Here is a 267,761-nt window from a genome sequence, read left to right on the forward strand (position 1 = left end):
AGGAGAAACTGCTTAATGAATACAGAGTTTTACTTTGGAGTGATGGAAATGCTTTGGAACTAGATAGAGGTAGTAGTTTCACAACATTGTGAATGTACAATATGCCACTGATTTGTCAACTGTAAAATGGATTTCATATTGTGTGAATTTCACTTCAATAAATTATTTTTAACTTTTACTTTTTTTAGTTAAACCAAACAACATACCCAAAAAAAGCAAATGAACAGAAGAACAGAACTTGCTCCATGATTGAAGTATAGATTTCTCTCTGTTCCTTACATGTTTTATGTTAGGCCTCATGAATCCACTCTTGCACATGCATAGTCTAGCCATCAAAAGGATTTAGACAGAACTTCTATTTGGAATTTGAGCCTCACTCTTTCTATGATTATTTTGCTTCCAGAATTTCCCCCTTTAAATTTCAAGCTGATCTTCTAGCCCTGAAAGGTACCTTGAGCCAATAAGGCTGTTTTTCTACTGCTGCTTCTCTCAGCCATAGCCATAGGGGTCAAGAAATGTCTTCAGACCGGAAAACTACAAACTCAAAATTCTTACCCCGTGCAGTTGCAGTTTTCTTTCTTCTGTCTGCTTTTGTAGTCTTTCCAGTGCGTTTAACAAGCTTTTAAAAACGTTTCATAACTGTTATCTATGAAAGGGTTCCTGTGACCACTTCATTCCTCCATAATTACCGGAAGACTCTATATTTTAAAACTATATCAACATTATTATAAGAGCTTCCTCATCATTAAATCCACAATATGAGAAAAGTTTCCAAATAAAAAGAGAAGCTCCAACTCCACCATGTACTTTTTATAGGTCAAATATTCTTAATATATTCATATTAAGTCTCAGCTATTTTATTCCTCAGGATAGATAAAAGCATCATCAAGCTTATATGCAGTGTCAAATAACTGATTTTCTTGGTATTAGCTTTATTGAAATATAATTCACATACCACACAATTCACACATTGGAAGTGCACAGTTCAATGGTCCTTAGTGTATTCAGTTTTTCAACCATTACCATAATCAATTTTAGAACATTTTTATCACCGCAAGAAGAAACCATATACCTTTAGCTATGACCCTGTAACTCCCTCATTTCCCCAGACCTAGGCAGCTACTAAACTACTTTCTATCTCTATAGATTTGTCTATTCTTGACATTTCATATAAATTGAATCATATATGTGGTATTTTGAGACTCTGCTTAGTGTTTTCAAGGTTAGCATAATGTTTCCATAGTTTTTTCAGTTAGCATAATGTTGTCAAGATTCAAGCATGTTGTAGTGTATATCACTACTTCATTCCCTTTTCTGGTCGAATCATTATTACATTTTATTTATTCAATTGATGAACATCTAGGTTTCTATTTTTTGAATATTAAAAATAATGCTGCTATGAACACTTGTGTACAGGTTTTTTGTGGATGCATGTTTTCATCTCTCTTGAGTATATACCTAGAAGTGGGATTCATGGGTCAAATGATAACCCTATATTTAACTATTTGAGAAACAGCCAGATTGTTCTCCAAAGCAGCTGTACCATTTTATATTCCTATCAGCAGTATATAAGAATTCTCATTTCTCAGCATCCTAGACATTTTTTTTATTATTTGTCTTTTTTATTCTAGCCATCCTGACAGGTGTGAAGTAGTATCTCATTGTGATTTTGATTTGCATTTCCCTGATAGCTAATAACGTTGATGTGCTTATTGGACATTTCTATATCTTCTTTAGAGAAATGGCTATTCAGATCCTGTGCCCATTAAAAAATTGGGTTATGTATCTTTTTATTATTGACTTTTAAGTGTTCTTTATATAGTCTAGATACAAATCCCTTATCAGATATATGATTTGCAAATATTTTCTTCCATTCTATGGGCTGTCATTTCACTTTTCTGATAGCATCCTATAATGCATTAAAGTTTTTACATTTTCCTTTTTTTTTTTTTTTCAGACGGGGTCTCACTCTATCACCCAGGCTGGAGGGCAGTGGCGAGATGTGGGCTCACTGCAACCTCCACCTCCTGGGCTTAAGGGATCCTCCCACCTCAGCCTCTTGAGTAGCTGGGGCTACAGGCATGCACCACCACACCCAGCTAATTTTTTTTGTATTTTTTGTAGAGACAGGGTTTCCCTATGTTGCCCAGGCTGGTCTCAAACTCCTGGGCTCACTTGATCCACATGCTTCAGCCTCCCAAAGTGCTGAGATTACAGGCATGTGTCACCAAACCCAGCTAGTTTTTAACTTTTGATCAAGTCCAATTTATCTATTTTTTTTCCTTTTTTGCTAATGCATGTGGTGTATATCTAAGAAACCATTGACAAATCCAAGGTCACAAAGACATACTTCTATGTTTTCTTGTAAGAGGTTTATAGTTCTGTTACATTTGGGTCTTTTTTTTCCTTTTTGTGGAGAACAGGGTTTCGCTATATTGCCCAGGCAGGTCTCAAACTCCTGGGCTCAAGCTATCCTCCCGCCTCTGCCTCCCTAAGAGCTGGGATTACAGGCGTGAGCCACCGCACCTGGCCACATTTGGGTCTTTGATCCATTTCAAGTTCATTTTTGTATACAGTGTATACAAAAATTGGATAGACATCCAACTTCATTCCTTTGCACGTGGATATCCAGTTGTCCCAGTGCCATTTGTTGAAGAGATCATTCCTTCCTCATTGAATTGTTTTAGCATCCTTGCTGAAATCAATTGACTATAAATGTGAGGGTTTATTTCTGGATTCTCAATTCTATTCCATTTATCTGTATGTCTATCCATATGCCAGTACCACACTATCTTGATTATTGTTGCATTGTAGACAGTTTTGAAATCAAAAAGCATAAGCTCTCCAACGTTGTTCTTTTTCAACATTGTTTCAGCAATTCTGTGTCCCTTGAATTTCCACATGAATCTTAGGATCAACTTATCAATTTCTACAAAGCAGCCAGCTGGGCTTCTGACAAGAATTGAGTTAAACCTACAGGTCAATTGAGGAAGTATTGCTATATTAATACTAGTAAGTCTTCTAATCCATTAATATAGGATATCTATTTATTTAGATCCTGCATAATTTCTTTCAATAATGTTTGGTAGTCTTAAGAATTTAAGTTTTGCCGCCCCGTCCAGGAGGGAGGTGGGGGGCAGCCCCCGCCCGGCCAGCCGCCCCGTCCGGGAGGTCGGGGGGCGCCTCTGCCCGGCGGCCACCCCGTCTGGGAGGTGTACCCAACAGCTCATTGAGAACGGGCCATGATGACAATGGCGGTTTTGTCGAATAGAAAAGGGGGAAATGTGGGGAAAAGAAAGAGAGATCAGATTGTTACTGTGTCTGTGTAGAAAGAAGTAGACATAAGAGACTCCATTTTGTTCTGTACTAAGAAAAATTCTTCTGCCTTGGGATGCTGTTAATCTATAACCTTACCCCCAACCCCGTGCTCTCTGAAACATGTGCTGTGTCCACTAAGGGTTAAATGGATTAAGGGCGGTGCAAGATGGGCTTTGTTAAACAGATGCTTGAAGGCGGCATACTCCTTAAGAGTCATCACCACTCCCTAATCTCAAGTACCCAGGAACACAAACACTGCGGAAGGCCGCAGGGTCCTCTGCCTAGGAAAACCAGAGACCCTTGTTCACATGTTTATCTGCTGACCTTCCCTCCACTATTGTCCCATGACCCTGCCAAATCCCCCTCTCCGAGAAACACCCAAGAATGATCAATAAATACTAAAAAAAAAAAAAAAAAAAAAAAAAAGAATATAAGTTTTGTACTTCTTTTGTTAAATGTATTCCTAAGTACTTTAATCTTTTTGATGCTATTGTTAAAGATTGTTTTCATAATTTCAGGTTTGATTTGCTCATTGCTACTGTACAGAAATATAATTGATTTTTGTATATTAATCCTTTACCCTCTAACCTTGCTGAAGTTGTTTATTAGTTTCAGCAGATTTTTTGTGAACTCCTTAGGATTTTCTATATTAAAAAAATCATGCCATCTGCAAATACAGTTTTGCATCTTTCTTTACATTTGGATGCCTTTTATTTCATTGTCTTGTCTACTTCCATGGCTAGAACTTCAGTACAGTGTTGGCTAGAATTAGTAAGACTGGACAGTCTTATCTTGTTCCTACCCTTAGGGAGAAACTTCGCTGGCTTATTACCTTTATTGTTTGCTCATATCATATGTAAACTGTGGGTTGACTGCAGGCCAACCCAACAAGAGGCCAAGCCAGGCCACACAATCAGCTTAAATCTCTACTTGGATGTGGCACATGTCATAACTACTCACGATCTATTAGCCAAAGTATGTCAGTCAAGGCCAAAATTAATGAAGCGGGGACCTGTCTTGTCCTCTTCTCACAAAACTCACAGCAGGTCACCAGGCAATGAACAGAGATATATAATACTTTTATGGGAAAGGTAAGAAATAAATAACTGAACTAATACCATCATGGACCCTATGAAATCTATGGCTAATTTCCACTACCACTAATAGAAAATTAACTAAGCAATAAATTCAACTAATGGGCCAGGTGTGGTGGCTCATGCCTGTAATCTCTGCACTTTGGGAGGCCGAGGCAGGTGGATAGCTTGAGGCCAGAGGTTCAAGACCAGGCTGGACAACATGGTAAAACCCCATTTCTACTAAAAATACAAAAATTAGCTGGATGTGATGGCACATGCGTGTAATCCCAGGCATGGGATCACATGCCTGGAGAAACTGGAGAATACAGGAGGTGAGGGATTACCGTGTCTAAGGAATCATTCACCCACAGTAAAAAAATAATAATAATAATTAAAATTTAAAATAAAAAAGAGTTTGAGACCAGCCTGAGCAATATAGCAAAACCTTGTCTCCACAAAAAAAGACACGCCTGTAATCCCAGCACTTTGGGAGGCCGAGGCAGGTGGATCACCTGAGGTCAGCAGTTCGAGACCAGCCTGGCCAACATGGGGAAACCCCATCGCTTCTAAAAGTACAAAAAATTAGCCAGGCGTGGTGGCACGTGCCTGTAGTCCCAGGTACTCAGGAGGCTGAAGCAGGAGAATTGCTTGAACTTGGGAGGTGGAGGTTGCAGTGAGCCAAGACTGCACCACTGCACTCCACCCTGGGCGACAGAGCAAGATTCTGTCTTAAAAAAAAAAAAGAAAAAGAAAAAGAGAAGAAAATAAGGAAAAATGATGATTGCATGACTTGTTATCATGGCTGTACTTTTTATTTTCCTTTTTTGATAGAATATACGTATAAATGTATGGAGTACAAGTGTAATTTTGTTACATGCATTGACTGCATAGTGGTGATGTCAGGGTGGCAAAACATTTTCTAATAGGCCTATCAGTCACCTCTCTCAAGATTTGTAACTTTGACCAACTATCCATAATTAATTATGGTCCAGATGATTTTAGTCTTATAACGCTAGAGGTTAACTCACAGAAAACTACTAAGATGTGGTTTAGTTTTGGGGGGAAGGTTGGTTGGTTTAGTGGATAACCCAAAAACTTTCAGTTTATTGCACAATAAGACATTAGCCAAAGTTGAATGTAACTTAGTAATGTTACTTTGGCTTTTTTTCCCCCAACTGACTACATGAATCCCTGCTTCTCAAATGCTCTTTGAATCAGCATTCTTCTGTATCTGTTCTTTCATTAACTGGTTAAATAAAACTTTAACATGTGCTAACAGATGACTTTGCCTGAGATTTGGGCTCTTACAGACATCATAAAACCTTGAACTCCTCTCCCTCCAACCTCCCACCCATCCTCTGTGCTTCCTTAGCACCCTGTACTTTTCCTATTAAAGCAGTATTCAAACTGCATAGGAATTGCCTATTAATTTATCTCCCTCCCTTACCAGACTGTGACCATCTTGACAGAGGTCTTTCCTTACTTGATTGTAGATCCCCAGGACCAAGTGCAGTGTCTCACATCGTACATGATCAATCAGTGTTTGAGAACAAATGATTGTTCTGTTATTGTTGCAAGGTGATGACCAATAATTAGATGAATAAATGAATCCAGAAAACCTGGTGTCTTGAATGCAGAGGGAATTATCACAATAGACATAATAGTTAAGGGAAAAAATTTAGCTGGTCTTCACTTTTAGGAAAGCCAATATATGAAATTCAAATTTAGGATACAAGAGTGCACATTCATTTTCTTAATGCTTGTTTCGTGGAATAATTCACTGGGGTTATATCCCCTTCTGTGTTTAAGTACCTCTTATTAACTACCTGACTGGGTTAGCTTTAGAATCTGCTGACAAATGAAGATCAGAAGCGAAAGTGTGAGTCAACAGGAAAACTATTTGATTTGTGCTTGTGCACCCAAGACAGCTTTCCAGGAACGTGTTTATTGTGTAAAGTGAACCAAAAGTAATCACGTAATGAAGTAGTTTTGCTTACAGGATAATAGCTCTTTGACCTCTAAATGCCTTGGATAAAAAAAAAGACAAGGAGGGGAGAATAAATGCTGTTTCTATGCTTCACTGTAGCACCTAGAAGAATGCTTGCTATCTTACCTCACTTTCACCCTGTCCAGGCCCTCTCTCCCCATTTAAAACAAAGTGTTCTCCCATCCTTTCTCAAAAGAGGACATACTGTTAATATTTAACTAGGCTACATGAATCAGAATTTTAATGAAACATCACTTGCTACTTTCATTTTAGCATCGGTCTCACTTAAGCCATTGAACGTGTTCTCCAAATATGGTGGATAAATGGAAGTAGCATTCACTGAACTAGGGTTTAAAAGTGTCTTAAGAAAGCTTTCTGACTAAATATAAATAAGCAAATTACTTATTTCGTACCTCAGTGACTTCAATGCCTCACAGAGGCAGAGAGTGCATGTTGGACATCTATTTGTTACTTTGACAAAGATTTAAGACTATATTTAGCCAGTAGGCAAAGTCAGAATTCCCCTGGACATATCCTGCAGGGAGCAATGGGATGTAGCCCTTGAAATATTCCTAATGACCATCTTTTAATATACTGATTCTAAAATGATTAGAGAAGGATTACATGAAAGGTCTCTCTGGCTGATGTCTTCTATTACACAAAATGTTCTTTCTTCAAAGGTTAGCATATTCTTGTTTCTAGGACACCAGACATCAATATTTCCTGTCTGCCAACAGAACTGAAGGGTTAGAGACCCTGGGAAAATTTGTCATGTAAATTGACTCAATTAGTCTTATTTTAGTTATAACGAGAAAATGTATTTGAAAAATTAAAACTCCAATCTTTTGTTTTAATGGAGACAGTGTCTCTGTTGTCCAGGCTGGAGCACAGTGGCACAATCATAGCTCACTGCAGCCTTGACCTCCTGGGCTCAAGCAATCCTCCCACCTCTACCTCCTGAGTAGCTGAGACTACAGGCATGTGTCCACCATGTCTAATTTTTTTTATTTTTTTTAGAAATGGGGTCTTGCTATGTTGCCCAGGCTGGTTTTGAATTCCTAGGCTCAAAGGATCCTTCCACCTCAGCCTCCCCAAGTGCTGGGATTAAGGCGTGAGTCACTGCATGCAGCCTAACTCCAATGTTTTTAAAAGTTGCTCTAAGCTGATATCCTTCCCAGAATAATGACCTCTACCACCAAAATAGAAGAGAGTATTTCCTTCAGCCAACACATTTTCTGTCAAAAATAATTATACCAACCTTGAAAAGAAAAAAAAAAATCTCTATTTGTCCAGAGTTATAGAAAAGGAGTGACACTCATTTTTGATATAGAGACCAACCTGCAAATCCATTTACTCAGGCTCCCTAGTGGGGAAAGCCTGTCTGATTAGCTTAATAACGATCTGTAATGAGCTGTATTCCAAAATTTATCTGTAAGTGAACTGTTTTAGAACATATTTTCCCATAAAAACAAAGGGTGGTTAGAGTTTTTAGACCAGCTCCCAGAAGCCTATGACCTCAACCATGGGACCACTAGTACTAGTCTGTATTCTGGATCCTAAGAGCAATAGGCTGCAGTGCAGGAGAGAAGAGGAAAAAGGTCTCCTTTCCCTTCCTTTCACAGAGCAATTTAGAAAAAAATTTCCCAAAAGGCCAAGCTGAGGTGTGGCACCCTCTGTTCTGCTAATATTCCTCTCCCAGTGTCTTTTAACCTCTCTCAAGCCCCTCAAAGCTACCACAACCCTGAATGTGTGTTGGGGAAGAGGAGTACGGTAGGCTGAGCAACATTAGGGACTCAGCTATGATGGACTGTGTATAAGACATGGACACCAACTCTAGATAAACTGAGATACAGAACAAGGGCTCTGTTTATGGAACTTGGATGCACAGGTAGAGTTAGCCATAAGAGGCAGGAGAAAAATCCTACAACCAAAATCTGCACCCAAAGTTGAAGCTGTACCGGCAGCAAAGCTAATCCTGAGCTGCTGAAACACTTGTGTAGCACTGTTCGTACTCCTCCAGCCCAGGGACAGGATTGAACCCACAGTGTAAGTTTGGTGCTCAATTTAGAGAAGGTTAATGGTCCAGGTGAGATGAACTAAAGATCCATGAGGGCAATGAGTCAAGCAGGTAATAATGATGTTTATCTGATCAAAAAGATTTCTATTCATTTGGAGGAAATGACAAATTGGTCATTCTTTCAATAAATATTTATTGAATACTTACAATATGCCATGTACTACGTTAGAGGCTGGCATTACACAGTCCCTGCTCTCATGGAGCTTATATTCTCGATGAATGTGGAAGAGTTCAGAGGGACCAAATAAATCCTCAATGAAGAGGAAAAAGAGGGAAAAGCACGACTGCTCCAAAGCCACTACTGCTTAGACTTCCAAACAAGCCACCTCATGTTTTGGAGATAATTGTAAAGTATGACCTAGTCAACTATTCAAGAGTTGAATAGTTAAAATATTATTTGGGACACATTTCACCTACACTGAAACTGAGGTAAACCAAGCAAATACAAAACTCAGAAGTTTAACTTCACAAATCAGCCCAAGGTAAAACCAACTGGGCTAGGTCCTTTTTGGCAACTTTCCCACCTCTCCTTTCACCTTCAAGGAACCATCTGGGCTACCCATTGTGGCTCCCTTCCCAGGATAAGGCTTTGTCCTTTTCACTGACTTTTGCCTATGTACATTTACCTGCCCAACCTCCCAGGGCTTTCCTAGGTATAGGAAATAGGAGCATGATGGGGTATCATCAGAAATCATCCATATTTCAGTGCTAGTGTGAGAACTGATTGCCCCCTCACAAAATACCTTACCTCAACGAATATGGAAATCTCCAGAAGTCTCTGTAAAGTGCTTAACTATGAGAATTTCTCATACCACAGCTAGCTAGTAGATGTTTTAGAGCTAAGGCCTTTAGAGGCCCACTCAAACCACACTTGTACAACCACCTGCACCTTACATGTGTGTACATAACCAGGTCTAGAACCCAAAACCTTTGAAGAGTTGATATCACAATGAGTTCTCCATCCCCTAATTTTTAAAAACTAATATTTCTCAAGCTCTACATAAAAATGTGTGCCAGGCCCCATCTAAGCACTTTGCATAAATGTCATTTAATCCTCAGGACAACCTTATGAAATGGTTATTAGCCTCATTTTATAAATGAGAAAACTGACGCACAATCCTTTTAAAAGAAGGCAGGAAAAGAAAAAAAAAGAGAGAAGATGCAACAAACAGAAAATACCAGGATATCAAATGTAAACAGAACCATATTGATAATTACATTAAATGTATGGCGTAAACTTTCAAACTAAAGGCAGAGATTGTCAAATTGGATTAAAAACCAAGAAACTCATTTTCAATATAAAGAAAAAGAATAGAAAATATCCTATGCAAACACAAGAAAAAGAAAGCTAGAGAGGTTATATTAATATCAAAATAGAATTTAGGATAAGGAATATTACCAGGGATAAAGAGGAATATTTCATTTTGATAAAGGGGTCAACTCACTAAGAGTATATAATCTTAAATGTGCATGTACTTAATAACAAAGTTTCAAAATACATGAAGCTAAGAAATGACAAAACCAAAAGAAGAAATAAGACAAATTCACAATTGTATTTGCAGATTTCAACATGCTTTTCTTAGTAACTGACAGACCAAGCAGAAAATAAATTAGCAAGAATACAGAAGACTTGGAACACCACCAACCAACTTGACCTAATTGGCATTTATAGAATACTACATCCAATAACAACAAAATGAACATTCTTTTCAAGTGCATGTGGAATATTCACCATGGAAGACCAGCTACTAGATCATAAAACAAGTCCCAGTAAATTTAAGGGGATTTAAATAATTCATAGTATGTTCTTTGACCACACAAGACTAAATTAGATAACAACAGAAAGATATCTGGAAAATCTGCAAATACTTGGAAATCAAGCAACACACAAGGATAAAAGAAAAAATAAAGAGAAATTGGAAAACATTTTGAGCTGAATGAAAATGATAATGCCACACATCAAATTTGTGGGATCGAGTGGAATAGTGATTAGAGGGAAATTCATAGCATTAAATTATTAAGCATTTATACATACCCCCCCTTCACCATCAGTTTATTTTGCAAGGAAAAACAAAGAATGAAGGACAAAATCCAGTCCTGAACACAAGTCCAATAATATAAAAGTGAACTGCTACAGATTAAAGAAGGTGTAAGTGGTATCAAAAAACATTCTGAACTTCAAACTGCTTATTTCAGTAGCAGATGCTTGCTGACAATATACAGCTAGTCTAACAAGAGGTGAGATTCAGAAAGGTCAGTGAAGGAAGGCTGGAAAAGTCAGGGGGTCCATGAACAAGAGTAGCACGGGCTAGCAAAGTTGATAAACTCTGATACCAGGACAGAGGCTATTGCCATTGATTTGAAAATATTCCTTTCTAGGCATGGGTTGTCTCTGGGACATAATATACTTATCACCTCCAGAAATAAGAAGTCTCTGAGTTTTGTCCAAAATTAAGAACTGAGATGCGGGGATTGTGTGCTGGTTTAACTCCGTAATTCCCAAATATTATCCCTACTTTGGAATCACCTGAGGAACTGTTTGTAGAAAATACTCCAGGTCCCTACTCTAAGAAAATCTGATTCAATATACTTGATGTGGGGACCTCCAAAAGTTTCTCAATTCATTCTAATGATTCTCAGTTTGGAAAGTACTGGTATGAATACTACCACTAATAACAACAACTGCTACTAGTTATTGAGTACCTGCCAGGTACTAGGTCCTGTTTTAGGTGCTTGACATGTATTGTTAGATTTAATTCATTAGCAGAAGGGCATTGTGAAGATCAAGTGAGACAGTGTAAGAAGTTTCAGTGGAGTTCATCCCCACTCAGAGGAATACAAATGGACAAGGAAAGTCATCTTGACATAGAGACGACAACTTTTTAATTACCTGTAAAGACATGAAAAATGTAATTAACACTGATTAAAGCAATAAAAAGACTGATGATGTCAGGGGTTAAGACCAAAAAAAGGGGAAAATATTGAGGCAGTTAAGGAAAAGTACCCAAAGAGGTAGAGAGCATTTGTCTCTCAAATCTGATCTATTCCTGGGCTGGTATAACAAATTGGCTTCAAAGATTCTGCATAATACCAGAATTGTTCAGAATTCCAAGTTCAACATTCACTCTCCGCCAGTGCCAACTTAGAGTTAAACGAGACCCCAAAAGACCTATACCTTCTAGGTCTAAGGAGAAAGCAATTGGCTTCCTTAGAGTCCAAATCCTTTATAAAATTTTCCTAGACGAACCTGTTGTGGACAAAAACTTCTCAAATCACACTCAGTCTGAGGTAATTCTTACCGAGTATTCACCAACCTCTTAAAATGTACCTGGTCCCCAGCTGCATGTGGTATGGATACCTTACTCATTTTACATATTGTTTCTTGCTTAGCATGTTTGTCTGTCTTACTGATGTCTTGGATCAATTATTCCAGAAAGCAGAAAAGATGCTGTTTAATAGTGCCTAGCAATGGCGTATCCAATTACAATTCAGAAGTGTTCTTTGATAATGATGATATATGTAATAGGAAATAAGTACTATTACATACCACATGAAATTAGGATCAAGAAAGCCTTGAACAAAGTACAGTATCATTCTGGCTAAAATATAAGAAAATTTTTTGAGGACAGAGGTAATAATAGCTGTCTATTGGTCTGATACTCGAGCCCAAGGACATCTAGCTGTCATCTAACAAAAATCAGAGGTCCAACTAAGCTAGAGGTTAAGTGCCAGGTCATTTTCTAGCTCCTATCCATGAAATGAAGGCTATTTCTGATCTGCAATTATGTATTTCTCAAGCTTATGTGCCCTGTGCCCAATCAGAATCATCTCTGTTCCCTCTCCTTCCTCTATTAACCACATCCATTTAGCAACACATCAAAGGAATTAAGCTTTTTAAGCCTGATCCATTTAGAAATGGCCATTCATTACAGCTTAAAACAGTACCTAAGAATCAGGAACAAAAACAGAATTTTTTACATTAAGGTTTATTTTCTCAGGTTGCCACACTTCCTTTAATCACTACTTCCAATATCCCTCCTTTTGTTGTTCTTATGTCTACTTCTGTCTATAAATAGAAGAAAATCTGTGTTCAGTTAGCATGAATTACCATCTTTTATGCAGCTCCTCTTTTTATTCTCAACTCTGGACCCAATAAAATCTCCTTGGCCCTGAAAGATAGTGTCTCTAGAAATGTTACTTCAATTTTTAAAACTTAATCATTTACAAGATAAGCGGATCACTTGAGGTCAGGAGTTCGAGACCAGCCTGGCCAACATGGTGAAACCCTGTCTCTACCGAAAATACAAAAATTAGCCGTGTGTGGTGGCACGTGCCTGTAATTCAGGCTATTCGGGAAGCTGAGGCAAGAGAATCTCTTGAGCCTGTGAGGTGGAGGCTGCCGTGAGCCAAGATCGCACCACTGCACCCCAGCATGGGCAACAGTGAGACCCTGTTTCAAAAAAAACAGAAACAAACAAAAACTTAAGCATTTAAACCACATTTCTGATAAGTATTGAGATAGAATATTGAAGTTACAGTATAATAAGCTTCATTCTATCTAAGAGGCAGCCTTAGAGATCACCATCCATAAAAATGAAACAAAGGGCAGGCAAAGCTTTTACACTAAAGAGGTCTTGTTCATATTACTTGTATTATGGGAACCAAACAACAGTCGCATGAGTTTCCTAATCTTTACAAACATACTTACAAAAAACAAGGCTATAATAAATCCCAGTTTACAAACCCTGTCCCAAATATTTAAAAATATTTTCCTGGACTGAAACAAATCATCAGAGACCTGCATGCCTGGACCGCATGTTCCGGTGTCATTGTAGAAATAACCTTACTAGAATGAACTAAGGTGTTGGCCATCGGGTAATACTCAAGACCATTTAAAAGACACATTCCTTTGTTTTATCCACTGAAAAGACATGACTGCTTTGTGAATGCAAAGAAGTTTCTTTCAGGCCTCGGTGCCAGGAAACATTCTTCTCTGCTGCAACTAGCTTTATATTTGATGGACACTAGTTCCTATAACTAACCACATTACCTTCTCTTTGTGGCCTGCCAGTTTCTCCATGGCCCACTTGTACATGACATTTTGGGGCAATAGCTTCATTTAGGTTACTAATTTCACCCAGAAACAAATTTTCTCATTTAAAGATACTGTACTATGTTTTTTTTTTTTTCATAAATCCTTTTTGGATCATAGTAGGGTAGAAATAAATCAATTACATAATTGTCCTAAAAAAAAAAAAAGGCTACTAGGATGTCTGCCCATACTTGGCTAAAGTACCTCCTTAAAAGAGGAAATGGCCCGCATGGACCAGTTACTTTCCAACAAATTGCAAATCACTTGTAGATTATTTGCCAAGGCAAGAAAGGCTGCTGCTCTAACTTTAGCCCCTACCATTTAATCCAAGGTAGATAGACAACTGCCTTCCACCTTCTCACCATCCCCAAAAAGATTCAGAGTTAGTTATAAAGGTCTCAAACACCTTTGGAACAAGACCCATTAAAACAAACTTACCACCTTAGGCTTATTTTCTTGAGAATCTGGCAAAAGCTATAGACTCAGAAAAGTGTACATAACACAAACTTGTACCCAATTTCTGGGATTCTGGAAGGCCCATAAATACCCCCCAAGCTCATTCATGAGCCTTTAGTCAAGAACTCCTTTCTAGAAAATGGCAAGCCTAGATGCCACCCACTAGAACAACAGAGAGAGAGAGAGAGAGATCCTGCATATTATGTTTATGTAAAAGGTTCAAAGATGGGTTGGGAATCACAGACAGATTATTCGGTAATAAAATATTCATACTGTAATAACTGCCTCAAAATGCCCTGCTTCGCTCATCTTCACTCCATAGTCACTGTGTAATCAGCAGTAAATTCGGCCTCACCCCAGTCTCCTTATCCAGGTTTATTCTTCCTCAGAGGACCTCCCTCCAAATAACATTATTTGTTTGTTGTCTGCCTCCACTGACTAGAATGGAAGTTCCATGAGGGCAGGGGTTTGTTTTGCTCATGGCTGTACCTCTGATACATAAGAGGCACTCAAATATTTCAATAGGTTTTTGGGGAACTAGTGGTGTTTGGTTACATGAATAAGTTCTTTAGTGGTGATTTCTGAGATTTTGGTGCACCCATCACCCAGGCAGTGTGCACTGTACCCAATGTGTGGTCTTTTATCCCTCACCCCTCTCCCACCCTCAAATATTTTTTAATGAATACCCTATAGGACTCTCTACTCTTTATAGAAGGGGTTGACAAACTACAGCCTGCAGGCCAAATCTAGGCTTCCACCTGTTTTTGTAAATAAACTTTTACTGAACTCAGCCATGCTTATTCACTTACATATTATTTATAACTGCATCAACACTACAATGGCAGAGCTTAGTAGTTGCAATGGGAACTACATGGCCTGCAAGGCCACAAATATTTACTATCTGGCCCTTTACAAAAAGTTTGCTGGCCCCCCATAGCATTCATTTGGTTCTTCTTTTCCAAACTAGATTGGAAGCACTCTCGAGACAGGTCTTATACTTCTTTGGACCTAGAACAGAGTAGATGCCCTAAAATAGCTAGCACTTTACAAACACAGATTTCCTACTTCCAACATACATTATTTTTACACAGTTAATCCAAAGATAGTATTTTCCATCATCAATGCATTTCTAGTAAGGCCAGAACTAATTACCTGTGTTTGATGATTTGGGGCAACACAGAGAAGGCATATTGATGCTATCTAATTAGTAAACTTTCTAGTTCAAAACCACAATCATGTAACCTTTAAAATATGAATGCATATTTAACAACTGGAAAGTTCTTCCTGATATCTTTCAGGCAAATAATTTTGAGGTAAGCCATAGTTATTTTCTCAAAGTCAAAAATCACTCTAACAAAACATCTATTTTTATGTCAGGCACATTATAAGCACTCAACAGTCACTGAATATATCACCCTCCCATAAATATTCTGCTCATCGATTTTTGCAAATTACAATTACCTGAAAAGAGACATCAAGATTTATACCCTTTTGCCAATTCATTTAAAATATGCTCAGTAATTCTCAATTCTTTAAAAAGTTATATCCTTTTTGTCATTCTCTGAAAATTTTAATTTGCATAGGTATCGTTTCCAAGGAACTGAAGACTAAATGGAAAAATCCAGGCATGCTACCAAGTCCACTGTTTACTCCAACTACAGAGGTAATCAAACAGGATATTTTCCTATTATTGGATGATATGTCACTGGAAAATAATGTAGCCCATGGAATAAGAACTGAGAAGGGCTAGGAACCTTAATGAATTATCTTTGCTAAGTTATTCTGAATAAGCAACAATATACACAATAATATACAACCATTTGAGAAAACTATTGTTTATTTAGAAAAAAGGTTACACTGGTAGAATTCGGCAGATAAAAAAATTCTCTTTTAAAAATGTCACTGTGAAACTTTTCCAGATGAAAGTTCAGCAATACAAAGCTCCTACAGCTGTAGAATTAAAACAATTATGTTTTGATCCCCCCGCCGCCAAGATTTGTCTAACATAATTACAAGAAAAAATGGCAAGGGACAAGTGATCGCTGGTACCTTTTTCTTTTTTAAACACGTTTAATGTTGTACATGTACTATATAAAATGATTCCTAAGCATTTCATAAGACAATGCTCCCACTGCTTTTAGTGACTAATATTAAGAACAAGCCAAATAATAAATTAAAACAGTTTTAAAATGAGGTAAAATCAAAAGGGTTCAACAATTGTTTATTTTCAGTTTCAAACAATAAAAAGGAAGCATTTCAGAATGGAAATAAAAACTGAACCCAGGCAATATTTAGTTAATCTAAAGTAAAACTCTGTACACAGGTAACCTTATGCAGCACATTGTGCTAAAAGTATGGAACAGTTAACACTTTCAGCCATTACTGAAAATAAACATGTAGAAACTAAGCAACAAGTTAAAATACAGTAATGCACAACTTAACAATTTTAAGTTTTCCACATGGAGCAATAAAGCAGGTAACTGAATAATTTAAGGAGATGCAAATGGCCCTCTTCATTCTTAATTCTCGGCAATTTACTCAGGAAAATAAATTTCTGGTCGCAGCCGAACAGTTCCAGTCCGATCTCACCTGAAAGAAACAAAGTGATTATATTGATAGAGAAGAAGGAAGGAAGGAAGGAAAGGAGGGAGTAGGGGAGGGAGGCTTAGTCAAAGGAGGTAGGAGAAAAGGAAGGGAGAAGGAGAGAAGGAGAATGAAAGGAGGAGGGAGGGAAGAAGGGAGGGAGGGAGGGAGGGGAGAAGAAAGGAAGAAGAAGAGAAGGAAGGAGAGGAAAAGGTAAGGAGGGAGGAAGATTTAAGAAAGAACAAGAAGTTAATGAGTTCCATCGGTAACAAAGACTTGAGTCCCCAGAAAAGGATGAAATATTTGTGTGTTTCTTTTTGTCCATTCTTAGAATCCATTAAAGATAAACACACTAATGATGACTTAAAAAAAAAATTGAACATTGTGTGCGTGTGGGAGAGAGGGGTGGGGGTAGGGAGAAAAAAATGGAGCAACAAGTAAAACATTCCACAACGGCAAGCAATAGCTTATTAAATAGAAAATGTAGCAAAGAAAAGTAACCTATTTTACATGATCAACAAAAAAAGGAAAATGACATCACATTTTTCACAAGGACACAATTTTAATAGTAACTTATATTAAGATGCAGTGTCTGCTAAATTATAAAAATTGCTTTAAAAATATATTGACTTAATTATACTCATTTCCTTTCCTTTATGTATTGACATTTTTCAAATACTTCATATTGAAATAATTTCAAAACATGATTATTACAACATGTGGCAAATATCTTCACATCTGCCTTCATTCAAATTTTAAGCTAATGCTTAATGCATTAAACTTTATTGATGAAAATACTACATTCACATATTTCTTAAAACCAGGGCTAGAAGGGTCCTTAGAAAATAATCACTTACATGAAATGCTGACAAATAATTTACATACCATTTCGACACAGCATTCTGTTCACACCATGTATAATCTTGATATTATCAATAACTGTGGATACATTTAATGTTGAACTTACAATTTAATACTTAAAAGCCATTGTTCCTGTCCATTAATTGCTGAATGGATAAATAAAATGTGGTACACACTCATACAATGAAACATCATTTAGCCATAAAAAGGAATGCAGTACTGATACATGCCACAACATGGATGAGCCTTGAGAACATGATGCTAAGTGAAAGCCAAACACAAAAGGCCACAAATTATTGCATAATTCCATTTAAATGAAATGTCCAAAACAGGCAAAATCACAGAGACAGAAAGTACATTACTGGTTTCCAGGGGCCGAGGAAGGGAAGAACTGGGAGTGACTGCTAATAGGCATGGAGTTTCTTTTTGGGGTGACAGAAATGCTCTGGAATTAGACAGCGGTGATGCTTGCACAACATAGTGGATATACTAAAAACCATTGAATTGTACACTTTAAAAATGGCAAGTTTGAGGCCAGGCGTCATGGCTCACGCTTATAATCCCAACACTTTGGGAGGCCGAGGCAGGTGGATCACCAGGTCAGGAGATCGAGACCATCCTGGCTAACACGGTGAAACCCCTATCTCTACTAAAAATACAAAAATTAGCCAGGCGTGGTGGTGCACGCCTGTAGTCCCAGCTACTCAGGAGGCTGAGGAAGGAGAATTGCTTGAACCCAGGAGGCGGAGGTCACAGTGAGCCGAGATCGCGCCACTGCACTCCAGCCTGGGAGACAACAGCGAGACTTGGTCTCCAAAAGAAAAAAAAAAAAGTGAAAGGTAAATTTGATGTTATATGAATTTTATCTCAATTGTTTAAATTGCAAAAAAAAAAAAAGTCAATGTTCCAATTAAGAGCATCATGGTATCACAGTATGGCCATTAGGAGAATAAGAAATGGGTTCTCAATCATAAAGGTGCCACGTTACAAGAGGCAAGGGAAATTTTGGTGACACATTTAAGGTCACATTAAAGGATAAAATTGCTGTTGCTGTTAAAACACGTCAAGAACGTCTTCCCCAGGAACTGAAATTAAAATTTTTACTAGAAGCCAAAATCCTCAAGCAATATAATCATCCCAGTAATGTCAAAAGTATAGGAGTTCACACACAAAGACGGCCTATCTACGTCATTAAGGAACTGGTTCCTGGAGGCGATTTCCTCTCCTTTCAGAGAAAGAAGAATGAACTAAAACTCAGTGAAATTTTCATTAGATGCTGATTCTGGATGGTGTATCTCGAGTAAAAAATGTATACACAGGGACCTTGCTGTAAGAAACTGCCTGGAGGTGAAAATAATGTTCTGAAAATCAGTGACTTTGGAATGTCTCGTCAAGAGGATGGTGGTGTGTACTCATCTTCTGACTTAAAGCAGATTCCCATTAAATGGACAGCACCAGAAGCTCTTAATTATGGGAGATATCATTCTGAGAGTGACGCACGGAGCTTTGGCATCCTCCTCTGGGAGACTTTCGGCTTAGGGGGTCTGTCCATAGCCTGGAATGACAAATCAGCAACCACAAGAGCAAGTGGAAAGAAGATACTGGATGTCAGTCTCTTGGCAGTGTCCACAGAGTATTTTAATAAAATAATGCTGAGGTGTTAGGATTACAAACTTGAAAACTGCCCCCAAGTTTACTGAACTTCAGAAAGAGCTAGCTGTCATCAAGAAGAAAGTTGCATAGTGATGAAGCAGTGCCAAACTCAGCCTTCAGGACTCTATTTTCAGCAAAGCAGTATTTTTCTTCTTATTAACATTTATACCACATTACCTGCAACATTCTCCTAAGTGTTTTATTAACTATTTTTTAATATGTACTGCTTTAACCATTGTAAATAAGAAAGTGTAAGTTCTGAATGTAAGGGATCACACAGATCTATCTTTTTCACATCTAGGACTGTTGCTGCTTCTCAAAAATTTTCTACTCCAGGCTCAGTTCATAGTCTGCTGTTCTCCATCACAGACACCTATTGGTGCTATAAGCTGTATTGGTAATATCACATACCACATTTGTAGGACACATCTCAACAGAAGATGGCCTTCCTACTCTGCTGAGACAAGATTATATGTGTGAACGCCATTTTATATTGGTAATTATCTGGACCTCCTGAGTTGTTTGTTTTTTTTTTTTCTTTTTGGCCAGAGATAGGTCCTGTTTTGTTAGTAAGACTGCCATTTCCCTATGTTTCACAATGCCGTCCTATGCACAAACATCCTCAAAGAGTTGAGGCAGCTGATTTTAACTGATGTTACAGAGAGCTGTGATAGCAAGAATCAAGTTTGAAAAGTAAGGTGGTCTGGAGAAAGGAACAGCTAGGGTGGTGATCAAAGTAGAGAAGAAAAGGCAAACATAAAACCAGCCTTCTTAACAGAGGTATGCCTTTATAAAACACATACACGCTTTTTAATTTTATGATCAAATTCACCAAAAAGGTCCTAAGAAATGTTTTAGTAGTTTATATAGATTCTTCATAAAAGAGCCCTCTGGATGGCAACCAAACAATTTTTAAGAGAAACTATAAAATCAAGCCCACCAAAATAATATATTATTTTTGGTTAAGTGTCTTCACTTCACAGGAAGCATCCCAGAACTGCATTCCATGCATTTTTACTAGTGTCTGAAACTGTCAGGATTTTATTCTCATTCTCTCGTTCTTTTCACATAAACCCCAGGTAGAAAGGCATATAAAGATGAACTTGACATTTAAAAAGTCAAACAAATATTTATAAGGAAGAAAGAAGTTATGAGAAAGACATGGGGACAGCCATCCTAAATCCACTTTACTCCTTCATTTACCCTTATACTGCAACCTAGGAATTCTTTATAGCAAACAGAGTTCCTGAGATGTTCCACGTGGATAAAATGTAACAGAGTTAAGACGTGGATTCTGTTGAGCTGAAACTTAACTGCACCCAGGGATGCTTTTCAGGATAATTATGTGTGTAGGGGAAAGACACACTCAGGGCAAATGTTGTATGGAAGCCTTTTATAAGTGCTCATGCCCATGTCAAAATTTTAAAAAACAGCATATAAATGAATATTTGCTCTACCGTAAGTGGAAGAGCAAGGAAATAGAAAATTTCTCCTGCCCTCTTCAACTTTTCATGCCTATGAATATCAGTGCACAAAACCTATACTCAGTATTTTTTTTAAGTATAAAAGTTGATAATGAAGACAGAAATGATTTGTGTCTGTCATTTCAAGCTCCTTACAAGAGTCTAGTATACATTTAATGGTTACTACATACAGACCAAAATGAGAGCATATTAAATCTGCCCTCAAAAAATATGCTGCAGCAAATAAGCAAGCTCTTTTAATCAGTATAGGTTCCCTTCCTATAAAATGGTGTGTTTGGTGGCAAAAAAAGTCAATGTTGCACTTATACAGAGATATTAAATGTTTCTCTGGCATCAATGTGAACATTGATGAGTTCCCTATCCCATACCCTTTACCAATACCTATCGTCAACATCTAGGAATAAGCCTCAGAATGGCAATGCATTCCTAAAACAAGAAATCTTCAGGAGCTTAGGAGGTCAGTTTCCAAGTATGAACTGAAGGGAAAACAAACAAACAAAAAAAGGCTTAGAGCTGGAATTACAAAATCAATTGTCTACAAAGGCCAAGAACGTGATGAAAACAAAAGAAACGAGCTGAGTGGGGACTGACGGAGGTGAACTGTTTTTAAAAAGGCCCTTGCTCTATTCTAAAGGGGGGCAGCACCTAGACAAGTCTAGCTGAAATCAGGACATAATGATGCTATGCAGAAATCAGAACACAATGTTACCAGATGTTCCAATCCTTCAAGAAAAACTGAAATTTGGATTTTGTCAATTCTGATTTTTAAAAACAAACAGATTTTTAAAATTTTGAAATATTGTGTGAGGTTAAGAAGGTGCATTTTGCTGGCGGTGGTGGCTCACATGTGTAATCGTACCACTTTGAGAGGCAGAGGCAGGAGGATTACTTGAGCCCATGAGTTCAATACCAGCCTGGGCAATATAGTGAGACCTCGTCTCTACAAAAAAAAAAAAAAAGAAAGAAAGAAAGAAAGACAGGCCGGGCGTGGTGGCTCACACCTGTAATCCCAGCATTTTGGGAGGCCAAGGAGGGCGGTTCACTTGAGGTCAGGAGTTTGAGACCAGCCTGGCCAACGTGGTGAAACCCCGTCTATACTGAAAATACAAAAAAATTAGCCAGGCATGGTGGCACATGCCTGTAATCCCAGCTACTCGGGAGACTGAGGCATGAGAATCGCTTGAACCCAGGGGGTAGAGGTTGCAGTGAGCCAAGATCGCACCACTGCACTCCAGCATGGGTGACAGAGAGAGACTCTGTCTCAAAAATGAAATGAAATGAAATGAAATGAAAAATAAAATAAAGTACATTTAACATCCCACATTCTGCCCAAGGGCTGATAATTTGCAACGTAGGATTTAGAGGATAAAAATTAGGTTACACATGTGAGACTGGAAGGAATGGACCTGCAAATATATTTGGCCTTCTTGGAATGGAGGATTAGAATAGGAATGTAGTAGATTAAAAATACAGATTATGAATAAGTAGTGCTAACTGCTAATGTTCTTTAAAATCAAAGTCCTACATCCAAAATAATAAAAAGCAAGGAGACTGAGTATCTCAAGGCCTGGGAGCAAATGTCAGCTTAGCACAGCATTTGGTTCACAAAAGGACTTTCAAAAGTTTGCTGAACTCAACATCCCTGAGTTGAGGATCACATATATCAAGTTAAAATTGAGAAGCCAAAGGGTGGTGGTTCTCAGAGGACAATTTTATAAGCAGGAATTAAAAAAAAAAAAGTTAAAGTAGGAAGGAAGGTTAAAGGCAAAGGAACTAGTAATCTTCAAGAGACTAAATCAAGGAGAGGCAAGATGAATTTGTACAAAGACTTTAAGGGCAACAGAAGATGCAGAGAAGGAACAGAGTTTTGCAACCAAAAACAGAAGACGAGAAAAGATGACAGAAGACTGGAAGGAATTTAATTATGGTCATATTTATATACTGTTATCTTCTTAATTCTTAAGAGACAGAGTCTTGCTCTGTCACCCATGCTGGAGTGCAGTGGCATAATCATGACTTACTGCAGCCTCGAACTCCTGTGCTCAGGAAATCCTCCTGCCTCAGACTCTCAAGGAGCTGGTACTACAGGTGCATACTACCATGCCTAGCTAAGTTTTATTTATTTATTTATTTATTTATTTATTTATTTATTTATTAGAAATGGGGTCTCACTATGTTGCCCAGGCTGATCTCAAATTCCTGGCCTCAAGCAATCCTCTTGCCTCAGCCTCCTACAGTGTTAGGATTACAGGCATGAGCCACCATGCCTGGCCTTGTATCTTAATTCTAATGTGATTATTTTAATGTTTGTGAAAATCAGGATGATACTTACAAATCACTGTCATTTCTCTACCAACCCTCCTTAAAAAAACTGTTCTAAAAACAATAATGAAATCTTACAAGTAACGACATCTTTCAATCATGGAAATATGACATATGTAAGAGCTGTCCTTTCTATAGAATAGAAAATAAAAGGTGAGTGGGGGAGGGCAGCAGATTTCAAAGTAGCCTGTAAATAGACGGTTCCAATCAGATATGATAACATTCTTAAAGAAAAGGAAGAAAAACAGACCTGACCAACCCTGGAATGTATCCAAATAGAAAGTAGCAGTCAACAGCCAGAAAAAGAAACTATCAGCCAGGCATGGCAGCTCATGCCTACAATCCCAGCACATTGGGAGACCAAGTCAAGCAGATGGCTTGAGTCCAGGAGTTTCAGACCAGCCTGGGCAACATGGCGAAACCCCGTTTCCATTTAAAATTTTTTTTTGTTTTAAAATAAACTATCGGCCAGGTACAGTGGCTCACGTCTGTAATGCCAGCACTTTGGGAGGCCGAGGCAGGTGGATCACCTGAGGTCAGGAGTTCAAGACCAGCCTGGCCAACATTGTGAAACCCCGTCTCTACTAAAAATACAAAAATTAGCCAGGCGTGGTGGCACGTGCTTGTAGTCCCAACTACTAGGGAGGGTGAGGCAGGAGAATCGCTTGAACCCGAGAGGTAGAGATTGCAGTGAACCAAGATTGCACCATTGCACTCCAGCCTGGGCGACAGAGTGAGACTCCATCTCAAAACAAACAAACAAAAAAAAAAAGAAACTATCAGCCAGATGGCCCAGCACAGTGGCTCAGACCTGTAATCCCAGCACTTTGGGAGGCCAAGGCAGGTGGATCACCTGAGGTCAGGAGTTCAAGACCAGCCTGGCCAACATGGTGAAACCTTGTCTCTACTAAAAATACAAAAATTAGCCAGGTATGGTGGTGCGTGCCTGTAATCCCAGCTACTCAGGAGGATGAGGCAGGAGAATCTCTTGAAGAATCACCAGGAGAATCACCTGGAAGGCAGAGGTTGCAGTGATCCAAGATCGCACCATTACACTCCAGCCTGGGCAAAACAGCGAGACTTCTTTGTCTCAAAAGAAAAGAAACTATCAACCAGAGTCTCACAAAATTAAGAGTCTACCCAAGAAGAAAGTATCGTACAAAGTTGTCAATGAGGAATTCAACAGGATGGACATCCAGCTAGACATACTTTTAAAAGAACATCTGAATCTAGAAGTTTTGCTATAAGACCACGAGCCAAATATCTAACCCTGACCAGTTTTGTCATCCCTTTGTTCCTAAGAGATTACACAGAGGGGTAAAATACAAATTCATGGTCAGTGCAAGAAAAACTCAAATCTGTAGCATAACCTTCACATACAAAAGAATAATATTTGGGTACTGAGTAAACAGAGATATATAAAATCACTGTGAAAGTTGTCAGTGACAATGGCTGGCTCATTCCTCATGAAGATATGAAAGGTGGGCTTTTTGTTTTTCTTTTAATAGGGAGACCACATGTGACAGCAAAATGCCAGATTAAAAGAAAGGTTAAAATGAGGATTAAGAGTTTATGGCTCACCAGAGAAGATAGTTGTAAGGTTGGGATGGGGGTAGGAGCAGCTAGAATTGAAGAATTAGCAGTAATATTTCCTTTTAAATCTATTAAATTCGAAATGTTCTTTTATAACTCTCATTTACCCTACTTTACCCTAATCTACTTACATAGCAAGCACCAAAAAAGCAGGAAAAGCACACCATTCATCATGTGTTGACTATAAGGCAACCTCTCGAATCCCTGCTTTGCAGCCAAAATAAAGATGACAAAATCCATACCTTTAAGCCCATACCCTTATACAGAACTGGCTCTCAGACATTTCTCACTTGTAATTTAAACACTGGTAAACAGCCTTGGTTATCTATCTGGTCTCATAAAAGATTAGAAGCATCCAATAATATTAGGGGGGAGGTATAGACAAGCAAGGATACTTAATTAATTAATATATTAACGAAGTATAGAAAAGCAAGTATACTTAATATATTAAGAAATGATGGCTAACATGGAAGCAAGAAAACGGGCTATAAAAAAGCAGAGTCGGCCAGGCACAGTGGCTCACACATGTAATCCCAGCACTTCGGGAGGCTGAGGCAGGTGGATCACGAGGTCAAGAGTTCAAGACCAGCCTAGCCAACATGGTGAAACCCCATCTCTACTAAAAATACAAAAATTAGCCGGGCGCGGTGGCAGGCGCCTCTAATCCCAGCTACTCAGGAGGCTGAGGCAGGAGAATCGCTTGGACCTGGGCGGCAGAGGTTGCAGTGAGCTGAGATCGCGCCACTGCACTCCAGCCTGGGCGACAGAGTGAGACTCTGTCTCAAAAAAAAATAAAAATAAAAAAATAAAGGCAGAATCAACAGCCTCAAAACACAGCTGTCTGGAACCATTACATTTAGGGGGCAAATTGTCCTACGTACTTCAATAATACTAAGGCATCACCAAACAGTAACTATTCAGATTATCTTAAGTGCTCAAAAAAGGCGATGTTAGGGTCTGAACACTGTATCCACTATGATGGAAACACAATTTATTTAAGATGGGTAAAATACTTTTTAAATCTCACATAAAGCATTAAGTGCATTACCTAAAAAAAGAAAAAAAAAGAAAAAAAAAGTTACACATTGTAAATTCCAGAACTAAAAACACAGACCATATTTTCTGTTGCAAAACATGGGCAGTGGTAAAAAAAAAAAAAATGGCACGAAAACTTAAAAATCTTTGGATAAGACATCAGCATGAGAAAGCAAAAGGAACAGAGAACACTAAAGGATAGAAAGACTGAGGATAGTCAACTGGCTCTGTTGACTAATATCTTTATGACCCTCTTCAACTTAACCTCTCAGAGTCTGTTTCTTCACTTATAAAATGCAGATACCACTACCACCATTTACAAGGCAATAAGGACTTTAAAAACATAATTAATTATCCAGAGAAGATGGGAATAAGTGGTGAAGAGAAAGCCAGATGTTCTTAAATATATCTTGGTGCTTAAAAAAAAAATGTGTGGCTAATCAGCAAGCTTAAAATGAAAACAGCTTAAAAATAACTCTGAATCTTGTTTTGCATCTATACCCGAAGACTTGGTCGTTATATTTAGGTGAAAAAAACAAGTAGTTGTAGCTTGTAAAATGCATCTAGTTTTTCAACATTATCAGAACTCATTTTATGTTTCTATCATTAAGTGAAAAGGTGGTGAGAGAACACTCACCTTGATGGAAAGTCTTCATTATCTGTGCTTGTCCGAGGACTTATGAGTAGATGACAAATTAAGGGAAAACAACTTTTGGGAATGGCGGAAAGAACAGCATCTCCCCTTTTAGTACAGCACCTCAGGTTGCAGGCCTAAATGGGCTCTGACCAGCCTGGTAGCCTCAAACTCTACCAGCTCTGCTTGTCTGACTCATCATTTTGCCCTTCTATTCCCAATGTCCCCAGCCCTAGGGACTCTCTGTTCCCTTTCTTCCTCTCTGTGATAATATAACCTGAAAGACTATAAATCCCTTAGTGGCATAAAACATCTCAGTCACCACAGAAGTATTTTTAAATATCAAGAACATCAAGTATCCCACTTCCAGATTTCACACATTTTGAGAGTTAACTGGAAAGACCATTTCAAAACTAATCAGCCCTTAAGCATATAAACCACATACTAAAAGAGTACAATTGTAAACATGACCAGTATCAAAGCTTTCTACTACACTAACTGAAAACATCAAAATGAAAAGGATATTGTTTCTTCTCTTCCTTTCCTCCTGAACTGTCCCGTTTCTCTTTCTTTTCTATCTTTTCTTTATCATGCCTGGACTCCTATAAGAAATAGTAGAATTAGCTGGGGAAGGGAAAGCCAAATATAAAAGCCAGCTCAAAACCCCTTTTCATCACCCGCGAGCTATATTTGTCTTCAAAAACTTACTTAACATGACACCAAAAGCATAAGCAACAAAAGGAAAAAAATAGATACATTGAACTTCATCAAAAGTAAAAACATTCATGCATCAAAGAACACTATCAAGAAAGTGAAAAGACAACCTATAGAACTGGAGAAAAAATTTGCAAATCACCTATCTCATAAGGATCTAGTATCCAAAGTACATAAAGAACTCTTACAACTGAGCAACAAAAACACAAACCCTCAAAATAAAAAATGGTCAAGGTATCTGAACAGATTTCTTGAAAGATAAACAAATGGCCAATAAGCACATGAAAAGATGTTCAGCATCATTAGTTATTAAGAAAATGCAAATCAAAACCACAATGAGACACCACTTCACACTTACTGGAATGGCTATAATAAAAAACAAAAACAGAAAATAACCAGTGTTGACAAAGATGTAGAGAAATCTGCACTCTGATACTTTGTTGGTAGAAATGTAAACTGTACAGCCACTGTCTAAAAGATTTTGGTGGTTCCTCAAAAAGTTAAACATAGAATTACCATATAACCCAGAAATTCCATTCTTGGGCATATATCCAAGATAATTAAAAATAGGTGTTTGAACAAATACTTATAGCCCCACACAAATGTTCACAGCAGCACTATTCACAATAGCCAAAACGTGGAAACAATTCAAAAGTCCATCAACTGAAAAATGGATAAACAAATGTGGTATATTCATATAATGAAATATTACTTAGCTATAAAAAGAAATGAAGTAAATGACACATGCTACAACATGGAAGAACTTCAAAAACATTATGCTAAGTGAAAGACATCAGACACAAAAGGGCACATTATTGTACTATTTCATTTATATAAAATATTCAGAATGAGTGAATCCATAAAGAAAACAGATTTATGGTTCCCAGGGGCTGAGAAGGGGAAATGGGAGTGACTGTTTAAATGGGTATAGAGTTTTCTCTTGGAGGTGATAAAAATGTTTTGGAACTAGATAGAGATGATTACACAATACTGTGAATATACTAAATGTCACTTAAATGTACACCTGTAAAATGATTAATTTTATGTTATTTGAATTTTACCTCAATTAAAAAACACCTAAAAGAACAGCCTATCTTTTAAAGCATAGAATTAAAATGTTCATTATATAATTTTCTAGAGCTGTTTTTATGAACTATGAATAAATGGCATATATTTTCAATATATATAACAATGTTTTGGAAACAATTTATACTTTAGTAATGGCTTGCTTATTACTTTATGGCAGATGCGTGAGATTCACTTTAAATATCAACCATTAATATGTAAGAGAATGTATCTTATACTCAATTTTTAAATCAAATACAAGTATCAAACAAATGAGTTTATTAGGAGAAAACGTTACAAAAATGTTTCAAATCACAATCAAGACTTTATGATGCTATGATGGTCAGAGAGAATACATGTGACCATATTTTAATCTCAGGAATAAAGAGAAACTAAAAGCAAAGAGTTGGTGGAGAAAAAAGAAAATGCAAAGAACAGCTGAAACTCAATCAACAGAAGTAGGTGGGAATGGAATGGAGAGGGGAAAGGAATCTCAGAGGTATACTAACTCTACCCTCCTGGTAATCTGGGACTGAACTGACTCAAATTCCCCAAACGGAATGCCCTCCCTCAATACCTCTTCTTCCCACTCCTAAATAATGAACAAAAGACTATAGGACTAGGAAAAAAATTCAATATTTGCTAAATTTTCAGGATTGATTTTTTTAAGATAAAGCATATTATTCCTTTATTTTCCTAATTTACCTTTTTGCCACCGGAGGAGATTTTATCCATCTTCTCAGATTTAAATGAATCACTGCCTTTTTCTTTGCCTGAAGATTTTGACTTATTTTTTTCCTTGTCTTTCTCATTTGGATAAGGAGATTCACAAGGACTTTCACTTTTATGTTTTGAAACCCCCACTAAAATTACAAAAGAAAATCATGAAAGCCTTTTCCAATTCACTTCGATGATATCTTCAAAGATATGAATAAGTCTACCTACTTGTTCCATTCTCCTCTTTACGTCTCTTGGTTAAGTCCGGTGGCACTTCACGGTCGTTGTTTGAGTGATCCTAGAACCAAGAATTGTGAACTACATTGACCAAGGGCTTCTGTTTTTGTTTTAAAGTATTACTTTTATATGAGAAGGGCACAGCTAACTAGCAATGGAGAGTATTTGCAGTAGTTTCACATACTTGGTAAAATGGCATGAAAGACAAGCAGAGCTGACAGAGATTACTAGGCTGAAGATCCTTATTAACGTAGAAAATGCAAACACTTCAGGGTAAAAATATCAATAAAATCATGAAATAACAGACTACTATGGAACAAACTAGTATTTTTTAAAAGGCAACATACACACTGGTGTACATGATAATGAGCTTTCCAAACTAGTTTAAAAAAAATTTTACAAACCCTTTTCCGCTCTTTCCTGTCCTTTTCATCTTTTTTCTCTCTTTCTCTGGATCTTTCCCTTGACTTGTCCAAATCTTTCTTGTCCATTTCTCTCTCCTTACTCTTGGACAGTGGTGGAGGAGTATGATTAATGTAGAGCTGTTAAATTAAGGCAATATTACTAAAGATTATTAGTTTTCCAGTATTGGCATCACTTGTTTGTTTACTAAATGAAACACAATTGGGAATTATACCCAAAGTAAAAACTGGTCAGCTATCTGGATTACAAGAGGTAAAATAAAAGGGCATGGCACAAATTATACAAAGGCTTCAATTCTTGGCCTTATAAAAATCACCATTTAAACTCCATCAGTTCATTTGTGCCTCAACTGAGACTCATTAGTAAATTCACAAGCTAGAGTATTCCTTATAGCTCTATTGTAAAGACCTATAACCACCATTACAAGAGTCCATATATGAACAATAGTGACTGGAGTTTCTCTACTGTTTAAAAAAAAAAAGAAAAAGAAAAAAACACCTCTACACAATCATGGAAATTTTAAATAGTCTTACCATCCACCGATAGGCAGTCAATAATGGCAATGGGCAAAAGTATAAAAATAAAACCTAGCTATGATTTTGCTAATAATTCTTTTCTGCCTCAGTGTGAACCATGCAAAGATTATCTCAAATTATTTTTACAAATGTAAAGGCTGCATGTTCTCTACTTCTGAAAGCACTCCAATTTCTATCAAAATAATCACAATTAACTGTGAAATTTGTCTTCCTGGTTCTAAATACCTCAGAAAGCCATCTAGTCAGCTGAGGATGACTAAACAATTCAAAAGACTAAAAAATAATGAACCAATATTCTCCTCTGCCTATTCTTTCTCTGCCAAAAGGGCTATACGCAATAAAACAGCCAATCATCAAGGATATTCTAACTAAATAATTGAGAGATAACCCTTCTTAGGTGAGTTGTAAATATGGAAATATGCTGTAACATAAAATATTTAGGAAGTAGTCAGGAAATAATCAGATACCTAACCTTACGGCATTTATATCTGTGCTACAAGCCTATGTTTAATTTAAGACATTAAAAGTATTATGCAGCAGAATACTGAATATAACTCATTACATAACTACACAATGCTAGATACACCTTAGGAACAAATAGAATAGTGAGTCAAAAGTCAAATATTTTTACATGAAGAAATCCTTTGGTATTCAAAGGAATACATGAAAAATGAAAACCATCAGTTTGAGAATTAAACACTTATTTTTTAACACCACCAAACATTTTCAATTCAGTTGGCTCAGAAATACTGCCATAGCAATGCAGAAGTAGATTCTTTAAAATTTCAATGTTTAAAAGTTGATAAACTGAAATAGACAAAATGCTTATTAATAAAGAGCAAGAGAACGATAGTCATAAAAATACTTGTCTAAAAGATACTCTTGCTGGCTAGAATGCCTTAAATGACATCAAGATTTTTCTAATCGTGAGGTTTATTCATATCTTAACATTATTTATGAAAATGATTAAGACAAAGGAAATATTGCTGCAATACTCAAAGAAGACTTCTCTAAGTAGTAATTTTTCCCAATAAAAGCAAAAAAAAAAATACACACACACACACACACACACACAACCCTTATTAATAATGAAGTTTTGAACTGTGCTTACTTTCTGTACTGTGAGGAATTGAGAAATTTTTCTAGAACTTACTTCTGGCATTAATGTTCAAATACTTCATTCTTGACATAAAAAGTCACATAGCTCAACTGACAATCAGAAATTCTTAGTTCAGAATGTACCCAATTCAATTCCTTCTTTAGAATAGTTCTGATCAAATACTCTTTTGCATAAAAACAGAGTTTCTCATTGCCTAATGAATTAAATGCATACCCCTTAGTTTAGGCATTCCAAACTCTCCACCATCTTTTCACAATTATATCCTGCTATAGTAACCCAATGCATTCTATGCTGTGGCTATCACTGCTCCCTAACATCTGTCCTTTCCAGCAGTTCTCATTACTAGAATGGTTGTTCATTTTTATCTTAACTTCTTAAAATCCTACTTAGCCTTCAAAGATGGCCAAAGTCAACAGCACTCAACCATCCCTCAACTCTGCAACTCACTTTACATTATTTTATATTTACCTTTTTTTTAGGACAAGTGCTCCCTATTAACTTCATGTCATACATTTTTGTCCATAACAGTTTCCAGTATGGTAGAAGAGCTAAGGTGCCTTTCTACTTTTACATACTTCCTAGTTCCTTGTACACACAGTGAATACTCAATACAAGTTTGACAAATAAAATTAAGGATTCATTAAATGGATTTGTATGTAGCATCGCTGGGTTTTGTTCTTGATTGGCTTTTATTCTTGACATTCGGATCATTAAGGTCCAAAAAAGAATTTGACTGATTTTCAAAATCTGTTTCAGAAAACTCTGCTCCACTGACTTTATTAAAGCTTCACTATATTATATAAAGATGGCCTCACTTTTAGGCTTGGGTTTGGCTGTAAATCCTCATTTTAAGATGGTGAACAAATTGAAAGCTAAATTCTGTCTTGAGGTGGTTACTGATGCCCTCCTAAATTAGAGAGAGGCTGATTAATGGAACCTGTTTTTTGTTTTTTTTTTTTTAACACTATCTTCATCAAAAGTAGCTGCTAGAATTGCTACATCAAAACACAATTGATCAAAACTAGAAATACACTATTTGGAAATTAGGGGTAAAGGGTGAACTGACAGAAAAGATTTGGATACTAAGCTAGATTTTTCTTCTTTTAGTTAATCTCATTTGAAAAGCTAAAATCCATGTATTGCTTTTACCACAAATTAGAAAGTAAAAATAGCAAATAAATAATAAAGAGAATCCCACAGAAAACGCATAACTAAAAAGTCAAACTAAAGCAGGGAGAGAATTTTATAGGTACAAGTGACAAGATAATATGAAAATAGATGCGTATCTTCCAAACCCTCTAGAAAGTAAAAGCTACCTCAGAAACAGGCTAAAGATAATCAACTTTGGAGATCACTCAAAGTCCAGTGAAATTTTTTTTCTAAGACATTCATATGCTATTAAACTTTCTAGACACATAAAAATGCAACATCAGCTACTATGCAAACCAGTACTTTGCATGCTTTACCAAAGTGCAAAGGCTTAAGAGATCACTTCAAGTATTTATTGAATACCTAACCTTACTGCCAGGCACCATGCTAAGCACTAAAGATCTGAAAAGTAGTAGGAGTCACACAGTTTTTAGAAGCATATGTATATGCCATTTTCAAATTTTTCTGGTTGCATGTGGAATAAATTAATTAAATTTTAAAGGCCTGCAAAACACCATTTTTAAAAAGGAGGGATGTGGGAGACTGACTTGAATCACTGTAATTTTTAAAAACCAAGGCAAGCACACTAAAGGAGCTAGAAAAACCCTCTCAACTATTGTTGAAATGGGTGGTGCTAGGAATCAAGAAACCTTAATTTTAGTTCATGTTTTGATACTAACAAATTCTATGTAACTGGGAAAGCTAAAGAACTTTTAGTCTCTCATTTGTCAAAAAGACACTATCCACCTGCCCTGTCTACCTCACAGCACTGTTATGAGCATGAAATGAGATAGTACATATATTCAAAAGGCCTTTTCACAAATGTGAGGAACCATCATCGATTAGAAAATCCAGTTAATTTTAACAGCAGGTTACAAACTGCTTCAAAGTATGTTTCAGTAAACAAATATTCAGAAGTTAACACTGTTAGCCCATTAATTTAAAATAGCCCATAGAAGCCACTGATGGTTAAGACTGACATAAACAATTTGAAACTGGTTATAAAAACCTACTATATTGCAGTATATATTTAAGTTAGCCAATAAAAAGTTTACATTAAATGAAAGTTCTATAGATATCAAAATTGAAATGGAATATAAATTAAGTTTTCCAAAACTAACCTAAATAGGAACATCATTTTAAATAATAATCCCATGTAATAATAAATAGCGGTATATAATTCCAACCTGATATCAACATTTTTGTAACTCCTACTAGGTATGGAGAACTCTGTTAGTATTGTGACGTTATGGCTAACAGCAAAAAAACAAAAATACGTTGGACGTTTAGAATTTTCAAAAATAATGTCATTAGGTTGATGTTGTGTCTAATGTGTTATTTCGGCTTGTTCTTCAATAGCGTATTACAGAATAACCCCGATATCTACTTCAAATAAAACATCCATTCAAATCAGAAAAAAAATAAAACTAAATGGAACTTCTCCCAGCATAGCTGAGACTTTTGATTAATATAGTATATTCTAAAAAACAATGCTACAATTTTAGGACACAGGTACACTGGCTAATATAAACTTAAAAATTAGTGCCTTATTTGCCCAATATCCACAGACATTTCATTATAAATCTATACATCTAAAAGCAGTTAGTAATGTCAACTGGCTCTGTTTCAAAATTTCATTTGGTCCACCAGTAAAGAAATCATGCTTAGCTGATTTCTATTTTAATCATGGCAAGCAATATTTATGCTGAAAAATAGGCTTCATTCTGCTGAGCAGATTCATTTGCTTGTAGCTTGTAAGAGGAGGCAAAGTAGAAAATCAAAGAAGGGTACACGTTTTATAACAAAGACAAAACAACATGAACAATGGACAATTCAAGTATAATACTGAAATAAACTCTGTAATAAGATACACAAACTGCACACTACTTTTAGTAGCAGAATACTCAAGAAAGTAGAATAATAGGTAAGAATTAATACTGACATGTAAACACAACCACCGAGTATTCCTGTCCAGGGGAATGATTCTTTCACATTAACAGTATCTCCTGATATTGTGCTGTAACTACCAAAAAGGTACCTCAGCAGAGGATATATAAAGAATTTTTATAGATTGAGATGAGTTCCATTTTTAAAACAGATATGTGAATGCATCAAATTTATTTTTTGGTATTTTGGGTTGTCTAAACAGTCAGACAGCCTGGCAGATTTGTTTTGAAAAATTAAATAAACCCAAAACAATCAAATAACCTCTTCCCCGAATGTTAAACTTATTTCCAGATTTTGAAAAAGCATAAAAGGAGAAGGTATAACACAGCAAGCAAGGAGAGATGATAGAAATGTTGCCACATTACACACATTTTATAACAATCTCATTAAAAGGGACCACTGTCATCTGTTGTTTCAGTTTTAACATTTAATATTTTTGAAGGTTATTCAATGTAAGCAGAGTACTTTATCCCACTGATCTCAGCTTACTGAATGTACTAGGGTGAGGACATCTACTAAATAAAATAAGTAAAGAACATTTGGTTTACTTAGGCATGATGATTTTAAAAGACTCAAACCTTTGCTGAAGATTCCTTGAGTTCGATGAGACTGTCCTGTAGAAAATGAATGGAGATGACAGGTGAGCTGGCATAGTTCTCAGAACCCAGAGGAACTTTGGGAAGTATGGCTGTAACCTGGAAATAAACCAGCTACTTCTTGTGAGGATAAATTTCATGATGTCATTATCAATATGAATATCAACAATAAAAAAAAACATGTAATGGAATTGGAATGTTAAAAACTAAATTAAATGTACTCAATGTAAGAAATAAAAATCTTTCTCTGCTCAGAATTTAAAAATAAATGTCAATGCCACATTGTTCATATCTCTCTACTTAAGCTATAGTTAAGAGGTTTAAGAAAGCAAAACATTTTTTTCTCCACAAAAAATTTAAAATACTGGAGGTCACTGTGGAAGAACAACATTGCCTTATATTTTTCATAGTTCTTCTTTAATTGGGAGGATTCACATTTTACTTTATTTTTAACTCTAATATGAATATACACATCCTAGCTGAAAAATTCAGTGGCATTGTATTAACAAGAAAACAAAATATATAAGAGTAATCACTTTTTTTTTCTGCAAAGTGCCTATCATGGTGAATCTCACACCTCCCACACACAAAGAAAGCATTAAAAAAAAAGAAAGAAAAAGAAATCAACTACGATATTCCACCACAGTGCTCTTGATGAACAATTAATAACTTACAGTTTTTTAAAAGTTCAACGTACTGCAAATTCAAAGATTCCATGAAATTAGATGACTTTAGAATTAAAATTAAATATGGAGCAAGGAATGGCTACCCTGAGTCTTCAAGAAGGCTACACCCACGATTTTGTGCTGCAGTTGAATGCCTGGGGTTTCTCTTTGCTGGGTGGTAGGATTGGATGCCACATCTGCTTTTATCGTAACGCAAGGTTCAACTTGTTGGGAACCCAATGGGTATAAACAAACCTCCAAGGGAAGATACAACAGAAGCTGCATGCTCACTGAATATACACAACTACAGGAGAACTGATCACCAAGGAGACTTTAAAATGGAACTCCTTTCAAGACTCCTTCTTAGAAGGCACACATCGGTATGATGCTCATCAAGAAGCTTGAATTCAGAGGTAACTTGTTTATCTTGTGTCATCCAGGAAGTCTTCAGTGCTATATATTCTTCAATATGCTGAAAAATAGGCTTCATTCTGCTGAAAAGATTCGTTTGCTTGTAGCTACCATTGCACTCCAAAAAAGACTGCTTAAAGCAGTTGAGGCACTTCTGGGTAAAATTTCTCTTGCACTTTGAAACACTACAAAATTAGTGCTAAGTCCTTGAAGTTTTAACATTTTTATAATAAAAATACTCAATAGGAAAAAAAATCAGTCCACCAATATAGAAAAATTCATTTTCTAATGCAATATAAAACCTCCAGTGGCTCCAGTGAATGCTTGGCATAAGACTTGAAGGAAGTCAGGACACTGGTATTCCAAACAGGTGAGCCTAACATGGACGCTGCCTTCCTCAGGCTATACTAACCTTTACTGTGGAGGAATGTGATGGAGAAGGGTGAGTATCAATTTTGCGGCGTTTTTGTTCTGTTAAGACAAAAAGAAATAGTCAGAATAAGGTACATTTCTAGTTTTCCAAACACTTAAAAAAAAACACCAACTTGTATGACAAGTTCCCCTAGCAAAACCCCTATATAACTTACCAAAACAAGGAGACAATAACCAACTATACATTAAAATAACAAAACGTAAGAACGTATAAAGAAAGGTAAACTTGCCCCTTTCAGGCTCTGGAATATCTGATCTGGGAACAGGTGATTTCAAGGACCCAGAAACTGGTGTTTTTTCTCCTCCTTTAACATTTTCCTTTGATTTCATTTCCTTTGCTATATCTCTTTCTCTGGATGGCTCCTTCTCTCTTTCCCTTTCTTGAGTTGATTTTGATTCTGCGTTGGGGACAGTGGTCTTAAATTTCTCATCTTTAGCTTTTTCTTCCTTCTTGAATTTTTCTTTCTCTTTGTCAGACTTCGGCGTTCTTTCCTTGGTCTCTCTTGCTTTTTCATCTTTATTTGGCCGCTCTTCCTTTGGTTTTTCTTTACCATCTTTACCAAGTACCCTGGCCTCTGGAGTAGTAGCTGGAGTCTTTTCTTTTTTCTCTTTTTCTTTCTCTTTCCCTTTTTCTTTGTCATTTTCTTTAACAGCTTTGTTGCTTAAGAATAAAAACATGGGATTTTAACACAAATAATCATAAAATATATCCTTTGATATATGATAAAATATATCATAAAGGGTTTCTTACTAACTTCAAAAATACTAGAACTAAGGGGGAGTCCTTTGAAAACTAAAGGACAACTTTAAGACAAGGAAAAAGGAAGAAGTAATGGTCGGGTGCAGTGGCTCACGCCTGTAATCCCAGCACTCTGGGAGGCTGAGGAGGGTGGATCACTTGAGGTCAGGAGTTCGAGACCAGCCTGGTCAACATGGTGAAACCCCGTCTCTACTAAAAATACAAAAAACTTAGCTGCGCATGGTGGCGGGCACCTGTAATCCCAGCTACTCTGGAGGCTGAGGCAAGAGAATCACTTGAACCTGGGAGGCAGAGGTTGCAGTGAGCCAAAATCACACCACTGCACTCCAGCCTGGGTGACAGAGCAAGACTCCTTCTCGAAAAAAGGAAGTATTTCTTTATCCAGTAAATCATAAACAAATTCATTAATTGCAGATTTAAAAGATGTATTAGCCGGGCACGGTGGCTCACACCTATAATCCAGCACTTTGGGAGGCCAAAGCAGGCAAATCACGTGAGGCCAGGAGTTTGAGACCAGCCTGGTCAACATGGCAAAACCCTGTCTCTACTAAAAACACACAAAAAATTAGCCGGGAGTGGTGGCACACGCTTGTAATCCCAGCTACTAGGGAGGCTGAAGCACAAGAATCGCTTCAACCCACAGCAATCCCTCTATCCTAAAATATTTGTTTAACTTCACACCTACATTCCCCTGAATATCCCAGAAGGAGAAACAAAGTCGTTATACAAGCATAACTATACAAAACATAATTAGGATGTAAAGCGTATCAGCAAAATAGGGTACATACAAAATTTCAAAGCCCAACATAAATGACTTTTCACATTACTCAACAACCACTCCCCTTCTACTCATGAGGACTCATAGAAGAATTTAGAATTATGAGGGCCAGGTGCAGTGGCTCATGCCTCTAATTCCAGCAGTGTGGAAAGCCAAGGCAGGTGGATCGCTTGAGGCCAGAAGTTCGAGACCAGCCTGGGCAACATTGCAAGACCAACCCCGTCTCAAAAAAATACATAAAAATCATTTTTAAAAAGAATTTAGAATTATGACACATGGCACAGTGTTCCTACCTGTTAGAGCCACTATTTCCATTGCTTGAATTCCCTTTAGGTGTGGTACTAGAAGCTTTATTAACAGCTTTCACACCACACTGAGATCTCTCCCTTGATTTATCTGAAATAAAAGTAAGGTTTTATTTAACAAGCCCCTAAATGTAAATAAGCTACAATTTCAGAGCAAAATGATTAGAGAATAATTAGAAAGAAACAGCAAGCTGATTACTTCTTAACGCTTATATACTCCTATCTAGGGAATAAAAAGTAATACTAAGCCAGCATTGTACTCGTTCTGTGATACAAAACATTTCACTTTGTTGAAATAAAATATATTACTTATAAGTTTCTACAAATAAGCATACCAGTCTCCTCAGTACTGCTTTCATCCGATTTAGATGCACTTCCTATTGATGATGAAGAAGGCCCACCACCAGGCCCATTTTGCACACTGGCAACTGCATTCCTCGGAGGGGGGTCTTTGTGATGAAACTCATTTTCAGGTATCATGTATGACTTTCTACTTTTCAACTGCCCAGAGTAGCTGAAAGTCGCACAAAGTGTTTAAATATACAAACACAAATCAAAAAACATAAACATGAGGTTTTTAAGAATAAAATTAGCAAGTTATTCATTCTACTATGTGGTTCTAGAGAATTAAAAAATACCAATTTTTAATAAGTTCTTGAAGGTTTTTATAGAACGCCCAGCTTTCTTAAAAATTACAATTTCACTATAAACTAATCCTTAAACTAAGATGGCTTTTTTTTTTTACTCTTGAAGATCTGTTAACTATGATGATAAAATTATATTTCCTCCCAATCAAGAAATATTATACATGACTTTAAAAAAACTATCATCCAGTATAGACCGGAAGTTGATAATCAGAAGTGGTAACTCTCACCAGCCTGTGGAAACATGATCGCATAATCTCCCATAATCTCCTGAAGGCAGAAGATAAACTTCAACACTGTAAAACATTTTAAAGTCTTCAGAATCCTTCTGTCATCTAGTCTTGTAAATCACATTAAAATATAATTTTGTTACCCCATAGCCAATGCATATAGATCTGGCCTCTTCTCTTTTTCTTCTTGGCAGATTTTGTGTACTCTTCTTTCCAAAGCTTGACCCAGATTCAAAACTTTTGGGTACCAAGGAAGTATTTTTGTTAGCACAATCAAGATATTCCTGATGTGAGTATATTCGCCTGTTTCAAGGCAATGTACCGATGCCTACAACAAACATTTTCAGATCCATTATTATAAAAGCACAAGTATACAGAGAAAAATTTGCCTTTGAAAAATCCAATTTTTTTTTTACCTTGGTTAGTTTGTAATGCCATTTATGTACAACATGTCGAAAATTTTCATAGTCTAATTGATCAGCCTTATTTCCACCATCAAATCCAGTTGCCCGTAATATGGTAAGGAATCCTGGATAGTTTCCACATTCCTAAGGAAACAATGTTTGTCACTTTTAAAGAAAAATTATGATCCACAAAATAGCAGAAATTGAAACTTAAGTAGACTAGATCAATGTTTCCGTGTAAAAACATCATGCGTATTTGGATAGGTAGTCACAAAAAGTTCAACTTATACAAAGATACTAATTTGGAATGTCAGTTTGAGATAGAATAAAAAAGTACATAGCACATTTTAATAACAAATTAATTGTGCTTATAAACACAGTTTTACAACTGAATCTTAAACTCAGCTTCTCTTTTAAAACTCAACTATCTAGATATTAATGGATGTGGTCATTATATACATGGGTAAAATATAAGGGTTTTTATTAGTCATACCTTTTCATATGTGGCTCTATCACTATGCCACCTGGTCACAGTCTCTAACATGCAGCAAAGAAACCTTCCGTATCGACTGGCTTCATTTTCAGTACAGCTTGCAACTGTGTAAATTATGTCAGAGAAAACCTACAGGAGAAAAATGTTTAAAAAATATAAACAAATCAAGGTCAAAATCAGTTAAAAATATTAGAAGATTCTCTTACAGCAAGTCATAATAAACAGGTAAGCCTAGTCAAAATGTATATTCCCTTTATATAATGACACTGCAGAGAACTTTGGAGATTTTGGCTTTTGTGGGGAAATAATGCATTCATAAAACAACCACCCAAAACAAGAACTTTTATAAAGAAAGCTGATTTACAGTGACAAGGAAAAAAAAATTTATCATTATTATTACATAATAAGTTGTTTTTTTTTTATTACATAATAGTTTCTTAACCACTTAGCCATACATATTACTGGGTTTACGGGGAGAGTAAGCAGAGGAAATGCTGATAGAAATTAAAAATATGCAGCTGACATACTGGAACATACATTATGTTTTTTGTTTTGTTTTGTTTTGTTTTGAGACTGAGTCTTACTCTGTCACCCAGGCTGGAGGGCCGTGGTGTGATCTAGGCTCACTGCAAGCTCCGCGTCTCAGGTTCACACCATTCTCCTGCCTCAGCCTCCTGAGTAGCTGGGACTACAGGCACCCACCACCACACCCGGCTAATTTTTTTGTATTTTTTTTTTTAGTAGAGACGGGGTTTCACCATGTTAGCCAGGATGGTCTCGATCTCCTGACCTTGTGATCCACCCGCCTCGGCCTCCCGAAGTACTGGGATTACAGGCATGAGCCACCGCACCCGGCCACATTATGTTTTTAAACCACAAAATGTAGTAATAAGAAAAAAGCTAAATGCAAAATGTGCATATGACCATACTGAAAAGCTTCCCTGCTTTTATATGTGTGTGAAGGTGTAAACTTTTTTGTCTTTTTTTTTTTTTTTGAGAAGTGAAGGTTAAGAATGGAGAAGAGAGTTCTACCTATTATGATACAACACGTAAACTCAAATACTTAGTTAATAGTTTAACCTTGAGTGCCTATTACATATCAGGTACTTTTTATGTGTAGTGATTCATTTAATCCTCACAACAATCTTATGAAGCAGGTACTTATGCTTTACAGATAAGAAAACAGGCACAGAGAGGTTAAATAACTTGCCAAAGATCATACAGCTAGAAAGTAGTAGAGCTAGGATTCAAGTTCAGACACTTGGTTCTTGAGTTCATGCTTTTTAACTAAACACACAATAATACCTCTATAAATTATAATGTTAGCTATCTTTGTGTGAGAACTTTTTAAAGGTTGCAATAAAAACTTACTCGATCATAGCAAAGAAGTGTGGAAAAATTTGGAGTTTTCTGTTGATGTACCAATTCAACAAAACGAGCACAGTAAACAGCATCAATTGCTGAAAAAATACATCGAGGAAATATACACAGCTGTAGAAATTTTGTGATGGTCTCATTTTTGGTAGATTCTAAAAATAAAGGAAGAATATATTAAGTGGTAAACTTCTTCCCCAAGTGCCTCAAAGCCACTAAACATGACAACATATTACCTTTAGTGAAGAGAATACTATAAACCACAAACTATTTATAGTTTGTAACCAAATGTCATGCCTGGTCATGATTATCATTTTTACTATGTGGACCTTTTTTTCTATGATTTCTCCAGAAATATGTTTTATACAGAAAAGCTGAATGACAAGCTGCCAATATGTAGTTAAAAGTTAATTAACTTCACCAGCAAACTATATCAGTTCCTCCAGTGAACATGAAGTTGATTCTGCATTAACAAATAACCAAAGAATGGGATAGGGAACACTGAGTTGAAATACAAACATAATACACTTTAACACCTCTAAAGTTATAATGTTTTGTTTTCTGTAATTTACCAGCATCAGGAACCTAACAATTCCAACAACTTACTTGCTAAAAGCCAGTTGTCCTTTTCCAGTTTCAATCTCTGTAGAACTCTCTGTACATGTTCCATCTGTTTCTTTTCTTCTTCAAGAAGCTTGTCCTGAAGGGCAGTACAGCGCTCCTTCTCTTTTTTCTTTTTATTTGGGGGCTACAAAGAATTCAATTAGACACTTTTCTAACTATATGCACATTACCTTTCTTCTTTTAATTGAAAAGTTTAAAGAGATAAAGGCTGATAGTTTATAACTACTTTAACATGAATATAGGTCCACTTGAACGTGCTACTTTTATCTCCATTCAACACACTCATAACACTGTCATGGCATCTTCATACACCATCAGAACAGGCTACATTTGCAACACTGACACTATTAGTCTCAGGCATGGTGTCATCTTTGACTCTTCCCTCTCCTTTATATCAAGACTGGTTTACAAGCCTTGTACACTGCCACTACCTCCATCAGTCTATGCTCTCACAATAGACTGCCCAAAAAGCCACCTAGCTGGTCTTTAGCCTAATGCTAGTCAAAAAGCATCTTTCATACTGCTGTCATGAGTAATCTTTTTTAAGTACCATTTTTTACATTACTATCCTGCTCAGGAATCTAAAATAGCTCTCAATTTTACCAAGTCTACTTTTCTCCCTGACTTCCAATGCCTACATAATCTGGCCCCATCATAACTATTCATATGAATCACTAAGTACATTCACTACATGAAAGTGAATCAGTAAAAGTGGTCTCCCTAAACCTCAATCTACTTCCTGTCTTTGCTGGAACCCTATGGTGACCTCCCTATCTGCTTCCATATTTCCAAACCTAATCTACCTTCAAGGCCTGTCCATTTCAAGACTCGGCTTCTCAATAGTCTTCTCCTAAAGAACTCTCCTCTTGAGAACTACTGCTCTTGCTATTAGAGTCACATGAATCACTTTAAGTTACTAGCATAGTCGTCAGTAGAAAAGGACACTCAAATAATTTTTGATTAATCATAACCTCCACCTAGTCACCAAACTCCTGGCCCCCCACTCAGAAGTAACTATTAAACCCCATTTAAGAAAATATTATATAGCAACAAGATCACTGTTTTAAGGAACCAGAGCTAAAACAATTTCAAAATATAGGTAACATTGAATACCATAAAGTTATTGCACTTGAACTACTAGAACAAAAACCTACCATTTCCTGATTGTCATCAATTGCTTTCATCTGGACTTTAAGTTTATTGACTTCTCGTTCATAGCTGGTGTGTGGAACTGCAAGGTCATACATTGTCAATGACCAGAATGTAGCATAGAATTGAGGGCTGATGTCATCCCAGACTTTGGAAACATGTAAGGAGACCACTGCTTCATGGACAGGCGCCATCACCATCTCACATGATGTAATGTACTTATGAACTTTATGTTGCTGTTTACTTCCCTTTTCTGATTTTTTAAGTTCATCATACTTTGACTGTAGATAAAAAGTAAAAATACATACATACATACACACACAACATAATTTATAGCTTTGACTTTCATGGCATAAAAATCTATATTCCCTTCTAAAGAATCAAAAGATGACCAATCTCAAAACTGTTGTAGAAATTCTAGTTTCTTATGAACAACGTTTATTTTAAGATAAATCATCTCTGGAAGCTATTCCAGTCTTTAGTACTGTGTGCCAACTAGGAGATTCTCAGAGGGTTCTTATCTAATCTGACCTGTTGAGTAAAGTGAACAGGGTATATGCATGTTCTCCTCTTTCATTCCCCCACCCTACTCCCTCTTGCTGCTGTATCAGGGATTGAACATGTAGGGTTTCCAGTCCTGCTTTTGAGATATTCAAGGGAACAAATAGAAGGTCTTAACATGAGAAAAGAGGAAGAATGGAACTAGTAATAGCCAACTAGGACAGAATGTAGTATCACTACATGCAGACCCTACCAACTGTTAAAATTTGTCAATTAAAAAGCTGGATCAAGAGACCAAGGCGGGCAGATCACTTGAGATCAGGAGTTTGAGACCAGCCTGGCCAGCATGTCAAAACCCCATCTCTACAAAAAATTAGCCAGGCGTGGTGGCGCAGGCCTGTAATCCCAGCTACTTGGGAGGCTGAGGTGAGAGGATCACTTGAACCCCAGAGGCAGAAGTTGCAGTGAGCTGAGATCATGCCCCTTCACTCCAGACTGGATGACAGAAGGAGACTGTCTCAAAAAATAAAAATTAAAAAAAAAAAAAAAGCTGGATCAACACTAAGAAAAGTTATGAGAAATTTGTTTTAAGACTGCTAAGTAGGGTGACCAATTGTCAGGGTTTGCTGGGGATTCAGGGATTTCTGAGGATTTAAGACTTCAGTGCTAAAACTGGGAACATCCCAGGCAAACCAGGACCAACTGGTTACTCTACTGCTAAGCCAAATAAATTTTTCTGTGAAAAGCTGTGGTATATTGAAGTTTAAAGCATGTGAGAACTGATGCTGCAGCTTCTTTCGTTTGACTGGTTTATCCTAATTTGGGGGAAAAAACAGAGGAATGCCATATTCTTAATTGTATGAGGAAAAAAAATTGTTAGTACAATGGGAGGGGCTGCAGAGATGTGTATGCCAAATATATTATACATATATATACACACACAAAAATATATATATTTTTTCTATATATTCTATATATATGAAGATAACATATATATGAACATATATATTATACATGAACACACACACACACACACACACACACACACACACACACACATATATATGAAGATAACACAGAGTTGCTGCTATTGTTTCACATCCTTCAGTCTCTTTAGGATGAAAGAGCTCTCATCCAGAAAATTTTGTTTAAGTTAGGTATCACCCTTCATACGAACCTAAAGGAAGTCCTAAAACTAGTTACTTCCTTACGTTAGAAAATCACTTAAATCATTCTATTTGTGCTAAACACGTAACCCAAAACGAGATGATCAAAGGTTCTGCTTCCAGTTCTACACTGTGATAGGCAAAAGAGTCTCAGCTCCTTACAGCTCAGTTACCTGCCTTCCTTCCTGAGTGCTCAATTTTACAATTGTTCTAGAATTTTACAATTGTTCTAGAAGTGGGAAGATTTATGCTCTGTTATCCCCATTTTAGAGAGCATGCTGACAACCACTGAGACCACGTAAGTGACAAAGCTACAAAGAACATTAGTTACGAAAAAGGAGTCCCAATTGCATCAGAAACCTGAGGGAATAGCAGTTGGGAAAACAGAGAGTGTTTTTTAATTTAGAGGACAGGTCTTATTGAAGGTAACTAATATGAATCTAGATGAGCAGAATGACTTCTGCTAAGGTTCTAACAAAACGGGATAAAATAGGGCTGACATTATCTGCATAAAAGACAGCCTAATTACCTGTTCTGGGCAAGATCTAGAATATGAACTAGGTTAAAAGCCTATCTTTCAGACCTGTGTCTCAAGGTGGACCACAACCTCAACAATTAAAACTAAAAATTAGTTTATAGGTATGAGAGGGTTACATGATAGCTCCAATCTCCCCAGTCCTCTGGGTCTGAATCTGTGATTTCTATTGCTAGGAACCCCATAGTCACTATCTAGTTAGAAAAATAGGCTTGGTCAGAAAAGAAGGCTATACTTCGTATTTACCCAAGATGAATATGTCCTTGTCTAAAGTCAGTTTAACTCCCACTTCAAGTTCACACCTTCAGTCAAATGAAGAGACATAACAGTTCTACATTTCAAATTGCCTGGGGAACTAGACTTATGGAATAGAACTGATATCCACAATTATTGCTGTACTTCTCACTATTGTTCAAAAATCTCGTCTCAAGAATCTGAGCAGGCCAGGCACAGTGGCTCATGCCTATAATGCCAGCACTTTGGGAGGCCAAGGCAGGCGGATCACCTGAGGTCAGGAGTTTGAGACCAGCCTGGCCAACATGGTGAAATCTCATCTCTTCTAAAAATACAAAAATTAGCTGGGTGTGGTGGCGGGCACCTGTAATCCCAGCTACTTGGGAGCCTGGGATAGGAGTATCGCTTGAACCCGGGAGGTGGAAGTTGCAGTGAGCTGAGATTGCGCCACTGCACTCCAGCCTGGAAGACAGAGCGAGACTCCATCTCAAAAAAAAAAAAAAAAAAAAAAAAAAAATCTGGGCAGCGTTTGGCTGAATTATCCTCAAGAGAGCCTGCTGATAGTTTATAGAGGGGACATAGCAATCACCTAATATACATTTTCACTCTCTCAACGAAGGCTCTTCAACAGAGGCTTTCACTCAAGAAGCAAAAGCAAGGATCCCCAGGACAGCTTGGATGCCCATCCAGCACAACCACAAGATTGCTGGGAAACACCTTTTCCAGAGAGTGGCATGCTGCCTACAGATAAAAGACTTATATCTGACTTGGCTATACAGCCACTTTCATTTAGTTTTCTGTTTTCTTCCAAGCCTGAGAGGGAAATGCCATTTCTTTGTTTAGGTTTTTGTATCTCTTAAAAGACAAAGGTAATATTTTACACAAGTAAGAGAGAAAAAGTAGCTTGAATGACCTGCTCCATTTTCTGAGCTGGAAAAGTTCAGCCAACCACAGACAACCAGGTGTTCCTGTTTGCTAGGATTCCATATTGCTGATTAGTGTGTTCACTTAGCACAGGGCAGGTCAGAATTCCTAAGATGAAGAAATTCTCCCACCTCTGTCTGTCAAGAAATCAGGTACCCTCTTGCACAGCTGAGACTGATCTACCATGGGGTGTGACAACAGTAAGACGTTACACAAAGACGGCAAACAATTCTCTGGATTGAGAGGATCTAAAGGGGAAGAAGCAGCCTAACACCACTCCCTTATTGTCTTTTTCCCTTCAGAGTGTATACATAACACAGGAATTTCTGCATAGTGCTAACAAAGTGATAATTAAATCAAGTAGCAGTTAGTTAGGAAAGAAGTGGGAGACTGTAGCAGTTGATATGTAAACACTAACAGCAGATGTTTGATTAAATGATCAATTAGACTCCAAATTTCTCATCACCTTTTTTGTATACCTCTACCACACAGCTTCGTACCCCTATTGGAAACAAAGAAGGGATCCTAGTTTAGGGCCAAGACCTTCCCCCAAAATCTGTAGTGATATGTACTTACAGATAAAACCGTTAAGAAATAATTTGGATCGTTCTTGAGCGGCAGCAAAGACACTTGTACTTACCGAAATATGATGGGCATACATTGGCCTAGACAGGAAAAATGCTGCATCATGGGGTGTATGAAATTCATTACAGAGTACATCAATTGAAGGCACTCGCTTTATATAATCTTCTGTGCTCAGATTAGATGCTAAAAACCCACCAAACTGCACCAGGGTATCATGACACTAAATTTAAAAAATAAGACAAAATCAACATATTTTCCAAAGTGATTAAGAAGTCATTTTAGGAATATTTTAACAATTAAGAATCCAAATTTTATAACTTAAAAGGACTTTAGAGACTATCTACAAGTATAACCACATGACCATATTACAAAAAAAGATGCCAAGGCCCTGACAGGTTGACTAATCCAAGGTTTTACTAGCCAACTAGGTCTCTTAAATGTCAAGCTGTTGTTCATCACTTTTAGTAGAATATATTTACCTAAATCAAATAAAATAATAACCATAGGCAAACAGAAGTCAATTCCTTTGCCCTTAAAAGAAGAAAACTTTATTTACAGAATATATTTATAAATATTAAGTACCAAAACCTAAGATTAGCCCACAAAATGTGTTTAACTATCATCAACTATAACACAAAGAAAAAGAGAGACAGCAACCCAGCCTGGGCAACACGGCAGAGGCCCGACTCTACAAAAAAAATCTAAAAATTAGCCAGGTGTGGTGGTGCATGCCTATAATCCCCAGCTACTCGGGAGGCTGAGGTAGACTGATCACTTGAGCCAGGGAGGTCAAGGCTACAGTGAGCTGAGATCATGCACTGCACTCTAGCCTGGGTAACAGAGTGAGGCTTTGTCTCAAAAAAAAAAAAAAAAAAAAAAAAAGGGAAAAGAGAGTGAGCATGCACAAGTGGGCAAGCAAGCATCTATTCTGTTATGACTGAGATTTCCAGAGATCGGGAAAGATATAAATGCAAACAACTTGAAGTTGCAGGAATTTAATGATGTAATATTTAATTAATTGACAGCCTTACATATAACATCTCTTGGAGCTATCTCTTATATATCACAATTTACATAGAAATAGGCCCTATTTCCAGAATGTCTTTCACATTAGGATGTCTCATATTCAAATGATGTGCAAAAATGACATTTTTCAAATTATAACACATTATCCTCCTTTAACAGGATTAAAAACATGTACATAAACATAAAAGCCACTTTAACTTGCCTGGTCATAGAGCTTTCCCACAAGTTTCAAATGTTTCTCTCCACCTTCCTGAAAGATTACCCCATTTCTCTGCTGAGCCATAAGCAGACAGAGAGGAAGGGCAAGATCATGGTCCAATAGAGCATCCTTTAATCTCTGAGAGGATTTTTTAGTGTTTCTGATCTGACCAAAATAACCACCCTGCACAAGGGAAGACACAAATTTACCAGTGTACAGTACATAACCCATGCTAATTTGAAAAAGACACAGAAAAAAGTTGAGTTAAAATGCTTAATATAAAAAACTCCTACATTCCACATTCCTTCCCTTACACAAATTTATTTCAGTGACTATTACTGACTACAGTCACTGGCTTAAAGACAAATGTCAACTGAATTTAAATTTCTGCATATTTTCCATTTTCCACCTTGCAGTCCCCTCATAAAGGATTATTCATTATTCAGTATGGCACAGATTCAACAGAGCAACTAAGACTTAAGGGAGTGAGGATATCAAGGATCATAGAAGATATAGTAATTATTTGGTGATTATTTTATTTATTTATTTATTATTTATTTTTTGAGACAGCATCTCACTGTCTTGCCCAGAATGGAGTACGATGGCGAGATCTTGGCTCACTGCAACCTCCGCCTCCTGGGTTCAAGCAATTCTCCTGCCTCAGCCTCCCAAGTAGCTGGGATTACAGGCACCCACCACTACACCTGGCTAATTTTTTGTATTTTTAGTAGAGGCAGGGTTTTGCCATGTTGGCCAGGTTGGTCTCGAACTCCTGACCTCAGGTGATCCACCCACCTCAGCCTCCCAAAATGTTGGGATTATAAGCGTGAGCCACCACGCCCGGCCTTATTTGGTAATTATTTTCCTTACGGATGCATTACTTACTGCCTTTTATACTTTGTTTCAGCTTTTTTAAAAAGTTAAAGTAATTACTGTATCTCAATTTCAAAAGGGGGGCAGGGGTGGTTGTGAAAGGAAGGTATGTATGGCTTTGACATTTGGTTTTATAAACTTACATATTGTTTGGATTCTTTACTATGACCGTGCATACATTATGAATTTTAAAAGTTGATGAACAAAAATAGCAATTCTTACCTCAGCTTTTAGCTGCTCTCCACCAGTCATAGCCTCTAGTTGCTCCATTGTCATTTCCTCTGTAATTTCTATTCCTGCCATTTTTTGTACCACTTCTTTCAATATAAGCAGGTCAAAACTATTCAAAAAGAAAAAAGAAACAGTCTATAGTTAGAACTTCAAATATAAAAGTAACAATGTATTGTAATTAATATACTGAGAAACCCTTAATTATTTGTATATAAATATGGGGGAAGGGGCTGAAGCAGTTTTTAACTGCATTCCTAGAACTATATTGACAAATACTTGGTGCGTAAGTTTATTTTAACTTTTACTTGGAAATAATTGCAAATTTACAGATAGGATGGAAAAATAACAATAGTACAAAGCTCACCCATATATCCTTTACCTCAACTTCACCTGGTAACATTTTTACTCCTGCTTGATTATTTGCATTTTCTCTCCCTCTCTGGAGCCCCTCTCTACATACATAGTCACACACTCAATTTTTTAATCATTTGAGGGAAAATTATTTACATCATGGCCTTCTACCCCTAAAATTTCTAAGACTGAATTTCCTAAGAGAGCTATTCTCTTAAATAACCACAGCACAGTTATCAATTTTAGTACATGTAACGCTGATACAATACTTTAATCTACCATTCATATTTCATTTTATCAGTTGACCCAATAAAGTCCTTCATAGCATTTTTTCTCCTCCAATACAGGATGGCCAAAATGTTTTTGATGGTATAGAGCCATTTCTAAATAATCCATTTACTAAACAGGGACAAAGATGTAGCATGGTCACATACACTTGGAAGCGAGGCAGGGAAGGAAGGAAAAAAAGAAGTTCTAAGTTGTGGTATCTGAGCCAAAGATGACAATTTAGTGGCCAGCCCAGAGCACATTTCAGTAATGTGCCAACAGTTATGCTTTTTAATCTGCAAAGTTTAGGACTACCAATGGAAATAATACCTTATGTCCTCTAAGATCTTCTTTAATTAATCTAAACAAAGTAAAAACATTCTTTCCTAAAACATACAGATGTTTTTCCAAACATAAAGTCAGACATACCCAAGACACAAGCTAATAGACGAAAGAACCATTTTCTAAGATTCTTATTAAATGTTTGTTCTCTCAACTTGCCTTGCTTTCCTTAGTTTCGTTTGTTTTTTTTAAAGAAAGCCCTCATGAAAACTAGTATATAAGTACCAATGAAACAGTTTATTTTTTCTTTAAACTATGTTTTAATTAGATGGTCACAAAAACTGTATTCACAGTACAGAAAGCTGAGTTATAGATTAAAAAATGATATATATTCTCCTGGCCTATAGACAAAGAAGAATAAAAATATATAGAAATGGCAGAGAGATGAGCATAAGGGATGTGCCCATAAAATCATAAGTTTAAAGTTTTTTTAAGTTTTCCCTAAGCCAAAATAAGAATCTGTCAATAATTACTTAGGTAATACTTGTTTGGAACACCAAGTAGCTTTTAATTTTTTGTTTGTTTGCTTTCTACCAGAAAGCTTCTGAAAACAATTCAGGTTCTTTGATTCTAGTCAGTTTACTTCTCATGAGGTTTAATACACATACATACTAATTCAAACTCTAAGCACTGATATTGACCCAAAATAAAATAAACTTCAGTATTTATAAAGAAAAAAGGACATTGTCCAAAAGGTATGAAAGCCTTATGTATCTCTAAAACTCAAATTCAAAAATTATGCTTTAAAGGTATTATATACACCCTCAAGATAAACAAGTTCCTACCAGATGTTCAATGTGACACAGGTCAATTACTGCATACTGACCTAGTGCAGTATGTTTTGTTATACGAAGATATACAATGTATCATATTAGCCATTTACTCAAAAGCCTAATAGGCAGTCAAAATAACTGAAAGTATCTTTTTAGTGCATTAACATATATAGTCATATAGTACATTTATTCATGAAAAAAGGTGTCTATTTATGTATTAAGTTATCATTTAACTAAAGAATTTTATGTAAATAAGTGAGCAACTATTCTACTTGAGCCTACAACCAACAAATAAGTAGTCTTTCGGGATAACAGAGTCTCAATAACCCCAAACCACCAAAAGTACTCTATTGAATTTCATTATGTATAATTTGCTATGAATACCTTTTGCCCGCCTTTAGCTGATTGGCAACATACTGAAGAAGACCAGCAAGATCAATTGGATATTTACGAAAAACTGCACCACAGAAACTAGCCAGACCTATATAAAATAAAAAAAGAGTAAAAACAACTCATAAAACAAAATGCACAAGTATCATTTCAACTAAACCTCTAAAACAAAATGAGGTAGCAATAATTGTATTGCTGATGCTGTTGAATGGAGCTTCATAATAATAACAATAACCAATATTTATTGAGCATACATATGTCAAGCACTGTACCAAGCACTTTATAATGATTATCTCATTTAATCCTTGCAACTATTATCCTAGGTTGGTATAACCTATTGATGAGGCAAATTCAGAACAGATATGTCATGTAACTTGCTCATGGTCACGTAGTACAAAGTAGAGCAGTAAGTCAAATCTTTGCAGCCTGATTCCAGAGTTTGTGAAACTAAGTTATAACAAAATCTTGCAGATCACTCAGTAAACTTGAATAAATGACAAAATGCCAGCCCCTGAATGTGAGTCAAGAAAAAAAAAAATCTCTTTTTATCTTGGAACATGCTACTAGTTGTGGAGGTGCAAGAAAATAAAGTATTACCAGACCTAGAAGCAGACAAGAGACCAACTTTAACCAATGGTCCTTATCATACCATGAATAGGGAGGAGACCCCAGCCAATACAAGAGTAGGAGATTCAAGTAAAGTCAAGTGCTCTGCAGCCTATTCCACAACTATTTGCTAAGCACCTAAATGATATTGGACAAAACACAAGTCCTGCCCTCAAGGAGCTGAGTCTAGTGGAAGATACAGAAAAGTAAACAAATAACTATGATGAGCAAAAGGCTCCATGGGAATATAAAAGAGGAGCGCCCAATTCAGACTTGTGGGTGGGAGCATTAACAGAAAAAGCTTTCCAGAGGAAGTGACCTCTAAGCTGAAATCTAATGAATAAACAGAACATGGAGTGGGCCATGAAGGGTATTCCAAGTCAAGTGAATAATGGGCAAAAGTTCATGGAAAGTACAAGAAGTTCAGTATTAATGGAATCTAGAATATCGGGAAGCAGGGAAAAGATGAGGCTAGAACAGTGCAAAAGGACCTGATTTCAAAAGAACTTACTTGTATGACTTATTAAACATTTCGGACTTTAAAGGACAATGGGGAGCCACTGCAAGATTCCGCTATCAGATACAATAAGTTGAAAGAAAAGGAACTGGCTGCTAGAAACCAAAGGTACAAGAATTAAAAAGAAATATGGTTAGTTTTTTTGGTTAAACTAAGTCAAGTTTTTGTTCTTTTAAGATGACTGGAACCTCAGGATGGAATGGGAAGAAATGAGACTAGATCCCTTACGATCAACTCCTATAAAATAATGTTAGTTAAAAAGGAGATTTTTGGCTAGGCATGGTGGTTCATGCCTGTAATCCCAGCACTTTGGGAGCCGAGGTGGGCGGATCACTTGAGGTCAGGAGTTCAAGACCAGCCTGGCCAACATGGTGAAACCCTGCCTCTAACGAAAATACAAAAATTAGCTGGGCGTGGTGGCGCGTGCCTGTAATCCCAGCTACTCGGGAGGCTGAGGCAGGAGAATTGCTAGAACCTGGGAGGCGGAGGCTGCAGTGAGTCGAGATCACACCACTGCACTCCAGCCTGGATGACAGAGTGAGACTCCATCTCGAAAAAAAAATAAAATAAAAAGAAGGAGATTTCACCTCCCCAGTAATGCTTACCCAAATTCTATCACAGTCAATAATGGTCTCTTAAGTTAGGAAAATAAATAAGTACCATATCAACCTCCTTACATAGCCAAGGGCTCTGCAGAACAAACTCAGTAGCTAGATATTCTCAGCAACTCTTAACAAATAGGCTTCTAAAAGTCTCTAAGCATCGGTAATAAAATGCATAACATGGCAGTTACCACAGATAGTAATTTCATCTTTGGAAAAATAAAAATACTTACTCTGAAGCCAGCTTGAGATGGTTGTGTCATCATGTTTCATTCTTTCCTTTTCTGGATTAGCTAAAGCTTCAATGATACAATCTTTCATACATTAAGAAAAAACTAAGTCATTACATCTCTAATAAAGACCCTTAAAACATGAATATGCCACATCATAGGGGCAAAATTGTTGGTCATTACAAATTATTTTTCTAGTTTTCCAAGACCAGGGATGTTGCTAAAACTAATTATTGAAAAATACACTTACTGTAGTACCAACATTTCTTCTTTAGCCTACTTTCCATCTTTCAGCAATCAAGACAGATTCCATCAATATCAAGATGTTTGGTAAGCCAACTGGGTGCAGTGGCTCATGCCTGTAATCCCAGCACTTTGGGAGGCCAAGGTGGGTGGATCACTTGAGGTCAGGAATTCAAGATCACCCTGGCCAACCTAGTGAAATCCCACCTCTACTAAAAACAAGGAAATTAGCCAGGTGTGGTAGCACACGCCTATAATCCCAGCTACTTGGGAAGCTGAGGCAAGAGACTCGCTTGAACCCAGGAGGCGGAGGTTGCAATGAGCCGAGACAGTGCCACTGCATTCCAGCCTGGGAGACAGAGCAAAAGTCTGTCTCACACACACAAAAAAAAAAAGTTGGTAAGCCTAACATGTCTCCCTTTATACAACACAAAGACACACACGTACACACACACACACACACACACACTCTCTCTCTCTCTCACATACACACACACACACACACACACACACAATTGACTGACCAAACTTCAGATCAGCCACCTGAATCAACCTCAGATGGTTACTAAAGGAAAATAGAATGAAAATAAAACGTTTACCATATGATCTATTAAATATGAAATCTACATATTACTTCACTTGAAAGGATACAGGCCAAGACATCATAATTCAGTGAAGTGAGGTATTTCAATGAATCTACTACAGGTGTTATTAAGTTATCATACTTCTGTATTTGTGACAAGATCTGGAAAACAGCAACAAACAATAGAAGGCATTAACTGATCAAAGGATTTCTACTGTGCCAACTAAGTAATGGCTACACTTTCTATTTTTCAAAAGAAATAATGCTTATAATTAAAGTGGTTTCCTATATAAATATTTAACAAAGTGGTTTCTATATAAATATTTCATATTTATATAGAAATTACTATTTTATCACTGCCTTAGAGAATATTTTCTTAGGCTACATTTTTCAGTTAGAAAATAATTCCAATTCTATAAAAAATGACAGTGGTAATCTGACTGGAACTGCAATGAATCTGTAGATTCCTTTGGGCGGTATGGACATTTTAACTACATTGATTCTTCCTATCCAAGAGCATGGAATGTCTTTCCATTTGCTTGTATCATCTATGATTTCTTTCAACAGTGTTTTATAGTTCTAGTAGAAATCTTTCACCTCCTTGGTTAGATGTATCTCTTGGTACTTTTTTTGTGGCTATTGTAAATGGGATTGTGCTCTTGATTTGGTTTTCAGCTTGAACATTATTGGTACATAGAAATGCTACTGATTTTTGTATGTTGATTTTGTATCCTGAAACTTTACTATGGGTACACACGGACATAAAGATAGAAAGACACTGGGGACTCTAAAAGTTAAGTGGGGTGGGGCAAGGTTTGAAAAACTACCTATTGGGTACTATGCTCACTATTTGGGTGAGGAGTTCAATAGAAACCCAAACCTCAGCATTATGCAATACATCCATGTAATAAACCTGCACATGTACCCCTTGCATCTTAAAAAAATTAATTTAAAAAGGAAATAATTCCAGGCCTAAAGCTGAATTTTGGAATGAAAGAGTCTAGTCTCTCTCATATGTTTTAGATATCTCTAAATATGGGCCAGGTGTGGTGGCTCACGCCTATAATCCTAGCACTTTGGGAGGTCGAGGTGGATGGATTACCTGAGGTCAGGAGTTCAAGACCAGCCTGGCCAACATGGTGAAACCACATCTCTACTAAAAATACAAAAAATTAGCCAAGTGCAGTGGCATGCGCCTGTAATCCCAGCTACTTGGGAGGCTGAGGCAGGAGAATCGCTTGAACCCGGGAGGCAGAGGTTGCGGTGAGCCAAGATCGGGTCACTGCACTCCAGCCTGGGCAATAGAGCAAGACTTCATCTCAAAAAAATAAATAAATAAATAAATATTGCAGTGATAGTATTACATATAAATCACAATGAAATGTTATTTGAATGTTTCTAAAAGTCTAAAATCAAGTAATACCAGAAATCAAGATGTGGTATACAAAATAACATTATATATACAAAATAACTATTATATTGCCTGTAATAGTAGCACTGTTACATATTACTATTAAAATAGATCAATGTGTTAAATATATTGTGTAGTAATTTTGTTTTTAGCATAACCTTACAATGTTTCATTTTCTAACATCATTCTATTTCCACTTGCACTGATTTAAAGGCAACAGAAAGAAAAATCCCTTAAAATAATATTAACCTCAAAACATACATAATCAAACAAAATGGTTGGATTGCTGTGGCTCAACTTCCCAATTTGTCTTCCAGAAGGCTTCACATTTTCCTTGGTTAGGCGCCTACGGAGGAAGAAAAAGGTGGCACGGATCATCTTAAGTAACATTCCTTGTAATGTTGATAGCTTTGTTACATCATCGTGGGGGAAAAAGCAATTATTCCCCAAATATCCAAAATGGATTCATGTAAACAACTACATTCATCACATCCTTTATGGTAGGATTTGGGCTATTTTGGTTAGGGATTCTCTCAGAGGATATTAACATTTTATATTAAATGCTTAACATTTATAAAATACACATTTCCACTTTATAGTAATAGTCTAATAATCAGTAAAACTCTTAATGTACTCTACAAGTACATAAAACTCTTCTTACAAAGAATCAAAATTATTTCAGATTTAGGAGGACTCATCAGTTTAGGGATTAAGATATCAAATTTGGTGTCATGCAATGAAATGTCTCGTGCCATCTGTCTCAGTGACTCTAACAGAGTTACTGTGTTATCTGTAAACTTATGTAACTTTACTCCCTCAATATGTAAAGTTATCTGCTTTTCATATTCAAGGTAAACAATATTTTGAAACTAAATTCTACTCCTTTCCTTCCTCTTTATTTCTTCCTTTGCTCATTATCCTTTTGCCAGCATTCTGCAAATTTTATCTATGAATTCTTACAGTTCAAAACAATTATTACACAGAATCTTAAATGCCTCTCCTGAGATGATTACATAATAAATCTAGAGACTTCAAAAGGCTACAAGTGACAGGAAGGAAGCTTTCTAGGATGAAAATATAATGAAGTAAATTATGAATTCAGTTTATAATTCAGGAGATGTGACCATTCTCCAAGTGACGAACTTGCTTTAATTAATTTCTCATGACAAAACTGGCCCCATCAATCAAAACTGTTTCATCAACTGCTTCCCTTTCCAATTCTCCATATCCCAGTTTTGGTTTCATAGAAAAGAGAGACCATTAGTTTTAAAAGTTAGCTATACAGTATTTTGTTCAAATTTCCAACTTACCACTACCTGTCCCTATTTCTAACCCCAATATTTCAGGTGCCTCCCTCTACTTGCCAAGGCCAACCCCTCCTTTCTCTGTTTTTCATTCCATTCCCTTCTGCCTCCATCACCCTGGAGGGACAAACAAACAAAAATTAAAGAAATATTTTCTTGTCTTTGTCTTCCCCTCAAACTACCAGTGTCTAGCATATGGAACATAATAAACATTTGTAGAAAGAATTACTAAATGCCCTATAGCAAGCTCATGTTTTAAATAGTATTCAAAACTCATGAAATTCTACAAGTAATAAGTTAATACATTATATGCTCAATGTAAAAACTTCAAACAGTAACAAAATCATATTGTTTAAGCCTGGTAAAATAGTTATAGCTTACAAATATAACAAAAATCCAAGTATATTAAAAATTCTGCACATACTATTCTGTAGTAAATTGTATTTTTATTCATTCATTCATATTAATGCCTACGATGACAGTCAAAGTACTAAGCATTAGAAATACAAGGAAGATTGTGTCTCAGCCTTTTAGCTAAGGTCAGTGTAGAAATATAAGGATGAAGCCGCGTGCAGTGGCTCACGCCTGTAATCCCACCACTTTGGGAGGCCAAGGCGGGTGAATCACAAGGTCAGGAGTTCGAGACCAGCCTGGCCAACATGGTGAAACCCCGTCTCTACTAAAAATACAAAGAATTAGCTGGACTTGGTGGCAGGCGCCTGTAATCCCAACTACTTGGGAGGCTGAGGCAGGATAATCGCTTGAACACAGGAGGCGGAGGTTGCAGTGAGCCAAGATCGTGCCACTGCAGCACTCCAGCCCGGGCAACGGTGCAAAACTCCATCTCCCAAAAAAAAAAAAAAAAATAAGAAATACAAGGATGAATAACAGAGTAACAGTTCCTGCTCTCAAGCCTGGTCCAGTGAAGGAGACAGATTTAAATTCATTTATTAAATTTCAATATTCTAAAAAAGAGCAATCAACAGAACAGTACTTATATGCTATTGATAATATAAAAGGTGGCTGGGGTGTGGTAGCTCACGTCTGTAACTCCAGCGCTGGGAGGTCAAGGTGGGAGGATCACTTGAGGCCAGGAGTTCAAGACCAGCCTGGGCAACATAGTGAGGTCCCATTTTTACAAAGAAAAACAATATTAATATAATAATAATATAAGAGGGGGATAATATATATTGTATTGGCTTGCATATACATAAGAATATATGGAAGGATAAATAAGAGACTAAACAGTGGTTACTTTTCCTTGAGGGGAAGAACTGAGTAGATGGAGGATGGAGTGAGACTTTTTGCTGTATTTATACCTTTTATATTTACTGAAACTTAAATCATGTAAACACATAAACTATTCAAAAAACAATCATAGCAAGGTACCTAGAGGTATGATAACATTATATGCTAAAGAATAGTGATGGAAATAAAGATTGATTGTGTCTGGCAGTTTATGCTAGGGAAGCCTTCACTAGAAGTAACACTGGAGCTCACTCTCCAAGAATGAGGTCACCAGATGGAAAGGGGGAAAGGAAGGTAAGGGAAAACCTGTACAAACAGAGGGAACAAAAAGTATATACAGGGGAAGAGAAGCTAAGGAGAGAGTGGTACATTTAGGGGACATAAGTAGGCTCAGTACATCTGGAAGTAGAATTGGCAGGAAAGGAGGTTGGATGCAGGGAGGGACAAACCAGGGAGGACCTCTTATTTATATCACCATGCCATAAAGCTTAACATATACCTTCAGGTAAAGTCAGTCACCAAAGGATTTTTAGGTAAGAGAATATACAACTATAATACACCAGATAAAATAACTAAGGTAGTAGTGGTAGTGACAGTGGATGAATTCAAGGTATTTAAAAATGCTTAATGTATTATTAAACAATCCATGCAGAGCACTTAGTTTAATGCCTGGCACATACAGTAATAGCTCCCTAAATATTAGCTGCTGTTGTTAAGCTAGAAACTGTACCTGGAGAACTCTTAAGTCCAGAAACTCTTTCAGATCTAATATCAACTCCTGCCAAACAAAACTCCCCCAAGTGAAATCATTTAGTCTCATCTATCCTCCCATAGCACTTTATTCATACTGTATAACAGCACCTATTATACTAGGTTGTTTCAATATAATCCATAGGCTCACAGGAAAAAAAAAAAAAAACAACAACTAGATTGTGATCATGCACACACCTGTTTTCCCAATAGGCTGTGACCAGAAACAATATCACTGGGCAAGGACAACATTTAACAGACATTACACACTGTTAAATCTAAATAAACTGAGAACGAACTACTTTTAATTAGAATAACCATACCACTGCCATGAATTTAAAAAAGGAATGACAACTGACAATAGCCTCGTTGAAAACACTTGCAATACAGCAATACAATTAAGCATCTAAACTAATACTAATCTGAAGTACATGATTTTCATAATTAAACTTCAAATAATCTACTGGGAAGTAGAACATCACTCTTATGTTTTTAATGATATGAAAATAAAAGTGTACAAATTTTTTTAAAAAAGAAATTTCTCAAAAGTTGACTCCCTATGGAGATAGTTCTGGATAATTTCATTAGTTCTTCCTAACAGATTAAAAAAATTCATTATGGTAACTTTCAGCAGTGGAAATTGCTAGAACTTTTACTACCTTGCACAAATCACTAAAGGTAAGCAAAGGCCACAGCAGGCTGTCCTTAAAAAGAAAAAACAAAACCTTCATCCCATAATATGATGCACATATTAAAGAGGATTTCCATTAGATTTTTATCCATATGTAAACACAACAACTATGAAAACATTAACTTGGTAGTCAAAATGAGCTAAAACCACAGTTAACAGTCATTCCATCTGTAGTATATAAATCAGCTATACCATTCACAACACATAGGCTTTCCCAAAACTGAGGCTCAGACAAGCTACCTGAAAGAAAGTATATTAGATTCAGATATAATTTAGATTAATATGAAAAATAAATTAAAACTTACTTCATGATATATTTGGCTCTGTCTATTGTTTGAGCTTTAACTTTTACTAAAAGTGGGTGACTGTTATAAGTTTCATTCTTCCACTGGCCATACAGACGATATCTTAAAAAACGATGAGATGAAGAATTAGGAAAAGTTAAACACTTAGAGGTTAATATACTAGAATTACTAATAGTTAAAAACATGAAAATAATATGTATTTACCTATGCTGATATGGAAATGTTTTAAACATTCCCCATAGTTCCTCAGACATACAAGCATTGCAGTCCATCAAAGAAAGAGATGGAAGTAGTACCTGGTCAGTAATGCTAAGCAAACAGCTAAGGATAACTTCCTAAAAGAAAGAAGGAAAAGTTATTTCAGTAAGAGGTCTATATTAATATAACCAACAATAAATTTATAACAGCCTTGGGAAAATTACCATTTCTTAATAACATAACACACAATATCCCATTCCTCACCCACCCTTTTCACAAAGCTTATTTATGTTTCTCCATCGAAGACATAAAATGGGGTGAGGAAAGGAAAGGGGTAGCAAAGGAATGAGGAACTTTTATCTCTCTTCCTTTTTCAACATCAGGGGAAAAAATGTTAATCTTAAAAGATAACTTTGCATATGCCGCCAAAAACTATAATCAGCATCTACATTATAAAACAATTACTCATACAGATGATTAAAGCTTGTTCACAGTAAAATTTGTAATATACTGTAGCAAGACAAACATTAGACACATTATTGGATTTTTCTAGTCTCTTACCGTTTTTTCTTTATCTTCTTGTTTGCTTCCATCAGACTGAAACTACAATTTAAAAAAAGAAATTAATAAAATACAAAAAGGTTAAGATTATGATGTCACAATTAATTTCTAATTTGAAAAAACTTTAACTTGCACATGGTTGTAAATTGTTCTTACTTTTTACAAATATGTAGATTTTAAATATAGCCTGTTAACCTTTTTAAATTTTATCTGTTTCTAACCTCTAAGTCATACTTGACATCCATGAATTTTAAGTGTCAATTTTTATAAACCAATTCTTTTCTCAACCTATCAAACCAAAGCATCCTAAAATTGATCTAAGAATTTATTATAAAAGTGTAGCAAGGGCTGGGCGCGGTGCCTCACGCCTGTAATCCCAGCACTTTGGGAGGCCAACGTGGGCAGATCACCTGAGGTCAGGAGTTCGAGACCAGCCTGGCCAACATGGCGAAACCCCGTCTCTACTAAAAATACAAAAATTAGCCAGGCATGGTGGCGCACACCTGTAGTCCCAGCTACTCAGGAGGCTTAGGCAGGAGAACCACTTGAACCCGGGAGGTGTAGGTTGCAGTGAGCCGAGATCGTGCCATTGCACGCCAGCCTGGACAACAAGAGCAAAAAAAAAAAAAAATTGTGGCCAGTACAAAAACTTCATTATAATACATTTGCATTTTTCCATCCAGAGATTATAGTTTTTCTTCTATGGAATTAGTATAATCAAACACTAAAGCAACAAAAATGCAAAAACAAAGCCAAAATTAAACGCAAAGAAATTTAAATCTATCTTTTAATTCACCACTCCCAAAGTCCTCACTGAAAGATAAGCCCAAAATACCAGTAACATTACTAACAAAGACAAAACCATTGCTTAAATTGTACAGACTGAATGAAAAATCCTGGGTCCGTATTATATAAACAATTTGCAGATTTACAGATGAGCCCCTAAAGTGATGTTTGACAAGGATGTCTATTAATTCAAAATGAAACAGTGAATGATACTTGTGTGAATATAAACAGACAGAGGGCTGGCGGAGTCTGTAGAGGCCAAAAAGACAACTGAAGTACTGACAACCAGTGACAATCTAGATTTCTGGCAAGGATTTAGCTCAATATCAAGTGAGAAAGAGGGAAAAGCTAATATGCAGATAACAAGCTTCTTATTTTCTTGGTAGATAAGGGTGTTTTGTGTATGCATACGCTTTCACACTTCAGTAATATAATGGATATTACCACAGGAAAAGTCTAACTGTTATGCTACATTTTCACATAACACTAATTCAGGGCCTGCCATGTTACCTTTATGGGAAAATACATACACTCAATTTGTTTTTAATTGGCAGGTTAAAAAGGTATGGTTCCTTTCACAGAAATAATTTATTAAGTCAACATATATCCTGGTAAGCAAAGAAGGAACTGGGTTATAAAGGAGTGGCCTGGCAGAAAAAAGCCAGATGGTTTGGTTTGGTTTCGGGGTGGTAAGGTAGCACACACATAATTCTGGTGGCACATAGGGTGTACATTGGGAAGCAAAAATACAGGTATCCTGTAACTGGAAAAACTAGGTTTATGGTATATTATGTCGGGGAAAAAGACAGTTAAGCTCCTCCTTTCCTGGTATACTATAATTTAAACAAACCTAATAAAGCGACACACAGTTTTTTTCCCATAGAAATAAAACATTTTCTTATTTACTAAGTTGTCCTAACTCCCTTTCTAGGTGACTCATATGAGTTTCAAGCATCTATTCTCTAGGTTTCATATCAATTTCAAACATCAATTCTCTAGATTTCATTAAGCAGGAAAATTTGAAAAGGGGAAAGAAATATAGGAAGCAAAATAAAACCATCTAGAAGAGCAGTAAAAGACCTTCCTATCAAAGTCGAATTATAGCAAGAATGTACAAAATTAAATCAAGAAGTACATGCAAATAAAAGCAATTTTCTTTTGTTTGGTAGGAAAATATATTCTACTCCCTTGATACTTTTTCTTTTAGTTTAATTTGCTTTTTAATTCAAAGCAACTGTAAGACTCTCACATAATACTATAAGTTTTACTGAATGCCAGCTAGAAATGGGAGGGAGACAGAAACAGGGAGGGAGAACAAGAGACATGCATTCATTCATTCATTCATTCATTCAATGACTAGATTCCAGGCATTGGGAATTCAAATATGAACAGGACAGAGTACAGGCACCTCTTGAAGATCAAAAACTGTACTTGGGCCAGGCACGGTGGCTGACGCCTGTAATCCAAGCACTTTGGGAAGCTGAGGCAGACAGATCATGAGGTCGGGAGTTCGAGACCAGCCTGACCAACATGGTGAAACCCCATCTCTCCTAAAAATGCAAAAAATTAGCTGGGCATGGTGGCACTCGCCTGTAGTCCCAGCTACTCGGGAGGCTGAGGCAGGAGAATCGCTTGAACCTGGGAGGTGGAGGTTGAGGTTGCAGTGAGCCTAGATCACGCCACTGCACTCCAGCCTAAGCAACACAACAAGACTCTGTCTCAAAAAAAAAAAAAAAAAAAAAAGATTTTGAAAATGGAAAATAAAACTTGCAGATCTAAGAAGATCAAATGGGAAGTTAAAAAAAGCTATATGGATTGTTGAGACCTGGCAAATTGTTTAAATGTAATCAGCCTAACTTCTATGAACTCTCAGAAATCACGGGTTCGGTGGCTGGCAAGAAAGCCAAATAGGAACAGCTCCGGTCTGCAGCTCCCAACAAGATCAACGAAGAAGGTGAATGATTTCTGCATTTCCAACTGAGGTACCCGGCTCATCTCAGTGGGACTGGTTAAACAGTGGGTGCAGCCCACAGAGGGCGAGCCAAAGCAGGGTGGGGCATTGCCTCACCCGGGAAGTGCAAGGGGTCGGGGAACTCTCTCCCCTAGCCAAGGGAAGCCGTGAAGGACTGTGCAGTGAGGAACAGTGCATTCTGGCCCAGATACTAAGCTTTTCCCACAGTCTTCACAACCCACAGACCAGGAGACTTCCTCTGTGCCTACACTACCAGGGTCCTGGGTTTCAAGCACAAAACTGGGTGGCCGTTTGGGCAGACACTGAGCTAGCTGCTGCTGCTGGAGTTTTCTTTCAAACCCCAGTAGCGCCTGGAACACCAGGCGAGACAGAACCATCCACTCCCCTGGAAAGGGGGCTGAAGCCACAGAGCCAAGTGGTCTAGCTCAGCAGATCCCACCCCCACGGAGCCCGGCAAGCTAAGATGCACCGGCTTGACATTCTCGCTGCCAGCACAGCAGTCTGAAGTCGACCTGGGACGCTGGAGCTCAGCGGGAGGAGGGGCGTGTGCAATTACTGAGGCTTGAGTAGGCGGGTTTTCCCCTCACAGTGTAAACAAAGCTGCTGGGAAGTTCAAAGTGAGCAGAGCCCACTGCAGCGTCACAAAGCTGGTGTAGCCTGACTGCCTCTCTAAATTCCTCCTCTCTGGGCAGGGCATCTCTGAAAGAAAGGCAGCAGCCCCAGTCAGGGGCTTATAAATAAAACTCCCAACACCCTAGGACAGAGCACCTTGGGGAAGAGGCGGCTGTGGGCACAGCTTCAGCAGACTTAAACGTTCCTGCCTGCCAGCTCTGAAGAGGGCAGCGGATCTCTCAGCACAGTGCTCAAGCTCTGCTAAGGGACAGACTGCTTCCTCAAGTGGGTCCCTGATCCCTGTGCCTCCTGACTGAGAGACACTTCCCAGCAGGGGTCGACAGACACATCATACAGGAGAGCTCTGGCTGGCATCTGGCGGGTGCCCCTCTAGGAGGAAGCTTCCCGAAGAAGGAAAAGACAACAATCTTTGCAGTTCTGCAGCCTCTGCTGGAGCTACCCAGGCAAACAGGGTCTGGAGTGGACCTCCAGCAAACTCCAGCAGACCTGCAGCAGAGGGGCCTGACTATTAGAAGGAAAACAAACAGAAAGGAATAGAGTCAACACCAACAAATAGGATGTCCACACAAAAACCCCATCTGAACGACAAAGACCAAAGGTAGATAAATCCATGAAGATGAGAAAAAAACAGCACAAAAAGGCTGAAAATTCCAAAAACCAGAATGCCTCCCCTCCTCCAAAGGATCACAACTCCTCAACAACAAGGGAACAAAACTGGACAAAGAATGAGTTTGAGGAATTGACAGAAGTAGGCTTCAGAAGGTGGGTAATAAGAAATTCCTCCAAGCTAAAGGAGCATGTTCTAACCAAATGCAAGGAAGCTAAGAACCTTGAAAAAAGGTTAGAGAATTGCTAACTAGAATAACCAGTTAAGAGAAGAACATAAATGACCTGATGGAGCTGAAAAATACAGCATGAGAACTTCCTGAAGCATACACAAGTATCAATAGCCGAATCGACCAAGCAGAAGAAAGGATATCAGAGACTGAAGATCAATTTAATGAAACAAAATGTGAAGACAAGATTAGAGAAAAAAGAATGTAAAGGAACAAACAAAGCTTCCAAGAAATATGGGACTATGTGAAAAGACCAAACCTACGTTTGATTGGTGTACCTGAAAGTGACGAAGAGAATGGAACCAAGTTGGAAAACACTCTTCAGGGTATTATCCAGGAAAACTTCTCCAATCTAGCAAGACAGGCCAACATTCAAAATTCAGGAAATACAGAGACCACCACAAAGATACTCCTCGAGAAGAGCAACCCCAAGACACATAATCGTCAGATTCACCAAGGTTGAAACGAAGAAAAAAATGTTAAGGGCAGCCAGAGAGAAAGGTCGGGTTACCCACAAAGGGAAGCCCATCAGACTAACAGCGGATCTCTCAGCAGAAACCTTACAAGCCAGAAGAGATTGGGGGCTAAAAATAAACATTCTTAAAGAAAAGAATTTTCAACCCCGAATTTCATATCCAGCCAAACTAAGCTTTATAAGAGAAGGAGAAATAAAATCCTTTACAGTCAAGCAAATGCTGAGAGATTATGTCACTACCAGGCCTGCCTTACATGAGCTCCTGAAGGAAGCACTAAATATGGAAAGGAAAGACTGAAACCAGCTACTGCAAAAACCTACCAAATTGTAAAGACCATCGACACTATGAAGAAACTGCATCGACTAACAAGCAAGATAACCAGCTAGCATCATAATGACAGGATCAAATTCACATATAACAATATTAACCTTAAATATAAATGGGCCAAATGCCCCTAAATTAAAAGACATAGACTAGGAAATTGGATAGGGTCAAGACCTATCAGTGTGCTGTATTCAGGAGACCCATCTCACGTGCAAAGACACACATAGGCTCAAAATAAAGGGATGGAGGAAGATTTACCAAGCAAATAGAAAGCAAAAAAAGCAGAGGTTGCAATCCTAGTCTCTGATAAAACAGACGTTAAAACAACAAAGATCAAAAAAAGACAAAGAGAGGCATTACCTAATGGTAAAGGGATCAACGTAACAAGAAGAGCTAACTATACTAAATATATATGCGCCCAATACAGGAGCATCCAGATTCATAAAGCAAGTTCTTAGAGACCTACAAAGAGATTTTGGCTGCCACACAATAATAGTGGGAGACTTTAACACCCCACTGTCAATATTAGACAGATCAACGACACAGAAAATTAACAAGGATATTCAGGACGTGAACTCAGCTCTGGACCAAGTGGACCTAATAGACATCTACAGAACTCTCCACCTCAAATCAACAGAATATACATTCTTCTCAGCATCACATCACACTTATTCTAAAATTGAGCACATAATTGGACGTAAAAGACTCCTCAGGACATGCAAAATAATGGAAATCATAACAAACAGTCTCTCGGACCACAGTGCAATCAAATTAGAACTCGGGATTAAGAAAAAAACACACAACTACATGGAAACTGAACAACTTGCTCCTGAATGACTACTGGGTAAACAATGCAATTAAGACAGAAATAAACAAGTTATTTGAAACCAATGAGAACAAAGACAAAATGTACCACAATCTATGGGATGCAGCTAAGGCAGTGTTTAGAGAGAAATTTATAGCACTAAATGCCCACAGGAGAAAGCGGAAAAGATCTAAAATCGACATCCTAACATCACAATTAAAAGAAGTAGAGAAGCAAGAGCAAACAAACTCAAAATCTAGCAGAAGACAAGAAATAACTAAGATCAGAGCAGAACTGAAGGAGATAGAGACACAAAAAACCCTTCAAAGTATCACGGAATCCAGAAGCTGGTTTTCTGAAAAGATTAACAAAATAGACTGCTAGCCAGATTAATAAAGAAGAAAGAGAGAAGACTCAAATAGACACAATAAAAAATTATAAAGGGGATATCACCATTGATCCCACAGAAATACAAACTACCATCAGAGAATACTATAAACACCTCTACGCAAATAAACTAGAAAATCTAGAAGAAATGGATAAATTCCTGGACACATACGCCCCCCCCCCAAGACTAAACCAGGAAGAAGTGGAATCCCTGAATAGACCAATAACAAGTTCTGAAATTGAGGCAGTAACTAATAACCTAACAACCAAAAAAGGCCCAGGACAAGACGGATTCAAAGCCAAATTCTACCAGAAGTACAAAGAGGAGCTCGTACCATTCTTTCTGAAACTATTCCAAACAATAGAAAAAGAGGGACACCACCCTAGCTCATTTTACGAGGCCAGCATCATCCTGATACTAAAACCTGGCAGACACACAGGCCAACATCCCTGATGAACATAGATGCAAAAATCCTCAATAAAATACTGGCAAAACCGAATCCAGCAGCACATCAAAAAGTTTATCCACCACAATCAAGTTGGCTTCATCCCGGGGATGCAAGGCTGGTTCAACATAGGCAAATCAATAAACGTAATCCATCACATTAACAGAACCAATGACAAAAACTACCTGATTATCTCAATAGATGCAGAAAAGGCCTTCGAGAAAATTCAACACCCCTTCATGCTAAAAACTCTCAATAAACTAGGTATCGATGGAACATATCTCAAAATAATAAGAACTATTTATGACAAACCCACAGCCAATATCATACTGAGTGAGCAAAAGCTGGAAGCATTCCCTTTGAAAACCAGCACAACACAGGGATGCCCTCTCTCACCATTCCTATTCAACATAGTATTGGAAGTTCTGGTCAGGGCAATCAGCCAAGAGAAAGAAATAAAGGGTACTGAAATAGGAAGAGAGGAAGTCAAATTGTCTCTGTTTGCAGATGACATGATTGTATATTTAGAAAACCCCATTGTCTCAGCCCACAATCTCCTTAAGCTGATAAGCAACCTCAGCAAAGTCTCAGGATACAAAATCAATGTGCAAAAATCACAAGCATTCCTATACACCAATAATAGAGAGCCAAATCATGAGTGAACTCCCGTTCACAACTGCTACAGAGAGAATAAAATACCTAGGAATACAGCTTATAAGGGATGTGAAGGACCTCCTCAAGGAGAACTACAAACTACTGCTCAAGGAAATAAGAGAGGACACAAACAAATGGAAAAACATTCCATGCTCATGGGTAGGAAGAATCAATATCGTGAAAATGGCCACACCATCCAAAGTAATTTATAGATTCAATGCTATCCCCATCAAGCTACCAGTGACTTTTTTCAGAGTTAGAAAAAACTACTTTAAATTTCATAAGGAACCAAAAAAGAGCTCGTGTACCCAAGACAATCCTAAGCAAAAAGAACAAAGCTGGAGGCATCATGCTACCTCACTTCAAACTATACTACAAGGCTACAGTAACCAAAATAGCATGGTACTGGTACCAAAACAGATACATAGACCAATGGAACAGAACAGAAGCCTCAGAAATAACACCACACATCTACAACTATCTGATCTTTGACAAACCTGACAAAAACAAGCAATGGGGAAAGGATCCCCTATTTAATAAATGGTGTTGGAAAACTGGCTAGCCATATGCAGAAAACTGAAACTGGACCCCTTCCTTACACCATATACAACAATTAACTCAAGATGGATTAAAAGACTTAAACGTTAAGACCTCAAACCCGAAAAACCCTAGAAGAAAATTTAGGCAATACCATTTAGGACAAAGGCATGGGCAAAGACTTCATGACTAAAACACCAAAAGCAATGGCAACAAAAGCCAGAATTGACAAACGGGATCTAATTAAACTATTCTGCACAGCAAAAGAAACTATCATCAGAATGAACAAGCAACCTACAGAATGGGAGAAAATTTTTGTAATCTATCCATCTGACAAAAGGGCTAATATCCAGAATCTAGAAGGAACTTAAACAAATTTACAAGAAAAAAAAAACCCATCAAAAAGTGGGCGAATGATATGAACAGACACTTCTCAAAAGAAGACATTTATGCAGCCAACAAACATGAAAAAAATGCTCATCATTACTGGTCATTAGAGAAATGCAAATCAAAACCACAATGAGATACCATCTCACACCAGTTAGAATGGTGATCATTAAAAAGTCAGGAAACAACAGATGCTGACAAGGATGTGGAGAAATGGTAATGCTTTTACACTGTTGTAAATTAGTTCAACCATTGTGGAAGACAGTGTGGCAATTCCTCAAGGATCTAGAACTAAAAATACCATTTGACCCAGCAATCCCATTACTGGGTATATACCCAGAGGATTATAAATCATTCTACTATAAAGACACATGCACACGTATGTTTACTGCAGCACTGTTCACAATAGCAAAGACTTAGAACCCACCCAAATGCCCATAAATGATAGACTGGATAAAGAAAATGTGGCACATATACACCATGGAATACTATGCGGCCACAAAAATGGATGAGTTCATGTCCTTTGCAGGGACATGGATGAAGCTGGAAACCATCATTCTCAGCAAACTAACACAGGAACAGAAAACCAAACACCGCATGTTCTCATTCGTAAGTGGGAGTTGAACAATTAGAACACAAGGACACAGGGAGGGGAACATCACACACAGGGGTCTGTAGCAGGGTAGGGGGTTAGGGGAGGGATAGCATTAGGAGAAATACCTAATGTAGATGATGGGTTGATGGGTGCAGCAAACCACCATGGCACGTGTATATCTATGTAACAAACATGCACGTTCTGCACATGTATCCCAGAACTTAAAGTATAATAATAATAATAAATATATATATATATACACACACACTTGCCTGTGAGCAACTGAATTTTTAAGTTTGAATAGGCAGAGTGCAGTGGCTCACGCCTGTAATCCCAACACTTTGGGAGGCTGAGACCACGGATCACGAGGTCAGGAGCTCAAGACCAGCCTGACCAACATGGTGAAACCCCTTCTCTACTAAAAAAAAATGCAAAGATTAGCTGGGCATGGTGGGCGCGCACCTGTAATCCCAGCTACTCAGGAGGCTGAGGCAGGAGAATCGCGTGAACCTAGGAGGCAGAGGTTATGGTGAGGTGAGATTGCGCCACTGCATTCCAGCCTGGGTGACAGAGCTAGACTCCGTCTCAAAAAAAAAAAAAAAAAAAAAAAAAAGTTTGAATAAAACTAGCCACAATTATGCCTATATAGGCTATTAGCTGAATGGCCCAAAACAAGTTCCAAAATTGCCCTATAAAGACACAGTAGCTGATCGGGCTGCATAACAGTACAGGACACACAAAAAATATATAGGTTTATAGGTTTATTAGGAGGAGGGTTTTTGGGGAGTCATGGAATAAATGGAAAAGTTGTAGATATAACTAGATAATTTTTTATTACTAATGATCTATTTTTCGTATCCCTGCCCCTTGAACATTTCAAACACTACTCAGGATTATGTCTCAGAAGAGAGAGGAAAAAAACACAAGATTTTTGAAAAGACTGGAACCTGAAACTGTGTGAATTAAAACACTATTTTCAACTTCCTCCTTCTTCTCATTCTTACTACAATTTATTTAGTACTCACTATGTGCCACGTACAGACTAAAACCTTCGCATTTATTTCTTAAAACTACTCTATGAAGAATCTTGGGCTTTAAGCTACATAACCAAGACAGATTTTCAATTTTGAAAACAAATAAGTGGAATGAAGCAGAATCAGACTCCCCCTCCTGTAATAGCTGACAAAAAAACAAAAAGTAGTAAACATCAGCCTCAAAGTTCTAAAGCATTTGGTTTATAAACTACAGTTTTGGAACTACTGGTCTAAGGCACATTCTCCTTGCAATCCAAATTTTTATTATGAAAAATTTCAAATTACATAAAAACTGAAAGGATAGTATACTAAACAGCTATATATACCTACCTGCTAAATTCAACAATTAACATTTTGCCCTTTTTTCGGCAGACCAAAAAAATTTGCAGGCATGACACGTTTCTCAAAATAATTCAGGGTGTCTCCTAAGAACAAGGACATGCCGCCATATTAACACAAGATCACTATCTCACCTATTTCCTAATGTCATCTAATACCCAGTCTGGGGTATATTCTGCCTGCCTAATTTCAGGTTTTACTAAGCTTTATTTGTAAATCAATTTAGAGCACTTTGGCTTTTACCAAGCGCCAACGTATGAAATAGCCACATATACAGTCTTTCTAGACAAATTAATTACCATGGCAGAGTAAAACATAAACACAGAATCTCTCTCCCCCATTCCTAACACAATAAATAAAATATATTTTATTTATATTTATAAGAATCGCTTGAACCTGGAAGGCGGAGGTTGCAATGAGCTGAGATTGCACCACTGCACTCTAGCCTGGCGACAAAGCAAGACTCTGTCTGGGGAAAAAAAAAAGGGAACTTAATGGCCGGGCGTGGTGGCTCATGCCTGTAATCCCAGCACTTTGGGAGGCCAAGGTGGGCAGATCACCTGAGGTCAGGAGTTCCAGACCAGCCTGGCAAACATGGAGAAACCTCGTCTGTACTAAAAGTACAAAAATTAGCTGGGTGTGGTAGTGGACACCTGTAATCCCAGCTACTGAGGAGGCTGAGGCAGGAGAATAGCTTGAACCCGTGAACCCGGGAGGCAGAGGCTGCAGTGAGCAGAGATCATGCCACTGCACTCCAGCCTGGGCAACAAGAGCGAGACTCCGTCTAAAAAAAAAAAAAAAAAAAAAAAGAGAGAGAGAGAGAGAGAGGAACTTATGCTATTTACTTCTAGGAGGGAAAAAGACAAACAAGATTCCGTGACTGGCTGGGTACGGTGTTTGACACCTGTAATCTCAGCACTGTGGGAGGCCAAGGCAGGTGTATCACTCGAGGCAAGGAGTTTTAGACCAGCCTAGCCAACATGGCGAAACCCCGTCTCTACTAAAAATATAAAAAATTAGCCAGGCATGGTGGCACGTGCCTGTAATCACAGCTACTCAGGAGCCTGAGGCATGAGAATTGCTTGAACCCAGAAGGCGGAGGTTGCAGTGAGCCAGGGTCACTCCACTGCACTCCAGCCTGGGTGACAGAGCAAAACTCTGTCTCAAAAAAACAAAGGCGGGGAGCCGGGCATGGTGGCTCACGCCTGTAATTCCAGCACTTTGGGAGGCGGAGGTGGGTAGATCATCTAAGGTCAGGAGTTCAAAACTAGCCTGGCCAACAAGGTGAAACCTCATCTCTACTAAAAATAGAAAAATTAGCTGGGTGTGGTGGCGCATGCTTATAGTCCCAGCTACTAGAGAGGCTAAGGCAGGAGAACTCCTTGAACCCAGGGGGCGGAGGTTGCAGTGAGCCAAGATCATGCCATTGCACTCCAGCCTGGATGACAAAAGCAAAATTCCACCTCAAAAAAAAGGGCAGGGGCAATATAAGCAGAGATATGGAAATTTTAAGAAAAAATAAAAAAAGAAATCCTACAGATAAAAAACACTGTAACAGAATGAAGAATGCCTTTGATGGCTTATTGGGAGATAACGCGGCTGAGGAAAAAATTCTGAGCTTGAGGATATCTCCATAGAAGCCTGCAAAACTGAAAAGCAAAGAGAAAAAAGTCTGATAAAAGGCAGAACAGAATATCCAAGAACTGTAGGACTAAAAAACTGTAACATATGCATAATGGAAATAGCAGAAGGAAGGAAGGAAGAGAAGAAATATTTGAAGCAATGATGACAGAATTTCCCCAAACTAGTATCAGGCACCAAACCACAGATGCGGGAAACTCAGAAAACACCAAGCAAGACAGATGCAAAAAGTAAATAAATAAATAAATAAATAAACAAATAAATAAAACAAACAAAAAAACTACACTTGGGCATATCATGTTATAACTACAGAAAATCAAAGAAAAAGAAAAAATCCTAAAAGATGCTGGGTGTGGGGGAGAACACCTTGCTTATGGAGAAGCAAGGATAAGAATTTAAAACATTTCTCCTTAGAAACTATGCAAGCAGAGTGGAGTGAAAGATTTAAAGTGTTAAGATAAAAAAAAAAACTAGAATTCTGGACCCTGTGAAATTATACTTTAAATGTAAAGGAGAAATAAAGACTTTCTCAGACAAAAACTGAGGGAATTTGTTGCCAGTAGACCTGCCTTGCAAGAAATACTAAGTAAGTTCTTTAGAGAGAAAGAATATAGGTCAGAAACTTGGATATATATAAACAAACAAAAAAAGAAACACTGAAGTAAGATTAAGTGAAGGTAAAATGTTTATTTTTCTTATGCTTAACTAATATAACAAAAATAAGTTTGTTCAAAATAATAATAGCAACAATGTATTTGATTACATACGCATATGCGTGTGTGTGTGTGTGTGTGTGTGTGTGTGTGTGTGTGTGTGTGTGTATAAGCAAATGAATGACTTCAGTGATGCAAGGGTCAGGAGGAAAGAATTAGGATTATGCTGTTATTGTAAGGTACTCACACTACCCATGAAGCAAAATAGTGTGTTTGAAAGTGGACTTGGATCAATTGTAAATGTACATTGCAAACTGTGGGGTAATCACTAAAAAACTTAACCAAAAATGGGCCAGAAAGGGCAGGAAAAGAGTGGAAGACAAAAACAAGAACAAAAAACAGGGGCAAAAACTAAAAAAGAATAAGAAAAATGGTAGATATTAATATTAATCCAAATATATCAATTACTTTGAACACTGATCATCTAAATGCACCAATTAAAATACAAAGACTGTCAGAGTAGATCAAAAACCTAGGTCCACACAAAAACTTGTACAAAGGTGCTTACAGCAGCTTTATTCTTGATTGCCAAAACTTGGAAGCAACCAACATGTCCTTCAGTAGGTGAATGGATAAACTGTGATACATGCAGACAATGAAATATTATTCAGTGCTAAAAAGAAATGAGCTATCAAGCCATGAAAAGACACAGAGGAAACCTAAATGTGTATAATTTTACTAAGTGAAAGAAAACAATCTGAAAAGGCTACATACTATCTGATTCCAACTATATGCCTTTCTGGAAAAGGCAAAACCACGCAGACAATGAAAAGCTCAGTGGTTGCCAGGGGTTGTGAGGAGAGAGGGATAAATGAGCAGAGCACAGAGGATTTTTTAGGGCAGTGATAATATTCTATACATTTGATGAGATCCCTAGTATGTACAACACAAAGCAAATCCTGATGTAAACTATGGACTTTGGGTGATGTGTCAATGTGGATTCATCCCTGTAACAAATGTACCACTCTGGTGGGAGATGTTGATTACAAGGGAGGCTGTGCACATATGGGAACAGGGGCTATATAGCAAATCTTTGTGCCTTCCTCTGGATTTTGCTGTGAACCTAAAACTGCTCTAAAAAATAAAGTCTAAAAAATATATAGGTGCTATCAAAAACATTTGAGTATGTCAGGTGAGCATGTTAGTGCTCTATAATTAAAGAAAATGTTATTATAGCAAAATGTGTCCTTTTACATGAAACAATTCTAGAACCACTACACTCCTCCACTGCTTAAGCCTAGAACAAGAATCCTCAAAGTTTGGTCTTTGGGCCAGGAGCATCAACATCACAGGAGAACTTATTAGAAATGCAAATTCTAAGGTCTCATCTCAAGACCTACTGAATCAAAAACTCCAAGGATGGGGCCCAACAATTTATTTTAACAAGTCCTTGGCCGGGCACAGTGGCTCACGCCTGTAATCCCAGCACTTTGGGAGGCCGAGGCGGGCGGATCACAAGGTCAAGAGATCAAGACCATTCTGGCCAACATGGTGAAACCCCGTCTCTGCTAAAAGTACAAAAAGTAGCTGGGCACGGTGGCGCGTGCCTGTAGTCCCAGCTACTTGGGAGGCTGAGGCAGGAGAATTGCTTGAACCCAGGAGGCGGAGGTTGCAGTGAGCCGAGGTTGCGCCACTGCACTCCAGCCTGGCAACAGAGCGAGACTACGTCTCAAAAAAAAACAAAAACAAAAACAAGTCCTCTGGGTGATTACAAGGCATGCTGAAGTTTGAGAATCACTGTACTAGGAGTTAGTCCTATATACTACATACCTCAAATTTAAGAAACATATATACACATAATCAGAGAAATAAATTACAAATAACTATAGGGCTGGAAGATAATTCTGTTAAGTGATATCTGGTACAAGTATATAAGCCTCTTTTTAAAAATATACATAATTTGTATATAAAAGCAACCCTAAGCTTATAAATGAGATTTGTTAAAGAAGTGTAATTGTAAATACATTATTTGGAACTAAGGTCATATTCACCCTTTAGAAGCAATCTTAAAAATCCTGCTTGAATTCCAAGCTAGACAACAAAAGCCATTTAAACACAGAACAAATGATTTGTCACAGCAAAATCTTTTATGGGTAAAAATAGATCAAAATTCTAACTCAGATAACTGTAAGGATTCACTTTTCCATCACAAACCTAGTAATGAGAAAACGCAGATTTCTTCTTACACTGGTCTCTATGGTCAAAACTAACATTTTTCTCTTCCCTTCTGCCCTTCATCTCTGCAAGAATAGACTGGAGTTAACGCAGGAACCTGGCACAACTAGGGCAGAACGGGTGTACAGGATGAATGCAATGGAGAAGGCAAGAGGGGAAGTGTGACAGCTCTACCAAGTGTGTATCTTGGTAATAATATTGTATATGGTTATGTACAGGACTTCCATGAGTTGAAGGTTTGGTCTCCTGCTCACAAGTTTGATATTTATAACCAAAGAATTTCAGAACAAGAGATCTGAACATTAAGATTTTCAAGTTAAAAGAGCAGCATTAGGTAGGTGAAAGTATGAGGAGAAACAGTCTGTTTATATAGTCTCAAAGTGTTATATCTTCCCACAAGACATATATTAATAACAAAGGGAAAAATAGTAACTGTATAGTGGAGAAACCTGGCAGAGATCATCTTAACCAAATGATAAAGTTAACATCACCAGCAATGGAACAAAGTGACTTCACATGCACCTGATATGATGCACTGGAAAAAAATACAGCCCTTTTGTTTCTTGAGCAGGCACTAGCTAACATGAATCATCCTTTTCAGACAATAAAAATCAAGAGTGAAACATTATTATACTTCCTTTCTAAATTTCTTTAAATTTTTTACTGGTACAAATATTTGTACATATTTGTGGGGTACCTGTGATAATTTGTTACAAGCAATCCCATTACTGGGTATTTATCCAAAGGAAAAGTAATCAATATATCAAAAGAATACCTGCACTCTCATGTTTATTACAACACTACTCACAACAGCAAAGCTATGGAATCAACCTGTTAAGTGCCCATCAACTGATGAATGAATAAAGAAAATGTGGTGTATATATATATACACAATGGAATACTATTCAGCCATAAAAAAGAATGAAATCATATCATTTGCAGCAATGTGGATGGAACTGAAGGTCTTTATGTTAAGTGAAATAAGCCAGGCACAGAAAGACAAATATCATATGTTCTCACTCGTGTGAAAGCTAAAAAAGTGGCCTCATGGCCGGGCACAGTGGCTCACGCCTGTAATTCCAGCATTTTGGGAGGCGGAGAAGGGCAGATCACCTGAGGTCAGGAGTTCGAGACCAGCGTAGCAAACATGGTGAAACCCTGTCTTTACTAAAAATACAAACATCAGTTGGGCGTGGTGGCGGGCACCTGTAATCCCAGCTACTCGGGAGGCTGAAGCAGGAGAATTGCTTGAACCCAGGAGGCGGAGGTTGCAGTGAGCCGAGGTCGCGCCATTGCACTCCAGCCTGGGCGACAAGAGCGAAACTCCATCTCAAAAAAAAACAAAACAAAACAAACAAAAAAACCCAAAAAAACAAAAAAGTGGTCTCATGGAGGGAGAGGATAGAATGACAGATAACAGAGGCTGGGGGTGAGGGGGAATAAACAGAGGTTGATTAATAGGTACAAATATGCAGTTAGATCGATGGAATGAATTCCAATGTTCAATAGCAGAGTAGGGTGACCACAGTTAACAACAATGTATTATATATTTCAAAATAGTCAGAACAGAGGACTTAGAATGTTCCCAACATTTAGAAATGATATACTTCCATTTCATATGAATATTATATAATAAACAATATATATAGTAATAATTAACTACTTAACAGATTTCTTTAGAGTACCTTTACATAATGTAAATTTGTGAGCATTAAAAACAACCTACCTAGGCAACATAGGGAGACTCTGTCTCTACAAATATTTAAAAAATTAGCCAGGCATGGCGCATGCACCTGTGGTCCCAGCTACTTGGGCTGCTGAGGCGGGAAGATCCCTTCAGCCTGAGAGATCAAGGCTGCAGTGAGCCATGGTGGTGCCACTTACACTCCAGCCTTCATGACAGAGTGCAATCCTACCTCAAAAACAAACAAAAAAAATCTACCAGCTAAGTATAAAAAGCCAAGTCAAATATTTCAGATGTCAAGAAATTAATACACAATAGCCGTTAGTATTTCTATACAGTTGCTGTTGTCTAAAATTCAAATTAGATATAATCACCAAACACTGAAGACACCCTGCATTTGTCCTTTTTAACAATGTCTAGATGGTTTTTTTAGTTGTCATGATTCACAACTTTAAAGAAACTATGTATAATTCTTTTCAGCTTTAAAACCTTGGGCTGGGCAAAGATTTCTTAGAGCATGAAAAGCAAACCATAAAAGAAAAATACTGGCCAGGCGCGGTGGCTCATGCCTGTAATCCCAGCACTTTGGGAGACCGAGGTGGGCAGATCACGAGGTCAGGAGATCGAGACCATCCTGGCTAACACGGTGAAACCCCATCTCTACTAAAAATACAAAAAAAATTAGCCGGGCGTGGTGGTGGGCGCCTGTAGTCCCAGCTACTCGGGAGGCTGAGGCAGGAGAATGGTGTGAACCAGGGAGGCGGAGCTTGCAGTGAGCCGAGATCGCGCCACTGGACTCCAGCCTGGGCAACAGAGCGAGACTCCGTCTCAAAAAAAAAAAAAAAAAAAAAATACTACTAAATCAGAATTAAACGTTAAAATTTTTTGCTGTCAAAAGATAGTTAACAAAATGAAAAGGCAAATCAGACTAAGAAAAAAATTTCACAGTATCACATATCTGATAAGGCCTTGCATCCAGAATAAAGAACTCTTACAACTCAATAATAAAAAGACAAATAACGCAACTTAAAAATGTGCAAGAGACATGAACAGACATTTCACTAAAGATAACTATAAATGGCAAATAAGCACATGAAAAGATGATCAACATCCCTAGTCACTGGAACAAAATTAAAAGCTCAGTGAGATACCACTACATACCCACTAGAATGACTAAAACTTAAAAGAGTGACAACAACAAGTGTTGGTGGGAATGTGGAACAATTAGAAGTCTCATACAATAGCTGTTAGGAATGCAAAATGGTACAGATGCTTTGGAACAGTTTGGCAATTTCTTATGAAATTAAACATATACTTACTCATATGACCCATCAATCCCACCCCTGGGGACACAAAAACACATGCCTCCCAAAAGGCTTGTGCAGGAATATTGAAAGCAGCTTTATAATAGCCTCCAGGTAGAAACAACCCAAACGCCCATCAACTGGTGGCTACACTCTGGTACGTCTATGTAATAAAATATCACTCAGCAATAAAGGAACTACTGACACATGCAACTTGGATAAATCTCAAAAGCTTAAGTGGAAGAAACTAGACTGAAAAGAGTATATACCATATGATTCCATTTATTAAATAAGATGTAGAAAAAGCAAAACTATAGTGATGGAAAGCCTATCAGAGGTTGCCAGGAACAGCAATGGAAGGAGGGAACTTCTATATCATGATTGTGGTGGTGAACATACAACTGTATGCATTTGTCAAAACTCATAAAATTGTAGAAGTTTACTGTATTTAAATTATACCTCAAAGCTGATTTTTTTAAAAAAAAAAAGCATAAATGGTTATGGTTAGGATAGTAACTAGAATGCAGCATGAGAAAGACTCTAGGTTGCAGGTACTATTCTGTTTTTTTTTTTTTATACTTCAAGTTCTAGGGTACATGTGCACAATGTGCAGGTTGGTTACATATGTATACATGTGCCATGTTGGTGTGCTGCACCCATTAACTAGTCATTTACATTAGGTATATTTCCTGATGCTATCCCTCCCCTCTCCCCACACCCCACAACAGGCCCCGGTGTGTGAAGTTCCCCTTCCTGTGTCCAAGTGTTCTCCTTGTTCAATTCCCACCTATGAGTGAGAACATGCGGTGTTTGGTTTTTTGTCCTTGTGAGTTTGCTGAGAGTGATGGTTTCCAGCTTCATCCATGTCCCTGCAAAGGACATGAACTCATCCTTTTTTATGACTGCATAGTATTCCATGGTATATATGTGCCACATTTTCTTAATCCAGTCTATCATTGATGGACATTTGGGTTGGTTCCAAGTCTTTGCTATTGTAAATAGTGCCGCAGTAAACAAACATGTGCATGTGTCTTTATAGCAGCATGATTTATAATTCTTTGGGTATATACCCAGTAATGGGATTGCTGGATCAAATGGTATTTCTTGTTCTAGATCCTTGAGGAATCGCCACACTGTCTTCCACAAAGATGGATTAAAGACTTAAATGTTAGTCCTAAAACCATAAAAACCCTAGAAGAAAACCTAGGCAATACCATTCAGGACATAGGCATGGGCAAGGACTTCATGTCTAAAACACAAAAAGCAATGGCAACAAAAGCCAAAATTGACAAATGGGATCTAACTAACTAAAGAGCTTCTGCACAGCAAAAGAAACTACCATCAGAGTGAACTGGCAACCTACAGAATGGTAGAAAATTTTTGCAATCTACTCATCTGACAAAGGGCTAATATCCAGAATCTACAAAGAACTCAAACAAATTTAGAAGAAAAAACAAACAACCCCATCAACAAGTGGGCGAAGGATATGAACAGACACTTCTCAAAAGAAGACATTTATGCAGCCAACAGACACATGAAAAAATGCTCAACACTGGCCATCAGAGAAACGCAAATCAAAACCACAATGAGATACCATCTCACACCAGTTAGAATGGCGATCATTAAAAAGTCAGAAAACAACAGGTGCTGGAGAGGAGGTGGAGAAATAGGAACACTTTCACACTGTTGGTGGGACTGTAAACTATTTGAGTTGGGTAGTGGACATATGGGTGCTTAGTTTAGGGAAAGTCACTGAGCTGTATTTTTCCGTATGTATGTTTTATTTCAATAAAAATCTTAGTAAAAGAATAAATAAATAAAAGAATGGGTCCTTAACAGTCTGAGGCTGAAAAGACTTCTTACACATAGCAGCAATGATTGAAAACTACACTCAAGAAAATGACTAGAAGGAAAAGAATGCTAAGTAACCACTAATCATAAGGGAATTAAAAAAGCAGCCACTTGTCTGAAGTATATTTTCCCATGTGAGGGACTTGACTAATAATCTCGCTAGATTTGGGTTTATATTAATATATACAGTTATGCACCATTTAACAATGTTTCGGTTGATGGACCACATATATGACCAGGGTCATATAACATTATATTAGAGCTAAAAAATTCCTATTGCCTAGTGATATCATGGCTGTCCTAACATCTTAGTGCAAGGTATTACCTTTTAAATGTTTAGATATGTTCAGATACACAAATATTTAACAGTGTATTACAACTCCCCACAGTATTCAGTACGGGAACATTCTGTACAGGTTTGTAGCCTAGGAGTAACGGGCCATACCATATAGTCTAGGTATGTAGTAGGTCATACCATCTAGGCTTGTATAAGTACACTCTCTGATGTTTGCACAATGACGAATCACCTAATGATGCATTTCTCACCTGTCATTAAGCAACACTTGACTGCATATGGTTAGGACACACTGGAATTTTCCACAAACCTCACTCAACATAACCCTTTATTAAATGAGGTTCATATTTTTATTTCTAAAGATACTCATAACACAAGTATACTCAGAATATTTTCATTTCAAAATTTAGGTTTGTAAGAAAAATCTTACTTACCTCCTTCATAAATGACTTGCCTATGCGCACCACTTTTGCAAATAAAATGGGATCGTGAGAAAGGTGAGGACCAAGGTAACAGAACATATTGAACACGTCTCTCCTCAAATCTTCAAAGCTCTCAGCTTGTTTTGGTGCTCTCTTGTTTTGCAAAGCATTAACAGGTGAGCCTTTAGCACCTTTAGGAACTCCAACTCTATTTTAAAAAGTAAAATAAATAAATAAACAAATAAATAAGTATATAATAAATATAACTATATACACACACACTACAATATCTACCATTTTAACAAAGTTATCTTAATCAGTGAAATTTTTTCTTGCTCATATTTGCTTTCTACATTTCAATTGTGCCTAACTTTATTACACCAGATAATTCTCAACTGGTAGAAACACATAAAAACAACAGTCATTAGAAAAAAAAAATCAGAGCTCAGAGGAGAATGTTCCAAATTAACTGCTTAATCAGAGAAGTGTGGATTTCAAGGAACATTTAACACACACCATCTGAATCTGTTTTTAAACTTGGCCGGTATCGGGAACTTGGATATGGGAATGGGCAACAAGGGATGGACCTAAGATGCACTGGAAGATGAAACAGAAAAATATGGATATAACAACACTGATTCAAGTCAACTGACATTTCTCAATCTGGATTCCACAACCTAGGGTATGTAGAATGTGGTCGTAGGGAAAGTGAGCCATGTAATAAAAGAAGGTCACTTTAGGACACCATACCCAGAGTTCTCACCTGCTCAGCAGGTGCCCCACTGTGGAGTCACAGGGGTCACTCTCTAAGAAGCCTGCATGGTCCACGGCCCATGAAGTGACACTGACGGCAGCAACCAGCAGCTACACAAAAGTCACAAGGCTGAGGCTTTTGAGGCAGGCTCTGATCTATGGGGCTGTAGCCACAGCTGCTATCAATACTGCTCCTAAGTATCCTGCAAGTAGGCAGAAAGCTAAAGGACTAGATGACATAGTAACTGGGGATGATAAGAGAGGCTAAACTACTAATTTCCAGAACAGCAGCCTATATGCCAGGAAAGGTAAGGGAATCAGAGAGGCAATGTCCTCACTCAGAGCCACTCAGCCAGGATGGAGAAAAATTACACTAAGAAAAAACCTCAGGAATTCTTTGCCCCTCCCACCCACTGAAAGGAGGGAAAGTCAAAACCAGAAGAATGGAGTTTCAACTCTCAATGGAACAAACCCAACCTAGAAGTCTAACTTGTAGTTTTCAGACTACACTGCAGCACACATTCTAGAACCCCTGGTCTAGACGTTAGAAGACAAGTCACTGATTAATATATATCAGACTGATACACTCTGTGAATAGTTCTTATCTTTTGATAAAAGGTACTAAAATATATGCTTGGTTTGAGGAGATAAGATAAATATACATTTTGTTGTAGTCCTAAGCTATTTCTACCTCAATGATTAATAAAGTATAAAGTTACATACCTTCGGTAGAGAGGCTCAATAGTTATATGAATGAGCTTGCAAATAGCAAGGGCTATTAGCTTGTGTGAAGCTGCATAGTATGGAGGCATCTGATCCATAATGTTCTGTGCATGTTGCCAATCACCAATCTTTAATAAGGCTTCCAACAAGCCAAGTTTTTGGTTATCAGGTGGCTAAAAATGAATAGTCAAAACTAAGATACTCAGGATACAGACATCAAGAAATCTTAATACTTTGTCACTTAAAAAACTGACCTAAGCAACACATCAAAAATATTTGCTATTCATGGGAAATTAAACAATATATTCCTGCAAGTACAATCAAAATTTTTAGCTATTGAAAAAACATCAGGGCCAGGCGCAGCGGCTCACACCTATAGTCCAGGAACATGGGAGGCTGAGGTAGGCAGATCACTTGAGCTCAGAAGTTTGAGACAAGCCTGGGCAACATGGCGAAATCCCATCTCTACAAAAAATACAAAAATTAGCCAAGTGTGGTGGCGCATGCCTGTAGTCCCAGCTACTCAGGAGGCTAAGGCTGGAGAATTACTTGAGCCCAGGAGGTAGAAGGCTGCAATGAGCTGTAATCATGCCACTGCACTCCAGCCCGGGTGAAAGAGTGAGACCCTGTCTCAAAAATAATAATAAATTTATTAAAAAAAAAAACAGACACAGGCATTACAGTTTATAGACTTGGAATTAAGTTCTACTTCATGTTATGTCGTGCCACAGGAAACCAGAATTCATCATCTCTGAGAATCTCTTTAGGATTTGAGGGCCACTAATACACAGAGGACAATTAAAGTCAATACAACTTGTGATTTTACTTAGAAAACATTTTGAAATTTATACAAGAAAAAAAATATGACAGCTTCTCTTAAAAAGGAGCCATTCAGATTAAAAATAAAACCACTGTAGCAAATGATCCAGAAAATGAGGTTTCAGCAAAATGAAAACTAAGAAATTATTCTTCCATAAATGACTATTTAGAAGTTAAATTTCATAATTCAAAATCCAGAAGATAGTGTTAATTTTACTAGAATGAATTACATACTTTCTCTACTTTCTCCTCTTCTTTTTCCTTTTCTTTCTCTCGCTCATCCATTTTTTCAGAAGACAACACAACCATCGTAAGCTTTCTAACAATTTGCTTAGCTTCCGCAATTTCTCGTTTGTGTTCATCCATAATGCAATTATCAGCCGGAAGAAGCTAAAAATGGTACATTAAAATTTCATAAAATAGCTAATACCAACTACTTGTTCATATAAAAAGGAAACACTATTCTCAATTGATAAAACTATAAATAAGAAGTCTAACTTATTCGTGACCATTTGCCTTCTAAGTAAATTTCAGTTATTTTCTTATAATTTGACAGAATGAAGTACCTGAATTCTGTACCCCTTTTAAAATCAAGTCGCAGCTCAAAGTTTCACATCTTCTGTCTGACAGAGTCCCTAAAGTAATGTAATACCACAACAGTGATGTTTTCCGTTGAATTTATTAGTTTACCCAAGAAAATATATAGCAGTTCCATTAAAAACATTACAAATTTCCCCATTAAAGGCTAAACTCCAAATTAAATAAAGCATTGCAATATGGATCCAATTTGGGAAAGGTGAACTACTGAATAACACAAAGGGATAAATTTAAATCATCTAAATGAAAAATTTCAAGTAGAAAAATTATTAGTAACTTGACATCTCACTTTTTCTAGGAGCTTATTTAAGTCACAAGCTAGTTACTAATTTATTGCAAAAGAAAAAGTACTATGTGCATAGTCAACCCTCCATTATGAAAAAGGCTCAAGTATCTCAAACAGTCACCTTGTATGAGTGGAAGATGATTAATGAAGACATTTATAAAATAACCCTAACACAAAGAAAACTTTAGGCAACAAATTACTCAGTAGTTTCTGCTAGTCACTATGATAAGCTATAAAAGGAGTGTTCCTGACCCCTAGAAATGCATAATCTATTCCATTAACTAGGTTTAATGTAAACAGTAAATGAAAATAATAATGAACTATTAAACATTATAGATTTCATTCCATTTATCAAAAAAAAAAAAAGGAGGGAGGGAGAGAGAAAAGTCACTATGGACTGGTGCAAGGAAGTAAGCAAGACTTTTTCTCATTCTGTATGTTCTCCCCTGGCAATCAAACACATTTGTATTGCTGTACTTATACACCTGGCACAGGTCCTCTTGTTTTATTTTTTACTTTTTTTTTTTTTTTGAGACAGTTTTGCTCTCGTTGCCCAGGCTGGAGTGAAATGGCACGATCTCGGCCCACCGCAATCTCTGCCTCCCGGCTTCAAGCAATTCTGCCTCAGCCTCTCGAGTAGCTGGGATTACAGGCATGTGCCACCACCCCAGGGTGATTTTGTACTTTTAGTAGAGATGGGATTTCAGCATGTTGGTCAGGCTGGTCTCGAACTCCTGACCTCAGATGATCTGCCCGCCTTGGCCTCCCAAAGTGTTGGGATTAGAAGTGTGAGCCACTGCGCCCGGCCATAGGTCCTTATCTTTTACCCAGACAATTACAACTCCCTCTAATGGCCAAACTGTTTCTTCTTATAGTTCTCTCAACTTTTATTTCTGTGTATTTTGAGAATATGTCATTAGATACATGTAAAGTTAGAACTGTTTTATCTTCCTAGTGAGCACAATCTTGTTATTATGAAGTAGCCCGCTTTATCTCCTTCTGCCAAAAAGTCTATTTTGTCCAACAGTAAGTTTGCTGATCTATTTTCTCATCCTTTTACTATCAACATTTCATTATCCTTAAGTTTAAGCTGTTTCTCATATAAATAATAAACTCATTTTTAATTCCACTTGACAATCTTTGTCATATTAACAGGACCACTCAGTCTGCTTACATTTACTGCTAAATGCAATCATAATGAGTAATAAATCTATCATCAATTTGTACTTTCCACATATGCCGGTCTATACTTCCCTCTAAAGTCATACCTGTGTTTTTAAATTTTCCCTTTTCTGTCCACTTTTCCATATTCTCAGTTTCTACATCACATCTCTCCTTTAAATACTAATATGGCTCTCCACTCCCAAGAGAAAAATCCAGATTCCTTACTATGTCACTTAAGCCGTTAACAGTTTAGCTTTCTCTATTCCATCCTCATTCCCCCTATATACCACCCTAGGCTCCAACCACTCTGAGCTTCCTGACAGTCCCATAAGGGGATAAAAAAGCCCTTTCAAATCTCCTGCCTTGGCTGGGCATGGTGGCTCACGCTTGTAATCCCAGCACTTTGGGAGGCTGAGGCAGGCAAATCACCTGAGGTCAGGAGTTCAAGACCAGCCTGGCCAACATGGTGAAACCCCATCTCCACTAAAAATACAAAAATTACTTGGGCATGGTGGCATGCGCCTGTAATCCCAGCTACTTGGGAGGCTGAGGCAGGAGAATCACTTGAACCCAGGAGGCAGAGGCTGCAGTGAGCCGAGATAGTGCCACGGCACTCCAGCCTGGGCAACAGTGAGACTCTGTCTCAAAACAACAACAACAACAACTCCTGCCTTTATACTCAGTTAATTCTACCTACAAAGTTTTCTACCATTTCAGCCTAGATGGTCCTACTTGTCTATCAAGATCCCAGTTCAACATCACTAGTTTGGGAAAGTCTTCCAAAATCCCCCAAGACAGATATGGTCACTATCTATTCTGAGCTTTGTGAATATCTCCAATAGAGTACCTATTAAATAATGCAAAATTTTTTTCTCCCTTCCTAGAGTATGACTGCTTCCAAGGTAAAGACCAAGTTTTACTCAACTCTGTAGCCACAGTATACAAAAATAGGCAATGATGTTAATAAAGTGATCTCAAAGGCAGTGAAGATGATATCACCTTTGGACATACTTGTTTTAAATTAATAGATATCCTAATACAAAACCTAATAGAAGAGGAATTTATATACTATTAGCCTAGATTCTGAAACTGATGACTAAATTTTTGTTAAACTAGAGGTCATCTGCCACAATCATGAACTCTTCTACATCCTGGGTCCAGCAATAAAAGCATAATAGTCATTTAGTGCACACGAATAACACAAGAAAAATATTTTTTAAATATACTAAATATAAAAATACACTAATGAAGTTCCCCATTCATCCTGAATGCCTAAAATTAACATTTTAGAGAGAAAGAAGCAGTATATAGGTAACTTTATATTTCCCATCATTTGTAGATAATAAAAAGGCTTAAAAAACCACATTGGTTAGAACTTGGCCTCTCTCCCCATGAGCTATGCCTTGATGACAGTTAAGAACTTGAACTTCATATCCAAACTTAAACTCCATAAAGGTGACCAAAACTTAAACTCCATAAAGGTGACCAAAAAGGTATTTAATTTTCATAGACTGCCAAATAACTAAATTTATTCACTTTATAAAGTAAACACAAATCAACAATGTATTGGGGCTTCAAAGAGTGAGACTTGAGAACCTCGAACCAACCCAATCCTGGGGGTGCTATGTGGCTACCTACTCCTCTTCCCTACCCTTGGGACAGACAATCAAGTATTCTTAGCAGCCCACTTGACTTACATGTACATAAAGATCATCTAAATCAATAAGATTAAATTGTAGAAGTACTGCTGCAACTCTGTATAAAGATGATGGTGTCTCGCCATTTGGTTCCTAGAAATATAAAAAAAAAAGTTTCCATTTAGTGCAGAAAGGACAATTAAAGCAATATCCTTCACCTACCAATAACTAAGAACAATTAGATCAAATACTCTAGGCCAAGAAAATGCTTCACTGCTCTTCCTTATCTTACCAAATATCTGAATTCAGTACAAGGATTATTATGCCAACATCCCTTTTCACATTGGAACATCTTCTGAAGAACACAAGGAAAGCAATTTCAAAAACGGACACAATTTACAATGCAGGTTAACATTTAAATAAAATCTCACAGCTGAATAGCATAAGTGAGATTTTATAATGCACAAGATTTAGTCTGCAGTTCTGTTTATATGTGTGTTTTCTTTTCTGTTTTTTTGTGTGTTTTTTGGTTTTGGAGGGTTTTTTTTGAGACAGGGTCTCACTCTGTCACCCAGTCTGGAGTGCAGTGGCATGGTCATGGCTCACTGCAGTCCTGACCTCTCAGGCTCAAGCGATCCTCCCACCTCAGCCTCCTGAGTAGCTGGAACTACAGGTATATGCCACCACACCCAGCTTTTTTTTTTTTTTAGTAGAGATGGGGTCTCACTATGTTGCCCAGGCTGATCTCCAACTCCTGGGCTCTAGCGATCCTCCCACCTCAGCCTCCCAAAGTGATGAGATTACAGGCATGAGCCACCATGCCTGGCTGATACACATGTGTGTTTTCTTAACTTGCTTTTTCAAGTTAGTTCTTAGTGGAGACGCAGATAGACAAACTGTCAAGTGCAGAAGAACCATCAGCATTTGCTTTATATTTTTCTTCCTTTAATTTTATTTCTTGGGTTTTATGCTAAGTATATCTGGCTGTCAGCTGATGTTCTCCACAAAACAGGTGTACATAAATATTACAGATGAATAAATCGATGTTTTAAAGTACAGAATGGCAAAGTCAATTCCAGGCCAGCCATGAGGACCCTACATAGAAACATAAGAATCTTTGAATGCTATCAATTTTCAAAGCTAATTTTAACACTGCTGAGGTCAGATGAATGGAACAGTGAAGTGAGAATAACTGGCAATAACTAACTGGCCAAATGTAAATAAAAAGCAAACAGTAACAATACACTATGTTCTTTTTATAGTCAATACTGAAAATGAGACCTTTGTATGTGAGGTTCCTCCCACAATTATGATATTATGCAAATAAAATACAAAGCTAACCAAACTAATGTGCATCATTTATAGAAGGCATTGTTTCACTCTATTTTTTAAAAACAGATGAGATGTCTTCAATGTAACAATAGTTTCCTAATTCTAATTTGCTTACAGGCCAGGCACAGTGGCTCACGCCTGTAATCCCAACACTTTGCAAGGCCAAGGTGGTCAGATCACCTGAGGTCAGGAGTTCGAGACCAGCCCGGACAACACAATGAAACCCCGTCTCTCCTAAAAATACAAAAATTAGCCAGGCGTGGTGGCAGGCACCTGTAATACCAGCTACCTGGGAGGCTGAAGCAGGAGAATCACTTCAGCCCGGGAGGCGGAGGTTGCAGTGAGCCAAGATCACGCCACTGCACTCCAGCCTGGGCGACAAAGAGAGACTCCATCTCAAAATAATTTTAAAAACATGTAAAAATAAATGCTTATAAATGGTTACTTAGTAGCAAAACATTTTCCCATAAAAATGAATTGTGGCCAGGGTTTCAAAACAAACTCACAAAAGCTTATTTAACTTATTGACAACCTGTCCTCCACTACCTGACTTGAATGCACCAGGGCCACATTCATTACTCCCTTCATTCTTGTTTAAATACATCACCACAATATGCCCCACACTCTCATCCACATACTGTTATGCACAATCCCTGTTCTGTCCCATCATACCTTTCCACATCCTTGAAATACTTCCACGGAATCATATGGAATTCATGATCCATTCTCAGCAAAATTCCCTATATCCAAATTTCTCATTTAAAGGTTCTTTTCACCGTGGTGCTCACACAGAGCCTGGTTCACCCTGAGAACAGCCCTGCCATTGTAACGCAGTTAACTGGTAGCTGTTTTCCTCAGACGCCTCACACTACCAGGCCTGGAGGTGATGTGGCAGTTTTCTTTTTGCTTGTTATTGTTGCTTCCAGACTATTCTCCCTCTATCCACCCAGCTTTGAATTTCATATCACTCACTACTCCCTCACTATTGTTGCAATCTAGTTTCATTCTGTTGTGGTCAGAGATGATATTTTGCATGATTTCAACTGAGACTTGTTTTGTGGCCTAATATATGGTCTATTCTAAAGAATGTTCCATGTGCTTTGAGAAGAATGTAGATTCTGTTGTTGTGTGTAATGTTCTATATATATAACGTTGTTCAAGTGTTCTATTTTCTTACTCATCTTTTGTCAAGTAATGGTTAGTTGTTCTAACCATTAATGAAAGTAGGGTATGGAAATGTCCAATAATTACACAACTATGTTTCCTTCAAGTCTGCCAATGTTTGCTTCAAATACTCTGGGGCTCTGTTGTTTGGTACAGGTATGTTTATAACTGTTATATCTTCTCAATGGGTTATCCATTTTATATTATATAATGTTTTTCATTGTCTCTTGTAACAACTTATTGTCTTAAAGTCTACTTTGATATTAGCATAGCCACCCCAGGTCTCTCCAGCATAATGCTTGCACAGAATATGTTTCCATACTTTCAGTTTCAAGCTATTTGTATCTCTAAATCCAAAGTGAGTTCCTTATACACAGTATGTAACTGGATCATGATTTTTTATACATTCTGCCAAACTCTTGCCTTTTAATTGGTGGGTTTAATCCATTTACATTCAAAATAATTATAGATAAGGATGAACTTCTATCATTTTGCTACCTGTTTTCTGTCATATTTTTGTTCCTCATTTCCTCTATCACTGCCTTTTTTGTTTGATTTTGTGTGTGTGCACCATTTTGATCCCCTTCTTTTTTCTGTTTAGTTTTTAATTATTTTCTTAGTGGTTCCTTTGGGTATAATAATTAACATTTTAAACTTAAAACAACCTAGTTTGAATTAATACCAACTTCACTTCAATAGTGTACAAAACCTCTGCACCTATACATCCCTGCCCCTCCCCACCTATTGTTAGTCACAAATTACATTTTTATAGTGTGCCATTTGACAGATTTATAACCTGGGTGATGGGATGAATTGTACCCCAAACCTCAGCATCACACAATATACCCAGGTAACAAACCTGCACATGTACCCCGAGTCTAAAATAAAAGTTGAAATTATCTTTTTAAAGATTCATAATTATTATGTATTTGTCTTTTAAGTCATATAGGAAAAAAAGAGGACTTACAAACCACAAATGTAATAGTACTGGCTTTTATATTTTACCTAGAGTTACTTTAACCAGTGTTCTTTCTTTGGCTTGGCTTCTTCTACCTGCTCAATTCTACTGTTGAACCTCTACAGTGAATTTCTTATTTCAGTTATTGTACTTTTCAACTCCAGAATTTGTTTGGTTCCTTTTCATAATTTTTATCTCTTTATGGATGTTCTCTATTTATTTGGTGAGACAGCACACTCCTGGTTTCCTTTAGCTCATAAAGCATTTTAGGACTATTGATTTCAATTCCTTATCTAGGCTGGGCACAGTGACTCACACCTGTAATCCCAGCACTCTGGGAGGCCGAGGCAGGCAGATCAACTGAGGTCAGGAGTTTGAAACCAGCCTGGCCAACATGGTGAAACCCTGTCTTTACTATAAAGACAAAAATTAGTCAGGCATGGTGGTGCGCACCTGTAGTCCCAGCTGTACTTAGGAGGTTGAGGCAGGAGAATCACTTGAAACCTGGAGACAGAGGTTGCAGTGAGCCGAGATTGTGCCACTGCACTTCAGCCTGGGTGACAGAGGGAGACTCTGCCTCAAAAAAAAACAAAAAAAAAAACTGGACATATTTAATATTATGTAGCAACTATGGAGATTAGATTCTTCTCCACCCCCAAATACCCAGAGGTTGGTTGATGCTGCTTATTGTGGATTTATTGTTGTGTGTGTGTGTTTAGTGACTTTTATAAACTTTTTTTGTAAAGTTTGTATTCTTCATCACGTGTGGCCACTTGAATCTATGTTCTGTTAGCTTAGTGACCAATTAGTATATTGACAGTTTTTTTAAAGGCCTGGATAAATGGGAAAAGAGAGTGCATTAGAACACTCCTCAAAGTTTGGCCAGACCATTCACAGCTCTGCCTCAGTCTTCACTTCCTGCCTACTCAGACCCAGAAGAGAAAGCTTAGGGTCTCTGTTGGCCTTTTCTGGGCATGTGCCCAGCTCTGAGCATAAGCATGACCTTCTTATGGTATATATGACAACTTTGTAAAAAGCTCTTTTTCCCCATGTATCTCTTTTTCTAATGTCTTCCTTCTCAGGCTTTTCGGTCTCACTACTGCTTGTCTCAGCTGTTGTCCCTTGCTCCAGGCCATTACAGACAATAATTGTGCCTTTAAGTGCTTTTGGCAAAAGCCATACCAGCCCTGAGAATACTCCCAGTCAAAAGATACAAAAGTAGGCCCCTATGTGGGTCCTTCAGGGAGCAGGTAGCCAGATTAAAACCCAAAAACACAATTCTTTGCTCCCTCTAGCATTAGCAACCTGCACCAGGAGTGTGGGCTTCTATCACCATGGCCACCACTGATCTGGGTGTGGGGGCTAGTAGACAGGCAATTTAAAATGCCACAGCACTCTCAATTAACTTTGTAGAGCTCTAGAATATAGTAAAAAAAACTTACACCAACCAGGGAAAGGACTGGGGAAGAATAAGACAGCAGCAAAGTTGACTGATAGTTTTTTCCACTTCGTTATGTTGTTTTTGTGGCGAGACAGAGCTCTGGAGTTCCCTACTATGCCACTTTCAGTGATGTCCTATTGATGCCATTTATGGATCCTTGAGTCTACTGCCCTTCATTTTGCAACAATATTAGCCTCTGTCACTCTCTCTGACTACAATTCTTAACTTTTGGAGATTTTCATATACATGTAGGTGAGCCTTCTACCATGTAGCCTCTTGGTTCTCCTGAACCCTTTCTCTTCCAAAGATCTTCTATACCCTATCTTAACCACTTACTCCATATCCTAAATCTTATTATTACCACTAATGACAATCCTTCCATAATGCCAATTTCATGTATCTGTCCTCAAATGGGCCCTTAATGCTGCTGGACAATCATGTTCCATTTGTCTTAGCCATTCACTCAACTATATCATGTATCACTTAACAACGGAGATACATTCAATGCCTCTTTAGAGCATACTTACACAAGCCTATATGGTACATAACCTACTACACATGTAGGCTATATGGAATACTCTATGGCTCCTAGGCTACAAACCTGTACAGCAAGTTACTATATTGAATACTATAGGCAACTGTAACACAATGATAAGTGTTTGTGTATCTAAACCTATCTAAACACAGAAAAGGAACAAAAAAATTACGGTATAAAATATTTAAAATGGTACACCTGTGTAGGACACCCACCAAGAATGGAGTGTGCAGGATCAGAAGTTGCTCTGGGTAAGTTAGTAAGTGAATATGAAGGTCTAAGACATTGCTGTACACTACTATATATTTTATAAACACTATATACTTAGGTTACATTAAATTATTTTAATATTTCTTTCTTCAATAAATTAAAATAAATTAAGCTTAGTTACTGTAACTTTCTTACCTTATAAGTTTTTTAATATTTTTTTAACTTTTTGACTTTTTTGTAATAATGCTTAGCTTAAAACACACATTGTACAGCTGTACAAAAATATGTTTTCTTTATATCCTTATTCTATAAGCTTTTTTGTACTTTTAAGATTTGCTGGACAGGCACAGTGGCTCACGCCTGTAATCCCAGCACTTTGGGAGGCCGAGGCAGGCGGATCACCTGAGGTCAGGAGTTCAAGACCAGCCTGGCCAATATGGTGAAACTCCATCTCTACTAAAAATACAAAAAATTAGCCAGGCTTAGTGGCAGGCGCCTGTAATCCCAGCTACTTGGGAGGCTGAGGCAGGAGAATGGCTTGAACCCAGGAGGCAGAGGCTGCAGTGAGGCCAAGATTGTGCCACTGCACTCCAGCATGGGCAAGGAGAACAAAACTCCGTCGCAAAAAAAAAAAAAAAAAAGATTTTTTAAGCTTTTTAAACATGTTTGTTAAAAACTAAGACACAAACACACACATGAGCCTAGGCCTACACAGGATCAGAATCATCAGTATCACTGTCTTCCATCTCCACATCTTGTCCCACTAGAAGATGTTTAGGGGCAATAACACTCATGAAGCGGTCATCTATGATGACAATGTCTTCTTCTGGAATACCTCCTGAAGGACCTGAGGCTCTTCTTGAGGAGGTGTCACTCTTTTCAGAAATATGTCCATGCCACGATGGTTTGCCTGGTTTGTTTGTTTCATCACAGATTCGCTTGTAAGCAGACAATGCGCCATGTACATTCCTCTCTATTAATAAAAACCTTGGTCAGCATTGGGGTCCATGTTTTCAAACTTTTTTTTTTTTTTTTGAGATGGAGTCTTGCTCTGTCACCCAGGCTGCAGTGCAGTGGCACGATCTCGGCTCACTGCAATCTCCACCTCTCGCGTTCAAGTGATTCTCCTGCCTCAGCCACCCTAGTAGCCAGGATTACAGGTCTGCACCACCAAGCCCAGCTAATTTTTCCGTTTTTGGGTAGAGACAGGGTTTCTCCATGTTGGCCAGGCTGGTCTCGAACTCCTGACCTCAAGTGATCCACCCACCTCGGCTTCCCAAAGTGCTGGTATTACAGGCGTGAGCTACCGTGCCTGGCCCACGTTTTCAAACTTTTTAAGGAGCTTGCTGAAAAGCTTCTGCTAAACCCTTTACTGTGAATTTTCTTGGGGGTTCTTCTCCTGTAGTTTCCTTTTCTTGGGCCTCTTCTTCAGCTACGTGTTCCTGTTTCATTATAATCTTATGCAACCACCGTCATATATGTGGTCCATTGTTGACCGAAACATCATTGTGCAGCACATAACTGTACTTCCCTACCTTCTCTCCTAACCTCCAATACCTCCCTCTCTCATCCTCTCAGCTGATGTCCTTGCTTTCTACTTCAGTAAGAAAATTAGATCAATTAGACTTCTACAAACTCCCAATCACACCTACCCAACTATATCTACATATATTGCCTTTATACCTGTTATGATAAACTCTCTATCCTCCTATATCAAGTTAATCCACCCATTTAAGCACCAAACTCCATTTTCTCTATCCTCAAGAACACCGCTCCAAATAATTCTCACCTCTCTCCCCTGTAACACCAGCTCTCCACTTTCCACTCAGTCATACCCATCAGAATACAAATGCGTTCTCTCTCCCATCTTAAAAAAATCTCGAACCCACTTCCCTTGCCATCTACCATCCCATTTGGTCTGCACCCCTTTGTAGCAACTGCTTGATAAAGTTGTCAATTGTCACTGTCTCCAATTCTACTCTTTCCATTATCTCTTAATATCACCCAATTCCACCAAAACTGCTAGTTTTGACCTCCCTCCAATGGTTAATTTTCAGTCCTTAAATGACCTATCAGAGGCATTTGATGGTTAATCATTCCTTCCTCTATTTAGCTTCCAAAATGCCACATTCTCTCTTTTCCTCCTACTTTACATGTTGTTCCTCATCTACCTTATTTGCTGGTTCCTCGTCTTCTCCTAGACCCTTAACACTGGAGTGCCCCAAGCCTTAGTCCTTGGTTCTCTTCTCTTGCCTCTCTGTATACAACCCTTAGTGATTTCATCCAATGTCATGTATTTATATAGCATCTACATGCTTTTGATGCCCACACTTCTATTTCTGGCCTGGTCTATTCTCTTGAACACCAGGTCCGTATATCCAATTATTTACTCAGATCCATGTGGGGAAAAGAAAGAGAGATCAGATTGTTACTGCGTCTGTGTAGAAAGAAGTAGACATAGGAGGCTCCATTTTGTTCTGTACTAAGAAAAATTCTTCTGCCTTGAGATGCTGTTAATCTGTAACCCTACCCCCAACCCTGTGCTCCCTGAAACATGTGCTGTGTCAACTCAGGGTTAAATGGATTAAGGGCTGTGCAAGGTGTGCTTTGTTAAACAAATGCTTGAAGGCAGCATGCTTGTTAAGAGTCATCACCACTCCCTAATCTCAAGTACCCAGGGACACAAACCACTGCACACAAAACACTGCGGAAGGCTGCAGGGACCCCTGCCTAGGAAAGCCAGGTATTGTCCAAGGTTTCTCTCCACGTGATAGCCTGAGATATGGCCTCGTGGGAAGGGAAAGACCTGACCGTCCCCCAGTCCGACACCCGTAAAGGGTCTGTGCTGAAGAGCATTAGTAAAAGAGGAAGGAACGCCTCGTTGCAGTTGAGACAAGAGGAAGGCATCTGTCTCCTGCTCCTCCCTGGGCAATGGAATGTCTCGGTGTAAAACCCGATCATATATTCCATCTACTGAGATAGGGGAAAACCGCCTTAGGGCTGGAGGTGGGACATGCGGGTGGCAATACTGCTCTTTAAGGCATTGAGATGTTTATGTGTATACATATCCAAAGCACAATACTTAATTCTTTACCTTGTTTATGATGCAGAGACCTTTGTTCACGTGTTTACCTGCTGACCTTCTCTCCACTATTATCCTATGATCCCGCCACATCCCCCTCTCCGAGAAACACCCAATAATGATCAATAAATACTAAGGGAACTCAGAGGCCGGCATGGATCCTCCGTATGCTGAACGCCGGTCCCCTGGGCCCCCTTTTTTTCTTTCTCTATACTTTGTCTCTGTGTCTCTTCCTTTTCCAAGTCTCTCGTTCCACCTAACGAAAAACACCCACAGGTGCGGAGGGGCAACCCACCCCTTCAGATCCATATGTCGATTATCTACACTTGGATGTCTAAGAGACATCTCAAACTTAACATGCGCAAAGTGAATTCCTAATTCTCCCTCCCAACACTCCAAACCCAATCTACCTGAAATTTTCCCTAAGTTGGTGACAACACTATCTTTTTAACTGCTCAGTCCAAAAAACTTCAGAATAGTCCTTAACTCTACTTTCTCACATCCTGTATCCAATCCATCAGCAAACACTATTGGTTTACCTTCAAATACATTCAGAATCTCATCAATATCCACTGCTGCCACACACAATCAGACTGATCCATTGAAAATCTAAGTAACCACACACACACATGCATTCTCTCTCTCTCTCTCTCTCTCACCACAGACACACATGTACACACCCAACTCACGTCACCATTGGAGGCTGCTATTAAAGAAACTCCTTACTCTGATAGCTCGTAATTAGTGGGAAAATATTAATCATTTGTCCTGCCTTTCCAGTAGGAACCGTATTTCAAGGAAAGCAAACAGCCTGAGTTAGTAAGGGACAACTCTTCTTTATTAGAAGAATGACAGCTAATAAATATATAGGGCATGATAAAATTAGTAAATCATCAATTTGGAACCCCTAAAGGGAAAGGTGGCTCAAGCAAAGGTCATCCATGGATTCTAAACCATTTAATGTAAAGTTGATGAGAAACTGGATATTCCCAGGCTGCCAAAGTATCAACCTGCAGATAATTTGTTATTGAAGGGAAAGGTGGTGGGGGGGTGGGGGGATGCCATTGTATAACTGAGGAATCAGACTATCACAAACTTACTGAACCATTTAAAGACAGTCGAACATTAGATGTTACATAATCTATGAAGTATTTTTGCCATTAAATATTTTGCCTTTAGACCTAACTCCAAGTATAGAACAAATACAGGAAATAAAGAACAAATAAGATGAAAAAGCAATTAGATAAATCCAAAAGATGAGGTCTTCTAGGAATGGTCTCATCAATAAGTCAACGCCATTAAAAAATGGAGAAGGTGGGGAACTATTCTAAATTAAAAGAGACGAAGAATCTTGACAATCAAATACAACATGTGGTCTTTGATTAGATCATCATGTGAACATACCAGGTGTAAAATGCATTTTGGGGACAATTTGGAAAATATGAATACAGTCTAGGTTTATTATATGACAGTAATCTAATTATGTTATGAAATTGATCCTGGAGGATCACCTGAGGTCGGGAATTCGGGACCAGCCTGACCAACATGGAGAAACCCCACCTCTACTAAAAATACAAAATTAGACAGGCGTGGTGGCAGCCACCTGTAATCCCAGCTACTCAGGAGGCTGAGGCAGGAGAATCGCTTAAACCCAGGAGGCAGAGGTTGCGATGAGCCGAGATTGCGCCATGCGCTCCAGCCTGGGCAACAGGAGTGAAACTCCATTCAAAAAAAGAAAAAAAAGGAAAATGCCCTTCCTTTTAAAAACCGTAAACTATAGTATTTAGGAAGAAGCTTTCATGATATTTGTAACATAAATTAATATTTTTAATATGGCAACATGTTAATAAACTTAATTGTAAGTAATGGGGTTATAAGTATTCATTATACTATTCACTCTTTTCTACATTTGAAAATGTTCACAATAAAATGAGAGAGAAACAAAATGTAAAGCTAAGTTAGATCACATCACTACCCTACTCAAAACCCTCCACTGACTTCACTCAGTATCAAAATCAAAAACCTTGCACTGGCTCTGTGATCTCATCCCCCACATCTCTGACCTCATCTCCTACTGTTCTACTCAATCACTCTGATACATCCACACTGACCTCCTTACTGTTCTTCAACACATCAGGCATGCTCACACCTTAGAGCCATTGCATTGACTGTTCCCTTGGCCTAGAGGCTCTTCCTCAGACATCTATACAGTTTACATCCTCATATCCTTCATGTCTTTGCTTAAATCTCAACTTTTCAATGAGTATTCTCACTATTCCAGTTAAAATTGCAACCTACCACTCCTGATCTTATCTTGCTCTGTATTTTTCCCCATCTCATTAATTGTTTTCTAACATATAATTTACTCAGAATCTAAACATCAAAAAAGTAAGAATTTCTGTTTACAGATATAGCCTCAGTACCTAGTACACTACCTTGCACAAATATAGATTCTCAATCTATATTTCTTAAATGAATGAATTTGGGGTATGTATAATAGGGTTGAACCATGGTACTACCATTACTACTATTACTGTGTTTTGAATCCAGAAATCAAAGGGCAATATGGATGAGACCTATCACCTCCTCTTCCTTTCCTGTAACAAGACAACTCCAGACAAGTTTGTCTTCTGGTACCTTCACACTTTCTTGTACTCCCTTCCTGTCCTTTGTGCTGTCTCTCATGCTGTCCCCAAATCCTCTACTGTACAAGTTGAGTATCCCTCATCTAAAATGCCTGGGACCAGAAGTGTTTTAGATTTTGGAATTTTTTTTCAGATTTTGGAATATTTGCATACTGGTTGAGCATCCCAAATCTGAAAACCCAAAATCCAAAATGCTCCAATCATCTCCTTTGAACATCATTCAGTGCTCAAAAAGTTTTGGATTTCGGAGCTTTGTGGATTTGGGATGCTCAACCTCTCACTGTCGTTGATATCATAGAATAATACTAGCATTAAGGGGAAAAAAAAAGAAGCCTATTAATCCAAATAAGACCCAGCTGGTCAACATATGAGTTGGGGAAAAGGATTGTGAACATTTTCAGGTAGTGATGGGAAAGGGGTATGGGGGAATTAGGCCAGGGACCAATACACAGATTGACCATATATGCTTGGGAGCCAACTCTCAAGGTTACATCACCTAAGCAGTTCCTGATTTTCATAGCTTTCCTTACTTTACCTTCAAGGCCAAAACTTTTCAAAAATATCTGACATTTCTTCCCCTACCCTCAGTGGCCCTTAAAACTGCAGATTCTCACAATGACAAGACTTTTTTTTTTTTTTTGAGACAGAGTTTCGCTCTTGTTGCCCAGGCTGGAGTGCAATGGCATGATCTCGGCTCACCGCTACCTCCACACCTCCTGGGTTCAAGCAATTCTCCTGCCTCAGCCTCCCGAGTAGCTGGGATTACAGGCATGCGCCACCACACCCGGCTAATTTTGTATTTTTAGTAGAGACAAGGTTTTTCCACGTTGTTCAGGCTGCTCTCAAACTCCCAACCTCAGGTGACCCACCTGCCTCGCCCTCCAAAAATGCTGGAATTACAGGTGTAAGCTACCACGCCTGGCCCATAAGACAGTTCTAACAATAGAAACAAAGGGATGGTATTACATAGAGCAATATGAGGGTTAGTCATTCCAAGAACAAGTTATTTCTAAATTAAGTATTTATTGGGTAAGTATTTCTTATATAAGAAAAATGGTCGTTGTCTACAAAAAAAAAAAGATTATTCAAATACTGTTGACCCCCCCGGGTATATTTTAATTCAGCTCAGAAAAGTTACATTATTTATAAGGAATGTTTTCATACAAAAAGATTTTCATTCTAAAACTCACATTCAACTAACCTGATGTTATGCAGGTCATCATTATTCACTGTCATATGCTCTCAAACCCACAGTCTCCAAAGCCCTAATTTAAATTTTAATTAATCATGCACAAGTTAAATTTCAGCCAACCTGTCACTAAAGCAGTTGGCTTCATGTACTCAAGCCCAGAGCAATCATGGTGGCTCTTAAAATCTGACAGAATGCTTGAATCTCTCTTTCCCAATACCAAGAGTGGACTTTCTGAGACGGAGTTTTACTCTTATTGCCTAGGCTGGAGTGCAGTGGCATGATCTCGGCTCACAGCAACCTCCACCTCCCAGGTTCAAGAGATTCTCCTGACTCAGCCTCCCGAGTAGTGGGGATTACAGGTGCCCGCCACCACGCCTGGCTAATTTTTTTTTGTATTTTTAGCAGAGGCAGGGTTTCGCCATGTTGGCCAGGCTGGTCTCAAACTCCTGACCTCAGGTGATCTGCCCGCCTCAGCCTCCCAAAGTGCTGGGATTACAGGCGTGAGCCACTGCACCCAGCCGCCACTGCTCATTTTTGAACAAAGGTATTATGCTCCTGCCCAAAAACCCTACCATGTCTCTTGTTTGGTATTGAAAAGCTATATGCTTTTAAACTGTCGTCTGCTTTCTCTTCTGTCTGCTGGAGCATCCCAGATCATAGAAAATACAAGATGAGCAAAGGCAGTAGGTACTATATCATTTAAGAATACTAAAAGGAATTATCTTATTATCCTGACCTCACACTCCAAGAGTATAGAAACAGACACTCCTCTACACCAGAGTAACCTCAGTGCCTAGCAAACAGCATAATCATAAACATTCAATGAATGCTTTCTGACTAGCTGACTATCCCAGGCAAGTAAACAAATTAGCAGAGCTATACCAAAAGGTAAATGGAGGCCTTATTACATTAAAATCCTCCATGCTATCAAGAGAATTGTCTTCCTAAAACATAGATCACTCGTTTACAATTAGTGAGCATTTACTATAGGCTAGGCAATAAATTAATCCATAGGAATTAGTAAAACATAGAACCTTCCCTATATGGTTTACAATCTGGCAAAGGAGATAGATACAGTTTATTCACCTGCCCTATATGGTTTACAGTCTGGCAAAGGAGATAGATACAGTTTATTCTAAGATAATCTGATGGGTGTTAGAAGTTATGTGTCAAGTTTTATGAGAATACAGATTAAGAAGTGACTAATTCTGCATGGGTAAAGAGTCAGCTAAGCCTTTACAGAACAAGCAGCATTTGCTCTTAAAGAATAAATAGGAGTTCACAAGATGAAGAAAGGAGAAGTGAGAGGGTTGGGTAAGAATGGTTTCTTAGTTATAAGGAACTACAGGAACAAAGGTTCATAGCAATATCTATATCTAAGTTCAAGAAATGGCTAGTCACTTAATATGACTAGAATATTAGATTTAAGAAAAAAATAACTATAAAGATAAGGCCGGAAAGAACAGTGCCAAATTGTGAAGTGCTATTTCTGCCACATTTAGAAGTTTGAATTTCATCCTAGAAGTAAAGGTTTTTGACCAGTGAAGTGCCTCAGTTAGGTCTCTTTAAGAAAGCAACAATAACAATAATATGAAAGATGGATTGAAGTAGAAATAATCAGAGACACAGATTAGCTTGACCGCTATTTTAGTGGCTTAAGGGAATGATGTAAGATGTGCCTTGAATATTTATTCACATCCCTAAAAAATTCCAATAGCCATTGTTTATAAAACAAAATTCGTGATCCAAGCACAGTGGCACACGACTGTAGTCCCAGCTACTTGGGAGGCTGAGGTGGGAGGTTCACTTCGGACCAGGAGTCTGAGACTAGTCTGGGTGAGATCCCATCTCAAAATAAAAAATAAATAAATAAAAATAAGATTCTAACTCTTAACACAGTATTCAAAGCCTGTGACAATCTGAAGTACACATACCTTCCCAATTTCATTTCCTGTCCCTTCTTTTCCCATCTTACAACCCAGCCACATCAGACTATGAACCATTCCTTCTATCTCTATATATTCACACTGCCACATCTTGATTCTCACATTGTTCGTTACTCATGCAGAGAAAACCTTAATGAACTCCTATTCATCCTTCAAGGACCAGGTTTAAAAAAAGACACATCTATAAAGTCTTCCCTGACTCCACCTCTCCCAAGGCAAAACTTAATAATTCTTTCCTCTAGGCTTTCACATCACATCATTCATACTACCAATATAGTACTTATCACATTGCATTGTTAGCTATCCATTTATCTATCTCTTCTGCTAGAACACCTGAGATGAGACCAATCATTTACAAATAAAACAAATTAAATTATATAAACAAGATTAAGAAATCAATCTCTAAATATACATACATACACGTTTTTCTTTACCTGGTAAAACTTGAATTTGAACCCAAGAATATGACACAGTGTTTGCGGTTCACACATACTCATGTAAGATTCTAACAAAGATATAAAGAAGTCATCGTGTTCTGGCCTGCATTCAAACACTTCTAAAATGACATCCAAAACTCTATTGGGATCCAGATTAAAGCATCCTGCAACAGATGAGACATACAAAAATTTAAAAATGATTATACATCATTTCTAGTGAAGCCATTAATTTTCAGGAATAACTCATATAGCAAGATAAAAATGTTTTTAAAAACAACTTTCTTTACAAATTTGCTTCCTCTCTCCCAGAGGGAAATAAATCCACTACACATTTTTACAGATGAGAATGTGACTTTCCCAGAATCACAGAACGGGTTAATGACAGAGCTGGGTCAGTATAGTCCAGGACCAGTGATACCAGTCAAATAAACATTCCTCTATGCCACACTTTGCCTCATCAGTTCTTGATTACTCGGGCTAGTGAAACAGGTCCACATTATTAATTCTTGGAAAAACACGAAAATCAAACAATGCATTTTACAAATTAAGCAACAAAAGGGGTTTTTTTTTAATGTTTTAGGCAGAAGTATTTGGAATGCTGATAAACAGTTAAAAGTCCGGGTTCACAAAAGTGGACCATCATTTTAAAAATCATTTTTATTTTATCTTACATATACTACAGAACTATAAAATATACCACTGATTTATATCCATGGCTTTTAGTAGCATTCTAAAGGGAAAAGTGGTATGCTATTTATCCTAACAGATCAAAGAATACCAAGGGAGTTGGAGGCTCCTGGTTTACGTCAGTTCCCACATGCCTTTCATCAAGCTGAATGAGATTCTAGTATTTTAAAATATGTATATTTCATTAAACATAGTCCCTAAATGCAAGCTAACCACTTCATTGGGCTAACAAATAAACACTGATTTCTTCTAATACTGGAGGAAAAAAGAACTGTGATAAATTTAGGGACATATGTTACATCTAAACACTTATACCTTATGGATGAGTTAGGGGATTTTCCCAAGAAAATTCCTATGTAATTTCCATAGGTTGTATGTCCCAACCCTTTGGTAAGATGATATCTCCAGTTACTTATATTAACGCCACACTTATTTATATTAAATGCTACAAAACTAATGTCATTTCACGTTTCATACTACCTTAGCAATCACTTAGAAAACCAAATCCTCCAAATACAAGTTTTCCCTCTTTTTATGAGATCCAAACTTAAGAACACATTTTCTTCCGCTTCTCAAACTAAGGAAAAGAAGGACTAAAGCAGTGATCATGTCTTACTCAAAAAAAGCTCCATATTTTCATAAACTCTCCAAAAAGACGTTTCCCTGAAGTTCTAGGAAGAAAACTTCTAAATATTTTTACCTCCCCCTGTACTTCAAAAAAGTATGGCCTATGAATATAAAAGTGATTCGAAAATAGCAATTAAGATCCTTAAATGCTGCTGATGGCAATGTAAAATGGTACAACCACTTTGTAAAATTGGCAAGTTTCTTTAAAATTTAAACTTATACCTACCATATGACCCAGCCTAGGTATTTACCCAAGAGAAATAAATGTCTATGTCAATACAAAGATTTGTACACAAATGTTCACGGCAGGTTTATCTGTAATATACAATACTCCTCAAATGTCCATCAACATATAAATGGATAAGCAATTTGCCGTATAGGATAAGTGGAGTAAGGAAAAGTACAGTGGACATACTCAGCAATAAAAAGGGAAGAACTACTGATACAGGTAACAGTATGAAAGAATCACAAAATAATTATGCTGAATGAAATAAGCCAGACAAAAACAGTACACACTGTACGATTCCATTTATAGACAAATTCTAGAAAAAGCAAATTAATCTACAGTAACAAAAAGCAGATCAGGCCGGGCGTGGCAGCTCACACCTGTAATCTCAGCATTTTGGAAGGTCAAGGCAGGTAGATCACTTGAGTCCAGATGTTTGAGACCAGCCTCAGCAACATGGCAAAACCCTGTCACTACAAAAAATTAGCCAGGCATGGTGGCACATGCCTGTAGTCCCAGCTACTCAGGAGGCTGAGGCGGAAGGATTACTTGAGCCAGGGAGGCAGAGGCTGCAGTGAGTCAAGAAGAAGCAAATTGAGGGGGAATGGGAGAAATGTGCACTATCTTGTTTGTGGTGTTTTCACAGATGTATACATATGTTAAAACTCAAATTGCACATCTTAAATATGTGCATTTTACTGTATGTCAAGGAAGCCTCAACAAAGATGAAAAATGCCTTCACACTGCTGTAACACTGATGATAGATTATGGAAGTAAGATCTAGCAAATTATCAAATCATGTAACTTCTCCTACATTAACTAAATATAAAAAATTAAATCACTAAATAAAAATGAATTAACACTCTATCACAGAAGACAAAAGAGACACTGAATATAATTTTTGGCAAACTGGCTGGCTTATAATTACCCATTAGGCTACATACACAAAACTCATAAATAAAGAATAGAACAGCAACATGTTAGATTAAAATCTTTTAAGTGCTTCATTCACATTGCTTTTAAGTTTACATTTTCAGTATGCTGAAATGTGAACCACTAGCATTATGTTTTATTTAACAGCATTACTTCATCAAGGCTATTCTATCAGTGACCTTTACTATCAACTACCCACTTTCCTTCTAGGTGCAATTTAAGGCAGTAATCTGAAACAAGAGGTATGTGCACTTTTACTTATAACAGGTATCACCTTTGCATCTTTCATTAAAGAAAAACTGGCTCATGAGTTTTCTATTACATATCTCAGGTGCCGTAAGTCCAATTAATTTTATCCATAAGATAGAAAAGGTAGCCAATTGAAGGTTTAGAAAATTATTTTCATTTATTATTATTTTTAGAGACAGGGTCTCGCTCTGTTGCCCACGCTGGAGTGTAGTGGTGCATTCATAGCTCACTGCAACCTCACACTCCTGGGCTCAAGTGATCTTCCCATCTCAGCCTCCCAATTGGCCAGGACTACAGATGCAAACCAACATGCCTGGCTAACTTTTTTGTAGAGATGGGGACTCACTATGTTGCCCAGGCTGGTCTCAAACTCCTAGTCTCAAGTGATCCTCCTGCCTTACCCTCCCAAAGTGCTGGGATTGCAAGCATGAGCCACCATGCCCAGCTGAAAATCATTTTTAAAATCTTAGCGTTTTAAGTAACAGTTAAACTAGTTCATATACAGTGAGACTCTAATAATAATCAGTAAGTTTGAATATCCAAAATGTTTCCCTAATGGCAGCTGTAGTAGAACATAAGCAGTCTTGTATGCAAACATCTTAGAAGAGCTTTGTCCAGCCCAAGCACTGATAATCATGTGATCTTTACAGAGATCACAAACCTAGCTCCCTACCTCTACCACCAGCTACATTAATACACACAGCAATTTATATATATATACACACATATATATTTTTACATATACATACATACACACACACACACAAACACACACACATATGCCTTTATGCCTTTTGAGGAACAAACAAGAAACCATATTTAAAGAGAATAAGTGGAAAAATAAAGAAACTGCAGATCTACAATGGCCATAGATGCCCTCCTTCATTTAAATAAGTATTAAATAACTACCCACTATGTGCCAGGTGCTTGTGATTCTCCGGGAAAACAGAAGAGAGAAGAGAGGGAGGATAAACACAAAGAGGCAAGAGAAAATTTCAGGGGTAGTGGGAGGAATGTGCATTATCTTGTTTGTGGTATTTTCACAGATGTATACATATATTAAAAGTCAAATTGTACACTTTAAATATAAGCATTCTACTATATGTCAATGAAGCCTGAATAAAGCTGAAAAACTATAGCGATTAATAAAATGTTTACGCTACCCTTGAGAAGAGTTCACACCTTTTGAATGATACATCTTTGAAGAAATGCAGGAAAAAGCAACTGGAGTTTCCCCAAAGATAGAAAAAATAACCAGTTATGTTACAGTGACACCAACTAGGGGCAAGAAATATGATCAAACTGACAATGACTGTTGTAGAAATTAGGCCAAATTGAGATCTTAACAGGAAAATAAAAGACCAAGATAATATTGCAGACATAACTAGGAGAGATGTCCAGCCTATAAATTTCAGGCAAGAAAACGGAATTATAGCCTCAATCATCAAGTTCCTGAGAGAATGGACCTTAGGAGACAAAGAAAATCATGTTTTTAACAAAATGAAATGATCTACAATGTAGAAAGAGTTTCTTTAGAAGCTAATAAAAATCTATGCTAGACTATTTCTAAGAAACACTATTTGCAAAAAAACTGCACATCTCAAAGCAAGAACCAATGAATAACAAAATAAAAGTATGATCTAAAAAACAGTAACAAGGCCAGGCATGGTGGCTCACGCCTGTAATCCCAGCAATTTAGGAGGCCAAGGCAGGTAGATAGCTTGAGCTCAGGAGTTCGAGACCTGCCAGGGCAACATGGCAAAACCCCATCTCTACAAAAAATACAAAAATTAGACGGGCATGGTGGTGTGTGCCTGTAGTACCAGCTATTTGGGAGGCTGAGGTGGGAGGATGGCTTGAGTCCAAAAGGCAGATGTTGCAGTGAGCCAAGACTGTACCACTGCAATCCAGCTTGGGCAACAGAGCCAGACCCTGTCTCAAAACAAAAATAAAATAAATAACAACAACAAAAAACCCCTATAGTTGGAAACACTAATTGCTGTCTTCTTTTTCATACTATGAAGGGAAAACTTCTAACATATAGCCAAGAAACTTCAATAATGTAAAAATTTAAGTAAATAAGGCAGCCAACTTCCCTTTCAAAGAAATAGGAAAAAGGTGGCACAATAAGATGTGTCTAAGTTGAATGGACCCTATATTCAGATTGAACCAAAGATAAAATACTAAATACACTCAAAATCATGTAGTCAAAGGGGTGAAATGTCCCATAATCTATCCAAAAATAAAAATCGTTTGGCTTAAGGATTTATTTTGTTTTTAATGTTACTCTGGTCACTTGAGAGACTGAAGAGGCAAAGACTCTCACTCTACCCTTCCCTAGCCAAATCTATACCCTTTGACACCAGGCAACAAATGAAGGTCTTGAGGTTTGGTGAAGAAAGCTCTGGTTCTGCGAGCAAAGGTAAAGGGGTTAGAGCCTAGGCCAAAAAGGTCCTGGACCACTAAAATCCAAAACCAGGAAGAACCATTTTCACTCTCTAAAGCTACGCTCAAATAAGCTAGCTCCGTGATTAGTTGTTAGGCAGAACTTTTGATTTAGAGCAAGAATCAGCAAACTATGGCTTGTGGGTTAAATCCATTTAGCGGTCTGTTTTTGTAAATAACATTTTATTGGCACACAGTCACATTTATTTATGTACTATCTATAGCTGTTTTTACGCTGTTTTTACACTACAATGGCAGAATTAAGTAGTTACAACAGAAACCATATGGTCCACAAAGCCGAAAAATATTTACTATCTCACCCTTTATAGAAACACTTGCTGACCACTGATTTAGAAGAAAGGAAAGGAAAGAACACTTAGCAACCACTTGTTTTTATTATATATATTTAAAGTGTACAGCATGATGCTCTGATTTTTTTTGAAGGGCATCCAAAAGAGTAGAGTTCTTACCGTTTAGTTCAGCAAACAAAGGAGTCCACCTGTGATATCCTTTCCTCTAATTTCTAAAAGATGTTTTTTTGCCATCTTCAAGCTATGGCCACTTGTATGGTGTCTATGACTTGGCAGCTCAATAGTCTACTGTTCACTATTCATTCGTATTTAATAAGTTGTTCAAATTTAGTGTCAGATCACAATCACCATGCAGATGCATAATGGTTCTGCTTCCTTGCTTGCGCATGCAGTAAACAGCCCCAAGTTATCCAGCAGAATATAAAAATTTTGATGTGCCAGAATCTTTTAGGAGCAAATAACTGCCTTTTTTTTTTTTTTTTTTTTTTTTTGAGACAGTGTCTCACTCTGTCACCCAGGCTGGAGTGCAGTGGCACGATCTCAGCTCACTGCAACCTCCACCTCCTAGGTTCAAGTGATTCTCCTGCCCAAGCCTTCAGAGTAGCTGGGATTACAGGCATGTGCCACCATGCCCAACTAATTTTTGTGTTTTTAGTAGAGACAGGGTTTTACCATGTTGGCCAGGCTGGTCTCAAATTCCAGACCTCAGGTGATCTGCCCACCTCGGCCACCCAGAGTGCTGGGATTACAAGCTTCAGCCACCGCATCCAGCCAAATAACTGCCTTTTAACTAAAGGATGATAAGTAAGGATTTATCCTGGTCAGACCAAGTACCCTGAAAGTATGTGCACCTAAAATGTATACTGCCCAAACTAGGTATCAGTTTCTGACACTGGCTGATGAAGGAGGTATTACCTGTCTAGACTGTTCCTAAACAGAAAACAATGGGAATAAACACAGAGAAACCCATCCAAAGAGGCCATGAAAAATAGGATGCTGGTCAGTGAGGTGTTCTGGACAGAATGAGACAAGGCCTGGATGAAGTCTGCACTAAGAGGGACTCCAATAAATGCTAACAACACTGAAAGAATACTCATTGGAATTGAAGTTTCAACCTCTATTTTCACATCAATGAAAAGTTTCATTCAGGCCGTGTCCGGGGGCTCACGCCTGTAATCCCAACACTTTGGGAGGCTGAGGCAGGTGGATCACTTGAGGCCAGGAGTTCGAGACCAGCCCAGCCAACTTGGTGAAACCCCAACTCTACTAAAAACACACACACAAAAAAATAGCTGGGCATGGTGGTGCACGCCTGTAATCCCAGCTACTCGGGAGGCTGAGGCACGAGAATCGTTTGAACCTGGGAGGCAGAGGTTGCGGATAGCCAAGATTGTACCACTGCACTCTAGCCTGGGCAACAAAGCAAGACTCTGTCTCAAAAAAATAAAAGTTCATTTCTCAGACAATTGGGGGAGGAGGAAATCACCTAGTCAGAGATAAATAAACACTGAGACAGGAAGATGAACTTTCTAAAATTCTCCATATCAGGAAAAAAATGCTAAGAGTCAGTATAGATTATACAAGAATAGAGGAAATATTCATTCCTTTTTTACCCAGTATTTATTTATCACCTACATACCAAGTATTAAGGATAAGGTACCAAACAAAACCCCAGTCCTCACAGAGCCTACATCACAGGTGGAGGGGGAGGAGGTACAGAGCATATTATATGGTGATATGTGCAAAAAAAGAAAAATAATCAGGGAATAGCAGGGAGTTTTGACAGGGGTGGGCAGGGAAGGCTTCACTAAGAAGGTGACATTTGACTGCTACTTGGTGGGTTAAAATATAGGTTTAGCCCAATAAATCAAATTGTTTATACTCATAGACTGTCCATATACCTCATGAGCTTGCAGTTGTGCCTGTTACACTGTTCTTCAGAAACAGGATCATAGCCTGTTCTCCCTGAGAGTAAAGTTCAAGAAAAGTAAGTAGTATACATTTTCTAGTAAGATAAAAGCACACCTTCAAGAAAAATCCCTCTTTGAAATGTTCCCAAAATAACAAAGGAATAAAAAGGTATAAACTCACAAGAAATAGAAGAAACAGATGTCAACAAAAAAGGATATAAAGTTAAAAAAAAAAAATAGCACAGAATTTTTATGTGGGGAATACTACCTTAAGTAAGTATGACAGGATACAAGGAAAGACAAACTTATAGCAAAGCAGTACTGAAAACCTTCTCAAGCTAGATCAAAAAACACTCAGGAAAGTGTGGCGCCTACCCTAGAAAGAACAGAAAGGGGCTGGGCACAGTGGCTCAAGCCTGCAATCCCAGCACTTTGGGAGGCCAAGGCGGGCGGATCACCTGAGGTCATGAGTTTGAGACCAACCTGGCCAACATGGCAAAACTCCATCTCTACTAAAAATACAAAAATTAGCTGGGTGTGTTGGCTGGAGTCCCAGCTACTCAGGAGGCTGAGGCAGGAGAACTGCTTGAACCCGGGAGGCAGAGGTTGCAGTGAGCTGGGATTGCGCCACTGCACTCCAGCCTGGGTGACGGAGTGAGACTCCATCTAAAAAAAAAAAAAGAAAAAAAAAAGAGAAAGAAAGAACAGAAAGGAACTAAGGAACCACCATGGGAAGGTTTTTAAAAATGGGTCACTGCCACACAGTTAAGCAAGAGTCCCACAGCCCTAGGGGGCCACCCATCTTGGTGTTAAATTGACAACTGGAAGAAACAACAAAGACACTAGATCAGCTGCCAGAACTAGATTAACTTCAAAGAAAAGAGTAAATTTAAACAAAAGGCTATTTAGTTGGGCACAGTGGCTCATGCCTGTAATCCCAGTACTTTGGGAGGCCAAGGCAGAAAGATCGCTTGAGCCCATGAGTTCAAGACCAGCCTGGGCATAGCGAGACCCCGTCTCTTAAAAAATAAATAAACAAAAATTTAAAAAATAAACTAAAAGCTACTTACTTGTTGGTAAGAACAAAGGTGATTATAGTAAATATAGTTTTAATTGGATTCCTACACAAAGCACTAGAGGAAGGAGATAAGGATTGGGACACCTTCTCCCTCTTTCTTAGTCATATATAAACTCCAAAAAAAGAGAAAGAACCAAGAAGCTGAGGATAAGCACCCCTAAGATACAACTAGTGAGGCACAAAATATGACTCCTCTGGCAGGTCTCAAGACCCAGGTACTGCAAAATCTTCCCTAAGATAGCACAACACCTAGTAAATAATAAAAAAACTCTTTCCACCTCAGGAAAATCTGGATTACCCTATTTTTCTAGTGCTCATTCATCTTTTTTACAGAAGTCAACTACTTCTTCCAAATGCTCAATGCAAATAAAAAGAAAACAGTAATGCTACAGGAATTCTACTTAAAGGGTAGGGAGAATAATAACTTTCCTATCTGTTACACTTTTACAACAGCTGTTGCACTTACTTTAAAAGGCTACTATAAAGATAAAATAAGTATCAAAGTCCCTTGTAAAGTTATTTTGAAAATCAAGTTCAAAATTACACATCTGTAGTTTCAAAAGTTCACTGAAGATTTACTGTATTAAAGTTTTCATGTTTGCTTTTTGGTCCTCCATAAAATGGTTGAGAAATACTTAAAAATAGAAATACTAGAGAAACGTAGGGCACTCTATCAGAACAGTCCATCCTGTTCTTTGTCATCCATTCTCTTTTGAAAGTGTTGGCTTACCACTCAGGATCCCCTCCACAAAAAAGAAAGACTAGACAGAGCAGGACCTAATATTAACATACAAGGTATAGTGACAATAAGATTTCTCACAAATATCATGCTAAATTTTATAATTATTGATAAACCATTAAAAGTAAAAGCTAAACACCTCTCCCATTCCTTAACTGAAAAAAAAAATAGATGGAATGCACTCATTTTGTCTTTATGGATATTCTCCAATAGCTAAAATAACTTGTTATCTTAACAACACATACTATACAGATAAATGTCTTACCTATTAAAGATTTGATATTTTCTAAGATTAAATCACTAGTAATACTTCCAGATAAATCTTGCCCCAATTCAGCAATCAGCTTGGCATAACCTTCATTCTCTTCTCTTAACAAATTGAATTTTTGCTGCTTATAACTGAAATCAGATAAATATCATTAAGGGGATAAAATTAATTTTAATTAACAAGCTTGCACAGAGTACTGTATTCTCACTGAATTTTCTTATCTCCAACCTACAACAATCCTAAGAATAGTTGTTGAAAGTTTACCTCTTTGTGTACCTTTTAGAGTAGAAAATAACAGTGATTCATATGAGAACCCCAATATTAATTACATAGGGAAAACCAGTAACACAAGAAAAGGATATTGTTAATATCAGGGAACAATAACATATCACCATTTCCATCTCTAAGAATATACCCTGAGTATAGCCACAGTCATAAATTATTTTATTGCTAATGATGAAAGCATGAGTATTATTTTAACTTTGAATATGGGCAAAAGTAACAATGGTTTTGCACAGGTAAAGATCACTGATGACTCAATATTAGGCTACTTTTAGAAGGCAAAAAACACAAGACATGCTAACCACAAACAAAAAAAACAATCTTCAAAGTCCCCTTAGAAGCTACTAGGATTCAAAATATGAACGAAAAAACATACTCAGATACTTGATCTGCAACATAAGATACGTGTACTTACAAGAGTTTTGTCTTGATTTTAACTGACTTTTGATTGAATTGCTGTGATTGTTTGATAAGCCCTAATGATTCCAGTGTTTCTGGATCCAGGCGTTCCTTTAGAACTGTGTCTGAAACTAAATACTGTATTAAAAAATATTAAAGGTCATTTATTCCTTAGCATTGCATCCACAATGTTAAATATATTCAAACTAAAGCTTCCTAAATAAGAATACAAAAATAACATTCTCTACATAACAACCTACAATTTATAAAAAGGCTTAGAAGTTCAATTTAACAAATATTGACTCCAAATATTGAAATATTTAATAAACGGCTTTCAAAAAATTCACTATAAAATTATATGCATGTTGTATACTGCCTATAAATGACAAGAACTACAGATGAAATTTTCAATATGACTGCATTTGGCTTATCTGGACTTTCACCTAATACAGCACTTAATAGCCTCCTACTTTAAGTTAAATTCTAGTATAGCAAAGACAAGCACCTTCTTCCAGGTCTCAACCACGGCAGTTCTCCCTGGTTCTAAATTTATGAACACAAATGGTTTACCAGACAACAATCATGGCAAGTTCTAGAATTTATCATTTTTAAACTACCTCTATTCTTTTACTCTTTGCTTAACAGTTTATGAGGAAAAAAATCCATTTAAAAGCTGTCTACAATCATTTCTACTTACTTTATAAATGCTTACCTTTTTCTTAGGAACTTACTAGGTCAGGAATATCACCAAAGGTTTTAAATGTATAGATAGTTTAAGTGATATGGATATGGTTACATGCTTATTTCACAGAAACAGCATGTCTTATTTCACAAAACATTCCATTTCAAAACCCAAATCTCACCTTATGAGAAAAGTCAACTGAATGTCAATATCCTCCTTCATTAACATGATTAACTTCTATTACAACTGTTTAATGCAGATTTTTAAAAGGGAAAAATATTTTTAAAAACTTACCAAACATGCTAATACCAACTGTGTAAAATAGTCTCTCTTGCTTTTTTCTTCTAAACAATTTGTCTCAATGTCTATAATGATGAAGAAGAAAAAAGTTTGATTGATTTGTCTAGACTCCCCAGCACTAAAGTAAGATACTTATTTTATTTGAAACTAACTAATTTTAAAATGCCTCAATCTGAATTTGGAAAAATTCAAAACTATGGTAACATGAGATGTTATATGAATGCTTTAATTTCTCCTAAAACTGGAGATTGACCCTGTGACCTATGACAGATCCATAAAACAGTACATCAACTACACTGGAGCTACCTGCTATGGCACTGGAAGCAACAAAGCTTCAAAAACTATTGTTCGCAAAAAATGAAACATTCAAACAAAGTTTAAATGACCACTTGTCAGAGATGCTAAAAAAAAAAAAAAAAGATTATTTTAGGTGGAAAGTTGAACAGGGTTATAACAAAGATTTCTTCTAACTCTAAAGAGCCTAATACTCAGGCTGGGCGCAGTGGCTCACGCCTGCAATCCCAGCACTTTGGGAGGCCAAGGCGGGCGGATCATGAGGTCAGGAGTTCAAGACCAGCCTGACCAACATGGTGAAACCCTGTCTCTACTAAAAATGCAAAAATTAGCCTGGGGTGGTGGCACACGCCTGTAATTGCAGCTACTCAGGAGACTGAGGCAGGAGAATCGCTTGAACCCGGGAGGCGGAGCTTGCAGTGAGCCGAGATCGTGCCACTGCACTCCAGCCTGGGCAACAGAGCGAGACTCTGTCTCAAAAAAAAAAAAAAAAAAAGATCCTAATACTCATGAAGATCAAACCCATGACTTTCGCCACCCTGGTCAAATTACCATGTTCTAACCAAGCTACCTGGCCACCAACCTTATGAAAAGACAGTATTAAATATTTTTGGCCGGGTACAGTGGCTCACACCTGTAATCCTAGCACTTTGGGAGGCCGAAGCGGGTGGATCACCTGAGGTCAGGGGTTCAAGACCATCCTGGGCAACATGATGAAACCCCGTCTCTACTAAAAATACAAAAATCAGCTGGGCTCAGTGGCACACATCTGTAAGTACAGCTACTAGGGAGGCTGAGGCAGGAGAATCACTTGAACCTGGGAGGCAGAAGTTGCAGTGAGCCGAGATCACGCCACTGCACTCCAGCCTGGGTGACAGAGTAAGACTCTGTCTCAAAAAAAAAAAAAATTAACATCTTATCTTGAATTATAATTCTAGTCAGTAAATAGAAATTATTCAAAATTTTTATCTTCCTACTGAAATATTTAAAAACTGAGAGTTTCAGTAAATTATTCAGAAAATTTGTCAAAAAATTTTCTGATCTGAAGTGTGGAAGAAAAAAAACAATTAGTGCCAAATGCCAAGCACCAAAAATTTCAACCAGCATTGGCAGGATTACAAACAAGGCTGATCTCAGGATTACTGCTTTAACTGATTATATACTATTAACCTAATTTTACAGTCAACTCATAATTTAGAATATGCTATAAAGAGAAGCACTGGTTTTAGTGAAGTAATAAAAATTGTCATCTACATGTTCTACTGCCAACACTAAGAATCAAAAGAGAAAGGGATTTTTCATCAAACATATCCACATTTTCCTGGCCCTTGACTTTCCCTTCTTGGACAGTTGCCATTTCTACATATCCTGGCCACTGTAGCTAAGCACACAGTTAGCTCATGTGTATTAAGGAAATTTTAGGGTATAATTTATGCAATGTAAATTACAATACAATCTCAATTTCTCATTAAGACTTTTAACCCATGTGTATCTCACCAATCCTTTTCAGGGACTCCCAATTGTTGCCCTGCTATCTGGTTTTCTGGTCCCTCCTCAGTCTAGAACTTTAAAGATACTGATTTTAAGGGATTGGGGCTAAACTGGGCCCATTCTTTTACCCAACATGTATCTATGCTCCAGGGCCCTAAAGTCCCTAAGATCTACCTCTCAAGGTCCCTAAGAACAGGGGCACTGGATGGCAGATTCATCCTCTTCAAGTCAAGTCTCTCCTCTCAGCCACTTAACCTGATTAAGACACTTACTCTCTGAGGGTTTGTGAACCTGGAATGAATTATTTTAGCTCATTAATCTTAATTCTTAGAATTGGATAAATTACTTAAATGTCTAACCATTCTCTTGGGTTCTGACAATGTTAGGAAACGCTTAAAAGAGTCTCAGTAAATTTCTTAGCTGAGCTATCTCAACAATCAGTACAGGACTCTATTATCCCAACTGTACCTTCCCTGGTTTCTTTATTCTTTTTGCTCTAACTCATAACACCATTCTAATAAACTCATTTATTATCCCTGACTCCTTTACCTCGAATAAATTCTCTTTAATTTCCCCTATGATTTCAATAAAAAGCCCTCAGCTATTTCCAGCTCTAGTGCCCAGCATCACCAATTACCTACCCCAGCCCAGAGGCCCCATCAGCATATCAACTTACAGCAGACTCCCCCTTTCTATAGCTCTCATGCCCCCTCACCTTCATACTATTAGTCTGTTAAAGTTGCTATCAGCCGGGCGTGGTAGCTCAAGCCTGTAATCCCAGCACTTTGGGAGGCCAAGGCAGGCGGATCACCTGAGGTTAGGAGTTTGAGACCAGCCTGGCCAACAGGGCGAAACCCTATCTCTATTAAAAATACAAAAATTAGCTAGGCGTGCTGGCACATGCCTGTAATCCCAGCTACTCAGGAGGCTGAGGCAGGAGAATCACTTGAACCCACGAGGTGGAGGTTGCAGCAAGCCGAGATTGCACCACTGCACTCCAGCCTGGGCAACAAGACTGAAACTCCATTCTCGGGGCGGGGCTGGGGGCGGCGGGGGGGAGGTGGTGAGGGGGTGGGGGGGGGTGGGGGGGTGGGGAGGAAGTTGCTATCTTAACCCGGAAAGTGCAGCACTAATTTCCCTTGTAACTGTCAACATTTAGAATGACAATATGATGTAATAAAAAGATCATAGGCTGTGGAGCCAAAGGGACCCAGGTTCAAATTCTGCCTTACTGGCTTGCATGGCCTTGAAAAATCACAGCTTCGCTGAACCTCATTTTTCTGATCTGTACTCCTACCACCTTTACAGGAGTTGATGTAAGGATTAAAACAAAGATTAAATGCTTAACACAATGCCTAGAACATGGAAGGTACTCTAAAAGCAGAACTTAAATTGTTATCATTATTATTGTCATCATCATCATCATTATTATTAGAGGTAGCTAGCATTCTTACTCCTATTCCCCATCCTTGATCTGGGATCACACTTGAATCATTTTTTTTCTGCCAAGGGTGAGGGTAGGTGAGTGAGGGAGCAGGTGAGGGAAATCCTCTTTCCAAGTTTGCCGTCATAATCTTGCTTATAAAAATGGACTGGATAGGCCGGGCACGGTAGCTCACGCCTATAATCCCAGCACTGTGGGAGGCCAAGGTGGACAGATCACTTGAGGTCAGGAGTTTGAGACCTACCTGGCCAACATGGTGAAACCCCATCTCTACTAAAAATACAAAAAAAATTAGCCAGGCGTGGTGGCACGCGCCTGTAATCCCAGCTACTCAGGAGGCTGAGACAGGAGAATCACTAGAACCCAGGAAGCAGAGGTTGCAGTGAGCCAAGATCGTGCCACTGCACTCAGTCTGGGCAACAGAGCAAGATGCCATCTCAAACAAAAAATGGACTGGATAGGCTAAGAGAAATTTCCCAAAAGCAACCAAGCATCATCTTCATGAATTCATGTTACTCGTACAAGACAATGACTTGTAACAATAATTCATATTACTAAATAACTATGAAGGGAAAAATATAATCTAGTAAGTCAATAAAGAAATTACTAGGGCCAATAAGCTGATAATTGATGATTACCCAAAGAAAGATATACTCCTGACACTATCAAGGAACAATAGCTTCCACAAAATGTTACCTACACATCAGTCTTACAGTCTTACAAATTTATAGTAAAAATATTTTTAACTGAAATTTGTTTCATGATGTATTTATTTGCAAAAAAAAAAAAAGGTAATATCTTTAGTGCCTCACTAAAAATTTTAGCTTAAAACATTTTTTGGTTGGCTTACATCAATCCAACAGATACCATGAACATATACTCTATCATCCAAACCAGGATAGTTATGAGAATAAAAGAGGGTACTATTAATAATTAGCCAGTGAAAACAAAACAAAACTGGGACATGTGGTCATCTCATCAATGGTCTTCTCTTTTCATTTATCACTCCCAGTCCACATACATTTTGACCTACTCCCAACATTACCGGGAACTTAGGAAATCTGAAACTTCCTGAAGGATCAAGCACCAGGATTTATATTTGTCAAGAACAAATTCTAAATTCTCAGTAAGATATTTAAGTAATTTATCTAATTCTAAGAATTAAGATTAATGAGCTAAAACAATTCATTCCAGGTTCACAAACCTGCAGAGGATGTCTTATTTTAAAGTGAATATTGGCCGGGTGCGGTGGCTCACACCTATAATCCCAGCATTTTGGAAGGCCAAGGTGGGAGCATCACTTGAAGCCAGGCATTCAAGACCAGCCTGGGCAACATAGCGAGACTCTGCCTCTAAAAACTAACTAAATAAATAAAATGAATATAATAATGTTTGGCAATGTCTTCTATTAGATTCAAAGTTACAGAAAGCACAAGACTGGGCCTAGTGCAGTGGCTCATGCCTATAATCCCAGCACTTTAGAAGTCTCAGGTGGGCAGATCGTTTGAGCCCAGGAGTTCCAGACAAGCCTGGACAACATGGTGAAACCCCATCTCTACCAATATATATATACAGATATATATAAAATACATATATACATATATATAATATATATTACATACATACATATATAACATATATACATATATATTATACACATATATATTATATATATCTGTATATATAATATATATGTGTATATACATATATTTTATATGTATATATATATTTTAGCAGGGCATGGCGGTGAGATAGGAGGATCACTTGAGCCCACGAGGTTGAGGCTGCAGTGAGCCAAGATCACACCACTGCAGTCCAGCCTGGTCGAAAGAGTAAGACCATGTCTCAAAAAAGAGAAGAAAAGAAAAGAAAGCACAGGACTGACTGAAGGGAAAACTGTGCTCAGTTATTTTCATCTAGATCTAAAATTAGAGAAAAAAATTATAATAAACATTATTGTTTAAATCCATGCCATCGGATACTACATTTCATTCTAAGTCACAGAAATACTCCTTTTTTTATCTTGCATGAACCCTTATTTATTCTGGAAAAATAAAGAAGTTGCTATTCCCAAAGCTGGTTTCTCATCCTCAAAACAAAAGTACTTTTGATTACTTTGGCTCTTCTTGCTCTTTCTAAAATTAAGAATCAAAAGAGTACAAGAGCAAAGTAAGTATTTCTTGAGAGTCCTAAGTCTGAGATTCTGACATCATTCATTGAAAACCTGCATTGAATAAGATTATTTGGTTACCAAAATCTCAGAAAACTTGGCCTTTTAACTTGAAATGACTTAATTTAGCTCAAATTTATAGAAATCTACATTGTCAAAAACTCAAACAATTTGAATTATACCTCTAAAGTTTGTTTATAACATTGATTATGACATTTGACTTATATTGCTATATTCTCTACAAAGAATCAATTTGCTTCTAGACTTGCAGAAACATTTGTAAAATTCTTAGTTTAAAACATTTTATTTAACAAACATTTGATTTACCACACAGCACATTACAGGTGAAATAAAGGCTTAATACCTACCTAATATGCAGAATACATCAGCAAGAATGGAGGGCATATCCTCACGAAATTCCTAATTTTAAAAATATAATTACAATAAATAGCAAAAAAGCACACAGCAAGTATTAGGGTTTCATAATAACACTCTTCTGTGAAACTTAAAAACAAAAAATGGCTGGGAGCAGTGGCTCACACCTGTAATCCCAGCACTTTGGGAGGCCGAGGAGGGCAGATGACTTGAGCCCAAAAGTTTGGGACCAGCCTGGACCATGTGGTGAAACCCCATCTCTACCAAAAAAAAAAAAAAAAAAAAAAAAAAATTAGCCAGGCGTGATGGTGTACTAGCTACTCAGGAGGCTGAGGTGGGAGGATCATTTGAGCCCGGGAGGTGGAAGCTGCAGTGAGCCAAGATCGCACCACTGCACTCCACCCTGGGCAACAGAGGAAACTCTGTCTTTAAAAAAAAAAAAAAAAAAAAAAATTGATTTCCAGGTGGTGCTGAAAAAAGATTTTTAAAAAACAAAAACCCCATCATTATATTGACAAATATTAAAATTCTTCAAGTAAACTTTCATAACAAAGAGGAAGAAGATAATGTTTGCAAAAAATGTTTAAATGTCTACCATAAAATAACTTGATAAAAAAACAGAAACCTAAACAAGCACTTTAGGAAATAAAGAGCACAAATGAGTAACATTTTTCCAAAGAAGTTTCGTTTTAGAAATCACGTGAATTTAGAGTGCCTCATACTTACCTAAAGGAAGACTGTTAAAAACTGTACATTTTTCATCCAAGACTTTAAATGTTGTGCTCATGCCTGAGTCAATATTTGATTTATGCAAAAATCATAATGGTATCAGAAAAACAGAAATCTTGAAAATACAAAACCAGCTAAAAAGCTAAAAGCTGGTTTGGGCAGTTTTCAGTTTCAGGAGGTACATGTACAGGTTTGTTACATGAATATATTTGGTAATGCTGGGGTTTGGGTTTCTATCGAATCCATCATCCAAATAGTGAACACAGTACTCAATAGGTAGTTTTTCAACCCTTATTGCCCTCCTCCCTCCCCGCTTTTTTGGAGCTCAATATTCTCTTTATTTTCTTTATTTACTCTTGTAGCCTTTGGAGAAAATGACCCAAAATCGGGCCAGGCACAGTGGCTCACGCCTGTAATCCTAGCACTTTGGGAGGCCGAGGCAGGTGGATCACAAGGTCAAGAGTTCAAGACCAGCCTGGCCAACATGATGAAACCCTGTCTCTACTAAGAATATAAAAATTAGCCGGGTGTGGTGGCATGCGCCTGTAATCCCAGCTACTCGGGAGGCTGAGGCAGGAGAATTGTTTGAATCTGGGAGACAGAGGTTGTAGTGAGCCAAGATTGTGCCACTGCACTCTAGCCTGGGTAACAGAGCAAGACACTGTCTTGGAGAAAAAAGAAAAGAAAAGAAAAGAAAAGGATCCTCCTGTTTCTGAATAAAAACTTCAGCATTATTCTAGACTTGTCTCTTGACTTTCCACTCCCACGCTCAATTTTAGGGCTATTTTCCATTAGAAGGGATCATAGTTCACTTACTGCAGTTAACAGTTGGCTGGCAGTATAGCAACCCTAAAATTAGCCTATTTTCAGAAACTAAAAGAAATTCTAAAGAAAAATCTGGCAGCTGCAAGGAGACGCACAAGTTACTCTTCTGTGGGTAAGATACTGGACAGTATATAGTACTAAGAGAAAGCCATGACAAAGACAATCAAGCTGCAGAAGTATCTATAAAGACATCATTAAGTATTCAAAAGAAAGAAGAAGCTATGTAAGAACCAAACACACATATATAAAATTCACTTGAACTATCCATTTTCAATAAATGAAAAAAGAATCAGAATCAGATCCCATAAACAAACTAAAACCTATACCAATGCTCAATTTACAAAATGAAATAACCTTGTCAATCAGATTTTAGCCTCAAATTTCTTAAGGGCTCTGAACTCTGGTTATGTCTATTTAAATGCAAGTACTCAGGCCACTTGAAGATCAAAAATAGAGTAAGACAAGAGTTTTCAAAAATGAAATATTAGTTGTTTAAGAAAGATTGGTAGCAACTGAATTTTTTTAACGTTAAAAAAAAAGGAATTTGACTACTCCAACATGAACTAATTCTGTTGTTATCAGCTGGAGATAATTTAGAGACAAAAGGGAAACTCACAGAATTCCTACTGCTCAAATACACCCCAATATGGGGTGGAAAATCACAACAGCTAAACTTAGAATTTCCTTAAGACTATCCCTGGGAAAGCACAAAAAACATACAAATATTACCTCCCCTGACAGAAAAAAAGGCTACAGAAGATTAAAGAAACACAGTAAGAGAAGTTCAGATTGAGACCAAGAAGCTTCAAATCCCACACCTTAATAAAACCTATTATAAAAGCTATTCTGAATTTTATGTATATACAAGTTCATTATAAATGTATATATACACATATATACACAGACACAAGATAATTTTATTTATATACAAGTTTAAAAGCCAGCTTAATAATAAAAGAACAGCACGCCACTTGTAAAACCTCAAGCTTAACTACTGGTTTACAATTTGAAAGCCCATTTTCCAATTTAAATGGCAAACCACCATGAAAAATAGTTGGTCTGAATCTAACTTAAATTCTCCAATAAATGAAGGAGTGAAACAGAATAACCATGTAAAAGAGTTTTTTTTAATCTAGTCGATATTTTTTAAACCATAAGTAAATGAAAACTAGCACCAAGTGAATGTTAGAGCCAAACAATTGCAATTTAAAATAATTTAATCCTCAATTTTTAAAATATATTTAATTTCTAAACATAACTACAAACAAAAAATGGCTTATACTATATTGAGAGAAAAATATTTTAGCCAATTTACTTTTTTAGAGTGGCATTTTTTATTAAGGACACCTTAATTTCTTCTTTTTTTTTAATTATACTTTAAGTTCTAGGGTACATGTGCACAACGTGCAGGTTTGTTACATATGTATACAGGTGCTGTGTTGGTGTGCTGCACCCATTAACTCATCATTTACATTAGGTATATCTCCTAATGTTATCCCTCCCCCCTCCCCCACCCATGGATACCTTAATTTCATTACAGCACAGGCTTTTTTTTTTCTCCCTACCAGCTTACCTGATATTTCCTACTTTACCAACAACCAGATAAAAATATTAAACTATCTGTGTTCCTGTCTGGCAAAAATGGGTTACCAATGTCACCTTAAAACATCCATTACTCACTTCCATAGTTCTGAGGGGAAAAAAGTTAAAAAAATAAAATTTTAAAAATCCATCCACTTCTATAATTTTGAATAAAATACAAGTTATAAACTTCAGGGATCTTTGTGTCAAAGCAAAAAGATATATAACAACTATTAACTTAAAAAAATATATACATACTTACACTAATGTCACTAAGAACATTAGATGCCTGTTCATGCTTTAGATTTCCTTTAATTACATGATATGACAACTCATAGAGAGCTTGCTGGAAATCTGTTGAACATAAGAGAAATAATGTAAGGATACAGTCTCTTGAACATGAAAAGTAAATCTATATATTTCCTACGTCTCAGAATTATTATAAACATCAATAATGAAAAATATAATTCTAATGCTTTTCCTCTAGCAATTTTTTCTTTTATTTTCACAAAAACACAAAATTAAAAGGTTAGAAAAATGTTAACCATCTCTCCACTACTATAACTACAGCTTGAACATTCCTTTCCAGTTTTTTCTGTATGTCTACAGATTTTACATATTTAAATTCACCATGCACATCATATAGCATTCTGATTCCCCCCAAAACAATTTTAAAGCATTTTTTCATGCTACTCAAGTCTCTATAATTATATTCAATGAACTCTAGCAAGTGGATTCAAACCAATCATTCTCCTCACCAGTAGACTTCAGATATATACTCAATTCAATCTCAGCACTATAGTGACAACAGATAAAGAATAGCAGTACATATACTACCGAGTTTTAACCATACCCTAGTGTGAGAGAAATTTCTCCCCAAATCTAAATCTCTTTGTCCCATAAAAATCAAACAAAAAATACATGTATAAAATGGCAGTTCTATGATAACTGTCAACTACAAGTAGCAACATTCACTATTAATTACCACAGTCCCCTTTCCTGAAAAAAGATATTTTGGTTTTGGAGTGGGTAGTTAGTGGTCAGGTGAACACCTCCTTCTGGTCATCTTTTTTTTAAGTCCCATATACTGAAAACTTTACCTCCTTCCAATCATGAAAAGTAGTGAAACAAGAAGCTTTAAAGATGCTAATGTAAAATAAAGTCTATTTATAATCTCCTTTTGAGTGGAATCAAAATTTTTTCAGAACCAAACAGCAAGTTAAAAAATCAAATATTTTAAAAATCTTCTTAGCCAGGCGCAGTGGCTCACACCTAAAATCCCAACACTTTGTGGGGCCAAGACAGGAGGACGGCTTGAGCCTAGGAGTTCGAAACCAGCCTGGGCAACATAGGGAGACCTCATCTCTACTAAAAAAAAAAAAAAAAATTAGCCAGATGTGGTGGCACACACCTGTTATGCCAGGTACTCAGGAGGCTGAGGCGGGAACTTAAGCCCAGGAGATCAAAGTTGCAATGAGTTGTGATAGCACCATTGTCTCAAAAAATAAAAATAAAAATAAAAATAAACTTCTCCCCTGCTATGACTCCTAGCCACAAAAAGGAACATAATAGAAATCAAAATGTACATAAATCCCCCCTTAATGAAAATACTATTTTGCAGTAAAATTAACTTGTTCATTAAATCATTTGCTATTGCTATTTGCTATTGCTAATAATTATTCCAATTATTTATGAAGAATTCTTTATTAAATATATTCTGCCTATTTTACAACTATATCTACGTTGTGCTTTTAAATAACAATATAAAAACAAAGGAAAAAATTTCTGTATTTTGGTATCGCAGGTATAAGAGGTCAACTTTATGCTTTGTATTTCCATGAATAAAATGCTTTACAACAAACAACAAATAATACTTATTTAAAATTTTCCAGACAATTAAGGTGGTTTTTTTGGCTTTTTTTTTTTAAAGCAGTAACTTAGAAGAACAAAATAGCCAATTATCAAAAACTAAGGTCCCATGAGAATATGTCCTCTGGTACTCATAGGGGACCAGGGAAGTCTAATCTTAACCACAGAAGGAGATTAAAATAGAGAACAAGTGACCTGGGTCATTTTGCTGAAACTAAAGTGACATAAGAACAATCACATTGTAATCCACACAGCAGCAACGAATAGTCCCTAAATCACAAGTTTTCTTATTTTTTTTTTCTTTTGAAACAGAGTCTCGCCCTCCAGGCTGGGGTACAGTGGCGCAATCTTGGCTCACTGCAACCTCTGCCTCCTGGGTTCAAGCGCTTCTCCAGCCTCAGTCTCCCAGGTGACTGCAATTACAGGTGTCCGCCACCACGCCCAGCTAATTTTTATATTTTTGGTAGAGACAGGGTTTCACCATGTTGACCCGGCTGGTCTTGAACTCCTGACCTCAAGTGATCCACCCGCTTTGGCCTCCCAAAGTGCTGGGATTATAGGCGTGAGCCACCAGGCCCAGCCTAATTCACGAGTTTTCTAAATGCCTATTTAAAAATGGTTAGGAACTCCTATTGTGTTTTATCCATAGAACTGTAAGTGGTGGTTTAAAACTGTCAGGCTAGTTCCACAGAAACCTATAAAATCTATATTGCAGGTGAAAAACTTTATATTTACAATGAGGAGGAAAACTTACAACCTTATAGTTATCTACAAAAAAATTCAATAAAATATTTTATCTTAATGTTAACACTTCAGAAAGAGTAGTTTTAAGAATAGCCACTAGAGGCCGGGCGCGGTGGCTCAAGCCTGTAATCCCAGCACTTTGGGAGGCTGAGGCGGGCGGATCACAAGGTAAGGAGACCGAGACCATCCTGGCTAACATGGTGAAACCCCGTCTCTACTAAAAATACAAAAAATTAGCCGGGCGTGGTGGCGGGCGCCTGTAGTCCCGGCTACTCAGGAGGTTGAGGCAGGAGAATGGCATGAACCCAGGAGGCGGAGCTTGCAGTGAGCCAAGATGGCGCCACTGCACTCCAGCCTGGGCGATAGAGCGGGAGACTCTGTCTCAAAAAAAAGGCCCCGAGAAGGTACTTCTAGAGATTCTTAGTTTTTGCGGGGTTTGAATGTTGAAGACACCAGTTCTTGGTTATGTCTAATATTGCTAGTACTACTCATGTTTGTTTTTTTAAACAATAATGTACTGTTTATTTTCAAATAGCTAGAAGGAATTTTTAATTTTCCCAACACAAAGAAATGATAAATGTTTGAGGTGATACACTAACTACACTAATTTGATCATTACACATTATATACACGTATCAAAATATCACACTGTACCCCAATTACTCATGTTTATTAGCCATCATTACAATGTTGTTTCATTGGCAGTGGCTGGGGTGGGGGGGAAGGTGATTTATAAAAGAAACAAGGAGAAGCAGTGTGTGCAAGGGAAACTGCCTGCCTGAAATGAAATTAATTCAAGGGAAGGGCAGAAAGAGAAAGGTCAGAGGGGACACTGCCCGAACTCAAACCCCTAAGACAGAAAAGAGATTCTGAAGAAATGACATTCAGTCAGTTTCCTGCTAGGACAACAAACTGGAGCCCCTCAAACCAACGCCTGCCTGTTGACAGAGATCAGCCAAGGAGTATATGTGTTAAGGAAGCAGGCAAGGGTAAGAGAAGGAGAGCAATGGCAATTCAGCCAATAAGGCCACACTCATAACTATTTCTGGTTTCACATGTGAATCAGAACCATGCAAATAAACAATAATCTAATAGTTATTAAAGATCCAGAGTCACATGGTTACACTATTTACACTATCATTTATTGAAAATTCTTCTATTTTATCCACCTAATGTTTCTATCAAACAAGATCAAAGTTAACTGAGATGTTAAAAACTGATTTTAAACCCGGGGAAGAAAAAAGATAAAGTACCCAAGTATTTTTAGAAAGGAGTCTTTTTGTACATTCTTATACTTCTGACAGTCAACTAACTTAAACAAGAATACATTACTGTCTATCAACCTCAAAAATCTTTTGAGTGATCATGCAATTTTATAAGCAGGATAAACAAGAAAATAATTTGGGGGGTGGCAGGCTAGGAATGTTAACTCTTAAAACAGGTCTTACCCATATGACAGGGTGAAAAATGGCTTTTTCATTTGTTAAAAAAACATTTTCGGTCGGGCACGGTGGCTCACGCCTGTAATCCCAGCTCTTTGGGAGGCTAAGGTGTGCGAATCGCCTGAGGTCAGGAGTTCGATATCAGCCTGGCCAACATGGTGAAACCCCGTCTCTACTAAAAATACAAAAGTTCGCCGGGCGTGGTGGCGGGCGCCTGTAATCCTAGCTACTCGGGAGGCTGAGGCAGGAGAATCGCTTGAACCTGGGAGACAGAGGTTGCTGTGAGCCAAGATCGCGCCATTGCACTCCAGCCTGGGTGACAGAGCGAGATTCCATCTCAAAAAAAAAAAACCATCTTCCACTCACACACCCAAATGTTCTTTTTATGAAACAAGGTTCACTCTGTCACCCAGGCTGGAGTGCAGTGGTGTGATCTTGGCTCACTACAGCCTCTGCCTCCCGGGTTCAAGCGATTCTCGTACCTCAGCCTCCTGAGTAGCTGGGATTATAGGCACACGCCACCACACGCAGCTAATTTTTTTTTGTTTTTGTTTTTTTTTTGGTAGAGATGGAGTTTCACCATATTAGCCAGGCTGGTCTCGAACTCCAGACCTCAAGTGATCCACCCACCTCAGCCTCCGAAAGTGCTAGGATTACAGGCGTGAGCCACCGCACCTGGCCCAAATGTTCTTTAAAAAGTATATCCTCAGCTATGCAAGGTGGCTCATGACAGTAATCCCAACAATTTGGGAGCCTGAGGCGAAAGGACTGCTTGAGGTCAAGAATATGAGACCAGCCTAGGCAATATAGCAAGACACCTCATCTCTACAAAAAATAAATTAAAAAAATAAGGCTGGGCACAGTGGCTCACACCTGTAATACCAGCACTTTGGGAGGCCAAGGCAGGCAGATCACCTGAGGTCAGGAGTTCAAGACCAGCCTGACCAACATGGTGAAACCCCGTCTCTACTAAAAATACAAAATTAGCCAGGCATGGTGTCACATGCCTGTAATCCCAGCTACTTGGGAAGCTGAGGCAGGAGAATCGTTTGAACCCGGGAGGCAGAGGTTACAGTGAGCTGAGATTGCACCAATGCACTCCAGCCTGGGCAACAAGAGTGAAACTCCATCTCAAATAAATAAATAAATAAATAAGCAAGGAGCAGTGTTGCACACTTGCAGTCCCAGCTACTTGGGAATCTGAAGTGGCAGGATTGCTTGAGCCCAGGAGTTTGAAGCCGCAGTGAGCTATGATTACACCACCACTGCATTACAGCCTGGGCAATGGAAAGAGACCCTGTCTACTTTAAAAAAAAAAAAAAAAAAAAAAAAGTATATCCTCTATTATGAAAGTCATGATTTTTGGTAGAACAAAAATAAATATATATATATGTAAAATTGTTCTTAATCTTCTTTTCACAAAAGCATAATTTAAATGACCATAATAAATTTTATCTAATGATTTTTGGCTTCAAATAGAATATCGGTTATAAAAATGTATTTTCTAATTTAAAAAAATAATGTGGGTTTTACCCCCAACAATACTACTGTAAATGCTTTACACTTACTAGACACAATCACTTTTAGCTTTGCCCCTCCTTTGCCAAATCCACATGTCTAATTTTAAATTAACAAAATGTTAAATAGTAAAATCCTTTGAAACTAAAGTTACTGGAAAATTATAATACATACTGCTTAATTACATATTTCATTTAATAAATCATATCTGTGATATGCAGTAAACAACTCCTTTGAATGTTTCCCATGACAACTGCCTTTAACAAGATCCCTAGACACCACCTAAACATAACCAGCTTTAGTAAAAACACTGAACCTCAGTTTCTGGAAATTTTCTAGTGCAAATAAGATCAGAACAATTTTTCTTTCCATGTTATCTTTTCTGTCATATTTATGATTGATACAGCTAACAACTGCTGAAATTTAGCTAAATATACCAAGCCCCAATTACAAAAGTCAAGCAATATCATATCATTATAATGCAGGTCAAATAACATCAGTATACAGAGATATAGTCTTACTGTAACTGCAGTTTTAATCCTGACTATAATATAACCATGTAAAACCTTTATATAATGTGAACTATCTTACACCTTTTGTTTTCATACCTAACAATGAATAGAAAGCAGACAGTTACTAATTTTAATCAAGAAATAACTAAGATACTTTTAAAAATCTTACCTCTGTATGTTGAACTATCATGGCTTTTATTTTCACTGAGGATCCGACATAAATGCAAACTAGAATAAAATAGAAAACATGTATTTCAATTTCCACCCTAACATGAGATGATTCTTATAAAGCAAATTATATCAACTGGCAAGTAAAAAAAAATTTAATCAAGCATTTATTCTGCCTTTCATATACAAACTGTACCACTGGTAACTCATAGAAGATTAAAAATACCTCTGTAGTAATAAAGAAGGAATTATGAAATTAGAATATCACCATTTAAGACCCCTAATTAATAAAAGAATCTAGGCATCTACCAATGGCTGCTCATATTACTAAAAGAGACTATGGGCTGGGCGCAGTGGCTCACGCCTGTAATCCTAGCACTTTGGAAGGCCAAGGCGGGAGGATTGCCTGAGCTCAGGAGTTCGAGACCAGCTTGGGCAACACAATGAAACCCCGTCTTTACTAAAATACAAAAGAAATTAGTCAGGCGTGGCGGCATGCACGTGTAGTCCCAGCTACTAGGGAGGCTGAGGCAAGAGAATTGCTTGAACCCAGGAGGCAGAGGTTGCAGTGAGCCAAGATCGCGCCACTGCACTGCAGCCTGGCAACAGAGCAAGACTCTGTCTCTACAAAAAAAAAAAAAAAGTAAAGAAAAGAAAAGAAAAAAAGACTATGACACATTATGTGCCTCCAGATTCTGATGAAAGAAAACACCATGTAGGCTGGGCATGGTGGCTTACGCCTGTAATCCCAGCACTTTGGGAGGCCAAGACAGGCAGATAGCTTGAGCCCAGAGGTCAAGACCAGCCTGGGAAACGTGGTGAAACCCTGTCTCAACAAAAAATACAAAAATTAGCCTGGCATGGTGGCTCATGCTTGCACTCCCAGCTACTCGGGAGGCTGGGGTGAAAAAATCAAATCATCTGAGCCCAGGAAATTGGGGCTGCAGTGAACCATGACTGCTCGCTCCACTGTACTCCAGCCTGGGAGACAGGAAAAAAAAAAAAAGGAAAAAAGAAAAGAAAGCATCACCTACCTATGAAGTTGTCTTTAGGGGGAAAAAAAGTGTGAATCAAAATCTGATCAAGCCATCTAGATCCAACTACCAATTTACAGAAAAAGACAACAGAGGAATATATTAAGAGATACCATAGGGATACAATCACCAAAATCCAAACTGTGGGAAAATCTAACAGAGAGTGACCCAATCTCTTAAACAAACAAATTGCAAGGAAAAATGTAATAAAATATAAAGGAAGAGTGCAAGAGAGGAAAAGAGGAACAGAAGAGCTACAACACAGAAAAACAATTAACAAAATGGCAATAGTAAGTCCTTTCCTGTCAGTAATTACCTTAAATGTAACATCTAACTCCATGTTCAAAAGACAAAGTATCTAAATTGATCTTTTTTAAGATGAGCTATTTTTTTAAAAAGCTGTATGCTGTCTACAAGAAACGTGTTTTAAATTTAAGGACACAGATAGGCTGAAAGTGAAAGGATGGATAAAGATACTCCATTCAAATGTTAGCCAAGAGAGAACAGGGGTGGCTATGCTTATATTAGACAAAATATACTTTGAAAATATAACAATTATAAATATATACACATACCACATCAGAGGACAACAGCATATGAATATATGTGACACAGAGCTGAAGAAACAAATAGACACCAACACAGTAATAGTAGGGAATTTCATACACTACTTTCCATAGAATACCCAGACAAAAGATCAGTAAGGAAACAGAAGACTTGAATAATACTACAGACCAAATGGATTTAATGGACATATCCATAACATGCCACCCAAGATAAGGAGACTACATTCTTCTCAAGCACACACAAACCTTTTTCCAGGCTCTAACATGTGATCTAACATTCTGATCACATTAGATCACAAACAAATAACAAATTTTAAAAGATAGAAATCATACCAAGTATCTTTTCCAAACACAATGGAATAAAACTAGATATCAATACCAGAAAGAAAACTGGAAAGTTCACAATTATGTAGAAATTAAACACATTCTTGAACAACCAAAGAATCAAAGAATGAAATCAAAAAGGAAATTAGGAAATACCTTCAGACAAATGAAAATGAAAACATAAATACCAAAATTCATGAGATATACCAAAAGCGGTTCAAAAGAGGAAATTTGTAGCAATAAAGGCTTTTTTTTTTTTTTTTTTGACACAGTATCTCATTCTATCACCCAGGCTGGACTGTAATGGCAAAATCTTGGCTCACTGCAGCCTCGACCTGAGCTCAAGTGATCCTCCCACCTCAGCCTCAGCACCACCACCCCCCCAACATCCCATTAGGTGGGACCACAGGTGCATGCCACCATGCCCAGCTAATTTTGTATATTTTGAAGAGATGGGGTTTCACCATGTTACCCAGGCTGGTTTGGAACTCCTGGGCTCAAGCAATCTGCCCACCTCAGCCCAACAAAGTTCTGGGAATACAGGTGTGAGCCACGGAGCCAGGCCTATAAATGCCTTTTTCTTTTTTAATCTCAAACCACCTAACTCAAAACTTCAAGGAACTAGAAAAAGAAGAATAAACTAAGTCCAAAGTTAATAGAAGGAAGGAAATAATAAAGATTAGGGCAGAAACAACTGAAATAGAGAATTAAAGAAGAAAAAAAAATCAGCCAGGTGCGGTGGCTCACGCTTGTAATCCTAGCACTTTGAGAGGCTGAGGCGGGCAGATAGCTTGAGCTCAGGAGTTCAAGATCAGCCTGGGCAACATGGTGAAACCCTCTCTCTACAAAAAAAATACAAAAACTTAGCTAGGCATGGTGGCCCACGCCTGTAGTCCCAGCTACTTGGGGGGCTGAGGCGGGAGGATCACTTGAGCCCAGGATGTTGAGGCTGCAGTGAGCCAAGATAGCACCACTGCACTCCAGCCTGGGTGACAAAGTGAGACCTTGTCTCAAAAAAAAAAAAAAAAGAAAATGAAAATGAAAAAAATCAATAAAATTAAGAGTTTTTTTTAAAAAAAGATCAACAAAACTGACAAATCTTTAGCTAGACATTCAATAAAGAAAAAGAAAATTCAAACAATATTAGAAACAAAAGAGAAAACATTACAACCAATTACACAGAAACAAAAAGGAATATAAGAGGCTACTACACCATGATACCAGAGCCAGACAAAAACATTACAAGAAAAGAAAATCACAGGTCAATGCCTCTTATAAACACAGATGAAAAAATCCTCAACAAACACCAGCAAACAGAATTTAACAGCACATTAAAAGGATCATTCACCATGATCACAATGGATTTATCCCTGGGATGCAAGGATGGTACAACATACACTAAATGTGACACATTACACTAACAAAATGAAGGATAAAAATCACTTGATCATCTCATTAGATGCCGAAAAAGCATTTGACAAAATTCAATATCCTTATGATAAAACTCTCAACAATTAACTATAGAGGCTGAGCGCAGTGGCTCACGCCTGTAATCCCAGCACTTTGGGAGGCTAAGGCAGGTGGATCACTTGAAGTCACGAATTGGAGACCAGCCTGGCCAACATGGTGAAACCCCATCTCTACTAAAAATATAAAAAGCAGCTGAGTGTGGGCCGGGCACGGTGGCTCACGCCTGTAATCCCAGCATTTTGGGAGGCCGAGGCGGGTGAATCACAAGGTAAGGAGATCGAGATCATCCTGGCTAACACGGTGAATCTCCGTCTCTACTAAAAATACAAAAACAAAATTAGCCAGGTGTGGTGGCAGGCGCGTGTAGACCCAGCTTCTCGGGAGGCTGAGCCAGGAGAATGGCGTGAACCCGGGAGGCGGAGCTTGCAGTGAGTCAAAATGGCGCCACTGCACTCCAGCCTGGGCGACAGAGCGAGACTCTGTCTCAAAAAAAAAAAAAAAAAAAAGTAGCCGAGTGTGATGGCGTGCGTCTGTAATCCCAGATACTTGGGAAGCTGAGGCAGGAGAATCGCTTGGACCCAGGAGGTGGAGGCTGCAGTGCTGCAGTGAGCCGAGATCTCACCACTGCACTCCAGCCTGGGCGACAGAGCAAGACTCCATATCAAAAAAAAAATACATACTAACTATAGAATGAATGTTCCTCAACACACACAAAAAAAGGCCATAAATAACAAGCCCATAGCTAACATTATATTCAATAGTGAAAAGTTGAAAGTTTTTCCTCTAAGATCAGGTACCTGCCCACTCTCTCCACTTCTATCCAACAGAGTACTAAAAGTCCTTGCCAGAGCAATTGGGCAAAAAGAAGAAATGAAAGTTATCCAAACAAGAAAAGAAGTGAAATTGTCTCTGCTGACAAAATGATCTTATATTTAGAAAATCCTAATGACTACACCATAAAGTTAGAAATAATAAATATACTGTATCCATCAAGGCAAAAAAATTTTTTTAAAAAAGGAAATAATAAATAGGGTAAAATCACAGGATATAAAAATCAACACACAAAAATAGGTAGTGTTTCTATATACTAACAATGAACTACCTGAAAAAAATTTTTAATTCCATTTAAAATAGCTATATTGTAGCATTGCAAGAATGGCAAAAAGAGAAAAATAAAAATAAAAATATAATAGCTACAAAAATAAAATACTTAGTAATAAATTTAACCAAGGAGGTGAAAGATCCATACACCACAAGCTATCAAATGCTGATGAAAGAAACTGAAGATGACAAATAAATGAAAAGATATTCCATGCTGATTGATTAGAATAATTAAGATTGTTTAAATGTCCATGCTACCCGAAGAGATATAAAGACTCAATGCAATCTCTATCAAAACACCAATGCCATTTTTCACAGAAACAGAAAAATCCTAAAATTTATATGGAACCAAAAAAAAAAAAAAAACCAATAGCCAAGGCAATCCTGAACAAAAAGAAAAAAGCTAAAGTATCACACTATTTGACTTCAAGGTACAGTTGGCCCTCTGTATCCACGGGGGATTGGTTCCAGGACCATCTCCCACACACACCAAATTCACAGATGCTCAAAAGTCCCTTATATATGGCATATATACAGTCATCCTTCTGCGTCCGCAGGTTCCGCATCTGCGGATTCAACCAACTGTAGATAGAAAAATACTTAACAGTCAGCCCTCCATATCCACAGCTTTTGATCTGCAGTTGGTTGAATCTGTGGATGCAGCCAACCCACTAAATATAAGGCCAGCCAACTGTATATTACAAAACTAGGGTAATTAAAAGAGCATGGCGCTGGCATAAAAACAGACACATCAACCAATGGAACAGAATAGAGAGCGCAGATATTAATCCATGCATTTATAGCCAATTAATTTTCAACAAAGGGTACCAAGAACACATAATGGGAAAAAAGACAGTCTCTTCAATAAAGAATGTTGGGAAAACTTAATATCCACATACAGAACAATGAAACTGGACACTTACTTCACACCATATACAAAAATCAACTCAAAATGAATTAAAGACTTAAATGTAAGACCTGAAACTATAAAAATCCTAAAAGAAAAAATAGGGGAAGAGCTACACAACACTGGTCTGGGCTATAATTTTTTAGATTTGACCCCAAAAGCTCAAGTAATTAAAGCAAAAATAGACAAATGGGATTACATCAAACAAAAAAAGTTTCTACACAGGAGGCCGGGTGCAGTGGCTCATACCTATAATCCTAGCAGTCTGGGAGGCCAAGGCAGGCAGATAATCTGAGGTCAGAAGTTCAAGACAAGCCTGACCAACATGGAGAAACCCTTCTCTACTAAAAATACAAAAATTATCCGGGCATGGTGGCGCATGCCTGTAATGCCAGCTACTCAGGAGGCTGAGGCAGGAGAATCGCTTGGATCCAGGAGGCAGAGATTGCAGTAAGCCAAGATCGCGGCACTGCACTCCAACCTAGGCAACAGAGCGAGACTCTGTCTCAAAAAAAAAAAGTTTCTACACAGGAAAGGAAACAATTAACAGTGTGATGGAGACAACCTATGGATTCAGAGAAAATATTTGCAAGCCAAACATCAAATATGGGGTTAATATCCAAAATATATAAAGAAGTCAAGGGGCCGGGCACGGTGGCTCACGCCTGTAATCTCAGCACTTTGGGAGGCCGAGGTGGGCGGATCATGAGGTCAGGAAATCGAGACCATCCTGGCTAACATGGTGAAACCCTGTCTCTACTAAAAAAATTCGAAAAAATTAGTCGGGTGTGGTGGCGGGCGCCTGTAGTCCCAGCTACTCGGGAGGCTGAGGCAGGAGAATGGCGTCAACCCGGGAGGCAGAGCTTGCAGTGAACAGAGATGGTGCCACTGCATTCCAGCCTGGTCAACAAAGCAAGACTTCGTCTCCCAAAAAAAAAAAAAAGAAGTCAAGAAAACAACCCAATTTTAAAATGGGCAAAGGACTTGAGTAGACATTTCTCAAAAGACATACAAATGACCAACAGAAAAAAAAACCTCAAAATCATTAATAACTAGGGAAATGCAAATTAAAACTACAATGAGATACCACCTCACACCTGTCAGAATGGCTATTATCAAAAAGACAAAAAATAAGTATCGAAGATGTGGATAAAAGGGAACTCTTGCCAAGCGTGGTGGCTCAGGTCTGCAATCCTAGCCTTTTCGGAGGCCAAGGATAAGAATTGCTTGAGGCTAGGAGTTGAGACCAGCCTGGGCAACCTAGCAAGACTCCATCTCTACAATCAACATATGCTGACATCACGCCACTGCACTCCAGCCTGGGCAACAGAGTGAGACCCTGTCTCAAAAAAAAAAAATTAAAAAATAAAACATATTTCCAAAATAAAAGAAAATGGTGATGCCAGCCAGGCACGGTGGCCCATGCCTGTAATTCTAGCAATTTGCAAGGCCGAGGCAGGAAGATTCCTTGAGGTTAGTTGGAGATCAGCCTGAACAACATAGCAAGACCCTGTCTCTACAAAAAAAAAAAAAGAAAGAAATAGGCATTGTGGTGTGAGTCCTAGCTACTCGGGAGGCTGAAGCGGGAGGATTGCTTGAGTCCAGGGGTTTCAGGTTATGATGAGCTATGATTTCACTACAGCACTCCAGCCTGGGCAACAAAGCAAAATGCTGTCTCAAAAACAAAAATAAAAAATAATAAGCCTGGGTAACAAAGAGACCTCATCTCCACAAAAAATAGACAAAACTAGCCCGGCATGGTGGTGCAGGCCTATAGTCCCAGTTACTTGGGAGGCTGAGGTGGGAGGATCACTTGAGCCCAGGAGGTCAAGGCTGCAGTGAGCTGAGATCATGCCATGCACTCCAGCCTAGGCAACAGAGTGAGACCTTGTCTCAAAAAAAAGAAAAAAAATAGGCCAGGCATGTGGCTCACACCTGCAATCCCAGTCTTTTTGGAGGCCGAGGCATGAGAATTGCTTGAGGCTAGGAGTTCGAGACCAGCCTGGGCAACCCAGCAAGACTCCATCTCTACAAAAAAAATTTAAAAATTAGCGGGTCATGGTGGCACATCCCTATAGTCCCAGCCACTTAGGAGGCTGAGGCAGGAGAATCACTTGAGCCCAGGAGTTCAAGGTTACGGTGAGCTATGATTGCACCACTGCACTCCAGCATGGGTGACAAAGCAAAAGCCTATCTCTCGAAAAAAATTAAATAAAATAAAATAATGCAATTGTTATGAAAAACAGTATAGAGATTCCTCAAAAAATGAAAAGTAGAGCTACCAAATGATCCAGCATTCCTACTTCTGAGTACTTATCCAAAAAAATTTAAGTCAGGATCGCACAGAGATAGCTGCACTCCCATGTTCACTGCAGCATTATTTACAATAGCCTAGAGGTAGAAACAACCTAAATGTCCACCAACAGAAGAGCAAATAAAGAAAACGTCATGTATATCTATGAAAGTAAACATTATTCAGCCATAAAAAAAAGAAGGAAATCCTGTCATGTGCTACAATGTGGATGAACCTTAAGGACAGTGTGCTAAGGTAAGAAGACAGCCACAGGACAAATACTGTATGATTCTACTTATATAAAGTATCTAATGTAGTCAAACTCAGAAGCAAAAAGTAGAATGGTGGTTGTCAGAGGCTGCAGGAAGGGGAAAATGGGGAGTTGGTGTATAATGGATATAAAGTTCAGCTCATAGAAGATGAAAAAGATCAGGAGAAGATCTGCTAACATTGTACTTATAGTTGACAATATTGTACTGCTCACTTAAAATTTGCTAAGAAGGTAGATTTCATGTTAGGTGTTTTTTTTTACCACAGTAAAAAAGTTACTTAAAAATTGTTAATTTTGTTAAATCCTGAACCCTAAGAACATGTTGTTTTGGGGTTTTTTTGTTGTTGCTGGTTTTTTTTGTTTGTTTGTTTGTTTTGAGACAGAGTCTTGCTCTGTCTCCCAGGCTGGAGTGCAGTGGCACTATCTTGGCTCACTGCAGCCTCCACCTCTCAGGCTCAAACAATCCTCCTGCCTCAGCATCCTGAGTAGCTGGGATTACAGGTGTGCACGACCATGCCTGGCTAATTTTTGTATTTTAAGTAGAGATGGAGTTTCACCATGTTGGCCAGGCCAGTCTCGAACTCCTGACCACAAGTGATCTGCCCACCTCGGCCTCCCAAACTGCTGGAATTACAGGAATGAGCCACTGTGCCTGGGCAAGCATGTCTTTTTTTAAGAACACATCCTTTTGGCTCGCATGGTGGCTCACGCCTGTAATCCCAGCAGTTTGGGAGGCCGAGGAGGGCGGATCACTTGAGGTCAGGAGTTCAAGACCAGTCTGACCAAATGGTGAAACCCCATCTCTACTAAAAAATACAAAAATTAGCCAGGCGTGGTAGTGCATGCCTGTAGTCCCAGCTACTCGGGAGCCTGAGGCAGGAGAATCGCTTGGACTCAGGAGGCAGAGGTTGCAGTGAGCCGAGATCACACCACTACACTGCAGCCTAGGCGAGAGAGCAAGACTCTATCTCCAAAAAAAAAAAATTAAAATTAAAAAATAACACATCCTTTCAATAGCCTATATGATGAAATTTAAAAGGTTGCATAAATAATTTCTGCCACACACCCAAATACAACCACAGTATTTGTCTACAGGTAAAGCACTTGTGCGATTGTTTGAATTGCAAGCTGAACTAGCTTGTTTTTATGAAACACCATTTTTTACTTGAAAGAAAAGCAAACTATGGTTTTTAAGACATGGGTCTTTCACAGGCATTTTCTCAAAACTGAACCAAGTGAGCCTGTCACTTCAAGGAAAACAACAGAGTATTTGCTGCCGATGATACGCTTTTACACTGTTGGTGGGGGAGTAAATTAGTTCAACCATTGTGGAAGACAGTGTGGTGATTCCCCAAGGATCTAGAACCAGAAATACCATTTGACTCAGCAATCCCATTACTGGGTATATACCCAAAGGATTATAAATCATTCTACTATAAAGACACATGCACACGTATGTTCACTGCAGCACTATTCACAAGAGTAAAAACTTGGTACCAACCCAAATGCCCATCAATGATAGACTGGATAAAGAAAATGTGGCACATATATACCATGGAATACTATGCAACCATAAAAAAGGATGAGTTCATGTCCTTTGCAGGGACATGGATGAAGCTGGAAACCATCATTCTCAGCAAACTAACACAGGAACAAAAAAACCAAACACCACATGTTCTCACTCATAAGTGAGAGCTGAACAATGAGAACACATGGACACAGGGACAGGAACATCACACACTGGTGCCTGTTGGGGGTTGGGGAGCAAGGGGAGGGAGAGCATTAGGACACATACCTAATGCACGTGGGGCTTAAAACTTAGATGACAGGTTGATAGGTGCAGCAAACCACCATGGCAAATGTATGCCTATGTAACAAACCTGCACATTCTGCACATGTATCCCAGAACTTAAAATTAAAAAAAAATGACAGTTGTAACACATGCAGTGTAACCCAAAAAGGGCTCAAATACAGACTATATAAAGAACCCCTACAAATCAGTGAAAGAAACTCAAGCAACTCAATAACAAAAAAGGCAAAAGATATGACAGAGACCTTTCACAAAAAGAAATAAGAACTCCAGTACAGGCGTGGTGGCTCACGTCTGTAATCCCAGCACTTTGGGAGGCCAAGGCGGGCGGATCATCGGAGGTCCGGAGTTCAAGACCAGCCTGCCCAACATGGTGAAACCCTGTCTCTACTAAAAACACAAAAATTAGCCAGGTGTGGTGGCACACACCTGTAATCCCAGCTACTCAGGAGGCTGAGGCACAAGAATCGCTTGAACTCGGGAGGCAGAGGTTGCAGTGAGCCAAGATCACGCCACCACCGCACTCCAAACTAGGCGACAGAGCAAGACTCTGTCTCAAACAAACAAAAAAAAAGAAGTACTCCAAATGACCAATAACATATAAAAAGATGCTCATGGAAATATAAGCCACAGTAAAATTACATACATATTTACAAAAAATTTAAGTCTGACAATATCAAACATAGTGACAATGTGAAACAAGGTCAACTCATACACTGCTGGTGGGAGTGTACACTGAAATAGCCTGGCAATATCTAACAGAGCTAAAGTGTAACCTATAACCCAGAGATTCTACACCTAGTATATACTCCACAAAAACACATGCTTGTATACACCAAAACTGTTGTATAATAATGTTTCTATTGGCACTGTTAGTAATAGCCAAAAACTAGACGCAACAAAAATGTTTAACAAGACAGCATAAAAATAAACAAATACTGGTATACGATGGAGTATCTTGCAACTATGAAAATGAATGAACTAAAAAAAAAAGGAAAATCAATGAACTGCAAACATACAATATGGATGAATCTTAAAAGTCATAACTGTTGAACAAAAGCAGCCAGAAACAGTAGGATAAATATTCAATGATTTCATTTATATGAAGTTCAAGAAAAAAATTAAACATATTGGGTAATGACACTGCAAAGAAAATCAAGAAAGTTTCTTTGAGTTGAAGATGCAAGGTTAAAAAAAGAGAAAAATCAAGAGGAAAACCATAAATGTCAGGATAATGTTTACTACATGAGAGGTGGGAAAGGTTTGATCGGGAACAAACAGTATGTTGCCTTGACCTGGGTGTAAGTTACATGGGGGTGCATCTTACAGTGATTATTTTAAGCTCTATATTGAGGTTTCATGACTTCTCTGTATTTTCATTACATTTCACAATTTAGAAAAAAATTCTTCCATGTTGCACAAGGCTTTAAAGAGAGCCAATGAATTCATATAGAAGAGTTTCTTACTCTTTTATATCTAGTAATCCTTTTTCTAGTCAATGAAACAAATAATTTTAAGACTTACAGAACCTGCTTATATATCACATCTAAGGCTAAATAAGATGCCAGATTACAATCATCCACAGAGAGATTATCTACTTTGCAGATTATACATAACCTTGCAGCTCACCTCTGTGCCTTCTGATTATGTCAATACCCTATCATCAGGATGAGCAGGGTAAGGTTATTAAAAGTCAACAGAGTAAACTTTTGCTGGTCAACAATTCACTTCTAGGTTTCACAAATATGTTCAAAACCAAAAAATAAAAAGGCAATGGAAGCCGGGCACTGTAGCTCACACCTGTAGTCCCAGAACTCTGGGAGGCTAAGGTGGGTGGATCAGTTGAGGTCAAGAGTTTGAGACCAGCCTGGCCAACATGATGAAACCTCGTCTCCACTAAAAATACAAAAATTAGCTGGACGCAGTGGTGCGCACCTGTAATCCCAGCTACTCTACAGGCTGAGGCAGGAGAATCGCATGAACCCAGGAGGCAGAGGTTGCAGTGAGCCAAGACTGCATCACCGCACTCCAACCTGGGCAACAGAGCGAGACTCTGTCTCAGAAAAAATAAAAATAAAAAATAAGGGCAATGGAGAGCATCTACTAAATTAAATATTTAGTTTGAAAATGTCAGGCCAGGCATAGTAGCTCACGTCTGTAATCCCAGCACTTTGGGAGGCCAAGGTGGGTGAATCACTTGAGCTCAGGAGTTCGAGACCAGCCTGGTAATATCACCTGAGCTCAGGAGTTCAAGACCAGCCTCGTAACGTGGTGAAACCCTGTCTCTACCAAAAACACAAACAATTAGCAGAGCATGGTAGCACGCGCCTGTGGGCCCAGCTACTCAGGAGGCTGAGGTGGGAGGATCGCCAGAGCCCAGGAAGTTGAGACTGCAGTGAGCCAAGATCACACCAGTGAGCCATGATCGCACCACTGCACTCCAGCCTGCACTCCAGGGTGACAGAGCAAGATCCCATCTCAAAAACAAAAACAAAGAAAGAAAATGTCATTTAGCTATTAAACATTTCTCACTAAAAAAATTATTCTGAGAGTACCTTACAAATGGTAAGCTGGTTTAAGTTTGATCCCAAGTACTTTCAACTACTTCCCTGGAGAACTAGACAGGCCTTCTAATGGGTTGAGAAGAGAACAGTGGTTGGTTAAGAACACTGGTTAAAGTTGGATATGCTGGCTCATGCCTGTAATCCCAACACTTTGGGAGGCCGAAGTGGGAGGATCACTTGAGCACAGGAGTACAAGACCAGCCTAGCCAGCCTAGCCAACAAGTGAGACCCCATCTCTACAAAAAAAAAAAAAAAATAGAAAAAAAAAGTAGCCAAGTGTGGTGGCACATGCCTATAATCCCAGCTACTTGGGAGGTTGAGCTGGGAGGATCACTTGAGCCTGCAGGTCGAGGCTGCAGTGAGTGGTGATCGTAGTACCACTGCACTCCAGCCTGGGCAGCCTGGGGAACAGAGTGAGACCCTATCTCAAAAAAAAAAAAAAAAAAAAAACCACGATTAAGCTTCTAATTTCACAAAATACGTTAAACCTAACATAAGTTTATCTGGAATATAAAACAAAATCAATCTTCCTTCCACCAGGCAACACAGAAATAACATCTGCTTCAGACTAGCATCAGAAGATATAACCTAAAAATGCCATCTAGGTCTTTTGTGGAGAGGAGATATATAAGTATATCAAGGTTGCTTCAATATTTACTATGAAGTATTAAAACAATTCCCTCTTTGGGTTCTCATTTCCCTTATAGGGTCAATTCTCTTTAGAATATAATAGCAGGGGCCAGGCACCGTGGCTCACACCTATAATCCCAGCACTTTTAAGAGGCCGAGGAGGGCAGATTACTTGAGGTCAAGAGTTTGAGACTAGCCTAGCCAATATGGTGAAACCCCGTCTCTACTAAAACTACAAAAATTAGCCGGGCTTGGTGGCCAATGCCTGTAATCCCAGCTACTCAGGAAGCTGAGGCAGGAGAATCACCTGAACCCAGGAAGCGGAGGTTGTAGTGGGTCGAGATCGCACCACTGCACTCCAGCCTGGGCGACAGAGTGAGACTCTGTCTCAAAAAAAATAATAATAATAATAGCAGGAAGCACCATGTCTTTGAAAGAAGAATTTAACAGAATAAAGTAACTCATCTTTCCCTTTGTACTCGGGCTACTAAAATGCAATTTCAAATATTCCTTCATATAGAAAAAGAGAAAAAAGAAAAAGAGGAAAGGAAAAGGAAAGGATGAGAAAGAAAGAGAAATAAAATAATTGTTTAAAATTCCTCCTTATTCACTTGAGCCCAGGAGGTCAAGGCTGCAGTGAGCCAAGATCGTGCCACTGCACTCCAGCCTGGGCAACAGAGTGAGACCCTGTCTCAAAAAAAAAAAAAAAAAACTTCTCCTTATAACAATGCACTTGCTTCCTCACATTTTCAATAGTTTCATTTCTATTTAACAATCTTAATGCATGTCTTTTGCAAAAAGCCTTCCAATGGTTGCGGGGAAGAGGTTGCATCAGTGTTGCAAACTCCTACCTAGACTAATGGTACAGTCATCATTACATAACTTTAAGAAATAATTGAAATATAATTCTATATTGTCAGTCACCAGGCTACAAACATGTTCATTAGGACACAGATGACAATGTCATCATGAACTATTAGTTAGAATCTCAAAGATTTGCTCAAGTTGCATATGGAACCATTGAAAGGTTATTACAATAAGGCAATTTGTTTGCATAATAGATACTTACATTTCCCTAGTATAAAAGAGGTATTCCTTTGGCTGGGCGTAGTGGCTCATGCCTGTAATCCCAGCACTTTGGGAGGCTGAGGGGGGAGGATCACTTGAAGCCAGGAGTTTATGACCAGCCTGGGCAATATAGCAAAACCCCATCCCTACTCATACACCCGCACAAAAAAATGTTTTTAATTAGCCAGGCATGGTGGCATGCACCTGTAGCCCTAGCAATTCAGGAGGCTGAGGCAGGAAAATCCCTTGAGCCTGGTGGGGTCAAGCCTGCAGTGAGCCGTGATCGCCTGCACTCCAGCCTAGGTGACAAAGCAAGACCCTGTCTCAAAAAAAACTTAGTTAAAAATAAATTTTTTAATAAAAAAAAAACAGGTATTCCTTAGTTATAACAAGAAACTAAAAACAAACACTGAGATTTTTCCCCAACAAGTAGATGTATCTGTGCTCTTCTCCCTAAGTAATTCACTAATAGAAGTCCACCAAGGATTCTTAAAGAAACTGTTTCTGAACATTACATTTGTCTTACTATACACCTGCCTAATGGTTTTAGGTCACTAACCTAAATTATAGGGAGAGGAAAAAACAAAACTACCTCTAATAGTTGCCCACTTTAATATCGCTTAAAAATAATCAAATTTTCTGTCTCAGTCCAAATTGAAATTATTTTAATCCCTTAATAACTTTCAAATACTTGAGTTTACCATTTTTCCACTTTTTAATTTAATTTTTTAAAAATAAAAATAGAGATAGGTTCTCGCTATGTCGCCCAGAGCTCTCCTGGGCTCAGGCAATCCTTCCTCCTGCCTCAGTTGCCCAAGTAGCTGGGATTACAGGTGTGTGCCACAGTGCACACCACCTTACATGCCACCACGCCAGGCATTCATTTTTTCTACTTTTAAAATAGTTTAGTGCTATTATGGAGATGCTGTCTCAGGTCCCTGAGAATGAGGACAGAATCTACTTTCTGTCAAAAGATGTATGGAAAACTGAATAAAATGTCTGAAGTTCCTTCAAGGACTTAAAAGGTATTTTGTGAATACTTCTTAACATGAGTATACGGCTTTTCATCTTACTTGTTCCCATTTTCCAGTAAAAAGGAAACAGAGTCACAAGCTTAAACTACTTGATTATGCTCACATCTCAAATGTGGCTTTCATATATAGAAGGCTGATGTTCATTTACGCTTCACTTAATTCTTTAAAACAAGACAACAAAAAGGTTAAATGTAGTTAAATAAAGTGCTACCTCTATTATCATTTGTAGAACAGAAACATAACCCACAAAAATGAATACTGGGACAACACAGTTTTATCTTGTAGAAACATGCATTTAAAAGAAAAGGAAACAGGAAATGTTAAAAAAAAAAAAGACAACAGGAGTTGCCGCACTTACAGTAGGAAAAAAGCACAAGTATATTGACAGCACTCACCCTACCTAAACGTTAGAGCATTACAGAATAATTTTTTTTAACAAACAAAGTAGTAGCCTATACAACCTCCTGACATTGCTTCAACATTTTGTGAAGAATGTTTCTCTTCCCAGGAAAACAGACTAAGACTTATACTTAGCTTATGAATACAGGTCGAAATGGGAAATTAAATGCTAAATGAAAACTGAGACATCAAGAAAAGGTTTCAGATAAAGCTTTGGCTGAATTTGGAGCAACTTTGCGAGGAAAAAAGACTCAACCACCAAGACTAAAATTTCTTAGAATGATTATATCCCTTTACCTGGAATCCTCCAAGAAATTCAGATCAGATGGCATGTTCTGAACAACCAAATATACTTAAATAAGTTCTAGAATGTCTAAAATCATGTAGTAGCAGAAGAAGAAAAAGAACAACAATCAAAACATTTGGCAATTAAATTTTAAAACTTTATTGTAACTACCATTAATAAGGTAAGACCTAACAAAACTTTCTAATTGATACCTAAATAAGCTATTCAAACAAACAGATGATATTCAACAAACGTAAGTATTTCAAAATTAGACTAAGTATTAACATGAGGCTAGCATCTTCAGATTAAGAGCTTCGAATATCAATTCTCCATTAAGGTTGCCTGTAACAAAGAAATGCTGAGTTCACTGTGTTAATGATTTCTACCAAAAACAGAATTCTACACTGGATCTACCAGTACATGCAAGTTTATTAGCTTCATCATGGCAAGTTCTACGTCAATATAAAATAATCAAGAAACTAAAACTAATTCCAAAATTAAGTGATTAAATACATATCTTTCAGAATTTGGAAGAGTTTGCATTTAGATATAAGTATTATTGGAAATTACAATTACATTTTGGTAGTCCTCCTTTGCCCTTCTGATCCCTCTTTAAGATCACTTTAAAGGTCACTCTTTAAGAGTTCTATAATTTAGCATTAAAAACATAATTGGTATCTCTGGAAACATAATGGGATATCTAGATATGTGATGGATGGACCATTCAGATAGGCAAAATACAGTTTTACTTTTCTCTCTAATTACCTAATAAAACATTCTTCAAAGTCAAGACCTTCCATTTAATAGACAGTTGTTTTTCATGGCGTACAGTTAAGAATTTGCCCTATCTGAAAGTTATAAAATGCCCCATACATCTCTTATGTTGCTTTCAACACTAGCTGACTACCACCCCCAGAAAAGATTTATGCTGGTAAGAAGTGACAGACAAGAAATGAATTAACAACCTCATGAAATATATCACATTATTTTTAAAAAGATAATTTTCAGTCAAGTTAAAGCTTATCTGCTAATTTATCTTGTTAAAAAGGAAAAATTCACCCAAGGTATAATTTTAAATATTGGTCATATTCTAAACGCCAAATCTATAGCTTCACTAATAATGTGGTGGCACACTACCTTCATTTTTAACATTTCCAGTTGCTGTTTTATATTTCAGAAGCTGTTTTCAGACAAAGGAAAAAGGTTTTTTGTAATATATTTGCACCACCACGTATTCTGCCTAGTAATATGAAAATGCTAACACCTATCTTTAGGAAGACACAAAAACTCCAAAGACATGCTATATGCAACAAAGTTTCATAGAGGGAAAACAGGTCAAATAAACTGAAACTAAGTACTGGATGGTGATGTGTTTAACTATTTAAAATAGCTTATTATGTTACACAATTTTAAATTCTCTTCCTGTAACAGAATGCAATCATAAAACTGACTATACTGATTTGGATCTACTATAATTCAATCCACATTCCACAAGTCATGCAATAACTACATACACGTAAGTTCTAATAACAGGTTTTTTTGCTGTTGTTTTTGGTTTGTTTTTGTTTGGGTTTTTGTTTTTTTTTTTTTTTTAAAGAGTTTCGCTCTTGTTACCCATGCTGGAGTGCAACAGCGCGATCTCCGCTCACCGCAACTTCCGCCTCCCAGATTCAAGCGATTCTCCCGCCTCAGCCTCCTGAGTAGCTGGGATTACAGGCATGTGCCACCACGCTCGGCAAATTTTGTACTTTTAGTAGAGATGGGGTTTCTCCATGTTGGTCAGGCTTGTCTGGAACTCCTGACCTCAGGTGATCCACCCGCCTCGGCCTCCCAATTTGCTGGGATTACAGGCGTGAGCCACCACGCTCGGCTTCTAATAACAGTTTTTAAGCAGCTCTTCAAACATAAGAACTATGACAGATAGCATGTATTATGTAAATATACATAATGTGAACCTAAAATTCCATTTTATCTAAGTATTTCGATCTCCTACATCACTTTTTCTCAAACCATTACCAGTCAGAAGCCAAGCAGAATTTCACCTTATAGCCCTAATACCACTCATGCTAAGGTGGCAGCAATAATAGTAAAACTGTTGGGAGGCCGAGGTGGGCGGATCACCAGGTCAGGAGATGGAGACCATCCTGGATAACACGGTGAAACTCCGTGTCTAGTAAAAATACAAAAAATTAGCCGGGCGTGGTAGCACGCGCCTGTAGTCCCAGCTACTCAGGAGGCTGAGACAGGAGAATCGCTTGAACGTGGGAGGCGGAGGTTACGGTGAGCCGAGATCGCGCCACTGCACTCCAGCCTGGGCGACAGAGCGAGACTCCGTCTCAAGGGGGAAAAAAAAAAGTAAAACTGTCAAAAAACAGTAGCTGAAAGGAGGAAGCTGAGCAATCTACAAACATAACAGCCCCTAAATAAATGAGCTGGCTTTGAAAGTAAACAAAACAATGAACTGCTTTTATCAGTTTTGGGGGATTACCCTAATATCGATGAAGATGATGGTCTGGCTGGGTAACTTCCCATCTTGCCTTCCCCAAACTTGATGGCTATTTGTCAACTAGCTATCAAACTTGACAGCTATTTGTTAACTAGCACATACGAGGATTTGTAAAATGTTCATTATAGTTAAAAACGAAGATTTATCAAATAGCCTTCTCTGACAATTAATAAACCAATAAGCATTCTAAGCATAGGCTGGGGGGGCGGGGCATGTGTTAAACCAAAAGAAATATGAGACATAGTCCCTATATTTCAAAGGCCTCCCAATTCATTACAGTGCAAGAATAAACACACATGAATAAGTCAGAGACCAATTAATTGCTAACCTGAGTGGTACAGACTTTAAGTGCATGAGCTGTCCTGAGAAGTTTAAATATCTAAAGGTTGGAATAATATTACTTTTAATAGCTATCACTTGAGCACTTACTATAAGCCAAGTGCTTTACAGGCATTATTTAGTCTTCACAACAATCCTTTGAGTAGAGTACTTATTATTCCCAATTTACTCAAGGGGAAACAGTCCAAGTGGTTAAGGAACTTACCCAAGGTCACTCAGCTACTTAAGTGGCTAAGACAGCCGCTTATTTAGGGAATTCTAGAGCTCACACTGTTAAGACTTCATACAGCAGTGCGGGGGGTGCGGGGGAGGAAGCCACATAGGCTGGCACTATTACAAGCGCGGGATCCGGCAACGCGTTCCTCGTGTTTCGTTCCAAGTAACGAAGTTACAAAGATTTGAATCTTTAGCATGAGCCACGGTAAACTGGCTACTAGAAATGGAGAGGGGTGGGCAAGGACGACAAAAATGGCTAACGAGGGTTAATTTCATCCAGGGTTGAGCTTTAGCATCTAAAAGCGACCCAGAGAAGGAAATGAGATGTTATTAATATTTGTTCTTATATCTGAGGTTTGCTTTGCTGCTTAAACGACTCCTTCCAGGGGAAGGGGAGGAGGGAGCGCTCTAACGTGGGGGCGAGAAGACTAGGGGTATGGCAAATTACTGTTTTCGGTGTTACGGGGGAAAGTTTCACGACTAAAGGAAACGCGTTATCCTAGGTACTGGAGAAGCTTGGAGAGCTGCCAGAATTAGTTGCAGTCCCAGGATAAAATGGGGTTTAGGGAACATTTAATGACGAAAGTTGAATCCAACCCGAAATAGCTCTAAGGTGAAAAGACGGAGCAAAGAAATGTCGGTGGTTCTTCAGGGAAAGCGGCAATCCCTGCCACACTTCCCCACGGCGCTACGCGAGGCCGGGACAGTCGAGAGACCGCTCCCCGGGAGGGCGAGAGGTGCCAAACCGGGTTCTTCGCGGCGCCCCGGGCTTCGCGGCAGCGGGCGAAGAGGAGGGGAGGGGAATCCGGGACGGTTCGCCCTCCTTGGACTTCAGGCAGAGGAGGCGCCAAGCTCCAAACTGCGGAGTCCAACGGGTGCAGAGTGAAGAAATGGCACAGAGAGAGATGGAAAGTCCGAATTGCCCCGGCTCAGCCCCATAAAGATAAAGGAGCCAAGTGAGATCAAGCGAAGAGGGGGACACAAAAAGAGACCAAGAGGGAGCGCGGAGACCTGCAGGGGCGGAATAAGAGTTCTACTAAGAGGCTAAAGGAAGCCGAGCTACCGCAGGCAGTAGCGATTTCTGGGAGGCCAGGGAAGGAAGGAGGTCCGCGGCGGTAAACAGCACCTCTCCCCGAGTTCGAAACTCCTAGACGACCATCCACGCCCGCCGCCCGGGTGGGGGAGGGGGTACATCTTTCCCCCTCAACCTCCCACTACAGGTGAGAGTGCAGCTGACGCCCTGGCCCGGCCCGGCAGTGCGCCTGCCTCCGGCCCGAACACTCACAATTCGCCTCTCCCTGATTTCTCCCAGTTCTTTATCCACTCTGCGGGAACCACCACAGCCGCGGCCGCCATCTTCCTCTCACTAGTAGCAGAAGCCCGGATGTGTAGCACGCGAGCGAAGGGTCAAAGGGGAGCACCGCCCACGAGGAATGCCGGGAGCTGAGAGTTCGTTTTTCGATTTCCCGCCCCACTTTCCTCTCCACCCAGCGGAAACCCGAGGCAAGGCAGCCAACGACGTGGAGACTCGCGGGCCCCTTTGCGAGGTTACTACACGGGTTGCGCCCTCCGAAGTCTTCGGCCTTACTTCCCATTAGAACAGAGAAATGCCATCCACAGGCCAACAAGTAGACTTCATCTTCTTCCGTAATATCTACCCCTAACCACTAATACAAACACGCATTTTTCAAGCACCTAATATGTGCTAGACACTGGGAATAGAGAAATAATAGTCTTTGGGAAAGCCATAAATATAAGCAAATAAATTACATTACGCCCTGCTGACTGCTGAGATAAAAGAAAATAATCGGGTCCCTCTCCTTCTCCCTCTCCCTCTCCCGTCTCCCTCTCCCGTCTCCCTCTCCCCACGGTCTCCCTCTCCCTCTCTTTCCACAGTCTCCCTCTGATGCCGAGCCAAAGCTGGACTGTACTGCCATCTCGGCTCACTGCAACCTCCCTGCCTGATTCTCCTGCCTCAGCCTGCCGAGTGCCTGCGATTGCAGGTGCGCGCCGCCACGCCTGACTGTTTTTCGTATTTTTTTGGTGGAGACGGGGTTTCGCTGTGTTGGCCGGGCTGGTCTCCAGCTCCTAACCGCGAGTGATCCGCCAGCCTCGGCCTCCCGAGGTGCCGGGATTGCAGACGGAGTCTCGTTCACTCAGTGCTCAATGGTGCCCAGGCTGGGGTGCAGTGGCGTGATCTCGGCTCGCTGCAACCTCCACCTCCCAGCCGCCTGCCTTGGCCTCCCAAAGTGCCGAGATTGCAGCCTTTGCCCGGCCGCCACCCCGTCTGGGAAGTGAGGAGCCTCTCTGCCTGGCCGCCCATCGTCTGGGATGTGAGGAGCCCCTCTGCCTGGCTGCCCAGTCTGGAAAGTGAGGAGCGTCTCTGCCCGGCCGCCATCCTGTCTAGGAAGTGAGGAGCGTCTCTGCCCGGCTGCCCATCGTCTGGGATGAAGTGAGGAGCGTCTCTGCCTGGCCGCCCATCGTCTGAGATGTGGGGAGTGCCTCTGCCCCGCCGCCCCGTCTGGGATGTGAGGAGCGCCTCTGCCCGGCCGCGACCCCGTCTGGGAGGTGAAGAGCGTCTCTGCCCGGCCGCCCCGTCTGAGAAGTGAGGAGACCCTCCGCCCGGCAGCCGCCCCGTCTGAGAGGTGAAGAGCGTCTCCGCCCGGCCGGCCGCCCCGTCCGGGAGGGAGGTGGGGGGGTCGGCCCCCCGCCCGGCCGGCCGCCCCGTCCGGGAGGTGACGGGCGCCTCTGCCCGGCCGCCGCTACTGGGAAGTGAGGAGCCCCTCTGCCCGGCCACCACCCGGTCTGGGAGGTGTACCCAACAGCTCATTGAGAACGGGCCATGATGACAATGGCGGTTTTGTGGAATAGAAAAGGGGGAAAGGTGGGGAAAAGATTGAGAAATCGGATGGTTGCTGTGTCTGTGTAGAAAGAGGTAGACATGGGAGACTTTTCATTTTGTTCTGTACTAAGAAAAATTCTTCTGCCTTGGGATCCTGTTGATCTATGACCTTACCCCCAACCCTGCGCTCTCTGAAACATGTGCTGTGTCCACTCAGGGTTAAATGGATTAAGGGCGGTGCAAGATGGGCTTTGTTAAACAGATGCTTGAAGGCGGCAGGCTCGTTAAGAGTCATTACCACTCCCTAGTCTCAAGTACCCAGGGACACAAACACTGCAGAAGGCCGCAGGGTCCTCTGCCTAGGAAAACCAGAGATCTTTGTTCACTTGTTTATCTGCTGACCTTCCCTCCACTATTGTCCTATGACCCTGCCAAATCCCCCTCTGCGAGAAACACCCAAGAATGATCAATAAAAAAAAAAAAAAAAGTCAACAGAAAAAAAAAAAAAAAAAAGGAAGGAAAACTTTCCAGAAGAGAGATGTGTCTAGCACAAGAGAAGAGGAATAGTCCTGAGCCTGGAGGATTATTTTGCAGGAATCTCACAGGGCAGTTCCTAATGCAGGAGAATTAAAATAGGCTTTTCCTGGTGTATTTCTTGCAAACATTTTGGGCCAAGTGGCCTTCCCACACCCTCACATGAGCCTGCTTCCCTCCCACTCCTCTGTCATCAGGGCATTTCTGTTTAGGAACAGCAGGTCTAATATTGACTTAAATAAAGCAGACTTGACAGAAAAAAAAAAAAAAAGAAAGAAAGAAAATGTGGCACATATACACCATGGAATACTATGCAGCCATAAAAAATGATGAGTTCATGTCCTCTGTAGGGACATGGATGAAGCTGGAAACCATCATTCTCAGCAAACTATCACAAGGACAAAAAACCAAACACCTCATGTTCTCATTCATAGGTGGGAATTGAACAATGAGAACACTTGGACACAGGAAGGGGAACATCACACACCGGGGTCTGTTGTGGGGTGGGGGGCGATAGCATTAGGATATATACCTAATGTAAATGACGAGTTAATGGGTGCAACACACCAACATGGCCCATGTATACATATGTAACAAACCTGCACGTTGTGCACGTGTACCCTATAACTTAAAGTATAATAAAAAAATTAAAAAAAAAAAAAACACACGTTTGGCAGAAAATACAGACAATCCAAATGAAGAAATCCTACCCCACATATGAACTTTAGAGCTAGTATCTTCTAAATATGGCAAGTTTTGTCAAATGAACCAGGTTCATTTGCATTGAAAAACTATTTAAGTTATGTGCTGTATTCAGAACTGGTTCTGGGAAAATGCTCCATTGTTTATGATTGTTTTTCACCAGCTGTATCTAGTCTTCTAGTGTCCTGTCTCACTTTGAAATTCTAAAGCCACCCACTAGAAAATATCCACCTATTAACTTCAGTGATTTCTGCTTGTAAAAACCTTCTGCCGTTTTGAGGAGGATCAAATATAGAAGTGCCCTCTAATCTTTTCATGTTTCCTTATTATGGACAATTTAAAATGTATACAAAGCAAACAGAATGATACAGTGAATCTTCATGTACCATCATCCTTCCTGGAAAACTTTGAAGTCATTATTACAAGACGGCTTCTGTGATACAAGAAGCACTATCTTGCTACTTATGTATACTTCTCTGTGTAGTCTACAGCAAGGACTTTCAACCTGGGTCAGATAATTTTTTGTGGGGATAGGGGGGATGGGGGCCAGGGGGCAGGGGTCCTCTGCATTGTAGAATGTTTAGCAACATCTCTGGCCTTGACTCACTAGATGTCAGTAGCAGCCCCCATACACACACACACACACACACACACACACACACCCACACCAGTTATTACAACCGTTTCCAGACATTGCTAAATGTCTCCTGGAGGGCAAAACAGTCCCCTTTTGAGAACCACTGAGCTACAGTATTCTCCTGTACTGTGGCTTACCTTGCCACGTATCACAGTGATTTCTTCTTCCAAACATTGAACTGTGCAGTATGCATAGTAATCAGTATGTCACACTTGTGGTATGACCTGAGTGCAATGATGCCCTTTGAGGCCTGGTTTTCCCTTCTTCCAGAAACTGCAGAACTATTTTTACATGGTATGATGACTCCTTTAGGAATTACTCAGAGCTAATTGGCTTTTTGATCTATAAGATTGCAAAGCTATTAAATCTTCTGCATCCTTGTTGTTGGCTTGCCTGCTCTTTGCTATCAGCATCTGGTATTATCTCAGCAGCTGGGGGGATTTTTCCCTGGTGATCTCACAAGCTCATGGATACCAATGTGCTATTCAGGGACTGAGGTCTGTGGTGGAGGCCAGGGATTGGGTAGTTTCAATGTTGACAGTCTGATGCATGGAATGATAGGTTGATTTTAGGTTACTGTAAGGTCAAGCAATCTTATAACTTACCATCTCAGTGAAGACAAATAATGGGACCAAAAAGGAAGCACATAAAAGCAAAACAAGACAAAATAACAAAATAATTAAAGAATGAATGCAAAGGGTTTTTTGAGATTTAAAATGAAGAAAAGTTCTTTAGAATAAGCTACTTGATAACTTCTGCATTTTATGCTAAGGCTGTTTATGCCAAACCAATCTACTTGTCTCCTTCCTGTCTACAGTGCTCCTTTGGTAAAAACAAGATCTTTTCTTTTTCTTTTTCTTTTTCTTTTTCTTTTTCTTTTTCTTTTTCTTTTTCTTTTTCTTTTTCCTCCCACTTCAGCCTCCCAAACAGCTGGGACTAAAGGCACTCACCACCACACCCGGCTAATTTTTGTATTTTTTGTAGAGGCAGCCCAGACTGGTCTCAAACTCCTGAGCTAAAACGATCTGCCCACCTCGGGCTCCCAAAGTGCTGGGATTACAGGCGTGAGTCACTGTGCCCCACTGAAATCTAGCTATTTTTAAGGGACATCCCTAAAACACAGGGACACAAGAAGTTTGAAAGTGAAATGATGGGGCAAATACACCAGCCAAATACTAATATCAACAAAAATTAAGCTGTTGTAACTTAATTTCTTTTGTCTTTTAATTTCTTCTTGATATTAAGGTAAATATCAGATAAAATAGACTTTAAAAGAAAAATAAGTCCGGGTGCGGTGGCTCGTGCCTGTAATCCCAGCACTTTGGGAGGCCGAGGAGGGCAGATCACGAGGTCAGGAGATCGAGACCATCCTGGCTAACTCGGTGAAACCCCGTCTCTACTAAAAATACAAAAAATTAGCCGGGCGTGGTGGCGGGTGCCTGTAGTCCCAGCTACTCGGGAGGCTGAGGCAGGAGAATGGCGTGAACCCGGGAGGCGGAGCTTGCAGTGAGCCAAGATCGCGCCACTGCACTCCAGCCTGGGCAACGGAGCAAGACTCCGTCTCAAAAGAAAAAAAAGACAAAGCCAGGCACGGTGGCTCACGCCTGTAATCCCAGCACTTTGGGAGGCCAAGGAGGGTGGATCACATGAGGTCAGGAGTTTGAGACAAGCCTGACCAACACGGTGAAACTCCATCTCTACTAAAAATACAAAATTAGCCGTGCATGGTGGTGCATCTCTGTAATCCCAGCTACTTGAAAGGCTGAGGCAGGAGAATCGCTTGAACTGGGGAGGCGGAGGTTGCAGTGAGCAGAGATGGCAACATTGTTCTCCAGCCTGGGCAACGAGTGAGACTCTGTCTCAAAAATAAAGAAAATAAAAGAAACATAATTACTATGTTTAAGGAGGGTTACTATGTATTCATAAAAGTTTCAATTGACTGAGAAAATATAGCAATCCTAGTCTTGAATGTACTCAATTACAGTTTTGAAACATGTGAAGCAAAAATTAACAGAACTACGAGAACAAATTGACAAATTCACCACCACAGACAGGGTCTTTAGTTCATGTCTCTCAGAAATTGACAGATGAAGCAGACAAAATAATCAGTGATGATGTAGAAAATTTGAACAAATGAATATGCTTGATCTGGTAGCTATACATAGAACACTGTACCTAGCAACTGGAAAATAAACATCCTTTATAAGAACACATGAACAGAAGTAGAGGGAGGGAGTGAAGAAAAGAAAAAAAAAAAAGAAGAAGCAGGGCCGTGTTCACAGATCAAAGGGACCTAGCCAAAGGGAAAAGTGGGGGCCAAACTCCATGCCATGCTCCACTTGCCAAACCACACGTTCAAGTGTGGTACTGCATTTAGCTGGAAGATAGAGCATATTTTCCTAATTCACACAAAGGCAATGTGTCATCTAGTGGTGGTCCAGCACATCGAACGTGTATAAAAATTAACCATATACTAGCTTTAAAAAAAAACAAATGTCGGCCAGCCGCGATGGCTCATGCCTATAATCCCAACACTTTGGGAAGCCGAGGCTGGCGGATCACTTGAGGTCAGGAGTTTGAGACCAGCCTGGCCAACATGGTGAAACCACTTCTCTACCAAAAAAAAAAAAAAAAAAAAAAAAAAAATTAGCCAGGTGTGGTGGCACAAGCCTGTAATCCCAGCTACTCGGGAGGCTGAGGCAGGAGAATCACTTGAACCTGGGAGGTGGAGGTTGCAGTGAGCCGAGATTGCACCACTGCACTCCAGCCTGAGTGACAGAGTGAGACTCTGTCTCAAAGAAAAAATAAAAATATAAAATAAGTAAACAAGTTTCAAAGAATCAATCTTAACCAGTTCACATTTTCTGACCACAATGCAATTAAATTGTAAATCAATAACAAAAAGATAAAGAAAGAAAATTATAAAAAAGAAAATGATCATACTTTGAAATAAATCACAGGTCAAAGAAAAAGTCAAAAAAGATAAAATACTTAGTACCAAATAATAACAAAAATATTACATATCACAACTAATGACAGAAATTATGGGTTGCAGCTAAAGTGATATTTTAAAAAATATGCCCTTACACCTTTGTATTATTAAAGAAAAAAAGGTTGAAAATTCAAAAGCTAAGCATCCAATAACAGAGTAAACAGAGTAAATGAAAATAGAAATAAAGAAACTTTAAAATAGCAAACATTCATACAATTCCAGAATAAGCAGGGTTTTTTGTGGTTGTTTGTTTGTTTTTGAGACAGAGTCTCGCTCTGTCACCCAGGCTGAAGTGCAATGGTGCAATCTTGGCTCACTGCAACCTTTGTCTCTTGAGTTCAAATGATTCTCATGCCTCAGTCTCCGGAGTAGCTGGGATAATTTTCTTGTATTTTTAGTAGAGACAGGTTTTTCTCTATGTTGGCCGGCTGGTCTCTAACTCCTGGCCTCAAGTGGATCCACCTGCCTTGGCCTGCCAAAGTGCTGGGATTATAGGCTTGAGCCACTGTGCCTGGCTGAGAATAAGCAGGTATCTTTAAAAAATTAATGAAAAAGAAAATATCCATTATAAAGGATCAATAAAACCAAAACTTGGCTGGTTGAAAAGTCTAATAAAATTGACAATCTTCTGGCAAGACTGATCATAAAAAGGAAGAGAGAAGCTACATATAAACCAGTACTAGGAATTATATCATTGGGTTCATGACAGGAAGCAGATGACATACTTAAAAGGAATAATTAAAGAGAGTTTAATGAAACAACCATGCACAAGGATGTGGGCAGGATTAAGGGAAACCTACAACAGGTGGTGAAGCACCTCTGGGATAGCAACACGAGAAAACATTAGCACTCCTAAGCCTCTAGGGGCAAGGGGAGGGAGTCCTTACCAAAAACTAGTGAGAGCTGTAGCAGTAGCTATAAGGAAAGCAACACCCAAAGGGAACTGTGGGTTTCTGTGGAGAAATATAGTCACTGCCAATTCATATCCCAGCAGGGAGGGAGTCTGAAAAATACCCCAATCTTTCTCTCCTTCACCATCTGATCTCCTGCTGATACCTCCCATGGGCTAAAGGCTAGAAGAAGTCACAATGCAAAAAATGCTGGTGAATGCAGTTTATATGGGTCAGGGGACAGAGCAGGCTGGAGAAAGGTTAAAAGTGGATCTTGAAAGGGAAAACAGAATTTCCAGTACTGCCCATTCCTTTTGTCCCCTCTACATCCACTCTTGCTTTTTGTCTGGATGAAAAACTCATGTCCTCAAAACAGAATGTTCAAAGTCCTATCAGCTACTGTATCATTACAGGATGATGTTGATTCATTCATATATATGCCCACATGAAATCTAAAATATTAGCCAACACCAGTGGTTTTTACACAAAGTAGAAGAGAAGGAGGAGCTATTAACATAAACATAGTTGCTACAGTCCCCGCTTCTAAAACGGGAAGCAAGCCTTCAGTTGATAATCATACCTCTTTTTTCTATCATTCACTCCATGTTTCCCTTATCCTCTTCCAGCATCTCAGCAGGCCGGGATACATTACCTGATAAAGTTCCTGAAACCTTTATCGCCACTGAATCTGGGTCCTTATAATCTTGCCTTGATTGAATTACCAGTTTTCATTGACCAATACTATTGAGCAAGAGAGTGATAAGAGGAAGCCCACTGAAAGTCGGTGGGTTCTAGACACAGTCCTTCTTGCCTTCATTGTGTAGTAGTCAGAATAGACCACCCTGCTCAGTACAGTGACTCCTTATTTGCCCCCTGTTCATCATGCTGCTGTTCGAAGATTGAGGAGCATAAAATGGCCAGAGAGCAGGGTGTCAGCTTCTCAAATGTCAGAATCCTGTCATATTCCCTGGTGGAAGCATTTCTCCTGCACTAGAACTTCCTAACCCACTGAGTCCAACATGTAGAAATGGAAAGCAAATATTTTTTCAGTGAGGGGGTCACTCCTACCTCTACCCCTTGAATCTTGGACCCATACACTATGGCAACAATGGAGAGAATATGATATATTGGCCTATGATGTAAAGCACATAGTAGGTTCAGTAGGACAGAATCCCAAACTTGCTGGGTGCTGCCACCCTGCTGGTGTCATTACTGAGCTTTCATCAGGAAATTTCACCATTCTGAGAAATAAAAATAAAATCCTGGCTGAGTGCGGTGGCTCACACCTGTAATACCAGCATTTTGGGAGGCCAAGGCAGGTGGATCACTTGAGGTTAGGAGTTAGATTCCAGCCTGATCAACATGATGAAACCCCATCTCTACAAAAATACAAAAATCAGCTGGGCATGGTGGCGGGCGCCTGTAATCTCAGCTACTTGGGAGGCTGAGGCAGGAGAATCACTTGAACCCAGGAGGCAGAGGTTGCAGTGAGCCGAGATCATGCCATTGCACTCCAGCCTGGGCCACAGAGCGAGACTCTGTCTCAAAAAAAAAAAAAAAAATTAAAAATTAAAAACATAATAAAATAAAATCCAGGCTGGGCGTGGTGCATCACGCATGTAATCCCAACACTTTGGGAGGCCAAGGCTGGCAAATCACGAGATCAGGAGTTCGAGACCAGCCTGACCAACATGGAGAAACACCGTCTCTACTAAAAATACAACAAAATTAGCCAGGCGTGGTGGCAGGCACCTGTAATCTCAGCTACTCGGGAGGCTGAGGCAGGAGAATCACTTGAACCCGGGAGGCAGAGGTTGCAGTGACCTGAGATTGCACCACTGCGCTATAGCCTGGGTGACAGTGTGAGACTCCGTCTCAAAAAATTAAATTAAATTAAATTAAATTCTATGCCCCCACCCACCACTGCAACCCACTAAACGGCCCCTCTCTTGGCTAAGTGGGCCCCAGAGAAACTTTCAAAACTTAGTTCCCAGCCATGATGGGATGGGAGATAGGACATGCCTCATTTTACCCCCTCTCTTGCTAACTGCCAATAAGCTTTCTTCCCTAAGAGTTAAACAGAAACCAGTGCTTTTGAAAGATTTGCTCCACCACTGATATCAACCAACCACCTGACACCTGATGGTGCCCCTCCCTTTTGTGGTTTGATACAACAACTGACTAGCATTTCTTCCTGATCAGAGGCCACTGATCATGGGGTAGTTCTGACTATTCTACAGAGGCTGCGCACAGAGGAATTTCATGTCCTCTGCTTCACCTTTTGATGTATAGAGCCTAATTGTAATACATCTAAATGTTAAGTCTCTATCCCAAAGTGAACATGGGACACCTGTTGCCTACATGTTAGCTTACTACACATGCCTGTGCCTCTCCTTCATGAATAGTCATAGCTCCTCTTATAACCTGTTGAATATGTATACTTAGCCAACCCTCTTAGCTTCAATTCTTGTTCCCTTTACTCCTCCCTTGATGTGTCCAGCCAGAGACTTTGCTTCCCAGCATGCAAGATTGCCAGCCTGCAGGTTGCAACCCCTTATGAGAAATAAAACTCTCAGCGGCCGGGCACGGTGGCTCACACCTGTAATCCCAGCACTTTGGGAGGCCGAGGTGGGTGGATTACCTGAGGTCAGGAGTTTGAGACCAGCCTGGCCAACATGGTGAAACCCTGTCTCTACTAAAAATACAAAAATTAGCTGGGTGTGGTGACACATGCCTGTAATCTACTCAGGAGGCTGAGGCAGGAGAATCGCTTGAACCCAGGAGGCGGAGGTTGCAGTGAGCTGAGATCGTGCCACTGTACTCCATCATGGGCAACAGAGTGAGACTCCATAAAAACTCTCCTTTCCAAATGTATAAACCTCATCATTTTTCAGTTGATGTGGTTCTTCAGTTGACATATCAAGACAGATGTTTTTGCATGATGGGACACAGGATAAGATCAATTAATTCCATGGAGATGAGCTTATCACATTTCCTTCATCCTAAAATGAGTTCCTTTGTTGGTGGCACTGTTCGGTGGGATGCCATGTTGATGAATAAGGCATTCTATGAGTCCACATGGTGGTGCTGGCAAAAACACTACAAGTATGAAAAGCAAATTTGTATTCAGACTATGTATCTATTCCTGTAAGGACATTTTGTGCCTTCTCCCATGATGAAAGGAGTCTAGTGTAACTAACCTCCCACCAGATGACTATCTGGTTCCCTGTGGAATGGAACCACACTGATGCTTTAGCCTTTGGTCTCTGCTGATAAGCAGATTGCCCATTAAACAGTGATGCTAGAGAGATCAGCTCCAGTGAGAAGAACCTGCTGTCGAGTCCACATATAGACCCCATTCCAGCTGCCATGACCATTTTGTTCAAGGGCCTACTGAGCAAACATTAAGGTAGCTGAAGGAAAAGGTTGGCTAACATCAACAAAATAGATCATCTCATCCACTTGATTGCTGAGAGTCTCCTCTACAAAGAATGCACTCTGGGGACAATTACGAGGAATACAAATACCTTCACACTCTGGCCTACTCTAAGAGGCCCATCCATGTATCTCTCTCCTAAGCCTCCTCATCACCAAATTCTTACCTTGTTTTTTTCACACTCTTCACTAGCCAGCCAACTTATTAGCCTCTGCCCATGAATCTGCATAGATCAGTATATGAGGACATTTCTCTTTCCTTCAATGTAAACAAACAGATGTAATATTTGGGAAGATTTTCCTATACCTCCATCTTTAGGGGCCATTCCTGAGTGGGGCTATAAGACAACTGCTGCCCACTTCCAGCAGCTGCAAGCCAACTATGCAAACACATCCATAGACCCACAGACCTACAGTTTCTTGCTTTGTTAAATGGTCATAGAGAGCTCTCTTTGAGGCCATATATATGGACTTATGGAGAAGTAGTGGCAAGTACCATGAGAGTCTGAGCCACTTCCTCGTTCAGTTTACTTTTACCTTCCCACTTTTCTAGGATCCAATATTATATGCAATTTCTATTTAACAATGGAATGCTGCCTGCATATGGCCATTTGATGATTGAATGGGTTGGATAACACTCAGTTAATGATGGACAGTTCAAGTCACATAATTTCTTCGTGTTCCATAGTCAGAAATACAGTCATGGCCAGGAATGGTGGCTCACGCCTGTAATCCCAACACTTTGAGATGCCAAGGCAGGAGGATCACTTGAGGACAGGAGTTTGAGACCATCCTGGGCAACATAGTGAGACCCTGTCTCTACAAAAAAAAAATAAAAATTATCTGGGCATGGTGGTGCACACCTGTAGTTCTAGCTACTCGGCAGGCTGAGGTGGAAGGATCCCTTGAGCCCAGGAGTTCAAGGATGCAGTGAGCTATAATTTTACCACTGCTATCCAGCCTGGGCAACAGAACAAGACCCTGTTTAAAAAAAAAAAAAGAAAAGAAAAGAAAGAAAGAAAAGAAAAGAAAGAAAAAAGAAAAGGAAAAGGGGCCTAGTAGCAAACCAGGTGCTGCCTTTCAAATGGAGAATAATTGTCAAGCAAGGAAAGTATAGTCTTGGCCAGGTGCGGTGGCTCATACCTGCAATCCCAGCAGTTTAGGTGGCTGAGGCAGGCAGATTGCTTGAGCTCAGGAGTTCGAGACCAGCCTGTACAGCATGGTTAAACCGCATCTCTACAAAAAATACAAAAAGTAGCCAGGGGTCAGTAGTGTGCACCTGTAGTCCCAGCCACCCTGGAGGCTGAGGCGGGAGAATCACTTGAGCCCAGGAGGTGGAAGTTGCAGTGAGCCAAGATTGCACCACTGCACTCCAGCCTGGGCAACAGAGCCAGACCCTGTCTCAAAAAATAAAAAGGGGAAATATAGCCTTGCTTCAATCCCCTAAGATTCCATGCTGTGAGAATTGTAATGGGCTTCATAGAACGTCTCTGCCACACTCTTCCAAAACCATTCAGTCTGCTGAGTCATAAGGCCCAACCAACAGGGCAGCCCAGATTTGCTGCAGAGCCTTTTCTTACTTCAAATCTCACTCAAAACTGGCAGCCTTACAGGTTACTCAGTAAATAGGCCAGAGCAGCATGCCCAAATATGGTATACATTGCCACCTAAATCTAAAGAAGCCCGCAGAGGATTGGTTTCTTTCTTTGTGGTGGGCGATGCAGGGAAAAACAATTTGTCTTTTATTTTAGAGGAGGTATCCTGACATGCTCCAGACCACTGGACCCCTAGAAATGTCATCCATTTAGCAGACATCAGAACTTTCGCAGGATTTGTCTCCTAGCCTGTGACCACAAGTCAATTAGGGTGCTTGATTGTTGCTGCTCATAGTGATCATTATCATTATGTCATCAATGTAATGGACCAGCATTATGTCTGTGGGATGAAAAGACAGCAGTTCCTTTTGGAATAGATTATGACAGAAAACAACATAGTTTAAGATAGCCCTGAGGTAAGAGAATGAGGATAAACTGTTCCTGATTATCTTTGCTGATAACATTTGCTAGGGAATTAGGTGCCAGAGGCGACGTTCATTTGCTCCAGTAAATGGGAACCACAGCCATGACTGGCATCATTATCTGACTAACAGTAGCTCACAATCATTTTCCAAAACCTATATGGCATTTTCCATAGGCCAAATGGGCCAGTTAAATGGGTAAGCAGTTGGAATCTTCACATTTCCATTTTTCAAGTCCTTGGTTTTGGTTCCAATCTCTCCCATTGTCTCAGGGATTTGGTATTGCTTTAGTGGTAGGGGTGAGAGGAGGATGTACAGTTAAAAGGGTTGCTATTTGCTACTTCCCTATAATAAGAGCTTTCCCTCTGTGGATATGTGGGTCAGAAAAACAATGTGTGGTGATTCTGCAAAGACGGGTGCAAGTTCCCACTGAATGGACTCAGACCAAGACTTTATTTAGCACCTGACTCAATAAATCCCCTCTCTGGTGATGGACGACAGTGGCAAACTATGTCTATAAGAATTAGCATTGGCCAGGCGTGGTGGCTCACGCCTGTAATCCCAGCACTTTGGGAGGCCGAGGAGGGCAGATCACGAGGTCAGGAGATCGAGACCATCCTGGCTAACTCAGTGAAACCCCGTCTCTACTAAAAATACAAAAAATTAGCCGGGCATGGTGGCGGACGCCTGTAGTCCCAGCTACTCAGGAGGCTGAGGCAGGAGAATGGCGTGAACCCGGGAGGCGGAGCTTGCAGTGAGCCGAGATCGCACCACTGCACTCCAGCCTGGGTGACAGAGCGAGACTCCGTCTCAAAAAAAAAAAAAAAAAAAAAAAAAGAATTAGCATCAATTCAGAAACAGGATCTAATAATTTTCAAATAGTTCTGGGTATTTTCTTTTTCTTGGTCATGGTCCTCTGGTAAATGGGCACAGGTCCCAGTCTGAGGGAGATTTAGAAGATTTGCAATATATATCTGTGATAGCATCACAGCTGAGTCCTTTCTCAGAGAGATCCAGCCTCCCTCTTAATCAATGGGCTCCAGATCTGTGAACTGGCTTAGTAGATCTGGGAACAGAGTAGGAGTTGAGGAGTCTGCAAAGTTTCTGCGTATCAGACCTAGAATTTTTCTGCTTCTGAAAGTCACACCTATTTTATTCCAAGGGAATTCCATAAATAATCAACCACTGCAACAGATGGAGGCAAAAACACTCTATTGCCATCCTATCCCTGCACTTTATTATGTTACTTGCACCCACCTTAGTTCTCAAAGTTAAGTACCATCACAGGCACTGTACCCTTTTGGACCCTATTGTTCCCACTGAAGCATCTCCCACCATTATCCCCGGCCTACAAAGGATATTCTATGGAGCTTTTCAATAATACTAATGCTCATCTCACCAATGTATTTCTTGATGCCTTATTGAAGAGAGTGCCCTCCCAGTAGGGTGACCAAGTTGTCCCAATTTTCCTGGGACTGTACTGCTTTTAAACTGAAAACGTCATAACCTAGGAAACCTGTAAGTCCTAGGTGAATCAAGACAGTGGGTCACCCCACCACCCAGTTCTTCTGAGAATATAGTTGGAAGTAGGCACTGAGCAGGTGGCATATAATAATCCCACTTTAACATTCCCTTCCCCTTGGGCATTTGAGCATCTGGGCTACACTAAGATCTTTTTGTTTTTGTTTATTTTTTTTTCTGTCACCCAGGCTGGAATGCAGTGGCATGATCTTCGCTCACTGCAACCTCCACCTCCTGGGTTTAAGCAACTCTCCTACTTCAGCCTCCCAAGTAGCTGGGATTACAGGCATCCACCACCTTGCCTGGCTAATTTTTGTATTTTTACTAGAGACAGGGTTTCACCATGTTGGCCAAGCTGGTCTCGAACTCCTGACCTCAGGAGATCCACCCACCTCAGCCTCCCAAAGTGCTGGGATTACAGGCGTGAGCCACCATGCCTGGCCATAAAAGGTTTTTACACAGGGGAAGCCTGGTACCCTTAGACAAGGAATATAGGGCTGCTTCTACTGGCAAGGAAGGGGAGTTGGGGGTTAAATTTTTCTCAGCCTCATCTGTTTATGCCCAAATAATTCCATCCAATGTGTTAGGGTCCTATTCCTTCCCCAGGAGTGCCTTTAACTTAGCCTAAGAGTCCTGGCAAGTCTTTACCTTTAATTGATGCCACACATCTGCAACATTTATAATCAGTCCTGGCCGGGTGTGGTGGCTCACGCCTGTAATCCCAGCACTTTGGGAGGCCGAGGCGGGCGGATCACCAGAGGTCAGGAGTTCAAGACCAGCCTGGCTAACATAGTGAAACCCTGTTTCTACTAAAAAAAAAAAAAAATACGAAAAATTAGCCAGGCATGGTGGAACACACCTGTAATCTCAGCTACTCGGGAGGCTGAGGAAAGAGAATCGCTTGTCATGCCATTGCCCTCCAGCTTGGGCACCAAAAGCGAAAGTCCGTCTCAAAAAAGTTAAAAAAAAATTATAATCAGTCCCTGAGCATGATCTTCAGGCTTATCTGTCCTGCAGCTCCAGGAGAATTAAGACTACTTTAATGCTGGCATTGTGGCTCTTTGATTTTCCATTGTGGTATGAGGTGTGCATTCAAGGCTTTCAGTTTGTCCTCTTTTCGATGTAAATTCTTTATGGTCATCAGAAACAGCCTTAGCCAAGTTAGCAATCACCATTGTCACCATAGGGACTAAGTGCTCTAGCCATTTCATTTTGCAAAGATTTGTCCTACAATTGCATCCCATTTGAAGCCACCATGGGTGATAATTTAAGTAATCACCATTCAATTCATGCCACACATTAAAAATGTCCCATTTCCCCTAGCAAAGAGGTCATCAAGCAGATAGCATTCTTTAGGAGGAAGAAGCAGAAATTAGGAGTGCAGCGAGTTTACTGGAAAGTGAAACTCGTGAAGGAAAAGAGGATCAGTAATCAGAGGTCTAGACACACAAAAAAATTAAACTTAAGTTAAACACAGGATTTCAACGTTCTTTTTTTTTGAAACAGGGTATCTCTCTGTTGCTCAGGCTGGAGTGCAGTGGTGTGATCACGGCTCACTGCAGCCTCAACCTCCTGGGCTCAAGCAATCCTCCTTCCTCAACCTCCTGAGTAGCTGGTACTACAGTGCATGTCACAGCACCTGGCTAATTTTTTTTATTCAGTCAGTGGTTCTCAAACTTTAGTGTGCATCAGAATCCCCTAGAAAGCTTATTAAAACAGACTGCTGGGCCCTACTCACAGGGTTTCTAATTCAGTAGGTCTAGGGTGGGGCTTGAAATGTGCATTTCTAACAGGTACCAGGTGACACTCCTGCTGTTGGTCTAGAGACAATATTTTGAGAACTGCTGCCCTAAACATTAGAAGTGGTTCTTAAAAGGCTGGGTGCGGTGGCTCATGCCTGTGATCCCAGCACTTTGGGAGGCTGAGGCGGGTGGATCACCTGAGGTCAGGAGTTCGAGACCAGCCTGACCAACATGGTGAAATCTGTCTCTACTAATAATACAAAAAATTAGCTGGGCGTGGTGGCGGACGCCTGTAATCCCAGCTACTTGGGAGTCTGAGGCAGGAAAATCACTTGAACCCAGGAGACAGAGGTTGCAGTGAGCCGAGATCACGCCACTGCACTCCGGCCTGGGCAACAAGCGTGAAATTCCATCTCAAAAAAAAAAAAAAAAAAAAAGTGGTTCTTAAAGTGAGATACTCCAGCAACCTACATCCGAATCACCAAGAACCCTGGCCTCCTGAGGTGTATGTTTTAAAGGAGAAGAGACACAATAAGCAATTAAACTAATAGAAATACAATGTCATAAAAATAAAGTGGAGCAAGGAGATGAAGAGTGATAGGGAATGCTATTTTAGACAGGGTGGTCAAATCAGGCATCTCTAAGAAGAAAACATTGGACAGAGACCTTAATGAACAGAGAGCAAGCTATTAATTATAATTCATGTCAATATGTTAATATGTGAGAGAAGAGTATTACAGGCAGAAAGAAAAATCACTGCAAAACCCATGAGACAGGAATATGCTTGGTATGTGTTCCTGGAATAACTCAAGGCCAAGAATTTGATTCTTTGTTCTTTCTGGTTCTTTGTGTTCTTTTCTCCCTGGGGTAATAAGCTTCAGTTTATTCTCTATCTCATAAATAGGGTCATACAATACATGCTGTTCTGCAACTTGCATTTTCCGTTAATGATAAATCATGAACATCCTTTCATGTCACTACATTTAAGATCTGCCTCATGGTTTATAAGAATTGCATAGTATTTCATAATATAAATGCACTAGGGATTTATTCGGGAAAAAAAATCAATTCTTCTTTTTTTGGAGACGGAGTTTCACTCTCATTGCCCAGGCTGGAGTGCAATGGCACGATCTTGGCTCACTGCAACCTCTGCCTCCCAGGTTCAAGTGATTCTCCTGACTCAGCCTCCTGAGTAGCTGGGATTACAGGCACATGCCACTATGCCCAACTAATTTTGTATTTTTAGTAGAGAGGGGGTTTCACCATGTTGGTCAGGCTGGTCTTGAACTCCTGACCTCAGGTGATCCACCCGCCTCGGCCTCCCAAAGTTCTGGGATTACAGGCGTAAGCCACGCACCCAGCCTCTGTGTATGTGTGTGTGTGTGTGTGTGTGTGTGTGTGTGTGTGTGTGTGTGTGTATGTGTATGTGTATATACATATATATATATGTAAATGAAATAGGGTCTCACTATGGCCAAGCTAGTTTCAAACTCCTGGTCTCAAGCAATCCTCCGGCCTCAGCCTCCCAAAGTTCTGAGATTTACAGGTGTGAGACACTGTGCCTGTCCTCAATTATTTCTTTAATCAGTTTCCCATAGAGGAATAGTTAAATTGTTTCCAGGTCTTAGCTATGACCCCAAAAATGCTGTAGCAGGCTGGGCGCAGTGGCTCATGCCTGTAATCCCAGCACTTTGGGAGGCCAAGGTGGGCAGATTACTTGAGGTCAGGAGTTTGTTACCATACTGGCCAACATGATGAAACCCTGTCTCTACTTAAAATACAAAAACTAGCCGGGCATGGTCGTATGCACCTGTAATCCTAACTACTGGAGAGGCTGAGGCAAGAGAATCGCTTGAACCCAGGAGGAGGAAGTTGCAGTGAGCCAAGATCACGCCACTGCACTCCAGCCTGGGCGACAGAGCGAGACTCCATCTCAAAAAAAAAAAAAAGAAAAGAAAAGAAGGCCGGGCGTGGTGGCTCACGCCTGTAATCCCAGCACTTTGGGAAACCGAGGTGGGTGGATCACGAGGTCAGGAGATCGAGACCATCCTGGCTAACACAGTGAAACCCCGTCTCTACTAAAAATACAGAAAAATTAGCCGGGCGTGGCGGCGGGCGCCTGTAGTCCCAGCTACTCCGGAGGCTGAGGCAGGAGAATAGCATGAACCCAGGAGGCGGAGCTTGCAGTGAGCCGAGATCGCACCACTGCACTCCAGCCTGGGCGACAGAGTGAGACTCCGTCTCAAAAAAAAAAAACAAAGAAAAAAAAAAAAGAAAAGAAAGAAATGCTGTAGCAAGTATGTGTATATGTGTGTGTATGTACTTGTTCATACATTCCTTTACACATTACAAATTTATTGAGCCGCTATTATGTGTTTGGTACTGTGTTATGTGCTGAAAATACAATGACTAACAAAACAGACATGATTCTTGCTCTTATGGAACATATAATCTACTGGGGAGAGTACCATACAATTAGTATATAGTAAAAAACTGTCTAAAGTTCTAGCAAGGTATGGCAGACACTGTTGTTCAGCGACCCAACTCTCACTCCCAGTCCCATTTTCCCCAGCCTCCTCCCAGCTAGAATACTGGCCAAAGAGACACAGTGGGTTGTGGTAGGCAATATAATGGCCCCCCAAAAGATGTACATGTCCTAGTCTCCAGAACCTGTGAATATGTTAGGTTACATGGCAAAGGGGAATTATGACTGCAAATAGAAGTAAGGTTGCAAACCAGGTGACCTTAAAATAGGGAGATCAGCTGGAATTATTCAGGTGGGTCCAAAATAATCACAAGAGTCCTTAAATGTGGAAGACAGCTGGCAGCAGAAGAGTCAGAGAAGGAGATGTGGTGATGAAAACAGAAGTCAAAGTGATGTAGGCTGGGCGCAGTGGCTCACACCTGTAATCCCAGCACTGTGGGAGGCCAAGGCAGGAGGATCACCTGAGGTCAGGCATTCGAGACCAGCCTGGCCAACATGGTGAAACCCTGCCTTTAGTAAAAATACAAAAATTAGCTGGGCGTGGTGGTAGGCACCTATAATCCTAGCTACTTGGGAGGCTGAGGCAGGAGAATTGCTTGAACCCGGGAGGTGGAGCTTGCAGTAAGCTGAGATCTTGTCGTTGCATTCCAGCCTGGGCGACAGAGCAAGCCTCCATCTTAAAAAAAAAAAAAGGTCAAAAGTGATGTGATTGTGATTGCTGTTGCTGGCTGTGAAGGTGGAAGGGAGCTACCTGTCAAGGGATATGGGCACCCTTGAGAAGCTGGAAAAGAAAAGGAAACCAATACACCCCCAGAACCTCCAGAAGGCACACAGCCCTGCAGACACTGTGATTTTAGCCCAGAGAGACCCATTTCAGACTTCCGACATCCAGAACTGTGAGATATTAAACCTGTGTTCTTATGGCCGGGCTTGGTGGCTCACGCATGTAATCCCAGCACTTTGGGAGGCCGAGGCGGGCAGATCACCTGAGGTCGGGAGTTCAAGACCAGCCTGACCAACATGGAGAAACCCTGTCCCTACTAAAAATACAAAAATTAGCCGGGCATGGTGGCGCATGCCTGTAATCCCAGCTACTCGGAAGGCTGAGGCAGAAAAATCGCTTGAACTCAGGAGACCAAGGTTGCTGTGAGCTGAGATCGCGCCATTGCACTCCAGCCTGGGCAACAAGAATGAAACTCTGTCTAGGCCGGGGTGCAGTGGCTCACGCCTGTAATCCCAGCACTTTGGGAGGCTGAGGCGGGTGGATCACGAGGTCAGGAGATTGAGACCATCCTGGCTAACATGGTGAAACCCCATCTCTACTAAAAATACAAAAAATTAGCCGGGCGTGGTGGCGGGCACCTGTAGTCTCAGCTACTCGGGAGGCTGAGGCAGGAGAATGGTGTGAACCTGGGAGGCGGAGCTTGCAGTAAGTGGAGATCACACCACTGCACTCCAGCCTGGGCAACAGAGCCAGACTCCGTCTCAAAAAAAAAAAAAAAAAGAGTGAAACTCTGTCTCAAATAAATAAATAAATAAATAAAATAGAATAAGTAAATAAATAAACAAACTAACTCGTGTTCTTTTAAGCCACTAAGTCTATGGTAGTTTGTTACAGCAGTCATGGGAAACGAATGCAGGGGTTCTTTGGGAAAACTTTTGCTTTCCTGAGAACAGCGCTGTCTCTAACTCTTCTTTCTTATTTTTGCCTTTAATGTGGAGCTGTAAAAGTCATCTAGTGGCATTGAGGAAAAGGCCAGAAGAACTGTGAAGCCATCAGCCCTAACATTGTTGAGCTGCTGAACAAATGCTAGCAGCCCCGGATCTCTAGCTTTCCAGTTTTGTGAGAAAATAAACCCAGAAATCCATATTTAAGCCATTGTAGGTAGATATTCTGTTACAGACAAAAACACCTCTGAGTGATAAGAAGGTAAAAGTATGAGGCTATGAGAGAATATAACAGAAACTTGGACTGGTGGTTATGAATAATGTGGGTAGTAGAATTTTTCAATTGTTATTTCTTCTTGTTGTTGTTCTATTCACTGATTGATTGCTGCTCAACATCCAATCCCTCTCCCTATTTGGGGAAGAATCACCCAGTATGTGCAGCTTTGTAGTACTGAACCTCCTACTTCAAAATCTAAATGAGAAAATCTTCCATCTAGCTGCTCCATGGCAACCAGTGTACAGGCACTAGCTCACCTCAACCAGAAAAAGGGAACAAGGCTATTTAAAAACAAATGTAATAATTCCGGCCAGGTGCGGTGGCTTATGCCTGTAATCCCAGCACTGTGAGAGGCTGAGGCAGGCAGATCACCTGAGGTCAGGAGTTGGAGACCAGCCTGACCAACATGGCGAAACTTTGTCTCTGCTAAAAATACAAAAACCAGCCAGGCGTGGTGGAGGGTGCCTGTAGTCCCAGCTACTGGGGAGGCTGAGGCAGGGGAATCCCTTGAACCCGGGAGGTGGAGGTTGCAGGGAACCGAGATTGTGCCACTGCACTCTAGCCTGGGCAACAGAGCAAGACTCTGTCTCAAAAACAAAACAAAACAAAAAAAACTTGTTAATTCCCGCTCACCATCCCCCCTCATAACAGACTCTAGATGTTCCTCCCAATATCCTCTAAGCACTCAATGTTTCTGTATGGGCCACTGGTTTCTTAACTGCAAGCACCTGTGACTCTCTGCCTAAGGGCTTTCTGACCACAGGAGTGTGCTTAGCCAGTATACAAGGCAGGCCAGAAGTGCCAGGGAGTTAAGGCCCTTGGGAGAAACCCTCTATCAATGATGGACACAAATGAAGGGAAAATACCCCCAGCTTCCTTGTTCCCTGGGCAGAAAACCCGATGCATGTCCTATTTACCCTTCCTGAGGCCCCAGTGGAATTGAATCCGAGTTGCCCCAGAGTAATTTGTTCATTAGCAGACCATGTGTTGTGTTGTGTTGTGTTGTGTTGTGTTGTGTTGTGTTGTGTTGTGTTGTGTTTTGAGACGGAGTCTCACTTGTTGCTCAGCCTGGAGTGCAGTGGCATGATTTTGGCTCACTGCAACCTCCACCCCCCGGGTTCAAGCGATTCTCCTGCCTCAGCCTCCCAAGTAGCTGGGATTACAGGTGCCCGCCACCACACCCGGCTGACTTTTGTATTTTTTTTTTTTTTGAGACGGAGTCTTGCTCTGTCTCCCAGGCTAGAGTGCAGTGGCAGTGGCGTGATCTCGGCTCACTGCAGACTCTGCCTCCCAGGTTCAAGCGATTCTCCTGCCTCAGCCTCCCGAGTAGCTGGGATTACAGGCACCTGCCACCGCGCCTGGCTAATTTCTGTATTTTTTAGTAGAGACGGGGTTTCACCATCTTGGCCAGGCTGGTCTCAAACTTCTGACCTCATGATCCACCCGCCTCAGCCTCCCAAAGTGCTGGGATTACAGGCATGAGCCACCACACCCGGCCAATTTTTGTATTTTTAGTAGAGACGGGGTTTTGCCATGTTGGCCAGGCTGGTCTCAAACTCCTGACCTCAAAGTGCTGGGATTACATGCATGAGCCACTTGCACATGGCTTTTTTTTTTTTTTTTTTTTGGCAGACCATATATTGTTTTCCATTTCTTCCCTATCTCACTTCCTTCCATTGTTTCCTGGGATTACCTCCCAAGTAAACCACTTGCTCTCAAACATTTACCTCAGGGCCTGTTTCACCCAAAGTATGACTTTTGGTACCAGAAGTGGTCATTTAAAATAGACCCTCAGGATGGAATTCTGGAGCTGGATCACTTGTAGAACGTATGAAAACAAGAACCTCATTACTGATGGTAAGCAGAGTGTTGGTAATCCCTGGCATGCTGTTGCCTCACAATTGCTGAGATTGGTATAGGGTACAAGTGAAAGGAAGCTTATGCAATAGTTCTAGCACTTGAAAGGTGGAAATTTTAAGAATCATTGAGTTAGTTTCCTGTTGTTAATGGCCATAGAAACCTTAAAGGAAGAAAATGATAAGTTTTGTCAGCTAACTTTTTTTTTTTTTTGAGATGAAGTTTCGCTCTTGTTGCCCAGACTGGAGTGCGATGGTGCGATCTCGGCTCACCACAACCTCTGCCTCCCGGGTTCAAGCAATTCTCTTGCCTTAGCCTCCCAAGTAGCTGGGATTACAGGCGTGTGCCACCACACCCGGCTAATTTTTGTATTTTTAGTAGAGACAGGGTTTCACCATGTTGGCGAGGCTGGTCTTGAACTCCTGACCTCAGCTGATCCACCTGCCTTGGCCTCCCAAAGTGCTAGGATTAGGCATGAGCCGCCACGCCCAGCCATGGTTAGCCAGCTATTAACTCAAGGAATAGTGTGGGCCAGGCTCGATGACTCATGCCTGTAATTCTAACACTTTGGAAGGCCAACGTGGGAGGGTCACTTGAGCCCAGGAGTTTGAGACCTGCCTGGGCAACACAGTGAGACTCTGTTTTTCCAAATAATTTTTAAAAATAGCTAGGCATGGTGGTGAATGCCTGTGGTCCTAGCTACTCACAAGGCTGAGGTGGGAAGATCGCTTGAGCCTGGGAGGTCAAGGCAGCAGTGAGCTGTGATCATGCCACTGCACTCCATCCCAGATGACAGAGCAAGACCTTGTCTCAAAAAGAAATTTTTTTAAAAGAATGATGTGAAAGCAAAAGGCCTTCATAAGAAATTGTATTTTTTAAATCTCTTCCGGAAAAGAATAGTCTATTCTAATAGACCCCAGGTTTGACTGTGAGAGTGATAGACTTACACAGAAGGATGATGCTTATCTTCCACAAGATCTGCCCCCACCTCAGCACATTTCTTCTATAGACAAATAACAAGGGATGATTCTTAACATGGGCCAAGAAGAGAAACAGTGTTTCTACTATGGGAGAAAAGAGATTATTCACTGAATAGTTGTCAGTCTTGGAAAATTTCTATTTGCAGGAATCAGGAGAATAAACTGGGAATAGATCTTGAGGGTTCTGGACCAGGAAGGGATAGAAAGCTGGATATGGAAGAATTTATAGTTATTGGAACACTCTCCCATGACTCAGGATTTAGCATCCTGGCAAGGACATCTGGAGCCAGTCCTAGTATGCTGCTGGAATGGCTCCTTGAAACTTGGAGACAACAATGCCTCTGTAGTAAATGAAGGGGAGTTGTTGGAACTGCCTTGACTTGAGAGAAGGGTCAAAAGGCTCAGAAAGGTAGGCAAATTAGCACAGCTTACTTATGCAAAACCAGAAAATATATCAGTGGACAATGTCTCCTGAGAGGGCCCAGAGGACACTTGTTTTGTTAAGGCTACTAGCAATATTGAAAAACTCCATGGTGGCTGTTTTCTATGGGTCAGGGTACATGATAGGAGAGATTGCTATGTAATTAGGCCCCTTGGTGTCTGTCAATGAAGATAATAGGATTCTGAAAGAGCAGAGGCCAGGTGGTAGCAGTTAACTGTCAGAGTCAAGGTGAATGTAATAATCGTAATGGACAGCAAGTCTGGAATGGCAAAGATGGAACTTTGACCTACAGGACTCTGTAGAGATAGTTAACAAACTGACATTCCCTGGAACAAGATAGATGAGAACCTATATTAATTTGCTAAGGCTGCCATAACAAAATACCACAGATAGGTTGCTTAAACAATAGAAATGTATTTTCTCACAGTTCTGGAGGCCAGGAGTCCAATTCAAGGTGGGGACAGTTTGGTTTCTTCTGAGGCTTTTCTCATTGGCTTGCAGATGGTCTCCTTCTCACTGTCCTAACATAGTTGCCCCATGGGCTCTGTATTGTCTGTGTCCTAATCTCTTCCCTCTAAGGACACCAGTCATATTGGATTAGGGCCCACCTATATGATCTCTTTTTACCTCAATTGCCTCTTTAAAAGCTCTGTCTCCAAATACAGTCACATTCTAGGGAAAGGGGGATTAGAAATTCAACATATGAATTTTGAGGGGGACACAATTCAGCCCATAATAGAAGCCAACAAGAGTATTGCTTATAAAATAAAATTAAAAACCAGCCAGTGCCAGGTGTGGTGGCTCATGCCTGTAATCCCAGCACTTTGGGAGGCTGAGGCAGGCAAATTGCTTGAGGCCAGGAGTTAGAGGCCAGCCTGGCCAACATGGTGGAACCCTGCCTCTACTAAAAATACAAAATTAGTCAAGCATAGTGCCACGATCCTGTAGTCCCAGCTACTGAGGAGGCTGAGGCAGGAGAATCATTTGAACCCAGGAGGCAGAGGTTCCAGTGAGCCAATATTGCACCACTGCACTGCAGCCTGGGCGACAGAGTGAGACTCTGTCTCAAAAAAAAAAAAAAAAAATTCACAGACAAGAATCAGGCGCAACTCCCCTACTATAAGTTCCCAATAGTTAAACAGGGTTGGATTGCTGTAGAAGACCCAGGAGACCCAGCATGAGGGTGCTTACAAATGTACAGTTTACTAGAGGAGAATGATACAATATAGCAGGAAAGTAAGAATATGCATCTGATATGGTTTGGCTGTGTCCCCACCCAATTCTCATCTTTAATTTCCACATGTTGTGGGAGGGACCCAGTGGGAGGTAACTGGATCATGGGGGCAGGTCTTTCCCATGGTGTTCTCATGGTTGTGGGTGGGTCTCACAAGATCTGATGGTATTATAAGGGGAGTTTCCCTGCACAAGCTCTTTTTCTTTGCCTGCTGCCATCCACGTAAGATGTGACTTGCTCCTCCTTCCCTTCTGCCATGATTGTGAGGCTTCCCCAGCCATGTGGAACTGGAAGTCCATGTTAAACCTCCTTCCTTTATAAATTGCCCAGTCTCGGGTATGTCTTTATCAGCAGCATGAAAATGGACTAATGCAATAAATTGTATAAGTCGTTGCTGAAAAGATAACTGAAAATGTGGAAGCAACTTTGGAACTGAGTAACAGGCAGAGGTTGGAACAGTTTGGAGGGCTCAGAAGAAGACAGAAAAAATGTGGAAAAGTTTGGAACTTCCTAGAGACTTGTTGAATGGCTTTGACAAAAATGCTGATAGTGATATGAACAGTAAGATCCAGGCAGAGGTGGTCTCAGATTGAGATGAGGAACTTGTTGTGAACTGGAGCAATGGTGACTCTTGTTATGTTTTAGCAAAGAGACTGGCAGCATTTTGCCCCTGCCCTAGAGATTTGTGGAACTTTGAACTTGACAGAGATGATTTAGAGTATCTGGTGGAAGAAATTTCTAAGCAGCAAAGCATTCAAGAGGTGACTTGGGTGCTGTTAAATGCATTCAGTTTTATAAGGGAAGTAGAGTATTAAAGTTTGAAAAATTTGCAGCCTGACAATGTGATAGAGAAGAAAATCCCATTTTCTAAGGAGAAATTCAAGCCAGCTGCAGAAATTTGTATAAGTAATGAGGAGCCAAATGTTAATCTCCAAGACAATGTGGAAAATGTTTCCAGGGCATGTCAGAGGTCTTCACGGCAGCCCCTCCCATCACATGCCTGGGAGCCTAGGAAGAAAAAACGGTTTTGTGAGCTAGGTCCAGGGTCCCTGTGCTGTGCACAGCCTAGGGACTTGGTGCCCTGTGTGCCAGCCACTCCAGGCATGACTAAAAAGGGCCAAGGTACAGCTTGGGCCATGGCTTCAGAGACTGCAAGCCCCAAGCTTTGGCAGTTTCCATGTGGTGTTGAGACTGCAGGTGAGCAGAGGTCAAGAATTGAGGTTGGGAAACCTCTGCCTAGATTTCAGAGGATTTATAGAAACACCTGGATGTCCAAGCAAAAGTTTGCTGCAGAGACGAGGCTCTCACGGGGAACCTCTGCTAGGGCAGTGCAGAAGGGAAATGTGGGTTCTGAGCTGCCACACAGAGTCCCTACTGGGGCACTACTTAATGGAGCTATGAGAAGATGACCACTGTCTTCCAAACCCCAGAATGGTAGATCCACCAACAGCTTGCACCATGTGCCTGGAAAAGCCACAGACACTCAGCCAGCCCAAGAAAGCAACCGGGAGCGGGGCCATACCCTGTAAAGCCACAGGGGTGGAGCTGCCCAACACCATGGGAACCCACCTCTTGCATCAGTGTGACCTGGATGTGAGCCATGGAGTCAAGGGAGATCATTTTGGACCTTTAAGATTTGACTGCCCCACAGGATTTCAGACTCACATGGGGCCTGTAGCCCCTTTGTTTTGGCCAATTTCTCCTTTGGAATGGCTGTATTTACCCAATGTCTGTACCCCCATTGTATCTAGGAAGTAACTAACTTGCCTTTGATTTTACAGGCTCATAGGCAGAAGGGACTTGCTTTGTCTGGGATGAGACTTTGGACTGTGTACTTTTGAGTTAATGCTGAAATGAGTTAAGACTTTGGGGGACTGTTGGGAAGGCATAATTGGTTTTGAAATGCGAGGTCATGAGATTTGGGAGGGTCCAGGGCCAGAATGATATGGTTTGGCTGTGTCCCTACCCAAATCTCACCTTTAATTCCTACGTATTGTGGGAGGGACCCAGTGGGAGGTAACTGGATCATAGGGGCAGGTCTTTCCCATGGCATTCTCATGGTTGTGGGTGGGTCTCACAAGATCTGATGGTACTATGAGGGGGAGTTTCCCTTCACAAGCTCTTTTTCTTTGCCTGCTGCCATCCATGTAAGATGTGACTTGCTCCTCCCTTCCTTTGCCATGATTGTGAGGCTTCCCCAGCCATGTGGAACTGTAAGTCCATATTAAACCTTTTTCTTTTGTAAATTGCCCAGTCTCGGGTATGTCTTTATCAGCAGCATGAAAACGGACTAATACAGCATCATAGACATAAATGTATACAAATAAAAAAATAAAAGAAACAAGAAGCAAGCTCTGTACATCTCAGAGTCACATTGCTAAGACAAATAAAGCAATATGCAGAAAAATCTGTATATCACACTATCACCTGTGTAAAAAAATGTGATGCAGGCTGGGCACAGTGGGGGGACGCTGGCTCACACCTATAATCCCAGCATTATGGGAGGCTGGATCACTTGAGGCAGAGGTTGCAGTGAGTCAAGATTGTGCCACTGCACTCCAGCCTGGGTGACAGTGTGAGACTCTGTCTCAAAAAAATAATAATAATGATGATGCAAATATCTCTGAAAGTTTATGGGAGAAACTGGTGACCTAGGCTGCCTATGTGGAATGGACTGAGTGGCTGGGGGAGGCCTGGAAAAGAGCTTTATCACAGCATACCTCTTGGGACCTTTTGAATTTGAACGATATGAATATTTTACTCATTCAAAATAATAAATACAATTTTAATTTCTATAATAATTATAATATAAAGTTGTTTTATCCAGTTCAATGGGATGTTTACAAATATTCCTATTTGAATTTTATTGTATTTGTTATTTGAGGGAGGATTAGTGTTTTTATATCTTTCAATTTGCTCAGATCTTGTTTTAGGTTTTTCAAAAAGAAGTTATAATGTTCTTCATATAAATCCTGTATATCTCCTGTTCCATTCATTCCTAGATTATTTTAAATTTTTTTTGGTATTGTGAATGGAATATTTTCCCATTGCTATTCCTAGCTGGTTATTCGTAACATTAGAAAATTCTACTTGTTTTTTGCTTGTCATGTAGCTAACCACCTTACCAAAAACTTTTATTAATTCTAGTAGTTTTTTCAAAATGTCAGTGGTGTGAGGAAAACAATTCTGGAAATTTTTGTAAAACCAGAGTCTATTGGGTTTTCTATGAATATAATAAAAATTTGATAATTTCTGGGTCTTTTTTCTGATAATTATTCCTATTATATTGGTTTTAGTAAAAGCCAAATGAGAGCCAGAGGGAGAGAGAGAAAAAAAATATGATAGAAGTTTATTTATTTATTTATTTATTTATTTATTTATTTAAAATAGAGATGGGGTCTCACCATGTTGCCCAGGCTGGTCTTGAATTCCTGGGCTCAAGCAATCTGCCCACCTCAGTCTCACAAAGTGCTGGACTTACAGGCATGAGCCACCACACCTGTCCAGCTTATTTATTTATTACATATCCATATGACCAATTCAGGCTGGTGGGACATCCTTGCTCCACAAGGTTATTCAGTGATCCATTACTATCCAGCCATCTACTGGGGTATTGTGCTCATCTGAATGGTTGAAGCTAAATTACAGTTGTACCTATATTATAGCCTGTGGGGAGCAGGGTGGGAGAAAAGTCTAGGACAAGCAATTTCCTTTTAAGCACTTGAGGGGTACATTGAAACCTATCTCTTCTGTGCATATTCTACTGGTGCAAACATGGTGATGTGGCTGCAGGTATCTTTAAGAAAAACTGGAAAATGTAGTCTGTCTCAGTCATGTGCTTTAAAGCCGAACTTCTGAGGAGGAAGGGGAGAATAGATTTTGGAGGACAACTAACAGTCTTCTACACATACCACTTCATTTTCTTGTCTTATTGGATTGTTTAGAACATACAAAACAATGTTGAATAACAGTGGTGATAGCATCCTTCTCTCGTTCCTGATTTTAGTGAAAATGACTTCACATTTTCATTTAATATGTTTGCTGTTGAGTTTCGGAAGTCTTTATCATGTTTAAATAGTTTCTTTCTTTTTTTTTTTTTGAGATAGAGTCTCACTCTGCCGCCCAGGCTGGAGTGCAATGGCATGATCTCGGCTCATTGCAACCTCTGTCTCATGAGTTCAAGCAATTCTTGTGCCTCAGCCTCCCGAGTAGCTGGGGCTACAGGTGCATGCCACCATGCCCAGCTAATTTTTGTATTTTCAGTAGAGACAAAGTGGTTGGCCAGGCTGGTCTCAAACTCCTCACCTCAAGTGATCTGCCTACCTTGGCCTCCCAAAGTGCTGGGATTACAGGCGTGAGCCACCGTGTCTGGCCTATAGTTTCTTTTTAATTTCTATTTTACTTTGAAGTTTTATTAGAAATGGCTGTTGAATTTTTGATGCTTTTTCAGTTTCTATTGACATAATAACATGAGTTTTCTCCTTTAATTGCTTCAGGTCATGAATTATGTTAATAGACTTTTTGGAGTCTCACTATGTTGCCCAGGCTGGAGTGCAGTGGCCATTCACAGGTACATTGATAGTACACACTACAGCCTTGAACTCCTGGCCTCCAGCGATCTTCCCACCTCAGCTTCCTGAGTAGCTGAGACTACAGGCACATATCACCATGCCCAGCAATGTTAATAGATTTCTTAATGTTGAATCATTTTTGCTTTTCTTTATTTTTATAATTATAATTTTGTACAGGCAGGATCTTACTACATTGCCCAGGCTGGTCTCAAACTCCTGGCCTGAAATAATCCTCCCACCTTGGCCTCCCAAAATGCTGGGATTACAGGTGTGAGCCACTGTGCTCAGCAATTTTTTTTTTTTTTTTTTCTTTTCTTAAATAGACCCTACTTAGTCATGGTATATTATTCTTTGCTACACTGCTAAATTCAGTTTATTAATATTTTATTTCGAATTTCTACATGTATCTTTTGTGCAAATATTATCATATTTTAATATATTCCCACATGTAAGGCTATGCTAGCTTTACAAAATAAATTTCGGATCTTTTCATCTTTTTCTGTGGTCTGAGGACTGGTGCCTGTCCCTAACGTGTTACCATCTATGATGAGATAAATACAGAAATTGAGAGGGTTTAGAAATTGTTATAGCAATTTAACATCATTATGACATCCAAGCAGTGATCATCGGACTCATCAATGAGTAATGTATTCAGGTTTTGTAATTATCTTATTTGTCCCTATGTTATTTTTTATTTTTATTTTTATTTTTGTATTTTTTAGTAGAGACGGGGTTTCACCGTGTTAGCCAGGATGCCAGGATGGTCTCAATCAATTTTTTTTTTTTTTTTTGAGACGAAGTCTTGCTCTGTTGCCCAGGCTGGAGTGCAGTGGTGGCACGATCTTGGCTTACTGAAACCTCCACCTCCCAGGTTCAAGTGATTCTTCTGCCTCAGCCTCCTGAGTAACTGGGATTACAGGAACGTGCCACCACACCTGGCTAATTTTTGTAATTTTAGTAGAGATGGGGTTTCACCATGTTTGCCAGGCTGCACTCGAACTCCGGACCTCAGGTGATCCACGTGCCTCTGCCTCCCAAAGTGCTGGGATTACAGACATGAGCCACCGTGTTCAATTTATTTTGATTTTTTTTAAGTGTTTTTTTTTTTTTTTTTTTGAGATGGAGTCTTGCTCTGTCGCCCAGGCTGGAGTGCAGTGGCTCAATCTCAGCTCACTGCAACCTCCGTCTCCCGGGTTCAGGTGATTCTCCTCCCTCAGCCTCCTGAGTAGCTGGGACTACAGGCTCGGGCCACCATGCCCAGCTATTTTTTGTATTTTTAGTAGAGACAGGGTTTCACCATGTTGGCCAGGATGGTCTCAATCTCCTGACCTCGTGATCCGCCCACCTAGGCCTCCCAAAGTGCTGGGATTTACAGGCATGAGCCACAGCGCCCGGACTATTTTGATTATTTTTTAAGAAAATTTAATTTTATTTCTGATTATTCTAAAAATTTGAAAATTGGCCTTGCACTTTATGTCTGCGTATTATTTAATTTTTCTAGTCTTTTAAATTAAAATTGGCAAAAGTAGTCCAGGCACGGTTCCTCATGCCTGTAATCTCAGCAGTTTGGGAGGCCAAGGTGGACAGAGGCCAGGAGTTAGAGACCAGCCTGGCAAACATGGCGAAACCCTGTCTCTACTAAAAATACAGAAATTAGCCGGGTGTGGTGGCGCACCTGTAGTCCCAGCTTCTCAGGGGGCTGAGGCATGAGAATCGCTTGAACCCAGGAAGCAAAGGTTGCCGTGAGCTATGATCGTGCCACCACACTCCAGCCTGGGTGACAGAGCGAGACTCCGTCTCAAAAAAAAAAGGAAAAGAAAGAAATGGCAGAAGTATATGTCCACAATAATTCTAAGTTTTAAAAAACTTGTTCTTCACTGCAGATATTTTGAAAAACACTATCTAGAATGGACTAGATAACATTGAAGTTATTTGTTCTTTAAAGGTTAGCTAAAATTGGCCAGGAGCAGCGGCTCACACCTGTAATCCCAGCACTTTGAGAGGCCGAGGTGGGAGGGTCACTTGAGCTCAGAAGTTCAAGACCAGCCTGAGGAACATAGTCTCTATTTTTTTTTTTTCTAATCAAAGCATTAAAAAAAAAAAAAAAAAAGGTTAGCTAAAACTTAGCTAAAACCCAACTAGACCTGGTGACTCTCCATTCTCTTCTGTGGTTATTGCTCTTTTCAGGTTCTCTACTTCTTGGGTCAATTTTGGTAGTTTATAGTTTGCTAGGAAACCAGTCATTTCTTCTACATATTCACATTTGTTACCCACAATAGTTTCTTAAAATTTTTATCATATGGCTGTGTTTTTATCGACTTGCTCATTACTAATATTTTTCCCTCCTTTCCCCTTCTTTCCTTCTTTTTTGTTTTTTTCTTCCTACCTTAGGCTAGCTGACAGTTTGTCTATTTTATTAGTCGTTTCAAAAAAAAAAAAAAGCCAAAAAACACCTGCTTTAGGGGCTGGGTGGGAGGGTCCAGTCCAGGGTAGAAAACTGGGTTAGTTGAGAGTCGGCAGATGAAGCCAGTGTGAGCCGAAGGAAAGGAGCGGCGGAGGCGGCTCAGCGGACTCAGCCCTGCCAAGGAGAATTCCTAGGGCGGGACCTAGAGTTTTCCGGGCCCCATCTTCCGACGTCGCCGCCCCGGATGTCATCTTATCCTCCTTTGTCTCCGCCTCCCCCCTCTCCTCCTCCCGCGCTGGGCTCGCGGTGCCTGGTTCCTCTTGGAGCCGCTTCTTCCGCCGCCGCCGCCGCCGCCGCCGCCGCCGCCGCCACTCGGTTCATCCTCCTGCACCAGATGGCCAATCGAGTGATCAGGCTGTACACAGTGGTAGTCAGTCTCAGGACCTCAACTGAAAGCACAGCTAGAAGGGCGACTTTCACAGGGTCGGTTAACAAAAAGATTCTAGAGCCATTATCGCACTCCATGGGTCTTTTTGTTGCTGGTGCTTATGGCCTTCCCATCATGTGTTCCCTGTCGATGTGCACTTTCTGGTATGGATAGACACAGGACACCTCTGTATGACCTCCCTATTGAGCAAAAGATGTATGGAGAATCAAAAATTGAACACAGTATGACATACATTGGCCTTATATTGTTAAAGCCATGGAGAACCATAAGGATGAGCTTACCACCATTTCTGTACTGGTTGGAACTTTCAGTGAGTCAAAAGAAGAGGAATACAGGAAACTCTACAATACGTAGCTAGTGCAGCACTATCCAATAGAAAGATAACATGAGCCAAAAATGTGAGCTATGAGTGTCATTTTGAATGCTCTTGTAGCTACATTAGAAAAAGTTAAACAGGTAAAATAAATCTTAATAGATTTATTATTATTATTAAGTCTCGTTCTGTGGCCCAGGCTGTTGTGCAGTGGCACGGTCTCAGCTCACTGCAACCTCTGCCTCCTGGGTTCAAGCAATTCTCCTGTCTCAGCCTCCTGAGAAGCTGGGACTACAGGTGCATGCCACCACACCTGGCTAATTTTTGTATTTTTAGTAGAGACGGGGTTTCACCATGTTGGTCAGGCTGGTCTCAAACTCCTGACCTCAGGTGATCCACCCACCTCAGCCTCCCAAAGTGTTGGGATTACAGGCGTGAGCCACCGTGCTCGGCCAAATCGTAATAGATTTAATATTATATATCCAAAATAGATCATAATCAATTAATATGAAAAATATGAGATATTTTACTTTTTTTTTTGCATTCTAAGTCTTTGAAATCTTGTCTGTTTACACTTACAACACATTTCCAATCAGATTAGCTTCGCTGCATTCCAGGTGCTCAATAACAACCACCATTTCGGACAGTGCAGTTTCTTCTATTTCTGCCATTGAGGTCAAAAGTTCTGGACAGTTACTCTGCTCAATCTTTAGGAGAGACTTAGAAATATATTGACTATCAAGCCAGGCACGGTGGCTTACGCTGATTTTGATCTTGGGGGACACTCAAACCTCAAACTAATAGAATGTTCTCTTGTTTTCTAGCAGGAGTAGCCCTTTTAAAATATGAATTGATTACAAATTTCTTCCTCGTTTAGGGCAGTGGAAGAAAGGCCAGCATGAAAATATGTTGATTTACAGTTCCCACCATGGCAGGCAGCCCTTTAAATGCTACTTGTTTTTTGCCTAATATATAATTTAATAGATCCTAAATATCCACTCTTTGAAAATTTGTGCACATGTATTCCACTTGAACAATTTTGCAAATTGCACAGAGACACAAAACGGTGGAAGCATTAATAGGTTGAATTTACTTTTTTAAAAGCCAGCTTTTGGGTTTTGGCTCTACGCATTTTTGTTTATTTTTGTGATAGAAACAGAGAGGCATTACTCAGATCCCACTTCATGAAGGCTCTCACTGTCCAGCTTCAAGGAGTTTGGTTAGCTGTTACTGCCATCAGCTGTTAGTAGCTCCAAGGTCAGACCACCTCAGTTTTTGAGCTGAAATCATCCTCAGGATGCCCATGGCTAATGATGGAGCAAAAGGAGGTATTGGGATATAGCCTTTTCTGCTCAATGCAGAACTCATCTGATGGACAATCTTTGCTCCAGAGCTCCCCATTGGACTGACAGAGACTTTCTCAGGTCTACATTGCAGTCGTACAACACCCCCTTCCCTTTTTTTCCGCAGACATTACTCCTCTATAAACCTTTCGTACCCTTAACTCCCTAGTATCTGTTTCCCTGACAACCCAACCTGTGACGAGTTTCTAGTTCACTCATTTGAGCTTTATCTTTCATTAATTCCCTATTTGTATTTTCTTTTGGATAATTTTGTGGCTTTGCAACTGTGTTTATAGTATATTACTCAGTGTACATATTTTCCACTTTTAATAATAAGAGCATTTATAGTGGAGTATTGCAAACTGCTGGATTTGAATGCTTTTAGGACAGTCATGTACTCTCCAATTCTCCATAGGCCCTTCCTCTACCTATTTTTACATCTAACCACTTCCTACATCTACATCACCTACATAGGCCCTGGACACATTTGTGATTCCTAATGTAAAGCTATACATTTTCTTCTAAATAGAGCCTTAGATGATCCCATAGGTTTTGTTATAAAGCATTTACCTTTTTGTTACTTCCTAAAAAATTTATAACTTCTGTCTTGATTTTCTCTTTTATCTAGGAGTTTTTTGGGGATTTGTGGGGTTTTTTTGTTTGCTTGTTTGTTTGAGATGGAGTCTCTCTCTGTAGCCTAGGCTGGAGTGCAGTGGCATGATCTCAGCTCACTGCAACCTCTGCCTCCCGGGTTCAAGTGATTCTCCTGCCTCCCAAGTAGCTGGGATTACAGGCGCATGCCACAACGCCCAGCTAAATTTTGTAATTTTTAGGTAGAGACAGTGTTTCGCCATGTTGGCCAGGCTGGTCTTGAACTCCTGGACTCAAGTGATCCACCTGCCTCAGCCTCCCAAAGCTCTGGGGTTTTGTTGTTGTTGTTGTTGTTTTGTCTTGTTTTTTAGAGACAGGTTCTAGCTCTGTCACCCAGGCTAGAGTACAGTGGCACAATCACGGCTCACTGCAGCTTTGACCTCCCAGGCTCAAGCAACCCTCCCACATCAGCCTCTAAAGTACAGGAATGCACCACCATGCTTGGCTACTTTTTTTTTTTTTGGAGATGGGGTCTCACTATGTTGCCTAGGCTTTGATCTTGAACAAAATTTTTGTAGAGACAGGAGTCACGCTATGTTGCCCAGACTGGTATCAAACTCCTGGTCTCAAGCAATCCTCCCACCTTGGCTTCCCAAAGCACTGAGAGTACAGGCACAAGCCATTGCACCCAGCCGTGATCTAGGGGTATCTAGGAGACTGTTCCTCAGTTTTTAAGTAGTAAAGATATTTTGACCATCTTCAATTATTTATTTTAAATTTTACTGGATTATAATGAGAATGTGTTGCCTCTACAAATCTCTGCTTCTTTAAATTCATGAAGTTTTCCTCTGTGAAGAAGCACACAGTTGATAGACATTAGAACATAATTTACATTAAAAATTTTTTTTCCGAGTTCCCAAGACCTGGAAAACAAAATAGTTTACATTTTAAAATGCGTGTGGAAATATACATATATATGATTATATGTTGAACTTGTTTGTCACATTATTCAGTCATCTATTTTCTAGCTTATTTTTCATCTACTTGATCATTCAAGTTCTGAAGGAGATATATTATAATCTCCCATTATGGTGGTGGTTTTCTATCAAAATCTTCTTGGGTTTCTGAGAGTTTGCTGTAAATATTAAGCTGTGATACTTCAGTACATAAAAGTTTGTGATTCATCACTTCAACAAGGATTGAACCATTTATGCCCCCTTTTCGTCTTAATGCATTTGATCTTGAATTCCACTTTTTTTTTTAATAAAGCTTGATGGCTTAAGCAACACATTTATAACCTCACAGTTTCTGTGAAGCCTAGAGTCCTGACCTAACTGGGTCTTCTGCTTCAGATTCTCTATAAGATTGCAATCAAGGTGTCCATTTAGGGTCTTTCACAGGCTGCAATCAAGGTGTCAGCTGGGGCTGCAGTCTTATCTCAAGGCTCACTGTGACAGGATGCACTTCCAAGATCACTCAAATCATTGCTGGAAGGATTCAGCTCCTTGCTGGCTGTTGGACTAAAGGCCCCAGTTCCTTGCCAGGGGGCCCTCTGCATCAGCGTAATCACTTAGGAAGAGCCAGAGACAGAATATGAGCAAGACACAGAAGCTACAGTCTTTTGTAACCTAACTATGAAAGTGACATCTCATCATTTTTGCCATGGCTCATTTGTTACAAGCAAGTCGCTGGGTCCAACACAAGAGGAGGGATTTACAAGAGGGTGAATATTGAAGAGGTGAGGATCATTGGGAGCCATTTTAGAAGCAGCCTACTACAGCTTGGTGCAGGATTTTTTTTTTTTTTTTTTGAGATGGAGTTTCACTCTTGTCACCCAGGCTGGAGTTCAATGGCACAATCTCAGCTCACTGCAACCTCTGCTTCCCGGGTTCAAGCGATTCTCCTGCCTCAGCCTCCTGAGTAGCTGGGATTACAGGTGTGCGCCACCATGCCCAGCTAATTTTTGTATTTTTAGTAGAGACGGGGTTTCACCATGTTGGCCAGGCTGGTCTCAAACTCCTGACCTCAGGTAATCCACCCACCTCGTCCTCCCAAAGTGCTGAGAATTATAGGCGTGAGCTACCTCGCCTGGCCTGGTACAGGATTTTTAGTTAGGAGTTCTTTTCTCCCAATTTTCTGCAGATGGTATTCCACTGTTTTCTACCTTTCTGTGTTGTAGATTTTTAAAACACAAAAAAACTAGCCAGGCATGGTGGTGCACACCTGTAGTTCCAGCTACTTGGGAGGATGAGGCAGGAGGATCACCTGAGCCTGGACATGTTGAGGCTGCAGTGACCTGTGATCATGCCACAGCACTCCAGCCTGGGTGACAGAGTGAGACCCTGAAAAAAAGTAAGAAAGAGAGAGAGAGAAGGAAGGAAGGAAGGAAGGAAGGAAGGAAGGAAGGAAGGAAGGAAGGAAGGAAGAAAGGAAGGAAGGAAAGGAAAGAAAGAAAAGAAAGAAAGAAAAAGAAAGAAAGAAAGAGAAAGAAAGAACAAAGACAAGACAAGACTGGGCTCGGTGGCTCACGCCTGTAATCCCAGCACTTTGGGAGACCGAGGCGGGCGGATCACGAGGTCAGGAGATCGAGACCATCCTGGCTAACACGGTGAAACCCTGTCTCTACTAAAATTACAAAAACTTAGCCAGGCGTGGTGGCAGGTGCCTGTAGTTCCAGCTACTCAGGAGGCTGAGGCAGGAGAATGGCGTGAACCTGGGAGGCGGAGCTTGCAGTGAGCCGAGATGGCGCCACTGCACTCCAGCCTGGGAGCGAGACTCTGTCAAAAAAAAAAAAAAAAAGAAGAAGAAGAAAAGAAGAAAGAGAGAAAGAGAGAGAGAGAAATAAATAAATAAATAAATAAATAAATAAATAAATAAATAAAGTGGTGTTACCAGAGCCCAAGAATCTGGGTTATCCAGCGCAAGCCTGTCTGGCAGGATCTGGGGTTATAGAGGAGCTGCAACCAGTACCAGACATATTACCCAAGACAGAGAGGAAGTTCTACAGAAATGTCCAAGCTTCTCCCTGTTCCCAGTCTTCAGCCTTTTACCAGTGCCTCCCAGTGGCCAAAGCTAGCTGGAAGCTAGAATGTGTTCTTTCTGTTTGGAAACTTACAAGGTTTTCTCTTTATACTTGGAATTCAAGGATTTCACAAGGATAAATTTTGATGTGTGTCTCTTTTCATTATCATTCATAAGACTCAGTGAACACTTTTAATCTGCGAACCCAAATCTTTCTTCAACTCAGGGAAATTTTCTTTTTTTTTTGAGACGGAGTCTTGCTCTGTCACCCAGGCTAGAGTGCAGTGGCGTGATGTCAGCTCACTGCAACCTCCGCCTCCCAGGTTCAAGTGATTCTCCTGCCTCAGCCTCCCAAGTAGCTGGGATTACAGGCGCCCACCACCGCGCCCGGCTAATTTTTGTATTTTTAGTAGAGACGGGGTTTCACCGTCTTGGCCAGGCTGGTCTCGAACTCCTGACCTCAGGTGATCCACCCGCCTCGGCCTCCCAAAGTGCTGGGATTACAGGCGTGAGCCATCGCGCCCAGCCCGGAAATTTTCTTCTATTATTTATCTAGTTAGGTTTTCGCTTTCTTATATTCACTTTATCCTTCTGGACTCCTGTCATTTTCACAACAGATCTCCTGAGTTTCTTAATCCTCAATGATTTCTATTTCTTTACATTTTTGTTCTCTGTTGAAAGCTATTTCTTCCGCTTGATCTTCCAGATTGCTAATTTGGTTCTCAGTTAAGGATCATCCTCTTTTCCAGTTTGTGCACTAATTTTTTTTTTAATTCTAAAATCATGTTTTCTAGTTCTAGATTGTCTTTTTTGTGCTCTAATTGCACATCCTTGAGAGCTTTTGTTACTTGTTTGTTACTTTATCATTTGACACACGTGTATATAATATACGCCAAGCACTGTTCTAAATATTTTACAAATATTAACTTGTTTAATCATTTACTAATTCTCTGTGACTCTTCCTGTGATTCTGCATCAATAGAAGCCATCTGTCTAGTTGTGTGAGTTAGTCTTCCTCCCTCTAGTTAATAAATGTCCTAAAATGGGTCATTTCTCCTTACCTGCTCATAGTTTTGACTTCTTAGCAGTTAGGTCAGATTAGGGTCTCCTGAGCAGTGGTAAACCAGTGAGTGGTGGAAGACTAAGCAGTTTTTGCTGTTGTAGGTGAGAAATCAACTAGATGAAGAGATATTATGCCTTTGCTGAGACGTAGGAAGGAAGCCTCTTTGCCCCAAGCCTCCCTGAGCATACGTGGCAATCTCTTCCAACCATAGGGGCTGAAAGTAATTCAGACCAGCAAAATAGTTTTCCTCAAGTTCCATCATGGTCATGTGAATCAGTCAGGTCCCTTAGGGCTTCAAGAAAGCAGGTGAGCAGGTTGAACCTTCATAGAACAGGCTTCATAGAGCAGAATCAGTCTTTGTTCCAGGTTTCTTTTTTTTTATTTTTTTATTTAAAATTTATTGAGGGCTTTCCTGTATTTACTGGAAAGCCTGCTAGACAAATTCTAAAAGAGCTGTAACACCCCCAGGTTTTAAGAGAGATACCCTGCCCTGGCCGGGCGCGGTGGCTCAAACCTGTAATCCCAGCACTTTGGGAGACTGAGGCAGGTGGATCACGAGGTCAGGAGATCGAGACCATCCTGGCTAACATGGTGAAACCCCATCTCTACTAAAAATACAAAAAATTAGCCGGGCGCCTGTAGTCCCAGCTACTTGGGAGGCTGAGGCAGGAGAATGGCTTGAACCTGGGAGGCAGAGCTTGCAGTGAGCCGAGATCGCACCACTGCACTCCAGCCTGGGCGACAGAGTGAGACTCCATCTCAAAAAAAAAAAAAAAAAAAAGAGAGAGATACCCCGCCCTCTACCACTATCCCTTGACTCTCTCTTGACACTAAGCAGATCGGACAGTCTCAGCCAATTCAGCAGGGGAACTCCAGAGCCAAAATTGCCTATTTGAAGTGTTTCACTGGCCAGGCGTGGTGGCTCACGCCTGTAATCCCAGCACTTTGGGAGGCCGAGGCGGGCGGATCACAAGGTCAGGAGATCGAGACCATCCTGGCTAACACGGTGAAACCCCGTCTCTACTAAAAATACAAAAAATTAGCCGGGTGTGGTGGCGGGTGCCTGCAGTCCCAGCTACTTGGGAGGCTGAGGCAGGAGAATGGCATGAACCCGGGAGGCGGAGCTTGCAGTGAGCCGAGATCACGCCACCGCACTCCAGCCTGGGCGACAGAGCGAGACTCCGTCTCAAAAAAAAAAAAAAAAAAAGAATGAGACCCTGTCACAAAAAAATTAATTATTTAATTAAATTAAAATTAAAATTAATTTTAAAAATAAAATAAAGTGTCCCACATTGGGCAGAAATGGTCAGATGCTAGCATCACTGCCATATGCAGTCATAGGCTGGACGCTGCTCAAATCTGCTCTCCATACCCACTAGAAAATCCTAAAAGAAATATAGCCTTAAATACAGTTTTTAGGCTCCATCACCTTACCTATCCTGGCTGTTGTGTTACTCTCCAGCAGGATTCAGGAGGAAGAGTGTGTCAGGAACATTTATTCAAGCTTTTATCTTCCCAGAACTTGAGGATACTATTTCTTTTTTTAACCTTCCATACTGTAGAAGCATTGCAGCCATGCTAATTTCAAAGAGAAGAATGAAAGAAAGTAGGAATAGCATTGCTACTGGTTTTCCAAGACCTAAAAGTTATGTCGTATTTCTCTAGTTTGGTCTTGAGATCTTTCTCTGCAGAGGGAGTGTAAACTCTAGCCCTGCCCTGATCAGGTTCCAGGGGATTGTTTGTCGATATTTACACTGTGCCTTTCACAGGATACTTCTTTATCCTAGCAGATGGCCTAATGCCTAGGTATCTGACCCATGGTCAGGTGTCCCTCTCATAGGAAACTTGTTTATACCGTCAACTGCCCTTGAGGCTCTTTTCTGACTTGTGTTCAGTTTATTCCTACCAAGATAGCCACTCTTTAGGAGAGCTTTCACTGGAAGTAAAATTAGGTCTGTGTGTGTCAGTCAGGTGAGGTACAGAGAAGACAACATAACAAAAACACATGAAAAAAACAAAAGCAGTTTATTACTCATAGATCCCAGAGAGAAGAAGGGTGCCAACAAGCAGATTGTCAAACCAGTGAGAGGGGAGTGAGAAACAGAGAAGACCTATGCAGTGAGTCATTCACTGGGGCCCAGGATACTACCAAATCAGAGTTCCCTTCCAATTGGTGGAGTTAGAGAAAGCAGACATGAGTTCTATGGGGTTGCATTGTGACAGAGTGGTCATTGCAGCATATCTGTAGAGTCCCTGTTGAGGGTAGAATAAATGGAGTGAGTCAAATGTGGTCACACCCGGCTAATTTTTGTATTTTTGGTAGAGACGGGGTTTTGCCACTTTGGCCAGTCTGGTCTCAAAATCCTGGCCTCAAGTGATCCGCCCGCCTCAGCCTCCCAATGTGCTGGGATTACAGGCATGAGCCATCACGCCTGGCCCAACATCTTAATGACTAAACTGAAATACTTGAAGCAGGGGTGGCAAACTCAAAGACTAGGGTCAAGCAGGTAAGTATGTGAAGGAAGGGACCAAGTATAACTACATAAGCATTCACTGTGTGAGTGGTAAGGATGGCAGCAAATTCCAGAAGGCAAGCTACTCAGCTCCAGCATACATTGCAGTCAAAAATGCAGTCTGAACCGGAGCCTACATTCTTTTTTTTTTTTTTGAGACGGAGTTTCGCTCTCGTTGCCCAGGCTGGAGTGCAATGGCATGATCTCTGCTCACTGCAACCTCCGCCTCCCAGGTTCAAGCTATTCTCCTGCCTCAGCCTCTCGAGTAGCTGGGATTATAGGCATGAGCCACCATGCCAGCTAATTTTTTGTATTTTTAGTAGAGACGGGGTTTCACTATGTTGGTCAGGCTGGTCTCGAACTTCTGACCTAGTGATCCACCCACCTCGGCCTCCCAAAGTGCTGGGATTACAGGCATGAGCCACTGCGCCTGGCCCAGAGCCTACATTCTTAACCACAGTGCAATGCAACCAACATTTAGGGCTGAACCTGTACCCATACCACCACTCACCATACAGTAAAAAGGCTGCAATAAGATGAGGAATTACGGCCGGGCATGGTGGCTCATGCCTGTAATCCCAGCACATTGGGAGGCCGAGGCAGGCAGATCACCTGAGGTCAGGAGGTCGAGACTAGCCTGGCCAACATGGTGAAACCTTATCCTACTAAAAATACAAATAGCCAGGGGTGGTGGCAGGTGCCTATAATCCCAGCTACTTGGGAGGCTGAGGCAGGAGGATCACTTGAACCTGGGAGGTGGAGGTTGTGGTGGGCCAAGATCATGCCATTGTACTCCATCCTGGGCAACAAGAGTGAAACTCCATCTCAAAAAAAAAAGAAAAAGAAAAAAAAGATGAGGAATTACATCACCACTCTTTTGATTAATCAAGAAAACCATAAGGTAGTACTACTGAGATCCCTACTCATAGCACCAGAATAAAGCCCATACCAACTTTCACCACATCAAGCAAAAGCACCTTTTTAAATCAAGGCCATCATCATACCATCACTTAATTTACTAGGAGCCAATCTCTGATACAACCATGACCTATATTCATATCAACATTTAGCCCTCCATGAGAAAGCATTAGCGAAGAAGAAGGTTTTTATCCCCACAATACCAAGAGAAAGCTGTGGCCACTCGATTTTCCTTGTGGACCTAGAAGTGTTCAAAAAAAATAGTTTATTAATCTTTTAAAAGTTTGAAAAACCTTTAAGTAGCAATTTATCTAATTCTTTTAATGGTTTTGTCATTTGTACTACGTGGATTACTATCAATTATTTAACCAACGCCCTATATTTAGGGCTTCTTCCTTCAAGTATTCATCGTTACAAATAATTCTGCAATGATCATTACTATGTATCCATCTTTAAGTATTTCTACAAGATATATTCACCAAAGTGTAGTTGCTAGATCAAAAGGTCTATACCAGCCCAGCATAGTGACTCACGCCTGTAATCTCGGCACTTTGGGAGGCCGAGGAGGGCGGATCACAAGGTCAGGAGTTCAAGACTAGCCTGGCTAGCATGGTGAAACCCTGTCTTTACTGAAAATACAAAAAATTAGCCGGGCATGGTGGCATGTGCCTGTAGTCCCAGCTACTTGGGGGGCTGAGGCAGGAGAATTGCTTGAACCCAGGAGGCAGAGGTTGTAGTTAGCCGATATTGCCCCACTGCACTCCACCCTGGATGACAGAGCGAGACTCCATCTCAAAAAAAAAAGAAAGGTCTATACCTTTAAAATGTTTATAGATATTGATAAAATGGCATCAAAATATTAACCCAATGTATAATCCTACAGACAGTGTTAAAAGAATGGCTATTTATCAATATTCAAGCCAACCCTGGAAACTGTCAATATTTCAAATCTTTACTAATCTGACAAATCAGATGAAATATTTTGATTAGCATTTATTTGGTTATTAATGAGGTTCAGTGTCTTTCATACATTAGCCATCTGTATATTCTCATAACCTTTGTCTATTTTTCTAATGCGTCATTGGTCATTGATTTGTAAGAATTTTTTTTGTATTAAGTAAATAAGGTTTTCTCTCTCATATGTAGTGCAAATATTTATTCACAATTTGTTTTTTAAAATCTTTATTTGTGCTGCCTTATGCCATGCAGATTTTTTTAAATGTAGTTGAATTTATGTCTTTTTTTCCTTTAAAGCTTCTTGGGGCCGGGAATTGTGGCTCATGTCTGAAATCCCAGCACTTGGGTAGGCTGAGGCAGGAAGATCGCTTGAGCCCTGGAGTTCAAGACCTGCCTGAGCAAAGTAGGGAAACCCTGTCTCTACAAAATTAAAAATTAAAAAAAAAAAAGCCGGGCATGGTGGCGCCCACCTGCAGTGTAGTCGCAGCTACTCAGGAGGCTGAGTTGGGTGGATAGCTTGAGCCCAAAAGGCCGAGGCTGCAGTGAGCTATGATCGCACCGTCGCACTCCACCCTGGAGACAGAGAAAGACCCCATCTCAAAAACAAACAAAGGAACAAACAAACAAAAAACTTGGCTTGTGTCATGCTTCGAAACCCCTCACCTGCTTTTTTCTTTGCTTGTTGTTGTTGTTGTTGCTGTTAAGAGATAAAGTCTCTCTGTAGCCCAGGCTGGAGTGCGGTGGTGTGATCACAGCTCGCTGTAGCCTGGAACTCCTGGGCTCAAGCAAGCCTCCTGCCTCAGCCTTCCGAGTAGCTGGAACTATAGGCACGCACCACCATAACCGCCTAATTTTTTAATTTTTTATTTATTTATTTTTTTTTGAGATGGAGTTTTTGCTCTGTTGCCCAGGCTGGAGTGCAGTGGCATGATCTCGGCTCACTGAAACCTCTGCCTCCTGGGTTCAAGCGATTCTCCTGCCTCAGCCTCCCAAGTAGCTGGGATTACAGGCGCCTGCCACCACACCCGGCAAATGTTTGTATTTTTACTAGAGACGAGGTTTCACCATGTTGGCCAGGCTGGTCTCGAACTCTTAACCTCAGGTGATCTACCCTCCTCGGCCTCCCAAAGTGCTAGGATTACAGGCGTGAGCCACCACGCCTGGCCGTGATCTACTTTTAATTTGGACTAGTGTAACTCCTTCATGCAATAAACTGAAAAGAGTCATTTTGTCTGTCAGGCCTCTGAGCCCAAGCTAAGCCATCATATCCCCTGTGACCTGCACGTATATATCCAGATGGCCTGAAGCAACTGAAGAATCACAAAAGAAGTGAAAATGGCCTGTTCCTGCCTTAACTGATGGCCTTACCTTGTGAAATTCCTTCTCCTGGCTCATCCTGGCTCAAAAGCTCCCCCACTGAGCACCTTGTGTCCCCCACCCCTGCCAGCCAGAGAACAACCCCCTTTGACTGTAATTTTCCACCACCTACCCAAATCCTATAAAACGGCCCCACCCCTATCTCCCTTCGCTGACTCTCTTTTCGGACTCAGCCTGCCTGCCCCCAGGTGATTAAAAAGCTTTATTGCTCACACAAAGCCTGTTTGGTAGTCTCTTTACAGCTCACACAAAGCCTGTTTGGTAGTCTCTTTACACGGACGCGCGTGAAATTGTCTATTCTTGAAGTACCTCATTTAAACAAAGGTCAAGGAGTAGGCACCTGGTAGTATCAAGCCTGAAACAAAGCAATAACGTGATGTTTCACCCAAGCCCAGAGTCCTAAGATCACAGACGACTAGGCTGTGTCTGGCAAGAAGCTCCTCAGCTCCCTCTCTGCAGTTCCCTGCCCTAAGCGAATGTCACCACCTGCTGAGAGCAACAGCAGCAGTACCACTAGAGGGAGCCTTTGGTGGTAAAAGAAAGATCCCCTGGTATCTCCAACCTAACCAAGAGGGCAGAGCTTAGAGAGGATACCTTCCCTTTGGTGAGGTGACAGGATATCTGGCTTGCCACAGATATCTTTTTTTTTTTTTTTTTTTTTTTGAGACGGAGTCTCGCTGTGTCCCCCAGGCTGGAGTGCAGTGGCGCGATCTCGGCTCACTACAAGCTCTGCCTCCCGGGTTCCCGCCATTATGCTGCCTCAGCCTCCCGAGTAGCTGGGACTACAGACGCCAGCCACCACGCCCGGCTAATTTTTTTGTATTTTTAGTAGAGACGGGGGTTTCACCGTGTTAGCCAAGATGGTCTCGATCTCCTCACCTCGTTATCCGCCCGCCTCGGCCTCCCAAAGTGCTGGGATTACAGGCGTGAGCCACCGCGCCCGGCCCACAAAGATCTTTTTGACCAGACATATGCTAGCTAAGGGATGTCCAAACACCAGAATGTGAAGCCAACCTTCCATCAGACTTAAACTTTTGACAGGAGAACAAATCTCAAACTGATGAATCAGTCATGTAGCTAGCTAGCTATAGAGCTTTCAACTTAAATTAGCAGCAGCTGCCCAATGCCATGTGAAGTAACAAACTGGTTTTTGGGTTTTTTTCCCTTTGGTTTTAATGTTATGTGTAATATATACATATATATATATATATATATATATATATTTTTTTTTTTTTTTTTTTTTTTTTTTTGGTTGAGACGGAGTCTTGCTCAGTCGCCCAGGCTGGAATGCAGTGGCGCGATCTCGGCTCACTGCAAGCTACGCCTCCCGGGTTCACGCCATTCTCCTGCCTCAGCCTCCCGAGTAGCTGGGACTACAGGCGCCCACCACCACACCCAGCTAATTTTTTTTGTATTTTTAGTAGAGACGGGGGTTTCACCATGTTAGCCAGGATGGTCTCGATCTCCTGACCTTGTGATCCAAAAAGTACTGTGCAGTTTTAAAATCAGAATGGTGATAAATATATAAATTAATTTGGGAATAATTACTACTTTTGCAAAATTCAATCCTTTGCTGTCCCTCTAGATTAATTTTAGTCTCTTTTTTTTTTTTTTTTTTTTTTGAGACAGAGTCTTGCTCTGTCGCCCAGGCTGGAGTTGGAGTGCAGTGGCGTGATCTCGGCTCACTGCAAGCTATGCCTCCCGGGTTCACGCCATTCTCCTGGCTCTCAGCCTCCCGAGTAGCTGGGACTACAGGCGCCCGCCATCATGTCTGGCTAATTTTTTTTTCTTTTTTTTTTTTTTTGTATTTTTTAGTAGAGACGGGGTTTCACCGTGTTAGCCAGGATGGTCTCGATCTCCTGACCTCATGATCCGCCCGCCTCGGCCTCCCAAAGTGCTGGGATTACAGGCGAGAGCCACCGCGCCCGGCCTAGTCTCCTTTATATAGGTGTTACACAATTTCTTCATTAATATCGTATTTATGAGTCACCTATAATGTGCAAGGCACTGTTTGTTCTTGTATGCTGGACATACAAGAATATGTCCCTGTTTTCATGAAGTTTACAATCTAGCTGGGGAGGGAGACAACATTTTTAAAAACAAGTAGCCGAGTGCGGTAGCTCACGCCTATAATCCTTGCACTTTGGGAGGCTGAGGCGGACGGATCATGAGGCTAGGAGTTTGAGACCAGCCTGACCAACATGGTGAAACCCCCTCTCTACTAAAAATACAAAAATTAGCCAGGCGTGGTGGTGCATGCCTGTAGTCCCAGCTACTCAGGAGGCTGAGGCGGGAGAATCGCTTGAACCCAGGAGGCAGAGGTTGCAGTGAGCCAAGATCGCACCACTGCACTCCAGCCTGAGCGACAGAATGAGAATCTGTCTCAAAATAAAACAAAATAAAATAAAATAAAATATGACAATTGGTGACAAGTGTTATAAGGAAAATAAACCTGGGTAAGAGCATAAAGAATAAAAGGAAAGGAATGCTATTTTACATAGGCTGATCAGGGAAGGCCTTTCTGATAGGTAACACTTCAGCAAAAACTTAAAGGAGGTGAATGAATCAGCCATGAGGATATCAAGGTAAAGAGCATTGCAGGCAGTAAGTACAAAGTCCTGAGGCTCAAGCATAACTGGCTTGTTTGAGGAACAGCAGGAAGCTAGTGTGACTGAAGTACAGGTGATAAGATCTGAGTGGTAACCAGGGATCAGGTTATATAAGTCCCTGTAGGTCATGGGAACGATTTTGGATTTTATTCTGAGTGGGTTTAAAAGACACTGGGAGGTTTTAAACTAAGAAGTGACATGTCTGATTTATTCTTTTAAAGGATCAGTCACTTTTATGAGGAGAATAGAATGGCAAAGGTGGAAGCTGGGAACTCAGTTAAATCCAGGAGATAGATGATGGTAGCTTGGGCCAGGGTGGTGGTGAGGGTAATTTGTGCTCAGAACAGAAAGAAGTGAGCCAGGGCCTCTTCCCTCCAGAGGCATTTACCAAGCAAAAGGTGTTCCTTAAGTGAGAGGGACACATGAGACAATGAGTTAGTGACCTGCAGCCACCAGGAAAGTAGACCCTGGACTCTGGATATCTCTCTCTCTGTGTGTGTGTGTCTCTGTCTCTGTCTCTCTCTCTCTCTCTCTCACACACACACACACACACACACACACTCTCTCTCTCTCTCTCTCTCTCTCTCTCTCAACTAGGATTCTGTTGTAGTCTTTGCTCCAGGGGTCATTTGCCCAGCCCAGGAAACAACTGATAGGCAAGCAGTGCTTTGGGGTGGACACTGGGAACTGAAGAAAGCAGCTGAAGCTGTCCACCAGCCAAAGGGGACTCCTAGTGCAAATTACACTCTTGTGCAGAGAGAACTCAAAGGACTACACTCTGGAATATGGAAACAAAAAATTCCTCAAGCTTTGTTTCCAGACCACTAATGCTTTCAGGTGAGTCATGACTAAGGCAAGCTTAGAGAGAGGCCAGAAACCCAGAGAGGTTAGCATAGCATGCAGGGATAGCTTTTAACCTTAAGGTGTTTGACCATTCCAAAGAGGTATGTGAGAAGCTGAGCTGCTCATTTGTTGGTTTATGGGGCTGGGGGACAAAAGGTGGAATCTAAGGTGTACTGTTCCCTGCTTTGGGTTTGGAAACTAGATAGCTACACCCTAGTAGTAAGGACGAACCAGAAGTAAATTAGCCTTCATGACCTCTATAGATCAGATTTATCATTTGAATGGCCCACAAAATACCAAGATTTAAACTTGGAATAAGGTAATCCCGTACTCTTCCCATACTATTAGTGCCCCAGGCACTTGGTAAGGAACAAAAAAATCCTTTCTGGGAAAAGATAATATTATTCCAAGTCTCAAATTATTTCTATAAATAATTCTTCAGGACCGGGCACAGCGGCTCACACCTGTAATCCCAGCACTTTGGAAGGCCAAGGCGGGTGGGTCACCGGAGGTAAGGAGTTCGATACCAGCCGGGCCAACATGGTGAAACCCCATCTCTACTAAAAATACAAAAATTAGCTGGGTATGTTGGCAGGCACCTGTAATCCCAGCTATTCGGGAAGCTGAGGCAGGAGAATTGCTTGAACCCAGGAGATGCAGTTGCAGTGAGTCAAGATCGCGCCACTGCACTCCAGCCTGGGCGACAAAAGCAAGACTCCATCTCAATAATAATAATAACAATAATTCTTCAAATAGGATATCCAACACATAACTAAGGATAATCAGGGGCCAGATGTGGTGGCTTACGCCTGTAATCCCAACACTTTGGGAGGCTGAGGTGGGCAGATCACGAGGTCAGGAGTTCGAGACCAGCCTGGCCATCATGGTGAAACCCCCGTCTCTACTAAAAATACAAAATTTAGCTGGGCGTGGTGGTGGGTACCAGTAATCCCAGCTACTTGAAAGGCTGAGGCAGGAGAATCATTTGAACTCGGGAGGCGGAGGTTGCAGTAAGCTGAGATCGTGCCATTGCACTCCAGCTTGGACAACAGGACGAGACTCCGTCTCAAAAAATAAATAAATAAATAAATAAATAAATAAATAAATAAATAACCAGAGCCAGGCACAGTGGCTCGTGCCTGTAATCCCAGCACTTTCAGGAGGCCGGGGAGGTGGCTCACTTGAGGTCAGGAGTTCAAGACCAGCACACCTGCAGTCCCAGCTACTCAGGAGGCTGAGGCATGAAAATTGCTTGAGCCTAGGAGGCAGAGGTTGCAGTGAGCCGAGATTGAGCCACTGCGCTCCATCGTGGGCAACAGAGTGAGACTCTCTCAAAAGAAAAAAGAAAAAAGATAACGAGACACACAGTGAGAGACAACAAAGATTGAGCAAGAAGCATCAGAAACAACAGACAATACAAATACATCTGCCATCCACTATGACTCTAGATACTGTTAAAACCCCTATTTAAATACTCCTTAAGGAATTAGAAACTGTAAGGTGATACTACAGATTTGAAAACAAACAAACCAACTGGCTGGGCGCATTGGCTCACGCCTGTAATCCCAGCACTTTGGGAGGCGAAGGCAGCAGGTGGATCACCTGAGGTCAGGAGTTCGAGACCAGCCTGGCCAACATGGTGAAACCCCATCTCTACTAAAAATACAAAAATTAGCCAGGTATGGTGGCACATGCCTGTGGTCCCACCTACTTGGGAGGTTGAGGTGGGAGGAGGATCACTTGAGCCCAGGAGGTTGAGGCTACAATGAGCCATGTTTGTACCACTGCACTCCAGGCTGGGCAACAGGGCAAGACCCTGTCTCAAAAAAGAAAAAGAAAAACTGTCAGTAGTAATAAAGTAGAATTTATTTAATCTTATAAAATAGCAAAATGGAATTTCCTTAATCTTAAAAGAAACCTAAAGCAAGCATCAAACTTAAAGAATAAATATTAAAAGCTTTCCCCTATTAATGAGGAATGAGACAATGATATCCATTATCACTATTTCTATTCAATATTTTACTAGGCACAAAACAGCAATAAAAAATAAAAAAATTAAAGGTAAAAATATTAAAGATTAGGGCTGGGCGCAGTGGCTCATGCTTGTAATCCCAGCACTTTGGGAGGCAGAGGCGGATGGATCCCTTGAGGTCAGGAGTTCGAAACCAGCATGACCAACATGGCGAAATTCCTCTACTAAATACAAAAAATTAGCCAGGCTTGATGGCGGGCGCCTGTAATCCCAGCTACTTGGGAGGCTAAAACAGGAGAATCCCTTGAACCCGGGAGGCAGGAGTTGCAGTGAGCTGAGATTGTGCCATTGCACTACAGCCTGGGCAACAAGCGCAAAACCTCGTCTCAAAAAAAAAAAAAAAAAAGAAAAAAAGAAAAAGAAAAAAGAAAAAGTACAGTAAATTATTATAATTAATTAGAGAGTTTAGCAAATTGCTGGATACAAAATTAGCATTCAAAAATAAATTATAGAAGTATTATAGAAGTAAATATTTGTGATCCTGGGATAGGAAATAGTTTCTTAGATAGAGCATCAAAAACACAAATGACAAAAGAAAAAAATAGATAAATAGGGCTTCATAAAAATTTAAAATTTTTGTACACCATAAGTCACCATCAAGAAAGTAAAAAGACAACCTACAGAATGGGAGAAAATATTTGCAAACCATATATCTGACAAGGGACTTTTATCTAGAATGTATAACCTTAACATTCAATAATCTTTAAAAAAAAAAAAGCCCAATTTGTTTTTTTGTTTTTTTTTTTGTTTGTTTTTTGTTTTTTGTTTTTTTTTGAGACGGAGGCTCACTCTGTCACCCAGGCTGGAGTGCAGTGGTGCGATCTCAGCTCACTGCAAGCTCCGCCTCCCAGGTTCACGCCATTCTCCTGCCTCAGCCTCCCGAGTAGCTGGGACTACAGGCGCCTGCCACCACGCCCAGCTAATTTTTTGTATTTTTAGTAGAGATGGGGTTTCACCGTGTTAGCCAGGATGGTCTCGATCTCCTGACCTCTTGATCTGCCCACCTTGGCCTCCCAAAGTGCTGGGATTACAGGTGAGAGCCACCACGCCCAGCCAAAAAAAAAAGCCCAATTTTCAAAAAGGGGCAAAGGGGCCGGGCACGGTGGCTCACGCCTGTAATCTCAGCACTTTGGGAGGCCAAGGCAGGGGGATCAGGAGGTCAGGAGTTCGAGACCAGCCTGGCCAAAGCGACCAGCCTGGCCAACATGGTGAAACCCTGTCTCTACTAAAAATACAAAAATTAGCCGGGCATGGTGGCAGTACCTGTAATCCCAGCTACTCGGGAGGCTGAGGCAGGAGAATTGCTTGAACCCAGGAGGCAGAGGTTGCAGTAAGCTGAGATTGCCCCATTGCACTCCAGCCTGGGCAACAGAGTGAGACTCCTACTCAAAAAAAAAAAAAAAAAAAAGTTGGCGGATGCGGGGACAGCAAAGGGCTTAAGTAGACATTTCTTCAAAGAAGATATACAAATGGCTGATAAAGACATTTAAAGATATTCAGGGCCAGACGTGGTGGCCCACATCTATAATCCCAGCACTTTGGGCTGCCAACGTGGGAGGATATCTTGAGCCCAGGAGTTCACGACCAGCCTGGGCAACATAGTGAGACTATCTCTACATAAAAACAAAAAATAAGGCTGGGCATGGTTGCTCACACCTGTAATCCCAGCAATTTGGGAGGCCGAGGCAGGCAGATCACCTGAGGTCAGGAGTTTGAGACCAGCCTGGCCAACGTGGCAAAACGCTGTCTCTACTAAAAACTACAAAAATTAGCCTGGCATGGTGGCGGGCGCCTGTAATCCCAGCTACTTGGGAGGCTGAGACAGGAGAATCGCTTGAACTTGGGAGGCCGAGGTTGCAGTGAGCCGAGATTGAGCCATTGCACTCCAGCCTGGGTGACAGAGCAAAACTCCATCTCAAAAATAAATGACTAAATAAAATAAAGATGTTCAACATCACTAATCACTAAGGAAATGCAAACCAAAACCACGAGATACCATTTTACATGCAGAAGAATGGCTATAATTTTAGAAAGATAGAGTTTCACAAGTCTAGACGCTGAGCCGCAGCACATTTGCAACGTCACGTGGAAGCTGAAACTGCACCTCCCACGTGGCCCCTCTAGCCAGCTGAGAACCTCAGATAAGAACTACACCCAGGCCAGCACCAGCAGCTCAGCCACTAGCAGCAGCCCCACCCTCTGCAGCTGGCTCTCCTGCTGCTGCACTCCGCGGCAGCCAGGTCTGATGGCCCGGGCGGCAATCACTGCAGCTGGCATGGCTGTGGACTCTGCTGTGGGGCACATACTGGGTCATGCCATCAGTGGGAGCTTCAGTGGAGTAAATAATGCTGAGCCCCCAAGTGGTGACATCACTTACCAGAAGCCTCAGGGAACCCACCCGGCACAGCAGCAGTAGGCTTTCTTGTATGAGATAAAATGGTTTTTGGAATGTGCCCAGAATCAGGGAGACATAAAGTTCTGTGAGGGTTTCCATGAGGTGGTGAAACAGTGCAGACTTGCAAATGGATTTATCTAATCAAGAAGTTCAAATTGAAGAAATGGAAAATCAGCTCTCACAACTAAGTTAATTTAGCATAAAAACATAATTGATAGCCGGGCGTGGTGGCTCACGCCTGTAATCCCAGCACTTTGGGAGGCCGAGGCAGGCGGATCACCTGAGGTGGGGAGTGCGAGACCAGCCTAACCAACATGGAGAAACTCCGTCTCTACTAAAAAAAAAAAAAATACGAAAAATGAGCCGGGCGTGCTGGCGCATGCCTGTAATCCCAGCTACTCGGGAGGCTGAGGTAAGAGAATCACTTGAACCCAGGAGCTGCAGGTTGTGGTGAACCGAGATCATGCTATTGCACTCCAGCCTGGGCAACAAGAGCAAAATCTGTCTCAAAAAAAAAAAGTATATATATAATATATATTTAATAGTGAAGGTATAAAGTGTAAAACCGTCAGTGAAACCAATCCTCTGTCATTCATTACTTTCTTGCTTCAGAATTGCAATAGAAGAGGGTGTTCTTATTTGGTAGAATTTCATTAAGATAGTATAGAATTTGGGGCGTGTCAAATGTTTGTGTGGCCTCCTTAAACCAGCTGTTGTAATTTTTTTGTTTTGTTTTGTTTGTGAGTTAATTAGAATAAAGTGATTTTCTTTGCCCAAAAAAGACAATAACAAGTGTTGCTGAGAATGTGGAGAAATGGGAAACTTTACATATTGTTGATGAGAATGTGAAATAATCCAGCTACTTTGGAAAAAATGGAAACAATCTACATGTCCATCAACTAATGAATGAATAAACAAAATGTGATATATTTATACCAAATATTCCACTTATTCCATTAAATGGAATATTATTTGGCCATATAAAAGAATGAAGTACTGATACATGCTACAACATGGATGAATCTCAAAGAAATTATGCTAAGTGAAAGAATCAGTCACAAAAGACCACATATTATATAGTTCCATTTATTTGAAATATGAGGCAGAAATTGTGAGAGAAGAGTCTTCTCTTCTCTCATGATAATACCACATAGGGTTCACACTCTGAAGAAAGTCCCACCCTAATTAAAACTAAGAACGAGTTTGAGACCTGATGGATCAGAGCACTAAGAATCAAAAGGAAGGGCGTTATTTGTTTTTTGTTTTTGTTTTGAGACAGAGTTTCACTCTTGTTGCCCAGGCTGGAGTGCAATGGCTCGATCTCAACTCACTGCAACCTCTGCTTCCTGGGTTCAAGCCATTCTCCTGTCTCAGCCTCCCGAGTAGCTGGGATTATAGGCATGTGCCACCACGCCCGGCTAATTTTGTATTTTTAGTAGAGAACAGGTTTCACCATGTTGGCCAGGCTGGTCTTGAACTCCTGACCTCAGAAGATCCACCCACCTCGGCCTCCTAAAGTGTTGGGATGACGGGCGTGATCCATTGCACCTGGCCGGAAAGGTGTTATTTGAAAGATGTGTTGGCCGGGTGTAGTGGCTCACGCCTGAAATCCCAGCACTTTGTGAGGCTGAGGCAGGTGGATCACCTGAGGTCAAGAGTTCAAGACCTGCCTGGACAACATGGTGAAATCCCGTCTGTACTAAAAATACAAAAATTAACTGAGCCTGGTGGTGCACGCCTGTAGTCCCAGCTGCTCAGGAGGCTGAGGCAGGAGAATCACTTGAATCTGGGAGGCAGAGTTTGCAGTGAGCCATAATCGTGCCACTGCACTCCAGCCTGGGCAACAGAGAAAGACTCCATCTCAAAAAGAAAGAAAGAAAGATGCGTAAAAAAAAAAAAAGGAAGAAGCCTAAAAATTGCACAGTACAAGAGACAGTAGTCTTGTGAAGGCAAGACATGAAGAAGTAGCCATTGGAGGAATAGCATTCAGAAGATCAAATGATCCTTCCCTCCAAAAGTATAATTTATTAGAGACACTATACTTTATTGTATCAACAGAAGAGGGTGCTCTTGAGCCAATAAACCAAATAAGGTATCTGAATCCTTTTCTTCATATAGAATCAATCAAAACATTATCACCGAATCAGGAAAATCCAGGATACTTTACAATAATCAGAAAATGATTATCTTCACAGAATTACTATAAGGGGGTAAAAAAGCAAGAACCAGAACTTTTCAGCTGATGAAAATAAATATCCTCCAAAAAAAAGACAAGAATAGTAAAGCAGAGAAAAACATAAATATAATTAAACAAGCAATTGCAGATATGAAAGACTACTGCGAATCAAAAATTTAAGGCTGGGCACAGTGGCTCACACCTATAATCCTAGCACTTTGGGATGCTGAGGCGGGTGGATCGTTTGAGCCCAGGAGTTCTAGACCAGCCTGGCCAACATGGTAAAACCCCATCTCTACTAAAAGTACAAAAATTAGCCGGGTGTGGTGGCGTGCACCTGTAATCCCAGCTACTCGGGAGGCTGAGGCAGGAGAATTGCTTGAGCCTGGGAAGTGGAGGCTGTAGTGAGCCAAGATTGTGCCACTGCACTCCAGCCTGGGTGAGAGAGCTAGACTCTGTCTCAAAACACACACACACACACACACACACACACACAATAGAAACAAACAACAGGAACATGTGGCATGCTGACTGAACTCAGGAAAGAAATTGCAGAAAAAGACGAAATCATCTCAGAAGAGAAAACTAAATTACAAGGTGCCCAAGGGAGAATTGGTGTCATTGAAAAATGCCATAAAAGGAAAGAAAGAATGTGAATAAAAAAGAACCAAGACAACCAAAACAAATTAAAGGGGCAAAGAGTAAACTGACAGTCTCGCTCGGTCTCCAGGCCGGAGTGCAGTGGCGTGATCTCGGCTCACTGAAACCTCCACCTCCCAGGTTCAAGCAATTATCCTGCCTCAGCCTCCCGAGAAGCTAGGATTACAGGCGAGAGCCACCACGCCCACTCAATTTTTGTGTTTTTAGTAGAGTTGGGATTACAGGCGTGAGTCACCGAGCCTGGCCTGAAAGCTCTTAAGAAAAAAAAAAAAAAAAAAACAGCCGGGCACGGTGGCTCACGTCTGTAATCCCAGCATTTTGGGAGGCCAAGGTGGGCAGATCACCTGAGGTCAAGAGTTCAAGATCAGCCTGACCAACATGGAGAAACCCCATCTCTACTAAAAAAAAAAAATACAAAATTAGCCGGGCGTGGTGGCGCATACCTGTAATCCCAGCTACCCGGGAGGCTGAAGCAGGAGAATTGCTTGAACCCAGCGGATGGAGGTTTCAGTGAGCTGAGATCGTGCCACTGCACTCTGGCCTGGGCAATAGAGTGAGACTCTGTCTCAAAAAAACAAAAACAAAACAAACAATGGAACAGAACTGTTATAATATTTAAAATTATAACTTAAACAAAACTTTCTAGAAATAAAGCAACATCCACTTCTACATATTTAAAGATCCTGCTGTGTACTTGAGGATACTGACAATCAACTCTGAGACATAGCTCAGTAAAACAGACAATAGTGATTAGAAAAAAAATCCTTTGACTCTATAGGCAAAATAAACAAATAAAACACTCAAGTGACCTACAGGAAAAGAAAATCAGTTGGCATCAAACTACTTGACAGAATTATAGAAAGTAAGATAACAGTGAAGAAACCTCTTGAAGAAACTCAAGCTTTTAAAAAGTCTGAGTTTCAGAAGACTCAGACATATCAGAGAAAAAAAAGAAAAAAAGTGTGAGCCAAAGATTCCATCTTTAAACTTTCAAGAACTCAAGTAATTTTGTATTCAAGGACTCTTTCTGAGGATTCTACTAGGGGTCAAGTTTCATACAACTAAAAGATGATTGCAAAATTTTAGCCAAAAAAACAGATCTTAAGGATTGAACATGTTCAATTATATAAATCTAAGACTAAAACAAATGTAAGAATAAGTGCTGACGAATGCTCTCTGGCAAAGTAGAAATACAATTAAAAATGGGAGCAAAGAAGAAATGTAGAAGAATAAGCTCAATGATTACGCACAGGTAAAAGGTGAAAGTTAAAGCATGTCGTTTAAACAAGCAAACCAGCCTGGCACAGCGGATCACGCCTGTAATTCCAGCACTTTGGGAATCCGAGGCCAGAGGATCACTTAAGCCTGAGTCCAGGTGTTCAAGACCAGCCTGGGCAATGTAGCAAGACCTCTATCTCTTAAAAAAAAAATTAATAAAAAAAAATAAACTAGGAAACCAAATAGTAAAAACCTAGGTAAGAAAAATGAGGGCTGGCTGGGCGCAGTGGCTCACGCCTGTAATCCCAGCACTTTGGGAGGCTGAGGCGGGCGGATCACCTGCGGTCAGGAGTTCGAGACCAGCCTGGCCAACATGATGAAACCCTGTCTCTACTAAAAATACAAAAAAATTAGCCAGGCATGGTGGCAGGTGCCTGTAATCCCAGCTACTCGGGAGGCTGAGGCAGGAGAATGGCTTGAATCCTAGAGGCGGAGGTTGCAATGAGTCGAGATCGAGCCATTGCACTCCAGCCTGGGTGATAAGAGTGAAACTCTGTCAAGAAAGAAAGAAACAAAAAAGAAAGAAAGAAAAGAAAAAGAAAGAAAGAAAGAAGGAAAGAAAGGAAGGAAGGAAGGAAGGAAGGAAAGAAAAAGAAAGAAAGAAAGAAGGAAAGAAAGGAAGGAAGGAAGGAAGGAAAGAAAGAAAGAAAGAAAGAAAGAAAGAAAGAAAGAAAGAAAGAAAGAAAAAGAAAGAAAGAAAGAAAGAAAAAAGAAAGAAAGAGAAAGAAAGAAGAAAAATGAGGGCTAAGAGCTGAGACCCTTAGCTATGCTAGTATCGACCACCTCATCTATCCTAGTGATGGCATCATGTAAGCCTGTTCATGCTCTGACCCTTGTGGTTTCCCTTTTTTTTTTGAGACGGAGTTTCACTCTGTCATCCAGGCTGGAGTGCAGTGACGCGATCTCGGCTCACTGCAACCTCTACCTCCTGGGTTCAAGCCATTCTCCTGCCTCAGCCTCCTGAATAGCTGAGACTACAGGCATGTGCCACCACACCCTGCTACCCGGCCAATTTTTTTTTTTCCCATCACCACGTCCAGCTAATTTTTGCATTTTTAGTAGAGACTGGGTTTCACCACATTGGCCAGGCTGGTCTCGAACTCCTGATCTCAGGTGATCTGCCTGCGTGGGCATCCCAAAGTGCTGGGATTACAGGTGTGAGTCACCGCACCTGGCCAAGATTTTTGTTTAAATTCTAAATAGTAACCGTTTGCTTTAGGGCTTACTCAGTTGCTTTTTGCTACTCAAGCCATGGAAGAGCAGACAGGAGGCTGTTCAGAAAAAAATGTATACTAAAGGATGACGTTGGCTTTTTGTTTAAAGTCTGTTTTTTCTCATGTTAACACAATATCCATCTGGGCCTGTTTTACTAAGGTTTTTAAAAACTATTATCATAAATAAACATTGAACTTATCAGATGCCTTTTTTGGCATATATCAAGAGGATCATGTAGTTTTCTACCTTTCATCTATTAATATAATACTATACAATTAATATAGTTCATTATACTGAACCATCTCTTACATTTCTGGAATGAATTCCACTTGGCCATGGTTAATGCACAACTTTTGTTATTGTTGTTAAATATCATATCAGGGTTTTTGCAGATATATATATATAGACATATAGATATATATATGTTGTTTGAGACGGAGTCTCACTCTGTTGCCCAGGCTGGAGTGCAGTGGCGCAATCTCGGCTCACTGCAACCTCTGCCTTCCGAGTTAAAGCGATTCTCGTGCCTCAGCCTCTCGAGTAGCTAGGATTACAGGTGTCCACCACCACACCCAGCTAATTTTTGTATTTTTAGTAGAGACAGGGTTTCACCATGTTGGTCAGGCTGGTCTCAAACTCCTGACCTCAGGTCATCCGCCCACCTCAGCCTCCCAAAGTGCTGGGATTACAGGCATGAGCCACCACACCCGGCATTTTGCAGCAATATTTTTGAGTTATTTCATCAAACTTATTTTGAGCAACCCCATTTTCTTGACTGATGTTTTTCCCTTCCAAACCATCACTATCAGGATACAGAGCCCAGAGACATAGCACAGTCCATCATCCCATGCATGGTCCCTGCTCAGTTCAGGATTCCTTCACATACCATGTCTTGGCCCAACACAAAGGAGCCCTCATACAGTTCATAGTCCTTAACAATAGGAGCCAGCAAGGTGGGAAATGACCCTCTGTCTAGTTGAGGATCCTCATACAGATATATGCTCCCCAAATTACTAAGCAGACAATCCTCTGAGCAGACACTAGCAAATCAGCCAAGGTCCAGACCTCTAAACAGTTCAATAGGAGATGAACCCCACTCAGCATCTATATCAGGAATTGCAAAGTGGTATCCTTGAGTGGATTCTTTTTTTTTTTTTGAGATGGAGTCTCACTCTGTCGCCCAGGCTGGAGTGCAGTGGCATGATCTCGGCTCACTGCAAGCTCCGCCTCCAGGTTCACGCCCTTCTCCTGCCTCAGCCTCCCGAGTAGCTGGGACAACAGGCACCCGCCACCACGCCCGGCTAATTTTTTGTATTTTTAGTAGAGACAGGGTTTCACCGTGTTAGCCAGGATGGTCTTGATCTCCTCACCTCGTGATCCACCCGCCTCAGCCTCCCAAAGTGCTGGGATTACAGGCGTGAGCCACCGCACCCCGCCTTGAGTGGATTCTTGATCCACATTGCACACTTTTCTCCATACACAGTGCTTCTTTTTTCTTAATAATTTTTTTGTACAGACAGGGTCTCGCTATGTTGCCCAGGCTGGTCTTGAACTCCCAGGCTCAAGTGATCCTTCTGCCTCAACCTCCCAAAGTGCTGGGATTACCAGAGTATGCCACCACACACAGTCCCTTTTTGAATTGAACCAAGACTTAAAAATCAGAATATTTATGGCAGGGCACAGTGGCCCATGTCACCAGTGCTTTGGGAGGCAGAAGTGGGAGGTTTGCTTGAGCCCAAGGGTTCAAGGCCACCCTGGGAAATATAGCGAGACCGCGTTTCTACAAAAAATTTAAACATTAACTAGGTGTGGTGGTGTGCACCTTTAGTCCCAGCTTCTAGAGAGGCTGAGGTGGGAAGATCACTTGAGCCCAGGAATCAGAGGCTGCAGTGGGCTGTGATCACACCACTGCACTCCAGCCTAGGAGACAGTGACACCTTGTCTTTAAAAAAAAAAAAAAAAAGAGGCCGAGTGTGTTGGCTTACACCTGTAATCCCAGCACTCTGGGAGGCCAAGGTGGGCAGATCACTTGAAGTCAGGAGTTCAAGGCCAGCCTGGCCAACATGGTGAAACCCTGCCTCTATCATATCTACTAAATGTAGTATTAATAATAATAATATATACTTTTTTTTGTTTTTTGTTTTTTGTTTTTTGTTTTTTGTTTTTTGTGAGACGGAGTCTTGCTCTGTTGCCCAGGCTGGAGTGCAGTGGCGCGATCTCGGCTCACTGCAACCTCCACTTCCTGGGTTCAAGCGATTCTTCTGCCTCAGCCTCCTGAGTAGCTAGGATTACAAGCATGCACCACCACGCCCAGCTAATTTTGTATTTTTAGTAGAGAAGGGTTTCTTCATGTTGGTCAGGCTTGTCTTGAACTACCGACCTCAGGTGACCCACCTGCCTCAGCCTCCCAAAGTGCTGGGATTATAGGCGTGAGCCAACACATCCAGCATATACTGTTTATTTTTCTCTCATATCACAGGTTGTTTTCTGAACCCGTTTCCATGAGGGGTGAGTGTTTCAGGAAAAATGGAGGAGTGCTAATTTCTTTGTGAAAGTAATTAATATTCCTCTGCAATTAAATGTGTAGATACTCAGCCTACAGTATTTGTTCATTTACCTGCTGGCATCTGAGCTAGTAATCCTGCTGCTCAGCAACAACCAGACAGTCCCCTCCAAGAATATGGCCGTGCAGCTCCCTCTCCAGATATAGGTCTAATCCTCTACCTATATTCAGTCAAAATGAAGACAGCATCCCCACAGATAGTGGTTATATAGATATCCCCAATTCATTACTCAGTAGGCTTTGAAACAGGATCTTCGTAGACCATGATACATAAACATGCCACTATTTGGCAAATCAGAAGATAATACTTAAAAACCAAAAACCTATATTCATCATACCCTTTCACTACACATGATACAGTCTGACTAGACAGATCATTTTTAGAGTGTTGAGACAGACCCTTCACAGTTCATTATATACAAACCTAGAATTATATCTTGCCATGATTTTCTAAACTATGGCATGGATATAGGAACTGGTTATATTGATAGCTGTTTCACACTAAGCTGAGTGTTGGTATGAGAATGGGCTGTAGTCTGAATCCATAAACTTACCTTTAGGTAGGTGATATAGTTTGGATCTGTGCCCCCACCCAAATCTCATGTTGAAAAGTAATCCCCAATGCTGGAGGTGGGGTCTGGTGGGAGGTGATTGGATCATGGGGATGGTTTCTAATGGTTTAGCACCATCGCCCTTTAGCTGTCCTCGTGATAGAGTTGTCTTGAGATCTGGTTGTTTAAAAGTGTGTAGCTCCTACCCCATCTCTTTCTTCCTCCTGCTCCAGTCATGTAAGACGTGCCTGCTCCTGCTTTGCCATCCAACATGATTATAAGTTTCCTGAGGCCTCTACAGAGGCAGAAGCTGCTGTGCTTCCTATACAGCCTTCAGAACCATGAACCAATTAAACTTCGTTTCTGTGTAAATTACCCTGTGTCCAGTATTTTTATAGCAATGGAAGAATGCGGGCATCGCCTATGGGATTAGTTTTGAACGTAGAATGTCTTGTATGGTGAGAGTTGATGTATCAGTCAAGTTAGGCTAGATTACACCAAGGTTGAAAAATCTCAGTGGTGGCCAGGCATGGTGGCTCACTGTAATCGCAGCACTTTGGGAGGCTGAGGCCAGAGGATCGATTGAACCCAGGAGTTCGAGACCAGCCTGGGCAACATGGCAAAACCCTTTCTCTACAAAAAATATAAAAACTAGCTGGGCATGTTGGTGCACACCTGTAGTTCCAGCTACTTGGGAGGCTGAGGTGGGAGGTCAACGCTGCAGTGAGCCAAGATCATGCCACTGCACTGCAGCCTGGGTGACAGAGCAAGACTGTGTCTCAAAAAAAAAAAAAAAAAACTTAATGGCTTAAAACTACAAAGGTTTATTTTTTGTTCTTGTTGCATATCCAATGCAGTTCAGCAGAGAGGCTCTGTTCATCAGAGCCATTTAGCAAACTTTGATTAGACAAACGGCCACATAACATGAAACAGGCCGGGCGCGGTGGCTCAAGCCTGTAATCCCAGCACTTTGGGAGGCTGAGGTAGGAGGATCACTTGAGGTCAGGTGTTTGAGACCAGCCTGGCCGACACGGTGAAACCCCGTCTCTACTAAAAATACATAAATTAGCTAATTATGGTGGCCTGCACCTGTAATCCTAGCTACTCGGGAGGCTGAGGCAGGAGAATTGCTTGAATCTGAGAGACAGTGCTTGCAATGAGCCGAGATCGCGCCACTACACTGCAGCCTGGGTGACAGAGCAAGACGCTGTCTCAACCACCACCACCACCAACAACGACGAAAACCATGAAACAGTTTCTCTCAGCCCAGGACTACAAGTAAGCCCAAATCTTACAGGACACTTCTTCTGTCTAGATTAAGGTGTATATCCATATAACTCTTTAGCAAAGGGTAGTCCCTACTCATAATAGGCCCAAACTACATAAGCCTTACTCATGAGCCAGCACTGGACTAGAAAGTCTAAACCCGGCCGGGCGCAGTGGCTCACACCTATAATCCCAGCACTTTGGGAGGCCAAGGCGGGCAGATCACCTGAGGTCGGGAGTTTGAGACCAGCTTCCTCAACATGGTGAAACCCTGTCTCTACAAAAATACAAAAATTAGCCGGGCATGATGGCGGGTGCCTGTAATCTCAACTACTCGGGAGGCTGAAGTGGGAGAATCGCTTGAACCCAGGAGGTGGAGGTTGCAGTGAGCCAAGATCACACAACTGCATTCCAGCATGGGTGACAGAGCAAGTCTCCATCACAAATAATAATAATAATAATAATAATCATTGATCTGCATATACTTTTGGAATGTTTACATACACAGGCATATCTTATGCAAATAATAAAACTTCTGGCTTATCCTCTTAAAACCTTATATTATTTTTCTCATTACTACACTGCATAAGACCTCAGCTACAATATTGAAGAAAAATGATGACTGTAGTGAGCATCTTTGTCATGTTCATGATCTCAAAGGAAAAACCTTTTGTTTCATTAAGTATGATAATGGGTATAAGTCATTTGAATATCTTTATTAAATTAAGGACATTTCTTTATATCCCTATTTTGCCATTAGTTTTATCATAAGTGGGATATTGAATTGTGGAAAGTGTGTGTGTTTTTTTTTTTGCATCTTCTGAGATTACCATATGATTTTGTCTTTTAATATGTTAAGACGACCAATTAAAACAATTGATTCCTTAATAATAAACCATCCCGGCATTTCTGGGAATAACCCCAACTTATTCAGGATATATTATCCTTTCCATATATTACTGGACTTGGTTTGCTAAAATTTGGTTTAGGATTTTTGCACCTATAAGTGAGATTGACATGTCTTTTCCCTTTTTCAAACTATTCGTGGGTTCTGGTATCAAGATAATAGGAACCTCATAAAGTGAGTTGATGAATAGCCTATCTATTTCTAGTCTCTGGAGAAGATTGGAACTATTTCTTCTTCAATGGTTTAGTAGAACTCAACTGTAAAGACATATAGATATGGAGCTTTACTTTTATTTGAGTTTTCTACTTTTTCTGTATCAATTTTGATAAGTTGTGTTTCAAGGAACTTATCCATTTTATTTACATGTTAGTTTACGACATAAAGTTGGTGATATTATCCTCTTATTATCTAATTATCTCTTGGATCTTGAACCAATAAATTGCTCATTAGTAGCTATTTGATGATTCTAAACATCTTTTCATGTGCTTTGATCACTTTTTTTACTTATCTTTAGAAACTAAAGATAAGGTGGCCGGGCACAGTGGCTCACGCCTGTAATTCCAGCACTTTGGGAGGCCGAGGCCGGCGGATCATGAGGTCAGGAGATCGAGACCATCCTGGCTAACATGGTGAAACCCCGTCTCTACTAAAAATACAAAAAATTAGCTTGGTGTGGTGGCGGGCGCCTGTAGTCCCAGCTACTCAGGAGGCCGAGGCAGGAGAATCGCTTGAACCCTGGAGGCGGAGCTTGCAGTGAGCGGAGATCGTGCCACTGCACTCCAGCCTGGGTGACAGAGCAAGACTCCGTCTCAAAAAAAAAAAAAGAAAAGCCATTCTCCCACACCCATCCTCATACTCTGTCCTTAGGATGTATGCAATCTCTCCATTTAAACTCTCATTAGGGAGAGATTGCATACATGCATACATGCAATCTCTCCCTAATCCTTTCTCGAGTCCTACAAAATCAAGCATTCTAGCTTCCACTGGCTATCAATGGATTTCTCCCATGCCAGGAAGAAATGCATGTCCTAGCAATGAGGAGTGGGAGGAGTGACTTTTGTTCCATTAATAAAACTAGAAAGAGGCCTGGCTCATGCCTGTAGTCCCAGCACTTTGGGAGGCCGAGGCGGGTGGATCACGAGGTCAGGAGATTGAGACCATCCTGGCTAACACGGTGAAACCCCATCTCTACTAAAAATACAAAAAATTAGCCGGGCGTGGTGGCGGGCGCCTGTAGTCCCAGCTGCTCGGGAGGCTGAGGCAGGAGAATGGTGTCAACCCGGGAGGCAGAGCTTGCAGTGAACCAAGATGGTGCCATTGTACTCCAGCCTGGGCGACAGAGCCAGACTCCATCAAAAAAAAAAAACAAAAAAAAAACTAGAAAGAGACTCGGCCTGGTGGGTCACATCTGTAATCGCAGCACTTTGGGAGGCAGAAGTGGGAGGATCACTTGAGGCCAGAAGTTTGAGACAAAAAAAATTAAAAATAAAAACAAAATAAAAAAAGAAACTAGAAAGAGACACTGTGTGCTTCTACCATTTCAAAGCTGTTTTCCCCCCGAAAGTACCTAAAAATCAAAGTTACCTCTTCACTGCTTCACAGACAGCCCTTGGAGTGCAGCAGGCTTCAGCACACGGACGAGGGACCACTCTGGTGAGGCTTTATATCTACAAGCAGCTGTATCTATAACAGCAAACTCCTATTCACCTTCTGCCTATAATAGTTTCACACTCACACATACACATCACACAGTGAGCCAGGGGACAGACCCCAACACAGACCTAAGCTCATGCCCACAGAATGACTCAGACCACAAACAGACACCACATGACCTGGCTTAACCCTGTACCCACCCCATGGCTCTTCAAATAAGAGTGAACCATGGTATACATCAGAGCCAATACGGGTACCACCAGGAGATAGTCTCCCACTCAGGCTGGGTCTATGCCTCTATACATACCAAGCATATGATGGAAATGCCAGGCCTGAGCCCCCTGCCCCCACCCCCCACACACAAACACACACTTGCTGTAACATAGCAGCTACAATGATGGCCCTCACTAAGAATGAGGCCCATGCACAATCCACTCCCCAGCACACCCAAATGCAGCCCCTGTTCCACAGAGGAGACACTCATACACCAAGGATCAGCACAGAATGTGATAGCCTCTAGGCAAACTCACTATGCCATCATTCATCATACAAGAAATCCTCATTGGAGCAAGGCCGCTGTAAAGACCACTGCTCAGCACCAAAGGCTGCATTTCCAGCCCTCACCTACTGGACCTGATGGGGATGGGACATGTGGGCCCCACCTTCCTCCATGAAACACTCTCTTCCCTCAGATCCCTGGACTCTGCGCCTGCCTCTCCCACTCTCCAAGTTCCCCTCCCGCTGTCCCCTGCTCCCATGGACGCTGTTCGCTGGGCCCTTGAAGACCTCCCCCACTACTTCACACAACTCCCAGGTGACCTGTGAATCTCTGCTCAGGTGTCCTCTCCTCAAGAAGCCTTGGATGGTCCCACCCACAGCATCTGGACTTGCCTCTCTGTCACAGTGTGACCGGATGTTCCCAGGTGGCTATCTCTCTCTTTTGAGAGCTAAGGTCCTCATGGGCAGGAAACCACTGCCACTCTCCTCCACGTCTCCAGCACCGAGCATGGTGCCAGGCTGTGAGCCAAGGCTCCGTAAAACTGGGTGCCTCTCGAGCTGGAAGCCTGTGTGTCTGGAAGCTCAGGGAGCAGCTGTGACCTGCACGTGGGATTCCTGAGCTCCCATGAACAGGCAGGAGAGGAGACAAAGGCCTGCACGTTGCTGTGGAAAAAGCCCTTGCAGAAGGCAGGAGGGGCTGTCAAACCAGGCTTGCTCTGAAAATGTGGCAGCAAGGGCCGCCTCTAATAAACCCCATAAAGGCTCAGTAAATGTGTGTTGAATCAGCAGAGAGGCGTCGCTGCAGACTTAGCCATCATGAGAGGGATGAAGGGCCCTTGAGTTCCTCTGTTAGAGAGGATAATTTAGCAGGCAGAAGAGAGGGAGGCTGCATCAGCGGCTTGTAGGGAGAAGCACTTGGCGCAGCAGAATGGGCAGTGATGGCCCAACAATTCCAGGTCAAGCGATGGCTTCTGAACACGCAGGGGATCCAGGCCCCTCCTTGCACACCGAGGGGGAGCACTCTCTGCAGTAGCCGGTGACACACATTTCATCACAGGGAGGAGGAGTGGCTTCAGGGTGACCGACTGTCTTGGCTTTGCTGGTACGAGGGGATTTCCTGAGAAGCCAGACTTTCCAGTTTAAAATCAGGCCAGTCCCAGGCAAACTGGGACAGCTGGTCACCCTCTGTGGCATTGGAGGGCATGTCAGTCTCAAGCAGGGCCTCTTCCCTTCTGCTGTTTAGAGCGGAGGAAGTGAAGGGGGCCTGGGTCTGAGCTGTAGCTCAGTGGGACTATAGGCCTGCCTCCAGTTCTAATGGGGGGCTGCCTGGAGGTGGCATAGGTTGGGCCCTCTTTTTCTTTTTTTAATTTTTTTCTTTTTAATTAATTATTGAGACAGGGTCTCTCTCTGTCACCCAGGCTGGACTGCAGTGGCGCCATCATAGCTCATTATAGCCTCGATCTCCCAGGCTCAAGCCATTCTCCTCCTTCAGCCACCAACTCCCACAAGTAGCTGAGACTACAGGTGCATACCACCATGCCTGGCTATATATATATATTTTAATTTTAGTAGAGATGATGTCTCGTTATGTTGCCTTTGAGGTTGGTCTCAAACTTTTGAGCTCAAGCAATCCTCCTGCCTCAACCTCCCGAAGTGCTGACATTACCCGTGCCCAGAACGTTGGGCCCTGTTCTGGAGGGCTTGCCCTAAAGAGGTTTGGTCTCAGCTCTGCTATGGGCACATTGTCCTTGGCAGGTATACTCATAATGACCCAAGACTGAGCTAAGACCAGTCTGTCTTCATCTAAACTGGGCTCTGTGTATGGCCAAAGTCTGTCTTGGGGAATCCCTAATCTTGTAATGGTTATGCACTCTGGACTGGTTTAGGGATGAGTGTGTGCTCAGGCCTGTGTCAAGCCAGTGTCATGGTTTGTTGAGCAGGGAGATGTCCACATCCTGTCTCAGCAAAGCCTGCCCCCTTAGTGGAGGCATAAGCAGGTATCTGAGGGGCAGCTGTCTCAGTATGTCTAGCTGAAGGTTGGCCATAAACCCTGGTCTAGCCATGAGCTGGTTTGGAAAGTGTTCTCTGTGGGTATATACGTGGGTCATGTCCTTGGCACTGATGTGCCATGGTGTCATCTTGGCTGGTGGTGTCTCCTGAGATAAAGGTATATTCCGTGGCGGTCCCCTGGCATGTTAGTGGTAGTTTTTACCCTTTTCTAGACAACGTCTGTTTCATAGTCCATGTCTGTCACTGACCTAACTAATGGCTGACTCATGCTATGATTTAGAACTTGTGTGGGCTGTGCATCGTGAGTTCTGGGCAGGTTTTAAGTGTCCTTGTTAGAGACTCCCTATATTTCTTTTTTTGTTGTTAGACAGAGTCTCGCTCTGTCGCCCAGGCTGGAGTGCACTGGCGCGATCTCCATTCACTGCAACCTCTGCCTCCCAGGTTTAAGTGATCCTTCCGCCTCAGCCACCTGAGTAGCTGGGATTACAGGCATGCACCACCATGCCCGGCTAATTTTTGTATTTTTAGTAGAGACGGGGTTTTACCATGTTGGCCAGGCTACTCTCGAACTCCTGAGCTCAAGTGATCCACCCACCTTGGCCTCCCAAAGTGCTGGGATTAAAGGTGTGAGCCATCACGCTTGGCTGAGACTCCCTATAGTTCTTCAACAGGATGGAGAGTTTTCTGAAGTATTAATGGTATGACTGAGGAGATCCTGTTTTGAAAGCAAGTCCTGAGTCTTGGGGTAATGCAAGTGGAGGGATACGAGCAGAATCTGCTTAGGGAGGGTCGCAATGGTGGAGATATGGTCCCCAGCTTGTATTAAGGAAACAAAATGTCTTCTTTATTGAAGAAAGGGACAGTATAGTTTTTAGTAAGAGTCCAAACAGAGCCTAGGCATGTGTACCACTCACCCCAAATAATCTAGGCTGTCCACCATTTTTTTTTTGAGACCGAATCTCGCTCTTTGGGAGACCGAGGCAGGCAGATCACCTGAGGTCAGGAGTTCGAGACCAGCCTGGCCAACATAGTGAAACCTCATCTCTACTAAAAATACAAAAATCAGCCGGGCGTGGTGGTGCATGCCTGTAATCCCAGCTACTCGGGAGGCTGAGATAGGAGACTCGCTTGAACCCAGGAGGCGGAGGTTGCAGTGAGCTGAGATCATGCCATTGCACTCCAGCCTGGGCGACAGAGGGAGACTCCGTCTCAAAAAAAAAAAAAAAAAAAAAATTAGGCAGGCGTGCTGTTGAGCACCTGTAGTCCCAGCTATTCAGGATGCTGAGGTAGAAGAATTGCTTGAGCCCGGGAGGTCAAGGCTGCAGTGATTTTGTCACTGCACTGCAGCCTGGATGACAAGGTGAGACTCAGTCTCAAAAAAAAGGAAAGAAAGAGAGAGAGAGGGGAAGGAAGGAAGGAAGGAAGGAAGGAGAGAGGGAGGGATGGAAGGAGGGAAGGAGGGAGGGAGGAAGGAGGGAAGGAAGGAGGGAAGGAGGGAGGGAGGGAAGGAGGGAGGGAGGGAGGGAAGGAGGGAGGGGGAAAGGAAGGAGAGAGGGAGGGATGGAAGGAGGGAAGGAGGGAGGGAGGAAGGAGGGAAGGAAGGAGGGAAGGAGGGAAGGAGGGAGGGAGGGAAGGAAGGAAGGAAGAAAGGAAGGAAAGAAAGAAGGAAAAGGAAAATTTAAAGTTTGCCAATCCTTATGCTAGAGAACTGTTCCCATTTGTTCAGCTCATCTGGAAGGATAATAGATGGCAAAAAATAGCATAAAATTTAGTTTGTGGCCATAATCCTCACAACAACCTGTTGATGTAGGGTGACATTCTCATCACATTCACAGATGAGGAAACTGAGATACAGAGAAGTGAAGTGACACAGCTAGTAAGTGCCAGAACCAAGATCTGGCCCCAAGCAGGCTGGCTTTATAGACTGGCTCCTATCTACTACAGAGAACTGTCTCCTTTGTAGAGCAAGGCTAGACATGCAGCCTTTATACAGCCTCCACCCTGCCAGTGTTATCACGATTCCGGAGTTCATTGAGGCCTCAGCTGGACTAAAGCAACATGCTCCAGTGCAACATCTGGACCCTTGCAGACAAATAATTGCACTATTCTTTACATCCTGTCTAAGTTCCCTTGTCACATCTGTGAGGAAGGCCTCCCTGTTCTACTTTCCTCAGCCATACTCTCCACACATAGAAAAGGACAAAGACTTAGCTACTTAGGAACATCACTTGGCTGCAGTGAGCTATGATTGTGCCATGCACTCCAGCCTGGGTGACAGAGCAAGACCCTGTCTCTAATAAGAAAGAACAAAGAATTTCATAAGTAATACTTATTCATTCACTATTATTAAATTCTAGCATTTTCTTCTATCTGCTTCAGAATTTCGTTTATTAAAAAATAAAATATAGGCCGGTCTCGGTGGCTCATCCCAACACTTTGGGAGGCCAAGGGTGGGGTGGATCACGAGGTCAGGAGTTCAAGACCAGCCAGGCCAACATGGTAAAACCTCATCTCTACTAAAAAAATTAATAATAATACAAAAATTATCTAGGCGTGGTGGCACACACCTGTAATCTCAGCTACTAGGGAGGCTGAGACAGGAGAATCACTTGAACCTGGGAGGCAGAGGTTGCAGTGAGCCGAGGTTGCACCACTGCACTCCATCCTGGGAGACAGAGTAAGACTTCGTCTCAAAAAAAAAAAAAAAATTGGCCAGGGCGGTGGCTCACGCCTGTAATCGCAGCACTTTGGGAGGCCGAGGCGGGCGGATCACGAGGTCAGGAGATTGAGACTATCCTGGCTAACACGGTCAAATCCTGTCTCTACTAAAAATACAAAAAATTAGCCGGGCATGGTGGCAGGCGCCTGTAGTCCCAGCTACTCCGGAGGCTGAGGCAGGAGAATGGCGTGAACCCAGGAGGCAGAGGTTGCAGTGAGCCGAGATCAAGCCACTGCACTCCAGCCTGGGCGACAGAGCAAGACTGCGTCTCAAAAAAAAAAAAAAAAAAAAAAAAAAATTAGCTGGGTGCCGTGGCAGGCACCTGTAATCTCAGCTACTCGGGAGACTGAGGCAGGAGAATCGTTTGAACCTGGGAGGCAGAGGTTGCAGTGAGCCCAGATCATGCCATTGCACTCCATCCTTGGCAACAAGAGCGAAACTCCATCTCAAAAAAAAATTAAAATTAAAATTAAAAAAATAAAAAATAATAATACTAAAATATAGCCCCAGTTGAAAATCCCTGTTCACTTCTGTATCTCTTTTCCTTCTCTCTCCAGCGGTAACCACTATTCTGAAATTGGAGCTTATCTTTCCTGTGCGTGCCAGAACTCTTAACTAGCCTGCCTTTTTTTTCTTTTTAAAATTTCATCATCCAGCATAGGCAAGAAATACTAGCTTTTCAAGTTCATATAGTCTCTCCAATCATTTTCATCCCTCCTCTGATGAGATATCCTTTGAACCTGGTTGTTTGGAGTTCAGTGTCTTTGTTCATGGTGATCTTAATCTATTCATAAGAGTGGTTGCCAGGCAAGAAAGGGGGATGGAAGTAAACAGAACTAGTGTCACGTCTGAGTCATTAGTCGGCCACAATTAAGTGCTTCCTATCTCAGTCTGTGACATCCAGCTGCTACTCACAGGGCCAAAGCAAATATAGCAGGGGCACTTCCTATGAGGGCCTTTGTTTAAGTGGTGTTCCAGAGTGCATGCTGTACTGGGTAAGGCAACCCACAGCAGATGAAAACATCTTGATCAAAGGGATGAGGAAGGAAGGAAACCAGAAGTCACAAGTAAGAAGCAGTGACAAGCATTGTCTTCCAAGAATCATCTTCAGTTTTCCAAAAGGAATAAGTTTAGGCCTGATGTGGTGGCTCATGCCTATAATCCCAGCACTATGGGAGGCCCAGGCCGGCAGATCACTTGAGGTCAGGAGTTCGAGACCAGCCTGGCTAACATGGTGAAACCCCATCTCTATTAAAAATACAAAAATTAGGCAGAAGTGGTGGCTCACACCTGTGGTGCCAGCTACTCAGGAGGCTGAGGCAGGAGACTTGCTTGAACCTAGGAGGCGGGGGTTGCAGTGAGCCAAGATTGGGCCACTGCATTCCAGCCTGGGCAACAGAGCAAGACTCCGTCTCAAAAAAAAAAAATAGTTTAGGGGTTACAAGATGGTAAGGTCAGAAACTGGTCAGAAAATGAAAGGCAAGATAAGTTGAGGCAAACAGCTCAAGACCTGGGCTGAACTGAAAAAAGAGGAAAGGGCATGGTGGCTCAGGCCTGTAATCCCAGCACTTTGGGAGGCTAAGGTTGGTGGATCACCTGAGGTCAGGAGCTGGAGAGCAGCCTGGCCAACATGGGGAAAACTCGTCTCTACTAAAAATACAAAAATTATACGGGCGTGGTGGCATGTGCCTGTGGTCCCAGCTACTCAGGAGGCTGAGGTAGAAGAATCGCTTGAACCCAAGAGGTGGAGGTTGCAGTGAACCAAGATTGCTCCACTGCACTCCAGCCCAGGCAAGACAGCGAGACTCCAAAAACAAAAACAAAAACAAAAAAAAAAACAAGAGGAAAGAGTAATAGGGACCTATGCTGCGTGTCCTTTATTGATTTGCTCCTCTAGATCCACTCTCTTTTTTTTTTTTGAGACAGATTCTCACTCTGTCACCCAAGCTGGAGTGCGGTGCCTCGATCTCAGCTCACTACAACCTCCGCCTCCTGGGTTCAAGTGATTCTCCTGCCTCAGCTTCCTGATCAGGTGGGATTACAGGTGCGTGCCACCACGCCCGGCTAATTTTTATATTTTCAGTAGAGACGGGGTTTCACCATGTTGGTCAGGCTGGTCTCGAACTGCTGAGCTCAGGTGATCCACCCGCGTTGGCTTCCCAAAGTGCTGGGATTACAGGTGTGAGCCACCGCGCCTGGCCTAGATCTGCTCTCTTCTCTGTTCTGTACTCTGGGAGACTGACCTATGTACATCACATCAGTGAGCTCCATTGCCTCTGGCTTCCAGCTGGGTTGGTTTGTTTGTCTGTCTGTCTGTTTGTTTGTTCTGTTTTGTTTGAGACAGAGTCTCACTCTTGTTGCCCAGGCTGGAGGGTAATGGCACAATCTCAGCTCACCGCAACCTTCGCCTCCAGAGTTCAAGCGATTCTTCTGCCTCAGCCTCCCGAGTAGCTGGGATTACAAGCATGCACCACCATGCCTGGATAATTTTGTATTTTTAGTAGAGACGGGGTTTCTCCTTGTTGGTCAGGCTGGTCTCAAACTCCTGACCTCAGGTGATCTGCCCACCTTGGCCTCCCAAAGTGCTGGGATTACAGGCGTGAGTCACCGCGCCCGGCTTCTCCAGCTGAATTTGGTCAGTGGGGAGGGACTGGCAAGGATTTTCAGAAAGGGCAGAGAATGAAGTTAGGGTACTTATTCCCTAACTTTTTTACTGAGGGGTTTCCAGCAGGCTGGCTGGCCCTTTCTCTCACCTGAATGAAGGTCATAGTTCCTCCTGTGAATTAGCCCTTTCCATACAATATTTGCTCTTCTCCAACCCAAGTGCAAGAAATCACCCCCTTCCTTTGCTTCCTACTTTGTTAAACCTGGGTTCTGCAATATAACTTATGGATTCTCTACATCCTATATAAATGTTGTAAATAAGCCGGGAGCGGTGGCTCACACCTGTAATCCCAGCACTTTTGGAGGCCGAGGCAGGTGGATCACTTGAGACCAGTAGTTTGAGACCAGCCTGGCCAACATGGCGAAATTCTGTCTCTACTAAAAATACAAAAATTATCCAGGCTTGGTGGCACAGGTCTGTAATCCCAGCTACTCAGGAGGCTGAGGCACGAGAATTGTTGGTCCTGGGAGCTGGAGTTTGCCGTGAGCCAAGATCTCACGCCACTTCATTCCAGCCTGGGTGACAGAGTGAGACTGTGTCAAAAAAATAAATAAAAATAAAAAAATAAAATAAAAAGCAAATGTTGTAAATAGTTGTTTTATTCAGTGCTTCTTTCAAAAAAATTGGTTAGGCTATCTGTTCCTACTGGACTTTAACTGATCCAGAACTCCTTTTTGTATTACTGAGAAAATTCCTTACAAAATAATTCCATTACTTCTATTAATAACAACTCATTGACTTTCAATTCAAGGAAGAGATATATAAAAAGACACTCTAACTAATAATGTTGTGAAACCACAAAATGTTTACACCCAAATTTCCTAAAGAAATCATATTCAGGCTGGGCGCGGAGGCTCACGCCTATAATCCCAGCACTTTGTGAGGCCAAGACGGGCTGATAACTTGAGGTCACTAGTTCGAGACCAGCCTGGCCAACATGGTAAAACCCTGTCTCTACTAAAAATAGAAAAATTAGCCAGGTGTGGTGGTGCATGCCTGTAATCCCAACTACTCGGGAGGCTAAGGCAGGAGGATTGCTTAAACCCAGGAGGCGGAGGTTGCAGTGAGATGAGATCTCGCCAGTGCGCTCCAGCCTGGGCAACAGAGCAAGACTCCGTCTCAAAAAAAAAAAAAACCAAAGCCAGGCACAGTGGCTCACGCCTGTAATCCCAGCAATTTGGGAGGCCAAGACGGGCAGATCACCTGAGGTCAGGAGTTCAAGACCAGACTGATCAATATGGTGAAACCCCATCTCTACTAAAAAATACAAAAATTTGGTGTGGTGTGGTGGCTCATGCCTATAATCCTAGCACTTTGGGAGGCCAAAGCAGGTGGATTGTCTGAGCTCAGGAGTTCGAGACCAGCCTGAGCAACATGGTGAAACCCCATCTCTACTAAAATACAAAAAAAGTAGCCGGGCGTGGCAGCATGTGCCTGTAACCCCAGCTACTTGTGGGGCTGAGGCAGGAGAATAGCTTGAACCCGGGAAGTGGAAGTTGCAGTGAGCTGAGATCATGCTATTGCACTCCAGCCTGGGCAACAGAGGGAGACTGTCTCAAAAAAAAAAAAAATTAAAAAATTACTGGGTGCAGTGGCTCACACCTGTAATCCCAGCACTTTGGGAGGCCAAGGTGGGTGGATCACCTGAGGTCAGGAGTTGGAGAACAGCCTGACTAACATGGAGAAACCCCATCTCTACTAAAAATACAAAATTAGCCGGGCGTGGTGGCGCATGCCTGTAATCCCAGCTACTCAGGAGGCTGAGACAGGAGAATTGCTTGAACCCAGGAGGCAGAGGTTGCAGTGAGCCGAGATCACACCACTGCACTCCAGCCTGGGTGACAGAGTGAAACTCTGTCTCAAAAAAAAAAAGAAAAGAAAAGAAATCATATCCAGAACATTGAGTTCTAAGCTCAGGAATCTTTAATATCTTTTTAATTTTTTTATTTTTATTTATTTATTTTTTTTTTGAGATGGAGTATCGCTCTATCACTCAGGCTAGAGTACAGTGGCACAATCTCAGCTCACTGCAACCTCCACCTCCCGGGTTCAAGTGATTCTCCTGCCTCAGCCTCCCAAGTAGTCAGCCAATTTTTGCATTTTTAGTAGAGCTGGGGTTTCACCATCTTGGCTAGGCTGGTCGCAAAATCCTGACCTCAAGTGACCGCCCACCTCAGCCTCCCAAAGTGCTGGGATTACAGGCGTGAGCCACCATGCCCGACCTAATATCTTTTTTAAAATGTTGAATTTCACAAAGGTAATCTCTGATGTGTTTATTTATTTGATGTCTATGTCCCCTACTAAATTCCATGACTCTGTTAGAACAGGGACATATCTGTTTTGTTGTATGCTATATCCTCAGTGATGAGGACGGTAACTCTCAAATAGTAGATCCTTGACATTTTTTTTTTAAGTTTAATGAGTGAGAGAAAAAAAGTCAAAAGCAGTAATAACAACAATTAACCATCATAGATTACTGATGAGTCACTCTCTTAATTAGAGGCAGATGTGATGAGGCAGGCACTTGTTTGGATAGCGTCCTTAGTGAATCATGTGACCTGTTTATGGCTTACAATTATATCGTTTTGTGAAGGTGGTGTGGGAGTGTTCACAAATTTTTCAGGGTGTCTGCTCCATTATAAAGATAACATGAGATGGTAAATTTCAACATAGCCTGAACAAAATTGGACTTTAGGAAAGCCTTAAAGCCTCATTCAGAGCTGAGGAATTCATAACACATGTTTTGCAGGGGTATGCCTGTAATATCAAGTGAGTCCCTGAAGGGAAAAGGCAATAACATTAAGAAACCTGTAAATGCTTTTGATAGGAGCACTAGCAGAGATTCCTTAACTTAATTGTGCCCTTACCTAACACATCACCCAGGAAATAATACTCATCAGTACACCCTTTTCAGGGCATTCATTTGCAGATGCTTCTGGTCAATAAATCAGCAAACATTCCTACTGCACCTTCTATTTGTCCCGTCCTGTGAAGACACCCTCCCACCCCAAGGCCCTGGCAATGATGAATAAGACATAGTTCACGTCTGTGATTGCTCACAGACTAGTGGAGCCATAGTCACAATATAAGTACCCTAATGGAGGTATTAATTTTTTGTTTTGTCTTTTTTTTTTTTTTTTGAGACAAAGTCTCGCTCTGATGCCCAGGCTGGAGTGCAGTGATTCGATCTCGGCTCACCGCAACCTCTACCTCCTGCGTTCAAGCAATTCTCGTGCCTTGGTCTCCCTAGTACCTGTGATTACAGGTGTGAGCCACCATGCCCGGCTAATTTTTGTATTTTTAGTAGAGACGGGGTTTCACCATATTGCCCAGGCTGTTCTCTAACTCTTGAGCTCAAGTGATTCACCCGCCTAGGCCTCCCAAAGTGCTGGGATTACAGGCGTGAGGCACTGTGCCAGGCCTATTTCAGTTTTCTTTCAGTTTAATTTTTTCCCCTTCCCATTCTTATTGAATTAATTTCTTTTTTCTTTTCTTTCTTTTTTTTTTTTTTTGAGATGGAGTTTCGCTCTTGTTGCCCAGGCTGGAATGCAGTGGCCCTATCTCGGCTCACCGCAACCTCTGCCTTTCGGGTTCAAGCGATTCTGCTGCCTCAGCCTCCCGAGTAGCTGGGATTACAGGCATATGCCACCATATCCGGCTTATTTTGTATTTTTAGTAGAGAGGAGATTTCTCCATGTTGGTCAGGCTGGTCTCGAACTCCTAACCTCAGGTGATCCGCCCGCCTCGGCCTCCCAGAGTGCTTGGATTACAGGCGTAAGCCACCGCGCCCGGCCCTTATTGAATTAATTTCATTTTCTGATTATATAAAACATTAATATGCTTATAGAAGTCAAGAATATGTAATAATTCATACTCAGGAATGTCACTTCCTTCCATCCATATCCTTTCTGTACCACTGCTCCTCCCTCCTCCAATCTCTTGTGTGGTGATCTGCATTGTTGTTTTCTGGTTTATTTGTCCTGTGTTTCTTTTCCTAAAGATAAGCAGACATAGGACTGTTTTCTTATTTTTCCTTCTTTGTTGACCAGATGGGAAACTATTACATATACTCTTTTTCATTTTGCTTCTTCTGCTTAACATTAATAGGGATTTTTTTTTTTTTTTGAGACAGTCTTGCTCTGTCACCCAGGCTGGAGTGCAGTGGCATGATCTCAGCTCACTGTAACCTCCACCTCCTGGGTTCAAGCGATTCTCATGCCTCAGCCTCCTGAGTAGCTGGGATTACAGGTACGCACCATGATGCCCGGCTAACTTTTGGGTTTTTGATAGAGACAGGGTTTTGCCAAGTTGGCCAGGCTGGTCTTGAACTCCTGACCTCAGGTGATCCTCCTACCTTGGCCACCATGTCCTGCCAAATAGGGATATTTTAAGGTCTACTAATGTCAGGACTAGGGTGAGGTAAGGCATACTGGGCCCAAAATTCAAGAAGACACTAGTGAACTCTGATTGGAGGAGTCTGATATCTGATAGGTGAATAGGTATACACCTAGCAGAGAAGAGGATCAAGACGGGACAAAGGAAAAGTATGTGCGAAGGCAAGGAAGCATGAAAGAGCATTGTGAAAAGTGTAATGTAACTGAAGTAGAGAATGTTTGTTAGGGAGTGCCTGGAGATGATGCTAATAAAGTAGGTGGAGGCTGGGTTATGAATTGCCTTAGGTGCTAAGAGCCTGGACTTTATCCTAGAGGCAGTAAGAAACCCTTGAAGATATGTTCCACACCCTTGATTGCAATATTCACTCAGTCATCAGGTTTCATCAACTCCACTTCCACGATGGCTCCTCTTGAAGGGTTTTTTTTTTTTTTTTTTTTTTTGGCGGAGGCAGGGAACAGAGTTTCGCTCTTGTTGCCCAGGCTAGAGTACAATGGTACAATCTCAGCTCACGGCAACCTCCACCTCCCGGGTTCAAGCGATTCTCCTGCCTCAGCCTCCCGAGTAGCTGGGATTACAGGCATACGCCACCACACCTGGCTAATTTTGTATTCTTAGTAGAGACGGGTTTCACCATGTTGGTCAGGCTGGTCTCAAACTCCCAACCTCAGGTGACCCATCCCCCCCTTGGCCTCCCAAAGTGCCGGGATTACAGGCGTGAGCCACCGTGCCCGGCCCTTTTTTTTTTTTTTTTTTTTTTAAGACATGCTCTTACTCTATCGCCCAGGGTGGAGTGCAGTGGTGCAATCATGGCTCACTGCAGCCTCGAACTTCTGGGCACAAGCAATCCTTCCACCTTAGCCTCCCAAGTAGCTGGGACTACAGGCACACGCCACCACACCCTGCTAATTTTTTTTTTTTTTTTTTGTAGAGACAGGGCTTCACCATGCTGCCCAGGCTGAGCTCAAACTCCAGAGCTTAACTGATTAACCCACCTAAGCCTCCCAAAGTGCTGAGATTACAGGTTTCAGCCACTGTGCCTGGACCTTGAAGTTTTTTAATCAGGGCAGTAACAGGATTATAATTTTCTTTTAGTGAGAGGAAACTGGCAATGTTGTATGGATTAGACTAGGAGAATAAGTGATAAGAATGGTAGAACCAGAGGCAGGTAAGGAGGCTCAGAAAATAAAAGGTGATAAAGAACTGAATTGAGAAGGCAGTGGCAGGCAGATTGGACAAAAAGAGAGAAATGTTTATGAGATAGAATTAGCAAAACTTGGCTGGAGTGGTGGCTCATGCCTGTAATCCCGGCACTTTGGGAGGCCAAGGCAGGTGGATTCCTTGCACTCAGGAGTTCAAGACAAGCCTGGGCAACATGGTGAGACCTTGTCTCTACTAAACTACAAAAATTAGCCAGGCGTGATGGCTCACGCCTGTACTCCCAGCTACTCAGTAGGCTGAGGCAGGAGAATCACTTAAAACCGGGAGGCGGAGGTTGCAGTGCGCCGAGATCACACCATTGCACTCCAGCTTGGGCGACAGAGGGAGACTCCATTTTTTTTTTTTTTTGAGACGGAGTCTCTCTCTGTTACCCAGGCTGGAGTGCAGTGCCGCGATCTCGGCTCACTGCAAACTCCGCCTCCCGGGTTCATGCCATTCTCCTGTCTCAGCCTCCCAAGTAGCTGGAACTACAGGCGCCCGCCACCACGCCCAGCTAATTTTTTTGTATTTTTAGTAGAGACGGGGTTTCACCGTGTTAGCCAGGATGGTCTCGATCTCCTGACCTCGTGATCTGCCCTCCTCGGCCTCCCAAAGGAGACTCCATCTTTAAAAAAAAAAAAAAAAAAAGGCCGGGCGCGATGGCTCACGCCTGTAATCCCAGCACTTTGGGAGGCTGAGGCAGGTGGATCATGAGGTCAGGAGTTCGAGACCAGCCTGACCAACATGATGAAACCCCGTCTCCACTAAAAATACAAAAATTCGCTTGAACCAGGGTGGTGGAGGTTGCAGTGAGCCGAGATCGCGCTACTGCACTCCAGCCTGGGCGACAGAGTGAGACTCCATCTCAAAAAAAAAGAAGAAAAAAGAAACGTGGACAGTCTCCCTCTTCTAATTTCTTTTTGCCTTCACAATCAAGATGAAACCAGGAATTTTCGGTAAAATATTTGTTTTACCAGGTTATGCCTGGGAGTCCCCAGGAGGTGTTTTTAATGTCCTCATGAACCTGATATGGAGAGTTCAATAAGACACCTGAGTGCCTTACCCTTGCCACAGTTAGTGTCCACTGTCAAAGTATAAATTTTAGGAAGTTAAAAATCTGACTCATACGGCCGGGCCTGGTGGCTCACGCCTGTAATCCCAGCACTTTGGGAGGCCGAGGCGGGCGGATCACGAGGTCAGGAGATCGAGACCATCCTGGCTAACACGGTGAAACCCCGTCTCTACTAAAAAAAATACAAAAAATTAGCCGGGCGTGGTGGCTGGCGCCTGTAGTCCCAGCTACTCGGGAGGCTGAGGCAGGAGAATCACTTGAACCCGGGAGGCGGAGCTTGCAGTGAGCCGAGATAGCACCACTGCAGTCCGGCCTGGGCGAAAGAGCGAGACTCCATCTCAAAAAAAAAAAAAAAAAAAAAAAAAAATCTGACTCATACAAAATATAAAGCGAGCACCAATGAATTTTTTTTTTTTTTAGATAGATTCTCGCTTTGTCTCCCAGGCTGTAGTGCAGTGGCGCAGTCTCTGCTCACTGCAACTTCTGCTTCCTGGGTTCAAGCAATTCTCCTGCCTTAGCCTCCTGAGTAGCTGGAATTACAGGTATGTGCCACCACGCCCAGCTAATTTTTGTATTTTTAGTAGAGACAGGGTTTCACCATGTTGGCCAGGCTGGTCTTGAACTCCTGAGTGCAAGGGATCCACCTGCCTCGGCCTTCCAAAGTGCTGGGATTACAGGCGTGAGCCACCATGCCAGGTCTTAAAATTTGTATTTAACTCATTAATGAGCATACAGCAGTATGGTAAGTAGGTTCAGAGGAAAATCTGAAAGATAGATATTGATACTAAAAGAATTTTAGAATAAGATTACTAAATTAGATACAACACTGGTTGATATCCCATAGGGAAACACAACTGTTAGCTTTGGGATTATCTTTTCCACCAGACAGAAATCATTTGCATGAAAGAAGTCTGCAAGTTAATATGCAACTTTACAGAGACTTGATCTTAATCAATAGTAAGCAGTTAAGTCAGGCAAGGCACGGTGGCTCACGCCTGTAATCCCAGCACTTTCGGAGGCCCTGGCAGGCCGATCACCTGAGGTCAGGAGTTTGATACCAGCCTGACCAACATGGTGAAACCCCATCTCTACTAAAAATACAAAAATTAGCCGGGCTAATTTACTTCATTCTCTGCCCTTTCTGAAAATTCTTGCCAGTCCCTCCCCATTGACCAAACCCAGCTGGAGAGGCCGGGTGCGGTGACTCATGCCTGTAATCCCAGTACTTTGGGAGGCCAAGGTGGGTGGATCACTGAGGTCAGGAGTTTGAGACCAGCCTGACCAACATGGTGAAACCCCATCTCTACTAAAAATACAAAGTTAGCTGGGTGTCATGGGGTGAGCCTGTGATCCCATCTACTTCGGAGGCTGAGGCAGGAGAATCGCTCGAACCTGGGAGGCGGAGGTTCCAGTGAACCAACATCGCACCATTGCACTCCAGCCTGGGCAACAGAGCGAGACTCCGTCTAAAAACAAAAACAAAAACAAAAAAGAGTGAAACTCTGTCTCAAAAAAAAAAAAAAAAAAAGCCAGGTATGGTGGTTCGTGCCTGTAATCCCAGTACTTTGGGAGGCCAAGGTAGGCAGATCACAAGGTCAGGAGTTCAGGACCAGCCTGACCAACATGGTGAAACTCTGTCTCTACTAAAAATACAAAAATTACTGGGCATGGTGGTGCACACCTGTAATCCCACCTACTCAGGAGGCTGAGGCAGGAGAATTGCTTGAACCTGAGAGATGGAGGTCGCAGTGAGCCCAGATCGTACCACTACACTTCAGCCTGGGAAACAGAGCAAGACTCTGTCTCAAAAAAAAAAAAAAAATGCCGGGTGCAGTGGCTCACGCCTGTAATCCCAGCACTTTGGGAGGCCGAGGCAGGTGGATCACGAGGTCAGGAGATCGAGACCATCCTGGCTAACATGGTAAAACCCCGTCTCTACTAAAAATACAAAAAATTAGCCAGGCATGGTGGTGGGCGTCTGTAGTCCCGGCTACTCGGGAGGCTGAGGCAGGAGAATGGCGTGAACCCAGGAGGCGGAGCTGGCAGTGAGCCGAGATTGCACCACTGCACTCCAGCCTGGGTGACAGAGTGAGACTCTGTCTCAAAAAAAAAAAAAAAAAATGGAAAATCCACACAAAGTAGATTAGTGGTTGTCAGGGGATGTGAGGAGGGGGAAATTGGGAAGCACACGGTTTATTTTTGGGGTGATGAAAATATTCTGAAGTTAAATAGGTGTGATTACAACATTGTGAATATACTAAAAACCACTGAATTGTGCATTTTAAATGGTTTACATGGTGAATTTTATGTTATGCGAATCATCCAAAATAAATAAATAAATAAACAATACAATGATGTCATTGTAGTACAAACTACCCTGAAACTCATCAGACCCATGGTTACAAAGCCACACTATTAGATAATATATTGCATGCTTTGACCAGGGATCAGTGCCAGTCAAGAACTTTGGCAAAACGCTCAGGCTAATTTCAGCCTTGTTGCATACCTCAATATATGCCATCTCCATATAAGGCATGGCTTTTACAAAGAGTTAATACATGCATTAACCCTCACAGCATAACTGTCAAGCACAGTGTGCCCATAGCAGAGCTGAGACCAAGCCCCTTTAGGGCAAGCCTTCCAGAAGAGGGCCCAACCCATGCCACCTCCAGGCAGCCCCCCATTAGAACTGGAGGCAGGCCCATAGTCCCACTGAGCTACAACTCAGACCCAGGCCCCCTTCACTTCCTCCGCTCTAAACAGCAGAAGGCAAGAGGCCCTGCTTCAGACTGACATGCCCTCCAATGCCACAGAGAGTGACCAGCTGTCCCAGTTTGCCTGGGACTGGCCTGATTTTAAACTGGAAAGTCCGGCTTCTCAGGAAATCCCCTCGTACCAGCAAAGCCAAGACAGTCGGTCACCCTGAAGCCACTCCTCCTCCCTGTGATGAAATGTGTGTCACCGGCTACTGCAGAGAGTGCTCCCCCTCGGCGTGCAAGGAGGGGCCTGGATCCCCTGCATGTTCAGAAGCCATCGCTTGACCTGGAATTGTTGGGCCATCACTGCCCATTCTGCTGCGCCAAGTGCTTCTCCCTACAAGCCGCTGATGCAGCCTCCCTCCCTCTCTTCTGCCTGCTAAATTATCCTCACTAACAGAGGAACTCAAGGGCCCTTCATCCCTCTCATGATGGCTAGGTCTGCAGCGACGCCTCTCTGCTGATTCAACACACATTTACTGAGCCTTTACGGGGTTTATTAGAGGCGGCCCTTGCTGCCACATTTTCAGAGCAAGCCTGGTTTGACAGCCTCTCCTGCCTTCTGCAAGGGCTTTTTCCACAGCAACGTGCAGGCCTGTGTCTCCTCTCCTGCCTGTTCATGGGAGCTCAGGAATCCCACGTGCAGGTCACAGCTGCTCCCTGAGCTTCCAGACACACAGGCTTCCAGCTCGAGAGGCACCCAGTTTTACGGAGCCTTGGCTCACAGCCTGGCACCATGCTCGGTGCTGGAGACGTGGAGGAGAGTGGCAGTGGTTTCCTGCCCATGAGGACCTTAGCTCTCAAAAGAGAGAGATAGCCACCTGGGAACATCCGGTCACACTGTGACAGAGAGGCAAGTCCAGATGCTGTGGGTGGGACCATCCAAGGCTTCTTGAGGAGAGGACACCTGAGCAGAGATTCACAGGTCACCTGGGAGTTGTGTGAAGTAGTGGGGGAGGTCTTCAAGGGCCCAGCGAACAGCGTCCATGGGAGCAGGGGACAGCGGGAGGGGAACTTGGAGAGTGGGAGAGGCAGGCACAGAGTCCAGGGATCTGAGGGAAGAGAGCGTTTCATGGAGGAAGGTGGGGCCCACATGTCCCATCCCCATCAGGTCCAGTAGGTGAGGGCTGGAAATGCAGCCTTGGGGTGTAGCAAGTGTTGATCTTAGGAGAGGGGTTTCACAGTTGAGGCATCATGGCAGAGGCCAGCTTACAGGGGGTAGAGTGGTGAACAGGAATGAAGAGACACGGGCTACAGACTGCTCTTCTAAAAGCTTGGCTCTGACATTTATAGACATAGAAATAGAAAGTCCTAGTTTTGGGGCTAAGCACGGTGGCTCACGCCTGTAATCTCAGTAGTTTGGGAAGCTGAAGCTGGTGGATCACTCGAGCCCATGAGTTCGAGACCAACCTGGGCAACATGGCAGAACCCCATCTCTACAAAAATACAAAAATTATCCCGGCTTGGTGTTGTGCGCCTGTAGTCCCAGCTACTAAGAAGGCTAAGGTGGGAGGATCGCTTGAGCCTGGGAGCTTGAGGCTGCAGTAAGCCATGATGGCACCACTGCACTACAGCCTGGGCAACAGAATGAGACTCTGTCTCAAAAAAGAAAGAAGGAAAGAAGAGAAGGAGAGAAGGTGGGACAGAGGGAGGGAAGGAGGGAGGGAGGGAGGAAGGAAGGAAGGAAGGAAGGAAGGAAGGAAGGAAGGGAGGGAGGGAGGGAGGGAGGGAGGGAGGGAGGGCGGGGCTAACTTTGGGATTTCAAGTGGAAGAGATGTAGCTGATTATAAGAAGGAAGTTGGGGCAACCCGCTGGGGTCCCCTTCCATGCTGTGGAAGCTTTGTTCTTTCACTCTTCACAATAAATCTTGCTGCTGCTCAAAAAAAAAAAAAAAAAAAAAAAGAAGGAAGTTGGGGAAGGATGCAGTAGAAAAGGAGTGAATAAAGAATGAAGAGATAGGCCAGGTGTGGTGGCTTACACCTGTAATCCCAGCACTTTGGGAGGCCAATGCGGGTGGATCACCTGAGGTCAGTTTGAGACCAGGCTGGCCAACATGGTGAAACCCCATCTCTACTAAAAATACAAAAAATTAGCCAGCTGTGGTGGCGAGCGCCTGTAGTCCCAGCTACTCAAGAGGCTGAGGCAGGAGAATCACTTGAACCCGGGAGGCAGAGGTTGCAATGATCCGAGATTGCACCATTGCACTCCAGCCTGGGCAACAAGAGCGAGACTCCATCTCAAAAAATAAAATAAAATAAAATGAAGAGATAGAGAGAAGGTTCTTATTGGGGGCTGGGTCCAGGTATGCTGCAAGGTAATAAGAGTTCACATCATGGGTTGAACCAAGTCTCTTATTCTTTATCCTGAGCAACTGAGAACACTGGGTCCCTGTACGGAGAAAGAGCTGGCTATCATAGAGTTTGCTTGAGGGTTGACATGTGTACAGATCCTGGCCTAAATATTGTCCTGTGCCTTGTTGGGCAGGGATATAGGTAGAGTGCTGTTCTGCAGGTAGTTATCTCAGCTGGTGTTGGAACTGTAACCACCCAACGGGTTCACCTGGCCCGCTGCCTAGACAGAGCCGATTTATCAAGACAGGGGAATTGCAATAGAGGAATTCACTCAGAGCCTGCTGCATGGGAAACCAGAGTTTTATTATTACCCAAATCAGTCTCCCCAAGCATTCAGGGATCAGAGTTATTATGGAGGACTTGGTGGGTGGGGTGCCAGTGAGTCAAAAGTGCTGATTGGTTGGGTTAGAGATGAAATCAAAGGGAGTCGAAGCTGTCCTCTGGTGCTGAGTCAGTTTCTGGGTAGGGGCCACAAGATCAGATAATCCAGTTTATCAATCTGGGTGGTGCCAGGTGCAGGATCTGAAAAATATGTCAAGCGCTGATCTTAGGAGCAGTTTGGGGAGGGTCAGAATCTTGTAGCCTCCAGCTGCATGACTCCTAAACCATAATTTCTTTTCTTTTTCTTTTTATTTTTTTTTGAGACAGTGTCTCACTCTGTCACCCAGGCTGGAGTGCAGTGGCAAAATCTCGGCTCACTGCAGCCTCGACCTCTTGGGACTCAAGCCATCTTCCCACCTCAGCCTCCTGAGTAGCTAGGACCACAGGCGTGCACCACCACACCAGACTAATTTTTTTATTTTTTGTAGAGATGGGGTTTTGCCATGTTGCCCAGGGTGATCTCGAGCTCCTGAGATGAAATAATCTGCCCGCCTTGGCCTCCCAAAGTGCTGGGATTACAGGCGTGATCCACCCCACCCAGCCTAAATCATAATTTATCATCTTTTGGCTAATTTATTAGTCCTACAAAGACAGTCTAGTCCACAGGCAAAAAGGGAAAGAGCTATTATAATCTTTGTTCCAAAGTTAAATTATAAACTAGGTTCCCCCCAAAATTACTTCAGCCTACAGCCAGGAATGAACAAGGACAACTTGGAGGTTAGAAGCAAGATGGGGTTGGTTAGGTTAGATCACTTTCACTGTCTCAGTTATCATTTTGCAATGGCAGTTTCAGAACCAGCATCACATTCTGATCTGCTGATCAAGTGGTCACATGGGGTATGTCTAGGAGCTGTGTCATAGTTTGCTGAACACTGGGCAATGATCTGTCTACAGGGAGGCCCTTCTCATAGTGTCCTGAGCAATGGCTCAGGTATGATTCATGTCCTGATAGGTCCTGGCATGCCACTGAGAGTGTGTGGACTTAGCCTGTGGAGGCTAAAGCAACTCTATCTTGGAAGCTATTTCACCATGTTGGCTTCCCATCAACCCCTATTCGAGGAAGGCCTCTAAGATTTCCAGTTTATGTATTGATCCTAGTGTAAGAACATGTATTAATATTTACCGTAAATCCCACCCTTAGGTCAAACAACCTTGATGTTATCATACTTCAGTTTTCCTATATATCCCTTCTGAACCACCCCCCTCCCCTATGGTGTATAAACCCTAGGTCTGGGGGAAAATGCTGCAGGGATCCACCATTTTGTCTTGCTGTCACCCAAGACACACAGACCTGGCTTTTGTTCATAAGTCCCCCTTTTTTTTTTTTTTTGACCGAGTCTCACTCGGTCGCCCAGGCTGGAGTGCCGTGGCGCCATCTTGATACAGCTGCGATGAGTGGAGGAACACCAAGGTTCTTCCTATTGAGTCGAATTAGATAAAACGACATGGACACACGTGGAGTGGTTTTAAGGAGCGGAGAGTTGGCCGGGCGCGGTGGCTCACGCCTGTAATCCCAGCACTTTGGGAGGCCGAGGCGGGCGGATCACGAGGTCAGGAGATGGAGACCATCCTGGCTAACACGGTGAAACCCCGTCTCTACTAAAAATACAAAAAATTAGCCGGGCGTGGTGGCGGGCGCCTGTAGTCCCAGCTACTCAGGAGGCTGAGGCAGGAGAATGGTGTGAACCTGGGAGGCGGAGCTTGCAGTGAGCCGAGATCGCGCCACTGCACTCCAGCCTGGGCGACAGAGCCAGACTCCGTCTCAAAAAAAAAAAAAAAAAAAAAAAAAAAAGGAGTGGAGAGTTTAATAGGCAAGAAAGAAGGGAGAAGAAAGGGAGAAACTCCCTTGTAGAGAAAGAGGGAAGGGGGCTCCAAAGCCGAGAGAAGAGACCCTTGCGGGCCGCGGATACCAGCCAGTTATGAGGGGCTGGAGGAGGCGTTGTCTGATTTGCATAGGGCTCAGGGGATTGGTTTGACCAGGCGTGTCATTCACGTAGCCCGCGGAAAAAACTGTCCCTCCCACCCTAGCCTTTAATATGCAAATGTAGGGCGCTGTGATGTTCTACACGTGTTGGGATGACTACACTGCCAGGCACAGGTGGGGGCAAGGGCAAGAGGACAAGGGTGGGAATCCCCATACTGGGTGGACCCGGTTTCCAATGGCCTACATTTGCATATCAAAGGTTGCCTGCTGGGTCTAAGAGCCGGCGCCGGTCAGGCGCGGTGGCTCACGCCTGTAATCCCAGCACTTTGGGAGGGCGAGGCGGGTGGATCACGAGGTCAGGAGTTCACGACTAGCTTGGCCAACATAGTGAAACCCCGTCTCTACTAAAAATACAAAAATTAGCTAGGTGTGGTGGCATGCGCCTGTAGTCCCAGCTACTCAGGAGGCTGAGGCAGGAGAATCGATTGAACCCGGGAGACGGAGGTTGCAGTGAGCAGAGATCACACCACTGCACTCCAGCCTGGGTCACAGAGCGAGACTCCATCTCAAAAAAAAAAAAAAGCGCTGAGACTTTTCTGCTACACATGAAACGATTCTGGAGCTGCTTTAAAAGAGACAAAAACTTTCCAAGGACCCCTTTTCCTCTCTTTTTTTTTTTTTTTTTTTTTTTTTTGCGGAGTCCCGCTCTATCTGCAGGCTGGAGTGCAGTGGCACTATCTCGGTTCACTGCAACCTCCGACTCCTTGGTTCAAGCAATTCTCCTGCCTCAGCCTCCCGAGTAGCTGGGATTACAGGCATGTGCCACCAGGCCCAGCTAATTTTTATATTTTTGGTAGAGACGGGGTTTCACCATGTTGGCCAGGATGGTCTCGATCTCCGGACCTTGTGATCCACCCACCTCGGCCTCCCAAAATGCTGGGATTACAGGCGTGAGCCACCTCACCCGGCCGACAAATCCACTTTCTTAGAAAGAAACTTTTAATAGGAACTTATGGGCCGGGTGCACTGGCTCATGCCTGTAATCCCAGCACTTTGGGAGGCCGAGGCAGGAGGATCACCTGAGGTCAGGAGTTCAAGACCAGCGTGGCCACCATAGTGAATCCCCCTCTCTACTAAAAATACGAAAATTACCTGGGTGTGGTGGCACACACCTGTAATCCCAGTTACTCCGGAGACTGAGGCAGAAGAATTCCTTGAACCCAGAAGGCAGATATTGCAGTGAGCCAAGATCATGCCACTGCACTCCAGCCTGGGTGACAGAGCAAGACTCTGTCTCAAAAAAAATAAGAAAGTGGATTTGTCAGCCTCTTTCTTCAGCCTCTTAGCTTCCTCAAACTTTGGGGCAGGTTGCATAGACCTACCCACCATGAGACATAAGCCTATACCATCTGAGATTACACTGTCTGTACCAAGTGTTCACTTGTCTGGGTCATCTTTTAGGCAGGAAACTGTTCTCAGTGTGAGGATCAGTGATCTGATCACCCCAACTATCCAGTAACTCACTGAGCAGAGATGTGTTCCTGGGCTCTGCTTTTGCCCAGAGCTGTCTCTTGGTTCATAAAATGGTGGTGTAGACCCTGGTTTGGTCTGGGCTATTTCCTTATGTGTGAAGCATTTTTGTGGGAAGGAAAGAATGGTCTTTCTGAGGGCAGATGCTGCTTTTTCTTTCTTTTTTTTTTTTTTTTTTGAGACGGAGTCTCACTCTGTTACCCAGGCTGGAGTGCAGTGGCACGATCTCGGCTCACTGCAACCTCTGCCTCCTGGGTTCAAGTGATTCTCCTGCCTCAGCCTCCCGAGCAGCTGGGACTACAGGCACGTGCCACCACACCTGGCTAATTTTTTGTATTTTAGTAGTGACAGGGTTTCATTGTGTTAGCCAGGATGGTCTTGATCTCCTGACCTCGTGATCCGCCCGCCTCAGCCTCCCAAAGTGCTGGGATTACAGGCGTGAGCCACCGCGCCCGGCCTGATGCTGCTTTTTCAAGTGCACAGTGATGGCGTGGATGTTGACCTTTGTCTGAGAAGGGGTAGGCACCAGTGGTGCTGAGAGAAAATGAGGATATGTCCTCTAGACCCTGTGGTAGCTGAGAAGTGGGGATCACCATATGGGCTGAGCAATGGTGTAAGTTTTTCTCTGTGAGTGCTTTGTCCTGGTATGTCCCAGTCTTGATGTTACCACAAAGTGTGGTCTGGGCAGGGACTGACTTCTGGTTTTCTGGTGTGCCAGATGCGTGGCATGGTGTAGTCTCTGTTTCTAGGTTGGTGCTGTCTTATAGTGGCCCACGTAGTGGTGTGGCAATGAGGCAGGAAAATGGGGTCTAGAGGCAAGGAACATAAGGCCAATACACACTACAGCTATGACAGGAAGTATCTTCTCCATAGGGCGTACGCCAAGAAAATGACTTTGTAACTTTACTTCATGCTCTTCATTTACATAGGGCATACACCAAGTAACCAATGGAAACCCTTAGAGGGTATTTATTTATTTATTTATTTTTATTTGTTTTTTTTTTTTTTAATTTTTCTTTTTTTCCCCCAGAGGGTATTTAAACTCCCACAGATTCTATAACGGGGCTCTTGGGCCCCTATGCTCGCTCCCACACTGTGGAGTGTACTTTCGTTTTCAATAAATCTCTTCATTCCTTCCTCGCTTTGTTTGTGTGTTTTGTCCAATTCCTTTTTTTTTTTTTTTTTTTTTTTTGAGACGGAGTCTCGCTCTGTCACCCAGACTGGAGTGCAGTGGCATGATCTCGGCTCACTGCAACCTCCGCCTCCTGGGTTCAAGCAATTCTCCAGTCTCAGCCTCCCGAGTAGCTGGGACTACAGGAGCCTGCCACCACGGCTGGCTACTTTTTGTATTTTTAGTAGAGACGGGGTTTCACCATGTTGAACAGGCTGGTCTTGAACTCTTGACCTCAGGTGATCCACCCACCTCAGCCTCCCAAGGTGCTGGGATTACAGCTGTGAGCCAACGTGCCAGGTCATTTTTGTATTTTTAGTAGAGACGGGATTTCACCGTGTTGGTCAGGCTGGTCTCGAACTCCTGACCTCAGGTGATGGACCCGCCTTGGCCTCCCAAAGTGCTGGGATTATAGGCGTGAGCCACCGCACCCAGCCAGGGCTCATTCTTTCTTTTGTGAATAGGCATCTAGGCCCCATGTTGGCTCATGAATCTCTCCTAGTATGGCAGGTGGGGAGTTTCATGGCCTAGTTCAGATTTCAGTTTTGATATATCTAATGGTATAGGTGTAGGCCTTTATCCAAGTGAGAGCTGTTTCCTGATGGGCTAAGTGTGAGTATAGTTATCAGTCTTGGTCAACAAGGACTTCGTGTTATGGAGTTCAGTGGCAGTATATATAGTATTATCTCTTTTCCATATAAGATTTTTTTGTCTTGGTTTGCTAACAAATGATCTGCAATATAGTGTTGTTATGGTAGGCCTTCTAGTGTAATGAGTGAAGGAATGATTCCTGATGATTGCTCTGGATGTGGGGCTCCTGCTGATTTACTGAATGCCCAGATAAGTGTGTTTCCTGGTCTCTGCTTTGTACGTTCTGTAGAACACTGAGTTTGGGACAAAGTACAGATATGTTTTGGTCTTTGTGCTAATCCTTCCCATGATGTGCTGAAGCAAGTCTTTGTACTAAGCTCTTGCTAAATAGTGGTATGACTAGTGTTCCTGTTTGAGTTCATCTGTTCCCTGATGTACTACACACATCTGAATATCTGAATATAGATTCCAGCCTGGCAGAAGGCTATTTCATGGAAAATTTTTAAGATGGGTGGGTAGAGACCTGATTCTAAGGTAAGAGCTGTCTCATAATTTGCTGAGGAATGCGTGAGTATGAGCAGTGATCTGAGCAGGGCTCTATCAAGGTGAACTGCCTCGCACTTTGGGGCAGGTGTGCATAAACCTACCCACTGTGAGACATAACCCTGTACCCTCTGAGATAACATTGTCTGTACCAACTGGTCACTTGTCTGGCTCCTCTTTTAAGCAGGAGACTGTTCTCAGTGTGCAGATCAGATGGTTGAAGTCGGCCAGGTGCGGTGGCTCACACCTGTAATCCCACCACTTTGGGAGGCAGAGGCAGGCGGATCACCTGAAGTCAGGAGTTCGAGACCAGCCTGGCCAACATGGTGAAACTCCGTCTCTACTAAAAATACAAAAATTAGCGAGGCATGGTGGCTCAAGCCTGTAATCCTAGCTATTCAGGAGGCTGAGGCAGGATAATTGCTTGAACCCGGGAGGCGGAGGTTGCAGTGAGCAGAGATCGTGCCAGTGTACTCCAGCCTGGGTGACAGAGCGAGACTCTGTCTCAAAAAAAAGAAGGCTGAAGTCAGTGTAGGTTCTCACAAGATAGGGCTGTCTCCACATGTGTTGAGAGGTGAGATGCGTACATACTGTGGTCAGTGCATGAGCACCTGACTTAGACTTGTTGAATAGTGGTAGGGATACTACATGAACTGCCATGCAGTATATTGACTAGAGGTGGGACATAGGACCAGGTTGGCCCTGAAAAGTTAAGTGATCTTTTATGCATGGGCCTGAGTCTGTGTTTGGGCAAGAGTGAGCCTCATAGTTTTTCAAGCAGTGGTATAGCTATAGGCCCACCCAGCTCTGGGAAGGGGCCATATTCTAATATGCTGAGTGGTAGCAGAATATGGGTCCCTGTCTGGGTGGGTGCTACACTTTCTATCAGAAGTACAACCAGGCCAGGCACAGTCGCTCACGCCTATAACCCCAGCACTTTGGGAGACGGAGGCGAGTGGATCACCTGGGGTCAGGAGTTCAAGACCAGCTGGGCCAACATGGCAAAACCCCATCTCTACTAAAAATACAAAAATTAGCCGGGCATGGTGGCAGGCGCCTGTAATCCCAGCTACTCAGGAGGCTGAAGCAGGAGAATCGCTTGAACCCAGGAGACGAAGGTTGCAGTGAGCCGAGATCGCACCACTGCACTCCAGCCTGGGTAACAAGAGGGAAACTCTGTCTCAAAAAAAAAAAAAAAAAAAAAAAAAGAAGTACAGCCAAACTATTCTCTTTCACACTCTCAATTTCTGCTGGAACAGCATAACCCACTCCTCCACAGAGCAGACCCATCCTACAGCAATTACTGTTTCCACACGCAATACTTTACTCTGGTCATGTCTGTCACATCAATAGCTTCAACTTGCGGGCCAAGGAGTACTCCTAAACATTCATTATGCCTAGACACTAAAAAATCTGGATAGCAAACAAGTAACAAGGACGATCCCTTTCTCTGCTATCATTAACTCTTTGCCTTTCTTCTTTAGTTTCTCTACCAGTCACTGCCGTCATTACCCATGGTAGTTTCAGAAACTCAGAGTATAAACTTACTCTCCTGGTTCCGGTGTGTACTGGTGTGATACTGTGAAATATATATATTTGGTCTTCCTCCCCGTTTCCTGGCATACAACTACTAAAATCCTTGGACTCTCCAAAGTTATGTGTTTTTGTATGCTAATGATTGACTGATAGCTTCAGGATATGACTCACCCAAAAGACAAAGGCCAACCTCCAGGGAGTGGAGAGTGGCTGAAGGTCAAGTTGAGCACCAGTGGCCAATGGTTTAATCAATCATGCCTATGTAATGAAAACTCCATAAAAACCCAAGAGGACGGGATTCAGGGAGTTTCTGGATGACTGAATACATGGAAGTTCCTGGAGTGGGGTGTGCCCAAGGAGGGCACAGAAGCTCTGCACTCCTTCCCGCATACCTCGCCCTATGTATCTCATCTGCATCCTTTGTAATAAAGCAGTATGTGTAAATGTTTCTCTGAGTTCTGTGAGCCACTCCAGCAAATTAATCAAACCCAAAGAGGCAGTTGTGGGAACCCCAACTTAAAGCCGGTTAGTCAGAAGTTCTGGAAGCCTGGACTTGTGACTGGTATCTGGTGGGGAGCAGTCTTGGGGACTGAGCCCTCAACATATACAGGATCTGATGCTATCTCAGGGTAGATAAAGTTAGAATTGAATTAGAGGACACCCAGTTAGTGTCTGCTGCAGAACTGATTGCTTGTTTGTTGGTGAGGAGAAATCCCCTACATTTGGTCACAGAAGTCTTCCGCGTTGATTGTGGCTGTGTTGGTGTGAGAGCAGAAGAAAAACCTGTTTGAGAGTTTTTTCCAAAGAATCCAAACATGGTTAGTTTTCCCTAACGAGTGGGAAGAAGAGTGTCCCCCAAAACTCATGTCAACCCAGAACCTGTGGACAGGTCTTTGCAAATGTAATCGAGTGAAAAGAAGGTCATATCAGATTAGAGTAGGCCCTAAATCCCATGTGACTGGTGTCCTTGGTGTCCTTCTAAGAAGAGGGAAATTTGGCTGGGCATGGTGGCTCATGCCTGTAATCCCACCTACTTGGGAGGCTGAGGAAGGAGAATTGCTTGAACCCTGGAGGCAGAGGTTGCGGTGAGCCGAGATGGCGCCATTGCACTCCAGCCTCAGCAACAAGAGCAAAACTCCATCTCAAAAAAAAAAAAAAAGAAAGAAAGAAAAGGCCAGTGCGGTGGCTTATGCCTTTAATCCCAGCACTTTGGGAGGCCAAGGTGGGTGAATCACGAGGTCAGGAGTTCAAGACCAGCCTGACCAAGATAGTGAAACCCCTTCTCTACTAAAAATACAAAAATTAGCTGGGCGTGGTTGTGTGCGCCTGTAATCCCAGCTACTCAGGAGGCTGAGGCAGGAGAATCGCTTGAACCCGGGAAGCAGAGGTTGCAGTGAGCTGAGATCTTGCCACTGCACTTCAGCCTGGGCGACAGAGCGAGACTCCGTCTCAAAAAAAAAAGAAAAAAAAGAAATTAGCCAGGCGTGGTGGGGGGGCGCCTGTGATCCTAGCTACTCAGGAGGCTGAGACAGGAGAATCACTTGAACCCAGAAGGCGGAGTTTGCAGTGAGCCAGGATCCTGCTATTGCACTCCAGCCTGGACAACAGAGCAGGACTCCATCTCAATAAATACATAAATAAATAAGAGGGAAATTTGGACATAGACACACTGAGGAGAATGCCATGTGAAGGAAGAGATTGGAGTGATGTGTCTACAAGCCAAAGGATGCCAAGGGTTAGCGGCAATCACCAGAAGTTAAGAGGAGGCAAGGATGAATTATTCCCTAGAGGCCCTGCTGATCCCTTGATTTCTGACCTCTAGCCTCCAGAACCATGAAAGACAATAAATGTCTGCTTTTCTTTAGCCACTCAGGGCGAATTTGTTATGGCAGCCTATGGAAACTAATACACCTTGTTTCTATTTCTTTCTTTTTGGTTAGACCCTGTCTAAACGCCAAGGATTTTTTGTTTTGTTTTGTTTTTTGTTTTTTGTTTTTTGAGACCGAGTCTTGCTCTTTCACCCAGGCTGGACTGCAGTGGCACGATTTCAGCTCACTGCAACTTCCACTTCCCAGGTTCAAGTGGTTCTCCTGCCTCAGCCTCCTGAGTAGCTGGGATTACAGGCAGGCACCACCACGCCCAGCTAATTTTTGTATTTTTAGTGGAGACGGGTTTCACCATCTTGGCCAGGATGGTCTCAATCTCTTGACCTCGTGATCCACCTGCCTCAGCCTCCCAAAGTGCTGGGATTACAGGCATGAGCCACCACACCCGGTTGGATTTTTTTTTTTTCACTAGTTCACTAGTGAGTTCATTCCTCTTTGAAAAAGTGAGTATAATGCCAACTGGATTTCATCAAACATCTACATCAGTGAAGCAATTAGGATGGCTGAAATAGTACCAGGGCGTGTTAGCCAAGTGGTACCAATTTAGAATACAGCTAATTTTTTTTTTTTTTTTTGAGACGGAGTCTCATTCTGTCACCCATGTTGGAGTGCAGTGGCGCAATCTCGGCTCACCGCAACCTCTGCCTCCTGGGTTCAAGCAATTCTCCTGCCTCGGCCTCTTGAGTAGCTGGGACTACAGGTGCCCGCCACCACGCCCGGCTAATTTTTATATTTTTAGTAGAGATGGGGTTTCACCATGTTGGCCAGGCTGGTCTCGAACTCCTGACTTCAGGTGATCTGCCTGCCTCAGTCTCCCAAAGTGCTAGGATTACAGACGTGCGCCACCGCACCCAGCAGATTTTTTTTTAATAGTAAAACAAGTAAAATTTTTAATTTACCACAGATTTAAAGCACACAAACTTGTTCTGAGAAAGAAAGACCTTTAAAAATTCCTGAGAAAGGGCCCGACGCGGTGGCTCAAGCCTGTAATCCCAGCACTTTGGGAGGCTGAGGCGGGCGGATCACTTGAGGTTCGGGAGTTCGAGAACAGCCTGACTAACATGGAGAAACCCCATCTCTACTAAAAATACAAAAAATTAGCCGGGCGTGGTGGTGCACGCCTGTAATCCCAGCTACTCGGAGGCTGAGGCAGGAGAATCGCTTGAACCCGGGAGGAAGAGGTTGCGGTGAGCCAAGATCGAGCCATTGCACTCCAGCCTGGGCAACAAGAGCAAAACTCTATCTCAAAAAAAAAAAAAAAAAAAAAAAATTCCTGAGAAATGCCAGGCGTGGTAGCTCATGCCTGTAATCCCGCCTTTTTGGGAGGTCGAGGCGGGCAGATCACTTGAGACCAGGAGTTTGGGACCACCCTGGCCAACATGGCAAACCCCATCTCTACTAAGAATACAAACGTTAGCCAGGGGTGCTGGCGGGCACTTGTAGTCCCAGCTACTCAGGAGGCTGAGGCAAGAGAATCGCCTGAACCCTGGAGGCAGAGGTTGTGGTGAGCCCAGATGGCGCCACAGCACTCCAGCCTCGACCACAGACTGAGATGCTGTCTCAAAAAAAATAAATAGGCAGGCATGATGGCTCATGCCTGTAATCCCAGCACTTTGGGAGGCCAATGTGGGCAGATCACCTGAGGTCAGGAGTTCAAGACCCGCCTGACCAAAATGGAGAAACCCCGTCTCTACTAAAATTACAAAAAATTAGCCGGGCATGGTGGTGCATGCCTGTAATTCCAGCTACTCGGGAGGCTAAGGCAGGAGAATCGCTTGAACTCGGGAGGCCGAAGTTGCGGTGAGCCAAGATCCTGCCATTGCACTCCAGCCTGGGCAACAAGAGCGAAACTCCGTCTCAAAAATAAATAAATCGGTCGGGTGCAGTGGCTCACGCCTGTAATCCCAGCACTTTGGGAGGCCGAGGTGGGAGGATCACGAGGTCAGGAGATTGAGACCATCCTGGCTAACACGGTGAAACCCTGTCTCTACTAAAAATACAAAAAAAAAATTAGCCGGGCTTGGTGGTGGGTGCCTGTAGTCCCAGCTACTCGGGTGAGGCAGGAGAATGGCGTGAACCCGAGAGGCGGAGCTTGCAGTGAGCCGAGATCACACCACTGCACTACAGCCTGGGCAACAGAGCGACACTCCGTCTCAAAAATAAATAAATAAATAAAGCCGGGCGTTGTGGCTCACCCCTGTAATCCCAGCACTTCGGGAGGCCAAGGCAGGCGGATCACCTGAGGTCAGGAGTTCGAGACCTGCGTGACCAACATGGAGAAACCCTGTCTCTACCAAAAATACAAAATTAGCCAGGCGTGGTGACACATGCCTATAATCCCAGCTACTCGGGAGGCTGAGGCAGGAGAATCGCTTGAATTCGGGAGGTGGAGGTTGCAGTGAGCCGAGATCGCGCGATTGCACTCTAGCCTGGGCAACAAGAGGGAAACTCCGTCTCAAAAAATAATAATACTACTAATAATTAATAAATAAAGTCCTTTCTACATTTTAAAATCAGGGGAAATATTTTGCATCCATCCTGCTTGCTCTGTTTTTTTACCTTAGTAATTATGATAGTATAGTTTTAATCCATTTTAATAGGTAAATTTACTTCATATTTTATAGATTTGTAGTGTTCTTATTTAAAATTAAATTTCCAGCAATTACATATTTGGGGTCTAGATACTATATTTGATGGAGGAAAACCAAATATACAGCATCTTATTCCATTTCCTTCACTTCTTTTTATAAGTCATCTCTTATCCTTCAAAATGCTTTCCCTCTTTTGGCTTCATCTCATTATCAAACACTTCAACAATATGGCTTCTACTATCCTAAATTATCTCATTCACTTTCCTTTTTGACAGTCTTCCACCCCATCCCAATTTCTCTCCTCCATCTTCCTACCTACTTTTTCTTTTTTTAGGAGATTAGGTCTCCCTATGTTGCCCAGGCTGGAGGACGGTGGCCATTCACAGGTACAATCATAGCTCACTGCAGCCTCTAACTCCTGGGCTCAAGTGATCCTTCCGCCTCAGCTTCCAGAATTGCTGGGACTACATGAGTGCACCACAGTGCCTGGCTATCTTCCTACCTACTAAGTGTTATGAAAGAAATTCTAATCAGGCCAGGCCTGGTGGTTCACACCTGTAATCCCAGCACTTTGGGAGGCCGAGGCGGGTGGATCACCTGAGGTCAGGAGTTCAAGACCAGCCTGGCAAACATGGCAAAACTCCGTCTCTACTGAAAATACAAAAATTAGCCGGGCGTGGTGGCACTCACCTGTAATCCCAGCTACATGGGAGGCAGAGGCAGGAGAATCGCTTGAACCCCGGAGGCGGAGGTTGCAGTGAGCTGAGATCATGCCACTGCACTCTAGCCTGGGCAAGAGTGAGACTCTGTTTCAAAAAGAAAGAAATTCTAATCATACTGCCTGGATTCCATACAAAGTCAGTTTCTCAATGGATAACCCTTAACATCCAACTCTGGAAAGGAATAGCCTTTGGGTCTAAGGCAGCCTCCTAGCTAGCAAATGGTTTGCCAGGATAGCAAATGGTTTGCCAGGATCCATGCATCACTTAAAACCCACAGCTTAAGGTTATATGCATGATGGAACTTGAATGTATTCCTTGAACTTTTGTAGCTTACTGGTTACTCTTTGCTCAGATCTCAGTTCCTGTTTGTTCACTCATCCCTTGCTGAGTGCCCCACGCCACACGCCGCACCATCTACTCCACCCACACCATTTTCCAGTTACTGAACCTTGCCCAACCCTTGTCGGTTGCCATGACTACTTCCATGCTAAGTCAGGACTGACTTCTCCGCCAGGAGCTTTTTTTTTTTTTTTTTTTTTTTTTGAGGCAGAGTCTCACTCTGTCGCCAGGCTGGAGTGCAGTGGCACGATCTCGGTTCACTGCAACCTCCGCCTCCCAGGTTCAAGCGATTCTCCTGCCTCAGCCTCCCAAGTAGCTGGAATAACAGACGCGGGCCACCACTCCCAGCTAATTTTTTTTGTATTTTTAGTAGAGATGGGGTTTCACCATGTCGGTCAGGCTGGTCTTGAACTCCAGACCTTGTGATCCGCTCCCCTCAGCCTCCCAAAGTGCTGGGATTAGAGGCGTGAGCCACCGCACCTGGCCCCACCGGGAGCTTTTTTTTAATTTAATTTTATTTTTTTGAGACGGAGTTTCGCTCTTGTTGCCCAGGCTGGAGTGCAGTGACGTGATCTTGGCTCACTGCAACCTCCGCCTCCCGGGTTCAAGCGATTCTCCTGCCTCAGTCTCCCAAGTAACTAGGATTACAGGCATGTGCCACCGCACCCGGCTAATTTTGTATTTTTAGTAGAGACAAGGTTTCTCCATGTTGGTCAGGCTGCTCTGGAACTCCTGACCTCAGGTGATCCACCCGCCTCGGCCTCCCAAAGTGCTGAGATTACAGGCACGAGCCACCGCGCCTGGCCCACTGGAGCTTTTTAAAACTCCTATATATTGAGACACACACTATACTAAATGCATCACATCCCTATCTCATTGAATGCTCACAACCTTATGAAGCATGAATTACCCCTTTGCTTTCAGCCAATGGTCATGCCTTCCATAATGTGGGAAAGAATGAGCCCATCCAACATAAGCTTCCCTAATTCCTCTCTTATCCATCTCAACCTTTCTCTGGAAGTTTTCTGCTTCACTTCATTTTCTCCAATTGTGAAAAAATATCAACTAGACAGAGACAGAAATAAAGAGGCATCTGAGAGACAGACATAGTCAGTCCATGGTCTCAAGAAGAACAGACCTTTTTTTTTGAGACGGAGTTTCACTTTTGTCACCTAGGCTGGAGTGCAATGGCGTGATCTCGGCTCACTGCAACCTCCACCTCCAGAGTTCAAGCGATTCAACTACCTCAGCCTCCCGAGTAGCTGGGATTACAGGTGCCCGCCACCACACCTGGCTAATTTTTGTATTTTTAGTAGAGATGGGGTTTCGCCATGTTGGCCAGGCTGGTCTCAAACTCCTGACCTCAGGTAATCCACCTTAGGTGCTGGGATTACAGGCATGAGCCACCATGCCCGGCCAGATGGCTTTGATTTTATCTTTGCAACCACCATTCCTATCCTGATGACTCCAGACCCCTCCCTGATAAGTTTCAAAATAATGGCTCCAAATGTCCCATCTCCCACCACAGCTGCCCTTGCCTCAGCTTTGAGGAAAGCATACCACACTCTTCTTTACGTTCTATCACATTTGGTCACTGGCTGAGAGAAGCCCCTCGGATCATCTATCCTTTCCCTTCCTTTCATCTCCACACTGTTCTGTTTCCTCCCCAACACAAATCCACAATGCACCTCTCCCTCTCAGATTTTTCCACTGCACCATAGGGAATTCTCATTCAAAGATAGACAAACTCCTTTCCATGGAAACGTTCCCACTTTCTAGCTCTAAATGAAACATTGCTCTCTCCTCAAGACACCACTGCCCTGCATCTCCCTCCAGGGGAGGCCACACATTTATTCATTTTCTACATATTACAAGACCCAGAAGGCGGGCGTGGTGGTTCACGCCCATAATCCCAGCACTTTGGGAGGCGAAGGCAGGCGGATCTCTTGAGATCAGTTTGAGACCAGCCTAGCCAAAATGGCGAAACCCCGTCTCTACTAAAAATACAAAAATTAGCCAGGCATCATGGCTTATGCCTGTAGTCCCAGCTACTCGGGAGTCTGAAGCAGGGGAATCACTTGAACCTGGGAGGTGGAGGCTGCAGTGAGCTGAGATTGCACCACTGCACTCCAGTCTGGGCAACAGAGCGAGACTCTGTCAAAAAAAAAAAAAAAAAAGACCCAGAGGTAGGGTTGGTATGCTCTTACTACTCTGTCACTATTTCTAAGCTGTAACTCTTCCAACATTGCGTCTTTGAAGTTCATGTCACCCAGTTTTTCTTCTTCATTGCAGTCATCTAACAACCTACTGGCCAGCCTCTCACTGGATATATTGCCACCTGTATCACAGTCTTCCTCTACTAAATTGGCCATCAACCTGGATGACTTCAGTGTTCTTATCAATAAACATCCATCTTGGGCACTTAATGTCTAGGTTGGGGAGTCTAAGATGGCAGCATTTGAACAGCCTTTGCTGACTTAACCTTCTGGTTTCTTGGTGGTTTCTCATTATAAAAGCACTGCATTTGAACAGAGACTCAGCCTTGTGGTGTCCGGTATAGAGAATCGAGGATGGTGTCAGTTCTAAAAAAAAATCTGAATTTTTTTTCAGCAGCTGACTAGATATCTAAGTATCTTATATGGGGAATTGTCTGGGAAAGGTGTTTAAGCAAGAGTTGCAGCAGACAGTCTAGGCTTATCTAGCAAGAATGTATTCAAATCAGCTCTATTACAAAGGGATGACATTGAATTAAAGTTCCATGATGTTGATAAATAAAACAATATTTCATCAAATATTTCCTGAGAGCCTACTACATGCTAGGTACTGTCCCAGAAGCTGAGGACAAAGGAGAAAGAAAAGAAGACATTATCCCATTGCTCAAATTAGTTTATAACTGTTTAACATAAATCATCCAAATATCAAGTAGAGGTAATGATACCCACTCCACAGGGTAACATTGTTTTGAGTTTTAAATGAGAGCATTAATGTACAGCAAATAGCTCAATGTATACATGGTCAGTAAATGGTAAAGGCATGGGGCTATTATGAATTCTCTGCACCTCCCAAATATGACCACCAGGTGTCAGCCTCCCCTAGCCAAACCCTACCAGGTGAAGGGTGTCCAGGTTGTCTATCCTCTCCAACACTAGAGGAAAGAGCAAAGGATCTTGGTGCGACGATTTACCCTTCACCTACTGCTGTTCTGAGCTACTTAGGTGCACAAATATCAGCACCGATTTTTTTTTGAGATGGAGTTTCGCTCTTGTTGCCCAGGCTGGAGTGCAATGGCGTGATCTCGGCTCATTGCAACCTCCGCCTCCCAGATTCAAGCGATTCTCCTGTGTCAGCCTTCCGAGTAGCTGGGACTTCAGGCGTGTGCCACCATGCCCAGCTAATTTTTTTGTATTTTTTAGTAGAGACGGGGGCGGGGGGGTTCGCCATGTTGGCCAAGCTGGTCTCGAACTCCTGACCTCAGGTGATCCACCCGCCTCGGCCTCTCAAAGTGCTGGGATGACAGGCGTGAGGCACCTCACCCAGCCCAGAAATATCTTAGTACCTATTTTAGGTGAGAACTTGCCTGCCTACAGACTAAACCCAGTTGTGCAGTCTCCCTAGACATGGAAATTTGGAAATGTCCAAGATAAGGTCAAGGAAAAACAGAAAAAGAACGTTCAAGGCAAAGAAGAGCAAAAAAGTGGAATCAGGAAAAAGCCAGGGAGAGAATGAAATAGGAGGAGGAAAGAAGAGATTTAGAGAGAGGAAAAGATAAAACTTTTCTTACTCAGTCACCTCTCCAGGGCCTCACCAAAAGCTGTGCCAAAGCCCTTTCATTTAAGCCACCAGCAACCTGAAACCCCCACCTCCCAGGCTCCTGCCACAGGTCAAATCCCTTTTTAATCCTTGTAATCCCACTGATTCTCTAGCTGGCTTTCTCTTGGATATATTTCAGAGAGGAGCTTTAGAGTCCCTGGCAAAGAACTCATCATTCATTTTTGGCCCATGTAATTTCTACTTTATATATGAGCTTCCATCTTTTCCAGACTTCCCTGTTCTCCCCATTAGAAACTATATTTCCATTTTTTGAGAGACACTTTTCCCCCACTTACAATAGCCTCTTTCACTTTGCTAGTTCACCAAGCTGCAGGTTTTATTTCCCAAGTGCATAGTATTTTTTATCATTGGCATACATTTTTTTCAGGCTTCCAAAAAGTATTTTTAAAGTAGTCCACAGGCTTCCTGTGGGTTATTGACTTTTTGAATGTTAGTCTTAATTTGTCCTAATGTCTAGTAACATGTGGCATACCCAAACAGGAGTAAGCCTTGTTCGGACACCATCCTGAAGCAGGATTGTTGACTCAGTCTGCTCTCTTTGGGCAGAAACCTGGCTGTAACTGAGTTAGGCCCATCCACCGGTTAAGAGCTCTTTACTTCACACAGAACAGATCTTTGCTCAGGAATTTCTAAAGAAAACCAGAAGGAGGCCAGGCGCCATGGCTCACGCCTGTAATCCCAGCAATTTGGGAGGCCAAGGAGGGTGGATCACTTGAGGTCAGGAGTTTGAGACCAGCCTGGCCAACATGGTGAAACCCCTTCTCTACTAAAAAAATACGAAAATTAGCTGGGTGTGGTGGTGTGCTATGCCTGCAATCCCAGCTACTCAGGAGACTGAGGCAGGAGAATCGCTTGAACCCGGGAGGCGGAGGTTGTGGTGAGCCAAGGTCACGCCACTGCACTCCAGCCTCGGTGACAGAGTGAGACTTTGTCTCAAAAAAAAAAAAATTAAAGCATATTGCAATTCACGTAAAGGCTAAATTTATGAACTAATGAACTACCGCTAATTCCTCCTCACTCTTAGCAAGAAATGGTTAAGGGAAGTGAAGCAATTTCTAGGACAACATAAGGATTCTAGGAATTTACAGCCAGTTACCTGAAAAGTCTGAACTTGGATTTCTTCCAAATAATGACCAATCCAGGTCATTGCCTGATCAATCACAAGAGGCCTGAGCCTACAAGGCCATGTCCCACCTCTCAACTCTCCCATGGGAGGCTGTCATGAGACAATTTCCCATCGGCTCTCAGGCTCTGATGAGGAATGGAGCTTTCTGCCTCACTCCCACATAATATAAAACTGCTTTTAAATATAATACATAAATAAAAATTTATAAAATGCACATTGTATAAATATTAAATATAAATTTATATAAATATATATCCTGCATACTATAAAGCTGCAGAACATAAAACCTCCAAGTGGTAGCTGTGAAGGGACTCCTCCCAAATACAATGTCCCACAACACACATTGCAGTCATCTGGCCCCTTTTTGCTTCATTGTCATGTTTTTTTGTTTGTTTTTGAGACAGATTCTCACTCTGTTGCCCAGATTGGAAATGCAATGGCGCAATCACAGCTTACTGAAGCCTTGAAATCCTGGGCTCAAGCAGTCCTTCTGCCTTAGCCTCCTGAGCAGTTGGAACCACAGGTGCCTGCCACCATGCCTAGCTAATTTTTATTTTATTTTTTGTAGTGACGGTGTCTCACTATGTTGCACAGGTTGTTCTTGAACTCCTGGGCTCAAGTGATCTTGCAGCCTTAGCCTCCCAAAGCACTGGGATTATAGGCATGAGCCACCGTGCCCAGCCAGTGTTGTATTTTTAGTGTTGGGGACAATGATTCACAGGGAGCTCTCACCTAGGTTTAGTCTTCTTTTTGCTGTCTAAGTAATAAAATGTCTAAATCTAGAATGACTCATTGTTTCTTTACCAACCAAATTAGTCAGCTCTTGGCCCTTGCCTTGCCTTTTTTTTCTTTGAGACAGAGTCTCCCTCTGTTGCCAGGCTGGAGTACAGTGGGGTGATCTTGGCTCACTGCAATCTCCGCCTCCCGGGTTCAAGCGATTCTCCTGCCTCAGCCTCCTGAGTAGCTGGGATTGCAGGCATAGTACGCCACCACACCCAGCTAATTTTCATATTTTTTTAGTAGAGACGAGGTTTCACCATGTTGGCCAGGCTGGTCTCGAACTCCTGTCGCTGGGACTATACAGGTGCGTGCAACCACACCCGGCTAATTTTTTTTTTGGTAGAGACGAGGTTTCTCCATGTTGGCCAAGCTGGTCTCGAACTCCTGTAGCTGGGACTATACAGGCACGTGCAATCACACCCGGCTAATTTTTTTTAGTAGAGACAAGGTTTCTCCATGTTGGCCAGGATGGTCTTTTGACCTTGTGATCCACCCGCCTTGGCCTCCCAAAGTGCTGGGATTACAGGCGTGAGCCACCACGCCCGGCCGGCCCTTGCCTTGTCTTATGTGTGAGCTTGACAACCCTTAAACCAGTCCACACAACCAAAATGTGATTGAGTCCAAAGCATGACAGGTGAAGAAGATAGCTGGGGCCAGGCACAGAGGCTCATACCTATAATCCCAGCACTTTGGGAGGGCAAGGCAGGAGGGTCACTTGAGCCTAGGCCTCCAAGACCAGCATGGGTAACATAGTGAGACCCCATTTCTACAAAAAAACAAAAAACCAAGCCCAAAACAAAACAAAAAGACAATACAGTTGGTTCCATTGACAACGTCTGATTACTCCTTCCTACAGGAGGCTGTTGCTGTTTCTGACACTAAATGAGGGTTCACGTTTGTGTTGTATATTCTTTTTTTTTTTTTTTTTTTTTTTGAGATGGAGTTTCTCTGTTGCCCAGGCTGGAGTGCAATGGCACGATCCCGACTCACTGAAATCCACGCCTCCCAGGTTCAAGCGATTCTCCTGTCTCCTGACTCAGCCTCCCAAGTAGCTGGGATTACAGGCGCCCGCCACAACGCCTGGCTAATTTTTGTATTTTTAGTAGAGGCGAGGTTTTGCCATGTTTGCCAGGTTGGTCTCGAACTCCTAGCCTCAAGCAATTTGCCCGCCTCGGCCTCCCAAAGTGCTGGGATTACAGGCATGAGCCACCTCGCCCGGCCTTGTGTTGTATATTCTATGAGTTTGGACAAATGAATAATGGCATGTATCCACCATTACAGTATCATACAAAATAGTCTCACTGCTCTAAAAATCCTCTGTGCTCTGCTTATTCATCCCTGTCTCTCTCCTTCCTAACCATTGATCACCACTGAACTTTTCACTATCTCCATAGTTTTGCCTCTTCCAGAATGTCACATAGTTGGAAACATACCTTATGTAGACTTTTCAGATTGGCTTTTTTCAGTGAGTAATACGCATTTAAAGTTCCTACATATCTAGCCCGGGCTTGGTGGCTCATGCCGGTAATCCCAGTACTTTGGGAGGCCAAGGCGGGCAGATCACCTGAAGCTAGGAGTTTGAGACCAGCCTGACCAACATGGAGATACCCTGTCTCCACTAAAAGTACAAAATTAGCTGGGCATGATGGCGCATGCCTGTCATCCCTGGTACTTGGGAGGCTGAGGCAGGAGAATCACTTGAATCCGAGAGGCGGAAGTTGCAGTGAGCCGAGATCGCGCCATTGCACTCCAGCCTGGGCAACAAGAGTGAAACTCCGACTCAAAAAAAAAAAAAAGTTCCTATATGTCTTTTCATGGTTTCATAACTCATTTCTTTTTTTTCTTTCTTGCTTTTTTTTTTTTTTTTTTTTGAGATGGTGTCTTACTCTATCACCCAGGCTGGAGTGCAATGGGGCGATCTCGGCTCACTGCAACATCTGCCTCCCAGGTTCAAGTGATTCTCCTGCCTCAGCTTCCTGAGTAGCTGGGATTACAAGCACCCACTACCATGCCGGGCTAGTTTTTTTTATTTTTATTTATTTATTTATTTATTTATTTATTTATTTGAGACAGAGTTTCGCTCTTGTTGCCCAGGCTGGAGTGCAAAGGCACAATCTTGGCTCACCGCGACCTCCGCCTCCCAGGTTCAAGCGATTCTCCTGCCTCAGCCTCCTGAGTAGCCGGGATTACAGGCATGTGCCACCCCAGGCCCAGCTAATTTTGTATTTTTAGTAGAGACAGGGTTTCTCTTTTTTTTTTTTTTTTTTGAGACAGAGTCTCGCTCTGTCGCCCAGGCTGGAGTGCAGTGGCACGATCTCAGCTCACTGCAAGCTCCGCCTCCCAGGTTCACGCCATTCTCCTGCCTCAGCCTCCCGAGTAGCTGGGACTACAGGCGCCCGCCACTGTGCCCAGCTAATTTTTTTGTATTTTTGGTAGAGAGGGGGTTTCACTGTGTTAGCCAGGACGGTCTCAATCTCCTGACCTCGTGATCCACCCGCCTCGGCCTCCCAAAGTGCTGGAATTACAGGCGCGAGCCCACTGCACCCGGCCTATTTTTTTTGTTTTTTGAAACTGAGTTTAGCTCTTGTCGCCCAGGCTGGAGCGCAGTGGTGCCATCTTGGCTCACTGCAACCTCCGCCTCCTGGGTTCAAGCGATTCTCGTGCCTCAGCCTCCAGAGTAGCTGAGATTACAGGCCACTACGCCCAGCTAATTTTTGCATTTTTTCTTTTAGCAGAGACGGGGTTTCACCATGTTGGCCAGGCTGGTCTCGAACTCCTGACCTCAAGTGATCTGCCCACCTCGGCCTCCCAAAGTGCTGGGATTACAGGCGTGAGCCATTGCACCCGGCCACTTCATTTCTTTTTAGTGCTGAATAATATTCCGTTGTCTGGATATGCCACAGTTTATTTATCCATTCATCTACTGAAGGACATCTCAGTTTCTTCCAAATTTTGGCAATTATAAATAAGGCTGCTATAAACATACATACGCTTTTTATTTGTGATTGGTTAAGGACCAGGAAAAAAGAAAAAAAATCATGTATGTGCAAGTTTTTGTGAGGGCAAGAATTTTCAATTGATTTGGATAAATACCAAGGAGTGTGATTGCTGGATTATGTGGTAGGAATATGTTTAGTTTTCTAAAAAACTGTCAGTTGTCTTCCAAAGTGTCTGTCCTACTTTGCATTCCCACCAGCAACAAATGAGAGTTCCTCTTGCTCCACATCCTCATCAGCATTTGGTGTTGTCAGTGTTCTGAATTGTGACCACTCTAACTAGGTATGCAGTGGTATTTCATTGTTGCTTTAATTTGCATTCAGCTAACAACATATGATGTAGAACATCTTTTAATATGCTTATTTGACATCTGTATGTCTTATTTATTGAGGTTATCTGTTCAGGTCTTTGGCTCCTTTTTTTTTTTTTTTTTTTTTTTTTTTTTGAGCAGGAGTCTCACTGTGTTGCCTAGGCTGGAGTGCAGTGGTGCTATCTAGGCTCACTGCAACCTCCACCTTCCCAGTTCAAGCACTTCTCCCTGCCTCAGCCTCCCGAGTAGCTGGGATTATATGCTCCCGCCACCACGCCCAGCTAATTTTTGTATTTTTAGTAGGGATGGGGTTTCACCATGTTGCCCAGGCTGGTCTAGAACTCCTGACTTCAAATGATCCACCCACCTCGGCCTTCCAAAGTGCTGGGATCACAGGCGTGAGCCACTGCACCCCACCTGTAGTTTTCTTTTTTTTTTTTTTTTTTTGTTTCTGAGACGGAGTCTCACTCAGTCACCCAGGCTGGAGTGCAGTGACACAATCTCAGCTCATTGTAACCTCCGCCTTCCGGAGCCACCGTGCCTGGACCCGTAGTTTTCTTCATATAAATTTTATACATATTTTGTTAGGTTTATATCTAAGTATTTTTCTTTTTTCTTCCACTCAATTTTAACAAATCTCAACATTTTGCCGTTTTTTTGCCTTTTTTTTTTTTTTTTGAGACAGTCTCACTCTGTCGCCAGGCTGGAGTGCAGTGGCAAAATGTTGGCTCACGGCAACCTCCACCTTCTGGGTTCAAGCGATTCTCCTGCCTCAGCCTCCTGAGTAGCTGGGACTACAGATGCGTGCCAACACGCCCAGCTATTTTTTGTATTTTTAGCAGAAACGGGGTTCCACCATGTTCACCAGGATGGTCTCGATATCTTGACCTCATGATCCATCCCCCTCGGCCTCCCCAAGTGCTGGGATTACAGGGGTGAGCCACCGCACCCGGCCCAACATTTTGCCATTTTTGCTTCAGATTGTTTTAAAAATAAAACATTAATAGTACAAGAAAAGTATAAATAGACTTGAATTGCCTTGTGTATCTCTCCTCTATCCCATTTCCCTCTCCCTCCCCCCAAAACACCACTAGAATAATTTGGTATCTATCATTTGTATACATAGTTATAGATGCATGATTGTAACGTGGTATCCGTTTTTCTTATAGTATATGTATCTTGTAGTATATGTAGTATATGTTTCATTCTTTCTCTCTTTTTTTTTTTTAGAGACAAAGTCTCACTCTGTCACCCAAGTGGTGTAAACACAGCTCACTGCAGTGTTGATCTCCTGGGCTCCAGTGATCCCCCTACCTCAGCTGCCTAACTAGCTGGGACTACAGGCCTGCGCCACTATCCCCAGCCAATTTTTCGTATTTTGGGTAGAGACGAAGTTTCCCCATGTTGCACAGGCTGGTCTCAAACTCCTGGGCTCCAGCAATCTGGCCACCTTGGCCTCCCAAAATGCTGGGATTATTGGTGTGAGCCACCTCACTTGACCATGACACATGCAACTCATTTTTTTTTTTTTTTGAAACGGAGTTTCAGGCCGGGCGCAGTGGCTCATACCTGTAATCCCAGCACTTTGGGCGGCCGAGGCGGGCGGATCACAAGATCAGGAGATCGAGACCATCCTGCTAACACGGTGAAACCCCGTCTCTACTAAAAATACAAAAAATTATCCGGGCGTGGTGGCGGGCGCCTGTAGTCCCAGCTACTCGGGGGGCTGAGGCAGGAGAATGGCGTGAACCTGGGAGGCGGCAGAGCTTGCAGTGAGCAGAGATAGTGCCACTGCACTCCAGCCTTGGCGACAGAATGAGACTCTGTCTCAAGAAAAAAAAAAGAAAGAAAGAAACGGAGTTTCGTTCTTGTTGCCCAGGCTGGAGTGCAATGGCACGATCTCGGCTCACCACAACCTCTGCCTCCTGGGTTCAAGCGATTCTCCTGCCTCAGCCTCCCGAGCAGCTGGGATTACAGGCATGCACCACTGCGCCCGGCTAATTTTGTATTTTTAGTAGAGACAGGGTTTCTCCATGTTGGTCAGGCTGGTCTCAAACTCCCGACCTCAGGTGATCCACCTGCCTTGGCCTCCCAAAGTGCTGGTATTACAGGCGTGAGCCACCGTGTCTGGCCACCACATGCGACTCTTTTTTTTCTCTTTTTTTCTTTTTTGAGACAGAGTCTCACTCTTGTCACCCAGGCTGGAGTGCAATGGCACAATGTCGGCTCACTGCAACCTCCGCCTCCTGGGTTCAAGCAATTCTCCTGCCTCAGCCTCCCAAGTAGCTGGGATTACGGGCGCCCCCCACCTCGCCTGGCTAATTTTTTGTGTGTATTTTTACTAGAGACAGAGTTTCACCATCTTGGCCAGGCTGGTCTCGAACTCCTGACCTCAGATGATCCACTCTCCTCAGCCTCCCAAAGTGTTGGGATTACAGGCGTGAGCCACCGTGCCCGGCCACATGCAACTCTTTAATTCATTCCTTTCAACTATCATATGAAATTCTAGGCTGGGCACGGTGGCTCACGACTGTAATCCTAGCACTTTGGGAGGCTGAGGCAGGCAGATCACGTGAGGTCAGGAGTTCGAGACCAGCCTGACTAACATGGTGAAATCCTGCCTCTATTAAAAATACCAAAAAATTAGCTGGGCGTAGTGGTGAGCACCCATAATCCCAGCTACTTGGGAGTCTGAGGCAAGGGAATTGCTTGAACCTGGGAGGCGGAGGTTGCAGTGAGCCGAGACCATGCCATTGCACTCCAGCCTGGGCGACAGAGGGAGACTCCGTCTCAAAAAAAAAAAAAAAGTTCCATTGTATAAATATATCACAATGTATTTACTCAGTCCAGTATTGGTACATATGTAGGTCATTTTCAATATTTCACTATTATGCCGGGAGTGGTGGCTCACGCCTGTAATCCCAGCACTTTGGGAGGCTGAGGCAAGTGGATCACCTGAGGTCGGGGGTTTGAGACCAGCCTGACCAACATGGAGAAACCCCGTCTCTACTAAAAATACAAAATTAGCTAGGTGTGGTGGCACATGCCTGTAATCCCAGCTACTTGGGAGGCTGAGGCAGGAGAAGTGTTTGAACCCGGGAGGCGGAGGTTGCAGTGAGCCCAGATTGCGCCATTGCACTCCAGACTGGGCTACAGGAGTGAAATTCTGTCTCAAAAAAAAAATAATAATATTTCACTATTAAAAGCAATGTTGCATCACTAGGGAAATGCAAATTAATACAACACTGACAAAATAAATAAGCAAACAAAAAAACACTGACAGAACACTACATACTTAATAGAAAGGCTAAAATACAATAAATTGACAATACCACTTACTGGTAAGGATGTACTCTCATCCTTTGCTGGTAAGAATACAGAATGGTACACACATTTTGAGACAGTTTCTTTCTTTCTTTCTTTTTTTTTTTTTGGAGACAGAGTTTCACTCTTGTCTTCCAGGCTGGAGTGCAAAGGCGCGATCTCACTCACTGCAATCTCCGTCTCTGGACTTCAAGGAATTCTCCTGGTTCAGCCTCCTGAGTAGCTAGGATTACGGGTTTGTGCCACCACGCCCAGCTATTTTTCATATTTTTAGTAGAAACGGGGTTTTACCATGTTGGACAGGCTGGTCTCGAACTCGAACTCCTGACCTCAAGCAATCCACCCGCCTCAGCCTCCCAAAATGCTAGGATTACAGCCGTGAGCCACTGTGCACGGCCTCAGTTTCTTTTCTTTCTTTCTTTTTTTTTTTTTTTTTTTTTTTGAGGTGGAGTTTTTGCTCTTGTTGCCCAGGCAGGCTGGAGTGCAATGGCGCGATCTTGGCTCACCGCAACCTCTGCCTCCTGGGTTCAAGAGATTCTCCTGCCTCAGCCTCCCAAGTAGCTGGGATTACAGGCATGTGCCTCCAAGCCCGGCTAATTTTGTATTTTTAGTAGAGACGGGGTTTCTCCATGTTGGTCAGGCTGGTCTCGAACTCCCAAACTCAGGTGATCCACCTGCCTCAGCCTCCCAAAGTGCTAGGATTACAGGTGTGAGCCACCACACCCGGCCTGGCCTCAGTTTCTTATTAATATAAGTATATTCTTATCATTTAACCCAGTAGTCATACTCCTAGGTATTTATCCAACGGATTTGAACATTTATGCCCACAAAAAAACCTTCATGTGAAGGTTTATAGCCACTTTTTTCATAACTGCCAAAAACAGGAAGAAACCAAGGTAAACTTCAATATCTGAATGGGTAAACAAATTGTGGTACAGCCCTACAACGGCATATATTTTTCAATAAATAGGAATGTACTATCAATTCACACAACACTATAGATGAATTGTAAATGTATATTGTTATGTGAAAGAAACCAGTTTGGAAAGGTGATATCCTGTATGAATCCATTTATATAACATTCTGTAAAAGGCAAAACTTAAGAAACAGTAAAAAGATCAATGGTTGCTGGAGTAGGGGAGGGTTTAATAGGTGAAACAAGGAGTTTTTTAGGGTGATGAAAGTATTTTGTATGATACTGTAACAGTGGATACGTGACACAATGCATTTGTCAAAAACCATAGCATCGGCTGGGCACGGTGGCTCACGCCTGTAATCCCAGCACTTTAGGAGGCCAAGGTGAGCGGATCACGAGGTCAGGAGTTTGAGACCAGCCTGGCCAACATGGTGAAACCCCATCTCTACTAAAAATACAAAAATTAGTTGGGTGTGGTGGTGCGTGCCTGTAATCCCAGCTACTTGGGAGGCTGAGGCAGGAGAATTGCTTGAACCCTGAAGGCAGAGAGTGCAGTGAGTCGAGATCACACCACTGCACTCCAGCCTGGGTGACAGAGCAAGACTCCCTCTCCGGAAAAAAAAAAAAAAGAGAATAAATTTTAATATAGCAAATTAAGGAAAAAATATTTAGGAGATCACGGGAATACCAGGATGGAATGCAGGCTGGGACAAAAGGATCTAACTTTATTACAAATGCATAGCATAACCTCAATGAAGAGGGTGGGAGGAAAGGTGCTAATGCAGGTACTGTTGGAAATGAGTGAGGTCTGTAAGACTAAAGACAAAAAGAACTGTGCACAAGCACTGTAGTGTAGTTGTCAAAGTTGTTTCCCATGAAGATAAGGCTTAACAGTTCTGAAATTGCTGTATGTGTATACTGGGATTCAACAGTAAGTAAATGGATAGTGGACGGTGGGAGCCATGTTTCTTACTGTTGGAGTGGGAGGTACAGATAGGCAACAGGAAGAGGCTAGAATTAACCATGTGATAATGGATTAGAGTTGGATACATCAATATGAATTCTTTGGGTTAATATAGATACTGTGCTGGGTGCAGTGGTTCACACCTGTAATCCAAGCACTTTGGGAGGCCAAGATGGGCCCATTGATTAAACTCAGGAGTTCAAGACCAGCCTGGGCAACACGGCAAAACCCTGTCTCTACAAAATTACAAAGAAAAAAAAATTTAGCTGGGCATGGTAGTGTGTGCCTATAGTCCCAGCTACTCAGGAGGCTGAGGTGGGAGGGTCACTTGAGCCTAAGAGGTAGAGGTTGCAGTGAGCGAAGATGGCACTACTGTACTCCAGCCTGAGTGACACAGAAAGACCCTGCCTCAAAAAATATATATATAGATATTGGTGGGTGTGGTGGCTCACACCTATAATCCCAACACTTTGGGAGGCCGAGGTGGGCAGATTACCCGAGGTCAGGAGTTTGAGACCAGCCTGGCCAAAATGGTGAAACCCTGTCTCTACTAAAAATACAAAAAAAAAAATTTAGCAAGATGTGGTGGTGCACACCTACAGTTTCAGTTCCAGTTCCAGCTACTGGGGAGGCTTAGGCATGAGAATCACTAGAACCTGGGAGACAGAGGTTTCCATGAGCCAAGATTGTGCCACTGCACTCCAGCCTGGGTGACAGAGCCACCAGGCATGGTGGCTCACGCCTGTAATCCCAGAGCTTTGGGAGGCCGAGGCTGGCAGATCACCAGGTCAGCAGTTCTTTTTTTTTTTTTTTTTGAGACGGAGTCTTGCTCTGTTGCCCAGGCTAGAGTGCAGTGGCGCAATATTGGCTCACTGCAGCCTCCACCTCCCGGGTTCAAGTGATTCTCCTGCCTCAGTCTCCTGAGTAGTTGGGATTACAGGTGCACGCCACTGCGCCTGGCTAATTTTTTGTATTTTTAGTAGAGACGGGGTTTCACCATGTTTGAGCTGGTCTCGAACTCCTGACCTCGTGATCCACCCACCTTGGACTCCCAAAGTGCTGGGATTACAGGCGTGAGCCACTGCGCCCGGCCCTGGTCAGCAGTTCTTGACCAGCCTGGCCAACATGGTGAAACCCCGTCTCTACGTCTCTACTAAAGATACCAAAAAAAAAAAATTAGCCGGGGCAGGGCGCGGTGGCTCACACCTGTAATCCCAGCACTTTGGGAGGCTGAGGCGGGCAGATCACCTGACGTCAGGAGTTCGAGACCAGCCTGACCAACATGGAGAAACCCCATCTCTACTAAAAATACAAAATTAGCCAGGTGTGGCGGCCAATGCCTGTAATCCCAGATATTTGGGAGGCTGAGGCAGGAGAATCTCTTGAACCCGGGAGGCGGAGGTTGCAGTGAGCTGAGATCGTGTCATTGCACTCCACCCTGGGCAACAACAGCGAAACTCTGTCTCAAAAAAACAAAACAAAACAAAAAATTATGTGGGCGTGGTGGCTCACGCCTGTAATCCCAGCACTTTGGGAGGCCGAGGCGGGTGGATCACGAGGTCAGGAGATCGAGACAATCCTGGCTAACATGGTGAAACCCAGTCTCTACAAAAAATACAAAAAAAAAAAAAATTAGCCGGGCGTGGTGGCGGGTGCCTGTAGTCCCAGCTGCTGGGGAGACTGAGGCAGGAGAATGGTGTCAACCCAGGAGGCAGAGCTTGCAGTGAGCCGAGATAGTGCCACTGTACTTCAGCCTGGGCGTCAGAGCGAGACTCCGTCTCAAAACAAAACAAAACAAAACAAAAACAAAAAAACTGCCTTTGTGACACTAATGAAAGGCCACAAGAATAGGATTATGGGAGGGTCCTGAACTCTAGGAAATTGTAGGCACAGTTTCTATAATCCCTTATTGCTCAGGAGTCATGTGGCCAGAGATCACAAGATTCATGACTTTCTCCACTGCTCCTATAGATAACATCACTACTGTAAAACCTAAAATTGGTGTTTTGAGATATTTTTCAGACTGACCCCATCCAGACTTGTGACTCATGACTCAACAGGTCCTGTGGCCCCACACAGAGGCTGACTCAGTGCATGAGGATCATTTTCCACACCCCTATGATTTAATCCCCAACCAACCAGCAGCACCCATTCCATAGCCTCCTACCCACCAAATTGTCCATAAAAACCCTAACATCGGCCAGGCGCAGTGGCTCACGCCTGTAGTCCTGGCTACTCGGCAGGCTGAGGTTGCAGTGAGCTGAGATTGCGCCGCTGCACTCCAGCCTGGGCGACAGAGCAAGACTCCCTCTCAAAAACAAACAAACAAATAAAACAAAACACAAACAAACAAACAAAAAAACACCTGCTAACATCTGAGACTTTGAGGAGACTGACTTGAGTGTTAACTCCAGTTTTCCCACATGGGCCAGCCTCATGGCCTTATGCCAATTAAACTCTCTACTGCAATGCCATGGTCTCAGTGGATTGATTTTATCTGTGTAGTGGGTGGGAAGAACTTGTCAGGCGATTACACTAGTGAGGATGTGGAGAAAAGGGAACTCTTATACACTGTTGATGGGAATATAAATTAGTACAGTCATTATGGAAAGCAGTATGAAGGTTGCTCAAAAGAAACTAAAAATAGAGCTACCATATGATCCAGCAATCCCACTATTCGGTATTTATCCAAGGGAAAAGAAATCAATAAAGGGATATAGACACCACCATGTTTATTATAGCACCATTCACAATACTAAAGATAGGGAATCAACCTAAGTGTCTAACAACAGACAAATGAATCAAGAAAATGTGGTATATATATACACAATGGAATACTATTTTGCCATAAATAAGAATGAAATCAAGTGTTGACTGGGTGTAGTGGCTCACGCCTGAAATTCTAGCACTTTGGGAGGCCAAGGTGGGTGGATCACCCTGAGGTCAGGAGTTCGAGACCAGCTTGGCCATCATGGTAAAACCCCATCTCTACTAAAAATGCAAAAAATTACCCTGGCATGGTGGCGGGGGCCTATAGTCCCAGCTACTCAGGGGGCTGAGGCAGGAGAATCGCTTGAACCCGGGACGCAGAGGTTGCAGTGAGCTGAGATCACACCACTGCACTCCAGCCTGGGAGACAGAGCAAGACTCCATCTCAAAAAAAAAAAAAAAAGAGGAATGAAATCCTGTCATGTGCAGCAACATGAATAAAATTGGAGGTCACTATGTTAAGTGAAATAGGCTAGGCACAGAAAGATAAACATTGCATGTTCTCACTCATATGTGGGAGCTAAAAAAGTTTATCTTGGCCAGGCGTGGTGGCTCACGCCTGTAATCCCAACACTTTGGGAGGCCGAGGCAGGGGTATCACCTGAGGTCAGGAGTTCTCAACCAGCCTGGCCAGCATGGTGAAACCCTGTCTCTACTAAACATACAAAAATTAGACGGGCGTGGCAGCAGGCACCTGTAGTCGTAGCGACTTGGGAGGCTTAGGCAGGAGAATGGCTTGAACCTGGGAGGTGGAGGTTGCAGTGAGCCAAGATCGCACCACTGCGCTCCAGCCTGGGTGACAAGTGCGAGTCTATCTTAAAAAAAAGAAAAAAAGGCCAGGCGCGGTGGCTCACGCCTGTAATCCCAGCACTTTGGGAGGCTGAGGCGGACGGATCACAAGGTCAGGAGATCGAGACCATCCTGGCTAGCACGGTAAAACCCCGTCTCTACTAAAAATAGAAAAAATTAGCCAGGCGTGGTGGCAGGCGCCTATAGTCCCAGCTACTTGGGAGGCTGAGGCAGGAGAATGGCATGAACCCGGGAGGTGGAGCTTGCAGTGAGCCAAGATCGAGCCACTGCACTCCAGCCTGGGCGACAGAGCGAGACTCCGTCTCAAAAGAAAAAAAGAAAAAAAAGTTGATCTCATTGAGGTGGAGAGGAGAATGATAGTTACCAGAGCCTGAGAAGGGTGGGAGCAGGGGAGGGATGAAGAGAGAGGTTGGGTAATGGGTGCAAACCTACAGTTAGATAGAAGGAATAAGTTGGGCCGGGTGCGGCGGCTCACGTTTGTATTCCCAACACTTTGGGAGGCAGAGGCAGATGGATCACCTGAGTTGAGGAGTTTGAGACGAGCCTGACCAACATGGCAAAACCACGTCTCTACTAAAAATATAAAAAACTAGCCAGATGCGGTGGCGTGCACCTGTAGTCCCAGCTACCCTGGAGGCTGAGGCAGGAGAATCGCTTGAACTCGGGAGGCGGAGGTTGCAATGAGCCGAGATGGTGCCACTGCACTGCAGCCTGGGCGACAGAGTGAGACTCCGTCTCAAAAAACAAAAATCAAAGAACAAAAAAAAAGAAGGAATAAGTTAGTAAAAGGAAAATAAATCTCGGGAACCCAAAATCACTAAGCCAAAGAGAAAAGTGAAACTGAGAACTGCACAGGGCAAACCTGCCTTCCATTCTCCCTAAATAAGCATTCTGTTCATGTGAGACAAATGCATATCTGATTGCTTCCCTTGCCCTACTGCTTCACTAAGCCAGACTAAGGGGTAAGTGAGTATTCCTGTGAATTGCGTAGTCAGTGCAAGGCTAATCAGAAACTCAAAAGAATGCAACGGGCTGGGCGTGGTGGTTTACGTCTGTAATCCCAGAATTTTGGGAGGCCGAGGCGGGCAGATCACGTGAGGTCAGGAGATCGAGACCATGCTGGCCAACACTGTGAAACCTCGTCTCTACTAAAATACACAAAATTAGCTGGGCGTGGTGGCGTGCGCCTGTAATCCCAACTACATGGGAGACTGAGGCAGGAGAATCGCTTGAACCTGGGTGGTGGAGGTTGCAGTGAGCTGAGATTGCGCCACTGCACTCTAGCCTGGTGACAGAGTGAGACTCTATCTCAAAAAAAAAAAAAAAAAAAAAGAATGCAACCATTTGTCTTTTATCTCCTTATGACCTGGAAGCTCCCTCCCCCACTTCAAGTTGTCCTGCCTTTCCGGATTTAACCAATGCACATCTTACATATATTGACTGATGTCTCTTGTCTGCCCAAAATGTATAAAACCAGTCTGTGCACCGACCACTTTGGGCACATGTTGTCAGAACCTCCTGAGGCTGTGTCGCGGGTGCATCCTTAACCTTGGCTAAATAAACTTTCTAAATTGAGACTTGTCACGCATACTCTTTGGTTTACAAGTTCTAGTGTTTTGTTAGATATGAATTCTATATTTCTTTTCAAAGAATCAATATGTCAGTATGTTCAATTCTTTGCCTTCTTCTTTTAAACTTAACTTCCTCATAAAGCAACCCTTTTAGATTACCTGCTCCACCCTGACTCCTTTCAATCACCTGCCCCACCCTGACTCATTCCGATTACCTGCTACCTGCTCCGCCCTGACTCATTCTCCACCCTGCATAACCATTTTTTCCCTCCAAACCACTCACCCCGTCACGCTCTTTAAATTAGCCAATCGGAATTAGTTTAGCCTGTGCTGTCTAACCCTAGCCAATAGGGGAACGACACAGCAGCAGGGGCCACGTACGTCAGAGATAAGAACCCCTTTCCCTCCCTTGTCCAGGTGTGCGCTCACCATTGCTCCATCTGTAAGGGTGCACCCTTCTATAGAAGTATCTTGCCTTGCTGAGAATTAAAAAGAAAATTTTATATTCAAGTGCTATTTCTTTTGTGGCATTGAAACTTTATTTATAACAGTTTGAAGCACACACAGTAGGGTAACTATAGTTAACAATAATTTATTGTATATTTCAAAATAGTTAGAAGGGAAGATTTGAAATGTTCCTAACACAAATGATAAATATTTGAGGTGATGGATGCCCTAAATACCCTTATTTGATCATTACACATTGTATACATGTATGAAAATATCACACGCACCCCATAAATAAGTACAACTATTATGTATTTTTTTTTTCAGATGGTCTCTGTCACCCAGGCTGGAGTGCAGTGGCATGATCACTGCTCACTGCAGCCTTGACCTCCAGGGCTCAAGCGATTCTTCGGCCTCAGCCTCCCAAGTAGCCGGGATTACAAGCACACACAACCGCGCCCGACTAATTTTTGTTATTTTTTTGTGGAGATGGGGTTTCACCACGTTGCCTAGGCTGGTCTCAAACTCCTGGACTCCAGTAATCCGCCCCCGTCAGACACCCAAAGTTCTGGGATTACAGCTGTTTACAAACGTGCATGACAACTATGTATCAATTTTTTAAAAGCAAAAAAAAAATTAGAACAGTTGAACAATTAAAAAAAGAATACACTTTCCATTCTTCCCTGCAGCAGGGAATAGCCAATGAAGTGTAAGTGCAAATACGATAAGGCTTCTGGGAAGGGTCTTTAAAGGGGCCTGGCCTAGATGGGAAGTCTGCTGTTTCACTTGTCCCCACCTTCCCTCTCTTCCTCCCACAAATAGCCCCTCTTCACAACTCTTAAAAGCATTCCTTTACAGTCCATTAACACTGCCACTACCTCTGCTGGAAGCTTCCTCATTTCCTGGGTTACTGCAATAGTGTCTTAAGTCATCTCCCCACCCCTTCCCTGTGATCCATTCTGTATATTACCCTACCAGGCTGATTTTTCTAAAACCCAACTTTGATCAATTCACTACCCTACTTCAAACTCTTTTGATGGTTCTCTTGCCTCCAGAAGTGGTTCTTAAAACTGGCTGCATCAGAATCAGCTGGAGAATTTGAGGAAGTCATACATTTTCCCAAAACGTAACCCAAACTGACTGAATGTGCATCACAGGATTGTCTAGGAATTAGAAGTTTCTTGTATTTTCTTCTTCTACTACTTCTGCTTCTGCTTCTCCTTCTCCTTCTCCTTCTTTTTTTTTTTTTTTTTCAAGACAGTGTCTCTCTCTGTTGCCCAGGCTGGAGGGCACTGGCATGATCTTGGCTCACTGCAGCCTCAACCTCCCAGGCACAGGCGATCCTCCCACCTCAGCCTCTCAACTAGCTGGGACTACAGGCGTGAGCCACCGTCCTTGGCTAATTTTTGTATTTTTTGTAGACATGGAGTTTCACCATGTCACCCTGGCTAGTCTTGAACTCCTGGACTCAAGCAAACCAACTGCCTTGGCCTCCCAAAGTGCCAGGATTACAGGTATAAGCCACCAGGCCAGGCCAAGGCAGACTTTATTCAGGACTATGGTGACAGGTATAGGAACCACTGCAATGAGATTTTGCAGTAGGGGAGAGAGACTGGGTTCAACTCCAAATATGACAAGACAAAATGAGAATTTATAGCCAAGGAACAGGATAGGAGTCAATGAATGGAAAGTTACTAAGAGGAGACATCAAAGATAGGGGAATTTTTTTCTTCTGTTTTCTCCTTGTTCAGGATCTTTTTATTTTATCTTATTTTTCTTTCTTTGTTTTAAGGCTAGGGGAAATCTTGCTGGGTAGACTCAGGATTCTTGCTGAAGGCAGGCTAGAATGATAAGATATGGAGAGTAGGCCAGCATGGTGGTTCATGCCTGTCATCTCAGCACTTTGAGAGGCCAAGTCAGGAGGATCTTTTGAGCCAGGAGGTCGAGATCACCTTGGGCAACATAGGGAGACCCCATCTCTCAAAAAAAAAAAAAAATCTGGCCGGGCATGGTGGCTCATGCCTGTAATCCCAACACTTTGGGAGGCCTAGGCAGGCAGATCACTTGAGGTCAGGAGTTCGAGACCAGCCTGGCCAACATGGTGAAACCCCGTCTCTACTAAAAATACAAAAATTAGCCAGGCATGGTGGCAGGCGCTTGTAATCTCAGCTACTCGGGAGGCTGAGACAGGAGG

At 41.5% G+C, this 267,761-nt stretch overlaps 1 protein-coding gene and 5 pseudogenes across 19 annotated transcripts, besides 6 other annotated features; 3 read left to right on the top strand and 3 right to left on the bottom strand.

Moving 5' to 3' along the window:
- THOC2 (THO complex subunit 2) lies at positions 15,826–148,309 on the bottom strand. 19 transcript variants are annotated; one of them, XM_047442273.1, is made up of 40 exons: positions 148,209–148,309; positions 128,107–128,165; positions 122,115–122,206; positions 118,711–118,762; positions 112,938–113,008; positions 111,978–112,099; positions 111,278–111,411; positions 101,805–101,971; positions 86,926–87,018; positions 83,416–83,571; positions 82,363–82,535; positions 80,899–81,094; positions 60,591–60,632; positions 60,036–60,166; positions 59,832–59,933; positions 55,795–55,879; positions 54,191–54,284; positions 53,300–53,380; positions 51,336–51,432; positions 49,210–49,327; positions 48,118–48,297; positions 46,945–47,109; positions 42,950–43,225; positions 41,778–41,919; positions 41,169–41,326; positions 39,798–39,926; positions 39,317–39,448; positions 39,044–39,228; positions 38,901–38,966; positions 38,362–38,540; positions 38,015–38,117; positions 36,414–36,844; positions 36,164–36,222; positions 34,658–34,693; positions 29,309–29,446; positions 28,896–28,965; positions 28,656–28,813; positions 26,697–26,773; positions 26,175–26,220; positions 15,826–16,595 (listed from the first exon to the last, which is right to left on the bottom strand). In XM_047442273.1, exons 1-39 carry the CDS (start codon positions 148,277–148,279, stop codon positions 26,193–26,195), a joined length of 4,848 nt encoding a protein of 1,615 aa, XP_047298229.1. In that variant the 5' UTR covers positions 148,280–148,309; the 3' UTR covers positions 15,826–16,595; positions 26,175–26,192. The 19 variants fall into 19 exon arrangements, 18 of the variants coding, with proteins under 18 accessions (XP_047298229.1, XP_047298223.1, XP_047298227.1 ...); XM_047442267.1 differs by having other exon boundaries at positions 34,658–34,774; XM_047442271.1 differs by having other exon boundaries at positions 55,783–55,879.
- Positions 18,397–19,371, top strand: FERP1 (FER tyrosine kinase pseudogene 1; annotated as a pseudogene).
- Positions 63,026–63,884: an enhancer, noted in NCBI's record as "H3K27ac-H3K4me1 hESC enhancer chrX:122781620-122782478 (GRCh37/hg19 assembly coordinates)". NCBI's record gives its function as "activates a minimal SCP1, AML or CMV promoter by ChIP-STARR-seq in naive H9 embryonic stem cells {active_cell/tissue: H9 hESC(naive)}" and the evidence as "EXISTENCE:reporter gene assay evidence [ECO:0000049][PMID:30033119]".
- Positions 63,885–64,741: an enhancer, noted in NCBI's record as "H3K27ac-H3K4me1 hESC enhancer chrX:122782479-122783335 (GRCh37/hg19 assembly coordinates)". NCBI's record gives its function as "activates a minimal SCP1, AML or CMV promoter by ChIP-STARR-seq in naive H9 embryonic stem cells {active_cell/tissue: H9 hESC(naive)}" and the evidence as "EXISTENCE:reporter gene assay evidence [ECO:0000049][PMID:30033119]".
- Positions 95,286–95,931: an enhancer, noted in NCBI's record as "NANOG-H3K27ac hESC enhancer chrX:122813879-122814524 (GRCh37/hg19 assembly coordinates)". NCBI's record gives its function as "activates a minimal SCP1, AML or CMV promoter by ChIP-STARR-seq in primed H9 embryonic stem cells {active_cell/tissue: H9 hESC(primed)}" and the evidence as "EXISTENCE:reporter gene assay evidence [ECO:0000049][PMID:30033119]".
- Positions 148,245–148,324: an enhancer, noted in NCBI's record as "active region_29909". NCBI's record gives its function as "activates an Ori minimal core promoter by ATAC-STARR-seq in GM12878 lymphoblastoid cells {active_cell/tissue: GM12878}" and the evidence as "EXISTENCE:reporter gene assay evidence [ECO:0000049][PMID:35858748]".
- Positions 180,579–180,949, top strand: MEMO1P4 (MEMO1 pseudogene 4; annotated as a pseudogene).
- On the bottom strand, positions 187,337–187,394 carry RNU7-69P (RNA, U7 small nuclear 69 pseudogene; annotated as a pseudogene).
- Positions 193,234–194,026: an enhancer, noted in NCBI's record as "H3K27ac-H3K4me1 hESC enhancer chrX:122911827-122912619 (GRCh37/hg19 assembly coordinates)". NCBI's record gives its function as "activates a minimal SCP1, AML or CMV promoter by ChIP-STARR-seq in naive H9 embryonic stem cells {active_cell/tissue: H9 hESC(naive)}" and the evidence as "EXISTENCE:reporter gene assay evidence [ECO:0000049][PMID:30033119]".
- Positions 200,078–200,257: an enhancer, noted in NCBI's record as "active region_29910". NCBI's record gives its function as "activates an Ori minimal core promoter by ATAC-STARR-seq in GM12878 lymphoblastoid cells {active_cell/tissue: GM12878}" and the evidence as "EXISTENCE:reporter gene assay evidence [ECO:0000049][PMID:35858748]".
- CHCHD2P1 (coiled-coil-helix-coiled-coil-helix domain containing 2 pseudogene 1) lies at positions 200,266–200,708 on the top strand (annotated as a pseudogene).
- RN7SL190P (RNA, 7SL, cytoplasmic 190, pseudogene) lies at positions 226,588–226,844 on the bottom strand (annotated as a pseudogene).

Source organism: Homo sapiens, chromosome X, assembly GCF_000001405.40.
Source record: "Homo sapiens chromosome X, GRCh38.p14 Primary Assembly".
Taxonomy (NCBI): domain Eukaryota; kingdom Metazoa; phylum Chordata; class Mammalia; order Primates; family Hominidae; genus Homo; species Homo sapiens.

Excerpts from the sequence above, each read along its gene's own strand:
- THOC2 (XM_047442263.1), bottom strand. The coding sequence starts at position 148,279 with ATGGCGGCCGCGGCTGTGGTGGTTCCCGCAGAGTGGATAAAGAACTGG. Across the intron at positions 38,967-39,043 it reads CTATATGCATTGGCTATGGG|TGTTGAAGTTTATCTTCTGC; the intron begins GTAACAAAATTA and ends AATGTTTTACAG. Across the intron at positions 28,966-29,308 it reads ACAGGAAAGAGCGGAAAAGG|GATCACTCAAACAACGACCG; the intron begins GTTTGTAAAATT and ends TCTTGGTTCTAG.